The sequence below is a fragment of the Tamandua tetradactyla genome, chromosome 2 (genome assembly GCF_023851605.1).
Source record: "Tamandua tetradactyla isolate mTamTet1 chromosome 2, mTamTet1.pri, whole genome shotgun sequence".
In the NCBI taxonomy this organism is placed as follows: Eukaryota; Metazoa; Chordata; class Mammalia; order Pilosa; family Myrmecophagidae; genus Tamandua; species Tamandua tetradactyla.
The window spans coordinates 8,197,187-8,485,544 of NC_135328.1; the positions used below are offsets into that span (position 1 = coordinate 8,197,187).

Below are 288,358 nucleotides of genomic sequence, written 5' to 3' on the forward strand. Positions count from 1 at the left end.
AATTGCTTAAGTACATAGCTATTAGGTGGTGGAGTTGAGACTACAATTATGTAGTTTGAATCAGAGACCCTTCTCTTAATCACCACTCTGTTACATGCAAAAGTGACCCCAGCTTCCACAATATATTGTTAATTTCATTTTTTTCCTTTATGTTCTAGAAACCATCAAATAATATGTGAACGTGGTTTAAAAATACAAATGGCTAAAATATGTATAAAGGGAAGATTAAAAATTTCCTCCCCTCCTAAGGCTATTTTTGAAGTGACTTGCCAAAAGATCCTAAGTGTTGTGACATCGACCACAGGACATTACCTCTTCTCAGAGGTACAGTTGAGTCATATTTTCCTCTCATTTGGCGTTCTGCTTCTGAAAATGGAAGAGAAGCTCTTATCAGAATGAATCTCCTGTAGATAACAATTGTAACCTCTAGGCAGCGCACATAAAACCACTGTGGAAGGTCCTGGGGAGTGACGGAAAGCAGGAAGAACCTGGAGAAGAGCTGACACTGGAAAGAAGGGATTAGCACTGTGTGACTCTCCCACATTTATAGTTTTGCAACTGAGGGTAGGCCCTATTTTGTGCTATACATAGTGGCTGAACTCAGATAGAAACCTGAAGACTTACTGGTTGATGAATCAGAACTCAAAGTTTGAGATCACGACACAGCTGGAAAATAAGGGGGGAGATTCTAGAAAGTAGAGAACTACAGAGCAGGTGCCCAGAGTCTATGTATAAACTCTGCCCAAATCTCTAGCTGATCCTTGATTTATGTATTTGTATGGCAGACTAAGCAATACAGTTAAGGCTAGAGAACTAGCCAGAGACTTCAGCTGCTTCTCACTGTAATACAGGAAGAGCTTGTGTTCAGATAAATCTAACTGTCTGCTAAAACAAAATGAACAAGACTCTTCAGTGGTACATAGCAGAATCCAGAGTTTTTACATACACAATGTTTAGACTATAACCTCCAATGTGAAGAAAAGAGGAAATGAGACCTAAAGGCAATGAATCGTTCTTAAACTTTTAGGTCTGAGGAACCCTTTTCTTTCTTAAGAATTATTGAGGACTCCCCAAGAGCTTTTTTCCTTTTTTTTTGTTTGGCAGGCACTGGGGCTCGAACTCAGGTCTCCGGCATGGCAGGGAAGAACTCTGCCTGCTGAGCCACCATGGCCCGCCCACTAAAAGCCTTTGATATGTGGATTTTATCTATTGATATTTACCTTATTAGAAAATAAAACTAGCAAAATTTAAAAACCATTTATTCATTTAAAAATAACAGTAAGTGTTAACATAAATATTTAACAAAAAACTATTTTCCAAAACAAAAATATTAATGGGAGTGGCATTGTTTATATTTTTTCTAATCCCTTTATTATTTGGCTTAATAAAAGGACAATACATTTCAATATTTTTCTTTCACTTAAGTTATGAAGATAATTTGTCCTCACATAGTTGGAAAAGATAGGAATATTTTAATGGCCTTTTCAGAATTATGGATATTCTTCTTTAATACCACACCAAAATTTGATAAACCTTAAAGGTTTATTGCAATATGGAATCTGAAACTATATCATAGTCTATTATATTTCATACTGCTGTTGTAGTAAAACTCGTTCTATACTGTACTTTGAATGGATCCTTACCCATGTAGGACTTTGTACCATTAGTTTTGTAATTTGTAAAATATTTCTTGGGTGGGTTATGTAGAACTTTCAAATGTGGTTACATTTCCTTGTACACAAAACTCATATGCTGCCTACAAGAGACAAATTTTAAATATAGTATTTGAAGATACAATTCATTTCTAACATGATAAGAAAAATAATAGCTCCTAGAAACTGCCTATTCTGCAGAGACATCCGGATAAACAACTGGAGTAGCTATGGGTAAAATGAAGAAGCAAGTGTGGTTTGCAGGTGGCATCTGCCCCCCTCCGTGTGCTGCTTCTCCCGTCCCACGCCACAGCCGAGAACCTGCTCCCTGTCTTCTGCGTTCGGTCATAATGCAGTCCATCCTCCACCTTTCTTCCGTCTCATTTTAACCTTGTTCTTGTGCCAAACCCTCAAGGTCCAGGTATATGTGAATGACATAATATAATAAAATAATTCAGGCAAAGGCATTATTCACTGAGAACAATATATTACTATATTACTATTCCATATAATAATAACAATAAAACAATAAATGTTAACATAAATATAGCAATAGAACCCAGTGCTCCAAACAGCATAACTAATATTTATTGAGCATTTAAGAAGTACCGCGTTCATGGGGTGCAAGGCTGGTTCAGTGATAGAATTGTCACCTGCCATGCAGGAGACCCGGGGTTCAATTCCTGACCCACGGACCAACAAAAAACGTTGTGAACAGAATTCCCTATGATGTACATGTGGTAGTTAGATTCAGTTGTCAACTTGGCCAGGTGAAGGCACCTAGTTCTGTTGCTGTGGACGTGAGCCAATGGTAGGTGAACCTCATCTGTTGCTGATTTACATCTGCAGTTGGTTAGGAGGCGTGCCTGCTGCAATGAATGACGTTTGACTTAATTGGCTGGTGCTTAAATGAGAGAGTGCAACGTAGCACAGTCAAGCAGCTCAGCATTCCTGATCTCAGCACTTGCAGCTCAGCCCAGGCCTTTGGAGATGCAGAAAGAAGTCATCCCAGGGAGTTGTTGGAACCCAGAGGCCTGGAGAGAAGGCCAGCAGAGATCACCCTGTGCCTTCCCACATAAGAAAGCACCTCAGTTGAAAGTCAGCTGCCTTTCCTCTGAAGAACTAACAAAAATAAATCCCCTTTTATCAAAAGTCAATCCATCTCTGGTGTGTTGCATTCCGGCAGCTTGCAAACTACAACAGTACATATCACATATCTGTCTCTGGGTGTGTGTGTTTTGTACAGATGGAGAAATACATGCATGTAGGGAGATATGTTAAAAAAAGCACCAAGTTCAGTGCTAAGTACTTCACGTGTACTGTATCACTCAGTACCCTTCAACAACTTTATGAGGTAGATATTATAATTATTTACATTTTCCAATTAAGAAAGTCCAGGCATGTAGAAGTCAAGTAACTTTTGTTAGGATGCATATTTACGGTAAAGTGATTAAAAATGGCATTTAAACCCAGTTTGTCTGATTATAAAACCTGTTCATTTAACTCGAAGGAATAGTCATGGCATAATTACAGGAAAGATAGAGGAAAGCAAGATATCCTTCTGTCCTTCAAAACTGTTTAATCACTCACCTAATTCCCAAGCAGATGGTGTTTGTCTATATATTGATCAGGTAAAAAGCACCTTTTGGTGGGAAGTAAAAGGAAAGTAATGTTGGTTGAATGCCTATGATATCACATTTAATCATCATGACCCCAAACAGTGGGCTCTTCTTATCCCCACGTTACAGATGAGAAATGAATGTTTTAAGAGTTATAAAGTAAGGTATCCTGATCTTTTCTTTATAAAAAAAAATGTATGAAATCTCATGAGAGCTGCAGGTTAAAAAAACAACACATGTATCAGGTATGACTTTACTTCTACAAACCTCTCTCAATTGGAACATTTTTTTTTTTATCATGAGCTGCTATTCAGATACTACTGCTATAACACAAACAAGAACAAACACTGTTCAAGAACATTTTCTGACGGCAGAAAAATCAGTGTCTAACCTGCTGGGTACTTGGCTCCTGAAAAGCTTTATGGCTAGTCCCCCAAATGTTCAAATGACACAACAGGCAGTACAGAATATTCTGAATATTGCTTGTCTTACATCCCCTCAGCAGGCCTCGGTTCCATGGATGTTCCTAGTGATTTTTCTCCCTTACACAAATGGAAAAGTATCTTACCCACAGAGACAGCAGTTAGGGCCCCAATGCAACAGCATAGAAAGAACAGCCTTTGAGAGTCTTGACAAGTAGAGCTTATTTTGCTGCTTTAAACATTTTTTTTTTTTTTTTGATTTTCAAATAGTTATCAACTCAGAAATGCAGACCAACTGGACTGGCATCTGTTGTTTATGTCTGAAGCTGCTGAAGGCACTATTGATCAGTAAATTAGATAATACCTCTTCTTTAAGCAAAAGCTTTCCACTACCAGTGCCTAATGTCTTGCTGTGATAAAGACTCTGTTGATAATAACTAGATGTCTGGGGGATAAAAAGAGAACATGAATAGGGAAGTAGGAGATCATGATGAAATACCTTGAAGAGATGTGCAGAAGGTTCCGTGCAGTTAACCAGTTAGGTCACATTTGGCAAAACAACTCCGTGTGCTACTGTGCTCACCTGTGAGGCAGGGCTGATAAGATGCTTCCTCAGAGGCATGTGGGGGGATCGGAGAGGGGGTTGTAAGGAGATGGGGGCTGTTAGGACTATAATCACACTGGGAGGCTGGTGCAGCCTGGGAGAGAAGTGTCGCTCAGCAGAGCCGGCTAAAGGAAACTGAAGAAGAGGAATCCCTCTTTAGTTTCCTTTACTCCAAAGAAGGGTGGTCAATTTGGAAGGCAGAATAAAATGCCCATCTACTGGAAAAGTACATAGGGTACAAGGCACAATTTACTCCAAGGTATTAAACAGTAGGAGGCTAAGGTCATGGATTTCTGGTTACACCTGGACTGAGCAGGTACTCTTTGCCTGCTTGGAGAGGTAGGAAGGAGACAGTGCCACTTTAAAGGCCCCTGCAACCACGGTTTCAAGAGACCCAAGAGGGCAAAAGCAACAGGGTTGGCTCCCTAAACTTGGAATTTCATGGCCGGTTCCCATCCTAGATCTGTTGAAAGCAGAGGAAAGACATAAGGGCTCGTGGTGGAGGGACCACCAAACCTCTCTTCTGGGTCTATCTGAGGGTACTTGAGACAGGAAGAGAGCTTTGAAGCACCTCGGGGAGGAGAGGAGGGTGGAGTGGTGGCCGGGAGAAGGAGGTTTGGTAAGATACATTTAAGGCGTCTAGAAGCTCGAAGGACAACAGCTCAGCAGAGCAGGCTGAGACGTGCAGGCCAGTGTAACCAAATCGCGTTCAGTGCAACAGAGAACCACTGGCTGAGGCGTAAGGTCTGGGTGGTTGGTGAATGTTCCTAATGCTCTTTCTTTTCTCTTCTTTTTTTGTTTTAAATAGATGTTTAATTTTAGTCAGTTTTAGATTTACAAAAAAATTGCAAAAATAGTACAGAAAGTTCCGACATACCCACACCCAGTTTCCCTATTTTCAATATTTTAACATTAGTATATTCGTAACAAGTGAAACTATATTGATACCTAAATATATTATTAACTGAAGTCCATACTTTATTCAGATTTTCTTAGTTTTCACTTAATGTTCTTTTTCTGTTGCATGATCCCGTCCACCATGCCACATTACATTTAGTTGTCATGTCTCCTTAGGCTCCTCTCGGCTGTTTTTTGATGACCTTGATATTTTTTGAGGAGTACTGTTCAGGTATTTTGGAGAATGTCTCTTAAGTGGGGCTTGTCTAATATTTTTTATCTTCATCAAAATGGGGTTATGGGTTTTTGGTAGGAAAACAGAGGTAAAATGCCATTTTCACCACGTCAAGGGCATATTCTATCAACATGACTTATCACCATTTATGCTGACCTTGGTCATTGGCTGAGATGGCATATGTCAGGTTTCTCCACCGTAAGGTCTTCTTTTCTCTCCCTTTCCATACTGTACTCTTTGGAAGGAAGTCACTATGTACAGCCCACACAAATGGGTCCCTCCTCAGGTGCGGAGTAGCTACTTAAATTACTTGGAATTCTTTTGCTTGGGAAATTGGTCTCTTCTCCCTATTTATTTATTCAGTCATTTATTTATGCCATTATGGACTCAAGGATATATGTTTTAAACTTGGACTTATAATCCAATGTTACTTTATTTAATTTGGTGTTTCAGTTTTGACCAGGCTCATTTTGTATATTTCCTGCCTAGCATCAGCCTATCTCAAATGAGCCTTTTTATTGGAGAATGGTATTACAAACCAAGATCAAGACACTAGTGTGTTCGTTGCTACTGGAGTGTTGTTAATTCAAGGTCATCTCAGCTGTCATGGCAAAAAAACAAAACACCTGAGTGTATTCTAACTTGTGTATATACATGGACTTATAAATATTTCTATATGCAACCATCTGTATCTATGTAAGCTAAACAGAAGTTCATGCTGATATCGCCAACTCCAATCTCTTACTATAGGGACCATGCTCGTTTCATCCCCTTGCTTATTTGTAATGTCCTAATCTGACCATGAGAAATCTGACTCTTACCATATGTATCTATTTACTTAATTGTTCACTGATTTTTAAAAAGAAATTCCTAAATGCTAATTATCTTTACTCTCATCATTCTTTTAGATGCTCTAATTGTCCTAAGTTTGGCCAGTGGGATCCCTTTCAAGCTGTGTCCTTTCACACATCTCCATCAATCTTGGAGAACCTCATTGTAGTCTGGCAGAAGAAGATACTCTGGATTCAACTTGTATTGTTTCTAAGACATTGAAGGAGTCATATCTTCAAGGATTCTTAATTCTTTTTTTTTTTGCAACAGCTTTATTAAGATATAATTCACATCCAGTACTACTCACCCATTTTTTTTTTTTTTGCAAACAACTGCCAACTGTTTTATTTTCCTATGTGCTCAAAGGAAATATCATGCAATTGATCTGGTTAAACAATGAGAATTTATCCATTTACAGTTTTGAGGCTTGGAAAATGTCGAAATCAAGGCAATACTTTCTTCCCAAAGATTGGCTGCTGGTGATCCCTGGCTCCTCTGTCATTTGGCAGGGTACGTGGAGGTGTCTGCTGGTTTCTCCCTCCTTTTCCAGTTTTTGGTGACCTCACCTTCTTGCTTCTGTGACTTCCTTTCTCTCTACCTGAATTTCATTCTCTTGCAAAGGACTCCAGTAACAGGATTAACACCCCTCCTGAATAAGGTGGGTCATACCTTAAATTAAGTAGTTTCATCAAAAGGTCCTAGATATAACAAGTCCACATGCACAGGAATGGATTAAATTTAAGATGTGTGTTTCTGGACTACTCACCCATTTTAAAATGTGTCATTCACATACAGAGTGTACAAAACTATTAATACGATCAATTTTAGAGCATTTCCATCACCCCAAAATGAAACCCTGTACCCTCTTGGTACCCTTTAGATATTGTGTACTCCCGGACCTTCCCCCCCTCCTGCTGGTGTCAGGAAGCCGCCGTCTTAGACCCACAGAAGGAAGCCACACATTGACGATGGCAGAGCCAGCTGATCATCCCTGGATGGTGAACACTCTCTCTTTTTAAGCCATCTCATTTATGGGTATCTGTCATGGTTAGGGACAGGTGTCAACTTGGCCAAGTTGTGGTACCTGTTCATCTGATTGGGCAAGTGCTGGCCTGTCTGTTGCAATGAGGACATTTCATAGGATTAGGTCATGATCATGTTAGCTACATCCACAGCTGATTCCATTTGTAATCAGCCAAAGGGGAGTGTCTTCTGCAATTAGTGATGCTAAATGTAATCATGGGAAGCCTTTTAAGGAGGACTCAGAGGAGACAGGTTCTGTTCCTGCTTTGGCTGGTGAGCCCCTACTGTGGAGTTCATCCAGGCCATCCATCAGAGTCATCGGCTTCGCAGCCTGCCCTGTGGATTTTGGACTCTGTGTTCCTACGGTCACGTGAGACACTTTTATAAATTTTATATTTGCAAGTGTTCCCTGTTGATTCTGTTTCTCTAGAGAACCCTAACTAATACAGTATCTTTGATGTAGTCTTCTAACTATATACTACTTTTTTATTGTTTCAGGCAAAATAAATTTGCAACATGCTCCCCTTTTCAGAAACTCCAGAGTCCTGCTTTATTCCTTCCATTGTGGTTGGTAATATGGTAACTTTCATTTTACTAGTGACATCCATGCTCTTGTACGTGTCCTGTGTAAAAGAGCTGTGTTGGGTAATGGTGGCTCAGAGGCAGAGTTCTCACCTGCCATGCCGGAGACCCGGGTTCGATTCCCAGTGCCTGACCATGTTAAAAAAAAAACAAAAACTGTGTTACAGGAATTATTGCTTACGAGGTTCAGGGACAGCTATATTCCAGGACATCAGTGTCATTGATCCTATATTGTACACATTTAATATTACATGGAAGTAAACAGCAGGAAAAGATCAAGGGTGTTGTGGATCAAAAAGACTGTTAGGGGCCACGGTGGCTCAGCAGGCAAGAATGCTTGCCTGCCATGCCAGAGGACCCAGGTTTGATTCCCGGTACCTGCCCATGTTAAAAAAAAAAAAGACTGTTAGCCAAGAGCTGGGTGGAGGCAAAGATCCCAAATCCTACAAACAGATGGTAGGAATTTGAACTGAGGTCAGGAGATGACTGGATGTAGTACTCTGGGCACCCCAGCTTTTTCATTCTTGTCATTTCACAGAGCCCTTCCCTCTTTCCAAGCTCATCCTCATTACCCTGGTTTCACACGCAATAACCTTTTGCTGAAAATAAGAAAGGGACCAAAAGGAACTAAATTTTATTAAACACTTATTGAGAGGTTGTACAAAACAGTGATTAAGCCATATGGTCTGACCTGGGATTTCTGTTAAATCCTGGATATTTGGCTGCCCTCGATTAGTTGCCATCCCTGACGTGCTGTGGTCCTGGCAGTATTGTCACTTGCATTAACTCTTAAGACAACTTTCTTGATGTAACTGGGATATCCACATGAGTGCCTTAACTAAGGATCCGAGGCACAATTGCTAAGGAAGGGGATTATGTTTATGTTGCGTTTTCCAATCAGGCTATCAAATCCATGGGTAGTCCTTCTTATGCTGTTTTCTTGTATAATTCAATCTATGGCTCTCCTTTTGCAATTGCCCTAATCAATCACAAGTACATGCTGAGGTCGTATTATTTTAAATAGCATTGTGTCAGGTGTTCTGTAACTTATTTGAATTTACAATCTACTGATAAGCCAACATAGAAATATTAAAACAATTGGAACCAGTACAAGGCAATAGTAATTAAATAAATGATAAATCAGGTCATAGAGAATATAGAATACATAGGTTCCAGGAGGGTGTTTCTTAACCCTTTCATCATCAATCATCTTTTAGGATTAATTTATCACTTTATATTTCACTTCATTCATTAATTCAATAAATAATTTTTGATTGACTATAATTAATATTTATTGAGTGGCCTCCACAGATCTGTGCTAGGCGCTTGGTTACCACATTTTCAGAAAGCTTTATGGTGACTTAAAATAACAAAATAGAAACTAAAATAATTATAAAACAGAAGTAATGACCAGGAGCAAAACAGAAAAAGGCAAGTAGAGGGACGACCAAAATGTATATTAAGCAGTCTAGGGGTGCACATACATGCAGCAGGTGCTCTGTAAATCAAATTCTGAGTTTCCTAGCAGTCAAAGTGAACCTCTTTATCAGATAAGAGGAAAGGTAAAAAAGAAAGCAAAGTTTTTCCTTGTATTAAACTCCAGGAGAAATTTGGCAGGTGACATTTTACAAAAGATACAACAGAAGGTGCCTTAAATTTTCTATTGTGTCTTCTACAGCAAACTCGGTCATAGCTTTCAATTGACTTTTTCATTTTTGTACTATATATACAACCTAAAATTTCCCCTTTTAACCACATTCAAATATATAATTGTTACCCGACAAAGGTGGTGGATTTTTTTTTTTTTTTCTTGTCTGATACACTCCAATGACCAATTCCCGAGACAACAGGGATTCAAAAAGAGCAAAAGCTTATGGCTAGGTACAAAGTAGGTGATCAGGCGGCCTATCGTCCCCCAAATATTTTTTGCCTGAACTGCAGTAATTCTAATAGTTTTATAGTGTTAGAAGATAAGCAGTTTTAGGATAATGAGCAGAGTGGCCCCAGATGATGTAATTAGAGGTAATCTAATTATTGAACATGTGCAGATCGATTACATGCCTAGTCTCAGAACATGTGCAAGAAAATGGCAGGCTTAATATAATGAGGGTGTGATTTTTAGGATTATGAGCTATAGGTCACTTACAGGCTAAAATCTAAGCCACTGTACATGTCAGGTGAGCCCATTTTGGTTAGATGCAGCTTTGGATATCAAGATAACTTTTTTTGTTGTCTTTTTTTGGGGGAGATCGTGCATGGGCCAGGAATGGAACCCCGTCTCCCACATGGCAGGCAAACATTCTACCACTGAACAACCAGTATCAAGATAACTTTGAATTTGGGCTGGGTTAGTTCTGGGCTGAACCAAGGCCTGTCATTAATCAACATTAGGAGCTGCCTTTAGTGATCACAAGACTCCAACCTCGAAAAACCGGATTGAATGGGTACAAGTGAGGGTCAGCCATGAGGTTTTTATAATTACAAGGGCAGAAGATAAAGGCTGTACAATCATTATCAGAGATCAAGGCAGCTGCATTACAGTTCAAAGATTTCAGGTATTTCCCTCTGTCTACTCCTATATACCGGAAAGAAAAAAAGACATATTTAAACATTGATTCAGCAACCACAATCATCCCTTAAATCCTAATTTATTAGTTATATATCAGTGCTGTTAGATATGTTCACAATGCTGTGTCCATCACCACCAGCCATCCAATGACTAAAACTTTTCCAAGGTCCCTATTAGAAACTATGTATATTTTAGGCCTTAACTCCCTATTCCTTACCCCTAAATTGACTTTTTCATTCCACTTTCGATAAAAGCTGAGGGTATAACATGAAGTATTAAAGGAAGCTTTGCTTAGGACTCAAAAATACAGCCAATGTTTAATGCAGAAATTTGCATAGCAAAGAGTATATGGACAGCATATTTTTGAAACAATATACCTAAATATATCTTTTCTCAGTTGAGATTTGACAAAAGGTAGAAGCAGAAAATTCTGAACGTGCTTTGATAAGCATCCAAACACCTAAACTAATATTTGAATTTCTGGTTGAGGAGAGAGGCAACGGCTCAAAATTCTACCTAATCATAGGTTTGGGCTCACCTCCTTTTGTTAAAGTGATGGTGCCTCAGCAGGTCTCTTGCTTCAAGCAAGTTAAATAGGAGACGGTGGGTTGGAGGATTCTTTTTATTATTTGCTGTTTTCATCGTCCCCATAAACTCCATGCAGTAAGCATTTATTTTCATAATTTTATCAGCACGTTGCAATGCCAACCAACGCGAGCAATGTGAACAGACCAGTTTCCCACACCCGCAGCCAAACCTGAGGAAACAAAACATTTTAGTTCAGCTCTGCAGCTTAACACAAGGAGTCCAGAAAGAAGCTAAGACCAGGAATGCTCAGTGCACCGCGGGGAGGAGCCTCCCTCTATCCGTACGGCACGTTCCCCTAACTATGCCATAGCCTTGGAAAACCGCTCTCTCTCCCGCTTTGCAGAACGAGCCATTCAATCCCAGGCTGGACGGTGGAAACTCAGGCCCGTGGAGGCTCGAAGGCTCACTTCACACGCCTGGGAGTCTCAGCTAATTCACCAGCGGACCAAAGAGCCTGGCCACCCTCCAAATCTATTTCCATGCCTCTCGGGTTGAAGCAATAGGGCCAGACGTCCCTCTCCGCTCCTGCAGTTTCCCCGGATCCCAGCACCCGCCCAGAAAGACCTGCCCAGACCAGCGGGGCTGGTGGGCGGGGCCTCGGCGTGAGCGAGGCGGGGGGCGGGGCCTGGCGAGGCCGCCAGGGGCGGGGCCTGGCACGCGCACCGGACGAGGGGCGCCGCGCGCGTGCCCGTCCCGACCCCCCGGCGTGCGCGCGGCGGGGACGGTGGCCCAGGCGGGGGCGGAGCCGCAGTCGCAGGCCCACGCCGTAAACAGACAACATGGCGGCAGCGGCGGTGGCGGCGGCCGGACCATTGGGGGCTTTGCAAGCCGGCCGTGCCCGCTTGGTCGCCGCTTGCTGTGCGCGGCTCGGCCTGGGGCTGGGGCTGGGGCTGCCCGGGTCCGGTACGAGCTCGCGGGTCGGACCGGCGATGTGCGCCCGGGGTTGGGCGCGCGCGGCCGGGGGGGCGGCCCCCAGGAGGGGCTACAGCTCTGAGGTGAAGGCGGAGGACGAGCTGCGGCTGCGGTACCTGGAGGAGGAGAATCGAGGTGAGGCGCGCGGGCGGGGGCGTCCTCGCCTGGCCGGGACCCCGGGGTGGGGGGTCGCACGGTCAGCGTCTGGGCTTACATCACTGTCTGCTATCCGGACCTGGGGTCTGGTCCGGCCGGTCTGCGCAGCCCAAGGGCCCCCTTGTCCCGGATCCAACCCCGAGTTCTGCTGTTTTCATTATACATCTTATTTAGTGCTTGTAATAGTCAAGTGTATACTGGAGAGCGACTTACCTGCAACGTGGTCACAGTCAGCGCGGAATTAATAAGAACAACTTACGTCCTCCGATCTCTAGGCGAGCCAAGGTCAACGAAATGGACATTTAATATTTGCTTCCAGGTTTTGTCCAAACAGTGATTGCTTTCTGCCAACGCAGATCTCAGCGGTTTAGAAGGTGCAGTGAGAATGCACCTTTTATTCCGAGGAATCTTAAGGAAACTAACGCTGTCCAGCTGTAATAATTTTCCCTCTTATTCTAGAAAGGATAGATTTGGGGGACTATTCTACTTCAGTTCAACACTTTTGAGCACTTCTTGCCTCTCGGTCACCTTGCTAAGTTCTGGGAACACAAATATGAATGATAATGGTTTTACCCTTGAACTACCTCTAATGGGAGGAGACAGATGCATAAGTAGATGGAGGAAGGGCTTTGAAAGAGCGCTTGTGAGACTCGTAGGAAATACTGATGAAGCATCAGTTCCTTCATTTGCAGGTTGGAGAAAGCTAAAGGATGAAATAGTTTGCCAGGGGAACGCCAGAGGACCAGTCATTAAATTTGACAAGCATTTATTGAGCATTTATAATCTGTTAACAGAAGCATATAACCCTTAAATCATGGACTGTCTTTAAGGAGCTCATAGTAGGAAGGAAGATGTTTGTGATGAATAGGCTATGCTAACTCAAAAGCTTGGTGAAAGCAAAGGGTTGTAATCCTGGTGAGCAGCATACTGTCAGTTACATTTGGGGATGTTGGAAGACTTGCTAGAGGAGGTTTTGAGATTTATGTTTGGGTTTCATGTTTCTCCAGTGAAACAGGTTCAGAGGCAATGAAATTTGCCATTAGTGAGAGTTTGGGCAAATTTCTCTCTGTCTCAACCATCTCATGTGTAAAATAGGAAGAACGATACCTACTTTATAGTTTTGATGTAAAACTATATTGTTATATATAGATGAGATTGTTATATAATAGTCATTAAGTGTCTAGTTCTTGGTGGGTTCCCAGGTGTATGAAGAATTATTTCATTCCTTACTTGTTTATTATTCCAGAGAAGAGCATGTGTAAAAGGTAGATATGGCTATATAATGTGGCATGAAAGGCAAAATATTGAAGAGTTCAGCTGTAAGGGTATCTTTGCACAGGTGCAATTAAAGTGTTGAATTCCACCAGCTTTTGGTTAAGGATAGTCAGATTATTCTTGCTGGGATTTCAGTTACATTAGATGTATCATCAGTACATTAGATATGAAAGGATTGCAACTGCAGCTAGTAAGAAGTACCATATTCTGTTTTTTTAGTTGTTTTTTGTGATTTATTTAAGTGCAAATTGAAGGTAAATAAAATAAATTTGTACAGAATGCCTGGAAAGTCCATAAGTTAGAATTCTAATGAATCAAAAGAGAATAAATTAGAGCATAGAAGACAGCTTAATAAACAAATGTTTTCAGGTCTCTGAAATGCAAAAATCAGCTGTTCGGATATCATGGTGTCTTAAGAAAATTGACTCATCCTCTTTTGAACGTTGGTGAGAATGAGGACTGAAACTTGGCTAACATTGCCTTGCTTTACTATGGAACCAGCCTTAAGCAGTGCAAAGAAAAACGTGAAGTTAAGATACCACAGGTGGCAGAGGCTCCTTGGTGCCTTCTTTGTTTTTCATAGAGATGAGCACAAAATTTGGTGGTCTCAGCAGCCTCCAAGGAATATGAAAACTAACTTTTTCAGGTTAGAGGAGTCCCACATTATGCACTCACTACTCTTCAGGTCTCTTGGGCTGGAGGGGGTTGGTTAAGTACAGCCTTGTCTGGGTTCCATATTTGCAGCGTATTGCAGAGGCACAGTTAAATAACCAAGTTACTTTAGTGTGTATATTCTTTCATTTTTGTCTGACTTACTTAGTTTTAGAGTAGCAGTCCTAGTAGGTTTTCAGAGACCTCTTTTGGTCTTCTGCAGGAGCCTCCTTTATAGGTCTCCTGACTTTCACTCATTCCTCTTTCTAGTTTATTCTTCACACTGGTGCTGGGATTACCTTTTTTAAAGGCCAAGAACCACTTCTCTGTTCAGTTAAAAACCTCTTCTGGCACCTTCTCACCTGCAGGGCCTTCACAGCTATCTGGCCTTCACCATCTTTCCCATTCCCTCTTTAACTGCACCTAAGCTTTTGCCTTTTCCTGCTTTTCTTTGTGTCTGTGCTTTTGCACTCACTTCCTGCGATGACATCCGTGACTCCCCCACAGTCTGGCAAGCTTCTTTTCATAATTAACACCCATTTAAAAGATCATCTCTGTGAACCATGCCTTAGCAAATTCTGGTAAAATTAGAGCAAATAAGTAATTTGAGTCATCCCTGATATTTACTCTGTCCTCTTTCTTTACATCTAGTTTATTATCAAGTCTTCTTCATTGCCTTCAGAGTTTTTCTACTTCTCCCCATATTCTTTACTAACACCATCCTTGTCTAAGCCACCATCATCTGTCAAGTGGACAGATGCAGAAGTTGGCTAACTGTCTCCCTATGTCCACTTGCTTTCCTTTTTTGTGTATGTGTATGGGCAGGCGCCAGGAATCGAGCCCGAGTGTCCGGCATGACAGGCGAGAACTCTGCCAAGAGCCACTCCACTTGGTTTCCTTTTTAATAGGTCAGTTTCTTTCATATATTTATATACATGTTGATACCAGATGAAGCTGTGGATTCTCTGCCTGATGGGCTCAAATGACCAATTCCTGAGACATTGGGGTTTTGGAGAAAGAGTTTATTGCTAGGCACAAAGCAAGAGATTAGATAGCTTTCTACCCTGAAAATTTGTCTCCCCAAAGTGTAGTAATTCCAGTAGTTTTATAGTGTCAAAAGATGGATAGGCTTTAGGCTAATGAGCAAAGTGGCTCTAGATGAGGTTTATATTATGTATTGAACTCATACGATAAGTTGGGAAGTGCTCTTCTTATTCTCTTTTCTGGAAGAGTTTGTGAAAAAATAGTGTTAATTTGTGTTTAAATGTTTGGTAAAATTTTCCAGTGAAGCCCTCTGGACTTGGGCTTCCCTTTTTGGGAAAATTTTAAATTACTAATCAGTGTTTTTACTTGTTATAGGTTTTTTCAGATTTTCTTGAGTTAGTTTTGGTATTCTGTCTGTTTCATTTACTTTATCTTAAATTGTTGGCATATAGTTGTTCATAGAATTTCTTTATAATCCATATTACTGTAAGATCTTAGTGATCTTTCATCTTAGTGATCTCTCATTCTTAGAATGAAATTCTAAGATTTAAGTGTTCTCTCTTTTTCTTCATCTAGCCTAGTTAAATGCTTGTCAATTTTGTTTATCTTTTCAAAGAAACAACTTTGGGTTTTATTGATTTTTCTGTTTTCTGTTTCATAATTTCTGCTCTGATTTGTATTTTTCCTTTTTTTTTTTTAGAAATGTTTAATGTGCATCCAGTATATAGAGTTGCAAATGAGTAGTACATTTTCTACAGTAAACTTTTTGAGAAATTTAGATGTCTAATGACAACCATTTTTAGTCTCAAGGTTATTAAAACAATAGTTACTGAAGCTGTTAAATCTTTCTATATTACATAGAGCTGTGCCCTTATTAAAAAAAGATTTCAATAAAAGGTGAACTTTATGAAGACAAAATACAGTAAAACATTGTAATTGGCATGTAACTATTTGTTAACATTTTTTTTGTGTGTGTGCATGGGCAGGCATTGGAAATTGAACTCGGGTCTCTGGCATGGCAGACTAGCACTCTGCCACTGAGCCACTGTGGCCCCCCATTCGTTAACATTTTAATCTGCCTTTACAGGGTCGTTTACATTTTCTAAGTGTCTATTTCAACAGTCTTTTCACTTTTTAAAAAGTGTTAACACTGATAATTGAGGTTTGCAGCATCTGGCTTCAGTTGTAATTTAAGTGCTGATAAAGAATATGGGGTATGTCATTAAATTAGAAAGCTAAAGTTCCTTTTGACTACCAATCAAAACATACTTTGTAGCCCATCTGTCTTAGTTTACTAGGCTGGTATGAAAAAATACTATGCAGTAGTATTAAAAATGGAAATTTTTTGTTTTATGGCTTCAGAGGCAAGAAGGCTTGCTTCCTCCTGAAAGCTGTAGGATTCTGGTTTGCCACAATCCTTGAGATTCCTTGGCTTTCGTTTCACATGAAGATGTCTTCTCCCTCTTACATGTTTCTGGTGACTTCCTACTTCTCCCTTTCTCCTTTTGAGTCCTCTGGTAGTCAAATTAAGGCCCACCTGTTTCAGGTGGTCACACCTTAACTGAAAGTAACATCTTCAAGAAGTCCTATTTATAAGAGTTCACACCCACAGAAATGCAGATTAAGATTAAAAACATGTCTAAATTGGGGTGCATAATTCAGTATACCATGTCATTCTACTTTTAACTTCACGCATTATTTTAATATAGTGTAGTATTATTGTGTATAGATATATTTATATATATGTGAATATGTATAAAATAATATGTAGTATGGTTCTCTTTTATCATGAATGATATATTACAGACTGATATGTTTATACTTATATACTAATACTTTAGCAAATTTGCAGATTTCTTTTATGAGTCTGCTTGTCTTTCTTTTAGTATGATACATTTATTTTTTTTTAACTTTTTTATTGTATAGTATAATGTATATACAGAGCAATTAAATAAAGAAGCAATAGTTTTCAAAGCACTCTTCAACAAGTAGTTACGGGACAGATATCAGAGTCTGTCATGGGCTACATACGATCCTCTCAGATTTTTCCTTCTAGCTGCTCCAAATATAGGAGGCTAGAAGGCTTAAATATTTTTTATCACCACAGTCGGCTTTTTTCTTTTTTGTGAGAAATAACGTATATACAAAAAAGCAATAACTTTCAAAGCACAGCCCACAATTAGTTGTAGAACATATTTCAGACTTTGACATGGGTTACAATTCCACAATTTTAGGTTTTTTTTACTTCTAGCTGTTCTAAGATACTGGAGACTAAAAGAGATGTCAGTTTAATGATTTGGCATTTATATTCATTTGTTAAACCCTAACTTCTATGTATAACTCCAACATCACCTTTGATCTTTCTGTCCCTCTCTTTAGGGGTGTTTGAGCTATGGCCATTCTAACTTTTTCATGTTGAAAGGGTCTGTCACTAATATGGGGTAGGGAGATGAAACTATATGATTTTCTGGAGAGGTTGGGCCCTCTGGACCGGGGACACATCTGGAGGTTATAGGTTTCTGGAAAGTTACTCTAGTTCATGGAACCCTTGTGGAATCTTATATATTGCCCTAGGTGTTCTTTAGGATTGGCTGGAATGGTCCTGTTTGGGGGTTGGCAGGTTATGATAGGTAGCAATACCTAACTGAAGCTTGTGTAAGAACAACCTCCAGAGTAGCCTCTCAACTCTGTTTGAACTCTCTTTGCCACTGATACTTTATTAGTTACCCTTCTTTTCCCCATTTTGGTCAGGATGGAATTCTTGATCCCATGGTGACAAGGCTGGATTCATCTCTGGAAGTCATCTCCCATGTCGCCATGGAATCTTTCACCCCTGGATGTCATGTCTCACATAGTGGGGAGGGCAGTGATTTTACTTGCAGATTTGGGCTGAGAGAGACTGAGGCCACCTCTAAGCAACAAAATAGATCCTCCAGAAGTAACTCTTATGCATACATATAGATAGGCTAAGCTTCTCCACTACCTATATAAGCTTCACAAGAGAGCCTCAATATCAGGGGTATGGCCTGTTGGTTTGGGTGTCCCTAAAGTTCAACACAATATCGGAATTTCCTGTTGGTAAAGTTTAATAGTTCCATATTTTTTCTCCCATCCCTCAAGGGACTTTGCCAATATTTTTTCATTATCTGCTTAAAATACTCTAGAATGTATCCAGGCATTCCATTATGCCATACAGGATTAAAGAACCTCTTTCTTATTCTGTGCTTCCTGTGTTTCTTTTGTTCAAATGAACTGTACAGATAGGTTGAGTTAGATTATGTGCTACAGAAAATTTCGGTTCCAGACCAAATAAACTTTTCTTCCTTTGGTCTCAAAGAGGATGTGTGGTTCTAAAATACAGACACTGTCTTACTTACCCCTGTGTTCTGAATTACTTTAACCGCAACCTGATCGGCTTCATTCTGATCTCCAGATATCAGGTTTTATATATAAAATTCATATAAATATAATATATGAATATATATGAATATATTGAACTCTCTCTCGAAAGCTCTCTTGAAATAGCCTCTCAAAATCCTGAGATAACAATTACTACTCCAGACTAAATGTGTGTTCTATAAAAGTTTATAATCTAGGCCCCTGTTTTCTTTTAAGCATTTTCTAAAGGATACCATACCATTCTTGTTCTTTTGTTACTGGCTTATTTTTCCTCACCAAATATCCCACATGTTCATTCACATCGTTGCTTGCCTCACAGCTTTGTTCCTTTTTTGTAGCAGTGCAACATTTGTTAATTAAGTATACATCATCATCACCAATCTACTTCTCAGTCAGTGCATCCTTCAGTCACCTGCATTCATAAGGCATCATATATAGTGCCCAAAGTCCACAGTCCATCGGCACTCTCAATTTTAGATAATTTCATTGTCCCCTAGAGAAAGAAAACCAATAAACATACCCTCGCCAAATAGGAAATCTAAACCTCTTAACTCTTGTCCCTCCCTCCATTATTTACCTCTGTAGTTGCTGTGGTACTACTGCTGATGTTTTCCTTTTAAAAACAGCCCATTGCATACAATGTCAGTTTTCCCCTGTACCCTGGACTTAAACACTGTACATGAATCATGCCTTTGAAGTAGTTCTTGCAAGCTAGTTTATATTTTTAATGTGAATCACTGGGACACGTAAGTCTATACAACCCCTTTCAATCTTGTTCACCTTCAATATGGTAATATTATTTATGGACTAGAGGACCACTTTCACGTCTATCTGTTCCCTTATATTGGAGTTCAACTTCATTAGCTAACTGTCCACCCATCTCTAGCTTCTGTGTATCTCTAAGTTCCCTATATTCTGTATTATAAGCTTCTGATTTTACCTTTTCCATGGTCATAAAAGAGAATCGTATAGTATCTGTCCTTTCGTGTCAGGCTTATTTTACCCAGCTTTATGTCTTCAAGGCTTATCCATCTTGTCTTGTGCTTCAAGACGTCATTTTGTCTTACTGCTACATAATATTCTGTCATTTTATTTACCACATTTTGTTAATCCACTTGTCTGTTGATGGGCATTTGGGTTGTTTCCATCTTTTGGCGATTGTGAATAATGCTTCTATGAGCATCGGTGTGTAAATGTCTGTTTGTGTCATTGCTTTCAGCTCTTCTGTGTATATAGCAAGTAGTGGTGTTATTGGTTCATAGGTCAACTAGATATTTAGTTTCCTAAGGAACTGCTAAACAGTCTTCCATACTGACTGTACCATTATACATTCCCACCAGCAGTGCATAAGTGTCCCAATTTCTCCACATCCTCTCCAACATTTGTAGTTTTCTGTTTGTTAATAGCAGCCATTCTTATAGGTGTGTGGTGATATCTCATTATAGTCTTGAGCTGCATTTCCCTTATAGCCAATGGAAAAAAAACATCTCTTCATGTGCTTTTGAGCCATCTGTATTTGCTCTTCAGAAAAATGCCTGTTCATATCTTTAGCCTATTTTATAATTGGGTTGTTTGTTCTTTTGTTGTTGAGTTGTATGATTACTTTGTGTATGCAGGATATCAAATCTTTGTCTGATATGTGATTTCCAAATATTTTCTCCCATTGGGTTGGCTGCCTCTTCATCTTTTTGACAACGTCTTTTGAAGCACAAAAGCATTTGATTTTGAGGAGTTCCCATGTATATATATTTTTCTTTTGTTGCTAGTGCTTTGGGTGTAAAGTTTAGGAAGCTACCTCCTATTACTAGTTCTTGAAGATGTTTCCCTACATTTCTTCTAGAAGCTTTATGATTCTAGTTCTTATATTTAGGTGTTTGAGCCACTTTGAGTTAATTTTTGTATAGGGTGTAAGGTTGGGGTTCTCTCTCATTCTTTTGGCTATTGATATCCAGTTCTTCCATGCCCATTTATTGAAAAGATATTTTGTCCCAGTTCAGAGGATTTGGGGGGGCCTTGTCAAAACAGTTGACCATAGAATTAGTGGTCTATTTCTGCACTCTCGATTTGATTCCATTGGTAAACACTTCTATTTTTGTGCCAGTACCATGCTGTTTTGGCCGCTGTGACTTTATATAGGTTTTATGGTCAGGGAGTGTTAATCTTCCCACTTCATTCTTCTTTTTTAGGATGCTTTTAGCTATTCGGGGTCTCTTTCCCTTCCAGATGAATTTGGTAACTAGCTTTTCCAAGTCCTCAAAGTAGGTTGTTGGAATTTTGATTGGTACTGTGTTGAATCTATAGATCAGTTTGGGTAGAATTGACATCTTAATTCTATTTAGCCTTCCTGTCCATGAGCAGGGAGTACCTTTCCACCTGTTTAGATTTTCTTTGATTTCTTTTAGCAATATTATGTAGTTTTCTCTGTACAAGTCCTTTGCGTCCCTAGTTAAGTTCATTCCTAAGCCCTTGGTTCTTTTAGTTACTATTTTGAATGGAATTTTTTCCTTAACTGACTCCTCAGTTAGGTCATTGCTTGTGTATAGAAATGTTACTGATTTTTACACATTAATTTTATATCCGCCAACTTGCTGAATTTGTTGATTAGCTCAAGTAACTTTGCTGTAGATTTCTCAAGATCTTTCAAGTATAGTATCATGTCATCTGCAAATAATGAAAGTTTTACTTCTTCTTTTCCGAATTGGATGCCTTTTATTTCTTCATCCTGCCTGATTACTCTAGCTAGAACTTCTGGCACAGTGTTGAAAAATACTGGTGAAAGTGGGCATGCTTGTCTTGTTCCTGATCTTCGGGGGAAAATTTTAAGTCTCTTTCCATTGAGTATGATGCTGGTTGTCGGTTTTTCATATATTCCCTTTATTATATTGAGGTAGTTACCTTTGATTCCTATCTTTTGGAGTGTTTTTATCAGAAAAGGATGTTGAATTTTGTCGAATGCTTTTTTTAGCATCAATTGAGATGATCATGTGATTTTTTTTCCTTTCAATTTGTTAATGTACTGTATTACATTAATTGATTTTCTTGTGTTGAACCATCCTTGCTTTCCTGGTATAAACCCCGTTTAGTTGTGGTGTAATTCTTTTAATGTGTTGTTGGATTTGATTTGCTAAGATTTTATTGAGAATTTTTCCATCTGAGTTCGTTAGGGAGATTGACCTGTAGTTTTACTTTCTTATATCATCTTTACCTGGTTTTAGTATTAAAATGATATTAGCTTAAAAATGGTATTAACTTCATAAAATGAGTTAGATAGTGTTCCTTTTTCCTCAATTTTTTGGAAACATTTGAGCAGGATTGGTGTTAGTTCTTTTTGGAATGTTTGATTAAATTCCCCTGTGAAGCCATTTGGCCCTCGACATTTCTTTGTAGGAAGACTTTTGTTGACTGATTGAATCTCTTCACTTGTGATTGGTTGTTAAAATCTTCTGGTTTTTTCTGAGTCAGTGTAGCTTGTTTGTGTATTTCCTGGAATTTGTCCATTTCATCTAAGTTGTCTAGTTTGTTGACATATAGTTGTTCATAGTATCCTCTTATGATTTCTTTTATTTCTTCAGGGTCTGTGGTAATGCACCCCTTCTCATTTCTGAATTTGTTTATTTGCATCATCTTTTTTTCTTTGTCAGTCTTGCTAGTGGTCCATCATTTTTTTTGATTTTCTCAAAAACCAACTTTTGGTTTTATTGATTCTTTCTATTCTTTTATTCTCTCATTCATTTAGCTCTGCTTTAATCTTTATTATTTCTCTTCCTCTATTCGGTTGGGGTTACTTTGCTGTCCTTTCTCAAGTTCCTCCATGTCAGCAGTTAAGCCCTCAATTTTTGTTCTTTTTTGTTTTTTAATATAAGCATTTAGGGCAGTAAATTCCCCTCTCAGCACAGCCTTTGCTGCATCCCAACCTGCAACTATACCTACGCTCCAGTGCATCACCATACTGTTGTGCTCTGCCCTGTACCTTGCATCCAGCTGCACACCTACCCAGCAAACACAAGGCTTCAGACAACTGAAGGAAATCAACTCCCAAAGCAAATCAATCAAGATATTTAAATGTGACGAAAACAACAGAAGGTCGCTAAGCATATCACAATGCAGACAGATATAGCCCAGCCTAACGACTAAAATAAAACACTAGAGAAGACACAGATGCTGGAACAATTAATCGAAGAAGTTCATATGACTCTACTTAATAAAATAAGTGGGCTGGCTAATGATGTAAAGGAGATCAAGAAGACATTAGAAGAACATGAAGAGGAATTTGAAAGAATAAATAGAAAGATAGCAGGTATCACAGAGATTAAAGTCTCTGTAGACCAAATAGAAAATATATTGAGGCATACAACAGCAGATTTGAAGAAAGAGAAGAAATAAATAATGTAGAGGATAGGATAACTGATTTCAAACACTCAAAACAGCAAATGGCAAAAAAAAAAAAAAAAAAAAGGAAAAATTTGAATTGGATCTCAGGGAAATTATAGACAAAACAAAGCGCACAAATGTAAGAATCATTGGTATCCCAGAAGGAGAAGAGAGAAGTAAAGGGCTAGGAAGAGTAGTTGAGGTTATAGTGGGGGAAAACTTTCCAACCCTTATGAAGGATATAAGTATACGAGTCAAAGAAGCCCAATGAACTCCAAACAGAATAAATCCAAATAGGTCTTCCCCAAGACACATACTAATCAGTCTGTCTAATGTTGAAGAGAAACAGAAAATTCTGAAAGTGGCCAGAGAAAAACAATCTACTACATATAGGGGAAACCACATAAGACTGAGTTTAGACTACTCAACTGGCACCATGGAGGCGAGAAGGCAGTGTTACGATATTTTTAATATCCTGAAAGAGAAAGACTTCCAGCCAAGATTTTGTACCCAGCCAAATTGTCCTTCAAAACTGAGGGAGAGATTAAAATTTTCACAGACAAACCAATCCTGGAATAATTTGTTAATAAGAGGTTGGCTCTACAAGAAATATTAAATGGAGTTCTTCCAGTTGAAAAAAAAAAAGACAGGATAGGAAGTTCTGGAGGAGGGCACAGAATTGAAGAGTACCTGTAAGGGTAACTTAAAGGATAGTTACCCTTTCAGGTAACTAAGAGAATATATAGACCTGACAAATAAAATAAAAATATAAGATGGTAGATTCAAGAAACAGCTTTTCAGTAATAACTTTGAATGTTGACAGACTAAACATTCCACTTAAAAAATACAGATTGGCCAAATGGATTAGGAAATATAATCCAATGATATGTTGCTTATGAGACTCATCTTAGACATAAGAATACAAATAGGTTGAAAGTAAAAGGATGGAAAAAGATTTTCCATGCAAGTTGTAACCAGAAGAAAGCGGGAGTAGTTATACTAGTATTGGACAAAATAGGCTTTAAATGTAAAGGCATCATAAGAGACAAAGAAGGACATTATGTATTAACAAAAGGTACAATTCACCAAGTAGATAAAACAGTCGTAAATGTATATACTCCCAGCCAAGGAGCTCCAAAATACATGAGACAGACATTGGCAAAACTGAAGGGAACGATAGATGTTTCAACAATAATAGTAAATAGTAGGAGACTTCAATACACCATTCTCTTCTGTAGATAGAACAATCAAACAGAGGGTCAATAAGGAAACAGAGAAGTTAAACAACTTGATAAATGAATTAGACCTAACTGACATATATAGGTCAATGCACCCTAAAACACAAGGATATACATTCTTCTCTAGTGTTCATGAAAGCCTCATATGCTGGGGCACAAAACAGGTCTTTATAAATTAAAAACATTGAAATTATTCAAAGTGCTTTCTCTCATCACAATGGAATGAAGCTGGATCTTAATAATCACCAAAGAATGAGAACATTCACAAATATATGGAGGTTAAATAACACAACCTTAAATGACCAGTGAATCAAAGAAGAGATTGCTAGAGAAAGCAATCTCATATGTGGAGACAAATGAAAATGAGAATACAACTTATCAGAACTTACGGGATGTGGCAAAGGCTATGCTGAGAGGGAAATTTATTGCCATAAATGCTTATATTAAAAAACAAGAGAGAGCAAAAATCGAGGACTTAACTGCTTAACTGGAGGAACTTGAGAAAGAACAGCAAACTAACCCCAAAGCAATTTACCTGTAGGCAGGAAAGAGTGGGGCCATATTATGAGAAAATTCCCATAAGTTGGATACTAATAAATAGAAGAAAATTGAGTGTAATAATAGTGGCATTACTAGACTTTCTCTCTTAACCACTATACCAACTACTTTGTTTTTTAAAGAACATATATTGACTCATTTAACTAAAGAATGTAATAAAAATAAGAATACAATAAATTTAATACTTGAACATTAAAGAGTATTCTTGTCAACTTCGATATAATTTAAAAACTTTTCATTATGGAAATTCTCAAATATCTATTAGAGGGAATAGTCTAATGAGCCCCTATTATTCATTACCCATTTTTGAGCCATTATCCTGTTTGTTTCTTTGTACCCTGTATTTCTGTGCACTCCCACCTTCCCCATTATTTTATACCAGATCCTAAGCCTGATTTCCTTTCGTCTGCCAACTTTTCAGAATTTGCCTCTAAGAAACACATAACTGTAATGCTGTTATGGACCAAAGACCAAACTAACCATAATTCCTTTACTTACTATCCAGTCAGTGTTCAGATTGTCCCTGTTGGTTCATAAATGTCTTTTATACGTGGCTTACTTAAATCCTGGTCTGAGTGGAAGTCCATACAGTGTAACTGATTTATCTCTAAATGATTTTTAAATCTGTAACAGTTCCAACAGATTTTAGGTATTTAAAATTTTTTCGATTTTTAAAAATCATACAAGAAATTTACATAGTTCCAGAGCCCAAACTATAAAACCAAATATATTCAAACAAGTCTTAGGTTCCAGCCTTCTCATTCTACCTAGTTCCGTCTCTGATACCCAGTACCTCCAGAAGTAATCATTCTTTTATTAGTGTTTTTGTTAATCCGTCCATTGTTTTTAAAAATATAAATATGCATGTGTATGTTTTCGTACTAATCCACTTTTTTTAGATAAAAGATGGCATTTTACAAACATTGCTCTGTGCTTCATTTTCTCCACTTCGTGAGAATCCATGGCCATCCCTCCAAGGTGCTGTGTAGCTTTTCCTCCTTCCTTTGACAGCCACACAGCAGTGCACTCTGTGACCTCACCGTGGAGTCTTTTGCTTTTTTAGATGGGACTGCATAGCCTTCTGCATATATTTTGTATGAAATAAATCCCTGAGAGTAGGATGCAGGGCTCAAGGAGAAGTATATATGTGCTTTTGCTAGAAATTGCCAAATTCTCCTACATAGGGGTTTTATCGTTTTGCCCTCCTAAGAGCAGTGTATGACAGAACCTTCTCTCCCCAGGTCAGGTGAGGAGAATAATTGCAATCAAGATATATTTAAGAAGGGCTTTGAGATTCCAAATATAAGGAAATAGACTTCAGTGTTTTAAAACCAGTGGAATAATTGGCAGTATCAGTATTAGATGAGAATGCTTTTTCTTCCTTTCTCATATCTAAAAATGTCTTAATTTCTTTTGATTTCCAGTTTATTAGGAAATTGTATCAGTACTTGGAAATGAAACTTATTGGCTACCATGAAGTATATTACAGAATAGAATTATGAGCAACCATTTATTTAATAATGTTACTAATACCTCCTCTCGCTATAAAAATTTTCACTTTTTAGTGGTAGAGTACCTGGGTTTGTTTCCTGGACCATGCACCACCACTCCCCCCCCCAAAAAAAAAGAAAAAATATCTTTTTCTGTTCCTTTTTCATTTCATGAGAATGAGTCCCTTTTTTAAAATGAGCACATTAGAAATGTTTTTGAAATATCCTGAGATCCTAGTTAATATTTTATGGTTATTTACGTTTCCATCAGGGGTTTGAGGTGGAGTTTAATTCCTTCAGATCCTCTTATTTTTAAATCATTAAGATGATCATATTTGAATAGGAACTTTTGCCTCTTTAGACCAAGTCTAAAGGTAAATACTTTATTCATTGTTTTATATGAGTACTTACATTGCTATAATATTGGTATATAGTTTTAAAATAATTTATGGTTTTTCTTTTTCTCCTTTTCAGTAGCTTTAAATATGCTGTGATGCTAAACAGGACATTTTAGTAATTTGTGTGACTGTTTCTGTGATTTTTGCTTTGCAAAATCTTCATTATTTGTTAGAAAGTTTACCCCATGGAGTGCTTTAGGGTTTTCATACGATCATCACACGTCTCATGGTTTAGTTAACTCCTCTAGAGTGGTCTTGCAGATTGTTTTCCTAATAAAGCATTCCAGTAGTGCTTATTTGAGGAGCCTCCTGGGCAGATATAGAAGGAGGGAACTATAATGATACAGCTCTTGAGAAAATACTGTTGATGGCTGTGCTGGTTTGAAGGGAAGTATGCCCCCTAAGAAAAGCCATGTTTTAATATGGATCCCATTTCTTAAAGGTAGAATAGTCTCTATTCAATGCTGTGTATTTGGGACTGTGATGGGATCATCTCCCCGGTTGATGATTTAGTTAAGAACGGTTGTTAAACTGGATTAGGGGATGACATGTCTCCACCCATCTGAGTGGGTCTTGATTAGTTTCTGAAGTCCTATAAAAGAGGAAACATTTTGGAGAATGAGAGACTCAGAGAGAGCAGAGAATGCTGCAGCACCGTGAAGCAGAGAGTCCACCAGCCAGCGACCTTTGGAGATGAAGAAGGAAAACGCCTCCCGGGGAGCTTCACGAAATAGGAAGCCAGGAGAGAAAGCTAGCAGATGATGCCGTATTTGCCATGCGCCCTTCCAGCCGAGAGAGAAGCCCTGACTGTGTTCACCATGTGCCATCTCACTTGAGAGAGAGACCCTGAACTTCTTCGGCCTTCTTGAACCAAGGTATCTTTCCCCGGATGCCTTTGATTGGACATTTCTATAGACCTGTTTTAATTGGGACATTTTCTCGGCCTTAGAACTGTAAACTTGCAACTTATTAAATTCCCCTTGTTAAAAGCCATTCCGTTTCTGGTATATTGCATTCCAGCAGCTAGCAAACTAGAACAATGGCTTTGACTTGGGAAAAGTCCTTACTATTTGCTTTTTTCTATCTTTGTAGCCTACTTTATTATCCCAAGTGTATTAAAAATTCGATAGAAAGCTGTTGTAATGTCAAATGGTTGTGGCTTGAGGTGGTTTGGAGTGTTGGATTTTGTATGTAAGAAGCCATTTTTTTTTTCCTTTGGTCTGTGATTGAAAGAAAACTTTATTCATCATAGGGATTGCAAAAACTAAAGTTCTAAGTCTTCTTATCACTTTCTGCAATGATTACTAGACAATTGTAATGTAAATAAATCTGTTCTTTTACATGATTCAAAAGATACCTTATTCATTCGGCAAAATGTGTTTTATAGATCAGCTGCAGTGTAGATCAACTGCTGGGCATATAGAGGTGAGCAAGAGATGATTCCTGCCTCAAGGATTTTACAGTCTAATGCACAGAGTTGTTATTGTAAATGTATTGGCACTATATAGGATTCTAAATACAGAAGGGGTGGAAGAATAAACTAAATATATATAAATTCTGTTACTTTTAGAATCACTTATTCCTAGATTTGATTATCAGTATTATTTCTAATGTTTTTCTTATATAAATTGCTAACATATTTATTACTCATTATTCCTTCCTTTATTCTGACCTTTTGCTTACTTTTCTTTCTCCTATCCTTAAATGTGGACTTTTCCCGGATTTTAAAAGTTAGTCTATTTTTCATCCCACAGCTTATCCTATAGAGATATCATCCACTTCCACGGCTTTAACTGTTGCCTCGGTACAAATGACTCCCATATATATATTTTATGGACCTCTCTTCTCTCTTGAGCTTCAGGCCTCTGAAGACTCTTAGCTCTTGGAAAGCAGGAGTTATTACTGTTGTAAAAATTCCAGATCCAAATTGATGTTCTTACCCAGGTGAACATATCCAGGTCTTCATGGAGGTGAACTCTAAGGCAGGCCTGTTATGCCAAGTGGGGGGTCCCCAGACCAGCAGCATAAGCGTCAGTGGGGAGCTTGTTAGAAATGTAGTGGCAGGCCCTGGTCCCTCACCTGTGCAGTCAGGACCTGCAGTTTTAAGACCCCAGGTAATTTGTATGTATCTTAAAGTTTTGAGAAGCGGTGGGCTAGGAGTTTCTGAAGTTGGGGCCAAAATATGAATCAAGATAGTGCTCTAAGCTCTGACAGAACACTTGGCGAGACCTCCAAAATCTGTGCCATATTACTTGAAGGAGACACTTGGAACATGAAAAATAGTTAAAATATTTACCAGTTGGTAATGTCAGACATAAAAGAATCTTAGCAAAATCCCTATACAATGTTTGGTTATGAGGGAGGGATAAAGGTTTTGAGGAGCGAGAGATATGAAATGCATTCCAAATTAGATAGATAACTGTGGGATGGTTTGGTATCATTCATGTGTTTGTGTTAGAGAATCTCTATCAGACACAAATTCAGCTTTAGAACAGTTACTGCTGAGCTGCTGTCTCTCAGACAGTAATTATCTAATGAGTTAACCTGTGTCGATGTAGACTCAGTTTGAGATCAGCAAGAAGGGTAATGCTTGTTTGCTGTAGGTCAGTGGCAATTGTGCTTTTCTAATTTAATGTCCTATAAAACGTCCCTGCACACTGTGTCAGTAATGTGCTTGTGTACAGGTTTTCAGAGAGGGCTTCTGTGGAGGCAGGGTATGGGTGAGAGATTAATCAATGATTTAAAGTCTGTTGTTAGTTTTTGCTGGGTGAGAATAAATATGATGGCATGGAGAGCTGTGCTTAAAACGCTTTTTTCTATTTTGCCTATTGATGTAAGAGAACTTTTTTTTTGGCTTTTGAAAAGGAGAATTTAGTAAGTTGCTAGTTTGCAGTTCTAAGGCTGTGGAAATAGCCAAATTAAGGCTCCAACAAGAGGTTACTTTTTCTCAAGAAAGGCTGATGGAGTTCAGGGTTTCTCTTTTTACTGGAAAGGCACATGGCAAACATGGCAGGTTTTCCTAGCTTTCTCTCCAGGCTTCTTGTTTAATGTATCAAAACAGGGACGTTTTCCAAAGGTGTCTGGCTGCATGGGCTCTTGTGGTTCTTGTGGCTCTAAAAAAGGGATGCTCTCCAAAATGTTTCCTCTTTTTTTTAATATTCATCATCATGATCATTTCTTAGAACATTTGTATCCATTCAGAAAAAGAAATAAAAAGAAAACAGAAAAAATTCATACATACCATACCCCTTACCCCTCCCTTTCATTGATCACTAGCATTTCAGTCTACTAAATTTATTTTAACATTTGTTCTCCCTACTATTTATTTATTTTTAATCTGTATGTTTTACTTGTTTGTCAATAAGGTAGATAAAAGGAGCATCAGACACAAGGTTTTCATAATTGCACAGTCACATTGCGAAAGCTGTATCATTATACAGTCATTTTCAAGAAACAGGGCTACTGGAACACAGCTCTACATTTTCAGGCAGTTCCCTCCAGCCGCTCCATTACACCTTAACTAAAAAGGTGATATCTATTTAATGTATAAGAATAACCTCCAGGATAACCTCTGGACTCTTTTTGGAATCTCTCAGCCATTGACACTTTATTTTGTCCCATTTCTTTCTTCCTCCTTTTGGTCAAGAAGGTTTTCTCAATCCCTTGATTCTGAGTCCCAGCTCATTCTAGGATTTCTGTCCCACGTTGCCAGGAAGGTCCACACCCCTGGGAGTCATGTCCCATGTAGGGAGGGGAAAGGCAGTAAGTTTGCTTGTTGTGTTGGCTGAGAGAGAGAGAGGCCACATCTGAGCGACAGAAGAGGTTCTCTTAGGGGTGACTCTTAGGCCTAATTTTAAGTAGGTTTAGCTTATCCTATGTGGGGTTAAGTTTTGTATAAACAGACCCCAAGATTGGGGGCTCAGCCTATTGCTTTGGTTGTCCCCACTGCTTGTGAGAATATCAAGAATTCTCCACTTGGGGAAGTTGAATTTTCCCCCTTTTTCACGATTCCCCTAAGGGGACTTTGCAAATACTTTTTTATTCACTGTTCAAATCACTCTGAGATATATTGGGGCATCACTCTAGACAAACCTACAAAATCTCATGCCCTGCTCAAGGTTCCAAGTACTATGGTGTTCAATTAAGCAATCCACATAAGTTATATTAGGAAATACACTAGTCAAAATATAGATTTTTTACCAAATAAACTTTTTTTTTTGCTTTAGTCTTATACATAATTTAAAGTTTTAAAATATTAATTACCATTTATTTTCAGCACCCTGCGGTATTGACATTCCTTTGTTTTTCCTCATGCAAAAACATTTTAAGAGAACATTTCATTACAGATTATTGAAAACAGAAATTCTCAGGTTTTAAGTAATGTATAATATCCCCAATTTTGAAGATAGGGGAGGATTTTCCATTTTAAAAATTGAGTAGTTGATATTTTTTGTCCTTTTTGACGTAATCATAGGAGATCAGGATAAATTTGGTAAAGGTTTAGGTATACTTTTTAAAATTTATGGCGGTGAAAATGAATTTATTTTTAGTAGGTGGGAAAGACTTGGTTTGTTTCTTGAGTTACCATCTCTCATATGATAACTTTAGAGATTAGATTGAAGAAAACCTTGAAGCATTGATTCATTCATTCAACAGATTTGTTGTGCACCTCTTGTGGCCAAGTTTCAGGCACTGTTTCAGGCACAGGAATACGAAAAGAAACAAACAAAAAGCAACAACAAAAAGCTTACCTATGTTCTGATGGAGAAGCTGGGCAGAAGATAAAAAGAAACAATGGCTTTTTTATAGAAACAAATGCTGCTGGGCCGGCCACGGTGGCTCAGCAGGCGCAGTTCTTGCCTGCCATGCCAGAGACTCAGGTTCGATTCCTGGTGCCTGCCCATGCAAACAAACAAACAAGCAAACAAAATTAAAGAAACAGATGATGCTAATTGTATGTCAAATTGCTAACCACACACAAAAAAGAATTTATTCAAGTAGCTTACTTAGTTTGACCATACAACTGCATTGGGACATGGTCTAAATAAAAAAAGAATCTTGACGTTTATTTAGTAGGTTTGTTGTTAGCATTGGCATAGTATTTCTGAATACACTGGTTTTTATTATAAGATGAAACAAATGAAAAAATATATTGATTTTTAAGGAGCCAGCTGTTTTACTGTGGTGGAAGGGGGAAGTACAATTGTAGAATGGGGGAAGGTGAGGAAGAGTTCTGTTTTGTTGGATTTGAATGAGGGCTATCAACATGAGCTTTTTTAAAAAATAAATCTAAAAATTTAAGTGCATATCATATAACATACATTTCTTAGCTCTGTCTGCTGAAAGTCTAAAAGCAATGATACTGCAGTTCCACGGAGCACATTTAATCCCCAGATCTTGGATTCTAAAAGCCATTCCTTCACCAAAGAAACAGCGTTTTTTTGAAAAATGATTGATTTCTGGTCTAGAGCCAAGGATAGTGTAAAGTGAGTTTGGAGTATCTTCTTGGGTCGGAAAGCAAGCAGGTGCTCACATTCTGAAGGGAACATATTATAAGGAGATAGAAACAGACCTAAAAGGGCTCCCACCAGCTAGAGTAATTTGAGCATTAAAAGGAATGATGATGGCAATATAGTAGAAAAACATTGAATAAAGAATCCGTGAAGCCATAGACTCAAAAAAAGGTGGGGGAAGGGGTGGGGTGACTGGTTTTTTTTTTAAGCTTTTAAGAAGGGAAATTTAAGTTACAAGTTTACAGTTCTAAAAAATGTCCCAATTAAACAAGTCTGTAGAAATGTTCGATCTAAGGCATCCAGCAAAAGATACTTGATTCAAGAAGGCCGATGAAGTTTAGGGTTTCTCTCTCAAGTGGAAAGGCACATGGTGAACACAGCATCTGCTGGCTTCCTCCCCAGGCCTTTTGCTTCGTGAAGCTCCCCAGGAGGCATTTTCCTTCTTCATCTCCAAAGGGCGCTGGCTGGTGGGCTCGGATTCTCTTCTGTCATGGTTCTGCAGCTCTCTCCTCATTCTCAACAGGAACTCTCTCCAAAATGTTTCCTGTTTGATAAGATTCCAGGAAACGAATCAAGATCGAAGTAGAATGGGTGGAGACACGTCTCCATCTACTCAGTACCCACTACTCAGCACCCACAATTGATCGAGTTGTATCTCTGTGGAAATAACCTAATCAAGTTTCCAACCTGCAGTGCTGAATGGGGGTTAGAGATAATGTTGCTCCCACAAGGTTGATTAGGATTAAAGCATGGCTTTTCTAGGGCACATAGTCCTTTCAAACTGGCACAGGACAGCTGTGAGCCTTTGTGGTATTTCATTTCCTTATCAATGTTTACATTGAAAAATAAGTCCAACAGATTTGAGGGTATTGTCTCACCCTGCGAGTGGACTATTTACAAGCACAATTCTTTATGTTTGAAGAGTTTTCAAGGTGTTCCTAAGAAACTGATTCTTCTTCCTTTGGGGTGACTTGTTTTTAAAGAGGAGTGGAAAGAACAGTAGAAAATCACCATTTTGGAACCACCAGACTGTGCTAATAAAGGAATTATCTTGGCAGTGTGTAAGGTATGGATTTTTATCCAAATGGATACCCTGTGGTCACAGCACCACTTATTCTTTTTACCCCACTTATTTGAAATGCCAAACATTACTAAATTTCTGGGCTTTCTGTTTTGTTTTATGATCTCTTTACATATGTTCTAACTCTGTATTATTTTAATTATTAGAGCTTTGTAGTGCATTTCAATATTTGATAAGGCTAGTTCCCTCCTCCACCATTGCTCTTTTTCTCCCTGTCTTCTTGCCTCTTCCTGCGTGCTCATTTTTGCATATGAATGCTTTGAATCCTTATGTCTGGTTCTAGAAAAAGACCTATTGGTATTTTTATCTGGATTGTGTTGAATTTATAAATTAGGGAAATAATTATGAACTTGTTTCTTCCTATATAATTTCCATTTGTTCTAATCTTTCTGTTTGTTCTAGTCTGCTTTTTTGTGTTTTTATTTTTTAGGAAAGTTTTAAAAGAACATTTCTTTCAGTAGGTTTTATACATTTCGTGTTAAGTTTATCCTTACATATTCCTTCCTGTCTTCTTTCTGCTCTTTAATGAAAATAGTCTGTTTTCTTCCAATATATATGTATTTTAGCTGGTTGTCTTTTTTTTTTACATGAAAACTGTTGTTTTATATATATTGTACATAATATACATATTAATTTCACATCTCTCATTGTATGCTCTGTTTGTGGTAGTTTTTCCTTTGATTCTTTTGAGTTTTCTAGCTTTACAATAATAATCTCTTAAAGGATTTCTAAGTTGTTTCTAAGATTTGGCTCTTAGGAAGATTGTTGCAGTCCTTGGACATATGTCCTTATGTGCATGTGAAGGAGGGCAGATCATTTCAGTGTAATTTTATTGTACCTTGTCAACACTTTTGTAGCATTTTCAGGATCCAGGATTGTATGGGTGTTTTATCAAAAGTACTTTCTTCTCAGTGGTTCACAATAGTTTGTATATTGCATATAATTTGTTGGTAATAAGCTCTTGAAATTTGCAGTCTTTAGAAGTAAATAATAAGTCATGTTCATGGTAAAAAACAAAATTCATGCAGAAGCATGCCATCCTTTCCCTTTCAGGCCCAAATTAAAGACTATAAACATCTCTTGGGTTTGTTGGTGAAAATTTTATTCACTGTCATTCTGATTTGTGTTACTTACGTTAATATTTTATCTCTTAACTTCTATTTAGGAGGAGAAAATATTTGCTGTCCATGAGTTTCATATTTTACCTTCCCATTTTTGTCATTTATAACATATGTTTTACATCATGGATGATAGTTACATTTTGTTCTCTTCTCATAATTGTTTGATGCTCTATTTATAGCTTGAATATAACAAAGAGTTTATGATATTATCCATAATGGCTATGTTGATACTGCCCTCACAGCATTTCTAGAAGCAGTCTACTTCCCACCTTCACTGCCACAACCCTAGTCCTGTTTTACCAGCATCTCTCATCTGAACCTCTGGAGTAGCCTTTTCATTGTCTCACCTATGTATACTCTTTTTTTTCCCCTTTATTTTAAAAAAATGACACAAAATTCATTTAACATAAAAATTTGCTTCATTTGTTCCCTAATTAGGGACTAGAATGAAAGGCTTGACAAGGATTTTACTGTCTCTTGTTTCTGTTTTAACCATTGATTCGCAGTACATTGCAGGGGTAGTTTAAAAATATCTTTGAATTGATATTCTAGAACATTAATTTTGTATCTTTTTTTTTGAAGATTATTGACAATATAAAAGTTTAAGTATGTGAGAAAAGGAGGTGTCCTTGTGGAAGCTGGACTTGTAAACTAAAAGAAAATGGTTGTGGTATTTGTCAGATTTTTAAAAATCTGAAGTTCTGTTTCCGCTTTTGTAAGTGTATAGTTGTATTCTTCTACTATAAAAGGGCTCCCCAGATTATATAAGCTTCAGCCCTTCAAAACTTGGATTGTTCAACCCTGGTGACAATCTCAAGATGTTCCCTCAAATTCTCCAAATATGTCCTTAAGGATGTATCACCCCATTAAAATGCAGTAGTATGAACAAATAGCGTATTGGTATTTTGTTTGAGTTTTCGATAGTATTTTTGTGGAGTGAATGGCTAAAATTAGAAGTGCACATTCTCTTGGACCTAGCAATTCCACTTCTTGATATCCATCAGAGAAATACTTATGCAAGTATGCACAAGAGATTTTCATTGCAACATTGCAATGTTTAGAAAAATTCAGAAGCAGTCTAAATGCCCTTCAAAAGGAAACTAGTTAAGCAATAGAAATCCATTTCACAGACTATGATGAAGTAATTATTGAGACAGTTTTGATATAGAGAAATCTTTAAGACAAAATTAAGGAAATAAGTCAAGAGTATATGATCCTAATTATGTAGAACAGCAACCAATTAAAATATCGCATTCATGTAAAGTAGCAACAGCAACCACAACTGTGGTACAGAACTCTTTATTTCTATATGTATGTACACTGAACGTTTTCTGGAAGGCTGCATAGCAGCAGATAGCTCTGGACCCCTAGGAGGGAGTGAATGGGTTGGGTCCGGGAAAGGACTTGGACTTTAGATGTATTTATTGTTTCAGTTGTTTTCCAAGGGAATATGTATCCGTGTAATTTTTTTTTTTTTTTTTTTAAACATGGGCAGGCACCGGGAATCGAACCCGGGTCCTCTGGCATCGTAGGCAAGCATTCCTACCTGCTGAGCCACCGTGGCCCGCCCTTAATTTTTTTTTTAAGTCCCAGGAAAGCAACTATGTTCATGTTTTATTTGTGAAGGTTCATTGTAATATGAACTCGTTACAGATTCACCAACGATTTTTATGATGCCATTTATTCAAAAGGCAGGAAAAACCCTGAATAGGTCTTTAGGTTAGCAAATGAATATTTTAAGCTTTTCTGGGTTTAGATGAAGCTGAGGGTTAGATTATGAGGAGAATGCATAATGAATGACTTCTTGAGGTTATTGAATTGTAAGATAAAGGGTGACAATTGCCAATCTAAAAATATTGGGGAGGGGCGGTACAACGGTGGCTCAGTAGTAGAATGCCAGAGACCCGGGTGCACTTCCTAGAGCCTACCCATGCAAAAAATAAGAAATAGTAATAAAAAATAGGGAGGCTTTGCTGAATAAAACTCCCAAGTTTTATTCTATTTGGGGGTCTCAGTAGCTGACTGATAAATTTGATGGTGTAGTTGGTAGGCACTGGGTAATTAATTTTGAATAACAGGTCATTTCGGGCAATGTGAGGTGGGAAGTGCCCGAAACGTCAGGCCTCAAACGTGGGACCGAAATTGCTGAACTAGCTCTAATATATTGACTAGAAGTAACTATGGCAGAAGCATTTCAAAGGTACTTGACACTTGGGTAGTAATCATAGCAGTATTCTATCATCTAGCATGTTTTGTGGGAAAACTTCAGTACTTAGAGCCTCAAAAGAGTTTTGTTAGAAGGGATAAAAATAATTTCATGCTTATATTGTAAGCTTTATATGTATCACATTGTTTGATTCTCACAGTACCCTGGAATTTGAGACTATTACTTTATCTTAACAGAGTAAGAAACTGAGAGTCAGATGGTTTAAGTAATTTGCCTCAGGTCACGTAGTAAGTGGCAGTTTGGGATTACAGCTCCAGCTCTCAGACCTCAGAGCCTGCACTCTTCTTCACCTCTGCTCTTAGATTGAGCCAAGGTGGATGGCTCAGAGGCCCTGCAGATCCCTTATAATTCAAAACCAAATGCATGAACTTTACCTCCACACTCATCTTGGTGTTCTTTTATTGTTCTCTGTCTCATCTCCTGTCCTTTCCTGTCAACCAGTTGCTGAAACCATAAACCTGGTAGACACTCCTAACACCTCCTTCTCCCTAACCCCTCAAGCTCACTAACTCATTTCAAAGTTTGCCTCCTGAATAGCTCTTGAATCCTTTTACTTCCCTCTATTTGTACCACTACCTATCTCTGCTAAACTGTTATTGCTTGACTGGGTCACCACAGAGTCCCACAGCTTCTGTCTTTACATACTTCAGATATAATCTCCATATATACGTCTTTTTCTGGTTGTGTGTGGTATAGGTATAATATAGGTATAACTTAACATCCTACAGTGCTTACTTCTTATTCTTAGGGTAAACACCAATTTGAATATCAAATTAAGGTCTTTGAACTCAGATGTTTTAGAGATAAAAAATGAAGGATTGTAAGCAGGAGTAAGCCATGTATAGAATTGTTTTTGGAAAATTGCAGCAGTGGGGATGAGGGGCTGGGTTTAGATGCTGGTCTCTGGTAGGATTAGGGAAGTCAGGAGGGAGAGCTGGGTTTTGTGTGGGAGGTAATTGAACTTTGTATTAAATAGGTTGAGTTTGAATTGCTTATTGGACTTCTAGCTGAAAGTGCCCTCTGGTTGTTATGTGTGTGGGACAGAAGTCAGGAGAGCAATCTGGGATGAAAATGTTGAAAACTACGTAGCACAACAAAAAGAGTAGAGGAGTTATTAATTGGTATGCTAGCTAACAGGAAGCAGATCCTGCATACTTGCATGTGACAGAGTTTTTTTAGTTATATCTGAATGTACTTAAAGGCAACAAAACCACATTTCTGATATATATTTGAAGATGACAAAACACATTTTAAAATAGTATTCTGTAATTGAGAATTTTCACTAATAAGCCTTCCCTGTAGTTAGTCTGGCAGAAAGACAGTCATGCCTATTATCATGTTGTCTTTCAATTTAATGAAATATAGATTACCTTGGTGGTGCTTAAGAAGAGATAAATCAAAGAGGATATGATGTTATAAAGTTTATTTCTCCTAAAAATGCTGAAGGAAAAGGTCAATATGAAAAGCCTTTTAGTTTGATTTTATAAATGTTATCAAATATTTTCTTTAAAAATATACTTCTCTTGAAAAGAAAGTTAAGCAAAATGGTTAGGACATTCCTACAGTGAGCATCAAGGAGGGGGAAGATTTGGTAAGTCGCAGGCCTAAGTTAAGGAAAGGTATCTTGTGGGTGATTGTAGACCCTGAATGCCTCACTAACTCAGGTGCTTGTGCTTTTTTTTTCTTCCCCCCTTAACTAGGAATTGTGGTGCTTGGAATAAACAGAGCTTATGCCAAAAATGCACTCAGTAAAAACCTTATAAAAATGGTGAGTGTAAAATAAAGCAATTTGCTACTAAAATTAAGGTAAAATGTTGACATGAAATTAAAAATGATTTTCCCCCTGTTTTTCCTTACCTCTATTTCTATGTAGCTGTCAAAAGCTGTGGATGCTTTAAAATCTGATAAGAAAGTGCGGACTATAATAATCAGGAGTGAAGTTCCAGGGATCTTCTGTGCTGGTAGGTAAATAAATTTTATTATGAAAGTAAATTGTTGTCTAGTTTTTTTCCTCAGTAATGGCCCATTTTCCATTAAAGTGTGCTATGGTTTGAAGTTCATTACAGACAATTCTTCTTGGTTTGTTTTGTGCTGTTGCATAAGAAAAAAATTAAGCTTTGTCTTACAGCATTAGAAAGGAATTTTTGCAGCATGTAGATTGTTTGAATGTTGAAAAAAAAATACTCTGAGCCATTAAAATATTTATTTTGTGGAGCATGAACAAACATGGGACATGTGAAACATCACTTGGGAAGGAAAAATTGGGTTTTCTACTCATATCAGCATAAGTACCATTGTGTTCTGTACTTAACTTTTTGGTCAAAAAATGCGCTACTTGACTAACAGTAGTTGTCCCTGTTAAAAAGGGTCAACTATAGTTATTTGCTTTGAATGAAGATGGATGTTTGCATTAGTGCTCACTTAAGTATGTGTCCGTGGATTGTACTTTTAAATAGATATCTGCAACAGAGAAAGACTTAGAATTAATTCACTTTTTTTTCAGTTTGCACTGTTATCAGTAAAAGCTAAAGATTACACTATCTTATATTTCCTTTATTAAGAACTGTTTCTAAGCCGTGAAATTGAATAAATTTCTTTCAACTGTTAAAAAATATAGATGATCAAGATTAAAAATGATAAAATGCAGTATTATTGTAATTTATTAATAAGACATAAAAATAGAAGTCGATTAAAGCATAAACAATTTTTTCAGTAAAAATATAAACGGAGTAACTCCTTGAGTAATCAAACATTTGAGGGAACAACATACAGTAGTTTATTCATCAGGCAGTATTTATTGAGCACTTTAGAGTACGCCAAGCACAATGCTGAGAACATGGGTGATGAATGTTTCTAGATAGAATGTCTTTAGAGGGTCTTCAGTTCCCTTCCTAAGGAGTCTCAGTTTTTCTAGTTTCAAACTCTGTAGCTTCTACTTAAAAATACTTCAGATTTTTATGATGTGTTAGAACATAGGTAAATGACTTATATTTTGACTTCTGATAAGGTTCTATTACTTTCTTAAAACATGTAGCATAACTAAAAGGATTAGTTTTATCTCCAGTTTGGTATTTAAATTGTGTCAAGTTATTACCCTAGAATGCCTCAGTATGACATGGCGTATTGTAGTCTAGGCTCCTGTTCTTACGTTTGTCTAAAAGGAGTAATGCTGTCTACCTTTTGGGTTGTTGGAAGGCTTTGATGAGGCAATGAATGTAAACAGTGCAATATTCAAAATTGATAGCTGTTAATAGATTTTACAAGGATTTTATATATATTTTGAATTGTTTTTTCTTAAACAATATGGACAGCTATACCAAGAGAATTAAGATTCTTGTATTTTTAACTTTAAGGAGCAGGTGAATATGGTCTTTAGGCAAATGAGTCTAGTGCTATGACTAATGGCTAAGAGGTCACACCCACTCAGGCTAGTGGGTGGCTTATTGGGAAGATGAAATATGGTTTCAGGGGCTTTTAAGGAAGGCCCAATTATATCCTTTAAGGCATGGTAGTGATATTATGAAAGCAGAATAACACTTTAAAAGTGTTGATGATAATACTAGCATTACTATCTTTTTATTGACAATAGAAGTTACTTTGCAATCATTCCACCATAATGACAGGTAGAAGAGTCACATGAGAGTGGGAGGTAATGAAGGGTCTAGATAATAGGCCACTGAAAGTGGGAAGCCATTGAAGGGCTTTGAGCAGAGAAGCGACATGATGTGACTTATGTTTTTATGTCATCACTTTGACTGTTATATTGAAAATAGACTGTAGGAGAACAAAGAAGCAGGAAGAACAGAGGACTTAATGGCAGTACAACAGTCCGGGTGAGGTGGCCTGGGCAAGGATGATGGCAGTGAAGAGTGAATGGATTCTGGATATGTTCTTAAGAGAAAGCCATCAAGATTTGGTCATGAATTGGGTATGGAATGTGTTAGAAACAGGAGTCAAGGATCCAATCCTTGGCCCCAAAAAGTTAGCCTGAGAAGTGGGAGGCCACAAAGACTTCTCTGAAAAGCAGGTTTCTGGGGAAAATCAGTGTTTGGGTTTGAAATATGTTTGTTTTGAGATGTCTACTAGACACCTGAGTGGATGTGTGAGATAAGCTATTGTATTTAGGAGTCAGTAGTTCAGAGGAGCGGTCTGGTTTAGTGACAAAATTTTGGAAATCATTGCTGTATAATTAAGGCTTTAAGCCACGAAAGTATAGGAAATAACCAGAGAAATGAGTGTAGACAGAGAGGAGATACATTACTGAGTCTTGGGATCAACATTAAAGGCTGGGAAGAATACAAGGAGCAGCCAGTGAGGGAGAATGAAAAAACCATGAGCCTTTAGAAGCTAAGAGAGGGGACTTTTTCAAGGAGGCATTATCAATGGTATCAGATTGTCAGTGGGTCGAGTAAAATGATTTTTGAATTAGTCTTTGGATTGAGCAAGATGAAGGTCATTAGTGATCTTGATGAAAGTCAGTTGCAGCTAATTGAAGTGAGAGGGCAATAAATAGGAATTGGAGATGGCAAGTATGGACAATTCTTAGAGTTCAGGAGCAAAGGGAGATAAAATAATTGAGATCTTGTGGAAGTTGTCTCCTGAGTGCTTTTTTTTTTTCTCCCTAAGTGAAATGGGAAAACAAGGGCTTGGTTGAGATTACAGTTGAGGACTGGGGAGGAGAGAAGAGATTTGCCAGGAGGGGATAAGGTGTGAAGTAGGAGGATGGGGGAAGTTAATGGACCAGTGTGATACCAAGTACCTATAGGTGCCTGCTGGAGACTAGTGTTTTTGAAATTAAATTAAGACTAGTCACCCCCTGATGTGTACTATTTTATTTTTTTAATCAGCTAAATAATATGTTTAAAATGTTTTTGAAAGCTAGAATTATTTTTTACTCTTTGACCCAGTGATCTTGCTTCTGGGAATGTGTCTTAATGAAATAATACAAAATCGGAAATATTTATCCACTTGAAGATGTTTGTGGTGTTATTATACTTTCAGCCTGAATACATGGTTGTAAGGTATGATTCAGTAAATGATCAGATATTCAATCCCTGGAACATTCTGCAACTCTTTGAAGTAATAAATATGAAGACCATTTTACAGATATATAGTAATACATGAAAAGTACATGTTGTAATAGGAGAGAGCAGTACATAAAATGTTATACCTGTTATGATTACAGCTATGTAAATGTTATACCCATTATGACTACAGATATGTAAACTATCTATAAATAAGATCATGGGTTATGGGTGATGTTTCATTTTTCTCTATCTTCAAACTTATTATAGAAATTACCTGTTAATAAGAAAAATATATAAAAAGCAAATAATATTGAAAATTGCAAAGGGTATTGGTATATTTTTCGGCTTTAGTAACTAATGCAAGATTTGAAAGGAAAAATTTTAGAATAAAAAAAATAGTGTATAGAACAATTCAAACCCTTTTATTTTGTAGAATCCCTGTAAGGTTAAGGGACTGGTCCAAGGTGGTAGTTTAGCTGGAACTCCTACACTTAACTATTAGGGAAGCATTTTCCTCACTGGACTAATGGCTTCTAGTCTTTTGGAGTATGAGGTCCTCTTTTTAAGGTCTTAAATTTCAGGCACTGAGACCTGGGTTCGATTCCTGGTATCTGCCCATGCAAAAAAAAAAAAGAAATTCAGGCATTTACACATTAAAGTGGCCCTATCCTATAGTTTTAGTAATGTATTTAAGTGAATTTTTCTGTCATTAATCACAGCAATGTATAGATACAGATAGAAGGTATCATGTGGTGGTTATCAAGGCTGTAGACAGTGTTTCCTACATATGTGCTATCAGATGCCGTGCCATAACCTTAGCATGTAGGTTGGAATCACTATTAAGTTCTGGTTCCTGAAGCTGAGTGCAAAGCTTCTGCCTTGATGGCTTGCCTGTACTTTTCTTTGAATATTGAGAGGTATCATTTTAATGGCCAAAGTTCCTTGTGAATCACTGGCTTATATAGATTATGTAACAAGTTCACCTAAATGTGTGCTGCCTCCCCTAGCATATTCTTGAAATTATTTTTTAATATTTTGTCTTGTTTCCTTCTCAGAAAAAAAAAGAAGAAAATTGAAATAATTCTGTTATATAAGAATGTTTAGGTAGTTAAAATTTTGATATGTTGCCTGTAATGGAATTTTTTTTTTTTTTTTTTTTTTAAAGGAAAGACAGAGAGAAGGAAGGAAGGATAGAAGGAAGGAAGGAAGGAAGAAAGGGAAACATTTTTAAACATTTTCTTGTTTTATTGTATTCTGTTTCTCCGTTTTTGTTACATGGGCTGGGGCCGGGAATCGAACCGAGGTCCTCCGGCATAGCAGGCAAGCACTTTGCCCGCTGAGCCACCGCGGCCCGCCCTGTAATGGAATTTTGAAAAAGTCCTTTTATTCAGGCTACTTACACAGGTTATAAATGTGTAACCACAGTCATCTGTTATTTTTATTCTTTTGCTGTTCTAACAGTGAGTAGCAAAGTGCATATGCATTTGTTTTTACTATAAAATTTTTGAAATAAAAATTTATGAGAAATCATCGTGACTGAGGATTTTTCTTTGAAATCCCTAAAATAAAATAAACAATTCTTAGTAATTAATTTCTATATGTAGAATTCTAAATTGAGTGTTTCACTGAATTATGTTCATGTGGGTTTTTTTTTTTTTTAAAGTAAAGGTAGTTTTGCTTCTGCTTTTGAATTCTAGTAAATTGTGTTATGACTAAAAAGTTCTCACTAAATTTGTCATTGTTCATTATTGAATGCTGCATATATTGTTCAAATGGATATGGATGGTCATTTCATGGATGAATATGTGAGAACATCTGATTGATGAAGTTGTCTATTCAGTGATAATCTGAGATTAAATTACGTTTATGTGTTTGAATAGTAATCTCTGAAAGAGTTTTAATAAAGTGAATGGATGGATAACCGTGAATTAGTATTAGTTTAACATGGCATTATAGGGTTGTTTTGTTGAGTTTCTTTTTTTTAATTAAAAATTTTTTATATTATAGAAGTTATGGTTTATAGGACAATCAGGCATAAGATACAGGATTCCTATACACCACCCACTATCAACACTTGCATTGGTGTGGAAAATTTATTACAATTGATAACACTTTTTTTTGTACTTCTATTTTTTAACGGTAGTTACATTTGTTACAATTGATGAAAAATTATTAAAGTACTACTATATTGTCCTTAGTTTTCTGTAGGGGTATTTTTTCCTCCATATTCCCGACCTATTAATATTATTTTTCATGCATGTCTTTATTTTATTACTCATTATCCATATAGTGGCTAAAGGATGTGTCAGTCACAAGGTTTTTGCAATCACAAGTAAAAAGCTTTATAGTTATACAATCATTATCAAAGATCCAGGCTACTGGATTACAGTTCAGTGAGACTGTCTTCTAGTATCTCAAATATGGCAAAAGAATTATGTTTTGATATCTGTAAGGACTAGAACACTTTCCCCTTTTGAAGCTGTCATCAAAGCATTCCGCTGAAGTTGAGCATAAATAGTAGGCAAACCCTTTGTGTCTCTAGACCAAGTAAGCCATATTAAAACACAGTGTCCTGCTCAGATGTCTGAAAAGAACCGAGCTTCACCAGAAGGTGGAAGGAATAAGGGTGGATCATTCAGGATAGGTTAAATTTGAGGGCCTTTCAAACAACGAAGGCTTATTATTTCTAGCTCATACTATCTATTTCATTTATCTGTCACTGTCTCTCTATATATCTGATCTATAGCTATCATATCTTTCTAATCTAGTCGTTCCATTCATCTACCTATCATATCTAGCTATCTAGCCACCCATCTTTTATATCTATGTCTTTCTGTCTATCTACCCATTTATCCATCCATTCATCTATTGTCTGTCATCCTTCACATCCATGTTGTGTGAGGAATATAACAAAAGATCTGGTCCGGACATTGGCGTGGTCTCTAATTTGGGGATATTCTACAGTGGTCACATGGCCTAGTGTTGGTGGAGTTGGGACTGAACACAGATCCCCTAAGTCTTTTTTGAGTTTTTATCAGTTTTCAATAAAGGGGCTATTGTTTTAAATCCTATTTAAAATGTTTTTTATTGTGAAATATATAGACAGAAAGAAAAAGCAGTAATTTTCAAAGTACACTTCAACAGTTAGTCACAGAACAGATTTCAGTTTGCTCTGGGTTACCATTGTACTATTTCAGATTTTTCCTTCTAGTTGCTCCAAAACAGTGGAGGCTAGAAGAAATAACAGTAGAGTAGTTCGGCAGTCATACTCAGTTGTTAAATCCTATTTTCTCTGTTATAACACCTCTTTCTCCTGTGATACCAACCTGTAGGGATCTTTAGGCAATGCCCGTTTTGACTTTCTCATGTTGAGAAGGGGTGTTGACAGGAAAGGATGGTAATTAGTTGCTAATCTTGGAGAGGCTGGTACTCTGGGTTTCAGGATTTATCTGGCTTAGGAATCCTCTGGAAATTATAGATTCCAGGAAAGCAAACTTAGTGAGTGAAATTTGTATAGAGTCTCAGTTTAGGCCCTAGGTATTTTCAAGTTAGCAGGTTTGATGTTTGTTGGGGTTTAGCAAGCCATGGCATTTAGCATCATCTAAATGAAACTTCCATAAGAGTAGCTGCCAGAATAGCTTATTTTTTTTTAATTGTGAAATGTATATACAAAAAAGCAATAAATTTCCTAGTACATTTTAACACGTACTTATACAACAGACTTTGAAATTTGGTATGGGTTACAGTTCATGATTTTTCATTTTCTTCTAGCTACTCCAAGACACTGGAAACCAAAAGAAATATATGTATGTTGAATTGATACAGCTGTTATACTCATTTCTTAAATCCTGTCCTCTCTGTTATACTCCCCTCTTATTTTTTCTTTTTTTTTGTGAAAAATAACATATATACAAGCAATAAATTTCAAAGTACATCCCACAATTAGTTGTGGACTTCAGATTTCAGAGTATGGTATGGATTACAATTCCACAATTTTAGGTTTTTATTTCTAGCTGCTCTTAGGTACTGGAGACTAAAAGAAGAATCAGTGTACTAATTCAGCACTCATCCTCATATGCTGAACCTGACCCTGTCTGTATAACTCCACCATCACCTTTGATCTTTCTCTCATTCCTTAGGGGTATGAGGAGACTTTCATCCCTGGATATCATGTCCCATGCAGGGGGCAGGGCAGGCAATGGTTTCACTTGTGAGTTGGGCTTAGAGAGTGAGAGAGACCACATCTGAGCAACAAAAGAGGGCCTCCGGAAGTAACTCCTAGGCATGCCTATAGGTAGGCTAAGCTTCACTGCTACTTACATAAGCTTAATAAGAACAAGCCTAAAGTCTTGGCCTATGGACTTGGGGTTCCCTAATGTTTGACACAGTATCTGGGATTTCACTGGTGGTAAAGTTTAATAATTCCTTATTTTTTCTCCCATCCCTCAAGGGACTTTGCCTATACTTTTTGATTATCTGCTTAATACACTCTGGGATGTTTCCAGGCATTACATTAAACTATACAGGATTAAAGGCCCTCATTCTTATTCTGGGCTCCCTGTGTTTGGGCTGTGTAGGTGATCCAGACAGGTTGAGACAGGTTGAGTTAGATTATGTGCTACTGAAAATTTAGGTTTTGGACAAAATAAACCGTTCTTCCTTTGGTCTCGAAGAGTTGGTGAAGTTCTAGAGTACAGGTGATGTCTTCTTTATCCGTGTACCCTGAAGCACCTTGGTCCTGATCTGACTGGCTTAGTTCTTATCTCTGAATACCGGGTTATATATATATGCATGAAATAGCCCCCCAGAATCCAGAAATAACAGTGACTAGCTATAAGAGCTTATGGTCTAGGCTCCAGTTTTCTTATAAGCATTTTCTAAATGAGATCATGCAATATTTACTCTTTTGTTTCTGGCTTATTTTGCCTCACCAAGTGTCCCCCATGTTCATTGATGTTGTTGCATGCCCCACAACTTCATTCCTTTTTGTAGCAGCACAATGTTTGATCATGTGTATACACCGTTGTCTGCCAGTCTACATTTAAGTCAGTGCATCTTTCAGCTACTTCCATCTGCTGGGCCTCATGTATAATAGTCCATCAATTTTAGATAATTTCATTGTTTGTAAGAGAAAGATAGCCAATAAACACACCCTCACCAAATAGAAAATCCAAACCTCCCTCTAACTCTTGTCCCTCCCCTCATTATGTACCTCTGATATTGCTGCTGTACTGTTGATGTTTTCCTGTTAAACGTAGTCCATAGCATGGATTAGCATTTTTCCCCTGTACCCTGAAATTATACACGCTTTGTACAAGAGTCATACCTTTGCAGTAGTTCATGCAGATTATTTGTAGTCTTAGTGGGACACATGAGGTTATACAACCCCTTTCAATCATGTTCACGTTCAGTATGGTAATACTATTTATAGACCCACTAAGTGAACTACTTTCACTTCTATCAAATTGCTTACATTTGAATTCAACCTCATTAGCTAACTGTTCATCCATCTCAAACTTCTCTGTTTCTCTAGGTCCCATATATTTGGTATTATAAGCCTCTGATTTTATCTTTACCATAAAAAAGTGGAATCATACAGTATCTGTCCTTTTGTGTCTGGCTTATTTCACTCAGTATTATGCCCTCAAGGTTCATCCATCTTGTCAAGGACGTCATTTTGTCTTACTGCTGCATAATATTCCATTATATGTATATGCCACATTTTGTTATTCTACTCATCTGTTGATGGGCACCTGGATTGTTTCCTTTCCATCTTTTGGCAGTTGTGAGTAGTGCTGCTATTAACATCAGTGTGCGAATGTCTGCATCACTATCTAGTAGTGGTATTGCTGGGACATAGGACAACTCGATATTTAGTTTTCTGAGGAGCTGCCAGACTGTCTTCAGCAGTGGCTGTACCATTATGCATTCTCATCAGCGGTGCATAAGTGTTCCAATTTCTCCAAACCACAAATGTTGGAGAGGTTGCAGGCGTGTCTGCTGCAATAAATGATGTTTGATTTAACTGGCTGGATGCTTAAATGAGAGACCTCAATGTAGTATAGCCCAAGCAGCTCAGCATACCTCATTTCAGCACTTGCAGCTCAGCCCAGGCCTTTGGAGATACAGAAAGGAATCACCCCAGGGAAAGTTGTTGGAACCCAGAGGCCTGTAAAGAAGGCCAGCAGAGATTGCCCTGTGCCTTCCTGTGCAAGAAAGAACCTCAGTTGAAAGTTAGCTATATTTGTTTTAATATTTCTTCCTTTGTCCCTAGTCCCCCATGGGGACTTTGCAAGTAGTTCTTTATTCACTGTCCAAATTAATCTGGGATGTATCAGGTCATCACATTAACTTGTAGAAACCAACAAAATCTCACACCCTCTTCAAGATTCCCTGTACTTAGGGTGTTCAACTGAACTGACCATACAAGTTAAATTAGGTGATGTGCTACCCAAAATATAAATTTTGCACTGAATAAACTTCTCTTCCATTGGTCTCACACAGAAGTTGAAGTTTTAAAATATGGATGATATCATCCTTTACCCTGTATTCTGACTACCTTAGTCCTGTGCAGATCAGCTTCATTCATATCTCTAGTCGAAGTCTCATCCCTTTTTCAACTTTTTAAACAGTTCCTGTATGGTATAATGCTGACTTGCATAGCTTCAGAGCTTAACTTTGAGTCTTGTGAACTTCTTAAATTCACTCTATAGTTCTATGAACTATTTTTGTAGCTTGCTTGGAGTTTTCTACTTAGAGAGTCATATGTCCTGTGACGCTGGACAGTTTTACCTCTTCCTTTCCAATATATATGCGTTTACTTATTTTTGTTTTTTCATATCTTATTGCATTATTTAGACCTGCATTACAGTGATGAATGAAAGTGGTGAAAGTTTCCATCTTTGCCTTTTTCTGACCTGAGGGGAAAGGCATCCAGTCCTCCAACATTCAGTATGATGTTAACTGTAGTTTTTTTGTAGATTCTCTTTATCAGATTAATGTTCCTAATTTGCTGAGAGATTTTTTTTATCATGAGTAGGTGTTGAATTTTGTAAAATCTATTTTTTTGCATCCATGAATATGATCATATAGTTTTTCTTCTTTAGACTCTTAATGTGGTGAATTATTGATTGATTTTTCAAATGCAAGTCTTGCATTCCTGGAATGAACCCCATTTGGAATGCTATGCAAGTCAGCATTATACCATACAGGAACTGTTTAAGAAGTTGAAAAAGGGATGAGACTTTGACTAGAGATATGAATGAAGCTGATCTGGACAGGATTAAGGTAGTCAGAATACAGAGTAAAGGATGATATCATCCATATTTTAAAACTTCAACTTCTGTGTGAGACCAAAGGAAGAGATGTTTATTCAGTGCAAAATTTATATTTTGATGCATTATTTTTATATGTTGCTGGATTTAATTTGCTAAAAATTTTTGAGTAATTTTTTATCTGTTCATAAGGGAAAGTAGTCTGTGTTTTCTTTTCTTGGAATGTCTATATCTGTTTTTGATATCAGGCTAATAAAATTAATTGGGAAATATTTCAATCTATTTTTCTGGAAGAGTTTGTACAGAATTGCTACAATTTCTTGCTTAGTTGTTTGGTAAAGCTCACCAACAAAGCCATCTTGTTTAGGAGCTTTCTTTTTGGGGAAGTTTTTAACTATGAATTAATTATCTTTATTCGATATATAGGGCTATTCAAATTATACATTTCTTTTAGGGTGCTCTTTGGTAATTGGTATCTTTCCAGGACTTTGTCCATTTTATCTAAGATTTCAAATCTTTTGGCAAAAGCTGTGCATAATCTTGAATTACCCATGTGGGCCCAGTGTGATTACAAGGGTCCCTATAGGAGTGGAGGGTGATCAGAATCAGAGAAGGATATATGATGACAAGAATAGAAGCGGGAGTAATGTGGGACCACGAGCTAAGGAAGCTGGAAAATGCAAGGAAATGGATTCTTTGCTAGTGCCTCTAGAAAGGAACACAGCCTTGTTGACCCATTTGAAATTCTGACCTCCAGAACTGTAAGATAATAATACAGTTGTGTTGTTTTTAGTCACTGCGTTTGTTGTAATTTATTATAGCAGCTGTTGGCTATTAGTTCAGTGTGTAGAAGGTCCTGCCTCCCTGGGTTACCCCTCCTCCTCCTCCCCTGTCTCCCACTGATGTCCTTTTTGTCCGCATCAGTAGGCCTTGAGGCCATTGTGCACTGGTGCGGCCCCCCCCCCCACCCCCCGCTATCTGAGAATCATTGTGTTCAGTGTCCCCTTTGCTCCTAAAGGCCTCTCTGCTCCTATGTCACCTCCTTGGAGAGTGGTTCCATCATTTTAGCCAAAGCAAGTCTTCCTACTTCCCTACTTATCCTGTCACATTTTCCTATTGTAACTTCATTTTTGCATTCTTCAATTCTTGAATTTTTCTTTTTTTGTTGTTTGTTATCAGTCTACTCCTGCCTTCCAATAAGCTCCTTCACTAGATTTTAGGCCTGGCACCTAGGTTTAAGGAATTAATACATGAAAATTGTTGGTCACCGAGAAAGTAACATCAGCAGAGTATCATGGTTAAGTAAAACAGGCTTATGTTTTGATACAGAACACATGTACGTGTGCTTACGTGGTTAGTGCAGAAGAGTGACTTGTTTAGAGACAGTGTCAGATCCTCATGGATAGAAAGTTGTGCCGATGGCACTAGTGAGTTTGACCATTTTCTTCTTCTCAGGAGTTTGGAACCAGGAGACAAGTGAAAGCTAAAATACTAGTTTTATTACTTTCTGTTAAAACTCTTTGAAAAAAAATGTGACTTTGACATGTGCCCAAATGGCCTGCCTATTTTTTGTCTCTTTTAAGTCCTGCTCCCTCCATTCCCTACACATACACATGTATGCACACACACCCATATATGTACTACTAAACTTATCTTTCTGAATTGCAGCTGTGCTTTGAGGCGCACAGCCTGCCTCCATAGGGATGAGCAGACTTTGGGCCCTCTGTGCGATGGACAGCTCAGTCAGGGCCCAAACAGCTGGCCTGGCTGTTCTCCCTCAGGTCCTTCTCTTCCAGGCCTGCCCCAAAAGGTCACTCTGCCTTCGGAGGGGAGGGAATTAGAGGCAGTGAGGGGCCAGAAGGGTTACTCCATGTGGAAAAGGTTCGTTTTATATGAGGCCAGGGAAATGTAATTTTTTAGCTCCTGACCCTCACCCAGATTCTGTAGAGTTCCAGCAGCTAGAAAAGCAGAGCTGAAAAACAAAAAAAAAAAAGGGAAAATTAGATTTTTAAGAATTTGTTTCTGGCAGTTGATATTCAGCAGCATAGTTTGCTTTCTAAGGGGTTAGCGTTAGTCTAGACTAGGGATTGGCAAAATTTTTCTCCAGAGGACCAGAAATAAATAATTTAGACTTTGTGGGCCTCTTATAGTCTCTATCATATACATCTCCTTTTTTATAACATATCTTTTCATTTTTGAGAACAAGCAATACACTTAGACCACCAAAAATGGACATCTTAGTTTAACCTAGGCATATTTAAATAAAGTATCCATATAATCATTGTAAAGCCTATGTTTGTGCAGTAAGTTTCATAAACCAATTTTAAAATTAAGGCAACAAGGAAAAAAATCTACATATTCAGATAGCAAAGTTCTTAGATTCTAAGTATTAAAAATTAACTTAGATGCTATTTAATCAGCTGTCAAAACTGTGAATGTTCTCAAAATATCAAATAGAAAGTTCTTACAAATATCTCTGCATTGCTATAATAATGACCTGTGTTACTAAATATTTTCCTTATTTCAGGAAAATACGAAGATACGAATATTTTTACAATTAACATATGGAAATCTTGACCACCTGAAATGGATGTCCTAGTTAGCTTATCCATAGGCATATTAAAAAAAAAGTAATCGTAAAGCTTGTTTGTACAATATGTTTCATAAACCAATTTAAAATTAAAGCAAGGAAGGAAAAAATCTATAAATAACAATCTTTTTTAACAACACTTTAAAAATGTAAAGGCCATTCTTAGCTTGAGATCGCTTGGTTCACATTCTCTTCTTTTTTTATACATGTCCATTCTCAGGAACCTGGCCAGCTCACTAGCAGCTAGAGTTAAATCAAGCTCTGCAGGACAAGCCAGAGGCCTGGTCAAGGGACAAATGTCCATTTTTCCTCTGTGGTTGATGAACAATTCTGAAAACAGCTTTACAACTCATAGTTGGATAAGTATATTGTTTAGTGATAGTGTCATTTGTGTGAATGCTATATTTGAAGGCTCGTAACAATTAGGATGACCTTTATCATTATGGTTCCTGAGAAAAAAAACAACCCTGAATAGAATTTCCATTTGAATATCTAAAGTTGTTATTTGGAAAGATGACATGTAGAGAGATGGAGGTAGTCCATATTTTTACATTCTCTAAAATGAAAGTAAAGACATGATTAATAAATTGAATATCAGTATAATTTACTCATTTTTAAATTGTTAACACTGGCTATTATACACTTTCTCTTGCTATCACTTCATAGCTGTAAACTTTTGGGGATTTTTCTCTCTTGAATTTTATGAGTGTCTCTAAATTGTTTTTGTTTTGCAACAAGATAATCCCCTCTGGTTGCCTTTTTTAACTGAATGCTGTTTTGTTCTAGTAGGCAGTCAGTTTACTTGAAGATATGCTTGATAGTTTTAAGGCTTGTTTTCACGTTTTTTAGGGTGGTCTGTGTGTTCTGCCAGTTTTTCTCCCTCTGGCTTGTCATAATTTAAGCACCTCTCAGCCTAGTGTAAACTACAGTAGTGGTTCAGGTCCTGGCTCCCTTGTTGCCTGTGAATGGGTAAGAGCATTCCGCCTCGTGCTCAGCCGTCCTGGTGCAGATTATATGATGACTCCTTTCTCTCGGAGATTTTCTCCTTCTGGGGTTCTAGCCCTCCTTGGACTCTGATCTCAGGTCAGCAAGACTGCTTACTTTATTTTGGTCCCCTGCCTCGCACCAGGTGCCTTCAGTGCCTTCAGTAAGAAAGCTGGGATTTTCATGGGGTTCCTGGATCATAGACTTTCACTGACTGTTGATCAATATCTGAAACAGTAATTTTACATACCTGGAGGGGTGGGAGAGTTACTCTAGTACCGGTTACTCCATCTTGGTCAGAGACAGAAGTCCTGGTTCTTTTTAGTGGGGAATGGTATTGAAGAACCAATATGTGGGCTGCTTGGGTACACGGGTAGTTCAGTGGTAGAATGCTTGCCTTCCATGCGGGAGACCCAGGTTCGATTTCCAGACTGTGCACCCCTCCCCCCCCCAAAGAAAAACAAAGAACCAGTATTTTCATGCTAAATTTACTCGTCGCTTGCGTGCTTTTACTTCTAGGCTCTTTCTTGGCACAAAGCTAAGAAATCAATCAATCAATATATTATACACACATATATACATACTTATATCAGTTTCTGTATAAGTACCATTGGTTTATACTGATACCACCATTTCCAAACTGACAGCATTCATTTCACCCCAAGATTCATTCTGATCTTCACTCTTCCCATGTTTGTATTATCCATGATATACTCACTCTGTTGTCCAGTCCTACAATTCGCAGAAAGTAGTTTCAGACTTGCTGAGCCAAACTACTGTGATAAACGCATCTTCTAACTAGAGTTTTATATTTATTTATAGTACCTTTTCTTTAGCCTGAAGATACGTTGTCACAGTTCTGTGTTGAGAAATTACTTAGGTTATTTCCACTTCAGTGTAGTTGTGTTATTCATTTGATATAAAGTTAATTTCCTCACTTTTGTTTATTTTATTTTTTATTATTTTTTCCCCTTGGTTCTATTTTTTTTTAATTAGTAAAGTTTTTATTTGAGAAATTGTGCGTTTTCAAAATAACTCATGCATAAAGTATGGGATTGCCGTATACCACCCCACCATCAATGTTTATTTTGATTATGTAAAATAGGAACATGATTTCAGAAGTCAAAACTATACAGAAAGGTATAGTTAGAGAAATGTTGGTACCCACTTCTAACCTCTAATCCCTACCATGTGATTCCCACCCTAAAGGATGCCAATGAATTTCATTAGTTTCATGTTTATTTTTGCAAAATTAAGAATACACCTGTTTACTTACCTATTTCCCATTCTTTCTTACACAAGGAGCATGCTATATATGTATACGCTCACACATGTACATGTGCACATACATACATTCAACTTTTTCATTTGATAGTATGTCCTGAAAATCATTCCACTTTAGCATTTTTGCTCATAAGAAGGTCCCTCATATGTTCCCTATACTTTTTAATTTTATTTTTTGAAAATTAGCATATGGTAAAATTGACTTTATTCTGTGGGTGTACAGTTCTGTGAATTTTTCATACAGGTATAAATTGGTATAATCATCACCACTACAGTCAGAACACAGGAGAGTGGCATCACTCCCAACAACTTCTCATGCTGTTTTTTGTGGTCACATCTATCCCGTAACCCCCAACCTATTATCTGTCCTCCATCACTCTAGTTTTTGTCTTTTCAAGATTGTCATGTAAATGGCATCATAAGGTATGTAACCTTTGAGCCTTGCTTCTTCCATTCAACATAATGCCTTTGAAATTCATCCAGGTTGTGTGTATGAATAGTTTGCTTCTCTTTGTTGCTGAATTTTTATTGTATGGATAAACTAGATTTTTTTCTTTGTTTGTTTTGGGTGCATGTCCAGGAATTGAACCCAGGTCTCCCACATAGAAGGTGGGCATTCTACCACTGAACCACCTGTGCACCCATGAGTTTTAAAATTTATTCTTCCCTTGAAGGACATTTGAGTTGTTTTCATGTTTTGGTGGTTATGAATAGAGCTGCTATAAATATTTGTATATAAGTTTTTTGTAAACATTATTTTTGATTTCTCTAGGACAACAATTCTGGAGTGTGGGTGCTGACACATATGTTAAGTGTGTATTTTTAACTTTAGAAGAAACTGGCAAACCATATTCTGGAGTTGGCTATACCATTTTACATTCCCACCAGCACACTCACCAGTTGTAGATCCAATTTTTGTTTAAAGTTTGAGGTCTAGGTTAACGCTCAGTGTTTTGATTATAAGGTCCAGTTGTTCTAGCACCATTTGTTAAAAAGACTTTCTTTTTTTTTCCATTGAATTGCTTTGGTACCTTTCAAAAATCAGTCGGTCCTATTTGTGTGGGTGTATTTTTGGACTCTGTATTCTGTTCTATTGTCCTTATTCTTTTTTATAACAGCATAATACTCTGTTGAGTAGATGTTCCATAATTTATTCAAGTGATCTCCTGTGTGTAGTATTTAGATATCTTCCAGTATTTTTTACAATTATAAAAAATGAGGTCAGGAATAATCATGTAAAAATGCCATCAGTAGCATAAATTCCTACAAGTTGAAATGCTGGGTCAAATGGCAAGTGAATGAGCTGGGACTCAGCATCAAGGGATTGAGAAAACCTTCTCGACCAAAAGGGAGAAGAGGAAAATGAGACAAAATAAAGTGTCAGTGGATGAGAGATTCCAAACAGAGTTGAGAGGTTATCCTGGAGGTTATTCTTACACATTATACAGATACTACCTTTTTAGTTAAGGTGTAATGGAGAGGCTGGAGGAAATTGCCTGAAAATGTAGAGCTGTATTCCAGTAGCCATGTTTCTTGAAGATGGTTGTATAATGACATAGCTTTCGCAGTGTGACTGCGTGATTGTGAAAATCTTGTGTCTGATGCTTCTTTTATCTACCTTATTGACAGACAAGTAAAACATATGGATTAAAAATAAATAAATAACGGGAAATAAATGTTAAAATAAATTTAGTAGATTGAAATGCTGGTGATCAATGAAAGGGAGGGGTAAGGGGTATGGTATATATGAATTTTTCTGTTTTCTTTTTATTTCTTTTTCTGAATGGATGCAAATATTCTAAGAAATGATCATATGATGAATATATAACTATGTGATGATGATGTGAGTTATTGATTATATATCAAGAATGGAATGATCATATGGTAAGAATGTTTGTGTTTGTATGTTGGTATGTTTAATAAATAAAATAAAATAAAATAAAAAAGAAAAGAAAACAGAGGCCTAGAGTGTGAGCTTTTAGAGCACACACGCTAAGTCCGGAGTGGTGGTGATTGTTTTTGGATTCTGAGAGGCTGTTTTACATCTATACCCTGATACTTAGAGATAAGAGCGAAGCAGAACAGGATGGGGTTACAGTGATTCAGAACACAGGGGTAAGGAAGACAGTGTCTGTATTTTAGAATCACACATACTCTTTGAAACCAATGGAAGAAAGGTTTATTTGATCTGAAACTAAAATTTTCTGTAGTGCATAATCTAATTCAATTTACCTGTATAACTTATTTGAACAACTGAAACACAGAGAGCGCAGAATGAGAAGGAGGTCATTTAATCCTGTATAGATTATTATAATGCCTGGAAACATTCTAGAGTATATTAACCAGATAATCAGAAAGTACTGGCACAATCTCCTGAGGGAGGGGAGAAAGACTATGGAACTATTAAACCTTACCGTCATCCTCTGATACTGTGTCAAACTTTAGGTACACCGAAATCAATAAGCCGTGCCCTTGATCATGAGGCTTACTCTTGTGAAGCTTATGTAGGTAGCATAGAAGCCTAGACTACCTATAGGTACACCTAAGAGTTACTTCTGGAAGACCTCTGTTGTTGCTCAGATGTGACCTCAGTCTCTCTAAGCCCAACTCTGCAAGTGAAATCATTGCTCTCCCCACTATGTGGGACATGACATCCAGGGGTAAAAGTCTCCCTGGCAAAGTGGGAGAGAACTCCCAGGGATGAATCCACACCTGGCACCATAGGATCAATAATTTCATCCTGACCAAAAGGGGAAAAAGAAGTGTAATTAATAGCATATCAGTGGTAGAGAGTTCAAATAGAGTAGAGAGACTGACTACTCTGGAGGTTGCTCTTACACAAGCTTCAGTTAGACCTTGCTACCTATCATAACCTGCCAACCCCCAACCAGGACCATTCCAGCCAATCCTAAAGAACACCTAGAGCAATTTATAAGATTCCACAAGGGTTCCAGGTAGTAGAGTAACTTTCCAGAAACCTACAACCTCCAGATGGGTCCCTGCACCAGATAAGTCTTGAAACCTAGCCCAGCCTCTTCAGAAAATCAGACAGTTCCATCTCCCTACCCCATGTTAGTGACAGACCCTTCCAAAATATAAAAAACTTGGAATTGCCATAGCCCAAACAACCCCAATGAGAGGTAAGTTTAACAAAATTACATATTCACTTGCCTTTTTTTAAAATTGCGAAATAGAACAAATATACAAAAAAGCAGTAAGTTTCCAAGTACATTTTTTTTTTTTTTTTAACATGGGCAGGCACTGGGAATCGAACCGGGTACTTGGGCATGGCAGGCAAGCACTCTTACCTGCTGAGCCACCGTGGCCCACCCTCCAAGTACATTTTAACAAGCAGTTATAGAACAGATTTTAAAGTTTGGTATTGGGTTACAGTTCCATGAGTTTTTGTTTTTTTCTTCTAGCTGCTCCAAGACCAACAGAAACATCAATATAATGATTCAGCAGTCATACCCATTTGTTAAATCCTGTCTTCTCTGTTATATTATATCAAGGACTTACTTTTTTATCATCACAATTGACTTTTTTCCTTTCTTTTTTGTGAACAATAACATATATACAAAAAAGTTATAAATTACCAAGCACTACAATTAGTTGTAGAACATATTTCAGACTTTGACTTGGGTTACAACTTCACAATTTTAGGTTTTTAATTCTAGCTGCTCTAAAATACTGTATACTAAAAGAGATACCAATTTAATGATTCAACATTCATATTCATTTGTTAAGTCCTATCTTCTATGTATAATTCCACCATTACCTTTGATCTTTCCTTTGCTTGCCTTCTTCCTCTCCTCTTCCCTCCTTTCCTTCACCCTTGAATTCTAATTAGAATCCTATGACAGAGCAGTCCCTTTCATCAAGTATAGAGTTAGCTATAAATTATCTTGAGGAAAATTTACTATATAATTTTTTAAAGGTAGGAATTTTGTATTTCATTGAAACGAAAGGTGGTTTCAGATCCTGGATGAAGAGATCTAAAGTAAAAATACTTTTAGAATATTGATATTGTTTCTGAGGGCCTCATGCCCTAGAAGCTATGAAGGTAGTCATAAGAGGAAGATTAGTCTTTTAAATTTAATCCTTTCCTACTCCAAACCTTGGTTAGGTCTTTCCTTTAATAATTAGGTCTAATTCTTATGCCCTCAGCAGTCAAGACACACTTGAGAACAGATGTGGACTGATACACAATCAATTTGTTAATGTTTATAATATATTCCAGTAGATAAGAAACATCAGTTTGGATGCTATAGGCTTCATGTAACAGGAAAAACATTGACAAATTGGCTTAATTTGTAAGACTTTTAGAATTGCCCTGATGCCAATGATTCTGAGTTTTCTGAATTTCCTTTGACTGAATTTCCTTTGGCTTTACTCCTCTAAATGCCAGCGTCATCCTCAGCTTGTAGTTTTGGACCCTCACATTCATGCATGACCATGTTGAAAGGAGAGAACACTTATGCCTTCATCTAAACTGGAGACCTCATCTACCTTGAATGGATTGCTTAGGAGTATAGATTTAGTAGTATGCTGATTAGCATAAGGCAAACAGGGCCTATCCCTAGATGTGGTAGGGGGAAGAGGGAGGGAAGCAGGGACAGATACTAGGTAAAAAAAACCACTGTCATTGGGAAGGGGGGAAGTAGGTGCTAAGTAGATGGCCAATATTCATCCTTTTTTTTTTCCTGTTGTGAACTGCCTTCATGAGAACCCAACTATAAAAGATTTCATTCTTTCATCAAATATTTGTTGTGAGCCTACCACGTGCCAGAAACTATTCTAGGATACAGCAGAGAATAAGACAGAAATAACCTTTGCTCTTGTGGTTATTCTGGGGTGAGGGTAAGGGGTTGGCAGTAAAAAACCAAGTAATGCAAACATTTAATGTGTCAGATTTGCATACAAACACAACTCAGCAAAAGGAATAAGGAGTATTTGTGGGCTGATGGGGAAGGTTGTTAGTCTATGTATGTTTTAAAGGGAAGTTCTTCTTAAGAAGGAATTAAATAAATAGAGACCCAAAAGAAGTGAGATAGTGAGCCTTATGGTTTGGATATCTGGGGAAAATATTTCAGGTGGAGGTAATCAAGCCCAGTAGCCTGGAGGCAGCACCATACTTTGCAAGATAAGGGAAGATCAAGAAATTTAGTATATCTTGAGCTGAGTGGACAATAAAAGTCCTTGGAGGTGATGCCACAGGAGTAGTGAGAAGTAGTGAGAGTCCAAGTTCACATAGGATTTTAGCTTCTGCTCTGAGTGAGGTGTGAGTCTGTTAGGGTATCGTAAGTAGAGTTAGTTACCCGATATGATTTAAGTTTTAAAGGGCTTTTTGTCTAGCTTGTGTTGAGAATACACTGATCTTCTAACTTCTGCTGTTGACCTCCTGCGGTCGAGATGGTACTTAGACCAGTGTGGTAGCGATAGAGATGGTGAAAATTATTACACTTTACGTATATTCTAAAGATTAAGACAGAATTATTGATAAAAAGGATAGTATGAGAGAAGAATCAAGGAAGACTCTTGACTTGGTAATTAGATGGATGGAGCTACCGTTAACTGAGTGGAAGACAGCAGGGGAAACATGTTTTAGGGGAGAAAAATTAGTGCACGGGAGCTGTTGTTGAGTTTGAGATTCTGTTAGACATTCAGTTGTAGTTCGAAGATGGAGGTCTTTGAGATAAAAATTTGTCTTTTATTTCTGCAACTATGATTGATTTGATATCCAGATCAACTTTTTCTGACTAAAACTATTAAGAGAGTGGGAAAAACGCTTTTGAAGTCTTTTACAATGTGTGGAGAAAGAATAGGATTCATAGTGACCAAAAGAATGTTGGCCAGGGAACCTTGGGCTAAAACTATGCAGAAGCCAAACTTTTTCTCTGTGAGTTTCTATTGAATTCTATGGCTCTGATCTTCTGTCTTGAAGAGTACAAGGAACATAAGGGACAGGATATAAAATCTATGATCTGTTTGAGGAAATTTGTCTAACATAAGACGAACCCCCCCACCCCCTGCTTCCCATAAAGCAGGGACTCCAAGGAGCTATCCCCTTTGTGTAAGTGTGAATGACTAATGAACATATTGGTCACAGAAGACAAGAGGCAGATTTGTCTGTCTCAACCTTAATACTGCATGGAACAGAAAAAAATTTCCCCTAAAAATTGATATTCTCAAGCTAGTCCTTAAACATGATTTTAGTGGAAAATTTTACAATTTTTATGATGCGTAAAAACTCAAGTAAAGAATCTTATCTAAAGTTACCAGGGTTAATAGTGGTCCCAGGTGACTGGGAGAAACAGACACAAGTCTCTAGAGGAATGTAACTTGAACACAGGCATCAGAGAACTTGCCAAACATAACAAAAGAAAATGAGCAGTTTGGCCTAAAAAATATCAACACAAAATAAAAAAAAAGCAAGACTCATGAGTGAGAAGTAAATAAATAATAAAGAGCACAAGGAGACATGAAATGACTATAGATATTGGAGTTTTTCAAACAGAATATTGGGGCAAAAGCTAGTTAATATGTTTAGAGAAACAAAAGCAAAGCTTGAAAATATGAACAAAGAACAACTAAGCAGACAGAACTGAAAAGAAAACAAAATTAGATTAAAAATTCAATTGAAAACCTTCTTGAAAAGCCATGAAAAGAAAGGCAATCATATTTAAGCAGATTATTTTAAAAAGTGGGCAGGAACGTAAAATTCGGAATGATGGTTGCCTCTCTGGAGGAGGACCATATAATTAATGGTTGTTACCAGATTCCTAGCCTTTGTTTTGGGTTCTGGGTTAGTGGCTATTAATTATTAAAAATAACCTAATCACGAAATAAAAGTGGGCCAAGTATGGACCAAGTAGAGATGATAATGATGAAAGTATCTTGTGAATAAAAGAAATTAATAGATTGGAACACAAATGCAAATACGTTATTCAGGAGGTTGCACAGTCAGACAGAGTGATGTGATATATGAAAGAAAATGTTAGAGACATAAGAGTAGAGTGAAAAAGTCTGATTGACATTTACTCATGGTTCTGGGAGGAGATGAAAGGGAGAATAAAGTAGTCAATGAAATAATGGCTGAGGAGTTTTTAGAATTGTTGAGAAGCAAAACCTCAGCATTAGGAAGTTCCAGAATTTTCTGAGTAGAATAAGTAAAAAGAAATCCCATGCAGATTCATGGCAGTGAAACTGTACAATAGCAGAGATCATGAGAAGGAAAGCACCTGGAGAAGGAGTAGGAGTGGGACCACCCAACCCTCCCACCCCAAACAGGTCACATGACATAAATAACAATAAGTCTGACAGTTGAACTTCTCAGTAGCAACAATGGAATTCAGAAGAGTATGGAAATAAATCTTCAAAGGTATTGAGAGAAAATAGCTTCAACCTTGAATTCTGTACTCACCTAAACTGTCTTTCAAGAAAGAAAATATAGATATTTCAGATAAACAAAACTAATAAAAGTTTATCACTAATAGATCTCACTAAAGAAAATTCTAAAAAAATACACTTAAGCAGAAGGAAAATGAACCCCAGCGGAATCTGTTAAGCAAAGATACAGCTAAATGTGGGATGCTGTAAGAAATAAATCTCATTTGTTGAGGGAGAAAAGAGAGAGAAAACTAAACTAGTAGATGATAAAAGCATGTACTTAGGAAAGGGAATTATCAAAATTAAAGCTTTGTAAGATTTATTATTTAGAAAAAGGATAAAATATTGGTTAACTTGAAAATTTGTTCAGTTAAGTAGACATGTTAAAATAGTGAAGGTAATCACTAGAAGAACAGACACAGAGCAAATAATTTTAAAATAAATGGCATAAGAGAAAGTCAACCCAGAAGACAGTTAACAACAACGACAAAGAGGACAAAGGTGGGGAAATAAGAAAAAGAATCATTGGGATAAATATTCCAAAATGAAATGATAAAAATAAATTCAAATCCATCATTATTCACAGTCAGTTTAAGTATATTGAATTCTTTAGAAGATGAATAATACCTGCATTAAAAAAAGCCATCACTATATGAAACACACCTAAAACATGAGGATATAGATTGAAAGTCAGGGAATAGAAAAAGATACTCCAGTCTAATACTAACTAAAGGAAAGCTGGATATATTGATATCTGATGAAATAGGCTTTCAAGCAAAATTTTGATTAGTGGTAGCAATTATTACAGATAAAAAAGGTTACCCCGTAATGGTAAAAGGTTCAATTCCCCAGACAGTCATAGTAATTCTCAATTTATATGCTATTAGAAACTTAGCTTCAAAATATAGTGCAAAAATTGACAACACTGTAAAGAAAAACTGACCAATCATCATAGGAGCCTTTATCATACCTTTCTAGGTAATTAATAGATTAAAAAGGAATAATGTCAGTAAGTCTGTAGAGGATTTGAATAGGTCTATTAACGCCTTTTTATCATCCTAGTCAGCTGCACTCTTTTAGTTTGAGTTTTTTTTTTAACAGTTGATTTAGATTGGTATTTCATTATGTTTGTTCTTTCTTAGATGTCTTTTGAAGAACAGATAATTTACTATTTTTTAGAAAATGATATAAAACCTCTCTCTTGTAATTCCCATCTGGTTCTATTGGACTCTATGTAAGGTACATACATCCTTCTTACCTTAAAACATATTGGTAATTTCATTACTGGAAGAATAATTTTCCCAAGTATGCTAAGAATAAAAAGACTAAAATATGAAAATGTGAGAATGATGGAATCTCCTAAAAGGATGATAATATAGTTAAGTCATCACTTTTGTTTCATTTTTCAGCTTTCTTTTACTCTATTGCTCAAAGAATTTATTCATCTTTTAAGAAGGTATAAAGTAAGTCTGGATTCACCATCTTTGTAGTTTTTCTTTTAGCTTTCATTGAACACAGTTGAGAATTCAGAATTTTTCATTTTCTTCTCATAATGGTGAGAGAAGAAAAGTGCCGTGAAGGCATTCGTAGTTATTAGATGAATTTGACATGAATGCAAAAAAACAATAGGATTCTAGGCCCTAATGATGATGGTGAAGTCTAAAAAAAGTGAATTTTTAGACTATAATTCCTCAGATGATAATATCATAGGTGAATGTTCTCAAGCCCAATGATTAATGAGTACACTATTAGATTTATAAATCTACTAGTGAAAACATTTTGCAGTGATAGAGCAAAGAAGATAGCTCTCCTCTCTTCAATAAACTACAAACCATCAGAATTTTAAAAGGATTGCATTTTCACAGTTCAAGTGCAGAATAACCAGAAGTGTAATGATCACTTAGAATCTATTAAGAGATGTAGCTGAAATCTGGAATCAGGATTTGTAACACTATACTGTGTTTCAGGTTCAACTCATGACAGTTGAGCAGTTTTATTCAAAGGATGTAGCCCATTTCAAATATGTGTGTGTATGTGAACATATGTGTATATATATGTGTGTATAAATATGTACACACACATATATGTATATATATTTATATATATACACATAGACGCACACATGCATACATGGGGGGAGGTATTATGTATGTACACATACATGCATGTGCCTAGAAAATATAGAATAAATTTATGGGTATGCTAAGTTTAAATTTTTAATAAAATTTCTAATAAAGTTTTTTTTACTCCTAGTTTGCTAGCTGCCAGAATGCAATATACCAGAAACAGAATGGCTTTTAAATGGCTACTTTACAGTTCTAAGGCCAAGAAAATGTCCCAATTAAATTATAGAAATGTCCAATCAAAGACATCCATCCAGGGAAAGTTACCTTGGTTCAGGAAGGCCAGTGAAGTTCAGAGTTTCTCTCTCAAGTGAGAAGGCACATGGTGAACACAGTCAGGGTTCCTCTCTCATCTGGAAGGGCACATGGCGAACATGGTGTCATCTGCTAGCTTTCTCTCCTGGCTTCCGGTTTCATGAAGCTCCCCGGGAGGTGTTTTCCTTCTTCATTTCCAAAGGTTGCTGGCTCGTGGACTCTGCTTCGTGGTGCTGCAACATTCTCTGCTCTCTCTGAATCTCTCTCATTCTCTAAAATGTTTCCTCTTTTATAAGACTTCAGAAACTAATCAAGACCCACCCAAATGGATGGAGATACGCCTCTAACTAATCCAGTTCAACAACCACTCTTTAAGTCACGTCTCCAGGGAGATGATCTAATTACGGTTTCAAACATACAATACTGAATAGGGATTAGAAGAGAGGGCTGCCTTTACAAAATGGGATTAGGATTAAAACGTGGCTTTTTGAGGGTACATACATGATTTCAAACCAGCATACTCCCTTTTACTTTTCTATAAATTATTTGGAAAATGACCTGATATTAAATAAGTTATAAAGATACACTGGACCCACATTCTAAATGGTGTTAATTTTTTTTTTCTGGTATACTGAAGGTTGTTGTACCTATGTGGAGCTTTGCTCTCAACAGTTGGTGACTACATACATCTCTTTTCAAGCACACATGGAATATTTACAAAAATTAGCCATCTGCTAGGACATAAAACTGCCACAGATTTTAAAGGACTGCTATCATCAGAGCATATTTTCTCACCACAGGGCAGTTAAGTTAGAAGTTATTTCCAAAAAGGTAATAAGAAAAAGTCCCCTACATTTGGAAATTTGCAGTAATTTCTAAATAAGCTATAATTAACAAATGACTTTAAATGGAAATTAGAAATATTCAAAACTAAATACCTTACTTTAAAAGTTGTGTAATGCAGCTAAGGTGGTTCTGTAATTTAGGAAAGAAGAAAGACTCAAAATTAATGAACTAAGCATCCATTTTAAGAAGCTATAAAAATAACTACAGAATAAACCCAAATAGAGGTGGAGGAAGAAAATGAAGACGAGCATAAATGAATGACATAGAAAGCACGTTTTTGGTAGGATGGGTAATAAAGCCCGAAGTTTCCTCTTTGAATAGTCAGACTTGTGACACAATCAGTCAATGACCTCTGGCATGATCAGTCACAATATTCAGAATGAAAAAGGGGTCCATGCCTGTAAATTCTGCAGAGATTAAACTGCTTAGATAATATTGAGAACGGCTTTGTGTCAACATTTTTGAAATTTTAGTGGGATGGATAAATGACTTGAAAATAAAACTTAAGAAATAGAAAATTCAAGTAATCTTAGAAAAATTTAGAGATTGAAGTAGTAGTTTAAAATTTTAGTACAAAGAAAGCACCTCACTGCAGTGACTTTGGAGGAATGCAACTGCTCATGGAACACATCATTCCAGTCTTTTACGAACTCTTCCAGAAAGTAGAGAAAGACCCTTTCCCACCTCATTTTATCTGTCTTGGGTAACCTTGATGCCGTCATCACAGAAAAACAATACAGGAGAAGAAAAAAGACTCATCTCATTCAGGTTCGTAGATGGAAATATTCCAAGGACACAGGGAGAATCAGCTCCATCCAGTGCTGCTTGTATTGTTAAGATGTGGATTTAGCAGCCTGGACATCATTGATTATCTTGACCTCCTATTTCCATTGAACAGACGTAATAAACGACGTGAAATTGTGAAAAAGTGGAAGTAAGAGTTCAAGAAGAAATGAAATGATGTAATATAGGAAGAATTTATTTGTTTTTCCTATAGACGATTTTGAGAATTAAATCATTGGTATTTATATTCTACTGGATACATTTAAAGTATGTTTTATTTAAAAATGCCAGTGTGTACAGTACACTGTAGATTAAATCCTTGCAACTGTTTATGAAAATTTGTAGGCAGCCTTATTAAAGGGAACATTTTGATTTTCAAAAATTTTTTAGCAGTAATGGAAACAAGGTTAAGACCACTGACTTAAGGCACTAGATACGAAGTGGGTGGTTCTGTAAAACTGGGTGCATATTGGAATTTTGAGAACATTTTTGGTTGTCAGAGTGATAGGGGGGCTTTTACTGGCATTTTGTTAGTGGGGGTCAAGAATGCCCGATATCCTGCAATGCACAATAAACAGTAGTGTAGTTTCCCATAACTTTTATATGTCCCAGTGTACTAGTCCACTACAAAAATAAATAAGCTGGATGGTGCGACGGTGGCTCAGCAGGCAGAATTCTTGCCTGCCATGCCAGAGACCTGGGTTCGGTTCCCATGTAAATAAATAAAAAATAAATAAATGAGTAGAAATTTATTTCACAATAATTCTAAAACATGCTTAAAATTTATAAAAAAGAATTATAAAAATCCAAGAAGTTTTAGGAGAGGGCCATTAGAGAAGATGATATTTAAATGAAGTAGGTATTTTCTCAGAATTATTAAGTAATATATATTATTAAGTAATATATTAACTCCATGCATTGTCTTCTTGGTATATTATAGAATTTCCAATTATAAAATTTAATTGAAAGAGTGTGCAGACAAGTAAAGTTTAATGCAGTCACCAAAACAATGCAAGTGATTGCAAATATGTAAAAAAGGAGATTTGGAATTCATTTTAAATGACTTTGAAGCAAATGTAAAATTAGGAAGAATGAGAAATACAAGGCTCATAATGAATTTTATATTATTTTGTCAGTAAGGCTTTGTGATCATGCTATTTTATATTGCAGTGTGGCCTACACCCTTACTCCACTCTGCATTCTAGATTCACCTTCTTTTCTTTTCTCTCCAAAAACATTTTACTACTTTCTATTTAGGTTATTATTATATGTACATATATGTTTTTCCTGTCTCTCTGTCCTTCTTGTTTAGAGGAGAACATCCTCTGTCACTACCATCTATTATCAAAATGTTTCCATCACTCTAAATAAAAACTGTGTACAGTTTAAGCATTAACTCTCCATTCTCTACCCCCATTCTGGCCTTTGATAACCTGTATTCTGGTTTCTGTCTCTGAGTTTGCTTATTTTGATTATTTCATATCAGTGAGATCATAAAATTTTTGTCCTTTTGTGTATGGCTTATTAAACTCAGCATGATATCTTCAGGGTTCATCCATGTTGTCTTTTGTATTAGAGCTTCATTCCTTTTTATAGCATGATAGAATCCTATCGTATGCTGTGTTAGTTAATAAGCTGCTGCGATGCAATATACCAGAACTTGAATGGCTTTTAAAGAGGGAATTTAATAAGTTACAAGTTTATAGGTCCAAGCCTATAAAAATGTCCAAATTAAAGCATCCAGGGAAAGATACCTTAATTTCAGAAAGGCTGATGGGTCTGAAATAGCTCTCCCAGCTGGGAAGTCATGTGGCTTCATCTGTTGGCCCCTTGCTCCTGGGCTCCATTGCTTTCAGCCTCTGTTCCTGTGGGGGTTCCTCACTTTGCTTCTCTGGGGCTGGCTTTCATCTCTCAGCTTTGCTTGGCTCTCTCCGGGTACTGGCTTGCTAACATCTCATGGCGTCGTCTGCTGGGCTCCAAGCATCTCCAAACATCCATGTTTCTGTTCCCCAAGTGTCTGTATCTGTGTCAGCTCTGCTCTGTCGGCTCTGTTGTTTCTGTCTCTCTCCAATATGTCTTCTCTTTTAAAGGATTTCAGTAAATCAAGACCCACCTATAATGCGTGAAATCACATCTCCATCTAATCAAAAGGCCATACCCACAATTGGGCACACCACATCTCCATGGAGGAAATCTAATCAAAAGATTACAATCTTTAGTATTGAATTAGGATTAAAAGAAAATGGCTCCCCCCACAAGATTGAATCGGGATTAAAACATGGCTTTTTTGGACTACATAATATTTTCAAACTGGCAGATGTGCATGTTCCACATTCATTTATCCATTCATGTGTTGGTAGACATTTGGGTTGCTTTCATCTTTTAGGAATTGTGAATAATGCCTCTGAGAACATCCATGTGCAAATATCTGTTTGAGTGCCTGCTTTCAGTTCTTTTGGGTATATTCCTAGAAATGGGTTTGCTTGATAATATGTCAATTCTGTACTTTAACTGCCAAACTGTCTTCTGCAGTGGCTGTGCCATTTTATATGCCTGTGAACAATGAATGAATCTTCCTAATTCTCCCCATCCTCTCCAACATTTGTAATTTTCTTTCTTTTTTTTTTTTTTTTAAACACTAGGCATTTTAGTGGATGTGAAACGGTATTTTGCTGAGGTTTTGAATTGCATTTCCCTGTTTCTAATGGTGCTGAGCATCTTTTCATGTACTCTTTGGCCATTTGTGTATCTTTGGCAAAATGTTATATTCAAGTCTTTTGCCCATTTTTAAATTGGAATTTGCTTCTTGTTGAGTTGTGGGATTTCTTTAACTATTCTAGATATTAAACCCTTATTAACTATGTAGTTTCCAAATATTTTCTCCCCTTCCATAGATTGTCTTTTTACTTTCGTGAAAAAGTCCTTTGAGGAACAAAAGATTTTTATTTTGATGAGGTCCTATTTATCTGTATTAACTTTTGTTGCTTGTGCTTTGGGTATAAAGTCTAAGAAACCATTGGCTAACACAAGTTCCTGAAGATGCTGCCCTATGTTTTCTTCTAGGAATTTTATTGTTCTGGTTTTTATATTTAGGTCCTTCATCAACTTTGAGTTGCTTTTTATATATGGTATGAGGTAGGGGTCCACATTCATTATTTTGCATATGGACATCCAATTTTTTCCTGCACCATTTGTTTTAGAGACTATTCCTTCCCCATTAAGTAAACTTGACACCCTGGTCAGAAATCAGTCGGCCTTAAGGTTTGAGGTTGAGGTTTACATCTTAATTCGCAATTTGATTCCGTTAGTCTATATGTCTGTCCTTGTGTGCTACCATGCTTTTTTTTTTTTTTCTCATTTTAGATTACTGTTGGTTTTTTAATCAGTTTTAAGAATGGAAGTACGAGTCCTCTAACTTCATTCTTCTTTTTCAAGATGGCTTTGCCTATTTTAGTTCCACAGCTTTCATGTAAATTTCTGTACTTTGAAGAGTTTTGGCTATAAAAAGAAGAGAGATTGGTGGTAGTTTTACAGTGGTATGGAATCAGTAATTTATTTTTAATGTAAACTTTTTGTTGAAGCAGAACTTGCATACAAAAATTGCACAAATCATGTGTGTAGTTCTATAGATTTTTATGAAAGGAGCTCACCTGTAAACATCACCCATGACAGGAAATAGAGTATTACCAGCATGCTACAATGATTTCGTATGACCCTTTCAATCATTAAATACTCCCCCCAAACAACTGGGGATTACTCTTACTGTTATCACCAAATACTAGTTTTGCCTGTTTTCAGACTTTATTTAACTGAAATTATAGAGCATGCACGTTTTGTAAAGGCTGACTCCTCCTGCTCAGCGTGTGTGGGGTTCAGCCTGTGCTCTTCTGTGCAGTGGCAGCCACGTTTTGGTTGACACGGGTACTGCTGTTATGGGTGTGCTTGTGCATGCCTTTTGGTGTGTGTATTAAGCACTTCTGTTGGATATGTGTCCTAGGACTGGAATTGCTGTCCAAAGTGATTGTACCAATTTTATTCCCAATAACGTCTTTTGGTGAATAAAAATTTTTCATTTTAATTAAGTCAAGTATTGTCCTTTTAAAATATTTGGAGAAATCTTAAAATAAATAAATTTGCCTGTGTCATCATGGACTTGAAGATATTTCTGGTTGTTCACATTTAGTTGATGGTTTTACCTTTTACCTTTAAACCTATGCATTGATTGATATAAATAAATCATTGGTCAAGATTTAATTTTTCCATGTGAATATTCACTTGTTTTAGAACTGTTTTGGAAATCTGTTTGTCACTGTTGCAGTACCATTTTTGTCATAAATCAAGTTGGTCTTTTCTGTACTTATAAATAACCTATATGTGATAGTTAGTGTTTAGTAATCAAATATTGTCATTCCTTCTCCCTTCACCCAGAGGTAATCACAGATTTAACTTTGGCATTTATCTTTTCCATACAGTAAACAGTGTTCTCGTTTTCAAAATTTATTTGAATGGTGTCATTCTTTGTATCTATATTTGTATCTATATATATGCCAGAAAGTAATATACCATAATGGAAAGGCTTTTAAAAAGGGAGTTTAATAAGTTACAAGTTTACAGTTCTAGTGCCGAGAAAATGTAAAAGAGGTTACTTTCACTCCAAAAGGCTGATGCCATCTGGAATACCTCTGTCAGCTGGGAAGACACACATGGCATGCATCTGCTGGTCCCTTGCCTCCTGGACTCCCGTGCTTTCAGTCTGTTTCATATGGGGGTTCCTCGCTTGGCATCTGTGGGCCTTCACTTAGCTCCTCTGCAGCGTAACTCTGGGTCCTGGCTTGCTCAGCATCTCATGGGAAGGCACATGGCGACGTTTGCTGGGCTGTCTGTCTCCAAACATCTGAGTCTCGTGTTGGCTCTGTCATCTCTGAAGCAACTGTTCTCCAAGCGTCTGCATCTGCTGTGAGGTTTCTTCAAAATGTTTCCTCTTTTAATGGACTCCAGTAAACTAATCAGGACCCATCTTGAAGGAGCTGAGTCACGTCTCCATCTAATCAAAAGGTCACACCCACAACTGGGCATGCCACATCTTAGTGGAGCTAATCTAATCAAAAGTTTTCACCCCACAGTATTGATTCAGGATTAAAACATGGCTTTTGCTGTCCAAAGCACGTTATACAATCAGTGGCACACGATATCATTACATAGTTGTATATTCATCAACATGATCATTGTTTTGAACATTACATCACCCCAGCAAAAGAAATAAAAAAGAGAAAAGAGAAAACTCATACATACCATACCTCCTATCCCTCCGTTTCATCGACCACTAGTATCAGTCTACTCAATTTATTTTAACCTTTGTTCCCTCTATTATTTGTTTATTTTTTATCTACTTTTTTACTCATCTGACCATACCCTAAATAGATAAAGGGAGCATCAGACACAAGGTTTCAATAATCACACAAACACGATATAAAAGCTATATCATTATACAATCATCTTCAAGAAACATGGCTACTGGAATACCACTCTACAGTTTCAGGTACTCCCCTCTAACCACTCCAATATACCATAAACTAAGAAGAGGATATCTATATAATTCATAAGAATAACCTCCAGGATAACCTCTCAACCCTGTTTGAAATCTCTCAGCCCATCAACACTTTATCTTGTCTCATTTCTCCCCCCTTTTGGTTGAGAAGGTTTTCTCAATCCCTTGATGCCAGGCCCTGGCTCATCCCAAGATTTCTATCCCACATTGCCTGGGAGATTTATACCCTTGGGAGTCATGTCCCATGTTGGGGGCAGGGGAAGGCAGTGAGTTCACTTGCTGTGTTGGCTTAGGGAGGGAGAGGTAACATCTGAGCAACAAAAGAAGTTCTCTGGGGTTGACTCTTAGGCCTGATTTTAAGTAGGCTTAGCCTATCCTTTGCAGGGGTAAAATTCATAGGGGCGAATCTCAAAATCGAGGCCTTGGCCTATTGATTTGGTTGTCCCCACTGCTTGCAACTATAGCAGAAAATTTCCAAATGGGGAAGTTGAGTATTTCCACCTTCCCCCCAGTTCCCCAAAGGGAACTTTGCAAATACTTCTTTATTCACTATCCAAATCACTCTGGAATTTAACGGGTCATCACACAAACCTGGACAAACCAACAAAATCTGATACCCTATTCAAGATTCCATGTACTTACGGTGTTCAGTTAAACTGACCATACAAGTTAAATTAAGAAATGTAATAGCCAAAATATAGATTTTGCACCAAATAAACATTTCTCCTTATAGTCTTACACAGAATTAGAAGCTTTAAAATGTGGATGATGTCACCCTTTACCCAGTCTTCTGATATACCTTTTTCCTATCCAGATCAGCTTCATTCATATTTGTACGTGATGTCTGATCACTTTTCCAACTTCTTAAACAGTTCTTGTGTGGGGTACTGCTGACTTGCATAGCTTCAGAGCTCTAACTCTTGAGTGTCAGGTATCACATGAATACCCAAGGTTTCTGGGAAAGACCATGTTATATACAAACAGCTCAGTATCTCAGAATTTAGAATTAACATTTACACCTCCTGAATTGCTGTAAGAGTTTACAATCTAGGACCCTTTACAATATGCCCCAACCTGATATCCCATGCTCTCAACTTCAGGTCACCGAATTTTATGTTATAGTTAGTCCATATGATTGAGGCATGATAATATTTGGCTTTTTGTTCCTGACATTTTATTCAGCATGCAGCCTTTAAGGTCCATTCATCTAGTTGCATGCCTTAGAACTTCATTCCTTCTTGTGGCCCCTCAGTAGTCCATTATTTCTATCCACCATAGTTCCCCTTCTGTCCCTCAGTCGTTGTAGCTTTAGGCCACCTCCGTTCATTGTGGATCACAAACAGTGCTGCCAGAGACACCAGTCTGCAAATGTCAATTCATGTCCCCACACTCAGTTCCTCCAGGTATATACTGAGCAATGGGGGTTTCAGGATTATATGGCATCCCCACCCCTGGCCTCCTGTGGAGTCACCATGCTGCCCTCCAGGGGACTGTACCTCTTATTTCCCTACTGATAGTGAATAGGTACATCTCTTTTTCTGCATTTTCTCTAGCACTTCTTTCTCTCTGACCATTTTAAAATAGTTTATTCAAAAAAAAAAGAAAAGAAAAAGGGCGGGCCACGGTGGCTCAGCAGGCAAGTGTGCTTGCCTACCATGCCAGAGGACCCGGGTTCAATTCCCGGTGCCTGCCCATGTAAAAAAAAAAAGTTTATTCACACATCATACAATCCCTCCTAAGTGTATAGACATGCCTTCACCACCATACTCTATCTGAAGACATTTCCTTTTCTTCCACAAAGAATCCATACCCCCTTCCTAGTCTTCCTACTTGTTGACATTTAGTTTTGGCATAATGCCTTTGTTACATTCAGTGTAAGCATATTACAGTGTTACTATTGACTATAGACCCTAACTTGCGTTGATTGTACTTTTCCCCATATACCATCTGTTTTTAACATCCTGCAGTACTGACATTCCTTTGTTCTTCCTCATCCAAAAACATTTTTTTATTTGTACATTTAATCACCATGATTGCACACTCTAGATATTTTAAATTATACCATCTCAGTCTTGATCGTCTATCTTTCCTTCTCCTAGCCAGTACTTTTTATTGCATACAGTTATGATTAACTTAAAATTGGGTAAATAAGACATTAAATAGATGAGTATAGGCTTTCTGTACTATAATTTTACTTTGTCATATTTTATTTAATGAAGGACCTACCTTTTCTCAGATGGTTTAATTTTATCAAAACACATGTCTTTGTTAAGTTACATGAGTAAATGATCCCTTAAGAAATTCCATATGCTTATTTCTTCTTTTCAGAAGTTATGATTGTGTGATAATCTCATAATTCTGAAATTATCAGTTTGCCATTTGTTCAGATGTGATCTGTAGTCATGAAGGGGTGTAGCCATATGATCAAAAAGAAAAAGGTTTTCGTTACACTAAAACATTATTTGTGCTTTTCACTGTGCTGGCATTTGCACTGGTGGCACAGAAGCAGTGATGGGTAAAACTGCCGGTGTCTTTGCCAGAATCAAGGTACTGGCACTAATCTGTAGTGATTTATGTTAACATTATTGGATTTATTTGTATTTTCAAATGAATAAATAAATAGCTAAAAAAAATCTTAGTTTTAGTTTCTATGCAGTAACTACTGAATCATATAACCCACTCAAACTAAATCTCTTCCTCTGATCAAAAAATTTGAGGACCACTTCGCATGGCAGATTTATGAACAAACAAGTATTTTACTCGTGCTGATGGTGGTCATTGAGAAGGGAAACTTAGGTAATATAATTCCTTTAACAGATGAATTCAGTTGATCTTCAAGTTTTGTATGAATTATGAGTACATTTTCAGTTGTTTACCTTAAAATTTTATTTATGATTCAGTTACCTTTCTAAATGAAATACTTTGCAGGTGCTGACCTTAAGGAAAGAGTCAAGATGCACTCCAGTGAAGTTGGTCCTTTTGTCTCCAAAGCAAGAGCAGTGATTAATGAAATAGGTAAGCAGTTTAAATGATCTTTTTCAGCATGCTGAAGATGATCCTAAATGTCAGATTTTAAAAGTTAAACTCTTTATATATAAGCTTTAGACAAGATATTTATATAATTAAGTCATCATAATTTGCAGCTAATTGTTTTTAAATAGCATGTAGTATATTTCATTTAAGAAATTATGCAGAATACTTTATAGTTACAGATGCCTCTGATGTATAGTGGCATGGCATATGAAGGTATTTAACAGAAAACAAAGAATAATTTGGCATAAACCTTTACTTAAAGTATTTATATCTCTTAAATAACTGCATGCAGTAATATGTTTGTAGATTTGGAATTTTTTCCTACATAAATAGTGTCATAGTTATCTACTTATAATTATAGACTCAGAAATTTCTCATGGAAATTTTTGCATGTCAGTAGATAACTGTTATTTTAAAAAAATTTAAAACTACATAGGAATCAGTAGGATAACTTGTTCCAGTATTTTAAATTATTTCTTCAATGGTGATCATTAAGGTTTTTTTGTGTTCTTGTTACTTATAATAAAGCGTTGAATATCCTTGCACATCGATCTTTGAGAACATCTATATATACTGATAAGATAGAATCCTAAACTCGGAATTGCAATTGCAAGGATCATTTGTTCATTTTACATTTTAATAATTCCTATTAGATTATATTTTTAAAAAGATTGCAATAATTTATATTCTTATCAATTAAATGAGAGCACCTATTTCCTCATACTGCTGCAAGCATTTCATGGTTTACTAGGGTAAAAAAATCTCAGTATTGTAATTTGCATTTCCCAAATGCTTGTGTTGTATTTTTTTCTTTTCAAATTAAACTTGACTTTCCTCTTCTCTAAATTACCTTTGCATACTTCCATCCTTCTTTGTATAGACTATTTAATAGCCATTTATTTATTTAAAGGAGATTTTTATATTAATCTTTGTTAAATGTGTTGCAGATATTGCTTCCTAATGTGCCACCTTAATTCAATTTCAGTAGAGTAAGTTTTAAAAGTTAACATATAGAGAGTACTAGGATTCCTTCATTATTCCTTTTCTTTTTTTCCTTGAAGATGTGTTGGGCAATTCTCAGGCATCAAATCTTCCAAATGACTTTAGAAGTATAATTGTAGAACAAAGGGGAAAAATACTCAACTGGGACTCTTGTTGGACTTTTCACGAAATCCATATACTCATGTCCTTCAAGAAGGTTTTATGGTTTTCTTCAAATTGATCTTTTTGCTTTTTCTTTAGATTTTTTCCTACCTGTGTTATAGTATTTTTCCCCCTCTCTTCATTGCAGTCTGATTAGTGTGGGTCCTTAGGAAAGTTATTAAATTTTATGTGCTTATTTTTTATCAGGCTAGCTCATTAATTACTTGTATTAGTAATTAGTTCTTTCTCAAGTAATTCTCTTATGTTTTTTAGATGAGAAGTTCATTATCTATAAATAATGAAATTTTTATCTTTTCCTAACATTTTATTTATTTATTTATCTTCTTTTTTTTGCTTGGGCAGGCACCGGGAATCCAACCCGGGTCTCCCGCATGGCAGGCAAGAACTCTGCCACTGCGCCACTATTGGCCCGCCTTCCTAACATTTTAATCTGATATGTTTTCCACGTTTTGTTTCACATTGACTGAAGCCCTTCATATAATATTCACTTGTTGAAATGTGAGAGTGCCCATTCTTATCTTTCTTATAGCTTTGGTAAAATGTCTTTAATATTTTACTGATAATTATCAAGTTCAGGGAGTTTTCTTCTATTTTAACTGGTTAGTTTGTTACTTATAATTTACCTCATTTAGCCTTCATTATACTAAATCATATTTACTAATGCTGACTTGGTCTTATATTACTAGAATAGACCATACTTAGTTGTTGTGGCTCGTGGTAGTGGTTGTGGTGGCGATTGCTTTTTAATGTACACTTCTGGGTTTACATTTTGAAATATTTTGTTGTAATTATAAAGGTGATTGATCTTTTAATTTTATTTTGTTTGTTATCCTTTTTGATTTGTTATCAGAGTTATTCTGCATTTGTAGTATGAGGTCTATACAGAGACATCATCAGTAAAGTAAAGGATTAGTAGATTTGACCACTTAAATGTTTTGGAGTCTTGAGTGGTTTTGTTATTGTTGTCATATTAATTTGTTTTAGGGTTTCAGTTTTAAAAATCTGTTTCTGATTTCTAGAAAGGTTATTGGCTTAGTCCCCAGTTCTGACTTTAATGTTCTGTGCTGTTGTCCATCTTAAACCTCATATTCATTTGTTTCCTGAGGTAGAACATGAACTTTGTTTAGAAGTTGTTCAGATTGCTTGATCTTGGAAGTAAAAATTTGATGTTGCCAGTAATTTTATATATATGTATAATTATATACTTATATGCAAAAACGGAGTGGCTAAGGCTGATCCAATTGTTAAAATTACCTTGATATTTTTTCCTCTTTATATTTATTGATTTTGTAATTGGAATTTTCTGGGGCTTTTTAAATGAAGAACCCTTCCTATTTTTGCTGTAGCATTTTCTTTTCTTTGATTGTAGCATAAGTTGCTACAATTGTTTTGGGCCCTAATCCAGTCTACTTTTTTTCCCCATGAATTCCTCAATCATTGTTAATGATACTTTTCATTACAGCATTACAAAGGATTTTGAATTTTAAAGATATCTTTTGAGATGATTTCATGAAATTTTGAGAGGCAGGTAGAAACTAAGTTATGCTTAGTCTGTTTTCTTTATATAATTTACTCATATGTTAAACCAGGATCAGCCAAACTTCTTAAAAGGGCAGATAGTAAATACTTTAGGCTTTGCAGCACCATGTGGTACCTGTTGCAATTATGCAGGCTTTTAAATGGTAAAAGCAGCTACGGACAATATGTAAGTGAATGTGCTTGGCTGTGTTCCAGTTAAACACACTCATTTTAATTTCATATACTTTTCATGTCTGATGAAATATTGTGTTTTTGAATTTTCCTCAGCCATTTAAAACTTTAAAGCCATTCTTAGCTCACAAATATATATATATATATATGATTATGAAAATACTGGATGTATTAATTTATGCTATTTTCAGGGAAATTTGTAACCTTAAATGCACATGTTAGCAAGGGAAAAAGACTGAAAATAAATATTAAGCATTTATCTTAAAAGCTTATACAAAGAAAAAGGAATAAATCCAAAGAAAATGGAAGGAAGGCAAATAAGTATCAGAAGTTAATGAAATGAATATGGAAATGCAGTAGAGAGGATCAATACAAAGCTAAACCTCTGAACAAGGGAATAAAGAGAATAAGCTCAATAAATTTTACAAGTGTTTACAAATCCAGCGGGAATGAACAAAGATAATAAGAAAATACTTTGAAAAACTGTATGGTAACAGACATGAAATTTCAGTCTCAAGATGAAATCATAGGCTGGAATAGTCATATAACCATTGAAGAAACCGAATGTCGTTAAATAATTTTTCACAGAGAAAACTCCACTCTCAGTTCTTTTCACATGCTAGTGATATATATTTTAGGTATTTTGCCTGATCTATATGGACAGATCATTATAATCTTATACAAACTGTCCCAGAGAATGGAAGAGCAAGGGACATGCTCCCAAACTGTCATTATTTCAGACTTTTATAACCTTCGATACTCAACTCTGACCAAAAAAAAAGGAAGAAAGGAGTAATAGGGGCCAGTCTCACTTGTGAGTATAGATGAAATCTAGTAGTTTAGGAATGCAAGAATAGAGTGGTTTCTACTAAAACTTGTTAAATATATTAGGACATTAGCCAATTAAAATAAAATAAAGTCATGATTATCTCAGTGGACTGGCAGAACATTGGAAAAATGTCAACATCTATTCATGGAAACAGCTCTCAGCAATCTAGGAACAGAAGAAAACCTTTAGTCTTATGAGAAGGGTATCTGTTTCTGAGTAGTAAAATGTTATAAGTAGTCTCTTAAAATCAGACACAAGACAAGAGGCCTATTAATAATTACCATCTCTTTTCAACATTGTTCTGAAAGTCCTTTGCTTTTGTGGAAAGAGTAAATAGAAATAGAATAAATAAGCACTGAAAAGGTAGAAATTAATACTTTTTCCCTCAAGTGGTAAGGTCGTCTCAATCAAAAAGCCTAAATGGATCTACAAATTAATAAAAATAATAAGGGTGTGACAAGAAGGCTGGACATAAGATCTATATAAAAATAGTCAATTGTGTTTCTTTATACCAGCAAGAGACAAAAAATGTCAGTCAAGAGAAGATACTGTTGACAATAGGTACAAAAAAAAATAATGGATCTAGGAGTATATGTAAGCTATATGGGAAAATTATGAAAGTTTATTATAAGACATTAAAAAGGAGTTAAATGAGACACATGAATAGGAAGATTTAATAGTATCAAAAAGGTGATTCTCACATGATGTACTGACTCAGTGGAATTACATTTAAATTCTTAGCATTAAATGGACCGAGATGACCGAAGGGTACAACAACTGAGGAAAGGAAGGGGGAACTGTGGTGCTTACACACAAGGGACTGCTGAGCAGCTACAAGAAGGAATGAAGTTGTGGGGCATGCAAGTAGGTTAGTGAACCTTAAGGACAGTGTGTTTAATGAAATGGCAGGAACAAAAAGACAAATATTATCATGCCTCACTCATATGAACTAACTGTAATATACCAACTCACAGAATTGAAGTCGAGAGCACAGGGGGGTGGTGCGATGGTGGCTCAGTGGCAGGATTCTCACCTGCCATGCTGGAGACCTGGTTCGATTCCCAGTGCCTACCTATGTGAAAAAAAAAATGAAGTTGAGAGCATGGGTTATTAGGTTAGGTCCTAGTGTAAAGATTCCTAGATCGTCAGCTCTTATAGCAGTTATATATATTCAGGAGTTGTAACTGGTATTTCTCAATTCTGAGATACTGAGCTATTTGTATATAGCCTGGTCATTCCCTGAAACTTCGGGTATATATGTGACAGCCGATACTCAGAGTTAGAGCGCTGAAGCTATGAGACTCAGCCATACCCCATTCAGCAACTGTTAAAAAAGCTGAAAAAGAGTTCATACTTCATCTAAGGATATGAACGAAGCTGATGTGGATAGGACAAAGGTAAATCAGAACACTGGCTAAAGGATGATAATGGCCCATATTTTCAAACTTCAGCCTCAGTGCCAGATCAAAGGGAGAGATGTTTATTTGGTGTAAAATTTGTATTTTGGGTAGCACATTATCTAATTTAACTTGTGTGGTCAGTTTATTGAACCCGTAATTACATGGAATCTTGAATAGGACGTGAGATCTTTTTAGTTTGTACAGGTTAGTGTGATACCCCTATATATATATATATATATATATATATATATATATATATATATATATATATATATATATATATATATATATCCCAAAGTAATTTGGGCAGAGAATAAAAAGTATTTGCAAAGTCCCCTTGGGGGACTGGGAAGAAAGGAGGAAATATTAAATTTTCAAATCTGGGGAATTCCTGATATTCTCTCAGGCAGCGGAGGCAACCAGTTCAATAGGCTGAGCCCTCAATCTTGGGGCTCCCTCCGATGAAGCTTATTCCTGCAAAGGAGAAGCTAAGTCTACGGATAATTATGCCTAAGAGTCACCTGCAGAAGGCTTCCTTTGTTGCTCAGATGTGGCCTCTCTCTCTCTCTAAGCCATTTTGGCTGGTGGACTCAGTCCTCCCCACCCCCCATGTGGCCCATGACTCCCAGGGGTGTAAATTTCCCTGGCAATGTGGGACCTGACTGCCAGGGATAAGCTGGAACCTGACATCATCGAAATGAGAAAGCCTTCTTCACCTAAAGGGGGAAGAGAGAAATGAGGCAAAATAAAGTTCTGTGGCTGAGAGATTTCAAACAGAGTTGGAAGGTTATCCTGGAGATTATTCTTACATGTTATATAGATATCCCTTTTTTAGTTTATGGTGTATTGGAGTGACTAGAGGAAAATACCTGAAATTGTTGAACTCTGTTTCGGTAGCCTTGATTCTTGAAGACAACTGTATAACTATATAACTTTTACAGTGTGACTGTGTGATTATGAAAACCTTGTGTCTGTGCTCCTTTAATCCAGTGTATGGACAGATTAGCGGGAAAAAAAGGATTAAACAGTAATTGGGAGAAATAAAGGGTAAAAATTGGGTAGGTTGAAATACCCTACCTCAGGTCAGTGAGGCGGGGTAAAGTGTATGGGATGTATGAGTGTTTTCTTTTTACTTTATGGTTCTTTTTCTGAAGTGAATCCAAATATTCTAGAAATGATCATGGTGAAGAATATACAACTATGTGATGATATTGTGAGTCATTGATTGTATATGATTGAGCTGTATATTTGTGAATATATCTCAATAAAAGTATTTTTAAACAATTCTTAGCATTAATTCTTTTGAGGAATTTGATGAGCAAAAAAAGCTCCCCCAAATAGTTACACAGTCCTGAAGAAGAAAATTAGGGGCCTTTTCCTGTTCATTATCAAGACTTACCTAGAAGCTGTAGAAATTAAGATGATAAATTACTGGCTTCAGAATAGGCCATTTGACCAATGGTATGGAATACTGAACCTGAAAAGCAGACCCACAAGGAGACTTATAGATCACCAGACATTGCAGATCTTTGGAGAATGGTGAAGACTTAATAAATTAAGATGAAAGTAAAACTTTTATGATCTTGAGGAAGTGATGAATTTTTTTTATTAATTAAAAAATAAAAATTAACTAACAACATTTAGAAATCATTCCATTCTACATATGCAATCAGTACTTCTTAACATCATCACAAAGATGTATGATGATCATTTCTTAGTACATTTGCATCGATTCAGAAAAAGAAATAGCAAGACAACAGAAAAAGAAATAAATTGATAATATAGAGAAAAAAATAAAAATAAAAAATACAAAAATATATATAAAAAACAAAACAAACAAAAAAAACTATAGCTCAGATGCAGCTTCATTCAGTGTTTTAACATATTTACATTAAAATTAGGTAGTATTCTGCTGTCCATTTTTGAGTTTTTGTATCTAGTCCTGTTGCACAGTCTGTATCCTTCAGCTCCAATTACCCATTATCTTACCCTATTTCTAACTCCTGATGGTCTCTGTTACCAATGACATATTCCAAGTTTATTCTCTAATGTCGGTTCACATCAGTGGGACCATACAGTATTTGTCATTTAGTTTTTGGCTAGTCTCACTCAGCATAATGTTCTCTAGGTCCATCCATGCTATTACATGCTTCATAAGTTTATTCTGTCTTAAAGCTGCATAATATTCCATCGTATGTATATACCACAGTTTGTTCAGCCACTCGTCTGTTGATGGACATTTTGGCTGTTTCCATCTCCTTGCAATTGTAAACAATGCTGCTATAAACATTGGTGTGCAAATGTCCGTTTGTGTCTTTGCCCTCAAGTCCTTTGAGTAGATACCTAGCAATGGTATTGCTGGGTCGTATGGCAATTCTATATTCAGTTTTTTGAGGAACCACCAAACTGCCTTCCACAGTGGTTGCACCATTTGACATTCCCACCAACAGTGGATAAGTGTGCCTCTTTCTCCGCATCCTCTCCAGCACTTGTCATTTTTTGTTTTGTTGATAATGGCCATTCTGGTGGATGTGAGATGATATCTCATTGTGGTTTTGATTTGCATTTCTCTAATGGCCAGGGACATTGAGCATCTCTTCATGTGCCTTTTGGCCATTTGCATTTCCTCTTCTGAGAGGTGTCTGTTCAAGTCTTTTTCCCATTTTGTAATTGGGGTGGCTGTCTTTTTGTTGTTGAGTTGAACAATCTCTTTATAAATTCTGGATACTAGACCTTTACCTGATATGTCGTTTCCAAATATTGTCTCCCATTGTGTAGGCTGTCTTTCTGCTTTCTTGATGAAGTTCTTTGATGCACAGAAGTGTTTAATTTTGAGGAGCTCCCGTTTCTTTCTTTCTTTCTTCAGTGCTCTTGCTTTAGGTTTAAGGTCCATAAAACCGCCTCCAATTGTAAGTTTCATAAGATATCTCCCTACATTTTCCTCTGACTGTTTTATGGTCTTAGACCTAATGTTTAGATCTTTGATCCATTTTGAGTTAACTTTTGTATAGGGTGTGAGATACGGGTCCTCTTTCATTCTTTTGCATATGGATATCCAGTTCTCTAGGCACCATTTATTGAAGAGAATGTTCTGTCCCAGGTGAATTGGCTTGACTGCCTTATCAAAGATCAAATGTCCATAGTTGAGAGGGTCTATATCTGAGCACTCTATTCGATTCCATTGGTCGATATATCTATCTTTATGCCAATACCATGCTGTTTTGACCACTGTGGCTTCATATTATGCCTTAAAGTCCGGCAGCGTGAGACCTCCAGCTTTGTTTTTTTTCCTCAAGATACTTTTAGCAATTCGGGGCACCCTGCCCTTCCAGATAAATTTGCTTATTGGTTTTTCTGTTTCTGAAAAATAAGTTGTTGGGATTTTGATTGGTATTGCATTGAATCTGTAAATCAATTTAGGTAGGATTGACATCTTAACTATATTTAGTCTTCCAATCCATGAACACGGTATGCCCTTCCATCTATTTAGGTCTTCCGTGATTTCTTTTAACAGTTTTTTGTAGTTTTCTTTGCATAGGTCTTTCATCTCTTTAGCTAAATTTATTCCTAAGTATTTTATTCTTTTAGTTGCAATTGTAAATGGAATTCGTTTCTTGATTTCCCCCTCAGCTTATTCATTGCTAGTGTAGAGAAACACTACAGATTTTTGAATGTTGATCTTGTAACCTGCTACTTTGCTGTACTCATTTATTAGCTCTAGTAGTTTTGTTGTGGATTTTTCCGGGTTTTCGACGTATAGTATCATATCGTCTGCGAACAGTGATAGTTTTACTTCTTCCTTTCCAATTCTGATGCCTTGTATTTCTTTTTCTTGTCTAATTGCTCTGGCTAGAACCTCCAACACGATGTTGAATAATAGTGGTGATAATGGACATCCTTGTCTTGTTCCTGATCTTAGGGGGAAAGTTTTCAATTTTTCCCCATTGAGGATGATATTAGCTGTGGGTTTTTCATGTATTCCCTCTATCATTTTAAGGAAGTTCCCTTGTATTCCTATCCTTTGAAGTGTTTTCAACAGGAAAGGATGTTGAATCTTGTCAAATGCCTTCTCTGTATCAATTGAGATGATCATGTGGTTTTTCTGCTTTGATTTGTTGATATGGTGTATTACATTCATTGATTTTCTTATGTTGAACCATCCTTGCATACCTGGGATGAATCCTACTTGGTCATGATGTATAATTCTTTTCATGTGTTGCTGGATTCGATTTGCTAGAATTTTGTTGAGGATTTTTGCACCTATATTCATTAGAGAGATTGATCTGTAGTTTTCTTTTTTTTGTAATATCTTTGCCTGGTTTTGGTATGAGGGTGATGTTGGCTTCATAGAATGAATTAGGTAGCTTTCCCTCCACTTCAATTTTTTTGATCAGTTTGAGCAGGGTTGGTACTAATTCTTTCTGGAATGTTTGGTAGAATTCACATGTGAAGCCATCTGGTCCTGGACTTTTCTTTTTGGGAAGCTTTTGAATGACTGATTCAATTTCTTTACTGGTGATTGGTTTGTTGAGGTCATCTATTCCTTCTTGAGTCAAAGTTGGTTGTTCATGCCTTTCTAGGACTTGTCCATTTCATCTACATTGTTGTATTTATTAGCGTAAAGTTGTTCATAGTATCCTGTTATTACCTCCTTTATTTCTGTGAGGTCAGTGGTTATGTCTCCTCTTCCATTTCTGATCTTATTTATTTGCATCCTCTCTCTTCTTCTTTTTGTCAATCTTGCTAAGGGCCCATCAATCTTATTGATTTTCTCATAGAACCAACTTCTGGTCTTATCGATTTTCTCTATTGTTTTCATGTTCTCAATTTCATTTATTTCTACTCTAATCTTTGTTATTTCTTTCCTTTTGCTTGCTTTGGGGTTAGTTTGTTGTTCTTTCTCCAGTTCTTCCAAGTGGACAGTTAATTCCTGAATTTTTGCCTTTTCTTCTTTTCTGATATAGGCATTTAGGGCAATAAATTTCACTCTTAGCACTGCCTTTGCTGCGTCCCATAGGTTTTGATATGTTGTGTTTTCATTTTCATTCGCCTCGAGATATTTACTAATTTCTCTTGTAATTTCTTCCTTGACCCACTGGTTGTTTAAGAGTGTGTTGTTGAGCCTCCATGTATTTGTGAATTTTCTGGCACTCTGCCTATTATTGATTTCCAACTTCATTCCTTTATGATCCTAGAAAGTGTTGTGTATGATTTCAATCTTTTTAAATTTCTTGAGACTTGCTTTGTGACCCAGCATATGGTCTATCTTTGAGAATGATCCATGAGCACTTGAGAAAAAGGTGTATCCTGCTGTTGTGGGGTGTAATGTCCTATAAATGTCTGTTAAGTCTAGCTCATGTATTGTAATATTCAAATTCTCTGTTTCTTTATTGATCTTCTGTCTAGATGTTCTATCCATTGATGAGAGTGGCGAATTGAAGTCTCCAACTATTATGGTAGATGTGTCTATTTCCCTTTTCAGTAATTGCAGTGTATTCCTCACGTATTTTGGGGCATTCTGATTCGGTACGTAAATATTTATGATTGTTATGTCTTCTTGTTGAATTGTTCCTTTTATTAGTAGATAGTATCCTTCTTTGTCTCTTTTAACTGTTTTTCATTTGAAGTCTAATTTGTTGGATATTAGTATAGCTACCCCTGCTCTTTTCTGGTGTTATTTGCATGAAATATCTTTCCCAACCTTTCACTTTCAACCTATATTTATCTTTGGGTCTAAGATGTGTTTCCTGTAGACAGCATATAGAAGGATCCTGTTTTTTAATCCATTCTGCCAGTCTATGTCTTTTGATTGGGGAATTCAGTCCATTAACATTTAGTGTTATTACTGTTTGGGTAATACTTTCCTCTACCATTTTGCCTGTTGTATTATATATATCATATCTGATTTTCCTTCTTTCTACACTCTTCTCCATACCTCTCTCTTCTGTCTTTTCGTATCTGACTCTAGTGCTCCCTTTAGTATTTCTTGCAGAGCTGGTCTCTTGGTCACAAATTCTCTCAGTGACTTTTTGTCTGAGAATGTTTTAATTTCTCCCTCATTTTTGAAGGACAATTTTGCTGGATATAGGAGTCTTGGTTGGCAGTTTTTCTTTTAGTAATTTAAATATATCATCCCACTGTCTTCTAGCTTCCATGGTTTCTGCTGAGAAATCTACACATAGTCTTATTGGGTTTCCCTTGTATGTGATGGATTGTTTTTCTCTTGCTGCTTTCAAGATCCTCTCTTTCTCTTTGACCTCTGACATTGTAACTAGTAAGTGTCTTGGAGAACGCCTATTTGGGTCTAATCTCTTTGGGGTGCGCTGCACTTCTTGAATCTGTAATTTTAGGTCTTTCTTAAGAGTTGGGAAATTTTCAGTGATAATTTCTTCCATTAGTTTTTCTCCTCCTTTTCCCTTCTCTTCTCCTTCTGGGACACCCACAACACGTATATTTGTGCGGTTCATATTGTCCTTGAGTTCCCTGATACCCTGTTCAAATTTTTCCATTCTTTCCCCAATAGTTTCTGTTTCTTTTTGGATTTCAGATGTTCTGTCCTCCAGTTCACTAATTCTAGCCTCTGTCTCTTTAAATCTACCATTGTAGGTTTCCATGGTTTTTTTCATCTCTTCTACTGTATCTTTCATTCCCATAAGTTCTGTGATTTGTTTTTTCAGACTTTCCATTTCTTCTTTTTGTTGATCCCATGCCTTCTTCATGTCCTCCCTCAATTTATTGAGTTGGTTTTTGAAGAGTTTTTCCATTTCTGTTCGTATATTCAGAATTAGTTGTCTCAGCTCCTGTATCTCATTTGAGCTATTGGTTTGTTTCTTTGACTGGGCCATATCTTCAGTTTTCCTGGTGTGATTTGTTATTTTTTGCTGGTGTCTGGGCATTTAATCAGATTTCCCTGAGTGTGGGACCCAGCAGGTCGAAAGACTTTCCTATGAAGTCTCTGGGCTCTGTTTTTCTTATCCTGCCCAGTATGTGGTGCTTTTCTGTCTGCGGGTCCCACCAGCAAAAGATGTTGTGGCTCCTTTAACTTTGGAAGACTCTCGCTGCTGGGTGTGTGGTGGAGACAGAGGAAAGGTTGTAGGTTGGCTTTAATGGCTTCAAACTGTGAAGTCCTGGGATCTGAATTCCTTGAGAAAGGGATTCCACCTGAGTTGTGTTTCACCCCTCCCGCGGGGAAGGTTCAGGTGGTAGAGAGCCCTGAAAGCAGCCTGTTTCTGCCTTCGGGCAGTTGCAACCTGTGTAATCCCAGTGCTGAGCCCAGAGGCAACCAAGCCTCCGTAGAAACAGCCACAGAAAGCTCTGTTTCGCCCCCTTTCCTCTTTTTCAGTTAGCCCAATTGGCGACTTCCGCCTTGATCAGTTTCGCCTGAGCTGAGGGCCTATTTTTAGTAGTCAGAAGTTGTTCATTAATGCCGCTATTGGTGTTAGGTTGGACTCAGTCTCTACTACTGTTGGAGACTCTTTCCTTTCCCTCCGGGAAGTCGTCTGTGGGGGAGGGGCGACGGCCGCCACGACTTAGGGAACCGCTGGTCGTAGGCTCCCAGCTGGCCTGGGAAGCCATGTGTGTGGGAGGGGCTCCGGTCGCAGGCCACCGTGGCTTGGGGAACTGCTGATCCGAGGCTCCCAGTCGGCCCGGGAAGCCGCGTGTATGTGAGGGGCGCCAGTCTCCGGCCACCGGGGCTTGGGGAACCGCCGATCTGAGGCTCCCAGCCGGCCCGGGAAGCCGTGTGTGTGGGAGGGGCTCCGGTTGCCGGCTGCCGTGGCTTGGAGAACCGCTGATCCGAGGCTCCCAGCTGGCCCGGGAAGCCGCGCCTGGGGGAGGGGCGCCGACCACCGCGGCTTGGGGAACTGCTGCTCTGAAGCTCCCAGCTGGCCCGTGAAGCCACCCGTGAGGGACGGGCACCGGCCACCACCCGCCACGGCTTTGGGAACTCTCCTCTCCTAGTCTCTCAGCCGGACCGGGAAGAAGGGAGGGAGGGAAGCGGGCCGCCAGCCACCGCGGCCCCAGGACACGCGCGCTTCTCAGGGACCTCACTGCAGCGGAGTCTCATAGCCGGACCAGCCGTTCCAGACTGGGGTACAATGTGTGTCCGTTCTCTGTCGTGGCTCCGTGAGCTGTTCTGTACTGTTTCTAGTTATTTAGTAGTTATTCTGGAGGAGGAAGTAAGACGCGCTCACCTTACTAAGCCGCCATCTTCTCCGGAAGTCTCGAGATTCATAAATTTTATGAAATCAAAATTAAATATACTTGTTCATTAAAAGACACTAAGTAAGGTAGAAGGAAGAGCCTCAAACTGTGAGAAAATACTTGAAACACATAGCTGACAAAGGATTTATGCATCTATGCCTGTGTACATGCATATATACTTATATACATCCTAGAAATCAATAAGAAAAGGTAACACTTCAGAAAAAGACATGGAGAGTAAACATGTGAAAAGATTATCAATATGATTAGGAATCATAGAAATGGTAATTAAGGGCACAGTGGGGTGCTGTTTTGTATCTACCAGATAATCCAAAAATTCTCAAGCCTGATATTACCAGTAATTAGCAAGGAAGTAGATTACCAGGAAGAGTTATATGTTTGTAATGGGAATGTAAGTTGGTATAACCACTTAGGAAAACAATTTGACATTGGTTTAGAAAGTCAAACATCCATGTTTATAAAATTTAATAATTTACTTTTTGGAGCTGGAGATATATTTAGAGGATTGACTTTATGACTATTTTCATTGGACCTATAGTAAATATATCTTACAACTTTGCCTAGTAAACACATATGGATGGCTGATTATCAAACAAATGTTCATGAAATAATACTCTTTCTGGCACCGTTGTTCTGCTGTTTTCTGTGCTATTTCATTTTTTTCCTGTCTTTCACTTACTATTGAATGGATTGCAATTGGAGTTTGAAAATGTACTATTTTATAGAAATTTTTTGCTCAGATATCTATCGTAGGGAAACATATCAGGAACAAGAAAAAGAATTTATGATAGCAATATTGTAAATAAGCATAAAGCTGAAAACAACTAAATTGCAATGACGGAAGAATGGATAAATGTACATGCATACAATGAGATAGTGGAGATCATTGCAAATAAACAAATAGCATGCATAGAAACAAAATGGATACATATTTGAAATGTGTTTGAATTAAAAGCTGTATGATACCATTTTTATAAAGCTAAAAGCATGCAGAGCTATGTAGTTTGCAGTTTAGGGGTACATAGATGTTTATGTCTCACAGACGAGAAAATATGGGAATGATAAACAGCATTCACGATGGTGGTTACCTTTGGGGGTTGGGGAGACTGGTGGGCGTAGTAGAGGAAGGGCATGTAGGTAGATGTGGTATTAGTGCTGACCTAGTGCTTACTGATTTGAGTGCTGATTTGATGGGAGTTTGTTTTATTATTACACTTTCTCTACATACATATGTATTCTTGTCATGCACCTGATTAGATAGAGGAGGATCCTGTCCTGTACTCGAGGGATGTTTTGCATACAGACTTTGAAATGATTAAGTCCCCTTGGCTGTGGGGTGCCAGAGCCAGCTCAGACTGACTCAGGACTGTAAGTTTTTCAGGAATTTTACATAGCATTTATTCTACAGTTGGCAGCTTGAAATCAGCCATTGTAGGAGTATCAGTAATGCCCCAATCAGGACACATGCCTGCCTGTTCGGTACCACTGCTTTCTCTCATTGTCTGTTTATTTACATTCTCTATTACCTGAGAATCCATCTCTGTGGTATTGAAGAGCATATGGGCTTTTCTTTTTGGCCAAAGTGACTTCCTGGTTTCTGTGTATCTTTAATGAGTCTGTAAGGAGGTTAAAGGTAGTGGACTTTTTTGAAAATTATTCTCCTTTATAAAAATAGAGATCAGATAGAAGTTCTGTATACATTTCATCTGTATATTGATCATATGAATAGTGGGGTTTGATATTGATTTATTGCAGGGGATTTTATGTTAATAATAGTGGTGATGAAGTTGATTGCACCTAGGATTGAAGAGACACCTGCTAGGTGGAGTGAGAAGATAGTTAGATCTACGGATGCCCCTGCATGGGCTAGATTTCCTGCTAATGGGGGATAGACCGTTCAGCCCGTACCTGCCCCTGTACGTAATTTTCTTTACTTTATTTTTCTTTACAGTAAATTTCTTTACTTTCCTAATTTCTTAGAAATTCTTTTTAAGTTATTCTCAAATCCTAGGACAAATTCCATTCCTTTTACTCCTTTTCCAAGAAAAGTCATCTGGTCTTTTTTGAGATGTATTCTAACCAAATGATAAATTCTCAGATTTCTAAAAGGTTAATCATAACTCCCCCGACCCACCCACTTTCAACCATGGGATGTCTTTGTTGAAAACAGTTGTCTGAAAATTTTGAAATACCAGGCATCAGCAAGTCAGCAAGGATGTCAGGAAACAGAATTATCAGGATCAAATAACAGCTGTTTGTTCCCTAACTTTACTGTCATTTCTAGAGCTTTGATGATGCACCCATCTCCAGGTTCATTTATGACAGGATGTAGATCCCTAGTTGAGACCAGCAGTGTTACATCAGAATAGTACAGAATATGATGGAATAGAGACAGTAATTACTTCATTGATAACTATTCTTGTCTTTAGTAGAGATTTAAACTAGGTGATACTTCATGAAAAACTAGCAAATGTTTCTAGAATTCTCGTAAATAGAAACTATGAGAAGGCAGGCCTAGTTCTCTCAAGTTGAGGCATCAGACAGTTAATAATAAAGAAATAATTTAAAATAGGTTTTCACTAGATTTTTAGATAGCAGAATCTAATGTGATGTGGGTAATGTTTTTGTAAATGGTCTTTCACAGTAATCGTTTAAAATGCCAGGCATTTCCAGCTTCCTTTTCCTTTCTTAGATGAAATAAAATTCCAAAGGCTTTAATTTACCTGTGTAAATCCAAAGTTGAATTTGCATTGGAAATATAGGTACTTATATTAAAAGAGACTGGTTACATAATTCATCTATTTAACAAATATTTTTCTTAAAATTTTTTATATGTATTTTATTTTATAAAATTTTATTAAGGAAATAGTTTAATCTTGAAAATTTTCAGATTCTCTAGCTTCTTTTCATGTGATAGAAAATCTACTGTTTATATGTATTTTTCTTTCGGTAAAAACTGCCTGGGTCATATGTGTAGAAAATATTTTTGTACATGCTTTTGAATTTTAAAATTGGGACGTACCTGAAGGGATTAAAAGGCTCAGCAACACAAAATATGTCACTAATAATTAAAAAACAAAACAAAGCATCATTGTATAATAGAAGCACACACATGTCAAACTTTTGTTTTGGTTGTCTTACAATTTTGCTTTTGAAATCATATTCTTTACTGCCGTGGCTGTCTTTAAGAAAGCATCATTTGGGTTTTGATAACAACCACATGATCTTTCTTTCTGTCAACTTTATCTTTTTTTTTTTTAACGTTTTTATTGACAAATCTTCCCACACATACAGTCCATCCTTAGTATGCAATCAGTGGCTCACAATGTCATCACATAGTTGGATAATCATCACCATGATCATTTTTAGAACATTTGCATCACTCCAGAAAAAGAAATTAAAAAAAAAAAAAAGAAAGAAAGAAAAAAAGAACTCACACATCCCATACCCTTTACCCCTCCCGCTCACTGACCACTAGTATTTTAGTCTACCGAATTGTTTTTACTCCTTATCCCCTCTATTATTTACTTATTTTTATGGTTTTTTTTTTTTACCCACCTATCCATATCCTGGATAATAGGAGCATCAGATACAAGATTTCACAATCACACAGATACATTGTAAAAGCTATATCGTTATGTATTTGTCTTCAGGAATAAAGACTACTGGAACACAGCTCAACAGTTTCAGATACTTCCCCTTCAGCTACACCAGTACTCCATAAATTATAAAGGGTTGTCTATATAATGCATAAAAATAACCTCCAGGATAACCTCTTGACTCTGTTTAAAATCTCTCAGCCACTGAAACTTTTTTTTTGTCTCATTTCTCTCTTCTCCCCTTTTGGTCAAGAAGACTTTCTCAGTCCCGTGATTTCAGGTCCTGGCTCATCCCAGGAGTTCTGTCCCTTGTTACCATGGAGATTTACACCCCCAGGAGTCATGTCCTATGTAGTGGGAAGGGCAGTGAGTTCACCTGCCAAGTTGGCTTAGAGAGACTACGTGTGTGCAACAAAAGAGGTCTCTGGGAGTGACTTTTAGACATAATTATCAGTAGGCTTAGCCTATCCTTTGCAAAAATAAGTTTCATAGGGGCAAACCTTCCAAGATCGAGGGTTCAGCCTATTGAATTGATTGTCCCTACTACTTTGCAAGCAGATCAGGAATTCTCCAAATGGGAAAGTTGAATGTTTCCTCCTTTCTCCCCAGTCTCCTGAGGGGACTTTGGAAATAGTTCTTTATTCACTGCCCACATTACTCTGGGATATATTTGGGTATCATACTTAACCTGGACAAACCAACAAGATCTCATGCCCTATTCAGGATTCCACGTACTTATAGTGTTAACTCAACTGAACAAATAATGTCAACTTTAAGCTTGAAGTTATACTGTATCTCATAATTTAAAATTGCTCTTATGATGTAACAAGAGCTACTCAGCTTAACATTTTTTTTTCTCAAAAATAGACGTGTGAGATGATGGTTATTTCATTGTAGAAAAATTACATTTTAAATGTTATCTACATGTAGTGAGCTTTTACACTTGTTTAGGTATTAGTTTATTGAGTCATACAAGTTGAAATCACTTTATGTGAAGTCATAAGATAGGGATTCTTGTATGAACTCTATGATTTGTAGGTATCTACCTTGAGCAAATTCTTGGCTAAGCCCTTCCTTTGTTCAGTTGGTCACAAGCAGGATCACTAAGGAGCCCTTCTTGCAGACTTAATTTCCTGCATTATAAGTTTTGTGAGTAGGGATTTGTATATTTTGTATGTCATGTTTACTGCTGTATTCTAAGACACTGCATGTAGAAATCACTCAGTTGATTAGTGAATGAAAAATGAATAAATCCTAAATGGTGCAGGAAGAAGACATCTTGCACTCTGCCATCCATTAGGTCTTAGAAACTTGTGGTATTGTCAGTTCTACTGGGCTTCCAGATGCCCTTTGAACTTTTGTTGCCAACTAACTAGTGATCTTTTCAGCAGATTCAAACCTAAGGTGCTTTGTAGTAGCTATGCTTTCTGTCACTATCTTTACTTATTTTTCATCTTCCCTCCTTGACCAACTTATTAGTTAGTTTGGGCTTCTGTCTTGAGTATTTCTATTTTGTTTTGCTCCCTTACCCTCCCTCTGTAGTATTCTGTTACCTTCTAGGATTGGGATCCTTCTTGGAATCCTGATGGTTGTTCTAACATCCTACCTATGTCACACAGCTTTCCTTCTTTTGATATTGACTTCTTCTAAGAACCACAAGCCTTTTTTCCTCCACCTGCATATAGTATCTAGCATAGTAATTGGCACATGGTAGGTATCTGTCCTAGTTTGCTGGCTGCAAGAATGCAATATACCAGAAAAGGAATTGCTTTTATAAAGGGGAATTTAATAAGTTGCTAGTTTAGAGTTCTAAGGCCTAGAAAATGTCCCAATTAAAACAAGTCTATAGAAATGTCCAATCAGAGGCATTCAGGGAAAGATACCTTGGTTCAAGAAGGTCAGTGAAGTTCAAGGTTTCTTTCTGAAGTGGAAGGACACATGGTGAACACAGAGTTTCTGTCTCATCTGGAAAGACACATGGTGACCTCGATCAGGGTTTCTCTCTCATCTGGAAGGGCACGTGGTGAACACAGCGTCATCTGCCAGCTTCCTCTCCTGGCTTCCTGTTTCATGAAGCTCCCCAGGAGATATTTTCCTTCTTTATCTCCACAGGTCACTGGCTTGTGCACTTTGCTTCTTGTGGCTATGTTGTTCTGCTCTGCTCTTTCCAAATCTCTTTCTTTCTCCAAAATGTTTCCTCTTTTATAGGACTCTAGAAACTAATCAAGACCCACCCATATGGGTGGAGACACACCTCCAGCTAATCCAGTGTAACAACCACTCTTGATTAAATGACATCTCCAGGGAGATGATCTGATTGCAGTTTCAAATATTCAGTAAATGGCTGCCTTTACAAAATGGGATTAAGATTAAAAAATGGCTTTTCTAGGGTACATACATCATTTCAAACCAGCACAGTATCCAATTGAAAAAAGTGAATTTACTTGGGATTCTGTTTGGTTTAGACATATGAGCCAGATTCTACAGATTTCCTTTCGTCTTCAGATTGGATACTCTCCTTTCTGTCTGTACCTAAAATTGCGAGGATCATGCTTGAGCCTTCCTGAGTCGAATTCTTTCTCTTCTACCCCAGCTCCAGGTTGCTCCTAGAAAGTAACTGAAGAGGATGGAATGAATATGGATGGTTTGTTTATTGTGATAGTAAATTGTAAGTTTTCCCATTTGTAGAGGTTTGATCAGTTTGATTCTGATATATGAAGGTATTGATGCCTAGTAGCCACTCAGGTGGAAATGTCAAGGAGGCAACCAGATATGGGTTTGGAGTTTAGGCAGGTAGACCAGGTTCAAGATACAAATTTTGAAATCATTAGCATATAGATACTATGTGAAACCTGGACTGGATGAGATACCTAGGAAATTACCGTAGAGAGAAAAAAGTCTCAGGACTCTGAAACAGTGTAGCATTTTAGAGATTCGGGTGGAAAAAAAGAACCAGGAAAAGATACCCAAAAAGGTCAGCTGGGGGTACCTGGGAGGAAAAAAGAAACTGTTAAAGCAAAGTGAAGAAGTGTTTCAAGAAGAAGGGTGTTTCAGAATTGGCTTCAGAACTTTACAATATGGTTGTTATTGGTGATTTTGGAAAGCATCTTTTTAGAGATGAATTTTGGAACTCTGGGTAGCTGCTTCCTTGGCTTGCAAATGATTACAAGCTTCATTCCTTGGGCAATTTTGGGAGACTAGTCTGGTGGTTGGTCTTTTTGGTTATCAGTCCATTTAGAAGTAGCTAGTTCCTGTGATTGGTGTTTTGTAGGTAAACTAGAAATGAGATAGTATTTGGACATTTTTTCCTCAAAAATATGTGTATACATTTATGTGAAGCATAAAATTTGACTTGTCATGCTTTTGTTATAGTCTAATGTAAGATTCAAAAATAGTTTAACTGTTGTATTTATCACTTAACACATTTAGTCACTATATTCTTTCTATTACATTAAATGTTAAACTAGGACATGTGCTTACAAAGGTGTAAATCTGTTTAAAGTCTTCTTAGTATCTGAAATTAGGATTTAGAAATTCTTGAGTAATGATTACAACAAAGAATGTGCATGAATTCCAGGTAACTTCTTTTAAACATTCCGTTTGATTTAGAGGCATATGACACTTATTCACAAAAAGCTAGAAATGATTGGTTTTTAGGCTTTGATGATTTCCACTATTTTTTACAGATCTTAGAGCTTTTTCAGATGCATCATTTTCATTTTTACTTTATTTGAAATAAAGCATAGCTTATTCTGAAAATACTTAATTAGTATAGTAATTATTATTATAATGCAACCTGAGAGAATTTTTACTTGTTAACATTTTCTTTGTTATTGTCTAAATGATTGTTTTTCATTTCAGATGTTACTGTGTTAAGAATTGCTTAATAAAGAACATTTTTAAGGTTTACATGATTGTTAGTCTGTCAAGTTGTCCTGAAATGTTTTTGTTCACTATACTGTTTTTCTTTGTTTGAGTCTAGCAGATTTAAAAAAAATAAGCAATTAATATAGTTAAGTTGGATACAATCTAGAATGTATTTTACTTTTTATTTTTTTTAATTTGATACCATGACTAGAAATTGGAAGTGTTGAATTATGGTATCTGAAAGATTGTTTGATTAAGCACTCTAATTAGCTGTCTTTGTTAGTTTTCAAACTAGTAACCTTAACTTTTATTTTCTTTATCCTCTTGCCAAGAATGATGGAAAATGAAAACAAGTATCTAGGAGTCAGTTGTTTTTCCTTATGAATTGTTAACATCCCTCTCTTATTGAATCATAATTCATTATTGAATTTACAGTTTCCAGTTTATGGTCACTCTTCTCCCTTTTTTAAAATAATTTTATTGGCTTTGCTGACTTTCATTGCAAGTTAATCACATTATGACTTTTACCAGTTTTTGTTAAAACTGTACCATTTCATGTTAAATATAGCAGGAGTTTATCAACTGAGCTGTCGCTTCAAAATATTATCCTGGAATATTATAGAAGTTGCAATACTGAACCAGAAATTCACTTATATTCTTGTTTGGTGGCTTTTCTCTGTTTCTGTATTTTTAATTCTATATGGAATACCTTAATTTGTGTGCATTGTAAAAGTTTAAAACTCTTTTTTCAGCAACTTTCTTCCATTCCATTTCTTTTTTACATAAGTTATTACTGCTAATATGTCAATTTAATATGTATATTTTTAGACCTTTTCTGGCCTTTACCTGAGTATATATATTTATATGCTCAGGCATTTAGATTAGATACAAATATTTGTGTGAAAATAATCACATAAATAGGTTTTCTATTTCTTGTTTCATTTTTGGAAATTTATAATTTTCTAGCAATTTTATCCATTTCATCTAATTTTTCAAATGCTATATTAGTATAAAGTTCTTCATAATATTTTCTTACCTGTTTAATGTCTGTAGGGTCAACAATGTTGCCCCCTTTTCATTCTCAATATTTTTTGTGTCTTCTCTCTTTTTTTTTCTTTTGATCAATCTTACCAGAGACTTTTTCATTTTATTAGACATTAAGAAAAATCCATTTTGGGCTCTGTTGATCATCTCTGTTGCTTTCTATTTTATTAATTCCTGTTTTGACTTTTATTAATTCCTTTACTTTCTTTGGGTTTAATTTGTTGCTGTATTTTAAGCTCAGTAAGATGGTTTATTTATTTCAATTGTTTTCTGACTAGGTATATATTAGGCCTTCTTTGTGTCCTCTAAGTTTGTACCTGTTTTCAGTATTTTCCACTGGTTTGTGTCTCCTTACTGCTTGGAATAGTTTCTTTTCACCTATCTTCCGCATCACTAACTTTCTTATAAGCTGTATCTAACTTGCTGCTATTTATAAATCTTGAGTTGTAATTTTATTTTGAAAAATTTTCATTTCTTTTTGGTTCTTTGGAAAATTTATGTCACTTTTGTTTTCAGTTTCTTACTTACTTTATCTTGTTTCTTCCTATAGCTGCCTATCTTTTTTTAAAAAGTATTTTTATTGAGAAATTGTCACACACATATAGTCTATCCACAGTATGCAATCAGTGGCTCACAGTGTCCTCATATACTTGTATATTCATCACCATGACCATTTTAAAGACAATTACATCATTCCAGAAAAAGAAATAAAAAGAAAAGAGGAAAACTTCGTACATCCATTACCCCTTACCTTTCCCTCTCATTGACCACTAGTATTTCAATCTGCCCATTTTTTCCTTCTTCCTTTCATCCCATTTATTTATTTATCCTTACTTTTTTATTCATCTGTCCATACTCTGGATAAAAGGAACATCACAAACACAGGGACATATTGTAAAAGCTATATAGTTATACAGTTGTCTTCAAGAATCAAGGCTGCTGAAGCACACTTCAGTAGTTTCAGTTATTTCCCTCTAACCACTCCAGTACAGCATAGATTACAAAGGGATATCTGTATAATGTATGAGAGTAACCTCCAGGATAACCTCCTGACTCTGCTTGAAATCTCTTAGCCACTGAAAAATTTTTTTTGTCTCATATCTCTCTTCCCCCTTTTGTTCAAGAAGTCCCTCTCACTCCCATGATGCTGAGTCCTGGCTCATCCTGGGAGTTCAGTCCTTTGTTGCCAGGGAGATTTAAACCCCTGGGTGTCATGCCCCACATGGAAGTTGTAGGCAGTGAGTTCACCTGCTTACTAGACTTAGAGAGAGAGAGAGAGAGGCCACATCAAAGCAACAAAAGAGGTTCTCTGGGGGTGACACTCAGGCATAATTTTGAGTAGGCTTAGCTTCTGTTTGCAGAAGTAAGTTTAATAGGGTCAAACCTATGGAGAGCTCAGGGAGAAGAAGCCAAAGTAGTGGCTTTGTGAGGTATGGGATTTAGTTCATTCTACAGAGCAGCTAGTAAATAGCCAGGAACCGTACAGAACAACTGCTGGGGCCACATCAGCGACTGGATTGATGTAAAGAGATTGTTCAACTCAACAACAAAAAGACAAACAACCCAATTACAAAATAGGCAAAAGACATGAACAGACAGTTCTCAGAAGAGGAAATACAAATGGCCAAAAGGCACATGAAAAGATGGTCGTCTTCACTGGCTATTAGGGAAATGCAAATCAAAACCACAATGAGGTATCATCTCAAGCCCACCAGAACGGCCATTATCAATAAAACAGAAAAAGACAAGTGCTGGAGACGATGTGGAGAAAGGCACACTTATCTACTGTTGGTGGGAATGTAAAATGGTACAACTGCTGTGGAAGGCAGTTTGGCGGTTCTTCAGGAAGCTAAGTATAGAATTGCCATATGATCTGGCAATAACATCGCAAGATATCTACTCAGAGGACATGAGGGCAGGTATACAAATGGACATTTTGCACACCAGTGTTTATAGTAGCATTATTTGTGATTGCCAAATGATGGAAATAGCCCAAATGTCCATCAACAGATGAGTGGATAAACAAGCTGTGTTATATGCATCTGATGGAATATTATGCAGCTGTAAGACAGAATAAAGTTATGAAGTATGTAACAACATGGGTGTACCTTGAGGACATTGTCCTGAGTGAGATTAGCCAGAAACAAAAGGACAAATACTGTATGGTCTCACTGATATGAACTAACATTACTGAATAAACTTGGAGAATTTCAGTTAAGAACAGAGACCATCAGGAGATAGAAATGGGTAGATATTGGGTAATAGGAGCTTAAGGGACACAGATTGTGCAACAGAACTTATCGTAAAAGTTAAGAAATGGATAGCACAATCTACCTAACGGTAATACAATAATGTTAGTATACTGAATGAAGCTGAATGTGAGAATGATAAAGGGAGGAGGCCTGGGGACACAAATGAAATCAGAAGAAACGATAGATGATAAAGACTGAGATGATATAATCTAGGAATGCCTAAAGTGTACAATGATAGTGACTAAATGTACAAATTAAAAAATATTTTTGCATGAAGAAGAACAAAGAAATGTCAGTATTTTAGTGTATTGAAAACAGGTGGTAATTCATATCTTAAAACTTTAACTTCTGCATGAGATTAAAGCAAAAAATGTTTATTTGGTACAAAATTTATAGCTTGACTACTACATCTCCTAATAATTGAACACCATAAGTACATGGAACCTTGAGTAGGGCATGAGATTTTGTAGGTTTGGCCAGAGTGATGCCCTGATAAATCCCAGAGTGATTTGAGCAGCGAATAAAAGAATATTTGCAAAGTCCTCTTGGAATGATGAGAAAGAGGAAAATCAACTTTCCCATTTGGAGAAGGCCTGATATTCTCATAAGCAGTGAGGACAACAAAATCAGTAGACCAAGCCCTAAATCTTGGGGTTTGTTCGTATGAAACTTATCCCACAAAAGATAGGCTAAGTCGACTTAAAATTAGGGCTAAGAGTCACCCCCAAAGAACCTCTTTTGTTGCTCAGATGTAGCCTCTCTCTCTCAGCCAACATGGCAAGCAAACTCACTGCCCCTCACCTCTCTACATGGGACATGACTCCCAGGCTTATAAACCTCCCTGGCAACATGGGACAGAAATCCTAGAATGAGCTGGAACTCAGCATCAAGGGATTGAGAAAACCTTCTCTACTGAAAGGGGGAAGAGAGAAATGAGAAAAAAGAAAGTGTCAGTGGCTGAGAGATTTCATACAGTCGAGAGGTTATCCTAGAGGTTATTCTTATGCTTTATATAGATAACCCCTTTTTAGTTTAAGGTGTAGAAAGGCTAGAGAAAAGTGCCTGAAACTATAGAGTTGTGTTCCAGATACCATGTTTAAGATGATTGTGTAATAATATAGCTTTCACAAAGTGTGTGACTGTGAAAACCTTGTTCTGATGCTCCTTTTATCTATGGTGTGGACAGATGAGTGAAAAATATGATTAAAAATAAGTAAATAATAGGGGGAACAAATGTTAAAATAAATTGGGTAGACGTAAATACTAGTGGTCAGTGAGAGGGAGGCCTAAGGGGTATGGTATGTATGAGTTTTTTCTTTTTTCTTTTTATTTCTTTTTCTGGAGTGATGTAAATGTTCTGAGAAATGATCATAGTATTGAATATACAACTATGTGATGATATTGTTAGCCATCGATTGCACACATGGACTGTTCATACATTAAGAATGTTCGTGTTGTGTGTTGATTGGTTTTATTAATAAAAATTAAAAAAAAAAAAGGATTGAGGGCTCAGCCTACTGCATTGGTTGTATCCACTGGTTGTGAGAATGATAGTACCTGGTTACCTTTTGACTGTGTGACAGACATTGCATTTGAAAATTAATTTCTAGGAGTACTTTGGCATCTATTTTCTTTTTTTTATCATTTCATAGTATTGTTTCTATGGACTGTAATAATGTCTTTATTCCTGTACTGATGGTCTTTTAAGTAGTTTTTAGTTTTTTTCTGTTGCAGACAATAGTGCAGGCTATTCCATTATACATATTGGGATATTGAATTAGTAGGATACCCTACTAAATAGAAATCTTCCTTCCTTCCCAGGTTCTGAATGAATTGAAAAATAAAATAAAGAGTACAGGAGGAAAAAAAGGCAAATTATTATCTTTATTATTGAAATAACTAAATTGAGAATGTGGCTTTAAATATGTTGAGCAAGGGGATTTGCTTATGTGGATCTCCAGAATTATGCCAACTTATCCCAGTCATAGGTACATTTGACAGGAACTGACTTTCTCCTGCAATAGTTGACCTAGAGACAGCACCTTTTCCATGGGTGTGGAAGAGATGATGTGTTCTTTAATCTGAAAGAAGGAAGAAGGAGGTATAGCTGAGTTGAGGCTACCCATATTTTTGTTCTTAAATTTGCGAATTGGATAAATAAATAAATAATACAGTAGAGTAGAAAAATTGGGGCTCCAAAGTTTTAGCAGATGGCGCCTACCTCTGTAATGCTGTGCATATTGAATAATTATGTACACTGGATAACACTTTTGTTGTTGTTGTTTTATTAAAACGGTTGTTATAAGAAATTGGTTCAGATGACTGGGGGGTTTGGCAGATTAGAGGCAGGAAATTCCCAGAGAAGTGATGTTGAAGTCTTTACTCTGAGCCTATTGGGGAGGCCAGGGAGGAGGGGAATGTGTAGACTGGAGGCAAAATTCCTTCTGCTTCTTGAAACCTTCAGTTCTCCTTTTTTTTATGGTGATTGATAAATTTTATATGGTATATTTTCTTTTTAACTATTTTATTGTATAGTATAACATATGTACAAAGCAAAGAAATAAAGAAGCAGTAGTTTTCAAACTTTTCTTTTACAGGTAGTTACAGGACATATCCCAGAGGATGTCGGAAGGGTCTGTCACTAATATGGGGTAGGGAGATAGAACTATCTGATATACTGGAGAGGCTGGGCCTTCTAAGTTTCAGGGCTTATCTGGGCCAGGGACCCATCTGGAGGTTGCAGGTTTCTGGAAAATTATAATATTGCATGTAACCCTTGTGGAACCTTATATATTGCCCTAGGTGTTCTTTAGGATTGACTGGAATGGTCCTGGTTAGGGTTTGGCAGGTTATATAGGTAGCACTCTAACTGAAGCTTGCATAAGAGCAACTTCCAGAGTAGCCTCTCAACTCTATTTGAATTATCTGCCACTGATACTTAATTAGTTTCACATCTTTTCCCCTTTTTTGGTCAGGATGAAATTGTTGATTCCACGGTGCCAGATCTGGATTCATCCCTGGGAGTCCTCTACCACATCGCCAGGGAGATTTTCACCTCTGGATGTCATGTCCCACCTAGGACACAGGGCAATGATTTCACTTGCAGAGTTGGGCTTAGAGGGAGTGAGACCACATCTGAGCAACAACAGAGGTCCACCAGAAGTAACTCTTAGGCATACCTATAGGTAGGCTAAGCTTCTCTGCTCCTGCATAAACTGCATGAGAGTAAACCTCAAAAGCCTGTTGATTTAGGTGTCTCTAAACTTTGACACAGTATCAGTGGATTTCCTGTTGGTAAAGTTTAATAGTTCCATATTTTTTCACCCCTTCCTCAAGGAACTTTGCCAATACTTTTTGATAATTTGCTTAGTGTACTCTAGGATGTTTCCAGGCATTATATTAGGTTATACGAGATTAAAGGACCCCTTTGTATTCTGAGCTCCCTGTGTTTCAATTGTTCAAATGAGGAATACAGATAGGTTTTGTTAGATTAAATGTTACAGAGAATTTCTGTTCCAGACCAAATAAACTTTTCTTCTTTCGTTTTCAAGGAGTATGTGTAGTTCTAAAATACAAGCATTGTCTTCTTTACCCCTGATTTCTGAATTACTTTTACCCCAACCTGATTGGCTTCGTTCTTATCTCTGAATATCAGGTTTTATATATATATATATATATATGTATATTCATTCTTATCTCTGAATATCAGGTTTTATATTTATATATATATATATAAAACCAAAAATAATACTTACCACTCCGGACTAAATGTGTCTGCTGTAAATGCTCACAATCTAGTCCTCTGTTTTCTTGTAAGCATTTTCTAAAGGAGACCATCCCATTGTTGTTCTTTTATTTCTGGCTTATTTTTCCTCACCAAATGTCCCACACGTTTATTCACATCGTTGCTTGCTTCACGACTTCGTTCATTTTTTGTAGCATCACAACATTCATTCATAAGTATACACCATCATTTGCCAGTCTTGCCAGTCTCCTTCTCAGTCAGTGCATGGAAAGTGAGTTTATTTAAGAGAGCTCTTCTGGAGGCTGGTAGTTGGGATCAGCCTGTAACTCTGTTGAGTTGTTCCTCACTGCTGAGCCAGCTCTCTGCTAGGCTGAGAGGAAGAAAATGTAGCTTTGTATCATCCATATCTGCTGTGGTTGTGTTTTTGTTATTTTCTTGTTTGTTTTTGCATATTGATCACAAAATAGCCATGACGGACTTCCAGAGAAGATGGCGGCTTAGTAAGGTGCGTGGTCTTAGTTCCTCCTCCAGAACAACTACTAAAGAACTAGAAACAGTACAGAACAGCTCGCGGAGCCACGACAGAGACCAGACACACAGCGTACCCCATTCTGGACCGGCTGGACCGGCTAAGAGACTCCGCTGTGGTGAAGTCCCCGAGAGGTGCGCGCTTCCCCGGGCCATGGTGGCTGGTGGCTGCGGCCCCTGCCTCCCTCCTTCCCGGGCGGGCTGGGAGCTTTGGATCGGCGGTTCCCCAAGCCGCGGTGGCCGGCGCCCCTCCCCCACTTGCGGCTTCCCGGGCCATCTGGGAGCATCGGAACAGCGGTTCCCCAAGCCGCGGTGGCTGGCGACCGGTGCCCCTACCCCACACGCGGCATCCCGGGCCGGCTGGGAAGCTCGGATCGGCGGTTCCCCAAGCCGTGGCAGACCTCCCACACGCGGCTTCCCGGGCCGGCTGGGAGCTTTGGATCGGCGGTTCCCCAAGCCACGGCGGCCAGCGCCCCTACCCCATGCGTGGCTTCCCGGGCCGGCTGGGAGCCTCTGGGAAGAGGAATTCAGATCCCAGGACTTCACAGTTTGAAGCAATTAAAGCCAACCTACAACCTTTCCTCTGTCTCCACCACACACCCAGCAGCGAGAGTCTTCCAAAGTTAAAGGAGCCACAACATCTTTTGCTGGTGGGACCCGCAGACAGACAAGCACCACATACTGGGCAGGATAAGAAAAACAGAGCCTAGAGACTTCAAAGGAAAGTCTTTCGACCTGCTGGGTCCCACACTCAGGGAAATCTGATTAAATGCCCAGACACCAGCAAAAAATAACAAATCACACCAGGAAAACTGAAGATATGGCCCAGTCAAAGAAACAAACCAATAGCTCAAATGAGATACAGGAGCTGAGACAACTAATTCTGAATATACGAACAGAAATGGAAAAACTCTTCAAAAACCAACTCAATAAATTGAGGGAGGACATGAAGAAGGCATGGGATCAACAAAAAGAAGAAATGGAAAGTCTGAAAAAACAAATCACAGAACTTATGGGAATGAAAGATACAGTAGAAGAGATGAAAAAAACCATGGAAACCTACAATGGTAGATTTAAAGAGACAGAGGCTAGAATTAGTGAACTGGAGGACAGAACATCTGAAATCCAAAAAGAAACAGAAACTATTGGGGAAAGAATGGAAAAATTTGAACAGGGTATCAGGGAACTCAAGGACAATATGAACCGCACAAATATACGTGTTGTGGGTGTCCCAGAAGGAGAAGAGAAGGGAAAAGGAGGAGAAAAACTAATGGAAGAAATTATCACTGAAAATTTCCCAACTCTTAAGAAAGACCTAAAATTACAGATTCAAGAAGTGCAGCGCACCCCAAAGAGATTAGACCCAAATAGGCGTTCTCCAAGACACTTACTAGTTACAATGTCAGAGGTCAAAGAGAAAGAGAGGATCTTGAAAGCAGCAAGAGAAAAACAATCCATCACATACAAGGGAAACCCAATAAGACTATGTGTAGATTTCTCAGCAGAAACCATGGAAGCTAGAAGACAGTGGGATGATATATTTAAATTACTAAAAGAAAAACTGCCAACCAAGACTCCTATATCCAGCAAAATTGTCCTTCAAAAATGAGGGAGAAATTAAAACATTCTCAGACAAAAAGTCACTGAGAGAATTTGTGACCAAGAGACCAGCTCTGCAAGAAATACTAAAGGGAGCACTAGAGTCAGATACGAAAAGACAGAAGAGAGAGGTATGGAGAAGAGTGTAGAAAGAAGGAAAATCAGATATGATATATATAATACAACAGGCAAAATGGTAGAGGAAAGTATTACCCAAACAGTAATAACACTAAATGTTAATGGACTGAATTCCCAATCAAAAGACATAGACTGGCAGAATGGATTAAAAAACAGGATCCTTCTATATGCTGTCTACAGGAAACACATCTTAGACCCAAAGATAAATATAGGTTGAAAGTGAAAGGTTGGGAAAGATATTTCATGCAAATAACACCAGAAAAGAGCAGGGGTAGCTATACTAATATCCAACAAATTAGACTTCAAATGAAAAACAGTTAAAAGAGACAAAGAAGGATACTATCTACTAATAAAAGGAACAATTCAACAAGAAGACATAACAATCATAAATATTTACGTACCGAATCAGAATGCCCCAAAATACGTGAGGAATACACTGCAATTACTGAAAAGGGAAATAGACACATCTACCATAATAGTTGGAGACTTCAATTCGCCACTCTCATCAATGGATAGAACATCTAGACAGAAGATCAATAAAGAAACAGAGAATTTGAATATTACAATACATGAGCTAGACTTAACAGACATTTATAGGACATTACACCCCACAACAGCAGGATACACCTTTTTCTCAAGTGCTCATGGATCATTCTCAAAGATAGACCATATGCTGGGTCACAAAGCAAGTCTCAAGAAATTTAAAAAGATTGAAATCATACACAACACTTTCTAGGATCATAAAGGAATGAAGTTGGAAATCAATAATAGGCAGAGTGCCAGAAAATTCACAAATACATGGAGGCTCAACAACACACTCTTAAACAACCAGTGGGTCAAGGAAGAAATTACAAGAGAAATTAGTAAATATCTCGAGGCGAATGAAAATGAAAACACAACATATCAAAACCTATGGGACGCAGCAAAGGCAGTGCTAAGAGTGAAATTTATTGCCCTAAATGCCTATATCAGAAAAGAAGAAAAGGCAAAAATTCAGGAATTAACTGTCCACTTGGAAGAACTGGAGAAAGAACAACAAACTAACCCCAAAGCAAGCAAAAGGAAAGAAATAACAAAGATTAGAGTAGAAATAAATGAAATTGAGAACATGAAAACAATAGAGAAAATCGATAAGACCAGAAGTTGGTTCTATGAGAAAATCAATAAGATTGATGGGCCCTTAGCAAGATTGACAAAAAGAAGAAGAGAGAGGATGCAAATAAATAAGATCAGAAATGGAAGAGGAGACATAACCACTGACCTCACAGAAATAAAGGAGGTAATAACAGGATACTATGAACAACTTTACGCTAATAAATACAACAATGTAGATGAAATGGACAAGTCCTAGAAAGGCATGAACAACCAACTTTGACTCAAGAAGGAATAGATGACCTCAACAAACCAATCACCAGTAAAGAAATTGAATCAGTCATTCAAAAGCTTCCCAAAAAGAAAAGTCCAGGACCAGATGGCTTCACATGTGAATTCTACCAAACATTCCAGAAAGAATTAGTACCAACCCTGCTCAAACTGATCAAAAAAATTGAAGTGGAGGGAAAGCTACCTAATTCATTCTATGAAGCCAACATCACCCTCATACCAAAACCAGGCAAAGATATTACAAAAAAAAGAAAACTACAGATCAATCTCTCTAATGAATATAGGTGCAAAAATCCTCAACAAAATTCTAGCAAATCGAATCCAGCAACACATGAAAAGAATTATACATCATGACCAAGTAGGATTCATCCCAGGTATGCAAGGATGGTTCAACATAAGAAAATCAATGAATGTAATACACCATATCAACAAATCAAAGCAGAAAAACCACATGATCATCTCAATTGATACAGAGAAGGCATTTGACAAGATTCAACATCCTTTCCTGTTGAAAACACTTCAAAGGATAGGAATACAAGGGAACTTCCTTAAAATGATAGAGGGAATACATGAAAAACCCACAGCTAATATCATCCTCAATGGGGAAAAATTGAAAACTTTCCCCCTAAGATCAGGAACAAGACAAGGATGTCCATTATCACCACTATTATTCAACATCGTGTTGGAGGTTCTAGCCAGAGCAATTAGACAAGAAAAAGAAATACAAGGCATCAGAATTGGAAAGGAAGAAGTAAAACTATCACTGTTCGCAGACGATATGATACTATACGTCGAAAACCCGGAAAAATCCACAACAAAACTACTAGAGCTAATAAATGAGTACAGCAAAGTAGCAGGTTACAAGATCAACATTCAAAAATCTGTAGTGTTTCTCTACACTAGCAATGAATAAGCTGAGGGGGAAATCAAGAAACGAATTCCATTTACAATTGCAACTAAAAGAATAAAATACTTAGGAATAAATTTAGCTAAAGAGATGAAAGACCTATGCAAAGAAAACTACAAAAAACTGTTAAAAGAAATCACGGAAGACCTAAATAGATGGAAGGGCATACCGTGTTCATGGATTGGAAGACTAAATATAGTTAAGATGTCAATCCTACCTAAATTGATTTACAGATTCAATGCAATACCAATCAAAATCCCAACAACTTATTTTTCAGAAATAGAAAAACCAATAAGCAAATTTATCTGGAAGGGCAGGGTGCCCCGAATTGCTAAAAGTATCTTGAGGAAAAAAAACAAAGCTGGAGGTCTCACGCTGCCGGACTTTAAGGCATAATATGAAGCCACAGTGGTCAAAACAGCATGGTATTGGCATAAAGATAGATATATCGACCAATGGAATCGAATAGAGTGCTCAGATATAGACCCTCTCAACTATGGACATTTGATCTTTGATAAGGCAGTCAAGCCAATTCACCTGGGACAGAACAGTCTCTTCAATAAATGGTACCTAGAGAACTGGCTATCCATATGCAAAAGAATGAAAGAGGACCCGTATCTCACACCCTATACAAAAGTTAACTCAAAATGGATCAAAGATCTAAACATTAGGTCTAAGACCATAAAACAGTCAGAGGAAAATGTAGGGAGATATCTTATGAAACTTACAATTGGAGGCGGTTTTATGGACCTTAAACCTAAAGCAAGAGCACTGAAGAAAGAAAGAAAGAAACGGGAGCTCCTCAAAATTAAACACTTCTGTGCATCAAAGAACTTCATCAAGAAAGCAGAAAGACAGCCTACACAATGGGAGACAATATTTGGAAACGACATATCAGGTAAAGGTCTAGTATCCAGAATTTATAAAGAGATTGTTCAACTCAACAACAAAAAGACAGCCACCCCAATTACAAAATGGGAAAAAGACTTGAACAGACACCTCTCAGAAGAGGAAATGCAAATGGCCAAAAGGCACATGAAGAGATGCTCAATGTCCCTGGCCATTAGAGAAATGCAAATCAAAACCACAATGAGATATCATCTCACATCCACCAGAATGGCCATTATCAACAAAACAAAAAATGACAAGTGCTGGAGAGGATGCGGAGAAAGAGGCACACTTATCCACTGTTGGTGGGAATGTCAAATGGTGCAACCACTGTGGAAGGCAGTTTGGTGGTTCCTCAAAAAACTGAATATAGAATTGCCATACGACCCAGCAATACCATTGCTAGGTATCTACTCAAAGGACTTAAGGGCAAAGACACAAACGGACATTTGCACACCAATGTTTATAGCAGCATTGTTTACAATTGCAAGGAGATGGAAACAGCCAAAATGTCCATCAACAGACGAGTGGCTGAACAAACTGTGGTATATACATACGATGGAATATTATGCAGCTTTAAGACAGAATAAACTTATGAAGCATGTAATAGCATGGATGGACCTAGAGAACATTATGCTGAGTGAGACTAGCCAAAAACTAAATGACAAATACTGTATGGTCCCACTGATGTGAACCGACATTAGAGAATAAACTTGGAATATGTCATTGGTAACAGAGACCATCAGGAGTTAGAAATAGGGTAAGATAATGGGTAATTGGAGCTGAAGGATACAGACTGTGCAACAGGACTAGATACAAAAACTCAAAAATGGACAGCAGAATACTACCTAATTTTAATGTAAATATGTTAAAACACTGAATGAAGCTGCATCTGAGCTATAGTTTTTTTTGTTTGTTTTGTTTTTTATATATATTTTTGTATTTTTTATTTTTATTTTTTTCTCTATATTATCAATTTATTTCTTTTTCTGTTGTCTTGCTATTTCTTTTTCTGAATCGATGCAAATGTACTAAGAAATGATCATCATACATCTTTGTGATGATATTAAGAAGTACTGATTGCATATGTAGAATGGAATGATTTCTAAATGTTGTGTTAATTAATTTTTTTAATTAATAAAAAAAACATAGCCATGACATTTGTATTGTTTCCATTTAATTTTGATTGTGTTTTTGCTTTATGGATAATACAACTAGCTGTGTTTTTTGGTGCATAGATATTTATCACTGCTAGATCTTTGCTGTGGGTTACTTTTTTTTTTGGTTCATTTTTATGAAGCGATATAAAAAACCTTTCTTTGACCAGTTTCACGCTTTTGCTCTGACATTTCTCTTATTTGATAATATTGTGAATGTCTTTTCTTTGTGTTTGTATTTCTTTATATTTGACTGATCTACTACACCCAACCTTTTAATATTTTTATTTTCTGTTTTGTTCAAAGTATATCTCCAATATTTGCTTTTAGTTAGATTTTACCTTGTGATCTGATCAGTATTTTTTATTATTGGTTGAATATAGCTCATTTAAAAGTTTTTTTAAATTTATCTTTACAATGTTTTTTTATTAGAGAAGTTGAAGTTTCACAGAAAAATACAGAGTTCTCATATTACTCCTCTGCCCCCATTAACACCTTGCATCAGTGTGGTACCTTTGTTAATATTGATGAAAGAGTATTATAATTGTACTATTATGCATAGTCCATAGTTTAAGGTTTACTGTGTTGTACACCCCCTTTTTTGTTTTTGTTTTTTTTGTTTTTTTATTTTGGCACCATATTTACAGCCTAAAATTTCCCATTCTGTTCACAACCAAATATATAATTGAGTGCTGGTAATTACATTCACAGGCTTGTGTTACCATCATCACCATCAGTAACCAAAGCTTTTCTGTCATCCCCAATAGAAACTGTATATCAATTAAACATTAACTGCTTGTTCCCTACCACCATACTGGCCCCTGATAATCTGCAGTCTAGTTACTGACTCTATGAATTTTCTTATTCTAATTATCATATAAATTTGTTTTGCTATGCTGGTGTCAGGTCTATTATGATTTCCTGTGACTTCTGATTTTGGTGTTTTTTTACATTTTTCACATCATCTTAAATATGCTATGTGTTTCCCTGGTTTGTTGTATGTGTGGGTTTGTTCTAATAATGTAAAAGATTTATTTTTGTACAACCTGATTATCTTTATTTTAACTTTATGTAGTATACTTGACCCTTCGTTTCTTTAGAAAGATCTTTTGATTCCATATTACTAACAGTGACAGAATTAGTACATTTACAGTTTTAAATTCTTACCTTCCCCCTTTCTGTTTTCTATCATTTTTCTTTTTTTTTATTTTAATGGAATTTTACTGAGATATATTCACATGATATGTAATCATCCAAGGTGTACAATCAATAGTTTACCGTGTCATCATATAGCTGTGCATTCATCATCACAGTCAGCTTTTTTTGTGTGTATGCCGATGATAACATATATACTAAAAAGCAATAAATTTCAAAGCACACCACAACAATTAGTTGTAGAACAAATTTCAGAGTTTGGTGTTTTTTACATGTTTAAAATCATCTTAAATATGCTATGTGTAACAGTTAATCAGTTTTAGGTTTTTATTAGTAGCTGCTCCAAGATACTGGAGATTAAAAGAAATATCAGTATAGTAATTCAGCAGTCATATTCACTTGTTAAACCCTACCTTCTCTGTTTAACTATATCATCTCCTTTGATTTTTCTCCCACTTTTTAGAGTTTTTTTATTATATATTATATATATTATTATAGAAATCCTTAATTTTTCTCAGCATTTTCTTTTAAACTTCTAAATTTACTTATATATTACTTGATTTAGCAATTTTCACTTATGTCTCTTGTGCAATCCTCTTCATAAAAGATGAGGAAATTAGTGTACTTGTCTTTTGTTGGCTTTATCATTTTCATGATAAATCTTAGAAAGATCATACCATTTTTAAGAAACAGCTTTATTTAGATATAACATACAATAAATTGCACATACTGAAGTATACAATTTGATCATTTTTGACCCATTGAACTGCCACCCACCACAATCAAGAAAATGAACATATCCTTAATCTTCAGAAGTTTCCTCATGTTTCTTGGTAATCCCTTTCTCTTGACCTCTTCCTGCTGTATCCACCTGTCCCCAGCCAACTATTGAACAACTTTTTATCACTGTAGATTAGTTTCTAGTTTTTAGAATTTTGTATAAATGGAATACGGTATTTATTAGTTTTTCATATAACTTCTTTCATGCAGCGTAATTTTTTTTGAGTCATCAATATTCATGTACCAAGAGTTGCTACTTTTTATTGCTGAGTATTTTCCATTGTGTGAATGTACTACAATGTGAATATTAATTCAACTGTTAATGGGCATTTAGGTTATTTCCAGTTTTTGACTTTTGCTACAAACACTCATGTGTAGGCTTTTCTGTTTTTACATTGTGGGTCATAACCAGTGAGTTATAAGACTCTTGCTGTTTCCTGTTGTCAGAATTGTTATCAACGTGTGGATCAGCATGTGATCCTATTGGGATGGTCGGATTGTCAGGTTCTCTGTGGATTATCTCAGGTATCTAATATTTCTCAAATTTTGCTGTGTATAAATTACCTTGGAATCTTGTGAAAATGTCTCAGTAACTCTGCACTTAACATTCTGCATTCTTACGAGCTCCCAGGTGAGGCTACTGCTGCTGGACCACTCTCCACATTTGAGTTACACAAGTCTAGAGCCTGCACGTTAATGTATCCCTGAATCAAGCAAGATAGTAATAGTGTACTAATTTTTTTTTCTGCCAGCTGAAAGTAAACCACTCTAGTGTTATATTTTTATCCAAAATGAAAATGTCTATATTTTCCAAGTTGTGGAGCATTTTAAGTGCCAAGAGTTGTATTAATCCCCTTTACTCAGGAAGACTACATCTGGAAAGTAATCTGCAGTTAAAGTCACTAGTTAATTAAATATTATTATCTTCCATCTAGAACCCGTTAGTCTTTTGCATTGCCCAAACAAGGGAACTAAATGGGAAGGTGTTAGGACCTACTCCCACTGCATCTCATCTCTGATTTTCCTCACAGAGACTTTATTTAATTTGGAATTTGGTGGTAGCCTTTCTGACTTTAATAACTTATAGAGTCAGGAACTGGGGACATTGGCACAGTAGGGCTTTGCTGTTTTCCAGGACAGACAGTAGTCAGAACTCTGGTGCAGTCAACTGACTTGTGCTTTGCTCCTGGCCCCTGAGTTCTCCCAGTTGGGCCAGGCGTATTGTGACCTTGCTCTAGGTCCCCAAGAGTTAGCAGAGCCAGAGTTAGTGTGATCTTCAGACTTCCTGAAGAGTCTCTGCATTTCCTTTTCCCTCAAATAAATGACCCCAGGTTCTTAGGGGAAGGATGGAAGAATGGCTTCCAATGCTGAATGCTTCCTTAGGGATCTCTAGGTCTGAATGAGAATTGGTGATCGACAGTTATGATTACGAGCAACCACCTGGCTCTGGAGCCAGACTGCTGGTGCTCAGTCAACCAGGCAAGAAATAGCAATCTCTCTGGGCCTTCATGCCCTCACTGTGAAATAAGGCAGTAATAGGTCTTATAAAGGTGACATGAAGCTTAAATAATATTTGTAGAGTACTTAGGGCAGTAACTGGCATGTAGTAAACACTGTGTATATGTTTGTTAGATACATAGGTAACTATGTAGGGGTAGGAAGGCAGGTGGTTATTAGGCTTAGAGAAAGTAAGTGTCTTGTTTCATAGTGGTCACAGCCATGAATCTGAGCTGGGATTTGTCCTTTGGACTTTCTACCATTGCATTCTGCTACTTCCCTGAAAGCATTTTGCATGGTACCTGGCATATATTTTATATGATCAAACAGAGACTAAATTTACCACTTTTCCAGTTCAGTAATTTGTAGAGCCCTAAAGTGTCAGCAGAAACATGGTTTACTTCTTTACTACCGATGAACTCAAATGGATTAGACTTTGTCTCTCTTGTTCTGGCTTGGATATTGTAAAAAATACAATAAAATAGTGGATGAGTTTATGTCTTGTTACATTAATGACCTTCAGTTATATTACAGAATAGGTTTTTTCAGTAACTGAGTGTGCGCTTTAATTTTAATTATAGTATAGATTCTTTTGGTTGTGTAAGAAAGCATCATCTGTACTATTGAATATCAAATGGCTGCATAAATAATGTATCAGGTTGTTGTAAAGATACTAAAAGAGAGAGTATCTTGGTGTAGTATTGTAATAATATGTTGCTTCATTTTCCAAATATACTTTTACAAGTTTTCGATACCCCTTACTGATAAGAATTAAGAAAGGTGCTCTTCACTTTAATCATTCAGTCTGAAATGTGTGGCACACAGCAAGCTTGGCCTCATGTTACTGTCACTTGTGTTCTTACTTTGCAGTCCTAGTATCAGGAAGAAACCTGGCCTCTCCACTTTGCCAAGGTCCTTTGGTTTCAGTTAAAGAGGAGTTTACTTATTTCATTGTCCTCTTCCTAAGCATTTTGTTCTCTATATTCTTGGGCAAAGTTCTTTTTTTAGAATTTTTCATTTTTAATTTTTTTATGAATTGATAAAACCTGAAAATATAGTGATGAGACTGTAAAAAGTATATGTGGGAGGGAATGCAATTTGTTCTCGATCTGAAAGAAATAACGATGATATCATCTTGCTCTTCTATCAGTTTTTCATCACTACAGCTTGTAAAATTTCTCCACTGCAGATTTAAGCCTCATGCTAAAATCAGGCTTTCTTGTGTAGGATACTTTTACCTTTGGTCTTTGGAGACAGTTTCTGTTTAGGCCTGTCATGCTTGACTTCTCACCCTGTGAATTGTCTCCCATTTGCAGGCAGCCAGCCCCCTGGGGGGGTGGAACGTGTGGCTCCCCCAGGGGGCTCCTTCCTCAGTGGCTGGAGCTGGGGCTCCTGCAGAGGCCTTCAGGTTTAGGGCAGGTCCATTGTGGTTTTTTGACTCCTTTAAAACTTGATGGGAATGAGAGACTACACTAAGCTGAAATTAGGAAAAATTTGGAATTACTTTATTATTTTCAGTTAATCTTGAGTGTGCTTCTGTTCTTGAATGCTGTCAATAAAATTAAATTTCCAGTGTACTGTATATGGAACTTTTCTGTTGAAATATTTCATTTTTCTGTTTTGTTTAAGAACATTATTAGCAAAACCGGATATAAAAATCATGACTGACCCTGGCATTTTTTCGTGAAAAATCATATTGTTTATATGATAAACAGGTAATTTACATATATTGTATGTTTTATTTGAGAGCAGAAAGTGGATGCTTAGCTTTTTCCCCCATGTTTAAAACCCTCTGACTGCAAGTACTTTAGGCAGTGCTGTGTCCTTTTATGAAGTCTACGTGTGTATTCCTTGGGGCTCCTTTTTTATTTTTCCTCTTAAAATAGCAAACTGTTTAATTGTTTGCTTTAATTATATATTTTTAGGAGCGTATCAAAGGAATATTATCTTATTTGTCATACCTGGCTCATTTCCTGGTACAGACTCAAAATAGCATCTAATCCTGCTGGCTGCATAACAGATTGAGTCATGATTTCTTTGTATTGCTGTTGGGAATGGACATTGCTCATTGGGTATGCAGCTATTTCATTCAGTTGCACTCTTATACAGCTGCTATTTTAATATTCCTTCAGTTTTTTTTAAAGTTACAATTTACTTTTCTGAAGGTGCATTTTATTGAGTTTCCTCTAAAAGTATTAAGTGCTGCCAAGTTGAAAAAACACTGCCCAAGTATATTAGATAACTGGGAAACTAGTATGTGCTTTCACATGAAAAATATTTTTTCTGAAAAATATTTGCTAAGAAAAGCATTTTTTAGGGTATAATTAGTATTATGTGTAGACTTAGAATTTATGGCATTATAAATAGTTAATATTAATTACCCATTGAAAATTTTAAAAAATGGAAAAAACAAACAAAAATCTACCCGTTGAATACTAATAAAGCTGTTCTACTTAAATAGTTCTTTAGAAGGGAAAATGTTACAGACCGCTTTCTAGCATTGTCAGTATTTGAAAGTTGCGAATAGTTAATGATTTGAGAATGTTATTTTATTTTTCTCATTCTTTTTGCATAAATTTTTGTCATCTTGCATTATATTTCATATTGGTTATAATATTAAAAGCTTGTATCCCTTTGAGGAATTTAATCTCTCAGTTTCTAGACTATTTAGAAATAATTTTCATTAATTTCAAAAAATATGGGAGGAAAGTGTTATGTTCTCTAACTTCAGAATTAAGAAACCTAAGCCTGGGATGACTCAGGGCAGAATGAGTGGAAACATGCTGTTCGGTTGCATTTTATCTCTTCCCTGTCTGCCCCCATCACCCAGGTCAGTGCCTTTATACTTGCTTTATTTTTCTTAATTTCCTCCTATCCACCATATAAACCGTACACTCAAGGTCATGTGGAACCTGAATGAATGTCCTCCCTGTCCCATCATTTTATTTTATCAGCAGTTTCATATTCTTTACAATGGGAAAGGGTGGGGTCCTAGTAATATCATTATTTCAGTTTCATTTAAGGTGCTTTTGTTGTACATTGAATGTTTTTCTTATTTTAATGACATTTTATACTTCTGAATAAGTAATGGGTTTTAACTTTCTGTTGCCTTTGAAATTTAAGTAATATTTATTTGGGAATATTAACTAATAAAAATACAAGACAAAACCTGATCACTCTTTAAGGCAGTAGTTTGCTATGTGTTTGGTATTAAGTACTCTGTTAGTGACCAGGAAGTCTGAACAAAATCTTTCTGGATTCTGTCTGTACTTCAGGGCTTATGAAGCTAGGAATATTACTTTTGTAATTCACAGGTAGCTTACTTGTTTGACCCTTGTACTAGTCTACATTTGCTGTGCATAATTTGATGTGAAGGAAAATACCTCTTTCCATATATGTCACATCAGTAGGTTTCTATTTTTAGGGAAAATGTAAAGAATATGAAACAACCCTGATTGTTATGTCTTAGGAATTTTCAGAATCTGAAATTCAGCTTTAGCCTCAGAAGTACAGCTATTTCAGACCTAGTTTTGATCTTGTAGACTGTTTTAATTCACTTCTATTTCTCCATCAAAGAGAAGAGTCAGCCTCTGGCAAATATTTATTGGGGGCCTCTGGCTCTCACTACCTACAGCATTTCTATACCAGGCTTTCTCCAACCCTAGGAACTCTTTGCAATTTTAATTTTTGTTGTTGTTCTGTAGCTCTGTAGATGTAGTATATGTAGGACTGCATATATTCATCTTATTTCATTAAATTATTAGCAGAAAAAAGATTAAAAACAAAAAGTAGAAAAGGAGGCAAAATAACAGGCTTTATGTAATAGAAAGGGAAGAGGAAGTGAAAACCTTGAGGTTATTCCCAGGTTGGTAAAAAGATGTTATTAACTGGCATTAATATGCTGTTAATGTTTGTTTCAGAGTAGGCTGTACTGGAGTGAATACTCTATTTGAAAAGTGTCGTAGAAGCATAAAGGAATGGAGGCAGCATTTGAGCTGGGTGGTAAAGGGAAGTATGGACCAGCTAGGCATTCCAGGCTGAGGAAGCAGCTTGTTTGCACTGTGGGGACGTGAATGGGCATAAGGTCTGAAGGTGGTTTAACTAGTTTGGGGCTGGGACATAGCATATGTATTTCAGGTTGGAAGGAGAGTTGAGCAAGTGGGAAGAACTTAGTTCAACAGATGTCTCACCTGCCACGATAAAAACTTACTCCATTTTTATCCTGAAAGTGGAATAAATAAACATTTTTTTAAATTTGTATTTAAAAAAAATTTTGTGGTAAAAAATATATATAATATGCACTTTGCCATTTTAATTATTTTTAAGTGTACAATTCAGTGGCATTACATATGTTCATAACCATCACTACTGTTGTCTATTTCCAAAACTTTTTCATACTTCAGGCAGAAATTCTGTACCCATTAAGTAATAGCTCTACCTTTTCTCTTCTCCCTGGCACTTAGTAATCTATAATATACTTTTTGTCTCTGAATTGGCCTATTCTAGACATTTCATATAAGTGGAATATAAAATATTTGTCCTTTCCCTCAACATCATGTCTTCAAGGTTCATGCATATAGCATTTATCACACCTCATTCCTTGTTATGGCTGACAATTAGTCCATTGTATGCTGTATTCCTTCGTCTCTTGCTCACACCTTTGGGCTATTGTGAATAGTGCTGCTATGAACATTGATGTGCAACTCTCAGAGTTTCTGTCTCCGTTATTTTGAGTATATACCTAGGAGTGGAATTGCTTTGAAATATGGTAATTTTATGCTTAACTTTTTGAGGAACTGCCAAGCTGTTTTTCACAGAGGCTATACAACTGTACATTCCCACCAGCAATGCATGAGGATTCCAGTTTTTCCACTTCCTTTCCAATACTTATTTTTTGTGTTTTTTTATAATAGCTTTCCTAGTGGGTGGGAAGTGGTATCTTATTATAGTTTTCATTTGCATTTCCCTAATGACAAGTGACCATAAGTGTCTTTTCATGGTGTATTGGCCACTTATACTATCTTCTCTGGATAACTGTCTATTCAAGTTCTTTGCCCATTTTTTAAATTGGGTTATTTGTCTTTTTATTGTTGAGTTATCAAATTCTTTATATGTTCTAGTTATTAAAACTTTATCAGGTATGTGATTTACAACTCTTTTCTCTCATTCTTTAGGTTTTTTTTTTCACTTTCTTGATAATGTTCTTTGCACAGACGTTTTTAGTTTTTGTTGCTCGTGCTTTAGCAATAAAACTAGGAATCTGTTGCCAAATTGAAAGTCAACAGGATATACCCCATGTTTTCTTAAAAGAGTTTTATAGTTTTAACTCTTCAATTTAGGTAAGTGATCCATTTTCAGTTAATTTTTTTTATATGATGTAAGGTAGGGTTCAATTCATTCTTTTGCATGTGGAAATCCAATGCAAACAACAGAAGAGACTGTTTCCCATTGAATGGTCTTAACACCTTCATTTGGCCGTAGGTGTATGGGTTTATTTCTAGACTCTCAGTTCTATTCTGTTGGTCTATATATCTGTCCTTATGCCAGTAATACACTCTTTTGATTATTGTAGCATTGTAAGTGATTTTGGAACTGGGAAGGGAGAGTCCTTCAACTTCTTTGCTAGATTGTTTTGGTTACTTGTGGTCTTTGTAATTCCACTTGAATTTGAGGATTGGTTTTTCCATTTCTGCCACAAAAGTCTGCTATAGGGAGTGTGTTCAATATATAGGTTGCTTTGGATAGTATTTACGTCTTAACAATATTGTTTTCCCTTCCGTGAACACAGGATGTCTTTCCATTTATTCAGGTCATCTTTAATTTCTTTCAGCAATGTTTTATAGTTTTCAGTGTACAACCCTTTCACTTCCTTGGTAAAAAATAAGTTTGTTCCTGGATATTTTATTATTTTAGATGTCATTGTAAATGGAATTGTTTCTTGACACCCTTTTTGCCTTATTCTTACTGGTTTATAGAAATACACTGAATTTTGTGTGTTGATCTTGTACCCCACAACCTTGCTGAATCATTTATTAGCTCTAGAGCTTTTTTGTGGGTTATGTGGTTTATTTGAGATTTTCTATATAGGATATGTCATCTGTAAATAGAGGAGTTTTGTTTCTTTTCAATTTGGATGGCTTTTATTTCTTTTCTTATCTGATTGCTCTGCTTAGAACTTCTAGTGCAGTGTTGAATAGAAGTGGTTAAAACATTCATCCTTGTCTTATGATCTTAGGGAAAAGCTTTCTCCATTTAATATGATGTTAGCTGTGGGTTTCTCATATACCCTTTATCATGTGGAGGAAGTTTTCTTCTCTTCTTGTGTTTCTGAATGTATTTATCATTAACATGTGCTGGATTTTGACAGATTATTTTTGTGTATAAACTGAAATGCCCATGTGTTTTTCCTCCATCCTTCTATTAGTGGAGTATATTACATTAAAATGTTGGTGTGCTTGATTGAGACCATGGGTCTCTCAGGCTGCTCATTTTTCTTCATTCTTTTTTCTTTTCCTAGGTCTGGATAGTTTTAATTCCTATCTTCTAGTTCACTGATATTTTCTGCCTGTTCAAATCTGCTGTCAAACCCTTCTCGTGGGTTTTTCATTTCATCTATTGTACTTTTCATCTCCAGACATTCTACTTGGTTCCTTTTTGTAATCTTTATTGGGAACATCAATAGGGAACATCAGTTTCCTATTTGTTTATAGATCATTCTTCTGATTTCCTTTAATTCTTTGTCCACGTTTTCCTTTAGCACCGTAGGCATATATAAGATGGTAGTTTTAAACTTGTTTGGTAAGTCCAATATCTGGGTGTGCTGGTTTGAAAGGAAGTATGCCCCCTAAGAAAAGCCATGTTTTAATCAAAATATCATTTTGGAAAGGTAGAATAATCTCTATTCAATACTGTATGTTTGAAACTGTAATGAGATCATCTCCCTGGATGATGTGATTTAGTCATGAATGGTTGTTAAGCTGGATTAAGGGACGACATGTCTCCACCCATTTGGGGGGGGTCTTGATTGGTTTATTGGAGTCCTATAAAAGAGGAAATATTTTGGAGAATAAGAGATTCTGAGAGAGCAGAGAATGCTGCAGTACCACGAAGCAGAGAGTCCACCAGCCAGTGACCTTTGGAGATGAAGAAGGAAAACGCCTCCCGGGGAGCTTCATGAAACTGAAAGCCAGGAGAGAAAGCTAGCAGATGACGCCGTATTTGCCATGTGCCCTTCCAGCCAAAAGAGAAGCCCTGACTGTGTTCACCATGTGCCTTTCCAGATAAGAGAGAAACCCTGAAATTCATCAGCCTTCTTGAATCAAGGTATCTTTCCCTGGATGCCTGTGACTGGACATTTCTATAGACTTGTTGTAATTGGGACATTTTCTCGGCTTTAGAACTGTAAACTAGCAACTTATTAAATTCCCCTTGTTAAAAGCCATTCCGTTTCTGGTATATTGCATCTAGCAGTTAGCAAACCAGAACACTGGGCTTCCTCAGAGACAGTTACTTTCACTTAATTTTATTCTGTTAATGAATCATCCTTTTCTGTTTCTTTGTAAGATTGTGATTTTTTTTTCTTTTTTGAAATCTAAACATTGAATATTACTATATATTAACCCTGGAAATCAAATTCTCCCCTTTCCCCAGGATTTGCTGGTGGTTTTTATTGTTGAAGGCTGTAGTAATCCATTTATTTAGTGAGCTTTTTCCAAATTGTTTTTTGCCAAGACTGTATTCCTTGTCATGCTTGATCACTGTAGTTTCTGTTCCTTTAGCTAGTGTTCTGCGAGAATTTTTTTTTAATTGGCAAATCTTCACACACGTACAAACTATACATGGTGTACAATCAGTGGTTTACAGTATCATCACATAGTTGTGTATTCATCTGCATGATCATTTTCAGAATATTTGCATCACTAGCGAAAAAGAAAGAAAAAGAAAAAAGAAAAAATTCATACATCCCATACCTCTTACCCCTCCCTCTTGTTGACCACTAGTATTTCATTCTTCTCAATTTATTTTACCCCCTTGTCCCCCTTATTATTTATTTTTTTATCCATATTTTTTTACTCATCTGTCCATACCCTGCATAAAAGGAGCATCAGGCACAAGATTTTCACAATCACACAGTCAGATTTTAAAAGTTACATCATTATACAGTTGTCTTCAAGAATCAAGGCTACTGGAACACAGCTTAACAGTTTCAGATACTTCCTTCCAGCCACTGCAATATACCATAAACTACAAAGAACTATCAATATAATGTGTAAGAATAACCTCTAGGATAACCTCTCCACTCTGTCTGAAATCTCTCAGCCACTGAAACTTTATTTTGTTTCATTTCTCTCTTCCCTGTTTTGATCAGGAAGGGTTTCTCAATACCATGATGCCAGGTCCTAGCAAATCCCGGGACTTATGTCCCATGTTTCCAGGGAGAGTTACACCCCTGGGAATCATGTCCCATGATGAGGGGAGGGCAGTGAGTTCACCTTTCAAGTTGACCTAGAGATAGAGTCCACATCTGAGCAACAACAGAGGTTCTTTTGGTGTGATTCTTAGGGTCAGCAAGTGTTTTGACAGATACTTTCTTCAATACCAAGAGTTAGAAAAAAGTAAAGAGGGGAGAAAAAACTAAACAAAACACTTCCTGCACTTTGCAGATGGCTCTGTGCTGGGGCATTCCTTCGACTTTGCCTAGCTTGTACTGATCAGAGAGATCAGCATGAGGTGAATGCTGTAGTGTCCTGTCAGATCTTTTTTTGAGTGTGTTTCTTGCCTTGAGTATGTGCCTGACTTTTTATATTCCCTCATATACACAGATGCTTTTGGATGCCCTGATTTTTTTAAAGAAAATCTCCTCAGCTGTTCCTCTTGGGTCTTTAGTGGTCTGTTGCATATCTCAGTCATAATCTTTTGCCCCAGGTGGCTGTTCACCTTACAGACTTTTCAAACAATGCCTGCTGCTTTTCTGCTCTGAGTGATTTCCAAAATAGGCGAAACAGAGATGAATTCCTTGCCTCAGTCCTTCAGGTAGCTGTTAGATTAGTACAGATGTACAGACTAATTTGTGATTAGATCTGCTCTGACTCCTCCAGAAGCAAAAACTCAAGTCCCACCGTGGAAATGCAGGCTGTTGTTTAAGACTGCCACTGAGTAGGGAGGGTATGAAGGTAAGGACAAAAACACCACAAAGTGTCCCTCTATTTTTTCTTTTTCCATAGTAGCTCTAATATTTTCTTTTTATTGGAGAAGTTGTGGGTTTACAGAACAATCATGCATAAAATACAGAATTCCCACAAAGTACCTTTTTTTATTAATACCTTGCATTGGTATGGAACATTTGTTACAATTGAATATAGCACGTTTTTGATTGTACTATTAACTGTAGTTCATGGTTTACCTTGGGATTCACTGTTTGTGTAGTATAGGTCCATGGATTTTTTTTTAAAAATTAATTTCTGTTAGCATATATACAATCCAACATTTCTTTTTAATCATAGATATATATCTCAGTATTTAGTTACATTCATGATGTTGTGCTACCATCACCACTATCATTTCCAAAACATTTCCATCATTCCAAATAGGAACCCTGTACATTTTTTTAAACCTTAGTTTCCCATTTCCAATTTTCTCCCTATTCTCTGGTAACCTTTCTGCCAGATTCTGACTCTGTGAGTTTGGTTATTCTAATTATTTCAAATCAGTGCCATCATAAGATATTTGTCCTTTTGTGTCTGACTTATTTCACTCAACTTCAAGGTTCATCTGAGTTGTTGTATGTATAAGGACTTCATTCCTTTTTATAGCTGAATAATATTCCATTATATGTATATACCACATTTTATTTATCCATTCATCAGTTGATAGATACTTGGGTTGTTTCCTTCTTTTAGCATTTGTTAATAATGCTGCCTTGAACATAAGTGTGCAGATATATGTTCAAGTGCCTGGTTTCAATTCTTCGGCTATATACCTAATAGTGGGATTGCTGAACCATATGCTAGTTCTGTTCTTAGCTTTCTGAGGAACCACCAAATTGTCTTCCACAGAGGCCACACCATTTTACATTCTTACCAGTAGTGAATGAGTATTCCTATTCCTCTACACCCTCTCCAACACTTGGTATTTTCTTTTTTTTTTTTCATAGCAGCCATTCAGAGGGGGTGTGAAATGATATCTCATTATATATATATTTTTTCTCATTATGGTTTTGATGTGTATTTTCCTGATGGCTAATGATGTTGAGCATCTTTTCATGTGCTTCTTGGCCATTTGTATATTTTCTCTGGAGAGATGTGTATTCAAGTCTTTTGCCCATTTTAAAATTGGGCTGTTTGTCTTTTGTTATTAAGTGGAGGGTTTTCTTTATGTATTCTGGAGAGTAAACTGTTATTGACTTTGTGGCTTCCAAATATTTTTCTCATTGTGTAGCTTGTCCCTTTTCTTTTCAGGATAAAGTTCTTTGAGGCACAAAAGTTTTACATTTTGATGAGACTTATTTACTTATTTTTTCTTTTGTTTGTGCATGGGTTTAAAGTTTAGAAACTATTGTCTAGGACAGGATCCCGAAGATGCCTTCCCTACGTTTTCTTCTAAGAGTTTAATAGTTCCGTCTCTTGTATTTAGGTATCTAATCCAGTTGAGTTGATTTTTACCTTTTTTTTTAATTCTGTATTTGCTTGGTTGCTAAAATAGACTTTTGATTGTTTTTCAGAGCCCTGAGAAAATTGATTCTGACACAGTTTGATAGCTTCTGATTGTTTTTCCATATTGTTTTTAGGGGATGGGAGCTTGGTGAGACCTAGTCTTCCATCATGCTGATGCTACATGGAAAATTTTAAAAAGGGAAATAGTATCACTATGTTTGCATTTTGGAATGATTATCTTACAGGATATGTGGAAGATGGCTTGGAGGGAGGCAAGTTGCAGATGGAGATAAATTAGGGACTTCTTGCTGCTGAGACTGAAGGGACCCAGAACTCTGCCAGTGTAATAGGTGGGAAGCTGGCAGATTTGTGAGGTATTATACAGGACTTAAAAATAGTTGGATTTAAGAGAATTAGAAAAGAGGGCATGTGAGTTGACGTGTTTCTTTCTTGGGTGACTTGGTGAATGGAGGTGCTACTAACTGTGTAATAGAATCTGGAAAAAGGATTGAGAGAGTTGATTTAGACATAAAGCATCTAAGTGGAGATGTCCAACAGACAGGTAACTATAGAAATACAGGAAGCAGTTTGTGTTTAAGGTAGTGATTAAGAAATCATTGGTATTAATTAGCGCTGATAAAATTATGGATGGGATGAGACCTCCTGGGTGGCGCTCACACTGAGAGAGGAGCAAATCTGAGAAAATAACCCCAAGTAGAAGGAAAAGCAAGAAAGATGGGAGACCCAGCAGGCAAATGAAGAGAAGAATTCAAGAATGAAGGCGTATATGGGATTCATTAATCTGTGATTTTTCAGAGACAACAAGTTTAATAGGGACTGAACATTGTGCCTTGGAGATGGGACAACATTCCGATGTCACTGGTGGCTTGAACAAGAGCAGTCTTGATGGATGGAGCTCAGATTGCTCTGAGTTGGACGTGAATGGGTGTGGATAACCTTCCATTTACTCTTATTGCAGAAGCCTGTCTGTAAAGGGAGGCTAGCAGAGGACTGAGGCTAGGCCTGGGGGAAGGTTTTGGTGGAAGGTACCTAAGATTGAGGAGTGTAGAAATAAAATAATCTCTAAAGCAAAGTTCTTGAGAAAGAAGGGTTGAGAAGTGAGTAACAGCAGTTGCATTTCACTTGCAGTGGCTTGAAATGACCTTGGGAACCACTTAGATTAATTTAATATTATAATACTTCTTTGATATTTCTTTCTTTTCTCTTTTCCCCCCAGATAAAAGTAATTAGATATAATTTGTACTTTAAACTAATTTCCCGACCTATGAACACTGACCTAACTCTCTGCTTACTTTTTCCACCAAGTGTGCTGTGAAGTAAATATATGAAGCACTTTTGAAATTATTCTCCTTTTGACTCTTTTCTCTCCTCCACAAACGTTCAGATAGATGCCAGTAGTAGAGTGCCTGTAGCGTGAAAGTCCCGTCCACCTCCCGTGCCATCTCTTTTCCTTTGGCAGCTTTTTTTCTGGTGGGGGAGGGGGTGGACTGGGGGAGCTCAGGTAGCTCTGCCTACACCTGCATCACAGCCTTTTCAGACTTCATTCTCAGAATAGATCTGACAAATGCCTTTGTGTTTGATTGTCAGTGTACTTCAAGACGTTTGTATATTTTGAAGGGGGTCTAGGAATCAACTGCTGACTGGGGCCTTTCACAAATCAGACTGCCTATAGAAGAGTGAGATTTTAGGGATAGTATCTTTCTAATATCCACATTCTGTTTAAGTTTTAAGGTTGGCCAGCCTAGCTTCACATTCTCATAGTCAAAAATAAAATTAATAGGAAGGAATCTACTTCACAGAATAACTACTTAATATCGCCAGTCACATCTTGAATTCGTTATAAAAGTGAAGTCTGTATATTGTAATTCACAGAAGTCTTATAAAAATTAATATTCGGTTTCTGGTTTCAAGAAAGTCTAGTTTTGAGTTCTGCCTAACCCCTTCCCAGTCATGGTTCTGCATTCTTGCTCAGAGTCTTCCATTTGGCAACTACTTGACTGAGTGTGGTATTTTGTAGAATCTGATCATATTCTAGGCTTTTAAATAGCCCTTCTTGCTAAATTACTAGAATAACTGGGTCTATGCCAGACCAACCAGTTGGACTGCTTCTTTCATATTTGAGTAGTTGTTACTTTGTAGAATAAAAATCTATCATTGTTAGCACTGGGATAGCCCATATAAAACATCACAATTTTTGCAATTGTATACCTACTCTCATTTCAACTTGAAATTTGTGTGAACCAAACATCTCATAAAAACTTTAGATTCTAAGATTAAGAAGTCGTATGGACTGTGGTTATGTTAATTTAGCAAAACTATTTATGAAAGTGATTCAAAATAAGGGAAGGTTTAAAAATACTGTACATTCATTGAGGGAACGCTGTACAGCCGTTAAATAATGTTTTTGTAGGTAATAATGGAGGAAATGCTTATATTTTGTTAAAGGCAAAGGGATGCAAAATATTTTATTTGATGTCCCATTTAAAAATAAATTCACACACAAAAAATCTAAATGGAATTATGTAATAAGATTGATCTGGTTAAGAAGCGTAAAATTTCTTGTGTTTCAGCTAATCTTCCAGTGCCAACCATTGCAGCGATAGACGGACTTGCACTGGGCGGTGGTCTTGAGCTGGCATTAGCCTGCGACGTAAGAGTGGCAGGTGAGACTTAATCCTTTCAGAACATCATTTTTAAAAAAAACGAGGTTTGTGTTTACTCTTCAGAATTCCAAGTATGTTATTCTAGTTCCTGTTGTTAAGTAGAATATTTATAAAAAGTCGCCTCTGGGGTTAATGACATATTTAAAATTCCTGGTAGTTTTCATTTCAATATTAAGCAGTAGGAAAAGAGATCAGAATTTAGGTCAGACAAAACTGAATTTGATTCTTAGATCCTGCCCTTTTTAGATCAGTTTCCTCTTCTCTAAAATGGGGGAAGTGATCATTGCTGTTGTGAAGATTAAATGAATTACTCTTTGACATTTGCCTAGCACAAGTGTTTAATTATTATTAACTACAGTGAGAATAACTTAGTCTCTTTGATGTTCAGTTTCTTCATGCATGGTTTTTGAAGTTTGTATGAGGTGATTATGAAAATAATAATGAAAACAATTAATGTTAACTATTTATGGAGTGTTTACCAGCCCAGCAACTGAGCTACATTTGAATCGAAGTAGTCTGGCATCACAGTCTGCACACCTGTTGCCTTGCCAGACTGCTGTATACTGATGCCGCTAGTTTTGTTGTGAACATTATATTCTGCATAGTCCCAGCACTATCTCTGTCCTCTATCTCTCATCATGTATGATATAAAGATGAGTTCCTGGGCTGAGAACTGGACAGAACAGGCAGTAAATAGTGTTTCCCTTCATCACTTCTGATGTAGCTGCCTATTAAAAGCTGTCAACATAATTACATGTTTTTAGTAATTTTTTTGGTGACTGTTCTTGACGTGTGTGTTTATAATCCATGTGTCTGTTTCCCCCTTTCCACTTTATTTTAGGTCCTTATTTTCTTTTCTAGAATCATTGGAATATACATATAATCCATTTTGGAAGAATGTAAATTCTGGGAATTAGGATATTGGAAGTAGTCCGAGTGCGTTTGGATATGCACATAAATAAATAATTAAGATGTTTTAAGATATCCGGGAAGACAAACATGAAAAGAGGAACCCTGTCCAGCTGTTGGAACAGTAAAACTACTTGTCAGAAAGTGACCAGAGGCTTGGTCTTGAAAAGGGGCCATATGTGATAGGTTGTTTTAAGCTATTTGAACTGGGGGACTGTTCAGCAGTTAAAGTATTCATGCTCATCAGAAACATTTGTGCTCCCTCCTGGCCCTGAATACAAACGGTCTAAACCTTCAAACATGGCTTGGCACCAGCAGGTTTAATAATATAGTTACTGGCCTGCTCTTTCTGTGTCAAAACTCACTTCACTGCTATAAGCAATTTTTAACATAATATGTCTCTTAATATATGTCATTTAGATTGTTTCCTTTTTTTTTTTTGACACTGAATGTCTTTTGAGGTGATTATTTTGGAAAATGTATGGCATAAGTTTAATTAAAACAGTTTTCAGTTGATCTTATTTTACTTTTTCAAGTCATTATTTTTGAATTTGATGATATATCTGTTCAGTTTTGTTTTTTTCTTTTTCAGCTTCCTCTGCAAAAATGGGCCTGGTTGAAACAAAGCTGGCAATTATTCCTGGTGCAGGTATGCATCAGTAATATCCACCTCTCACTTAATACTCTTAATTTGTTTCTCAGAACAGGGCATAAGGCAAAAAGGTGTCAGTTGAAAAAACTGCTATGGAAATACAGGATTTGCGGTAGACTGATACTGCCTTGTTTGCCCCTAGCCAAGTCCTTATTCCTCTCGCTTCTGAGGGTGGCCAAGACAGCGGGTGCTCTGACAGTGGCTCTTTTTTGTGCTTTCCTCCTGTGCTGTCTGCATTGTTTCTTAATTTTTAAATTCCTGTAGCCGTCATATTTTTATCACTGTTTGGATCTGTCCTGTTAAAGGATTACACAGATATTTTGATATTTTATGTGAGTTTGTAAATGTGCGCGCTCTCACGGTGGGCTTCTCGCGCATGGTCAGATCCCGAGTGAGGAAGGAGTGTGGGGTGCCAAGCTCAGTGCTGCCTTGAGTGTCTGTGCACTGGGACACAGCTTGTGGTTGGTGAGGAGCCGCGGTTGGGAGTCCGAGACTTACTGTTTCTTCTCTTAGTACAGAAAAGATATGTGAGTGTCTTCTAATGGGAGAATCATTACATTTAAGAAAGCACTTTACTCAACATTTTATAATGAAGTATTTTTCTCAGCTAATTAATCTAATCTGAATTTTTAATAATTTTGACTCAGAGTATATTCCCATTTTTTGAAATTTTTTTTCAAAAAGTAAACTTCATTTAAGACTATGCACATTAGAGTAGCCTTTGGTAATGGTTACTGTAACATAAATGGTAATTTACTGACTATAATCTGAATGAAATAATAGCAATAATGTAAAAATTAATGTTGAACGTTTCAGATATGATTGCATGTGAATAGGTTAAAATTGTGGATTTCACATTATTATCAGGATATTTATCCTGATTAGGGTAGACGGGTAGAAATCAAAATATAAGTTATAGTAAAATTGAGGACTACCCAGCTCAGTGTGTAGAACTCAACTAGATTTTCAGTAATCCTGAAAACACTCTTATAAACTAAAAGCATTTAATATTTACCTCTTCTACCATAACTATCTTTTCCACAATGACTAATTGAAATACTAGAGGAAAGATAACATGGATCCAATTGAAGAGAATTATCAAATAACTAATGTGCAAAACAAAATAAAATTTAGAAAGAGGATGATATGACATGTTTCTGAGACTCTGTTAAGAAGTAAGCATTTATTTGTTAAATTAGAATATAGCTTTTTTATAGCTGGTATAAAGTAGTTCTAAAAAAGTTACTGACTTTTAATGATTTTTATAGCAATTTTTTCCTGGGTTTTTTGTTTGTTTGTTTTTGTACAGAAAATTAATTAATAAGTGGCAGAACTTAGGAATAGAAGGAAAATGAACTTGGAAATTTGGGTATTTAGCATTCTTAAACATAAAATGTTGCATTGCAAGGTAGAATGGTTATAGGAGAGTAATGGTTGGTGTGATTAGATGAATAAAGATTAACTGATTATACTATAAAAATGAGGGCCATGGCTTTAGCTCCTTTTGTCTTCTCTCATATGGCTTACTGTACCATCTGAAGACTAGAAATTAGAATTTCCTTCCAAATATACTTAAGTTCTTTATGGTCCTCTCAGTAGTACATCCATTAATTAGAACCCCCTTTTTGTAAATTTGATTGAATTTGGCCTACATGTTTCCATCAATGCAATTCGTCTTTTAAATTTTTATTAACTAGTTTGATTCCTGGAGCCTGCCCATGCTAAAAAAAAAATGCATTTAAATTTTTATTAACTAAGTTTATTTGTTATGGATTTAACATTTCACTGTCCATTTATAAAGAGTGGTTTTCTGTCTTTTACTGTTCCTTTTTTATAAAATGAATCCATTGGAATGTATTTCATTTGCTCCTTTAGTATCATGATGCTTCTGTGTTCATAACTCATAGTGTGTGTAGTTAAATGACATTGGATGTTTTATTGAAAGCGAATTTGATTCTACATAAAGCAACCTATTCACATTTAGATAAAGAAAAGATGCATATGGAATTTTTTGTTCGATTTTTATATTTGTATTATGGTTATTAAAGTGTCCTAGCTAAAGCCTGATTTATTAAAAATAATATATGTTTGTTTAAACATTTGATAGAAAAGAGCTCTTTGAAATTATGTGATTATTTTACCATTTATATTTCTTCCCTTCCTTTTCCTTTTCTCATGAATGATCCTCGTACAGAATGACTGTTCCTTCAAAAATTTCAAGTTGTTTTTAAATTTGTGGATTTTGACATTTCTAGAGAGATCATTGAGTCTCCTCCTTTTGGCTGTAAATATTTTTAATAGGAAGAGTAGAGCTTTCTGTCTTTGAGACAGTAGACTTCATCTCCCTTCATGGTAGATCATTTTTTGGTTAAAGGAAGCAGTTTACTTTGTTTCCTATTGTAGATGCTCATATGAGCAACCAGGGGCAAGGTCTCCATGGAAGGTGTGGCTTGAGATTGTCCCTCCAGCATATCTTCAAGAAAGCCTCAGCTTTTCATCTGTTTTAACCTAAAGCTGCTGTTGACAGTCAAAAAGTGGATAGAAAATAATTGGGGAAAATTCACACGTGGAAAGGGTATTGTAGCGAAAATTAAATTTCCCCCTTTTTGATGTTATGCATGAAGTAAAGATTTCGGAAGTATAATAAATGAATGGCATCAGTTCTAGAATGGGTGTGTGCCACAGGTCAGACAAATAATGACTCTCTGAGTTATTACAGGTATAAAGTTCTGTACTGAGCAGGGTTTGAGACTATACCTCCTCATTTGGATTTACTGCATACTTGATATAGACAAAATTAACATGATGCTATGGTTATATCATTGTCACTTCTACCCTTTTGCAATAGTAATTTAATGGGAAACAAATTATTAAAAACTAGATTTGGTTTTCTTTACTTGGGCTTGAGCCTGAATAATAATATGATTATTTTTCAGGTGTGTTTTAAACATTGTATTAAAATAAGTTAAATTATAAAATAATTGTTTTTAAGGTAAAGTAATATTCCTAATGAACATTAGTGTTAACATACTACTGTTAGAATGCAATTTTTTAATTAGAATTCCCAATTTTAGTTTTCATTAGGAAGGGTATTGTCTGGTATCAAATGAGTATATAGTTTAATGTAAACGAAGGTGTAAAGGAATGCAGAAATATATTAAAAGCAAAATTGTATTTCCTAAAATAGTAATTACACTAGCAATTAAAAGAACAGGATTGACTTGAACCAATAGTTTTATTTGTAATATGTGTATTTTATTACAGGCAGGTATAAGATGCAAAATATGTTTTTGATTTAAAGTTGTAGCTAAAAAAATCCTAATGAAAATTGTTACCCTAGTCATTCCTATAGTAATCTTAATTTTATTAGGAATTTTTCTACAATGTGTAGCCCTATTGTTCTCTAATACTTCTCTTTAAGAAAGCACTTATGTGAGGTATGTAACTGTGTGAATGAATCTTTATGATAGTGTATTAAATGAAAGACAAATATTATGATGCCTTACTTATATGGACTCACAGTAAATACAAACTTGGAGAATTCATAGCATAGGTTATCAGGTTAAGGCTTATTCTAAAGGTTCCTAAATTATAAGCTCTTACAGCAGTCACATCTATTCTGGAGTTATAACTGTTATTTCTAAATTCTGAGATGCTGAGCTATTTGTATATAAACTGGATGTTCCCTGCAACTTTGGGTATCTGTGTAACATCTGACACTCAGAGTTAGAGCTCTGAAGCTAGGAGAGTCAATATTACCATGTAGCAACTGTTTAAAAAGTTGAAAAAGTGATCAGACTTCAACTAGAGATATGAATGAAGTTCAACTGGGTAGGACTAAGTAAACCAGAATGCAAGGTAAAGGATGAAAACTCTGTATTTTAAAACTTCAACTTCTATGTGAGACCAAAAGAAGAGATGTTTATTTGGTGTAAAATTTATATTTTGGGTAGCACATTATTTAATTTAACTTGTATGATCAGTTTATTTGAACACTGTAATTACATGGAATCTTGAATAGGTAATGAGATCTTGTTGATTTGTACATGTTATTATGATGCCCCAATACATCCCAGAGTAACTTGGGCAGAGAATAAGAATATATTTGCAAAACCGCCTGTTGAGGCTGGGAAGAAAGGAGGTAATATTAAACTTCCCCACCTGAGAAATTCATGATAAACCAATTTAATAGGCTGAGCCCTCGATCTTGGGGCTCGCCCCTGTGAAACTTATCCCTGCAAAGGAAAAATAAAGCCTGTTTATAACTTGGCCTGAAAGTCACCCCCCATAGATCCTCTGTTGTTGCTCAGATGTGACCTCTCTCTCTGAGCCAACTTGCCAGGTGAACTCACTGCTCTCTCCACTGTGTAGGACGTGACTCCCAAGAGTGTAAATCTCCCTGTCAACATGGGATATGATTCCTGGGGATGAGCCAGGAGCTGGCATCATAGGATTGAGAAAGCGTTCTTGATCAAAAAGGGGAAGAGAGAAATGAGACAAAATAAGGTTTCGGTGGCTGAGAGATCTCAGACAGAGTGGAGAGGTTATCCTGCAGGTTATTCTTATGCATTATATAGATATCCCTTTGTAGTTTATGATGTATTGGAATGGCAAGCTAACTCTATTTCTCTCTTCCCCTTTTTGGTCAAGAAGACTTTCTAAATCCCTTGATACTAGGTTCTGCCTCATCCCCTGTAAGCCCTGTCCCTGCAAGGGAGAGGGTAGTGAGTTCACCTGCCAAACTAGTGTAGAGAGAGAGAGGTCACATCTGAACAACAAAAGAGCTCTCTGCTGGTGACTCTTAGGCATAATTATAAGTAGGCTTAGCTTCTCCTTTGCAGGAATAAGCTTCATGGGGTTGAGCCCCAAGATCAAGGGCTCATCGTATTGAATTGGTTGTCCCCAGTACTTGCAAGAATATCAGGAGTTCCCCAAATGGGGAAGTCGAATATTTCTTCCTCCTCCCCAGTCTCCCAAGTACTTTTTATTTTCTGCCCAAATTACTCTATGACATATCAGGGGATCACATTGACCTAGTACAAACCAACAAGACCTCATTCTCTTTCAAGATTCCATGTAATTATGATGTTCGCATAAACTGAGTGCTATCCAAAATATAAATTTTGCACCAAATAAGTATCTATCCCTTTGGTCTCACATAGAAACTGAAGTTTTAAAATATGGATGTTGTCATCCTTTACCTTGTTTTCTGGTTTACCTTAGTTCTGTCCAGATTGGCTTCATTCATATCTCTAATCAGTCTGATCACTTTTTCAACTTTTTTAACAGTTTCTGTATGGAGTAATGCTTACTTTCAAAGATTCATGCTCTAACTCTGAAATTCACTAATTCTTTACCTTGTTCTTGCCTCTTTAGTGGAAGATTTGGGGTCTCTGTCAAGGGACGTTATTATAGCCAAGATAATTGCAAAGACTTCTTCCTTGGATGTATGCCACTGTGATCAAGATGCCTGGTATTTCCACAGCTGTGAGGAGTCTGTTTTATTCCCCCAACTTTTTTATTTTAGAACTTTTCAGTTGGCCATCTAAAATTAGGGAAAGTTGGATGACAGTAAAATGAACATTTTTATGTCCATCACCAAGATCCATTCCTTCTCCATTCCTTCTCTCCTTCTACTCCCTCACTATACACATACATTTTTTTCCTGCTGATCCAGTTCCAAGTAAGTTGCATTGTCATAACATTTGATCTTTAAATATTTTAGCATATACTTCTCACGAATAAGGGCAATCACGTATATAATTATAGCACTATTCTCACACATAAGAATATCAACATTAATTTAGTAATATCCTCTAATATACAACCTGTATTTCGATTTCTCCAGTTCTTTCAAAGTTGTTGGTAACTGTTTTTTCTGTTTTGCTTTTCCAATTGGGATCCAGTTGTCACAGGTTGCATTTAGTTAGGCCTACATTTCTTTCTGTGTTTTTCTAATGTAGAAGAGTCCCTTGTCTCTTTTGATTTTTTGGTAACAGTAATTTTTTTAAGAGTTCCTACTGATTATTTTACATAGGTTTAGATTAAAAAACTTTGCCAAGAATACTAAATGGGTTATGTTACATATTTCTTTTTGTATTATGTTAATGGCGCTCAATGTTAGGTTGTCCCATTTTTTGAGATATCTTTGATCAGTTCGTTAAGGCAATGACTTACTGTGGGTACACTCTTAACATTCTCTTTTTAGAACGTTTCATGAAAAGAATCACTAGTGATGGCTTTGGACATTTCCCAAATTAAAAAAACAAAAAAAGAGGAAAGTAATTAGAGGGCTCTGGTTTTAAGGATCCAGAAGAAGTATCTGAAGGTCCTCAACAGGGTGAGGCAGCAGCGTGTGTTTAGTAATTGGGCTGTTTATTGGCACGTTCTCCAGGAACTGTATTCTAAGGTGTGTCTGTGAAGTAATGGCTGATCTTTAATTCCTGTGAGTGTATGTTGTACTGAGCATAGTAGTCATTTTTGGAAGCTTTGCTCATCACTTTCTTGAAATCCTCTTAGAATTTGCCTCAGAATCTGAGCTTATTTTTTTTTTAATATCCTCAGTGGTGACTCATATTTATCCTGTGAGGGTGAATTTAATTTTTGTAAATAGCAAAAGTGCTTTCTGTGCCAAATCTGATTAATCAGGTCATACTATTTCAGGAAGAAGAAAAGTATGACAACAAAAATAAGTAATTTTCTTAAGAGGCTTATGTAATGTCAAACATTTCACTAATGCCCTGGACAGTGGACAGCGTTATTGAATTTAGTGCAGTGCTTCCTAAGGTGACTCCTTAAATGCTAGCCCTCATTCAGTGCTCTGAAGTCCTGTATACTCACCGACATAGACTTATGCACATGCATGCACACTTTGAAAAGTCTCATTCACTTATGCATTGAAATATAATTCAGTGGTCACTTCTTAATGTATAATTAGGGTGTTTTGGGTGTTACCATTCATTAAGGAAATATTTTTCGACTTTGCTGTGTGCAGGGCATTTTGGTAGTTGCTGTGGAGGAAACAGATATATGGGAAACTCATAGAGAATGCTCCTAGGAATTGACCATCTAAAATCTCATAGATTAAACGTGTGTACAGGTATCATAGCTGCACTATTGTTACTTAAAGTTGTAGGGGTAGAATAGGAATAAGTCCATTTAAAGCTAGCAGTTGTAAGTTTAGAGAAAATAGTTTGGATTCTGTCAGCTACCATGAAGGAAGAATCAACAGATCTTAGTCTATAAGGCTACAAGATGGATCCCCAGCTAAGTCTCTGTCTGTGTCTCCTGCTGCTCCCTTGCTCGTGCACTGTGTCCAGCCACATTTATTCACTTAATTCAGCGAAGGTTAAGCCATGCAGTGATATAGACACTGGGAATAAGAAAAGATCGCTGCCCCTATGCAATGTACATTCTAGCATAGGGAAACAATAAACATAGCACATGATAAATTTTGTATTGTGGTAGTTTATAGTATGGGTTAAATAGTACAAGCTTAGTTTCAGTAGTACACAAACATTCTACCCCTAATCATCTCCATCCCTCTCTCTGTATATTGTTACTGTTACCGATTACATGTTTGTATGTAGTATGTCTGTTAGCATAGATTTATAATTATTACTTTATACATTTTAAATAGGGAAGAGAGAGTTTTCCAACCTAAAAGTATCATAATACTGGTTTTTAAAATTTACTTATGTAGTTACCTTTACCAGTTCTCTATATTTTTCATTTGGCTTCAAGTTACTCTGTAGAATCCTTTCTGCCCTTCAGCATTTCTTTTAGGGATGGTCCAGTAATGAACTGCCTCAGCTTTTGTTTTCTGGAAATGTCTTTTTTTCTCTTTCATTCTTGAAGAAGTTTGCTGGTTAAAAAATTCTCTTTTTCTTTGAGTACTTCTGGTATGTAGCCCTCTGACTCTTGCTTTCATGGGTTCTAATGAAACATCTGCTGTTAATTTTATTGAGGATTCCTTGTACGTGACAAGTTGCTTCTCTTTTGCTTCTTTCAAGATTCTCTTTGTTTATTTGTATTTGTTTTGTATTTGTTTTTCAACAATTCGATTATAATGTGTCTTGGTGGGGATCTCTGAATTTATCCTACTTGACGTTCATTGAGCATGGATGTCTATATTCATGCTGTTCATTGAATTTGGAAATTTTTGGACATTATTTCTTTATCATTATTTTCTGTCTCTTTCTCTCCACCTCTTCAGGGAGTCTCATGTTGCATGTATTGTAATGCTAGGTGATATCCCACATGTCTGTCGGGCTCTGTTTACTCTTCTTCATTTTTTTTCTTTCTGCTTCTCGGACTGTATACTTTCAGTTGTCGTATATTAGAGATTACTTATTCTTTCTCTGTCTGCTCGAACGTGCTGTTAAACCCTTCTCATGAATTTTTCATTTCAGCTTTTGTTCTTTTGAAATGCAGAATTTGTACCTGGCTCCTTTTTATAGTTTATGTACTTTATTGACATTCCCTATTTGTTCATATATTGTTCTGTTTATTTCGATTCATTCTTTGTCCATGGTTTCCTTTTGTTAATTGAACATATTTAGGAGACTTGTAGAATAGCTTATCCTACTGGTTGTGTTGTATACTTCTTTTTATACATTGTTAGATTCTATATTTTAATATTGTGTGGTGAGATATTGGTCTGTAATTTTGTTTCTTAGTAATATCTTTGTATGGTGTTTGTATTAGGGTAATGCTAGCATACAGAACTTTAAGATTGTTCAGTAGGAATTGTTTAGTCTGAATAACAGAGAGAAAAATATAACCTGTAAGTAAATGAACAGAGCCTCATGGGCTTATGGAATGATACTGAAAGATTGAACGTTTGTGCCACAGGGTCCCAGAATATGTAAATAAATAAGTGGTAATAAGTAAATAAGTGTGATGGAGGGAAAAAAATTAATAAATAGTGCCTGTAAATTTCCTAAATTTGGTAAATGATATAAACCTACAGAAGCAGAAAGAAGGAAGTAATAAAGGGAAAAGCAGAAATCTGTGAAATTGAAAACAAAAATAGAAAATCAGTAATGCAAAAATCTGGTTCTTTGAAAAGATCAGTAAACTGTATATGCCTCTAATGAAACTGAGAACAAAACAAAGAAAGAATACATATATTACCAATATCAGGAGTGAAAGGATATCACTATGAGTCTATAGATATTAAAAAATTAATAAGGGGATTCTTTGAAAAACTTCATGCACATGATTTCAGCAGCTTGAATGAAATTGACCATTCCTTGAAAACCACCAGCTACCAAAACTTAACAAAGATAAAACAGATATCCTTAATAGTTCTATAACTATTGAAGAACTTGAATGAGTAGTTAAAAACCTTTTAAGAACAAAAACACCATGCCCAAATGATTTCGTTGGTGAATTCTGCCATTTAAAGAAGAGAGAATGCCAGTTCTACACTTTTTCACAAAATAGAAGAGATAGGAACACTTCCAAGCTAATTAACGAGACCAGAATTTCTCTGACACTAAAACCAGACTAATAAAGTACAAGAAAATTATAGATCAGTATCCCTTATGAAGGCAAATGTAGACATTCTCAACAATTCTTGAAACTTCCTCAAATTAAGGGCATTTGTAAGAAATGCCCTTACCTCATACTTAATGGTGAAAGACTAAATGCTTCCTCTTAAGATCAGAAACAAAGCAAGAATGTTATCTATCTTTCCTCCTATTAGCATCATGCTAGAATTCCTAACCAGTTCATTGAGATAAGAAAAGCTAATAATAGGCATAGTGAGGAGAAGGAAGAAACAGATCTCTTTGTTCCTGTTGGTAGAAGACAGGATTATTTTTGTAGAAAATCCCATGGAATGTAGAAAAAAGTCCCCCTTAAACTAGTAAGTGGATTTAGCAAGACTTTACAATACAAGGTAAACACACACAATTATATTTCTATATAGTGCCAGTTAAGAATTGGGAAGAGAAATTTATAAAACTTTGCATTAGCTCCCCCCAAATGAAATACTTGTCAGCTGATGAAGTATGTACCAGATCTGTGTTGAAAACTGTGAAAAACTAATCAAAGACATCAACAAAAATCTAAATAAATGCAGAGGCATACAGTGTTCCTAGATTGGAAGAGTCGTCATAACTATGATGTGTCATTTCTCCCCAAGCTGATTTGTAGGTTTGGTGTAATTCCAGTCAAAGTCCAGTGTATTTTTTGTAGTTATAAAGAAGCCGATTCTAAAATTCATATGAAAGGGCAAAAGAACTAGGATAGTTAACACAGTTTTGAAAAAGTGAAATAAATGGGAAGGAATCACAAAGACTTCCTGTGGAATTAGGAAGACAGTGTGGTTATGATGAAGGAGTAGGCGCACAGACCATTGGAATGGACTAGAGCCCACAAAGAGACCTATACTAATATGGCCATTTGTATTGGACAAAGATGTACCATCAATTAAATGATGAAAATAGTCTTTTCAATAAATGATGTTGGAAAATCGGGCTTTCATATGCAAAAAATAAAAATAACCGAACAACAAAAACAACTTGAATCTCATAATTTGTACACGCACTAACTCAAAATGGGTCATAAATTCAGATGTAAAATATAGTATTATGAAAGTTTTTGAAACTTCATGAAGATAGAGACTATCTCTCATGTTTCCCTGGGTTTAAGACCTTGGGGTTTGGTCCATTGTAGACACTCAGTATTGTTGAATGTGTGAATTACTGCTCCTGGAGAAGTAGAATGGGATTAATTTGAGAGTGATTACACAATGTAGATTAGAGAATTAATATTGTAGCCACATTTTATTTATATTTTATTTACTTCAAATGCATGTTTCCTTTCATTAAAATTAGATTAACAGGGTGGTGCAATAGTGGCTCAGAGGCAGAATTCTCGCCTGCCATGCCGGAGACCCAGGTTTGGTTTCTGGTGCCTGCCCATGTAAAAAAAAGAAAGTTAGATTAAGGCCCATCCTGATTCAGTTTGACCACACCTTAACCAATAGAACATCTTCAAAGGTTCTGTTTACAACTGGGTTCACACCACAGGAACACAGATTAAGAACTTATTTTTTGAGGTACATCGTTCAGTTTTTCACAGGTCATATTTTTCTTATCATAAAAATCTTTTTATCCCTGGTAATATTCTTCACTCTAGTAATTTATATAGCCATGCCAGATTTCTTTTGTAGAGTTAACAGGATCTTTCTCTTTTGTTTTTTAATGAGCCTCCATGTATTTATCAATCAAGTTCTGTAATTACAAGCTCAATGCCAATATTTTTATATATAGCCCCATCAATTTAACCGCCCAGTTTGAAGCAAGCCTTAGACATGATATGATTTCATCTGGAAACATTCCATTAGGTATCTTCTTAATAGAAAGTTTTTAAATCAACATAACTATAATACTGCTATCATACTTGAAATAATTAGCAAAAAAGTTTATATCTCTTTTTCCATCCTTTTATTCTTAACCTGCTTGTATCTTTGAATTTACAGTATGTTTCTAATAGACAGCTTTATACTTGGGTCTTACTTTTTTATTCTGTCTTCTAGTCACTCCCTTTTAATCGGGCTATTGAGATTACTCACATTTAATGTGATTGATTTTATTGTTAGGTTTACATCTCTTATTTTCTTGTTTGTTTCCATTAGTTATATTTTTTCGTTCCCTTTTCTTTTCTTTGCCCCCTTAGTTTGGATTAATTGAATATTTTTTGTGATTCTGTTTTGTCTCCTTCATTGGCTATTAGCTATTTTAGCCTATAAAAAACTAATGAAATGCAGTATACCAGGACTGGTTTTTAACAACAGGAGTTTACTGGTTTCCAAGTTTCCAGTACTGAGGCCATGAAAATAACAAATCTAGGCATCATCAAGATGATACCTTCTTCCTGAAGACAGACTGCCGTCAATCCTGGACTCCACTGTCACATGGCAGGGCACATGATGACATCTGCAGATCTCTCCCTGTCTTCTAGGTTCCATTGCTTCCAGCTTCTGGCTTCAGTGATTTCCTCTCTGTGGCTCTCTCTCTCTCTCTCTCTCTCTCTCTCTCTCTCTCTCTCTCTCTCTCTCTCTCTCTCTCTTGTCTCTCCTCCAGTATCTGTCTCTCTGCCTTCTGTTCTGTTTCTCTGAATTTCATCCTCTTATGAAGGACTCCAGTAAGAGGATTAAGACCCATCTGGAATTCGCCTCAACTGAAATAACCTAATCAAAACGACTCCCACAGGAGTGGATTAGGTTTAAGAACATAATCCTCTGGGGTCCATAAAACCTCCAAACCATCACATTAGCTGTTATTCTTCTTTATTTTATTTATTGCTTTAGAGTTTGAACTGTACATCCTTTTTTTTTTTTTGAGAAGAAAAATCATAATTTTGTATCAGTTAGGTTCAGTTGTCAACTTGGCCAGGTGAGCATACCTAGTTTTGTTGCTGCGGACATAAGCCAATGGTACGTGAACCTCATCTGTTGCTAATTACATCTGCAGTCAGCTAGGAGACATTTCTGCTGCAATGAGTGATGTTTGACTTAATTGGCTGGTGCTTAAATGAGAGAACGCAGTGTAGCACAGCCTAAGCAGCTCGGCATTCCTCATCTCAGCACTAGCAGCTCAGCCCAGGCCTTTGGAGATGCAGAAAGAAGTCACCCCAGGGAAAGTTGTTGGAACCCAGGGGCCTGGAGAGAAGATCAGCAGAGACCATTTTGTGCCTACCACATAAGAAAGAACCTCAGTGGAAAGTTAGCTGCCTTTCCTCTGAAGAACCAACAAAATAAATCCCCTTTTATTAAAAGCCAATCTGTCTCTGGTGTGTTGCATTCCCGCAGCTAGCAAACTAGAACAATTATTTTCATAGATTTAGAAAAATCATCTGACAAAGTTCAACACTTATTCATGACAAAAACTTCAAGAATACTAAGAATATAAGGGAAATATCTGAATCTACAAGATAATTTATAAGAACATATATAGATTATAATGTATCTAAAAGAATAGTAATAATAAAACAGAGTAAACATCTTATTTAATGTGAAATATTGAAAAACTTCCTCTTAAAATTGGAATTGAGGCAAGGATGTCCACCATTAACATTTCATTCACCATTGCACTGGAGAGCTAGCCAGTAAAATAAAGCAGGGGGAAAAAACAGTAATTCAAAAGAAATAAAATCATGATTATGCACAGACACAGTTATCAACCTAGGAAAATGTAAAAGAAACATGAAAACAGCTATAATTAACAAATGAAGTTAGCAAGGCTTCTGGATATATGTTCAGTCTACAAAATTGATTTCATTCCAGCAACAAAATAACAAGAAGAAATGAAACAGAACAAATGATGCCATTACAGTACCATTAAAAAACATCAAATATCTAGGAATGAATATATCAAAAGACGCTCAAGCCTTTATACTGGAAACCACAAATCCTTATTAGAGATGAATACAGGAATAATTTATGTTCATTAGATAATACGGTATGGGAAGGTATAGTATTCCCAAGATGTTGATTTTCCCCCAAAATATATATAGGTTTAATGCAATCACAATAAAAATCCAAGCAGTTCTCCCACTCCCCCAACACACACAGGAAGGGATAAAAAATCTGGCAATTAGACTTTTAGTCATGACATTTTGAAAATTCTGATGGACTTTTTTTTTTAACTTTTTTATTGTATAGTATGACATATATACAAAGCAAAGAAATGAAAAAGCAGTAGTTTTCAAAGCGCTCAAGTGCTTTGGACAGATCCCAGAGTTTGTCATGCGCTACCATATGATCCTCTCAGATTTCTCCTTCTAGCTCCAGAATATATGAGGCTTGAAGGCTTAAATATTTTTTTTATCGTCACAATCAACTTTTTTTCCTTTTTGTGTGTGAAAAATAGCATATATACATATGTATATAATCATATTCATTTGTTAAATCTTGTCTTCTCTGTATAACTTCACCATCACCTTTGATCTTTTTGCCCTTCTCTTTAGGGGTGTTTGGGCTATGGCCATTCTAATTTTTTCATGTTGGAAGGGGCTGTCACTAATATGGGGGTAGGGAGATGGAACTATCTTATGTTCTGGAGAGGCTGAGCCCTTTAGGTTTCAGGACTTATCTGGACCAGGGACCCATCTAGAGGTTTCAGGTTTCTGGAAAGTCACAGTAGTACATACAGCCCTTGTAAAATCTTATATATTGCTCTAGGTGTTCCTTAGGATTGGCTGGAATGGTCCTGGTTAGTGTCTGGCAGGTTATGATAGGTAGCAAGGTCTAACTGATGCTTGCATAAGAGCATCCTCCAGAGTAGCCTCTTGACTCTTATTTGAACTCTCTCTGCCACTGATGCACTTCTTTTCCCCCTTTTGTTCAAGATGGAATTATTGATCCTACAGTACCAGGGCTGAATTCATCCCTAGGAGTCCTCGCCTACATCACCAGGGAGACTTTCACCCCTGAATGTCATGTCCCATGTAGGTGGATTGTACATGTTTAACTTATGACAGTCCACCATTAAATTATATACCAGTTCACATATATTTTTAAGGACATTGTAGTAATTACTTCCCTTTTGTTCTTCTCTGAACTTTGCTCTCTTTGCAATACATTTTACTTTTACATATTATAAATCTATACTGCATTGTTAATTATTTTTAGGAGCCTTATGTATTTATCTATCAAATTACTTCCAGTGCTCTTCACTTCTTTGTATAGATCCATTTTTTCCTTCTCAAGAAAAATGTTTCCATTAACATTTCTGAAGAGCAGGTTTACTGACAGTGCACTCTTTCAGTTTTGCATTGCAGAAAAGTCTTTATTTTACCTCCATATTTGAAAAATATTTCTTCTGGACATTGAGTTTTGGATTAGCATTTGTTTTTCCTTTAGTACTTTAAAGGTATTGCTCCGCTGTCTTCATTTTTTTTTTACATGGGCAGTCACTGGTAGTTGAACCCGGGTCTCCTGCATGGCAGGAGAGAACTCTGCTACTGAGCCACCGTGGCCTGCCCTCCACTCTCTTCTTAATGGCATTTTTTTTACAAAAAATTCGCTGACATTCTTATCTGTCTATAATATATTTTTTTCCTGTGGCTGCATTTAAGACTTTCTCCTTATCACTCGTTTTAAGAAATTTGAATTATGATGTACCTTGGTGTACTTTTCTTCATGATTCAAATTTTTGTTTGGGGTTTGCTGAACTTTAATCTTTACTCTATTCAAGTGGTTCTTTCCCTGGTCACAGGCATTTTCCTTGCATGAGTTTATGTGTGTGCTGAATACTCAAGGGTACATGCTTCAGTGTTTTGGAGTTTTATTTCTGTCTGCAAACTCTAGTAGCCGTGGTCTCTGTGGACTTCGAGCCCCTTCTTTTCTACTGAGAAAGTCCACTAGGCTCAGCCTGTGTTCCCTTACTTGTGCCAAGCCTGGTAACTGTTCCAAGGCTGTAAGGCGGGGCATTCCTGGGGCTCATCTCATTTGTTTTCCATTTGTTGGTGATCACTGTCCTTTGTTGTCTCATGCCCAGTGATTTGAAAACAGTTTCTTGGATGATTCACGCTGGAAGGTAAATCTAGTCTTTGCTTCTCTCTCTTGGTTGGAAATGAAAGTACTGTTTCCTTAAATGAATAAATCTGCATCTATCTTTCAGTTGCATTACTTCTGTCAAATGACTGACAGCTTAATCAGGAAAGTTCTCTTTTAATACATTCAGACTGATTATTGCTGTTTTTCCATTTATTCAAGTTCTTACCAAACTATTTCCATGATTTATTACCCACAAAGGTGAAATCAAACTTAAAAGTGACAATCTTAAAAGGTATTTGGCATTAGTAATTTGAAGGACTACACTTCCTTCGAAATAGACTTAACAGTTTTCACTCTATTACTTGTCACTCAGAGGCAAGTATTATCTGCCAAAATTGATGGATCTCAAAAAGATAAAAAAAATCCTTTGCTAATGTTCAGGTTTTATGCCCTTACTGTGTATGTGAAGTGCCATGACGTGTTTTAAAATAAGTTTTTGCCATATATACAATTACAGTGCGAAATTAGAATGTGTTTTTATACTAATCTGCCTTGGACCTTTCCTTTTGTTTATTTTTTCATTTAAAACTTGGACTTTGTGAATATATTCCAAGACCTCTATGATCACTAGTTATGAAAACCTTTTGTGGCAGCGATACTGTGTGGTCCTGTTGCATTAGTCAGTTACCAGCATTCAGTTTTTCTCTTTCTGTGTTTTAAAATTTAGCTCACAGAACATTAGAGGCCAAAGATAATTTTGATATTTTTAAGAAAAGGAAAATGTGTAAACATTAATAATATATGATTGGAAATACACAATAGTAATGAAAGGTAATTTTTATTTATTTCAAACTTGAATTCATTTGGTAATTGAAGGATTTCTTAAAAGTGGTTGCTTATGTTGTCTCATGTCAATTGATTTTATTTCAAACAGTAGGGAAATATTAGTCCCAATAAGTAATTACTGTTAATGGTTTGTTTAGCTTTTTAAAATTTATCTACCAATGTATAAATATATACATATATAAATTTTCCTCCGAAGTATGATCATATTATACATTCCCTTTTGTAACTTAATTTTTAAAAAAATTTAATGGTGTATCTTAAAATATCTTTCCTTATTGTCCTTATTTATGACTCTAATGTAATGGGAAAATTTCCAATGTTTCACCATAAAGCGTTCTTTTGGCTTTAGTTTGAGATACATGTCCTTAATCATGTTAAGGAAATATCTTAACATACTGATAATTTTGAATTTTTCATACTTGAATTATTTAGATAGATTTTTATTTTGAGAAGTCTAGCTTTCCTGGAATAAACCACATTTGGTCATCATATATTATCCTTTCAAGCTTAGTGGTACTTCTAGATTCTGTACATATATATATCTATATATGTATATATTTATTTTTTGAACTGGCAATCACCAGGAATCGAACCCGGGTCTCTGGCATGGTGGGCGCGAACTCGGCCACTGAGCCACCATGTCCTGCCCCGCTTTTATTTTTTAAAGGTATTTTTGTGTCAGTTTTTATAGATGAGATCAGTTCGAGGTTTATTTTAATTTTGTTTTGTATGTTATCTTGTCAGATGTTGGTAACAGTTAAATATTAGCATCTTAAAAAGAATTTGAAAGGCTAACTATTTGGTCTCTGGAACATTTGAAATAATACTGGAATTACCACTTCCTCTCTGGAGTTTTATATTAAATTTACCTGTGTGTCCTTATCTATTTTGACTTTTTAAACTCCTTTTATTAATTTGTAACTCTTGGAAATAAAGTTTACCCAGATTTTCAAATATATTAACACAAACTTGAATATAGTGTTTTCTTACAATTCTTTTTAATTCCTTTTCTCTTTTGGCTATTTATTAATGCCTTCATTTGTGTTTTTCCTTTCTTCCTTTTTTCCTGATTTGCTTCTTCAAAGAACCAGGTCTTGGATGTACTTGTATAATTTAAATTCCAGTGTTTTTCTCTTTTTTAAAGTGTTACTTTCTGCTTATATGATTGTTAGTTTTAACTTTTCTTTGCCTCAGTTGTCCATTGCTCTTTTCTTAACTTAATGATTCATGTATTTAATCAACTTATCTTCATTCTGAGTAAGAAACAGTTTAATAGTATATTTTAACTAATTTTATCTGCTTACCATTCATTTTCGTCTAGCACTTTTATTGTTTTCTAGACTTTTGTTTTTATTTTTAAAAGCTTTATTCTAAGAATTGTTTTAAATAGTTTTCCTCTGGATTTTTTTTTCCTTTCTAATGTATTTTTGAGTACTATTAACTAATAATTTCTAGTTCTATTATGAAATGTTCAGATAATATTTTTGGTAGCATTACTTTAGAAAATAATGACAATTTCTTTTTTTGTGTAATGTTTGCATTGGCTAATTTTTGTAAATCCAGGCCATAGGTCTTTGAAAAGAAGCTTTCCTTTCCATTTGTAGGGATTAGAAATAACTTATACATTTTACCTTATTAATTATTTTAGTTTTTGTTTTTTATCTATTTGATCTGTCAAATTTTGAAAGAGTATATTAAAATATTTACTATTGTATTTCTGTCAGTTTCATGTATTTCTGTTAGATTTTCTTATGTATTTCAACTCCATGTTTTATGGTACTTAAAATGGTCATATCTTCATTATGGCTTATGTCCTTCCTTATTATGACATGTCCCTTTCTTTCCATTAAATGTTTTTATCTTGAATTCTGTCCTACCTGAGTTTTTAAATCTTATCTGATTTATGAACCCCTAATTTACTTAATCATCATTTGCCTGATTTATCTTTACCAGCCTTTTATTTTATACCGTTTGAGTTATTTTGTTGTAAGTGTGCGTCTTATTAGATGTTATACAGAGTTTTGCGTATGTTACGCAATCTTTTTTCTATTTCTTCTAAGATGTCATTTTATCCTATTTTCACATTCTCTACTTTAGGAAGAACCATACATTAAATATTATATAGGCCCAGTTTTCTTCAGACTTATTTCTTATCCTATGCCTTCTAAAAGATACTGCTCTTGATTCTTATCGGTGTGTATTTTGCCAGGCTTTGTTACTATGGTATGATGTGTGGGTTCAGTAATTCTTTATGTTTTTATGTGTATATAATATAAAGATACTTCTTGTTTTGTTAAACCTTTATGTTTTATTACTTACATTTTTTTAGGTGTGACACTTGCAGAGTCAGTCAGAAATGTTCGTTGAGTTTCTTAAAAATTGTTTTCTTTTTGTTTCCTATTTTTTAGAAAAGAATCCAAAACAATTTTATTAAAGCTGCATTATTCTGTAGAGAAAGATAGGCTACGTTTTAAAGTTTTATATAATAATAATTTATATATACAATATTCATTTTCATTGAGTAGTAAACTTTATTTGAAACTACATTGGCAGTTATTAAGATGTTGAAGATAATTGTGTTTTTAATTCTGCTGATTCCTTAATTTTTTCCAAATTTTGTGAATATAAATAAGCTTATAAGAGCTAGCATTAACTTATGGGGGTATATAAAAGAAATTTATATTTGATATTGGCTTGGGCTAGTATTTTTGCCCTTGCGTGGAAAACTTATTTAAAACTTGTTTAAAGTATGAAGCTGTGCTTTAGGAAGCTATTTTGGTACTAGTCTCAAAGGACTAATAGCTATTCCTTTCACCCTAAGGAAACTAGGTCGCTGGCTTTTGGCATATCTCCTCCTTGATAGGAGGTTTTTTAATTTTTTCTGCTTTACTGTGTTGTCTAGAAATAGTGCTGCAAAGTCAGCACGGCCACTTTTCATTCTGTGAACACAATTTCCTGTGCCCCAAACTTAATTTATTCCTTGACCTATTAATAATTACAATTTGTCGCTAACATTTCAGAGGCAGGGGAGGTGTCTGGGAGTGATCATGGCCATTCTGTAAGTTGATAAGTTATAGGCTTTCTGTTCACTAAATATTATTGAATTAAATCAGTTGATTTTTTTCTAAATTTTTTGTATTTTTGAGGATTTTTAGGAGATACATTCAGAAATTATGTTTACATGATTAGCTTTCTTTGGATGATGTGTGTTTAGTCCATTGGTGTTCTGTTTCTGTTGATTTTTTGTTGTTGTTTGTTTGATATAAGCGTAGTTTCAGTGCATTCTGGAGACAAAATATTCCCATTTTGGGAAGCCTGTGAAAACTGTTCCCTACTCTGTGTGAAGCAGACTTTGGAAGGGCTTCATGTGCTCACTTTTTGATCCTTGGAGTGAATATGAATGACACAGGTTATCTTTCATAAACTCTCCTTTCACACTTCTGAGAAAAGGGGAAAGTAGGTTATGATTGAGAAGCTAGTTGTGTTTTGGGACTGCACAAATTAAAGCTATGAAAAGAACCAGTTATTAATAAAATCAGCCAGATCCTTTTTAAATGCAAAAAAATAAACCCTGAATCAATGATTGCCCGGTAAGTAGAGCAGATACCCCCTCCCAATTCCTATTATTCAGGACACATTATAATTTTATTTTGTTGTGTTATGATTTGCCTTATGTAAAGATATATACATGAAAGTTATTTTTGGTGAGTTTAAAAAACATTTCAGCTGAATTATAAAAACGTTGAGGGTTTAAATACTTGGGTTTGGTACCTTTATTTTGTGCAACCTTACGTTTAATATTTCTTATGCCAGTTATTGCAGAAATCTAAATTGCTGTTCAAATATGTGAAATATGGCACATTAGTTATAAAACTATTCTCACGTAGAAACCTTAACCAAAACTTATATACTCATCAGTCCTTTTGCAATGCAGATATTAGAGGTAAAGGGCAGCATCCAGGAAAATAACTTTGGTTTTCTTGGCACTTGTACTAATTGATAAGAAGTTTCACCCAACTGTTTTTTTTTGTTCTCCCCCATACCTGGACCCTTCTTTCCAGGTTTGGATGTTAACTAAGGTATCTGCTGAGGAGTTTGAGTTTGAAGCAAATGAGAGTCAGAGGCAGGGCAGGTTGAGGTTTCCTTCTGAGGGTGGGTGGTGATGGTGCAGTGCCCACAACCAGGGCCAGCAGTCCTGCAGCAGGGTGGGCCTGTTGACAGCAGGTCATTCTGAGAGGCAGGCTTCTCTGTATGATTTGGGGCTGTGATCCTGGTTCATGGTGTCTCTTGGTTCTTACCTGTTTGTTTTTTTTTTTTATCGTGACATATATATGCAAAAAAAGTGATCAATTTCAAAGTACATTTTAACAAGTAATTATAGGAAAAATTTCAGATTATGGTGTGAGTTATACAGTTCCACAATTTTAGGCATTTCCTTCTAACTTCTCTAAATACACTGGAGACTTACAAAGAAATATCAGTATGATGATTTAATAGTCATACTCATTTATTAAATCCTGTCTTCTCTTTTACAACTTTTCCCTCTCTTTTGATTCTTCTCCCAGTCTTTAGGGATATTTGTGCAATGACCATTGTAACTTCTTCAGGTTAAAAAGGGGTGCCAGCATTATGGGGTAGGGGTATGTAATGGGTTGATATTCTTGGAGAGACTGGGACTTCTGGGTTTCAGGGGATAGGAACAATTTAGAGGTTTCAGGTTTCTGAAAAATAAACTTAGTGAGTGAAACGTTTATAGAACCTCAGATAGAGCCCTAGATATTCTCTAGGGTTTTCAGGAATACTGTTGGTTGGGGCTTGGCACACCATGCAATAAGAGTAACCTCCAGGATAGCCTTTCAGTTCTATTTGAATTTTTTTAGCCACTGAAAACTTATTTTGTTACATTTCTTTCCTTTTGCTCAAGAAGACGTTGTCCACCCCGCGATGGATATCCCTAGGAACGATATCCCACATTGTTATAAGGAGACTTATTCCTCTGGAAGTCGTGTCCCACATAGTGGGAGACGGTAGTGAGTTTATTTGCAGAGTTGGGCTTAGAGAGAGATCAGCCACAATGAGCACAAAAGAGGTCCCTCGGGGTAACTCTTAGGCATAATTATGGGTAGCCTTAGCTTTCCAGTTACAGAAATAAGTTTCATAAGAACAAGCCTCAATATCAAAGACTTGGTCTATTAACTTGGGAGTCCCTAATGCTTAAGAGTACCAGGAATTTCCCAGGTGGGGAAGTTTAATAGATCCATATTTTTTCTCCAGTCCTCATGGGACTTTGCAAATGATTTTTTATTATCTTCCCAGCATATTCTGGAATATATCAGGATGTTACATTAAGCTATACAGTATTGTAAGATCTCATTCCTTATTCTGCGCTCCATGTGTTTAGGGTGTTTAAATGAACTGGCCAGACAGGTTAAGTTAGATTGTGTGCTACAGAAAATTTAAATTTTACCTGCCCATTTTTTTTTTAACTTTTTTTATTGTATAATATAACATTTACACAAAGCAAAGAAAGAAAAATGTAGTAGTTTTCAAAGCACTCCTTAGCAAGTGACAGATCCCTGAATTTGTCAAGGGCTACTGTACCATCATCTCAGATTTTTCCTTCTGGCTGCTCCAGAACATTGGAGGCTAGAAGGAATATGTATTTTTTATCATCACTTTTTTGTCTGAAAAATAACATACACGCCAAAAAAAAAAGCAAGGAATAAATATTGGAGGTTAGAAGGAGTAAATATTTCTTTTATTATCGCAATTGACTTTTTTTTCTTCTTTGTGAAAAATAATTTATATACCAAAAGAAATAAATTTCAAAGCTCATACAACAATTGGTTGTAGAACAGATTATAGAGTTTGTTACAGGTTACAGTTCCACAATTTTAGATTTTTACATCTAGCTGCTCCAAGATACTGGAGACTAAAAGAAATATCAGTGCAATGATTCATCAGTCATACTCGTTTGTTAAACTCTACCTTCTCTGTATAACTCCACTATTACCTTTGATCTTTTGCCCACTCTTTGGGGTTTTTGGGCTGTGGCCATTCTAACTTTTTCATGTTGGAAGGGGCTGTCAGTAATATGGGGTAAGGAGATGGATCTAGCTGATGTGCTGGAAACCTCTAGGTTTCAGGACTTACCTGGTCCAGGGACCCATCTGGAGCTTGTAGGTTTCTGGAAAGTTACCCAAGTGCATGGAACTTGCCAATTTTTTTTCTAATGCAGTTTTATTAAGTTATTTTTATGTACCATATAATCATCAAAGGTATACAATCATTGGTTCCATGCCATCATATAGTTGTGAATTCAATTCATCACATTCAATTTATGAACATTTTCATAATTTCAAAAACAATAAGAATAAAAATAAAATGCAAAGGACAAAAGAACACCCAAAACTTCCTATACTTATTCCCCCTATTATTTATTTATTGTCTTTATTTTCTTACTCATCTGCCCATACACTGGTAAAAGGAGTGCGAGTTGCAGCTTTACACAGTCACACAGTATGCTTGTTTGGGAGGATTTATGTACCCTAGAAAAGCCATGTTTTAATCCTAATCAATCTTTGTGGGATCAGCGGTTTCTTCTAATCCCTATTCAGTGCTATAGGTTGGAAACTTGATTAGGTCATCTCCACAGAGATGTGGGTTTTAAACTTGATTGGATGGGACATGACTGTACCCATTCAGGTGGGTCTTGATTAGTTTACTGAAATTTTGTAAAAGAGAAGACATATTGGAGATTCTGAGAGAGCAGAGAAGGACAACAGAATGATGAGAGCCATGAAGCAGATTCCACCTGCCAGTGCTCTTTGGAGATGAAGGAATTCTCCCGTGGGGGAGCTTCATGAAACAAGCCACCTGGAGAGGAAGGTAGCAGATGATGTAGTATTCTCCACATGCCTTTCCAGATGAGAGAGAAACCCTAACTGTGTTCTCCATGTGCCCTTCCACTTGAGAGAGAAACCCTGAACTTCATCAGCCTTTTTGAATCTTTCCCTGGATGCCTTAGATTGGACATTTCTGTAGACTTGCTTTAGTTGAGATACGTTCATGGCCTAAGAGCTGTAAACTTGTAACTTATTAAATTCCCCTTTTTAAAAAGGTATTCCATTTCTGGTATATTGCATTCTGACAGTTAGCAATCTAGAACCCAGTCACACTGTGTTCTAGTTTGCTAGCTGCCAGTATGCAATATACCAGAAACAGAATGGCTTTTAAAAAGGGGAATTTAATAAATTGCTAGTTTACAGTTCTAAAGCCGAGACAATGTCCCAATTAAAACACGTCTATAGAAATGTCCAATCAAAGGCATCCAGGGAAAGATACCTTGGTTCAAGAAGGCCAGTGAAGTTCAAGGTTTCTCTCTCAAGTGAAAGAGCACATGGTGAACACAGTCAGGGCTTCTCTCTCATCTGGAAAGGCACATGGTGAACATGGCTTCATCTGCTAGCTTCCTCTCTTGGCTTCTTATTTTATGAAGCTCCCCAGGAGGCATTTTCCTTCTTTATCTCCAAAGGTCACTGGCTGATAGACTCTGCTTCTTGTGGCTATGTCATTCTGCTCTACTCTCTCTGAATCTCTCATTCTCCAAAATGTTTCCTCTTTTATGGGACTTCAGAAATTAATCAAGATCCACCCGAATGGGTGGAGACACATGTCCACCTAATTTATTTTAACAACCACTCTTGATCACTCAAAATCACATCAGGATCCCCAAGTCAATCTCCAGGGAGATGATCTAATTACAGTTTCAAACATACAGTACTGAGTAGGGATTAGAAGAAACGGCTGCCTTTAAAAATGGGATTAGGATTAAAACAGGCTTTCCTAGGGTGCATACATCCTTTCAAACCAGCACACACTGTAAACACTATCTAATTATATAGTCATCTTAAAGAATTAAGGCTACTGGATTACAGTTCAATGGTTTCAAGCATTTGCCTCTACTCTAATACACGAAAATCTGAAAAGGGATGTCTGTGTAATGCATAAGAATCACCTCCAGAATGACCTCTCAGCTCTGTTTGAAATTTCTCAACCACTGAAATTTTATTCTGTTTTATTTCACTTCCCCTTTTTTGTTAAGAAGTCTTTCTCAATCCCACAATGCCAGGGCCAGGCTTATCCCCAGGAGTCAGGTCCCACATTGACAGGGAGATTTATACCCTTGGGAGTTATATACAATTTAGGATGGTTGTACCTACCTGTGTTTTGAACATAATTCCTTAGCATTTCTGGTGATTCTAAAAGTCACCCAAATACTTTTCAGTAAATTCCCATTTCTGGGTATGTCAGCCAAAGTTATTTTCTGTTGCCAGCATCCAAGAAATCAACTTGGTATAGCTAACCATTATTCTGTCCCCTTAAATCCAAATAAATGAAGTATATTTAATGTTAAATTTTTGGGTTCTCAGAAGTTTTGCTTGTTTCCCTTCAGTAGTTCTTACTTGATTTTCCAGTAAAGTATTCTTTTTGGTTATGGATCTTCAAGATTTATTCGAGTGTTTTATTGAGTACTTATTATATACCACCAATATAGAAGCTGGGAATACAGCAGAAAACAAAATAGACAAAAATTCCTGCCCTGGTGGAGCTTACATAGGAGAAACAGACAGATAAATACATAAAATATGTAGTATGTAAGATGGTGCTACACATGGTGAGAAAAAAATTGAGCAGGAAAGGTGAACCTAAGGAGCATTAGAATCCAGAGCAAGGAGTGATCTGGGAAGACATAGTGCGATGAATCCTGATGTTCTCAAGACAGTGGTGGGAATAGTTCTGGGGCCACTGCCCCATTTCTGCTGGGCCGATCCGAGACTCACAAAGGGGCAAGGCATAGCCGGACACTCAGAGCTTCCAGGTCTCTTGACTCCGGAGATGTCTCCAGAGCCCACTGCAGTTACAGAACTGCAGCTCTGAAGAAGCAGCACTTCAAAGGAGCACAAACTGGAGTCAGCACAACAGTATCCTACATTTATTTCAGTAAGTATAGGTATAACAAGATTAAATGTGCAGTTGTTGTAGAATGTAGTTTAAAAAGTACATTAAGATACGAGAGTTAACATTTTAAATACTATAAAAATTTAAGCATATGGCTGTTAAATCTGGACCGTATGCTCGTGATCCTAATGTCTATTTTGGTTGTCATACCACACATTAAGAATGTGTAGGAGCACAAGATTTTAGAATAACATCGTCTCCAGGGGAGCTGCTATTACATTTCCTTATTTAACATAAAGTAGCATTTGACACACCCTACTCATAAGCTAAATCGATATATGTAGATAAGTCTAGGAATTGTAGAAAATTAGAGGCGTGTTGAAAATTTAGTATTTCGTATAAAATAACTAGTAAAACACTTTGTTGGGCAGAAATGCCTTATCGTGTGTTCAGGTAATTATAGGAAAAATTCTACCGAACACTGGGTCTTCATTCCTTCCCTATAACTTTTTACTAAATGCTGTATGATTGAATATTTATTTTTGCCAGTGTGAAGATTAAGGAAAAGCTAAGTAGAAGCAGTCTTAATATCGTGTTGATTACATTCCAGAAAGAAAAAGAAATGCCAGAACATTAAGCTTAAACACCATTTGCTATAATTACTCTGTGTGAAATATAACTGGTAGCTGTCAAGCTTTGATTGAAACTTACTGAAGGTTGAAACCAGCTGCATGCATTAATTGTCTCTGAAAGCAAATGCATGCACCCCAGTCACCATTTGGAAGCACATTCTTTTGTATTTGATTTGTTTTAAAGTGTTTTATGATTGCATTTCAATTAATGTGGCTGTAAGTTCAGATTTGTGATTTGTGTCATTTCCATCAACCAGACAAAAAGTTCTTTGGCTAAATCTTAAGTTTTTCTGTGTATTTTCAATTTCAGAAATACTGAGCATTTGTAAGAGGGGTCTTTATAAATTACTATTATTTTAAAGAAGTGTTTTGAAACATGTGTTTGATAATGATTTATGTATATATTTTTACTATTAATATTTAACTTTCTGGGCACATGCATTGCAATTTGTATATATGGTCATTTTTAATAAAGGAGTTTGGTCATATTAGAATGTTCATGTTTATATCTTTAAATTGGATAAAACCTGTTACATTTTCTACAAAGAATAATATTTAATCTTAATAAAATTTAGATCCTTTAGAAAGAACTGACATAGACCTGTTATTGTCTGTATCAAAGCAATGAACAGCAGTTTGTGGAGTTATTGTAATTGTGTGTCAATGTATTTTTCTGTGTAAATAAGGACAGTTTTTGAATTTGCAAGTATCATATATGGCACCAGTCTGTTAGGAATTGATTCTTTTTTTATACTGATCACAATTTGAAATTGAGTAAAGATTCTAGGTGGAACCCAAGCAGAAAGTGTTTTTTCCTTTATTGCCCTATTACCTATAGGGACCACATATTTTAAGTTCTCTTGAGAGTCATGATAATGTGACTATGGCTTAAATTCCTCTAAGTCAGTAAATATTGGGAAATATTTCAGTATTGTTAGACTGTTGAGGAGCTGCCATAGATATTTGTTGCTTTTTGGCTGCCCAGGTTGTCATGAGATACCCCAGTTGTCATGAGAACACTTTTCCACAGTTGGGTCTGTGGTCCTGGGCCCCTTCCCATTAGAATTCCCTCCTCCTCCTCTCCATTTGGGTATGGAGCTTTGAATTCCTTCCATAGGAGACTCTTCCACTTAAAGCTCTGACACTGCCAGTCGGTCTCTTCTGTGATCCTCTGGTCTCAGCTGATTCTACAGCATGACTGTATCAGTGGACATTGCGAATTGGTTTTCCCTCATTGGTGCCTGTCATCTTTTAGAGTCTTCTTCTGATTTTCCTGGAGAGCTTCCCAGCAATCCCCTTTCTCCTTAGGCTAAGCAGAATCATTTTTTATAGGAGTATTTTCATTTATTATTATTATTATTATTATTTAGTTGTGAAAAACAACATATATATTAAAAAAAAAAGTAATACAGTTCAAACCACACTGCAAAAATTGGTTGTAGAACAATTTTAGAGTTAGGTATGTGTTACCGTTCCACATTTTAGTTTTTTTCCTTCTAGTCTCTCCAAGACCTTGGAGACTAAAAGAGATATCAATAGAATGATTCAGCACTCATATTCATTTGTTAAACCCTACCTTCTCTATAACTCCACCATCACCTTTGATCTTTCTCCCTCTCTTTAAAGGTATTTGGGCTATGCCCATTCTAACATTGTCATGTTGTAAAGAGCTGTCAGTAATATGGCACAGAAAGAATGGAACTAGTTGATATTCTGGAGAGGCTGGCCCCTCTGAGTTTCAGGACTTAACTGGTCCAGGGACCCATCTGGAGGTTGTCGGTTTCTGGGAAGTAATCATAGTGCATGGAACCTTTGTAGAATCTCAGATAGAGCCCTAGGTGTTCTTTAGGGTTGGCAGGAATGGTTTTGGTTTTGGTATGGCAAACCATGATAGCAATATCTAGAGTAGCCTCCAGAGTAGCCTCTCTACTCTATTGCAACTCTCTCATCCACTGATACCTTATTTGTTGCAAATCATTCCCCCCTTTTGGTCATGAAGGCATTGTTGATCCCACCATGCCAGGGCCGAGTTCATCCCTGGGAGCCATATCCCACATTGTCAAGGAAACTTTTATCCCTGGATTTCATGTCCCATGTAGCAGAGAGGGTAATAATTTCACTTGTAGAGATGGGCTTAGAGAGAGAGAGAGAGAGGCCACAGCTGAGTGACAAAAGAAGTCCTCTGGAGGTAATTCGTAAGCATAACTATAGGTAGGTCAAGCTTCTCCGCTATGTAAGTAAGCTTTCACAACAACAAGCCCCAAGGTGAAGGCCTTAGCCTATTGACTTAGGAGTCCCTAATGTCCGAAGACAGTATCAGGGGTTTCCCCAGTGGTAAAGTTTAATAGTTCCATATTTTTTCTCCCATCCCTCAAGGAGATCTTGCCAATATTTTAAAATTATCTGCTCAACATACTCTGGGATATATCTGGGCATTACATTAAGCTCTACAGAATTACCAGCCCACACTCCCATTCTGGTCTCTCTCTGTTTGAATTGTTTAATTGATCTATCCAAATGGGTTGAGTTAGATTATGTGCTACAGAAAATTTAGGTTTGGGACGAAATGAATCTTTCTTTAGTCTCATTGAGTAGGTGAAGTTCTAAAATACAATGTTTTCCTTACCACTGTATTCTGATTTACCTTAGTCTTGACCCAATTGGCTTCATTCTGATCTCTTTGAATTTCTTTGATAGTTGTTGCATGTGGCAATGCTAACCTTCAGAACTGCAGAATTCTTCCTCTGAGTCTTAGGTGTCACACAGGTTCCCGCAGTAACAGTTACTGCTCTGGGCTAAATGTGACTGCTATAAGGCCTTACAATATAGACTCCAATTTTCTTAAAAGCATATTCTAAAAGAGACCATCCAATATTTGCTCTTTTGTTCCTGGTTTATTTTCTATCACATAATTTCCCATAGATTCATTCACAGCATTGCATACCTCACGACTTCGTTCCTTTCTGTAACAGCACAATATTCAAACATGTATACATCACAGTTCGCTACTCTACTTCTCAAGTCAGTGTATCCTTCAGCCACCTCCATCCTTTGGGCATTGTGTGTAATGTCCAAAGTCAGCAGTATATCAACACTCTCAATTTTAGACAATTTTTATTGCTCCCAAGAGAAAAATAACCGATAAATAACATACCCTCACCAAATAGAAAATGCAAGCCTCCCTTTAATTATTTTTCCTCTCCCTGCACTCTCACACTCCATCATTTACCCCTGGTATTACTGTGATACTGTTAATGTCTTCTTGTTAAACATAGCCCATAGCATGCAATAGTAGTTTTCCCCTTATACCCTGATATTATAAACTCTTTGTGCAAGATTCGTACCTCTGAAGTAGTTCATGCAAGAAATTATTTATATTTGTAGTGTTAATTGGGACACATGGCTCTATAAAACCCCTTTCAATCATGTTCATCTTTAGTATGGCAGTATTACTTATAGACCTGCTAGTGAACTGCCTACACTTCTGTCCATTCCCTTACATTTAAGTTCAACCTCATTATCTAACTGTTCACCCAACTTTAGCTTCTGTGTCTATCTAGGTCCCCTATATTCTGTATTATAAACTTCTGAGTTTACGTTTACTGTGGTCATGAAAGTAGAATCATGCAATATCTATCCTTTTCTATCTGGCTTATTTCTCTCAGCATTATGTCCTCAAGGTTCATCCATCTTGTCATGTGTTTCAGGATGTTATTTCATCTTACTGCTGCATAATATTCCATTGTATGTATTTTCTACATTTTGTTTATCCATGTGTCTGTTAATGGGCAGTTGGATTATTTCCATCTTTTGGCAATTGTGACTAATGTGGCTATGGAAATCAGTGTGGGAATGTCTCTCTGTCGTTGCTTTCAGTTCTTCTAAGCAGAATCAATTTTAGTTGCTTACAACCTTCACAAGAACTTAAATTCGTTAAAGAAACATATCCTTTTGAAATCCTAAATGAAATTTTAGTTTTAGTAAAAGTGCCCTGCTAACTCATATTCTCGTATTTTTCAGTTTGTTCTCAGATTTAAACTTCATTGATAGGAACGAGTTCTTGCATTCATTCTGTAGACCTAGTCAGGTTATTGTGTTGTTTCTCTTTGTAGTTAGATTTTGAATATATAGTTTGTACAGATCAAGATAGCATGCCATAATGGATTTGGCAGCGTTTTCTGTTTTGCTAAGTTGTATATAAAATTTTAGGAAATGCCTCAGAAACCTAGCATTTAAAGTACATGGTTTATTACTAGGTACTATGGTATGTGTCATAAAGGGGTAGCTGAAATAAAACATTTCTTCAACTGAATATCTATATGATGGAGTTTTATTAAAATAAATGAAAGAAATACTTCTTTTTCCCTCTTATAGTTTTAAAGTTGCAGTTTTAGAGTTATGAATGTGGAATAACTTAACCTTTGAAGCATTGCATTTTAAAATTCCTCATATAGAATAAATATACTTTTATCATTGAAGGCATTTGCTTCCTATTGAAGTTACAGTATTGCTGAAAGAATTATTTATTGAAAAGAAATTAAGAAATTAAATATTTTTCTATCAATCTGAATATAGAATAATGAAAAAGGAAGTTTGAACATTTATTTTTAGATCTGTTACTGCGTAGTTTTTGTATTACATCACTGTTTATCTATCACATATATTTTTTTTTCATGGGCAGGCACTGGGAATCGAACCCTGGTTTCCGGCATAGCAGGGGAGAACTCTGATACTGAGCCACTGGAGCTGGCCCATATCCCATGTTTTTGAGTTAGGCCTTCCAGCCCATAAAACATTTCTGTAAATTAATCCATCTTCATGAGGGAGTTCATGAAAACTAATTTCTCAGATGTTTAGAAAATTTTAATTATCTGAATTATATCACCTCAGTAGGCTAAACTTGGTAGAAGAGGAGTCACACCAATATCTTGTTTTACATTCTTGTCTATTAAATATATATTGAGATGTTGTATTATGCATCGTATTCATCACAACTGAGTATATATAGGTTTACCTCGAAGGAAGATAGTGAAATAGTTGCAACTGATATAGTGGCATAAAAAATAGTAGCGTTTGGGTTTTTTAAAAATATGGTTATGCAGTATCTTATTTTTCTCAGTGTCTACATGTATATATGTGTATTCTTTTCATGTTTGTTAGGTTTCCGAACACTTTAAAATTTGAGCCCTTCCCAAATTTACTCAAATTGCTTACATTTTGAGGCCAAGAAAATGTCCAAATCAGGGCATCATCAAGGCAATGCTTTCTTTCCAGAGACCAGATGCGGGCAATCCTTGACTCCTCTGTCACATGCCAAGGCACACAGCAGTGTCTGGTGATCTCTCCCTTCTCTTCCGTGTTTAGGTGATTTCAGCTTCCTGTTTCTGTGCCTTTCTCCCTCTCTGTATTCACTCAGTTTATAAGGGACTTCAGTAAAAGGATTAAAAACCATCATGAATGAGATGAGTCCTACCTTAAGTGACATAGTTTCATCAAAAGGTCCTATTTACAGTTCACTTGCTTCCTTTTCATGGTTTGTTTTGTGCTTAATGTTTTTGTTTAGTGGCTGAAAATAGCTGAATAGATTACTTCAAGGCTTTAAAATTCATGTTATTTGTTGCCTGCAAATTTCCTGTTTCTTTTGTTTCTCATTCCCTCCCTCCTCAAGTCCTCCATAAATGGAAAGCCAAAGTACAGCTACTGATAGGCACACAAGCCTTTCCACCTTGGCTGTGGCTGCATCTACAACTTGAGACGACCATCTTCGCTATTAGTGGTTTTTTTGAGTAAATTTGAGTTTACTCTAACTCAGAATGCATTTTCATTATAGAAAGTGTTAAGTAGGATGAGGAGGCTCATGGGATTACACTTAAGCCTAATTTAACCCAAAATGTAGATGAAATACTTTGGTTTCAATTTTAAAAGAAGAGAATCTTTATGAATAAATTTTTAATGGTGAATCAACTGGGTTTCTAAGGTGGTGGTTTGTTATAATTGCCTGTCCTGGAGAGGTGGTTGACTGCATGGACTTTTAGGCCAGTTTTTCATTTCACCTTATAGAAGGGCATTCTTATAAATGTGAGGTTAGTGTTGGAAATCACAGCAAAATATGGCTGAAGCCTGAAGTTAATGGGCAAATGTGTTAGTCTGTTTTAGGTTTAAGTTATATATCTTGTAGATGGAGAGGAGGGAGCCAGCAAGTCCATACTATTGTCTTTCTCCTAAGAATGAAGCTGGAAAGGTGGCGGTGGTCTGAGAGGAAGGAGAGCACCACAGGGTAGGGGGAAAGAGAGTTAGAAGGGGGGAAGGAATGCTTCTCCCCACATTTCTACTTTGCCTACCTAGAATACCCAGGGAGCCTAAAAAGAAGCAGCTGATCCCTAAGGCCAGCTGTAGGATCTCTTAAACCACTAATAGTGGGATGGTCATCTCAAGTTGTAGATGCAGCCACAACCAAGGTGGAAAGGCTTGTGTGCCTATCAGTAGCTGTACTTTGGCTTTCCATTTATGGAGGACTTGAGGAGGGAGGGAATGAGAAACAAAAGAAACAGGAAATTTGCAGGCAACAAATAACATGAATTTTAAAGCCTTGAGGTAATCTATTCAGCTATTTTCAGCCACTAAACAAAAACATTAAGCACAAAACAAACCATGAGAAGGAAGCAAGTGAACTGTAAATAGGACCTTTTGATGAGACTATGTCACTTAAGGTAGAACTCATCTCATTCATGATGGTTTTTAATCCTTTTACTGAAGTCCCTTATAAACTGAGTGAATACAGAGAGGGAGAAAGGCACAGAAGCAGGAAGCTGTAATCACCTAAACACGGAAGAGAAGGGAGAGATCACCAGACACTGCTGTGTGCCTTGGCATGTGACAGAGGAGTCAAGGATTACCCGCATCTGGTTTCTGGAAAGAAAGCATTGCCTTGATGATGCCCTGATTTGGACATTTTCTTGGCCTCAAAATGTAAGCAATTCCCATTGCATAAGCTGGCCCATTTCATGGTATCTGCTTTCAGCTAGAAACTAAAACAGGGCCCTTCTACTTTGTGACTATTTGTAAAAGTTCGGTTCTCCCTCATCTTGGCAGAAACAGCTTCTTTCAGTTTAACCCATTCTTCTTCTGATTACTTAGGTCTAAATATGCATCCTATCTTTCAAGTGCAAATCTGTCTACCCTACATCGCCTTTCTAGTTATTTTGGTTTTGTAGTTTCAAGGCCCATTTGTGTGCATGTTCACTTGACCTTGTTTTACATCAGAGATTGGCAGACTTTTTCTTAAAAGACCAGATATTTTAGGCTGTGGGCCATACTTATGCAACTCCTCATTTTTTGCCTTTGTTCAAAAACAACTGTAGAGAATACATAAATGAGTGGGTGAAATTGTGTTCCAGTTCAACTTTATTTATGAAGTCTGTAGTGTTTCTGATACAGTGCTTATCAGAGTGATTATTGGACCTTTTATGCTTGTTAGGAACTATTTTTTCTTGCATGTTGATTGGAAATTTAATGTATCTATCTAATTTTTAAATAATCTAAATGAACCATTCCATAAAAGTTCTAAAGATTTGTTTGTCTTACTCAAAATAGTTCTTTCCAGTCTGATAGGCATTAAATCTCCTGTCTGTAGTAAAAGCTACATTGTTACTTATATGGACTCTTACAGTCATTAACCCTGCTTCTTAGTCAGTATTGAGGTAACATGTAATTCAGTGGTTGGCAGATTTTCTTCTTAAAGGTCCAGGTAATAAATATTTTAGATTCGTGGATCATGCAGCCCTTGTTAAAACTACTCAGCTCTAAAATTATAGCTCAAAAGCACCCATAGACAGTGTATAAATGAATGGGCATAATTGTGTTCCGGTAAAACTTTATTTACAAAAACAGGTGGTCATAGTTTGCTTACCATGGATCATAGTGTGACCATCCCTGATGTAGTGGGTGAGAGTATGAACTCTGAAGCTAGACTGCCTAGATCTGAATCTTAGTTCCTATACCAATTGTGAGACTCGATTTTCTCATATTTAATATGAAAATAATAGAAGTTTTCATGAGGGAATAAATGCAGTCAATAAAGTATGTAAGATGCTCATAGGAACTGTTTTTACAATTTTCACTTTTATCGAACTAGGATACAAGTGACTGTTAGGTTTATTATCATGTGCTTATTCCACCAGATGAGAGTGTTGGGAGCCTTGTTCATGTTCAGTGAAAATAATGCTGTCTAATCAGCAGTGTTAGAGGGGAGAAGGGAAGCCATAGCAGCTGGGCTAGTTCTTTACTACCACTTATAATTGATCCTGTCTCCTAAGGTAACAGCTCCATGATTAGGAATATAAAGCTACTGTAAAATGCTTCTATTAGAAAACAAATTCAAGTCAGATTGCCTCAGGTTACACTGAGTTTAACAGGAATATAACTAATGTAAATTTAAGGTTAGCAAGTAATGAATATACATGCCATCTTTTAAAGATGTTTCAGATAAGTAATATATTTTGATGGCATCTGGCAAAGATATACTTAGGGAATGTAAGCAGTTTGTTAAACAGTATGAACTCAGTAGATTATAAACATGAAATGCTTTTATTTTTCTCCAGTTACTGCCTTCAACTGAGTTTTTAAAAATCTCTTTTTCCCATCCATTAATGATTACTTGACTGACCCAGTAACTTTCTAGTCATTGTTGGTTATTTAAGAGAGGGAAAGAAAAAAGAAAATGCTGTGTTTAGCTCAATTTAAAGCTTCAGTTTCATATCCAACTCAAAAATATATCCTTGTTCTATATCCAACTAAGTTTCAGTAACAGAAGCTAGACTTTCCCTCCTGCTGTAAATAACTGGAAACTGGCCAAATATATGAGACAACTATTTTCAGGCATTGTATTCAGGTAGTACAAATCTGTGATCCTGAGTGAAAAGAATCAAAGAGAAGTCTTAAATTCACTGCAGCTTTTTGCCCAAAGCTATTTCCCAGACTGCAGTGCAAGAAAGGGGAATCCAAGCAGTGGTAGTCTCTTTGGAGAGGTAGTCTTTCTGAATAAGTAGACAAGAATATAGCAGAAGTAGTAGTTTCACAGAATAATAGTTCCAGAAATTTTCACAGAGGTGGTCTTGAATTTGTTGCTGAATATTAAGATGTGCTTATATAGGGTAAAATTGTATGCGGCCAGGCAAAGAAAGACCAAAGAAGTGTAAGCAGAATAGTCCCCAGAGTATCCACAGGACTGCCTCAAGAAGTTTAAGTTCTGAATAGACAGAGTAGAGTGACCTCATAGTTCACACTGTAAATTAAGTAGAACTCCCAGAAGGATTGTGCTGAAGTAGTTGGACCAAAGTAGCCTTAAAATAAAGAGTTCTCTAGACTTGCCTTTAACAAAACTTAAAAACAAGCCTCAAAACCTATCTACTTGCTCTACAAATAACTGCCTGCTGAAACAAAGCTCAAAACATTTTAAAGGTCTATTCCAGAATTCTGCGTGTAGCAGAGTCACAGAATATCTAGCAACCAGTCAAAAATTAATAGACACATGATGAAGCAGGAAAACACAGTCAATAAACATAGGAAACAGAGATGGTGAAACTAGCAGAAAGGGACTTCAAAACAGCTACTTGAGGATTTAAAGGGAAAATGAACATAATAAGGAAAGAAATGGAAGTTATAAAACAGAACTTCTAGGGCTAAAAATTATAGTATCAAATTTAAAAATTCACTGTCTGGAATTAACAAATTAGATACTGCAGAAGAAAAGTTTAGTGAATTTGAAGGCCCAAGGAATAGGAACTCACGAAATAAACACAGAGAAAGGAGAAAGACTTACAATACTGAACAGAGCCTCCATGAACTGCAAAGACAATAGCATGTGGTCTAACCTGTGTAATTTGAGTTCCAACTGGGCATATAAAACATACTTGAAAATATAATGATAAATTTTCCAAATCTCATGAAAAAATTAAGCCCTAATGCCTTGAGGCATCTTTTGATTATAATAAATTATGTCCTGAGCATCTGAAAGCTATGTACTGTCATTGGGAGATGTAAAAATCATTATTTACATCATTTCCTGTGGGGTTTATTCTCTTAGAAAACTCCAGTTAGGAAAGGTTACTTTAAAGCAGCCAATAAAATATTAAAGAATTATAGCTAATAAGCTAATTTTGAAGATAGAATGGATTGCTAAAAAAAAAAAGCATAATCACAAAGAAGACAGGAAAAGAAAAGGGAATAACGGATCAGTGAAAAAATGCAAAGTAAATAGAAGGGTGGTACTTTTAAACCCAACTATATTAATATTAAATATTATCTAAACAATGCAATTATAAGGTAGATTATCAGACAGATATAAAAAGTAAGGCCCAGTTGCATGCTGTCTCTAAGAAACAGTAAATATAAAGTCAAAGTTTAAAACTCAAAGGATGAAAGAAGATGTTCCATCCTAATAATAGATAAGAAAACCAGAGTGGCTGTATTAATATCAGGCAAACTAGGTTTCAGAACATGGGATATTATCAGTGGTAAAGAGGGACATTACATTATGAGAATAGAATGAATTCAGTAAGAATGTATAATAATCTTAAATGTAAGTGAAATAACAGACGTTCGCAATACATGAAGTGAAAATTCTCACAAATAAAAGGAGAAATAAATTCACAATTGTTAGAGTTTTCACAGGTAGAAAGAAAAATCAGTGAGGATGTAGAAACCTTGAACAGGACTGTGAAGCAGCTTGCCCTAATTGACATTTTTAGAGCGCTCCATCCAACAACAGCAGCATTCACATTCTTTTCAAGTTCATGTGGAATATTTATCAAAGTAGGATGGGCCACAAAATAAATTTCGTTAAAATGTAAAAGATTGAAATCATATGGAATGAATTCTGTGACCCTAACAGATTTAAATTAGGAATCAATAACAGAAAAATATATGAAAATTCTCCAGATACTTGGAAATCAAAACAATATACTTCTAAATAACTCCTTGGTCAAGTAAGAGCTCACAAGAGAAATTAGAAAATATTTTAAATGAAAATGAAAGCACAACATATTAAACTATGTGGAATGGGCTAAAGCATTCCTTAAAGCAAATTATAGCTTTCAAAGCTTATATAAGAAAAGACAGGCCTAAACTCAATAATCTAAACCCCACTTTGAGAAGTTCAGAAACTAATGAAATAGACTATGCACTAACAATAGGAAAAAAATCAGTAAAACCAAAAGCTGATTCTTTGCAAATTCCTCCCCACCCCCAAAATGTATAAAACTACTAGCCTGTCTTATACATTAAGGGATGTATAAGCCTGATCAAGGGAAAAAGGGGCAGAGAGAAAGAAAACACATATTACATCAGGATTGAAGACGGGGCATCATTACAAATCCTAAAGGGTAATAGATTGTTATGAACTGCTCTATGCCATCAAATTTACCAATTTGTTTAAAATGGACAAATGCTTTGAAAGATATGTAGTTACTAAAATTGATACAAGAAGAAATAGAAAATCTATATTCCTATTTAAGAAATTGAATTTGTAATTTAAAAATTTCCCACAAAGGAAACAATGGGTCCAAATGGCTTCACTGCTAGATTCTATCAACCATTTAAGGGAGATATTACCTGCCCTATCCAAGTGCGTTCAGAAAGTAGAAGCGCTTCGTTCTCTACTCATTTTATGAGGTCTGGATTACCTTAGTACAGAAACCAAAGAAAGATATTATAGGGAAAGAAATTTACTGATCTGTATCTGTTGTGAAAATAGACTGAAATTCCTGAGCAAGGTTTTAGCAAATCAAATCCAATAAAATATAAAAAGTAATAAATCACAATTAAATGAGAGATTTCTCTCATTTTTAGATAAGTCAATACAATTCACCAAATTATCGATAAAAGAGAAAATTTGTGAAATAATGAAAAAGCACTTGACAGAATTCAAGACCCATTCATGATTAAAACAAAAAGTACCTCTCAGTAAAATAGGAGTACACCTGACATGTATAGGGGTAAAGTTCATCACTTTCCCTAAAGAACAGAAATAAGTCAAGGGAGTCAACTCTCACCACTTCTGTTCAACATTGTACTGGAGGCTAATCAGTTCAAGAAGACCAGGAAAATAAATGAAAGTCTTACAGATTGAAAGGAGTAATTAAAACTTTTTATTCACAGAAGCTATGATCACTACACTGAAAATCTTCAAAAGTCTGCCAGAAACACTATTTGAACTGATAAGTGAATTCAGCAAGACCTCTGGATACAAAATCAGTGTATAAAAATCAGTTTTCTGTATAACAGTGATGAATAATTGCAAAATGAAATTTTAGAATAGCATCAAAAATGTGATTAAATTTAACAAAATATATGCAAGATAGTACACTGAAAACTGCACAATATTGCTGAGAGAAATTAAAGAAGACTTGAATAAATGGAGAGATGTAACATGTTCATGGATCAGAAGACTCAACGTTATCAAGATGTCAGTTCTCCCCAAATTGATCTATAGACTCAGCGCAACCTCAGTTCAAACCCCAGCGGGTTTTTTTTGTGTAAAACAAAAAGTGATTCTAAAATTTATATAGAAATGAGAAGAACAAACACTGCCTGATTGCCAGGCTTTCTGTAAAGGTACAGAAATCAAGACAGGATATTAGAGTAGCAACCCTCATACCGAGCAGTGGGTCGGACTGGAGTCCAGAACTAGACCACATGTGCATTCTCGGAGCACAGGAGTGGAGCTCGGGCTGTGATCTCTGTTTTCACTCTTAACGCCTCTTCACCTTCGAGAGGGTGATAGTGTTCCTTTAACCCAGCTCACCTCCCTTTAGATGCTAGGTTCTCTGTGCTGCGGCCAGGAAGAGGCTGGACCAAGGCGCGCTTCCTGCTGCCTCACTGGTTTCCGCTGTGATCTCTGGTGGCCCGTGTCCAGTGCTGGCTCCCCTGTGCCCTCCCTCAGTGGGAAGGACCTTGTGGCTGCTCCTCTTGCACTTTCACTCAGCCCGGCCCTCTGTGGCAGGGACTGATAGCTGTCCCCAAATCGCCTTTCTTCTCTTGCTCTATTTAGTAATCATGTTACAGTTTTACCTGGATTCATTTGCATCTACCTAAAGACTTCTTTTTCAGCCATCCTTACAGCTTAGGTATGGCCCTGTGACAAAATTCTTGCCAAAAGATACATGCAAAAGTTATGTGTGCAGTTTCTTGGGCACACCCACATTAGCTGGCTGCAGTGTAGACTTACACTGTAATGGTAATACAATATTGCCAACCACACAGAAGAGTGCAGCACACTGGGGGTGGCAGGCCAGGAAAGAAGGAACCTGGATCCCTGGGCATTCTGGGGTTGCCTACCAGTTTGGTCTTTTTCAAAAGAGAAATAAGCTTCAATCTTCTTTAAGCCAATGTTATTTTAATCCACTGAATAAATACTGACTCAGATGTCTTTGCCTAATAGTCTGTCTCCTTGTGTAGAGCTGCTAGCAAGACGGTTGCTGCCCAGGTACCTTTCATGGTATTCAGAAACAACGCTCCTCATATCCTTGCTGCAGCAGGGAGGGGGCACGCAGGTCCCCCACTCCTGTGCACCTCCCTCCCCACTTTTCTTTTCCCCTGTCTGGGGCTGTTCAGGCACCCAGTCTCCTCTGCAGCTTCTCTTGAACCCCATCCTTCCCGGAGGCCATGCTGCCTGGAGAGGAGGAGGAAGAGCACAGGCAGAGGAGGGGAGAAGTCATAGCCCTCCTTATTCCGATGGCAGTGATTTCACTCCCCTCTCCTCTCCTCAGTCCTTAGGCTCTAAACCGGTCTATGCTCAGTTGTTTGTGGCTTTGTTACAATGTAAGGTGTCTGTTATTCTTTGCTCTCAGATCAGATCCCAGTTTCCAGATTGGGGGCAACGGTGAAAGTTCCACGTGTCATTTGTTACCAGAAGAAGTACCCAGATTTCAGAATGATCTTTATCATGTTTTTATTAACAAATGTTACTTTAGGATAGATTTCATAAAGTATTTTTGTCTGCCACTAAATAAACCATAAGCTTAATTACTGCACTCTGAATAGATGTATATTTGTTTTGTAGTTTAAGCCTCACTAACTGATTTAATAGACTAGCCAAAAGCAATTTCAGATACTTACATATGTTATAAATGATCAATCTTGTTGTTTCTAAGATAAGATGAAACTAAAATAAAATGTTTATATGACATTGTTTAAATTTAATCATGTTTAATTCCTATTCCTGTAAAATGGAAGAGAAAATGCCAGAACTTAGAGTTTATCCTTTAATAATCTATTTTTAAAGTAGAGCTGCATTTCTTACTTTAATTCATGAGGAGCTAGCCTGTTTTTGCAAATTAAAAAAAAATGACATTTCCAAGGTAATTCATATTATACTTTTGGTTTCAAATGATAAAGGTCATTTATAAATAACATTACCGTGTGCCAAGGTATCATTTGGTAGTTTAAAATAAAAATTCAATTTTATGATTCTTACTAAGTTTTTTTTTTTTTTTTTTAGAGAGAGGGAGGAAGGGAAGGAAAGACAGAGAGAAGGAAGGAAGGATGGGAGGAAGAAAGGGAAACATCTTTAAACATTTTCTTGTTTTATTATATTTTGTTTGTTTGTTTGTTTCTTACATGGGCTGGGGCCGGGAATCGAACCGGGGTCCTCCGGCATAGCAGGCAAGCACTCTTGCCCGCTGAGCCACCGCGGCCCGCCCCTTACTAAGTTTTAAAGGGCCACTGTTAAATAGTTTTTATATAAAAAACATGTACATACATAGATATGTTTAATCATTAAAAATGACATATTAGGACATTATGAAAACATCCTTTGTAATAATTTTTTCTCAGATCTATTTCAAACCTGTGCATCTGTTGCTGTATTTATCTGTGTCTTGATCAACCGCCCTTGCTTCAAGGTTTGGTTATTTTATTACAAGCAGCTGTGCAAAGCTTTTTCTTTTAGAAACTACGTTCTTTTGTAGTGCTGCCATCACGCATACATTATACAGTTGAGTAGCAAAATAAAAGCAAACAAACTGTAGAACTAGATAAGTTATATGACATCACTATATTTCATGATACCTTCATAAGAAAAATTAGTCTTCTGGGACAATGTAAGAAGAGATTAAAACTTTTTCAGTCATAGTTTAATAAACTTGAAATGAAATCTCATTGCAACTTTTGTGTGACCGTTTGAAGTATTTTCAGTTCCAGGCTGTGAACATCAGATTCACTTAACCCTTGAGTTTGTACTATATGCCTGGCCTTGGGATAGGAAGTATTTCATCATCTCTTATTTCACCAACAAGCCTATGAAGTAGATTACTCCCACATCACAGATGTGGAAATTGTGTCTTTGAACCTTTTCCAAGGTCACAGAGCTAATTAAGGATAGTTGATCCTGGATGTATTGATTACCCCACCATTCAAGATTGTTGTTAGTTAAGAGAAATGCTCTGATTTTAGAAAATAATCTTAATATAAACATATTACATTAACAGCACATAAATGATTGCACATAAATGATTGTTAATACGTTCATATTAACTCACAAGATAGCTAGATACTTCGAAAATTTTCTGGGTTAGATTAACCATCTCTTAATGTTTTGAATTAGTTTTTCCTTCTGCTGTCACTCTGTTAATCAGACTTTCATTACCTGCCACCTGAACTAATCTAATATCCTGTCCTTAGAATATTCTTATCCATGTGTTTGCCAAATTAATTTTACTCCAGAGCCTTCAGTAGCTCACACTGTTTACCAGTAAAAAGCTCATCCGGGTATTTGAAAGCTTTCTTTAATTTTCTTTCTCAGCTTCACCTTTACCATCCCATATCCTTGCCCCATCTCAGCCACACAAGACCTTCCACTCTTGGGAAGAGCCTCCTTCCAGGCCCTGAGTTGAAGTACAGTCTGGAGGGTCTCTACCTGTCCCAAATGCTTCCTCCTCCTCTGGGAACACTTTTCAAATAATTTTAGTCCCAAATTATAAAATCCAGGAAATTAAGGTGAACGGAACACATTTATGTATACCCTCCACAGATTAGTTTCTTCACATTGTTGCAATGTTTCCTGTGTCTGTTCTCTAATACAGGCCTGAGTGCTTAAGACTTAACCCAAATTTACTTTGTTACATTCTTTCTTGTAAAGGTAAAAATATTTATGTACGCATGGTTAAGTGTGCCAAAGAAGACATAGTGTCATTTTATTTTAATTAGTTAGGAATGTAATTCATTTCCCTCTTTAATTAGGTTATTTACTTGACTTTCTAAACTTCTTACATATTTAAAGTTTTGTCTCCTTGAATCATGCTATGTTTAATAGTATTAAAATACTATTTACTTGTTTTAACACTTTACTGTAAAGCATACGAAGATTATCCACTACATAATAGCATATTTTGGTCATGTTGATGAACTAAATAATCTGAAAAGAGATCCTGAAAGTTATTTAATAAAGAGTTGTGTGTTAGTATGGAGCCAGGTATGGGGATAGGAAACTACTTCCAGTGAGCAGTTTGCAGAGCTTTTTTTTTTTTTGCTACAGGCCTCTTCAACTCCCCAGATACCAATATTTGGGATCATAGATGTGCCATAAATCCACAAAAGCCAGCTTTTCACTAAAGTTGACAAGGATTTGGTTCTGTTTAAACAGAGAAATGCTTATTCTGACCGAAGAGGCTGGTGTGATGGGCCACATGATGTAGCCTTGGTCCAGTTAAATAGTATTGCAAGTTTATCTTTTCTGAAGTATTTTAGTGTAGCCCATAATTTATTTTCTGCTTTGACAGGGTTCCTGTGGAATATGTCGATTAGCAAAATACAAAGGGAAATATTATTTACAAGGTTGGATTTTAGGAGATAATTCATGATTTACTGATGAATGAGAATATCTGATAAATTTCGAGAGTTCTAGTCATCAGCTCCCTTCATGGTATACACTGTGCAGTAAGCCCTCACCTGGGCATCCTCCTGCACCTGAGAATGGTAACTTCCCAAATTGATTTTTCCAAATTTCCCTTAACTAAAAGAAGTCACTTTTCATATGTAGTTTGAGGTTGAAATGGTCATTAAGTACAAGCTTAATTTTCATCCTGTTTCCCAAAGAATGTTTTAATCTTACTCATTTCATCAATGAAAGTTATGAATTATTGTGTGATGAATTATTTTTTAAGAATTTTGTGAAGAATTATTCTTTGTAGGAATTGTGTGGTGAATTATTTTTCTTAAATAGTAAAGAACCCTAGCTTGTTTTTTAAAATCATAAATCAGCTTTAAAGCGAAAATAAAAATAAACAGTAGTTATGAAATAGCTGGCATGTAAGCAAAAAGTTTGCTTAGTGTAATTAATTGCACATCTATACCATTTGTGATTGAATTACAGCCCAGTAGTAAAAAATGTGAAACTTTATTGTTTTGGTACCTCCGTAATAATGGCTTTTGTTTTTGAGGGCCGTGTGCTTTTTATTTCCCATATATGGCATCCTGGGTAACCCGAGTGTCCTTTTCATCTCCACCCTGATTGAATTGGATTCAGCCAGGAGTGCCCTCGGGTGTGTAAACCCTAAGGGAGACAGCTGGGTGGTGCATTGATGAAGAACTTAGATTTTGCAGGCGGGTGCACTGCTGTGGATGAATACCCACCTCACTCATTACTGCCTCTCAGACTTAGAAAGTCACTTTCTCTCTCTATGCCTCAATTTCCCCATCTGTAAAATGGGGGTTATAAGACCCACTACAAAAAGTTGTGAGAACTAAATGAGTTTATAAAGGACTTAGAACAGGGCCTGGTATTTAAAAAGCACAAGGTAAGAGCCCCCTCTTTGCCGATCGTGCTTTTGGCCAGAGCACCATTATTGCCACATAGCTGTTCCTTCTGTATATGTAGAAGATTTCTAAAACGACTCCTGCTTGCTCCTCAGGAAAAACAAGAAAGATTGATAGGTTGATAGATTTTCTTGACATAAAGAACCATTTAAGGGGAGAGAGGACTTTGAAGGAACTGGAGTAGAAAAATATTATGTAACCCCTTACTTACTTCATTATAATTATATAATCATAGTTCTTAGAGGGGGCAAAGTGAATTATTATTCTCTTCTTCATCGGTGTAACAGTTTTTCAAGAGTTGCCAAATGAAATGTACAAGGGCTATAAGATTTTCACGGAATGAAACAGGATTTTAGGAGGAGCAGAAGTAATTGAAAATTTTACTCTATCCTGGCATGCAGTCGACATTTGGCCCCCTTTTCCTTTTTCTTTTACAGGCTCATTGGGAGCTTATATCAGTGGAAACCACAACTTCTGCCTTTTATATTGAATATATGATCAACCAATGATTGACTTGTATTTACCATTCTCCAGTGACCCCTCTCAGAAATCCAGCTACTTTGTAAGTAGTCAAGATCCAACATGAGCAAAATCTCATGAATAGTCACATGCCCAGAACACGCAACATAGGCACAAATTTCCCCTTGGCAGCCTCTGCATTGTAGAAGGACCTGTGAGAGGAGGAGAAACTTCTTTACTGGAGATGGATTGGTTTTCAGATGAGAAGATGAGAACCCATTTTCATGTTTTTGCTTGAAAACCCAGAACTCAGTTAAACTGGTGTCAGTGCATCCCAGACATTGGAAAGCCCATAGTCTCCTGCTGTTGTGGGGGTCTCAGTGCACTGTTCTTGTCACATGAGAGGAAACTGGCAAGGGGTAGAGTGTTACAGCTGGAAACCGTTCTGTCTTCACCACATAATAGACGAGGAAAGTAAGACTCAGAGGTGAACTGTCAGCGCTGTGGTAACGTGGCAGCTGAAGTGGCAGGGTGGTCTTGAATCTGGGTGTTCTGATGCCCAAGGCAGTGTACTGTCTGTCATCCCATCCAGACAAGTGGATGAGATGACAGCTCACCTTTGTACTGAGGAATCGCGTCTCTTAATGATGATTTCTCTTTATCAGGCACTTATTTATGCCTTCATGAAACCCACGCAAGCATGTTGATGTATAATATTAGGAATACTCTAGAACAAAAATCTATATCCTTTTCTGAGTTGAAGAAAATGAAGACTCCTTGGATGGTGGGTCAACATATCTCATCATCCACAGTCTGACAGAATACTTAACTATTCAGTTGCTGTCAAGAAAGAAAATCACTGAATCATAAAATAGTGGAAACTTGAAATTTTCTCTTATTTCATGATTTTAAAATTACTGGTGCTGTTTTCCAGAGAGAAGCAGGCATAATGAATGTGTCCCCAGTATTTATTTTAAGTTTTTAATTAGTTTTCTCTGGCAGTAGACTAAGAAGAATGTTCTGATTACCAAGGGGCTACAGATATATACCAGTGACACAAATATTTTATAGTGATTTAGACCAAAACACTAGCAATATCCAACTTAAGCTGATAGCTTCTCTGGGATACAGTGACCCAACTGCATCTGTGTGCAGAAGCTGAGGGAGACGATTCCCCCTAGTACAGGACCAGGCAGAAAATTGGAACTTTAAAAAACCTGTCTGTGGAGTGATATGGTAGCCTCTCTGGCCCTTCCCAGAATGGTTTGATGTAACTGTGAGAGTACAGGAAATTTTCAGAGAAGTGAGCAGACCCACACAAATTGAATATAAAACACTCCTGGCCTGTGCATGACATGCTGGGCTGGGTGAGTCCAAGGCGGCAGAGCCCCACGGGAAGGTCAGATTTCACTGAGCCCTAGGTCCCGGCCTGGCGGGGTGTGTGTGTGTGTGTGTGTGTGCGGGTCTCCACTTCACCGTCTCACGTGGAGGCCAGTCCCTTGACAGCCTGTACACGTTTACATTTCTTTTAGAGAATTTTTTTTAATTCAAAAGAAGACATTAATGGAGACTTAAACCTTTCAGAGAAACCTCTGAATATTTTTTAAATGTAAATAGTCTTTTGTTTAAAATTAAGAAAAAGTTTGTTTATAAACATATTTTAGCACAGTCTTTAAGAACACTTTTATCTCACATTCATAATCATGAGCCAAGGTATAAAGGATATTCTAGCTTTAAGTGCACTTTTAATGTATCTCTTACATTGCTGATCTTATGTTACTGTGAGAAAAAAAATCTACTGAACAAACAGCTTTTGTGTAATCAGCTGTAAGAACAGCTGCACGGGTGAGTTTACAGTAAAAGGGAGCTTGACAAGATGATTTATTAAATATTGTTTCCTGAATAGTGCCACCAAGCCACTGTGGCTCTAGTATTCCTGAGCTCACTGTTACAGAACTCTACACCAGAGTTCGAAAATATTCTATTCTTTAGCTTTTCAATATTTCTCTCACTTTCGGTCATTTATGTGGATTTATCCACTATAGAAGCTATGTTAAACTGTTGATCACGACCAAAAAATACCATTATACTTTTTTGCTAAACACTGTATGTGCATGTGTGTAGGTGTTCCTACAATTTAATGTGACACAGAGGACAAAAAAGAGTATTTTGTGAGGGGTAAGTATATAAGGCTTACCTGTCAGCCATTTAAATTCCTCTTTCTCAACCCATAAACCTGACAATTCCCTAGGTCATATATCTGCTGCTTCTGGAGCCACTCCTGCCCTCCACAGGTATCCTTTGCATTGCATCTTTTAAGTTGTGGGTTCCTTTGTTAAAAATCCAACATTGTTTAGAATTTGTACTTTTATTTTTTTATATATATTACTAATAATTTTAGTCATTTTTAGGAAAAAGGCATTTCACTAGAGAAAGAATAGTCTTTTTAACTGTTGATCATCCATATGCAAAAAATAAACTTTGATCCATATCCTGCATGACATATAAAAATTAACTCAAAATGGGTCATAAACCTAAATGTAAAGCCTAAAAATGTGAAACTGCTACAACAGCTTAGGGAAAATATGTTTGTGAACTTGTGTTAGGCAAAGGTTTCTTAGATAAGAAAACAAAAGCACAACTCGTTTCAAGAAGAAATTAAATGATTGGGCTTTAAAATTAAGTAATGTCTGCTCTTCAAAAGATACTGTTGAAAGAATCAAAAGACAAGCCACATATTGTGAGAAAATATTTGCAAATCATATATCTGATAAAGGGCTTGAATCCAGAATAGGTAAAGAATTTTCAGAACTCATGAAAATAAACAACCCAAATCAAAAAATAGGTAAAAAAGATGTAAGCAGACACTTCACCAGAGACGATGTACAGATGACAAATGACCACATGAAAAGATGCTTAACATCGTTAGTCATTAGGGAAGTGCAAATTGAAACCATAAGGAGATATCAACTAAATACTTATTAGGATGTATATAATTAAGACAGTTGACTATATCAAATGTTGATGAGGATGTGTAGCAATTGGAACTGTCATACACTGCAGGTAGGAATGTAAAATAGTACAACCAGTTTAGAAAACATTGACAGTGTCTTAAAAAGCAAAACATAACACCTACCATGTGACCCACAATGTAAGCACATGGTAAGTCATGACAGCAGTGTATAAGTTTTTATATATTTACATGCACGCATTTATTTTTATATCTGAATAGGTAGCTTCCTCATTTCTTTTTTTTTTTTAATCAGCCTGTCCCCTTTTGATAGATATTTGCCCTTTTTTTCATTCTTCTGTTATGAATAATGTCACAGTGACAAACCTTTTGTGCTAACAATGTACTATACCAATAATATATTTACCAATCCGTTCTTGAGTAGATTCCTAGAAGTGATAGTGCTGTGGAAAGGGTAAATTTTCTTAAGTATTGCCAAACTTTGCTCCATTGAGATTGTAACATTTTGCATTACCAGTGAATGACAGTGCCTGTTTCTCCATAGTCTCACACAGTTGTTGTCAAACTTTGGGTATTTGCCAGTCTGACAGATGAGAATGGATATCTAGAGGTTGTTATTACTTGCATTTCTCTTATAAGCAAAGTTTTCATAAACTTAAGGGCCATTTGCACTTTTGTCTGTTCATATCATTTGCTCCTCTTTTCTTTTTTTAGTGGGTTATTGATCTCAATTTTTAGGACCTATTTATGTATTTGTTAATTATTAATGAGTATATGAACCGCTAAAGAGGTTCCTGTACTATCAAAACCAGTAATACAGCCTCTATCCACATATTTACGTGTTTGTAGAGCCACACCAGAATCCGGGATCTGTTTTGCGAGTATCTGAAGATGAGGTTGATGGGCTGTACCACCACCTTCTGCGCTTTGTGCCCCTGGCCGTGTCCACCATGGTGGACGTCCCCAAAGACCATGTTCTTCAAATCTGTGGCAGAATTCCCCAGTGAATCCCTCTGGTTTGGGAACTGTTTTGTTGGGAGGCTTTTGAATATCGATTCACTCTGTATGCTTGCTATAGATTTGTTGAGGTTTTCTATTTCTGCCTGAGTTAGTGAAGGTCATTTGTGCATTTCTAGGACTTTTTCCATTTTGTCTGGATTACTTAATTTGTTGGCATACAGTTATTCCTAGTATTCTTTTGTAACCCTTTTTCTTTCAGTAATAATTACTAATAGTAGTGATGTTCTGTTTTCATTTTTATATATTTGCATCTTCTTTGTTGAACTAGTGAAGGTTTTTCATTTTATTGATTTTTTTCAAAGAATCAACTTTTTAGTTTTGTTAAGTCTCTCAGTTGTTTTTCTACTCTATTTCATTTATCATCTCCACTCTAATCTTAATTATTTCCTTTTTTCATCTAATTGCTCAAGATGTGACATTTCATGATTGGAGATCTTTTTAATCTAGGCATTCATACCTTTAAATTTCCCCTTGAGCACTGTCTCTACCATATCCCAAAAGTTTTGACATATTGACTTCATTTTTATTTGTCTCTTGCTATTTTCTAATTTCCCTTGTGAATTCTTCCTATCAGTTGTTTAACAGTGTGCTATTCAATTTCTACATGTTTGTAAATTTTCCAGTTCCTGTTATTGATTTCTAGCTTCATGGTTGGGAAAGTTACTTTATATGATTGTAATATTTTTAAAATTTATTGAGACATATTTTGTGCCCTAACTTATGATCTGTCCTGGAGAATGATCCGTGTGTACTTGAAAGAAGTGTGTTTTCTGCTATTTTAGGGGGGAAGGTTCCATATTTATGTTTATTTGCTCTAGTTAGTTAGTTTATGGTGTTATTCCAGTCCTCTATTTCCTCGTTGATCTTCTGCCTGGAAGTTCTGTCCAGCATCCAAAGTGGTGCATTGCTGTTGAATTGTCTGTTTCTCCCTTCAATTCTATTGATGTTTGCTTCATAAATTTTGGAGCCTTATTGTTAGGTTTATATATAATTGTATCTTCTTGTTGAATTTATCCTTTTTTCAATTATAGTATCTTTCTTTTTCTGTTGTTAGAGTTTTTTTTTTTATCTACAGTCTGTTTGTCTGATATTAGTAAAGCTACCCTGACTCTTTTTGTGGTTACTATTCACATTGAATATTTTTCCACCCTTTCACTTTTAGCCTATTTGCACCTGTGGATCTATGATGATTCTCTCATAAACAACATGTTTCTTAGATATTTTCATTGAGTGATTACTCCTAGATAGGCATTTACATTCTTTCAATGCTGTGAAAATATTTCACTCTCTTCTGGCTTTCGCTGTTACTACAGACATGTTGACTCTAGTCTAACTTTTGTTCCTTTGAAAGTGATCTGTCTGTGTCCCCCCGTTCCCCCAACACACACACATAATTACTTTTAAGAGTTTTTCTTTGTCTCTGGATCCCTGAAGTTTTTTCTGCTTGTGTTTGCTTTGTATCCTTTCTTCTCTGCATCCTTCCTTCCTTTCATCTCTCCTTCCTTTGTTTCCTTTCTCCCTTCCTTGAACCTTAGGTACACACAATTAAATGTTTCCAGTTTCTATCATTTTTTTTTCTTACCTCTGCAATTTCTTTTCAGTTCAGTCTCTTGATCATCACCTCTTTGAGCTCTTTAGGTATAGATTTCTCATCCTTTCTAAATTTTTTAGTGCTGAAAGCATTTGTGGAAATGTCTTCAGTTATTAAATTGTGCTTCCTTAAATAATGGACTGTGCTTTTGTGCCTTTGCTTTCTTTAGTGGATTTTTTCCTTTATTCTTTTTTTGTTTGGGTTGGGGTTAGTTTGAGGAGTAAGGAAGCTGGCATATTTTTTAAAAATTTATAAGAGAAGTTGGGAATTTACAGAACAGTCACGTGTGAAATGGTGGGTCCCCATCTTCTACCCTGTTATTAACGCCTTGCGTTGTTACGTTTGTTACAGTTGGTGGAAGGACATTTTTATAGTTGTGTTATCAACTATAGGCTGTGATTTAACTTAGGGTTCACTGTGTTGTACAGTTCCATGGGCTTTTAAATAAATTTTTATTTTAGTACCATATGTACAACCTAACATTTCCCGCATTTAACCACATTTAGATTGTTTTTCAGTGCTGGTGCTTGTATTCACAATGTTGTATTACCATCATCACACTTCATTACCAAAACATTTCCATCATTCCAAATAGAAACTTGACATTTTAGCCTTAACTCCCCATCCCCTACCCCCACCCCATCCCTTGGTAACCTGTATTCTAGATTTTGACTCTACAAGTTTGCTTATTCTAATTATTTCATATCAGTGAGGTCATACATTTGTCCTTTTCTGTCTGACTTATTTCAGTCAACATGATCTCTTCCAGGTTTATCCATGTGGTTGCCTGTATCAGAGCCTCATGCCTTTTTTTATGGCTGAATAATATTCCCACTGAATATACATACCACAAGTTTTTTATCCATTCAGTTGATGAACGCTGGAGTGGGAAGGTGGTATATTTTTGTCGTATCTTTTTTATTCCTCACATGTTTCAGGATATTCTGCTTATTCTGTTACACAGTAAGAGAGCTTCTGGTTGAGGACTGAGTATACCTTGTTTGGTATTTTTTCTGTAGTCTGAGAGAACTGGAGAGGGGAGGCTCCGTCCCCCAGTCAAGGTCATATCCATTTCCCATGAGGCATACTCTGCCTCACACCGTTCTCCAGCTTGGGACAGGGGCCTGGAATCTTTGGGTGATATGTCCTCTGGTGTTCAAGGAACCTGCTCCATCTCCCTCACCAAACCTGAACAGTTATTTATACTCTAATCCTAGCTTTAGATAGAAAGAATGGGGGGACTTCAGGAGTGTGCATCCATGTGTGCTTGGGGAGAGGGCCAAGAGTCAAGGGTTATACCCAGTCTGTAATGCAGGGTAAGAGAGGAGGTCTGGGGCCAGCCTGCCCAGGTTTGAATCTAGTTGCATACCTTACTAGCCCTGACTTTGGGGGAACTGCTTAGTTTCTCTGTGCCTCACTTTCCATATCTGTATATAGGAAAATAATAGTCCCTACTTGTTAAAGTGGTTGGCAGGGTAAATCACTTGACACCTGAGTTTGCCACTCTAGGCAGTATTAGTGCCAGTCATAAGTACTGCATAGAGCTCTCGCCCATTGTCCTGACCCTGCCTATCTTGTTTACTTATTTCCCTTTGCCCTCCTTTTTACTAACTCCTTGGGGAAATTATTGGTTAGATGATTATGTCTCTGCCTTCTTAAGCTTTCCTCTTATAAGATAAAAACAAAAATGACTATGTCCCTAGTTTGTGAGATGATGTAATAAGAAGAAGGCTCTGTTTCTCAAAAAGTATTTTATTTTTAAAAGTTTTTCAGTGGGCCTCTTCACTGTCCTTTCTCTTCAGATGGGAAAGAGGGCTGTGGTAGTTTTTCAGGGTTTTGCCTTCACTGTCTTTGCCCCCCATAAGGCTTCTGAGTTTGGTTTGTGGTTTCAGTCTACTCCTGGCCCCTGCTTTTCAGTGGTTATGCCGTAAGATTTTGCCAGTTCCTCTGTTTGATTGTTCTTCCTGTACCCCTTCTCGTTCCTCCCATTGGCATTTTAACTAATTTTTGTTGTTTTCACTGGATTCAAAGTGAGATCTAGGAATTATCTGTGAACTTAGTATCTACCATAGAAAAATCTGAAATATACATTTAAAATTTGTAATCACTGCATATTATGTTTTCAGTGTTTAAAACATTTCTATTTTAAATACTGACAATATGGCTTAATTTTAGTATCAGTATCTCAAACTTAATTTTTCAGAAGAGCACCTTTATTAAACCCGTTGTTGACATAGCCATATTTTATATAGTGGCAGTGGCAGAACTTTCATTGTTCTTGCTAGGGTAGCAATATAGTTAATATTTAAAACCTGTCATTTCTAAGAGTTCCCTTTAAATACTCTCCTGGATGAATAGAAGAGGAGGACAGAGATTTGCCCCTATCAAGCCTACTGGTTTTGGGCATATAATTATCAGGCACTGGTAAAAGGAATAAAGAAAGCAGTGAACTTGTTTTATCCTTTTCATTTACCCACATACTCAACAACTAATAAATTAGCTGTAAGAAACAAAAGAAAAGGGCATCAGCATTCAGACGGACTAATTCTAAATGTGTTTTACTTCTGTGTTCTTACAGTAGTTTGAAATGTGAACTCTAATATATATGTATATGCATGTATATATGTATGTTTGTATCTATGTAAAAAAAAAAAGTGATATATCCAGAAAATACAGTATCATTCAGCTGTGAAAAGGAATGAAGTTTTGATTCATTCAAATCAAAAATCATGGATGAACCTTGAAGACAGTGAAATAAGCCAAAAACAAAAGAACAAATGCTGTATGATCTCACTGATATGAAATAATTAGAATATGCAAATTCAGAAAGTCAAAAATTAGAGTTGTGTTTACTGGAGGCTGGGTAGGGGTGGAGTGTGAAGAGTTAAAGCTTACTTGGTGCAGAGTTTCTGTTTGGGAAGATGGAAGTGTTGGTAACGGATGATGGTGATGGTAGAACAACATTATGAGCGTAAATACCACGACTGAATTTTATAATTGAAAGTGTATAAAATGGGAAATTCTAAGGAAATTTTATTGTTAACAGAATAAAAATTTTTTAAAAACCATAGAACTATACAACGCATGTGTTCAAGTTTGCTAGCTGCCAGAATGCAACACACCAGAGACAGATTGGCTTTTAATAAAAGGGGGTTTATTTAGTTAATGTATAGTTCTTCAGAGGAAAGGCAGCTAGCTTTCAACTGAGGTTCTTTCTTACGTGGGAAGGCACAGGATGGTCTCTGCTGGCCTTCTCTCCAGGCCTCTGGGTTCCAACAACTTTCCCCGGGGTGATTCCTTTCTGCATTTCCAAAGGCCCGGGCTGAGCTGCAAGTGCTGAGATGAGGTATGCTGAGCTGCTTAGCTGTGCTACATTGCACTCTCTCATTTAAGCACCAGCCAGCTAAATCAAACATCATTCATTACAGCAGGCATGCCTCCGACTGCAGATGTAATTAGCAACAGATGAAGTTCATGTACCGTTGGCTCATTTCCACAGCAACAGAACTAGGTGCCTTCACCTGGCCAAGTTGATACCTGAACCTAACTACCACAGCATGTAATGTAAACTACTGACTGTAGTTAATAGTATAATTAGAATAATATTGTTTCATCAACTGTAAGAAAGTTTCCACAGTAATACAAAATGTTACTAATGGAGAAAGCTGTGTGTGTCAGAAGGTAGATGGGAACTCTGTGCTCTCTGCATGATTTTTCTACAAACCTGCAACTGCTGTAGTAGAAAATAAACCAAAAATTAATCTCTGAAGGAATGAAATGTCCACCCTACTCGTAATCCTTGTGAAATACATGCAAATATGACTTAAAGTCATTTATATATTTATTATATAAAATATGCAATCTAATTCATATACATAATTAAGGATTAAAAGGGAAAATATGTAGCAAATAAAACAGACAGCTGTAAAGACGTAAAATAGCACAAAATTTTTACTGTTGTAGGACACTTCTATTACTGCCACGGCAATAACTAGTTTGATACATGTATGCCACTAGAAATCAGAATACATGTGTGTTAGGTCACTTCTTTTATTAGATCATTTTTCTTTGGGTAATTACCATATTTAACTTTAAGCAAACTTGGAATATGTTTATGTTTGAAGGCTGTTAGAAAGATCTAAATTAAATCAAGTTTGCAGAAACCCACTGTTCTCACAGCTGGGTAGGGGCAGTTACATTCTAAGACCTGATAAATCATTTGTCTTCTGGATGTCTCCCTTCTCCCCAAGTCATTTTGGTTTAACAAAGGTTACCTAGACTGTAGAACTCAGCTCTGTGGCTGAGCATCTGCTGGCTCTTTCCCCTTCTATCTAATAAGCAGCATCCCCTACCCAGACAGATGAACTTTTCACCTCTGCTGTGTCATTGACTGAAACATTTTAAACATCCAAATAAAGTAAAGGTGTCTCAGAGTTTTTTGGGGTTTTACAATAGAAACAAACACTGTGACCAAAAGGGAGATTATGAAAAACTAAAGACTTTTCCAAAGACTCTTTCAGTGGCAGGAAACTAACCTGTGTGCCATCCATGCAGATATTTAAATTTAAATTGATTAAAACTAAATAAAATTAAAACTTCAGTTCCTCAGTCACACTAACACTTTTCACATGCTCAGTAGTCACATATGACTGGTGACTGTCAGATTGTACAGCTCAAATACAGAACATTTCCATCAGCAAGGAAAGTTCTATTTGTCTACACCACTCCATGCAGTCTTGCCTGCGGTTCTTTGCTTGAACTGGTGAGCCTCAACCATTTCTTCCAAATTTTAGAATCCCAGTTCCTTGAGAGAGTTTGTTTGGTCCGGCTTAAGGATTTGCCCACTCTTCGGCTTTTCTTGACTGGTGGGAGGCAGGAGCCTTCAGGAAAAGTCTCCAGTGACCCCTTGGGAATTTCAATAGAAGGACAAGCACCTGAGTCCACAGCTTCCTGCCCCAGGACTGCAGACCATGGCAGAGGAGAGTGCAGTGCTGTCAGTGGATGCTGGGTGTCCCAGAGTGGGCAGAGGTGTGCCAAGATAGTCTTTAAAATAGAAAGCTTTAATAGAATAATTTTGTGTTTAATGAATAAATTTAGCATATTTATTTCTCTTAGAGTAAATGCAATAATAGTTGAGAATGTTTTCTATAATAAATATTAATGAAAGCTATGTCACAGAGGTTTTAATTTGTTGTCAGTTTATTTTGCTCTGAAAATATTTTGATGGCCAGCCCTTCTTCTCCTGCATCAATTCTCTCTTTTTTTTGCATGGACAGGCACTCAGGTCTCAAGCATGGCAGGTGAGAACTCTGCCTGCAGAGGCACCCTGGCCTGCCCTCAATTCTCTCTTAAAGCTTTAAACCAGCATATTTCAGGTGGATTTGTCTGGTATGTTGGTTGCACAGGTGTTTTTCCTCACATATTCCCCCAGAGGTTTTTTTTTTCTTCCTGTGTGTGTCTGTGTGCATGTACTTTTAGTGCTTTAAACCATGATAACAGTTTCAGGGAATAGAAAGTATTGCAACACCTTAAATATTAGTCACAAGTTTAGAGATCAGTGTTTTTATGGCTTTTGTTTGATTGTGGCACAGTCTGTTATGAGGCCAGTAAATATGTTTGTTCACATAATTCACCTCCTTTTTCACCCTGATGCTTTCATTGTAGAAGCAAGAAGAAGTCAGTTTTGTTAACATCTAGCCTCCATCTATCAAGAAAGCTCTTGCTTAAAGCCTTCTGACAAGGTCCACAGTAGTCAGTTCCAAATGGTCTATGAACTGAGCTGACATTTTTACTTCAGTGTTCTCTCCACAATTCAAGGATAAAATAACCTTTAGTGGGGCTTTCTATTTATGAGAGGGGATTTATAATTAATTCAGAAGTGGTATTTACTTCTAAACGTCAAAGGTCACTTCTGAACATATGAATAAATAACTTTACTGTGGTATCTTCATCAGTTTCCACTGGAAGTGTTAGTTGTAGGTGGTCCCCTTTATTGTTATGGTCTCTTTCTCCATGATGTCATAAGAGCAGGGAAAAGATAAAAGTTAAAAAAAACTTGACATTTTCTACCTTAAAACTATTACTAAATCTATAATCCAAAATTGTAATTGATGTTCAATTATCAGCATATTATAATTGATTTTGAAATGTGAAACAAAGCTTTCTTTAAATTATTTTACTGCATGTAAATACATACAAAGGAAAGTAGCATTGGGTGGGCTATTGAGTGGCAGAGTTCTCACCTGCCATGCTGGAGACCCGGGTTCGATTCTGGTGCCTGCCCATGCAGAAAAAAAAGGGAAAGTAGCATCTGTATTTGGGGTTAATTTATACTTTTACTTAAGACTTTGTTCTGGGAGGAGAAGGGAGGCAGTCCCAGCTTGCATTCGGCATCTCTCATGGCACAGAACGTCTCCATGCCCAAGAGGCAGCAGGGAGTAAAGAGGAGTGGGAGGTGGGCATGGAGGACTTAGGGTCACCTGGGTCACCCTCCCCTACTGGGAGGCAATGTTCAGTTTTTGCCTTTCTGGAAAAAGCAGACTTCCAATTTTTAAGCCTCTGCTGATGGATAGGTTGCTACTTGACAGTAATTTTGTATTACTGATTGTATAATCCCACAAGACAATTTGAGGAAACAATTTTCATGACTTGTCATTATATTTCATTGAGAGATGGAAAAATTATGAACAAAAATATGACATTTCATTTATATTTTAATTCTTTTCCAAATAATACATTAAAGTGAAACATTATATGACATGATTAAAATAATTTGCCCACTTATGGTAGTGACTGCTAATTGTCTTACCCATGTACATTTTCCCTTAAAAATAGAAACTTAGGTGGGCAATGGTGGCTCAGTGACAGAGTTCTCGCCTGCCATGCCGGAGACCCAGGTTAGATTCCGGGAGCCTGCTCATGCCAAAAAATATATAGAATCTCAATTTTCTTCTCTGTGCCATGGCAAAACAGTCAGCAAAACTGTATTTCCCTACTTGCCTTCAACTACAAATGACTAAAGTGTAGCTGATGAGATGGAAACAGCAGTTATTGTTTAGGACTTACTCAACACCTCTGAAATCGCGGCACCCTCTTGTTCTTCAAGGCCCTTGTCTTCCTTCCTACTGCCTAGTTTGTAGACATGATGACCAAGGCTTCAGTAGCCTTTTTGGATCATGAAATGACCTGGTGGATAGGAGATACAGTCTGAGGACAGCAGAGTGAAAGATGGAAGGAACCAGTGTTGACTTCAAAAGCAGCCATATCAGCTCAGCTGTGGTCTTGAAATTATACAGTTTTAAGAAAAGTGGTCCCCAAATTGTGTCACTCTCCACTCTCTGTTATTGTCTGAAAGTATTCATTTGCTTTCATATTGTCTGGCTTCCCCACTAGAGTGTAAGCTCAAGGAGAGCATGGACCGAGTTTTGTTCACAACTGAATCCATATACGCAGAACGAGATTGAGTTTTCAGTAAATATTTGTTGAATGGATGAGCAAATGCTTTGTATTCTCTGCAGTTAGTTCCAAAAGAGCAATTCCCAAAATGGTCAGGAATAACTGACCATTCAGGTATATAGCTTTTAAGTTGACTATTCTGAAGGGCAAATACTCATTTGGCTTTGTAAATTCTGTTGCATTGTTAAAAAAGAATCATCTCCCACTGTGTGTTTTACAGCAGTAGGTCAGAAGACCCCACCGCCTCTTCAGCTGAACATTGATGCATGGCACCACAGCCCTGGCAGTGCCTCCCTGTCAGATGCTGTCACTGCCATCACCAGATTTCATTCTGTTTGAGGATAGACATTCAGGACCTCTGGTTGCCTCTTCCCAATAGAATTACCTGCCTAAACTATACTCGTTGTTCTTCTCCCATGCTGTTCTCCCCTTGCCCTTCCCGCCTGACTGCACTGCTCTTCTTGTTGGCAGCTTTCCCCAGCATCTAGCCCCAACAAGTCTGGTTTATTGACACTCTGAATGGTTAGTAATTATGCATTTTCTTTGTTTTCTCCCTCCTTCTTGGTGCAGCTTAAAAACTGAAAATGAACATTCAGTCTGAAGCTCTATTATCTAGGTCTTTGGTAGTCAAAGCAAGGTCCATGAACCAGCAGCATTGGTTGTAGACAGAGAACCTTAGGTCTGGTCTCAGACCCACTGAATCGGAATGTGCTTGCCAAGCACAAGAGCTAAGGCAGAAAGTTTCAGTAATTTTCTAGCATATTCTGAGCATTCTGCATTATAAAAGGAAGGATTAGTGGCTAAGATGTTTCATTTTCTTCCCATGGTAATACATCTTTGGGACCCAATTTCTGCTTATTACTGTGGATGTGTACCCTCATGTGGATTCGGGTGACACAGAATGCCTTTTCTGATAGGTGGTGAAGTGAGTCATATAGTTGCTTTTTGTGGAAGGAAAACATGAAAAGGTTTGAGGTACTTGTTTTTAAGTAGAAGCCATGTGAGTGCAGTGATTATTACATCCTGGAAGTTCTGGTCTCACATTCACGTTTCTCTCTTTTTATTCAGTAGTACTATGAAGTACTTACTGCTGTGCTCCTGTGAATATTATTTGCCAATGGCACGATCACTGAGTACTATGACTGCATCCAAGAAGGCAGAGGCTTCTTGAAGCCTAGGAAGTTTTCTGGGAACATTGGGCAGGAACTTGCTAGAAATATGTTTACCTGCAGTGTGGTCTTCAAAAATGTTATACTACTTTTATTGTTATTACAATAGTATAATATTGTATATATTGCAGAAAATTTGTACATTGTAGAAAATCTATACATAGCAAAAAAAAATTGAAAATATAGCAAAGGAGAAAAATGTAATGAGTATATCACCTATCAGCTTACTCCACAAAGATAACTTTTTGGGTGTATTTGGTGTATGTACTTACGCTATGTACCTGCTTACACACACCACACATGCACGTTTCTTTTTAATTACAAAATAAGCTCAAGCCATACATTCATTTTATAAATTGTTCCTTTTGCTTTCTCTTACTACACAGTAGATAAAAATCAGACAGAAGTAGGTTTGAATTCTGTTTCTGCAATTCTGTGTGATTTTGGGCAATTTATTAAAACTCTCTGAGCTTCAGTTTCCTTATCTGTAATATAGGGTTTCATGCCTCCCAGCAGCACTGATATAAAACCCACAGAACTGGCCCAACCAGGCGTCTGTGCTCAGTGTTGGAAGCTGTTAGTGTGGATAGTAGTGTGAGTATTTGAGTGGAGTCTGTAGCACTCCCAGATTTGGAATGTGTTGGAGCTGCTGTCACGCTGAACCAATTTTAGCTCCCTGGGGACAAACCTATTTTTAATCCCACTATTTAATTTCATGAGTCCTCAAAATTGTCTCTAGAGATGAAAGTTTAGGGATCCCAAACTCCAATGCCTATGGAAACTAGGCAGGTTATGAGATCTAGTAAAGGAAGCCTCCTGTAAGAAAATCAACAAGCAGAATCATGATATACTACATTCTCTTCATTTTAGCCTCTAACTGTAAACTAATGTTGGACTTTAATATTCAGAACTAGCAAAATATAATTTAAAATAAATTTTCTCTGCTGCTACTTCTTTCATTTGGAAATTTAAAAATCGGATACTTTTTCCTTCTATACCAAGACTTCAGTGTCACATCTTTTATTTCAGGTTGTAGTATGCAGAGCTGAATTGAACATGACTCTCTCAATGGGCAGTAATGTTTCCTTTCATTTAATTTCTGAATAGAAGATAACTGTTCATAAATTTATGGACTTCCAAACTGTAGTGGAATGCTGATAGGATAAATTTTTCTATTTAAGGGAACCATTCCTGAGATATTTGTAGAAATTTTGAGATTCCCCATCAGTCATGTTTAGGTTTTTTTTTTTTTGACATATCACACTGTAGTTCAGTAACTTCCTTTTGTAGCTTTTTGCTCCCCCTATCAATATTAAGAACAGCAAATGGAACAAATTATTTTTACAAAGTTAGAAATCACAAATTTTGTGTGTCTGAGGGCAGGAGTGGGCAGTTACTTTCAATTCCACAAATATAAAAATCAAACCTTTTATAAAAATTTTATTTTATAAAAATATAAAAGATCAAACCTTGACTTTCGCATATGAAAGTGAACCAGATAATTTGCTACCAAACAAGATTCCTATGGATATAGTTTCAGGAGGAATGAGTGCATCATATCATATATTTGTGTAACTATTAAAGAATGCAAAAAAATGTTTGAAATGTTAAGATGGCTTAATAATGTCAACTGAAAGGGCCAAGTCTTTGTAAACTGTAAGCCAGACTAAAGATTTTACCTTGGATCCTGTGATGCATTGTTTTCAGTGGGTGAGAAAGGTCTCTCAGCACCATGCCTCTTCCCCTCCAGCAGACTGCAGTGTTCTGTACCCAGTTCACCAAACAAAGCATCGAGCTGAGTGCCCTTCAGCTCATGAGAGGGAACCTGTTCATGGTACTTCTTACCATTTATATGGCCTATTCCGATGTTAACTTCTTACAAAACTTCACTCCTGCAGAATGATACTATAAATGGAATGATGTGGTGAATGGGCTTATGCCTCATGGACTAGTAAAATGTTGAATAGTAAGTTTTGGCTGTAGCAATGACCATTGAAGGTCACATTTATGAATTTTGACCAGTCTGCATTAAACTTTTCACAGCATAAAAAAGTGAATCACTGCCTAATCTTGTACTTAGCATGATTATTATACCCTAAATTCTTCAGTTTCATCACTATTTCCATCAACTCCATGAGTAAGTAAATATAGTTCTTTGGGTTGTATTGTTTATATATGGATTCTAATTGGCTGACATTGGAAACACCATAAATAACATATCATTTTCATGCAGCTTTGTCCCACAGTTCTCAGACATATCTTCACTACACTGAGAGCTTTGGGGTTTACAGTTAGATTTAAATTTATAAATGGTTCTTTCTGTTTAGAGACACATCTTCTGCCATGCCATGTAAAAGTCTGGTAAATTCACTACCTCTAACTGCTTGGGCATTTAAATACACAATAAATAACTGCATTTTACAGAAGCATTATTCATTTTATGTATGTTCAAAAGCAATACCTATTTAAAATGTCAGCTCTTTTTCAATTGATTGGAGTTTACAGTTTTCGGTTTTTTTACCCATGTTTTCTCAATATTGGCCATAGTTCTTAATATGTCTTATTCCAACAGAGGCATACTGAGTTAAACATGTAGAAATAGACTTCACTACTGAAGGGCAATATGCTTTCTTGGAACTCATAGTCTTTGTTTTTCATGTTCTCACTTTTGATAGAGATTGTGAATAAATAATACTTTGCTTTCCTCTTAAAGCTGCTTATTGGAAAGCAAGACTGCTCAACCTAATGTGTTGGGGTTAATAGAGAGTATGGTAACCTAGAGAGCATTGTATTTATACACAACTGCATTTGGCACCCAGGCAGAAATCGATCTTTATGTGACGTCACCTAGCTTTTAAATGTTGACAACTAATATGGAAAAAAAAAATTAAACTCCGTGGGCCCAGTAAAGCCCAGTGAGCTTGTGTGGTTGGTAGGCCAGTGAAACTTGGCAGTCAGCTGCTTCTCTGCCTCCCTGGGCATCCAAGCAGCGATTTTAACTGTAAGATTTAGACTAATCCTAATATCACAGCTGTTTTCATTTTCTTATTGGTGGAAGTGCAGTTCAACCTGAATTACCTGCTTTTGTCCAGCTTTCTATTTAATGAGATCCTGACCTCATCATGAGAAGCTTTCGTAACGAATAGATAGGTGGACCTATTGAATTAGCCGTTCTTCAGCAGAACAGACATGTTTGGCTATAGAACTACTCTGACCTAACTTGTCCCTAAATCATGCAATATACCACTGTATTCTCTTGCAGTTTTAGGTAAGCACAGAGACACTTGAGCCCAGTGCTAGTGGAATGGATCAGGGCAGTTGAGGATGGTCATACTTATGCTGATTATAGCCTTACATCTATTTATGTAGTGCCTTCCAAGTGTACCTGCATATTCGCATTTAATCCTTACAGCATTCCTTTAAGGAGTATTGTCCCACCCAGCAAATGAGAATTCTGATATTTAAGAGCTAACCAACTCCCAACATCCCAAAAATAGTAAATGGCAAAGTCATGGGTCTGACTCCACACTTAGTGGACTTTCCTCTCCAACTGGAAAGGGGTACGTCTGTGTGTGAGAGAGCATCTTCAGAAGAGGAGAAGCTAGTGGAGTAGCTCATCATGGAAGGATTAAGACTTTCACTCAGAAGATTAAACACTACCAAGAAAAAACCCAGTTTCAGGATGAATTTTAATTTCCTGTTTTTATTTTTATTAAATTTAAATTAGTTTACAATTCATTCACCATAAACTATTCTCTAAAAGGCTGTTTGAGTTGACTTTCTCAGAATTTGATAAGCTTTATCTAAACTGAAAGGAAAATGCCAGGTTTGATGGGATCCGCGTTCCCGTAGTGAATAAGCTTAGAAGACAGCGTTGCTTGTCCACTGCTGTTCGTCTCCTGGCTCCTGACCCGGCCACGCTTGTGGCCTCGATTCAGGAATAGACTTGCTGTGTTGTAGGTACTGGTCAGGTCGGAATCATTTAATAGTGATGAAAATTCTGAAATGCTTTTTTTGGAGGGGTGTTATTAATTTTATTAACTTTAGTTAAGAAGTTAGATTCTGTTTTGAAGAGGCTTGCCAGTGATTAATCTTGACTAATACAGACTTCTGGTCCTGCTTTTTTTTAGTTTTAGAAATGAAGGAGTAAACCATGAGAGTATTAAAGCTAAATGGGCAACACTGCATAAACGTCTTCTCTTACCCATTCTGCAGGGGGAACGCAGAGATTGCCACGCGCCATTGGAATGTCCCTGGCAAAGGAGCTCATCTTCTCTGCACGTGTGCTAGATGGCCATGAAGCCAAAGAGATAGGCTTGATCAGCCACGTTCTAGAGCAGAACCAAGAGGGGGACGCTGCCTACAGAAAAGCCTTGGACCTGGCAAAGGAGTTTTTACCTCAGGTATGTCTAAATATATGTTCTTTTTTCTTATTTTTAGATAACTTTATAACAAATTGATAAAAAGAAAAAAAACATAAACAAAACAAGCATCCACCTGCCTGAGATGTCCTTGATTTGCTTTATAAGTAAAGGGATATATGGCAGCTATAAAACTAGAAACATTACAGTAAATTGACATGAATGTCCTTCAGAATTAAAATTAAGATAATCTGAAGGCTTCTGTAGCCATACTTTGACAATACATCACACGAACCACATTTGTCACACTAGGTAAAACCTTTTAGCACATTATTTTAAACAGATCACCAACTAAAAGTTCTAATAAGGAGGCCATAGTTTATTATGCCAAATTGGTCTTTCATTGTGATTGCTTAATGTGAGGTAATCTGTTTGAAATGCAGCAGTTGTTTGGTTTTTTGTATTTGTTTTTATGGTGTCACCAGCATTGTATCAACTCCTTTGTGTATAATATACTTCCTCACAATTATAATTTAAAAATTTGAAATGCATTGCAGATTTGCTTGAGTCCAGCTATACTAACATGTAGTATTGATAACAGTATATCAGTGGTCCTGTCATTCTTTCACATGTATTTTTTCCAATATCCCTTGGTCTGAAATCATGGATTAAAGGATTTTAACTTGAGAGGAGGAGTATTTCACTATGAAAACAGTTAGTGATAACTCTTCACCCCAATGCAGATTGAAATGTTATAACCCCCTAACCATTTCTGGAGTCAAAAATAACTTCCAGTCTAACTCAGGGGCCCCCTAGCTCAAACAGGATTCATAACCCCGTTTTAGAGCATGGATCCTTTTTGAGAATCTAATTAAATCTTTCCTCAAAAAAAATGCATATATCCACTCACATTTCTCCACAGTTTCTCACCCAGTTTCAGAAGGTTTCCTTGAAGGTCAGCTGGAGAACCTTTTCAGTCACATGGAGGTGTTTGGAAAGGACCATAATGCAGACTAAGCTGTGGGGACTTACGGCATCCCACATAGCCATTTTCTTTTTATTATATGTGTTTGAGGGTGCATAAGCCCACCAGAATCGGACCTGGGACCTTGGTGCAGTGCCACAAGCACATCATCAGTGAGATGGAGATGGGGAGGTGCTCGAAAGATCTAGACAGCCACCCTGCGGCACCGCAGTGGTCATCCCAGTGGGCAGTGATGTCTTCCCAGTTGTCCTAAACATGCCTCCCATTCTGGAGGGACAGCTGTCCTGCCTGCCTAGACTATGCCAGTTGCCTCTTAACTCACCTCTGAACTCCCTGGCATGAGTCCTTCCTGTCAAATTTATCTTCTTGCATCAAATCGTACCACTTCCATTCTCTAAAACCTGTAATAGACCAAAATTGTCTTTGGTGATAGAAATTAGGACAGTGGTTATCTTTAGGGGGGTAAGGATTGATTGGTAAGGGTATAAAGGAATATTCTGCTGTGAAAAAATATTTTATTGGAGTAATGGTTAAACAGGTCTATACATTTATCAAAAAAATCATCAAATTCAGCACTTGAATTTCACTTAAACAGGAAATCAATAATCTTTTCCTCCTGATTGCAAGGTCGGTGCTGGGCTCATGGCCTGGCCTTTAAAGAGGTCTGCAGTCTGGCCTCAGCCCATGGGTGTTACTCCATTCTGGCTACCTTCCTACACCACAGCGGGCACAGCCTGGGGTTTCCATTTTTAGTTTTTTTAAGAGGCAGATCTCTTCTTTTTCCTGATAATGGGTATGTGGACCCCAACATATCGAGCTCCTTTGTTAACATTTCAATTGTGAATTTACTACATTTCAGTAAGCTAACCTGACTTAGTGCATTGGTGGACACAGATCTATTCAGTATTTCTCTAGAACATGTTTGAGTATGCACAGTGTCCTTAATTTTAAAAAGTGTTTTGCATAGTTTTATATTTTATTGTGAAGAATTAAATTCATAACAAGTATGTTCAGACCTCTTAAGAGCATTGCTGTGGAATGGTAGGGAGTGCTCCAGGGACCAGAGTTGGAAAGTACCTACGCAGCTGATATCTGAGGGCTTCTGGACTTTTTTCTTACCCTTAATATCCTCCTCCTATACTCATTACCACCTTTTAAAATCAGTCAAGGATGCATCTTCTCTAATGCATCCTGTCGCTGAGAGTTCTCAGATGGGAGTGAGCTCTCACACTCACTCTGAGTTTGTTTTATAAAACCACACTGCCAGGTGTTATTACATTGTTCCTTCTTAATTAACATGTAAACTATAATCTCTTTTAGGACATAGCCCTTTGTAATTTATTCCCCATGTAAGGTAACACAGAACCTTGCACTAAGTCAAGGCTCATTAAGTATTTGTTGAATTAATGTAAAGAGAGCTAATAGAAAAGGTTATTACTGCCTTAAGCAAACAAAAAAAAAAGACTCACTATAACTTTGGTATTACCATTGTACCCCAAAATATTAGGGAAATGTCTAAGAACAGGGCAAAGGTACAAGCATCAGGAGAAGGTATAGTTTAAATATTGGTATAACGCCTTCACTTGACATAAAACGTCATGACCGAAGCACATTTCAGTTTAAATAAAGGGATGTGTTTAGGAAAAGTTATGGTATGTGTGCTTCCAGTTTTGATTACTCATGGTCCGCCCTGCTTTCCCGATAGGAGTTTTCAGTTACCTGCCAGGGTGCCATGTAGATGACTCACTAGCCCCTCAGCAGCTCTGACGTTCAGATTCCTTATCCTCACCCCCGTAAGTCTGCTGTTTCTTTCGTGGTCCTCAGTGTGCAGTTAATGACGTCACTGTCCACATGTCATCCCACCTGAGAACAAGTGGCCTCGTTGTCTTCTCTGCCTCTCTCTCTCCCACATCTAACCTGGCATTCACTGCACCCTGCCAGGTGGTATGCTAGGCTGCCATCATGTCCCAGTTCTGCGTTTGTCATCTTTCATCTGAAGGGCACTCACTCCTCCGAGAACATTAATTGTTACAATGAAATTTTCTGTGGATCAAACAAACGTATAAGGAGATGCTGAATGAATTCAGAAAATATATACCTGTAAAATTATTTGCCAAAGTGACAAAATGGTTTGAGATGGAATCTTCACTTCTCGATCTTTATTTTGTCACTGGTGACTGATGATTACTATTTCAAATAATTAGAAAGCATCTGTAAAAATTAGTATTTCTGGATGATTTCTGTGTTAAATGTTACTTCCATTTCTCTGCTAAGAAAAAAAAGGTTTGTAGAGAAGAAGGGGCATGAGTTTTATGTTTTCACAGGGAAGCTAATTAAATCAAGTGTTAGCGCTAATATAATATTTTTTGTTTTCCTGTCTTTTCAAGGTTTCTTAAACCTTGCTACCCGACTCAGCATCCCATGGAAGTCTGTTAGACCTGCAGAGTCCCAGACCCCACCACAGACCTACCAAATCAGAATTTGCAGTTTAACAAGGGCCCTGGGGACTCAGGTCATTTGAAAGTTTGACAAGCCCTTGTCTAGATCATTTGGAGATAAAAGTGAATGGAAAAGAGCCCTTATCGAGAGGAGCACACTGTATTAAAAAATGGATAAATGATCATGATATAAGTGGTTCCAGTGTAACATACGTGATGTGCAGATCACATTTGGAAGAATTAGAACTAAAACTCTTGTCTAACTAATATAGTCTAGGAAAATTATGACCTCTGAAAAAGATTTTTAAGGATGTACTTACAAATACAATTTAAATAAGTATAAGTTTGGTAATTGAAACCCCTAAATAGGCAAAAATGACATTTTTCATGCAGTGTTTATCCATTCACCTAATATCAGTCCTCTGTTGTACCTGTTATTTAGCAACTACCTTGTATTTTAATTCTGAAGACTCTTTAAAATATGCCATTGAATTCAAATTCGTCACCTATAAACATTTTTTTTTTTAATTTAAAAAGTGATGTAAGAAGAGGTGCATAGGTGGTTCAGTGGTAGAATGCTCGCCTTTGATATGGGAGACCCAGGTTTGATTCCTAGACCATGCACCCAAAACAAAAAAAAAAATGTGATGTAAGAAACGAATGTCCTCTGGAGGAGTATGGCTTTCTGTAGCATACTTTGTTAAGAATGTGACTTTGAGATAGGGGCCAAGATGGCTTAGCGATGTGCGCGTTTTAGTTCGTCCTCCAGAACAACTACTAAATAACCAGAAACAGTACAGAACAGCTCCCGGAGCCACAATAGTGACCAGACACACAGCATACCCCAGTCTGGACCAGCTGGACTAGCTGCGAGTCTCTGGAACAGTGAATTCCCCAAGCTGCGGCGGCCAGCGCCTGGCGCCCCTCCCCCACAGGCGGCTTCCCGGAGGGAAAGGAAAGAGACTAACAGTATCAGGGACTGAGTTCAACCAAACAACAATTGTGGCATGAATAAACAAATTCTGACTACTAAAAATAGGCCCCCAGCTCAGGCAAAACTGGTCAAGGCGGAGGTCGCTTATTGGGCTAACTGAAAAAGAGGAAAGGGGATGAAACAGGTTTTTGTGGCTGTTTCTACAGAGTCTTGGCTGCCTCTGGATTCAGTGGTGGGACTACTCGGGCTGCAAATGCCCCAGGAATAGGCAGAAACAGACAGCTTTCAGGGCTATCTCCCACGTGTGCCTTCCCCAGGGGAGGGGTGAAGCACAACTTAGGTGGAATCCCTCTCTTAAGGAATTCAGACCCCAGGGCTTGGCAATTTGAAGCCATTAAAACCAGCCTACAACCTCTCCTCTGTCTCTACCACACTCCCAGCAGGGAGAGCCTTCCAAAGTTAAAGGAGCCACAACATCTTTTGCTGGTGGGACCCGCAGACAGACAAGCGCCAAATACTGGGCAGGATAAGAAAAACAGAGCCCAGAGACTTCACAGGAAAGTCTTTCAACCTGGTGGGTCTCACCCTCAGGGAAAACTGACGCAGGTGACTCCTTCCCCCTGATAGGAGGCCAGTTTAGTCTGGGAAAACCCGGCTGGAGTCTGTAATACCTAAGTAGACCCTCCTAAGGGTGGGGAGGGAAAAGACACCTTACAAGCAGGACAAGAAACAAGAAAAGAAGAACTGAAAAATTATCCTCTGTTAAACAAAACTTAAGCTAGAGGCCCAGAAAAAGCTGAACTGAAGGTCAAAGAACAGATAGACAACAAACTCATCTAGCAAGAAAACCAGGTAAGATGAGTGAAAGCAATCTCCAGAATAAACTAATTAAGGTAAATTAAATGTCCTGATGCCAGCAAAAAATAACAAATCACACCAGGAGATTTGAAGATATGACCCAGTCAAAGGAATAAACCAGTAGTTCAAATGAGATACAGGAGCTGAAACAACTAATTCAGAATATACGAACAGAAATGGAAAACCTCATCAAAGACCAAATCAATGAATTGAGGGAGGACATGAAGAAGGCAAGGAATGAACAAAAAGAAGAAATGGAAAGTCTGAAAAAACAAATCACAGAACTTATGGGAATGAAAGATACAGTAGAAGAGATGAAAAAACCATGGAAACCTACAATGGTAGATTTCAAGAGACAGAGGTTAGGATTAGTGAACTGGAGGATGGAACATCTGAAATCCAAAAAGAAACAGAAACTATAGGGAAAAGAATGGAAAAATTTGAGCAGGGACTCAGGGAATTGAATGATAATATGAAGCGCACAAATATACATCTTGTGGGTGTCCCGGAAGGAGAAGAGAAGGGAAAAGGAGGAGAAAAACTAATGGAAGAAATTATCACTGAAAATTTCCCAACTCTTATGAAAGACCTAAAATTACAGATCCAAGAAGTGCAGCATACCCCAAAGAGAATAGATCCAAATAGACGTTCTCCAAGACACTTACTAGTCAGAATGTCAGAGTTCGAAGAGAGAGGATCTTGAAAGCAGCAAGAGAAAAGCAATCCATCACATACAAGGGAAACCCAATAAGACTATGTGTAGATTTCTCAGAAACCATGAAGGCGAGAAGACAGTGGGATGATATATTTAAATTACTAAAAGAGAAAAACTGCCAACCAAGAATTCTATACCCAGCAAAATTGTCCTTCAAAAATGAGGGAGAAATTAAAATATTTTCAGACAAAAAGTCACCGAGAGAATTTGTGACCAAGAGACAGCTCTGCAAGAAATACTAAAGGGAGCACTAGAGACAGATACGAAAAGACAGAAGAGAGAGGTGTGGAGAAGAGTGTAGAAAGAAGGAAAATTAGATATGACATATAAAATACAAAAGGCAAAATGGTAGAGGAAAGTACTACCCAAACAGTAATAACACTAAATGTTAATGGACTGAATTCCCCAATCAGAAGACATAGACTGGCAGAATGGATTAAAAAACAGGATCCTTCTATATGCTGTCTACAGGAAACACATCTTAGACCCAAAGATGAACATAGGTTGAAAGTGAAAGAATGGGAAAAGATATTTCATGCAAATTACAACCAGAAAAGAGTAGGAGTAGCTATACTAATATCCAACAAATTAGACTTCAAATGTAAAACAGTTAAAAGAGACAAAGAAGTATACTATCTACTAATAAAAGGAACAATTCAACAAGAAGACATAATAATCATAAATATTTATGCACTGAACCAGAATGCCCCAAAATACGTGAGGCAAACACTGCAAGTACTGAAAAGGTAAATAGACACATCTACCATAATAGTTGGAGACTTCAATTCCCTACTCTCATCAATGGACAGAACATCTAGACAGAGGATCAATAAAGAAACAGAGAATTTGAATATTACAATAAATGAGCTAGACTTAACAGACATTTATAGGACATTACACCCCACAACAGCAGGATACACCTTTTTCTCAAGTGCTCATGGATCATTCTCAAAGATAGACCATATGCTGGGTCACAAAGCAAGTCTCAAGAAATTTAAAAAGATTGAAATCATACACAACACTTTCTAGGATCATAAAGGAATGAAGTTGGAAATCAATAATAAGCAGAGTGCCAGAAAATTCACAAATACATGGAGGCTCAACAACACACTCTTAAACAACCAGTGGGTCAAGGAAGAAATTACAAGAGAAATCAGTAAATATCTCGAAGCAAATGAAATTGAAAACACAACATATCAAAACTTATGGGATGCAGCAAAGGCAGTGCTAAGAGGGAAATTTATTGCCCTAAATGCCTATATCAAAAAAGAAGAAAGGGCAAAAATTCAAGAATTAACTGTCCACTTAGAAGAACTGGAGAAAGAACAGCAAACTAACCCCAAAGCAAGCAAAAGGAAAGAAATAACAAAGATTAGAGCAGAAATAAATGAAATTGAGAACATGAAAACAATAGAGAAAATCAATAAGACCAGAAGTTGGTTCTATGAGAAAATCAATAAGATTGATGGGCCCTTAGCAAGATTGACAAAAAGAAGAAGAGAGAGGATGCAAATAAATAAGATCAGAAATGGAAGAGGAGACATAACCACTGACCCCACAGAAATAAAGGAGGTAATAACAGGATACTATGAACAACTTTATGCTAATAAATACAGCAGTGTAGATGAAATGGACAAATTCCTAGAAAGGCATGAACAAGCAACTTTGACTCAAGAAGAAATAGATGACCTCAACAAACCAACCAAAAGTAAAGAAATTGAATCAGTCATTCAAAAGCTTCCCAAAAAGAAAAGTCCAGGACCAGACGGCTTCACATGTAAATTCTGCCAAACATTCCAGAAAGAATTAGTACCAACCCTGCTCAAACTCTTCAAAAAAATTGAAGTGGAGGAAAAGCTACCTAATTCATTCTATGAAGCCAACATCACCCTCATACCAAAACCAGGCAAAGATATTACAAAAAAAAGAAAACTACAGATCAATCTCTCTAATGAATATAGATGCAAAAATCCTCAACAAAATTCTAGCAAATCGAATCCAGCAACACATGGAAAGAATTATACATCATGACCAAGTAGAATTCATCCCAGGTATGCAAGGATGGTTCGACATAAGAAAATCAATGAATGTAATACACCATATCAACAAATCAAAGCAGAAAAATCACATGATAATCTCAATTGATGCAGAGAAGGCATTTGACAAGATTCAGCATCCTTTCCTGTTGAAAACACTTCAAAGGATAGGAATACAAGGGAACTTCCTTAAAATGATAAAGGGAATATATGAAAAACCCACAGCTAATATCATCCTCAATGGGGAAAAATTGAAAACTTTCCCCCTAAGATCAGGAACAAGACAAGGATGTCCACTATCACCACTGTTATTCAACATTGTGTTGGAAGTTCTAGCCAGAGCAATTAGACAAGAAAAAGAAATACAAGGCATCAAAATTGGAAAGGAAGAAGTAAAACTATCACTGTTTGCAGATGATATGATACTATATGTCGAAAACCCTGAAAAATCCACAACAAAACTACTAGAGCTAATAAACGAGTATAGCAAACTGGCAGGTTACAAGATCAACATTCAAAAATCTGTAGTGTTTCTCTACACTAGCAATGAATAAGCTGAGGGGGAAATCAAGAAACGAATTCCATTTACAATTGCAACTAAAAGACTAAAATACTTAGGAATAAATTTAGCTAAAGAGATGAAAGACCTATACAAAGAAAACCACAAGCAACTGTTAAAAGAAATCACAGAAGACCTAAATAGATGGAAGGGCATACCATGTTCATGGATTGGAAGACTAAATATAGTTAAGATGTCAATTGTACCTAAATTGATTTACAGATTCAACGCAACACCAATCAAAATTCCAACAACTTACTTTTCAGAAATAGAAAAACCAATAAGCAAATTTATCTGGAAGGGCAGAGTGCCCCAAATTGCTAAAAGTATCTTGAGGAAAAAAAACAAAGCTGGAGGTCTCACGCTGCCTGACTTTAAGGCATATTATGAAGCCGCAGTGGTCAAAACAGCATGGTACTGGCATAAAGATAGATATTTGACCAATGGAATCTAATAGAGTGCTCAGATATAGACCCTCTCATCTATGGACATTTGATCTTTGATAAGGCAGTCGAGCCAACTCATTTGGGACAGAACAGTCTCTTCAATAAATGGTGCCTACAGAACTGGATATCTATATGCAAAAGAATGAAAGAGGACCCGTATCTCACACCCTATACAAAAGTTAATTCAAAATGGATCAAAGATCTAAACATTAGGTCTAAGACCATAAAACAGTCAGAGGAAAATGTAGGGAGATATCTTATGAATCTTATAATTGGAGGCAGTTTTATGGACCTTATACCTAAAGCAAGAGCACTGAAGAAAGAAAGAAATAAGTGGGAGCTCCTCAAAATTAAACACTTTTTTGCATCAAAGAACTTCATCAAGAAAGTAGAAAGACAGCCTACACAATGGGAGACAATATTTGGAAACGACATATCCAATAAAGGTCTAGTATCCAGAATTTATAAAGAGATTGTTCAACTCAACAACAAAAAGACAGCCAACCCAATTACAAAATGGGAAAAAGACTTGAACAGACACCTCTCAGAAGAGGAAATACAAATGGCCAAAAGGCACATGAAGAGATGCTCAATGTCCCTGGCCATTAGAGAAATGCAAATCAAAACCACAATGAGATATCATCTCACACCCTCCAGAATGACCATTATCAACAAAACAGAAAATGACAGGTGCTGGAGAGGATGTGGAGAAAGAAGCACACTTATTCACTGTTGGTGGGAATGTCAAATGGTGCAACCACTGTGGGAGGCAGTTTGGCGGTTCCTCAAAAAGATGAATATGGAATTGCCGTATGACCCAGCAATACCATTGCTAGGTATCTACTCAAAGGACTTAAGGGCAAAGACACAAACGGACATTTGCACACCAATGTTTGTAGCAACATTATTTACAATTGCAAGGAGATGGAAACAGCCAAAATGTCCATCAACAGACGAGTGTCTAAACAAACTGTGGTATATACATACGATGGAATATTATGCAGCTCCAAGACAGAATAAACTTATGAAGTATGTAATAACATGGATGGACCTTGAGAACATTATGCTGAGTGAGTCTAGCCGAAAACTAAATGACAAATACTGTATGGTCTCACTGATATGAACTGACATTAGTGAATAAACTTGGAATATGTCATTGGTAACAGAGACCATCAGGAGATAGAAATGGGGTAAGATAGTGGGTAATTGGATCTGAAGGGATACGCACTGTGCAGCAGGACTGGATACAGAAACTCAGAAATGGACGACACAATACTACCTAACTGTAATGTAATTATGTTAAAACACTGAATGAAGCTGCATGTGAGAATGATAGAGAGAGGAGGGCTGGGGACATAAATGAAATCAGGAAGAAAGATAGATGTTAAAGATCGAGATGGTATAATCTAGGAATGCCTAGAGTGTACAATAATAGTGAAATATACAATGTACAAATTTTAAAAATGTTTTTGCATGAGGAAGAACAAAGGAATGTCATTATTGCAGGGTGCTGAAAATAGATGATAATTAATACTTTAAAATGTCACCTTATGTGTGAGACTAAAGCAAAAAATGTTTAGTTGTTACAAAATTTAGATTTTGACTAGAGCATTTCCTAATATAACTCATGTAGATAGTTTGATTGAATGTCATAAGTACTTGGAATCTCAGGTAACACATGAGATTTTGTTGGTTTGTCCAGAGTGATCCCCCAATGAATCCCAGAATGATTTGATCAGTGACTGGAAAAGTATTTGCAAGCCCCCTTTGAGGAATGGTGAGAGTGGGGAGAAATTCAGCTTCCCCAGGTTGAATTATTGATATTCTCACAAGCAGTGTGGACAACCAAAGCTATAGGCTGAGCCCCCAGTCTTGGGGTTTGTTCACATGAAACTTAACCCCACAAAGGATAGGTCAAGTCTACTTAAAATTTAGGCCTAAGAGTCACCCCCAAGAGAGCCTCTTTTGTTGCTCAGATGTGGCCCCTGTCTCCAGCCAACACAACGAGCAGTCTCACCACCCTCCCCCTCTCTGTGTGGGACATGACTCCCAAGGGTGTGGACCTTCCTGGCAACATGGGACAGAGATCCTGGAATGAGCTGAGACTCAGCATCAAGGGACTGAGAAAAACCCTAGAATGAGCTGAGAATTAACATCAAGGGATTGAGAGAAACTTCTCGACCAAAAGGGGGAGGAGTAAAATGAGACTAAGTGTCAATGGCTGAGAGATTCCAAACAGAGTCAAGAGGTTGTCCTGGAGGTTATTCTTACACATTAAGTAGATATCACCTTGTTGTTCAAGATGTAGCGGAGAGGCTGGAGGGAACTGCCTGAAAATGTAGAGCTGTGTTCCAGTAGCCATGTTTCTTGATGATGATTGAACAATGATATAGCTTTCACAATGAGACTGTGAATGTGAAAACCTTGTGTCTGATGCTCCCTTTAGCTACTATATCAACAGAAGAGTAGAAGATATGGAATAAAAATAAATAATAGGGGGAACAAATGTTAAAATAAATTCAGTTTGAAATGCTAGTGGTAAATGAAAGCGAGGGGTAAGGGGTATGGTATATATAGTCTTTTTTTCTCTATTATCATTTTATTTCTTTTTCTGTTGTCTTTTTATTTCTTTTTCTAAATCGATGCAAATGTACTAAGAAATGATGAATATGCAACTATGTGATGATATTAAGAATTACTGATTGTATATGTAGAATGGAATGATATCTAAATGTTTTGTTAGTTTTTTTTAATTAATAAAAAAAGTTTAAAAAAAAAAAAAGAATGTGACTTCCACAAGACAGAGTTAACATTTTCCTTCTCCTAGAGGATATCCTAGGTCTTCCCTCTGTTGACATTCATGCATCCTGAAAAATTGATTTATTTGCACATTAAGCTTTTCTGCGATATGGGAGCACTGCCTATGGGATATGTGTTTATTAATATTCTATCAACTCGGTTAGGCATTGTGGCCAACAAGGAAAAATCCAGAGCCAGGCACTGAAATTGATGCTGTTGAATTCCACATTAATCAGTAGCATCAGCCTTATCTCCAACCTGACTTTCTGTCTTAACCACTAATCAGTGTGGTGTTGAGTCAACAACCGGTTCATCTCCTTTTCTTTTCCCTCCTTAACTTGAGAAATTGCTGAAGAATGATAAGCCTTTTACTGGACACATACTACCTGCTGACCTTCAAGAATGTAGAAGTCACCACCAATGCAATAGAGTTGTTACAACTGTATTTTAATTAAGACCTTCGTAAAGCTCAAAAAAGACATTTTCCATCTACTATCTTACAACCATTTTTGGTTCTATGCAATGGACCTAGTAGTGGCAATTTCTGAGGAAAACTGGGATGTTGCATATATACGTGCATATATACGTGATTTGCGTATATAGTCATTGAAATCTGTGTTTCTTTCCTTTGAAATTTTAGGGACCTGTTGCAATGAGAGTGGCAAAATTAGCAATTAATCAAGGGATGGAGGTAAGTTACTTTAATGCTTATTTATTATTTGATTTAATTTAAATGGACCATGTTTAGACTTCTCCATTATTTTTTCAAGTGTTAAAATATAACTGTTTGATATTTAAGATTCTACAATAGTTCCATGCACTAGGATAACTTTCAGCCTCCATATGGGTCCCTGGACCAGATAAGTCCTGAAATGCAGAGGGGCCAACCTCCTTAGAACATCAACTATTTCCATCCCCTTATCCCATAATATCAGCAGCCCCTTTCCCCATGGAAAAGTTAGAATAGGCATAGCCCAAATACCCTAAAGAGTAGAAGAAAGATTAAAGACAATGATGGAGTTATACAGAAAAGTTAGGGTTTAAAAAATGAGTATGATTGCTGAATCTGTAAATTGATATTTCTTTTAGTCTCCAGTATCTTAGAGCAGCTAGAAGTAAAAACCTAAAATTGTATAATTGTAACCCATACCAAACTCTGAAATCTGTTCTACAACTAATTCTGATGTACTTTGAAATTTATTGCTTTTTGTATATATGTTATTTTTCACAAAAAAGAAGTCAATTATGATGTTAAAATGCATATATATATAGCTCTTTGAATACTACTATTACTGAAAACCACTGAGGTTCTTTTTAGCTACATCAGTGATTTCATTCTGCTTGTGGTTGTTGCTTATTCAGTATTGTAATTACAGAGTTTGATAACCTTGTAGCTTATAACATGTTGATTATTTTTGTCATTGAGTTAATAGACAGATTTATTGGTAAGTAATTCATAGAAAACCAAAAGAAAATGACATTCATTGTATTCTCAGCACCAGTGTCATATTTTTTTAAAAAGCATTCTGAGAAAAACTTCCTAGCCCAAAGCTGAGTCTAGCTGTCTACACTTTTGACTTCCCACTGTGCTTTCTGCAGGGAGACACACATGAAAAGGTAAATCTGTAGGGTTATCCCAGGTAGTGACTCCAAAGGAGTGGAGGCCTCAAGCCAGGTAAAAGAGGTAGGTGAGGAAGGAATCGTTGCAGGCACTCATTCACATTAGGATTTTAATTATAACTTTTGATTAGATTATCAACCAGATTATGGGGTTATTGAAGATGGTACTTCTGCTTTCCAGACACAGGAGCCACTATCTTTACCTGGGCTCCATAGCAATTAAAAGAGATAGAATTTTTAGCAGGAAATACAGTTTAAAGAAATTTGCATAGTTGATTTATTTTTAAAAATTCTTATAATAGTAATAACAGTAATCACAAACACCCCTTTCAGCCCTTACTATGTGCCAGGTTTTATATATAAACTGCTTTATGAGGCTTTCCCTACGTGAACCTTGTAATCATCGCGCTGCCCCTTGTTTGGTAGGTAGTCTGGTTTGCACCAAGGACAGAGAGGCTAAATCACTTACCCAGGTCCAGGCCTCCTAAGTGGGGGAGCCAGGACTTACACCACACAGCCTGACTCCAGAGTCTCTCTTGCTGGTTAGACTTCAGATTTGCTGTCCTGCACTGAAGAATTCCATTCTTTAGGAATAGGGTTATTAAATTTGAATTGCTATTGTATATACCATGGTTTTTTGAAAGTAATTCCTGCTGAAATGAATTGTGTTTTTATCTTTAGGTTGATTTAGTGACAGGATTAGCCATAGAAGAAGCTTGTTATGCTCAGGTATGTAAAGCAACCAGAAATTCAAGGAGGACGCACTCTTACAGGTGATGTTCACCTTCTGTATAATTCAGTTTAATTGTATCACTGAGTCTCATGCCGTTCTGAAATCACACAACTGGATTGAAGTTAGTTGTTTCTACTATCTGACTGTTACCAATTTGTATGACTGATTCGTTTCTACATACTGGATTAATATTCTTGTCTGCATAATTTATAAAACTCTTAAGAAGTTAGTACCATTCATGCTTTCATGCTGTTGCTTTCTCTTTAGACTTACAGCTGTATTTTGTGGGCTTGGACTTGGATCCTAAATCCATGTGTAGAGTGATGGTGGGACGGGGGTGTTAAAGAGTGAGCCTGCTAGGTGCACAGCGGTGTTTGCAGTTTCTTGGCTTTAACTGAAGCTTTGAGCCTTGCCTCCTGCCCACTGGAAATCACTCATTAAATTTTACAGTTTATGTTTTTTACACAAATCAGGAGGGCTTTCTAGAGAGAAACAGTTCTTTGTGTTGGTCCCTGAGAGACATAACATTTTTGAGGCACCTAAAATAGCAGGAAATTTCTGTTCTCCTTTTCCTGAGAATTGGAAATTGTTTCAGTTCCCCTTCAGGCATTGCGGCGTCCTGAGCGATGAACCTTGCGTAGAGGACTACGGTCTGTCCTTTGTGCACATATATGTATATATGTGAGCATGCACCATTGCAAACATCACAGAAATAGGCAACCTCAGAGTGTGAAGAAAAGTCTGAAAGCATATTTGGAGTTAGATGTTAAATTTAGTAACACAATTAGAATTACTTAAGTGACTGGTAGATTTAAAAATTTTCAAATGTACTTCTAATTAGTTCTCTCAGGTTAAGCTGTTAAACTTTATAGTTGCTTTTTAATTTTTTGTTTAGATAACATAATGTTTTGTTTTTCTTAGACCATTCCAACAAAAGACAGACTTGAAGGTCTTCTTGCTTTTAAAGAGAAAAGGCCCCCTCGCTATAAAGGAGAATAAGAGAAAAACATTTACCATGCCAATATAAAAAGGTACTTCTGGCAGTATCTTACAGATGCACTGAATGCCTCAGCATATGGAATTTCAATGACCAAAGTAAAAAAGCAGATTAATCATATAGTGTATTAAGCATCTGGAATGGATGCCTACGTGTACTTCATCCAAATGTATATCATGTCATATTCATTCAGATTGATAAAGCTACTAGTTTATATTGTTAAAAATTCAGGTCTAAAATTAGTTATACATTTAAACAATTTCTCGCATATGAAGCTTTCCATTCTTAATTTTTTTAATGTGAATAATTTATATACTGCACACTAGGAAATAATAGATTGTATGTCTGTTGTACTGCTTTTAAGAAAATAAAATGATCTCTGTATACCAAAAATGTGAAGTTATACCAAATAAAATTTCTAAAGGATTAAATACACACACACACTTAAATGTATACATTTCAACCTGAAAAATGAATCAGTAGATAATCTGAGTGAAAATTACCAAGTATAAATAAAATTCATGAAAAGAAAACTAACTTGAAAAGTTTTATCTTCCCCCTTTCTTTTTGAATTGACTAAATAATTGCATTTTGGGTTTTAGACCCAACAACCTTTCCATGCCTACTTTCCCTGTAAGTGACCTCCGGTCAGTGACTGGGGCCATGAGCCTTGACGAGCAACCAGAGATCTGGAACTATTGTACTTGTAAGACCTCTTCCCAGCAAGGGCCCAACTAAGAACTGGGCTGATTCGAAAAGAGTGAAAGAAAGTGGTGCAGACAAGGTTGAACCATAAGAAATGGCTTGAGTTCATGGATTAAGAGTAAAGTGGTGCCTCTTCTCTCCTTCCTTACCCCCAGCTTTTTGCGTCCAGTTTTTAGTAAGGGAAGGAGGTGAAGACAAACACACTTTCTCCCTTGTAACAGAAAGATCATGCCTTTCTACTACTGAACTCAAAGAACTATAAATGGAAGGTCATGATGGGCACATCTGAGTTTAATAACCCTCCACAGGGGCTGGAGGATAGAGAGGATATGGGAAATAGGGAATTGGATTCAGTGTGACAAAGGAAGGAGAATATTATAGCTCTCTGAAATAATGTTAGATAGCTTTATTTTAATTCATTTTCTCAAACCAGACTTTCTTCCTAGGTTTATGTCCATTTCTGAAGCAAGCAACCTGGGGAAAGCCCAGTTTTTCAAAGACCTATATTTTATGTATTCCTTAGTCATGTGGTCACCCCCCATCCACTGTCCCTTCAGCAGCTGTGCTTCATTACAGTGAAGTCTATAGTACATCCATAAATCATTCACCTCCTTTTAAATTTTAGCTTACCAGATAACTACCTATTTTATTGCATGTTTATGTACTCATCACAGTGATTTCACTGCTGTTAGAAAGCATATGGATATTTCATTTTTAAAATCACTGAAACTTTTTTTTTTAATTTTGAACATTGATCTGTCAGTCGCAATTCTCAAAACCTTAGAAGAGGCGAACGTGGACTTGCCACCGGCTTATGTTTAGTCTAATAAAAGTTTGTTTTCATAAGAGCCTTGCCCTGAGATGCTGCAGATTTATGATGATTGCCCAGCTGATCAGCATAATATAAAAGGGGCTTATTAAAGTTCACATTTGACACTCTATCTGGTGATCATATCTGGTGGCGTGCATACTTTGTTTACTGATAGTCTTGCTGAGTTGTTCATTTCATGCGTGATAATTTGCAAATAAAGCACTGTACTTGCTTTGATAGTCCTTTTAAGGTTCCAGGACCATTTTATCCTGTCTGTGACATGCTAAAATGGCATTTCTGTTTTAACTGAGCAGGAAATAATTATGTAAAAGAGAAGAAAAAGTACTAAGAGTGTGTTGAATGACTTGTCTCTTCTAATGTGGATTCGTGGTCTAGTCTACTGTTGCTGATTATGTCCATTTAATTTCCTAACAAGTTCTGATTAAGTCACTGGAGTGTATGTGAAAACAAAGACATCATCCTGTAGTGACTTTAGATATTACAGCAGGAAAAAAGTATCTGCCCTATTCTCTTGCCCTTGATTTTCCTTTCAGCAAGGCACTGTCTTGCTGGAGAAGAGTCCTAACTAACCCTCTTTCCCTAAGGCAAGCTGCCGGATGCTTCAAGAGGCAGCTCTGCAGATGTCATGGCAGCTCTTCTGGACTTGCTCTCCGGCACGTGAAGTGTCTGCCCATCCTTATGCTGGAACCACAGCAGAATACTAACGCAAGCTGGCAGTACAGAGGGTATAGCCATATGTTCAGATTGTATTAAAGGAAACTCTCAGAGAGGATGATTAATCAAACATAGTAAAACTCAGTAGATGAAAGTGAAGTGAAAGAGGAAAAACATTTCCTTTAACTCCAAGCTTGGTAACATACTTGCCCTGATTAAGTGCTGGTTAATTTATAACTTATCTATGAAAGAAAAAGAGGTGTCCCAGTTAATGAGATTCTCAAACACGAGAAGAGTTCTAATCATGGCCAAAATGAGGCTTGGATTTCCTGTGATTGGTTCCTGTGATTTAAAGGATCAATTTCAAGATTGTGTTTGTTTTCAGTATTAAGTGGATCTGGTTTTCCAGTGAATCATCTCCATTTTTCCCTCGCTTCCAACTATCAAAAAATTTATGACTTGTCAGACAGTGTTATTTTCTAACAGTACTTAGAAGATGCTTTGTACATAGGATTAAAGTATAGAGTGTCAATTCATGGGTGTGATACTTATAGAAATATGCATATATTTCATGTGAATTTGTGGTTGGCTGGCCACTTACCCTTTTCCTCCCTTGATCTTCTTACCCACTTCTGGTGATATACACTGTATTTGTCTTATTTGGGGTCAAAAACCCTGGCAGGCAGCCATTTTTAAATATTTAATTGTGCAGTTACTGTTTGTCTGTCAACCTAGTTAAATATTATCTAATGCATGTGTCAGTATTTTGGGGCTTTATCAAAATAGCAATGAAAATTCTTTTCTGATAGTAAATTTAAAAATAAATGTCTACACATGTCACAGAAGAAAAAACTACCCCTATAGCATTTTTAAAGTTATTTACTTGGCAGTTTATATTTTGCTAAATGAATAAAATATGAGGGACACTTTATTGCATAGATGAAATAGGGTACAGATTGTGATTCGGGTGTTTTTGGAATGGGGGGTGTTGAACCCTCTGCTGAAAGTATGTCTTAGGCCCTAGATACCCACTCTTTGAAATGCCTTCCTTTGGATTTTCATGGTTCTTCTCTTTGGGGACCTCCAAAAATTCAACCGCCCATGATACCCATAATCCTCAGACAACATGGTGTGCTGTATTTGTCTTTTTTAGAATAATTCTTAGGGCAGCACATGAGAGAACCAGGTGCCTCACTGGGAAATAAAGGATGCTCAGAACCCACCAAGAAACACCTCCTGCAGGATTCAGGACTGGCTCCTGAAATTCTTAAAAGAGTCGAGGGTGGAAGGCGGTCCTTCCTCAGCCAACTGACAGAGTTATTTGGAAGAGAGGGTCAGGAGGCTGGCTAGGAAAGTGAGTTCATAGGGAAAAGCGACTTCCTCTTTTACAGTCTTAATGTAGAAAGCATAGTATTATATGAAATGCTTTGATTGAAGGGAACATTTTGACAAGATCACTGAAGATATCCTTCTGATGAGTAAGACGAAATAATAGGGACTGGCTACTGTTATGGTAATGACTAACATTTATGAAGCCCTTAATACTTACCAGGTGCTTTACCTGCATTCTTTTATTTAATCTTCACAACCTCCCTGAGTGCAGAGGTGCTGGGATTCCCATTTTACAGAGAAAGTGTGAAGAGCATAGAGCAATTCCTTGCCCAAAGCTTAACAGCAGGTGTGTGAGGAAGTGGAGATTTAAACCTAAGTTTCTCGACCTTTTGACCACTGCTCACCTTGAAAACAGCTTAATTACATAACCAAAGGCTACTGATTTGTGTATCACTGCCAGCCTAGAAAGAGGAGTATCCTTTGCCCTGAGTTGTTTGACAGCTTTCTCGTGACTTGGAAAGATATTGAGGTCTGTTTATCGAATGACCAGAGTACACAAACCAGGCAGTGTAACAAAAGCAGCTAGCAGCCATTAAGCCCCTGCTCTGTAGCAGGCATTTCTCGTGCATCTTCATATCTAGTGCTCACAAAAAAAACTTGAATGAGAGGAGGTCTGTCAATTTACATTTTGAGAGACTGAGGCAGAGAGTTGACATTCGGTATTTAGAATCCTACTTTTCATGGCTGCACTGTAAACTATCTTGAGCCAATCTTGGCATGTATGAGTGACACATCAAACCTATCAAGACATTAGTAGTGCAGTGTATGGCCTTCACCCTAAAACCAGCCATGTGAGTATAGTTTGAGGACTTCGCTTTGGGTAGCAATACCTGTGAAAGGCAAGTGTCAGCTCCAGATATGTCAAGAGCATGAAGTACATTCAAAATAAACTGTGATGTCAGGTTTCTTTCATGAAAGTGTGACATGTGTTTTGTTCTATTCTGCACCAGTGAGACTCACCTAGAGTATTGCGTTCAGCTCTCAACAAAGGCAATTTCAGGTGGGCATAGATGTGCTTTCTGGAAAGCACAAAGGAATTCTCTGGTTAAGTTTCAGCTCCTCCAAAACTGGCACTGAGACCTTGGGCAAAATGCTTAATCACTATGAGCCTGTTTCTTCATTTGTAAAGGGGTTAAATAGTTCATTGCAAAGATCCCTTCAGTTTGGATCTGATCTATATATAAATGCTTTATAATTTGTTAAGTCTTTTACAGATGTAGTGGTGTGTTTTGTTTCATGTTTTCAGGGAGACAAGTTGAGACTGAAGTAGGTCTCACAGGCAAGTCCATTTCAGGGGTGTGTACAAGAACCTGGAATAAAAAGAAGTCTCAGCAACTCCTTGGCCAAAACGGGGAAAAGAAGAGCAACAAAATAAGATTTCATTGGCTAAGAGACTTCAAATAGAGTTGAGAGGCCATTCTAGAAGCTATTCTTATGTAAGCTTCTGCTAGATGTTGCAAACCAAGGTACCCCAAGCCCCAGCCAACAGTATTCCTAAAAAGCCAGGGCTCTTTCTGAAGCTATATTAGTTTGACTCAGTTTATTTTTCAGAAACCTAAAACCTCTAGCTTGTTCCTCTGATGGATAAGCCCTGAAACTCAGTGGTACCAGTGTTTCCAAGAATATCAACCAGTTGCATCTCCCTACCCCATAATGTCAACAGCCCTTTTTAACATGAAGATGTTAGAATGGTCATTGCACAAATATCCCTAAAGATCAGGAGAAGAATCAAATGAGGGAGGAATTGTAACAGAGAAGATAGGATTTAATAAATGAGTATGACTACTGAATCATTAGTCTCCAGTGTATTAGAGCAGCTAGAAGAAAGTGGCTGAAACTGTGGAATTGTAACCCATACCATACTTAGAAGTTTACTTTATAACTACTTGTTAAAATGTACTTTAAAACCTATCATTTTTCTGCGTGTATACTGTATTTCACAATAAAAAGTGTTTTAAAACTTAGCAAAAAATGTCTTGGGAAACACAGTGACCACATTCAGTAGAACGACATCTGAAATTGGGATCATCCAGGGTGCTTCAGAGGTTTCTGTGGGCAGCTGAAGAAGCCACCCAGCAGGGCCCATCACACCTTTGCAACTCAGCATTGACCATGTCACATATGAAGCTTCTTCACCAGGATGCTCAACCCAATGGACTTGGGCTTTGAGGATGCCCAGGGGAAGAACCAGGCCCAATTCCAATACATGAGAGAGAAGGAATCAAGTCAAGAAGGGGGAATCTAATCAGACTACTTCAGCTCCAGAAGCTGCTTCCTGCTGCTGAAGTGTTAAAGGAAACTGGGCAGTCATGGGCAGGACGATGGCCCTAGGGAGTTAAGTTGCTGGGGATAGAAGACAGCTCTTCTCATCGGGATGTTCTTTGTGAGATGATACTAAAGCCCACATGGCACTGATAGGTTTATTCAAAGTGAAATGAATGTGGGGTCTCCTTACAAATACTCATCTCTGGCAGGGTGGGTCTTAAGAGGCAGAGAAAACAGTCTGCCTTACATGTGTCTGGTCAATGACTTTGGCCCTGAAAATAATCCAATCCATAGTTTAAGCAGTTTTAGTTCTTTTAATCTTTTGAAAAGAATTATCATGCCATGAGAAAATGGACCCACTTTTTCATCACCCTCTTTCATGTGGGAGCCTACTTATACATCCCATGCAGAGGGGAGGTACTGGAGGACTCCTGGCCTTGCACGGTGCACTGGTGGCCAGACCAAGAAGAGGGCAAGCCTCCTGCCCACGCTTTGACTCATTGCCGACATCTTGCTGCCAAGGTTTCTTTATAAGTTCATTTCCCTAATGCACTAAAAAATAAGGATTTGGAAAAATATTCTGTAAATGCAGGCTCTCGTGAACCCATTTCACAGAGTGGCTTACTTGAACACTTCAGAAAGAAATAGTAAAATCACCATGTCATCACGCTGCTTGGGGATTACATTTTTTTTAGCTGTGATGTTCACAGGAAAAGGTTTCAAAGGAATTTGAAAACTGGCAAGTGCACTTTCTTGACCTTTTCAAAAATAGTCCTGAGTCACTTTCACTTTCAGACTCTGAACCATATTGAATGAATCCTTTGTGCAGTTTACAGAAAGTGAAGAACTGTTTGGCAGTGAGGAAAGTTCAAACTCCTAATAGCTGCTCCTACATTGAGTAACACTTCTTTTGAGTTGCCTATTAACACTTTCTGAAATATAGTTTTTGTGAAGCCTCAGACTTGCTTAAGAGTGGCCATAATTTGAGTGCTTGAAAAATATAAATATGTAAAATGTGTGACATACCATATGAGACAGAAAATAACAACTCACATCTGACTTGGAGAGAAATTCTAAGCATTAGAGAGGTGCTACTGGTATATTTATTCTTAATATCTATCACTGACTGTTGAATTCTTGCTTAGCGTCAATATAGGCCTGTGGATTGAAAGTTACTTTCTTTTCCTCTGGTATTTATGGGAATGTGTAACGTGACTTGAGATTCTTAAACCACTCTTCTGAAACGTGACTTGAGATTCTTAAACCGCTCTTCTGAAAAGGCAGACTAACAAAGAAGGTTTTACCCTGGCCCTCTCCACTCCCCTGGGAACACTCAGAATTCATTTATATAGGGAATGGTCTTTCAAAGTAATTACTGCTAGTCCATGCTTAGGATGGACTGATAACCTCAAAACTCTAAGTAGTATTTACTCCCTGTAGTTATCACAACTTGCAATTTATATACACCCCCATACTCTATATGTATATTTAAACATGTCTGGGTCAGAAGAGAGTTCCCGTCAACCAAGATGGCAGCCTAAGATGCTCCAGGGTGCCATGGCCCCACAGAATCTTTGAACAATTAGCAAAAACTGGCATATCCTTCTTCCTCAAAACTTTGGGAAACAGTTAAAAAGGGTTGCAGCAACTGGGCAAGAGCCAAATCAAAGAAACACAGCTTTAAAAATGGTAGGAGAAGCTTGCTTTGCATCGTTGCTGGCCCCTCCCCAGTGCCATGTGAAGCCAGCCAGTGCTCCCATTCCAGGTCCACGACCTGTTCTGGAGGAGGCAGAATAACCCCTGTGTGCATACTTGGGTGCTGTGTATTGTTTCCAGTGTAGCGGTTAGCGGCCTGAAAGACTATTGGGTGACAGACTGTCTACTGGGTAGTAACCTGAAAGCCTGAACAGGAGACAGGACACTGTGCTTTCACCATCCCAGACCTTGCCTTGTAGGCACAAACAGCTTGCAAGGAGTGTATGAAACAATTGGGTCAAAGCAGCCTAGGGCAAAGGATTGCCTGCTTTAATTCATACAATAAGGAGGAAGTCTATTTCATAGGTAATAGAGGGACCATTTAAATTCCTGTAAATGGGGGAATTCCTAAGGCCACAAGCCCAGGACAAGACACAGGCTCCAAAAAGACAGGAGAGGAGCCTGTATGACAAATTGATCTCAGGCTGATCTTGATATAAGAACTAGATTCTGAAGGTGTGCACCCCCAACCCAGAGCCAGTTTGAAAAGATGCTGAAAGGTGGTTTTTGCATAAGTTTTTGTTAGCCCCTGGTACTCAAGGAAATTTCCGTCAATAGCTGAATACAAACTTAAGGAACAGACAGCTTAGAGACTAAATCAGAGTTTAACACTTTATTAAAATGTATGGTCTGCAGCAAAAGATTACAAGACATAGAAACAGGAAATGATGGCCCATCCAAAGGAGCAAAATTAACCAGAAACCTGCAACAAAGTGTACATACTGGACAAAGGCTTTTAAGAAAATAATCTTAAATATGCCCAAGGACATAAAAGAAAACAGAGAAAGAACTAAAAGATAAAAGGATTTTAAAAATGAATAAAGAATATGGGAATCTCAATAAAGAGATAGAAAATTTTGTAAGGAACCAAACAGAAATACTGGTTCATAACTGAAATGAAGAGTTCTCCAGAGGGTTTCAACAGCAGATAAGAGATGGCATAAAAAGGAATCTGTGAACTCAAAGACAAGACAGCTGAAATGATTCAAATTGAGAAGCAAAAATGGAATCATACAACTTGTACCCTTTTGTGTATGCCTTTTTTCACTTAGCATAATCTTCTCAAGGTTCATTCATGTAGCATATATCAGTACTTCATTCCTTTTTATGAATGAACAGTTTTCTGTTGTATGAATAAATCACAGTTTGTTTATACATCATCAGTTGATGACCATTTTGTGGATTCCACTTTGGGGCTGCTATGAACATGTAAATACAAGTTTTCATGTGGGCATATGTTACCAATTCTCTTGGGTTTATACCTAGAAGTGGAATTGCTAAGTCATGTGGTATAATCGTTATGAGTATTTCTTCCTTGTGTTATGAATATGTATATATACGTAAAGCAGGTATCTTTATTTTCTTCCCTCACTTATCCCCTTATAAATAAGTTGTATTAACTTTATGTCATAATATTTAAGTTACAGGTTATCAAGTTTAAAAGTGAATTTTTGGTGCAAAATTTATATTTTCTAATTTAACTTGTATGGTCTGTTTATTCAAACACCATAATTACATGGAACCTTGAATAGGGAGTGAGATCTTGTTGGTTTGTATGGCCTAGTGTGATACCCTAATACATCCCAGAGCAGTCTGAGCAGAAAATAAAAAATATTTGCAAAGTCCCCTTGAGGGACTGGGGGAAAATGTGTAAATATTAAATTTCCCCATCTGGGGAAGTCCTGGTATTCTCACAAGCAGTGGGGACAACCAATTAAATAGGCTGATCCCTCAATCTTGAGGTTGGCCCCTATGAAACTTACTCCTGCAAAGGAGAAACTAAGCCTGCTTATATTTATGCCTAAGAGTCACCCCAGAGAACCTCTTTTGTTGCTTAGATGTGGCCTCTCTCCCTAAGTCAGCTCCGCAGGTGAACTCACTGCCCTCTCCCCTATGTGGGACATGACTCCCAGGGGTGTGAATCTCCCTGGCAATGTGGGACAGAAATTACAGGATGAGCCAGGACCCCGCATCATGGGAATGGGAAAACCTTAACCAAAAGAAGGAAGAGAAAAGTTTCAGTGGCTGAGAGATTTCAAATAGAGTCAAGAGGTCATTCTGGATGTTATTCTTAGGCATTATATAGATATCCCTTTGCAGTTTTTAGTGAAATAGAATAACTAATAGGAAATATCTGAAACTGTTGAACTATAAGCCTTGATTCTTGAAGATGATTGTATAACTATATAGCTTTTACAGTGTGACTGTGTGATTGTGAAAACCTTGTGACTGACAGTCCCTTTATTCAGTGTATGGACAGGTGAGTAAGGAAATAAAGACGAAATAAATAAATAAATAATATGGGGGATAAAGGGCATGGATGGAAAATGTGACTATTACCCACAGACTTGCATCCTCCTCTAGGTACAAGTTTAGTGTGTTTCTGGTTGTAGGTAGGACAATTGAATTAAGTTAAGGGAAAGTCTGTTATTTTAAAAAATGTATTTAGTGATTAAGTATAGTTTAAGGAGATACATATGGGTGCCAAGGTGATAAGTGGTAGACTATGATGGTCAAGTTCATGGGTCAACTTGGTTAGGTTATGGTGTCCAGTTGTTTGGTCAGGTAAGCTCTTGGCCTGATTGTTACTGTGAGGGTATTTTGTGGATTTAAATCATCAGTCACTTGATTGCATCTACAGCTGATTACATCTACAACCAACAAAGAATAATTGGCCTTCAGCAATGAGAGAAGACTCACCCAATCAGTTGAAGGCCATAAAGGGAGAACTGGTGATTTTGGCAGTCAGAAGAATTTCTAAATTGGGAATTCATCAAAGCCTTGATCAGAGTTCTCAATCTGTGACCTGCCCTATGGAATCCAGACTTGCCAATCCCAGAGGTCATGTGAGAAAATTCCTATAATAAGTCTTTTAATATTTATAATATTAATATTTATCTTTCCTATCCTTCTGTTTCTCTGGAGAACCCTAACACATATGGTAACTTTATGTGTAACATTTTGAGGCACTGCCAAACCGGTTTCCAAAGCAACCTGCCCCGTTTCACATTCCCACGAGCAATGGATGAGGTTCCAGTTCTCCACATCCTTGCCAACACTTGTTTTTTATTTTCTTTCTGATGCTAGTCATCTGGGTCGGTGTGAAGATGTTTCTCATTGTGGTTTTGATTTGCAGTTCCCTGATGACGACCATCTTTTCCTATGTTGAGCCCTAATGTTTCATACGCTCATTAGCCATTTATATATCTTCTTTGGAGAAATGTCTCCAATTCCTTGGCCCATTTTTAATTGGATTATCTGTGTTTTCATTGTTAAGTTTGTAAGTATTTATATTTTCTGGATACAAGTTCATTATCATATTTTGAGTTGCAAATATTTTCACCTATTCTAGCGGTCGTCTTTTCAATTTTGGTAGTGTCCTTTGAAGCATTACAAATTTTTCCTTTGATTGCTTCTGCTTTTGGTGTCACATCTAAGGAACCATTGTCTCATCCTTGGTCACAAGGTTTACGCTGTTTTCTTGTAGGAATTTCATAGTTTTAGCTCTTACATATAGACAGTTGACCTATTTTGAATTAATTTCTGTATATAATGTGAGACATCCAACTTCATTCTTTTGCATGTGGATAGACAGTTGTCCAGGCACCATCTGTTGAACAGACAGTTCTTTCCCCTATGGAATTGTTTTGGCATCCTTATCAAAAATCAATTAACAACAACAAAAAATGTAAGGGTTTAACTACTGGATTCTTAATTCTATCCCATATAGAATTATCATGTTATCTATGTGTCTGTTCGTATCTGAGTCCAACACTGTCTTGTTACTGTAACTTTGTAGTAAGTTTTGATATCAGAAAATGTGAACCCTCTTACATTGTTCTTTTTCAAGACTATTTTGGCTATTCTGAGTCCCTTGCATTTCCATATGAATTTTAGGAACACGTCAATTTTTGCCAAAAAAAAAAAGGCATCTGGGGATTTTGAAAGAAATTGTGTTAAAACTGTAGGTCAATTTGGGGAATATTGCCCTCTTGACAACATTATCTTCCAACTCATGAACATAAGATTTTATTTCCTTTAATTTAGGTCTTTGATTGCTTTCAGTGATGTTTCAGTGATGTTTTCAGGGTACAAATCTTGCACTTTGTGGTTAAATTTATTCTTAAGAATTTTACTCTTTTTGAATGCTATTGCAAATGGAATTTTTTGAATTTCATTTTCAGATTATTCACTGCTAGTGTATAGAAATAAAACTGATTTTGTATCTTAGTCTTGTTTCCTGCAACCTTGCTGAACTTCTTTGTTAGTTCTAATAGTTTTTTTCTAGTGGATTCCTTAAGAGTCTCTATGTAAAAGTTCATGTTATCTGTGAAGAGATAGTTTTACTTCTCCCTTTCCGATCTGGATGCCTTTTATTTCTTTCTCACCTAATAGCTCCCCTAGAACCTCCTATTGAATAGAAGCGATCTGAGCAGACGTCCTTGTCTGGTTCCTGCTGTAGGAAGGAAGCCTCCAGTCTTTCACCAGTAAGTGTGATGTCAGCTGTGTGATTTCCTTCTGTTCTCAGCCTTGTACCGAGAAGGCAGGGCCTTGGGCCCAAGCAGGCAGCCACACAGAATGACTCTCAGGGCTTGAAATCAAATGACATTTTCCCTGCTGGGTTTCAAACAGTAATTACTTGGGGGCTGTGACAGTTTTTTTCCTTCCAGTTTCTCCCTTGTGGAATGGGAGTATCTCTTCTATCCAGCATCGTATTCTGGAATGCAATACATTTTGCCCAGGATGGAACATACCAAAGTCTTACGTTGTAATAACCCAAAAGGTTTCGTATTCCTTCTTTCTCAGATGTCAAGTTTAGTTGCTGTTAAAAAAAAAAAAAGAATAGCATTTACTTCTTTTAAATGTGTTCTGATGCTAGCTCCAGCACAAAGAAATTTGCTGCTCCAGATAAGGCTTCCCCTGGCTTGTGGTGAGGTTCGTTTGGTTTGTGAAGGGTTTGTATTCATTCAACCCCAGTGGCTAAACTATAGTCTGAAACCAAAGCAACTCCATCCATAAATCAGCCCTCCATTAATAAAAACTGAAAGTTAATTATTGGAATCCCAGCATTTGTAAGTCCTTTACCTTTTAAGAAAAGCACAAGCTTTTCTTCTACACTGTTAGGTTTGTGTTCCATGGTTGGACACTTAGACTGCGATGGCAAAACTGTTTATTGACTTGAACTTGTCAGACCCTTAGCAGGATTTCAAGTACAGTGAGCATCTGCTAGTGATGGAATCCAGAGTCCTTTTTTCAAAATATAAAATAAGATGAAATCTGATGATTTGTTATTTCCAAGATAAGATGCATATATTCTAGTTGATTGGAATGTATAAGTGGCCATTGGTTAAGTTACAGAAAAATTATATGGTTAAGTTGTGATTGAAGAAAAATGATGGACCTCCCCCCAGACCCCCACCCCCAAATACACACTGAGGCTACTTTGGGGGTAGAAATTCCACATGAGTCTGCAGTTGGCAGCTGTCCCCCCCCCACCGCACCATGACCTCTGCTGCTGTGCTCGGAAGCTTCTCTCACACAGTCTCCACTGTAGTTATTGTGGCTAATTACCAGCCTGCTCCGCTAGGGCTTGTGTTGAGTTACAAAAACATTTTATGCTACACAAGCTTTTTATTCATGTCATAATTGCAGCATATTTGTCTTAAGTTATTTCGCAAGTGTTCTTTGTGGATAACGTTGGCAAGATTAAGTAATGGCTTCTCGTTAATGTTGAGCAAGAACTTCAAGCATGATGAATTGAGACAATGTCTTACACGTATGTCTTTGGCTCCTGGTGGCTTTGACCTTTTGCTTTGCTTTTCTTATGTATAAACTAACCTTATTGTGGGGCTATGTCTATTGTTTCTAACACAAATGCCAGGAACCACTTGAGCAAAATATTTTATTTCAATTTTAATGGCTCATTCTTACTATGATCAAGAGCAATAGATCCAAGCCAGCTCAATGCTGTGCCAGGAACCAGAGACTTCAAAGTGTCTTCGTTTTAGAACTCCAAAGAAACTGAAATTTCTAATTCTCCTATCATCCAATTTAATTATTGGCAGTAAGTGACAGCTGGCAAGAAGCACACATCACACGGTTCCAGCTCTGTTTCAGAAAAGGTCAGCATGAGGCACAAACACTGGCCTGCATTATGCAGCCTTGTACTCTAATCCCACGACACATGCTTCAGGATGTGTTATGCAATGTAGCGCTCACTGATTAATGGCTGCTTGCACAAGGAGTTTTTCATTAGCCTGAACGCAAGCATTCTGGAAATGATTAACTTTGTGACATAACTCTCATCACACAAGTATGGAAGATTCAAACAGCTTCAAAATAATGTGTTGCAGAAACAACTAAACAGTTTGGCTTCTTTGTGTGTACATGATTAACAACTATTTTAAAGCCTCTAAGTGAAACAGGGAAACCAAGTTGGGGTTTTTTTTGTTTGTTTTTTATTTTTTGGCAGTGGGTGTTTCATATGAGAATGATTCATGTGTGAACAGTTTCTTTTACTGTATTTTAAATTTACCTTTATTTCTAATTTGTTGTAAAAATGTCACGTTTAGTTTGCAGTAGTCCATCTTCTGAACTAAATAATATTTAGCCACTTTTTGTACACAGTTTTGGGGCTACAATGATGGAAAAGTTACAGTGAAGATTATTGAGTCCATACTACAGAAGAGGTAAACTAAAATTCTGCATCTTATTAAAGATTTTGGAACCTTGACAGTTGAGGGCATCCTGAAACGTTACACCTGAGAAGCCAGCAATGGTAGGTGCTTCCCTGTGAGTGGCAGAAACTCAACCAGAGTAGCTGAGGGAAAAGAGGAGTCATTGACTCTCAGCCCCAAAGTGTCCTCCTGGACAGCTGGAGCCAGGGGCTGGGGGCTGCAGGGAGCGTCTCCACTTCTTGCCTTGGATTCTCCTGTGCAGGGTCTCATTCTCTGGCCCCGGTCCTGGAGGCTGGCTTTACCCAGCAGGTAAAGAGCACCACCAGGGGAGAGCAGGGAGAATTCTCTTCCCTTAGTTCCACTGCAGAACGTCCCAGCCAAGCCTCTGCCCCCACCCTGCCCCTGGGCCCAGGGAGATGGGGTTCTCTGGCTGGAGGAGGGGGTCCTCCCCAGCAGCGGGGAGGGAAGGTGCTTGGACCTGACAGAGTCACAGCAGCAGCTGCACCCGGCGCATGATCAGTCAGCCGCCCGTTCCCCAAAGTGCCTCCCCCTCGCCTCCAAGCCTTTCCTCCATATACCTCCACAAGTGCAGGTGCCCAACAGCGCAGTCAGGCAGCAGCTGCCCCCGCGGTGAGTCCCGCTCTCTGGGCCGGGTCCTCTGCCCGCGCTGCGTCCGGTGACACAGGGCGAGGTCAGGGCACCGCTCAGAACCCCCCACCTTCTAGTGGGAAAGAGGCCTACTGAGGTCTCTAGAGCAACAGAATATTGCGCGTGGGAGAGAAGGTTGTTAACAGGCTGCGGAACCTGTTCCCCATCAGCAGAGCCCAGGTTAGCCATATTAGGTAAGGGACTCGCTCCACTGTCAGGGAAGTGGGTCAACACATGGACGGTGGGGCCAAGATGAGGGAATTGGGGAGACAACTTGTTTTGGTGGCAAGTGACTAAAACACCCAACTTGCACTAACCTAGACAAGAAAGGGGGACCCATTGGCTTGACCAGCTTAGGGGCAACTAGACCCGCAGTCACAGATGCTTCCTGGGCTCCGTCCTCTCCCATCTCTCCCTCTTCCTTGCCAGGTAGCTTTTCCCTGCAGAAGGAAAGGGATAACCCTGGTAACTTCCAGGCTTCTTCCCAGCCTCCTCACCACAGAGGAGGGGCCTGGCCCCTCTCCGATCTGAAGACGTTTTGGGGAAGGACTTAGGCCCTGCAGATGGGGAGAGGTACTGCAGACGGGCCGCCCTCCGCAGGACTTCAGACCCGCAGTGGGGAGAGCCAAGCGAGCGATGCCCACCAGGCTTGGATTTTTTAATCCCAACAGACAGGCACATGGGATATTATTGGGCAGTCCATGGCCTTATACCTCTGCCTTATGTATTTTTAAAATTTTAAACATTTTTTTAAGTTCTTTCAAACTTACAGAACAGTTGCGAAAATAACACAAACGCCATACAGAAAACTCCAACCTACCCCATCTCCCCCTCTGCCAAGATACCTAGAGCCACCAGTTTAAGCATTTTGCCACATGTGCTGCATCATTAATGTATTTCTTTATTCACTTTTGCAGTCAACGAGGTTAGCACACCATATCGCTTCCTCATGGACTCCCAGGAAACTGCTCAGTTATTACAGGGTTCTTCAAATCCACGTGCCCACCAATTTTCAAATTTCCTAAGAGTGCTTGTGTTGAATAAAATTCTGATTCACTTGAAGTCACAACTTAATTCACGTTTGTGATTTACCTTTTTTCTTTCCTAAGAAGATGGTAAATTTCCAGCTACTCTTGTAGGATTCCTGAAAATATTTTGGTGTTGAAGAGAATTATTCATGGTCAGAAAAAAAAGGTAACCCCTGTTTTTTATGTGTAGCAATTACACAGTTGCCCAATTTTCTGATGCAAAATGACCAGACAGTTCCAGTGAACTTTTCCTAAGTAAAACATCCTGTTTCCTAAATAAAACTTGCTTTTCTTTCTTCGGAACAATTTTCATGATGCTACATTTGTAGGTTTGATGAGGCATTTGGGGGTTTTATGTAAGATTAGCCTGCGATGCTGCTACCTGTGCTTCTGGGGAAAAATGATAAAAGATAAAAGGAGGGGCAAAAAGGGAATTTACTAAGCTCTGCATCCTATAGTCACTCTCTCTTTACCAAAGCCCTTGAGTAAAATCCTTTGTTCTAAGAATAGAACTTGAAATGACCTTGTTTTCTTAGTACTTTTGATTGCTTCATGCTGACAGCAGTTGCAGGGCGGGGTCTGCCAATGGAGAAGTGGTCTGATGCGGTGTGAAATTCGGAGTCGGGCCAGAACTCTGCTGTGAATTGCTTTCCTCTTCACCGAGAGAGCGTTGTATGCTCTAGTCTTGCCGTAGAGGCTGAGGGCAAGTGTTTGCACACTGATCATCATCTTTTGGGAAGGCGCCCGGGAAGGCTCTCCTGGCCCTCCTTGCTCACTGCTTTCAGTCCAGGGCTGTCGGAGCCCCTGCCTGCAGCAGCTGCGAGGCCGGCAGCCCGGGCGGAGGAGCCGGGCGCGGGGCGCAGGCGTGGAGCTGCCCGGCCGACGTGCAGGGCCCCAGGAGCGCAGATGACCAGGCGCCCCGAGGCGCTTCCTGGAATCGGACGCAGATAAGAAGCCACTTGTCAGGCTCCAGTTTCAGACGAACTCCGCTGCGGGTTACCAAACGCCATGTCATCATTTCACTTGGGCTTTTTTTTTTTAAGCCTTGGTTCCCCCAAAGAAGGACGTATGTTATATTTGAGTGGGCGTGTGTTATTTCCTTTTGTTGATGATTTTTGGGAAACGTCCAGAGAAGCCAAAAATAGTGAAAAGGCGAGGAGCCTGCTTGCTGTCGCGCAGGTGGGAGGCGGGCGCGCTACCTCTCCGCGGGGACCGGCTTGTGCCGCGGGCCCCCCACGCCGGGAAGCCCCCCCCCCTCCCGTCCCCGCCGCCCTCGGTGGGGGAGCGAAGCTGGCCTCGTCGCCTGGGGTCCCGAAAAGACCCCCGCGGGGCTGTTAACTGGCCTCGGGTTTACCATCCTGCTTGTAAAACCTCGAAGGCCTGCCAGGGAGCAACCTAATCTCCAGTCTTCCTGGCGAAACTCTTCTGACCTGTAGGAGAAAAAGAGTATTTAAGATCTAGATTATTTAACAGGGTGGAGTGCTCTAAGTTTAGCGGAGGCTAAAAGTACTCTAAGAGGCTGGGTCAGCCTGCTGGGTCCCCTGGACCGCCAGCTCCTCCTCTCCCCCAGCCGGGGCGCGGAGCTGCGGCCACCCCCGACCCCCACCCCCAACCCCCCCGCGCTGCCGCCCTCGCTGGGCGGGAACCAGCAGCAACCAGAACGCGCCTTTGTATTTTTAAACCAATGTTAGGATGCCGTTTCTGAGATGTGCTTGTCAGCCGGATTACTCATATGTCAGATTCCCACTTTCGTGCACTAATTACATTTCCATAGAAAAGCATGAGTCACTCCATTTAGGGGTGGGGGTGGGTGCGGGTATTCTGCAGGGAGGGGGGCGGGTGGGGACAGAGACCTTTTTATAACATTCTGAGCTGGTTTTCTTTTTCCACAGGTTAATTTTTATCTTAGGAACCAAGATAAGGTTGGAGGTTGCCTTTTTATAAGAAAACTATTTAAATGCAAGGAACTATTTGAACTTAAATAGCCGAGGTCATCTGTTTTGTGGCTCTTCAACATATAAATAAAATATATTAATAGTTGCGTAATGGGCATTTAAAACGCGGGCTGCTGCGACCGTTTTTAGTCGGTCTCATCTACACCACTTCCAGAGACACACAAGTGCCCCCTTTGTTCTTGTCCTTGGGGGAATGTTGCTTTAGGATTGGCGGGTGTGACCACCCCAAACCCCGTGAGACTGAGTTCATTCCTAAGAACAGATGGTGATTTTCAAACGGAAAGCTATTCTGGTACACATACTTAAGAAAAACTCTAAAAATAGACTTGAATGAGCATAACCTGCAAAAATAAGTTGTCAGCTTCGTTTTACTCCTGCTGGGTGGAAAACAAAGCTGTCAGCAATTTCTGGGTGTTGAAGAATCTGTCGGCTTTCTTATTTTAGGGCAGGCTTTGTGAGTGGGACTGTAACCCAGTCCCCTTACAGCTTTAAGTGTCCGTGAATGGCCACCTGTGGTTTAGAGACCTGCCCGGGGCTTCCTGCAGGGGAGCAGTCCTTTGACCCTCTTAGTGGATGGAGCTCAGAAAGCTGCATGAGCCCTGGGGGCAGAAGGGGCACCGCGAAGGGGCTTTTCGGGGAATGATTTGAGCCAGAGCTTGAAGGCGTTGTTCCCAGGGGCAGAGCAGCCGGGCGTGGAGACACGTGGCGCTGAGCTTCCATTGGGGACCCTTGGCCCGAGGAGCCAGGAGTGCGGGAGATTGAGGAAGTCAGCCGAGTTCAGCCCCCTCCTTCGCAACCTGATACCGTCGTTTGTGCAGAAAACGACACTTGGCAAGACTAATAGCAAGCCCTCACTGCCACCACCCCCACCCAAGAGGCTAGCCCTTCTAAAGACCCACATGCCAACAGGGTGACCGAAAGCCTAGAGAGGAATCAGAAACAGAGAAGAGCCCCTGCCTGGTCCTGGAGAAGGGCTCCCTGGAATATGAGAACCAAATGAAGAAGTAAAGGGTGCCTTTGTGCGCGGAGAGGTGGTCCCCACACTGGGTTCCCAAGGAACCCTTTGGAGGTCCCACCATGGCGGGTCAGGCCTGAGCAAACCTGGGCTGCTGGTTCGGTTTAGAGAGCTCCGAGGGTGCCCAGAAGCGTTCTTTGTGTTAATGCAGGGGATATTGGCTCCAGCCAGTTTGAACAAAAACCGATTGGCATTAAACTGCCAAATGAAGTCCAACAGACCTGTCCTCCTTAGAAGGCCCCTCAACACTGTTTTTACTCACACAGATCTTCACCCACCCCAAGCAGCTTTATAAAACTTATCTACCTGACTCCTTCCCCCCAAAAGCCTCCAGCTCCTAAATCAATAGGATTTAGGAATCGGACGCTTAGAAACATTCTCCATCAGCTTTTGCTGTGCTTTAACCTTCTCACGGTTTCTCAAAATAATGGCAAGCAGCTCGCAGTTTCCATTTCACCCCCACCACAGACCCATCCACACACGTACACACGCACATGCACACACGCACACACGCACCCCTGCGGAGGAGAACAGTGTTTTCTCCTGGATGGGGGATGGAGCCATACTAGAAGACACAAAAATGTAAGAAAGTGAAATGTCCAGGGCTAAGAGGGCCTCAAGAAAGGGCAGGCTGGGCCGCAGCTGGTTCATCTCAGGGCGCCTCCAGCTGCCACCAGCAAGCCCGAGAGAGCGGCAGCTACCTGTGGGTCCCAGGGCAGATGGCACCGCGGTATCTTGCAGGCCCAGACAGAAGACTTCTTCCCGTGGGAAGCACCTCGGCCATCTCTTGAAGGTCGAGGTTAGCCTAGGAATTAACTTCACTCAACCTGCTTGTGAAAAGCACTGAGAAGCGAAGCTCGTGTTCGCCACCAGAAGAACTTTTCCCTGAGGCTGAGTTGGGATTGGAGCCTGCAGGTCTGTGGGTGGATAGCACTAGATATTGCCAGAAAAGGGCTCTGGATTCTGGAAGGAACTAAGGTGTGCCCTTTCACTCCTCGCGTCTGGAGGGCGGCAGTAAAGAAGATGACTGTGAACTTGTGCAGGTGTTTCTGACCCAGCATGACAAAGTTGACAGCCCCTTTCTTCAGGAGCCTCGAAAGCACATCAGAGACCCAAGTATTTCAAAATAATTTCGAGGAAAAGAAAATAATTTACAGGGATGCCATCAATAAATGCATCGTCTTTAAAGGAGATTGATTTTTCAGGAAGGACAGAGTGCTTCAGAACTAAAGGGGTGGGTGGGAATGGTAGCACAGCAGTGGAGATGTAATTAGCACCACCGAACCGTCCAGTTGAAAGTGGTGCAGATGGGAAATGGTGAGTTGTAGCTATGTCACCACAATAAAAAGTTTAAAAAAAATGAAATAACACAGAAAGTGAAGCTTCGATTGTCTCTGAGCACTATGGAGGGTGGCTACGTGGCTTGGGCAAGCCCAGGTTCCTCTGGTCCCTTTGATTCAGAGAACTCTGCACCCAGCTCACGTACTGTGCCCAGAAGGGGAGAGCTGTTATCTGCCCCCAGCAAAGTGAGTCTCAAGGGAAAACGTCTGCATTGCAGGGAGGCAGGGGGAAAGGACCCACTTCAGAGGAAGCTGTCACACTGACATCCATAAAAAACTGGCCATGATGACTAGCCATGCCCCTGTGGGGGTAAGGTGCAGGGCAGGGAGCCCTCTCTTATGCTGCAGGAAGGGACTCCATGCTATATAAAAAACTCATCCATTAAAAAACAAAACAGTTCCTAGCCTTTGGCAAAGCAATTTTAAGTCCTAGGAATCTGGACTAAGAAACTAATGAAGCATGAGCACACGGGATATAATATCTGAAAATAAATTCTGCAACAATAGGGGCGATGGGATAAATAAGTTAAAGGACATGCAGTGTGTGCAGCAATTGAAAATCAAATTGTGCAAGTATATGTATGATTGGCACAGAAAAACATTTACCATGAGCTGTTACACTGAAAAAGCCAGTTGCTAGACAGTAGGCACAATATAATCCTATTTTCACAGGATTCACATACAAATTCTAAATTGTCTACAATGGGATTCGATTCCTGTGTCTGTTTCTTAGTTTATTTTTTAATTTTCACAAGCACTCGCCCTCCCCCTTTCCTTCTCCTCTCCCTGGTAACCTGTAATCTGCTTTCTATCTCTGCAAATTTGCTCTCATAAGTGACATGCAAAATCTGACGTTAGGTGCCTTGCTTATTTCACCAAGCATCATGTTTCCAAGGTGTCACACTTTGCAGCCTGTCTCATGACTTCATTTTTCCTTACAGCTGTATAATATTCCACTGTGTGTGTGCACCACATTTTATTTATCCCTCCAGTCATAGATGGACATTTGGGTTGTTTCCAGCTTTTGGCAATTGTGGATAATGCTGCTATGGACATGGGTGCCTGAGCATCTATTTGTGACCCTGTTTTCCACCTGTGGCTGAGTCTTCACCCATGTCCCAGGAAATGGGAGTGTTGAACAGGGGTTGTCACAAGCGATGTAGTTGGTTCTGCCTCTTTGCTGCATAAGCAAGACTCTCAGATACCTTCAAAGTTTCCCATCCCCTGGTAAACATGCCTCAGATAACCACTGTTCTAGTTTGCTAGCTGCTGGGATGCAACACACCAGAGATGGATTGGCTTTCAATAAAAGGGGATTTATTTAGTTACCATATAGTTCTTAAGAGGAAAGGCAGCTAACTTTTACCTGAGGTTCTTTCTTACGTGGGAAGGCACAGGGTGGTCTCTGCTGGCCTTCTCTCCAGGCCTTTGGTTCCAACAACTTTCCCCAGGGTGATTCCTTTCTGTATCTCCAAAGGTCTGGGCTGAGCTGGGAGTGCTGAGATGAGGAATGCCGAGCTGCTTGGGCTGTGCTGTGTTGAGCTCTCTCATTTAAGCACCAGCCAATTATATCAAACATCATTCATTGCAGCAGGCATGCCTCCTAGACAACTGCAGGTGTAATCAGGAACAGATGAGCTTCACATGCCATTGGCTCATGTCCACAGCAACAGAACTAGGCACCTTCACCTGGCCAAGTTGACACCTGAACCTAACTACCACAACCACCTCCCCACCTTGAGTGTGGACAGAGCCCGTGACTAGGGTGGATGTCACTACTGTGATTGTGTTACATCATGTGATAAAGGCATTCTGCAGGCCTGATGGGGTACCAGTCAGCTTCGGGTACGTCAAAAGGGAGATTGCCAGGGGGGCCTGACCTAACCACACGAGCCCTTGGAAACTGGGACTTGAGATCAGAGATGGAGAAAGTCAGAGATTCAAAGCAGCAGAGACGTTCTCCGTCTGGGGAGGGGGCTGAGTCTCAGGGAATGGCAGGAAGCCTCTAGCACTAAGAACGGCCGCTGACGGCCAGCAGGCCAGCAGGGACCTCAGTCCTGCATCCGCCCACAACCTGAGCGAAGTTGGAAGAGGGCCCCGAGCCCCACTGGACACCCCGATCCTGGCTGACCCCTTGGTTTCGACGCTGAGCAGAGAACCCAGCCACACCCTGCCTAGAATCTTGACTTATAAAAACTATGAAATAATAAATTCATGTGTTTTTTTTAAATAGAAACATATTTATTTTCTGACGACTCTATTTCCACTCTCATGTAAGAGCCTGTGGAAGAACAACTTCTGACCTCTCAGGGGCTGTTCCTACTCACTCAGTGCCCTGAGCAGTGGGAGCTGCAGCCCGGTCTCCAGTAGGGAACTGCTGACCATAGGGAGCTGCTGCCCAGGTGCAGAGGGACCCTGCTCGACTGCATCTCAGGCTGCCACCGTGGGCTGAGCAGCGGTCAGCTCAGGAGGTGGAGCAGATCATTCGCCCTGAAATTCCTCCTTGGTCCCAGCCTTTTCGGCAGTGGCCTGCTCTTCCTTTTCAATCCCTCCAGGATCTCTGTAGAATTAGAGATCAGGGGTGACTTCCCTTGCCAGCATCCACCCTGGCAGACCCGCTGAGGAAGCTCCCTTGTTGGTGCCTGGAATGGCAGGGTCCACAGGGTGCAGGGGAGAAGCTGTAGAGCTGCGGTGGGCAGGCTGGCATAGGACACCTCTGAGAGGCTGGCGGGCAGCCCTGGGGTTGGTCACCAGCAGGACATGCAGCTCCTGAAAGGCTGCCTGAAGCTGGCTGGTGAAGGTTCCAGAGTGAAGCTCCTGGTGGTAGGAGGAGCTTCCAGTGGCAGCAGAGAACTTGAGCCCAGCCCACTGGCTGGCATTCCTGGTGGATATGACACTGACATCAGTGGGATTTTCAATGGCAGCGTGGCACGAGCTGCGAGCAGAAGCTTCTCCCATGTCCCGGGAAGTAGATGTGATGATGTAGATGCACTGTTTTTTTCCTTTTGGAGAGGTACTGTTCCATTTGGAAGTCGAGGTTGGTGCCACCTGAGTGGGCTCCTGCTGCAGGGATCTGAGGACACCCTTCTCCTTCATTGCAGGACATCAAGGACTCTAGACATTGTTTAAGTTTCCCTTCATGTTATGATGGGAACTGAGGACAATGCTGCATGGACCCCTTTCCGGGTAGCATGGAAAGGCAAATTCATGTTGTTTTAAGCCACTAAGTTTGTTGCTAAATAAAAGTAATACATTCACATTGTTACTGACCCACTCCGGGTTTCCCTCTCTCTAAACCCAATTGCATTCCAACCTGGGTTTAGGTTGCTCAAATTACGGAGCCGTTTCAGGGTGAGACCGAAGGCGGATCCTTCTGAGAGACAGCCATCCCGGGGATGTGTCCGTGCTCCACTCACCACACCTCTCCCTTCCCAGCCCAGCGAGGAGAAGGACCAGGGACCTCCATGGCTTTCTCCCAGGCGGGGTCTTCCGTAGCAGCAGAACCCTTTAGCAACAAGGTGGTTAGCAAGTCATGGTTCCTGAGACATTTGGAGCTCTGGCCTTGCTTTCTTTCTCTTTTATCTTCTCCCCTGGTCAATCCCTGTGTGTGGCTGGACTTGAGGAGCCCTGGGCTCACTGACCACCATCTTCTCACTAAAGAAAACCAAATGTGAGTTATGGCTGGTTGACCTGCCCCTTGTGGGAGAGAGGGCCTTCCCCGCTAACAGGGGTCTCAGCTTTCTCCAAGGTGGTCTTCGCAGTCTTGGCAGTCGGAAGGAGGCCCGCCTCCCCTGGTCCCGCGGGAGAACCCCGACGTCTGTGCGGGATGGAGGGAAGGGGAGATGGAACCGCACACTGAGTCCTGGGACCTTTGGGCTGGCGGGCTCCACATTTACAGTGTGAGATCGATCCTCTTTCTTGCTTTGTGTATCTTTGGTGTTATTTGTCTGTTGTTGCTTTCATGTGAAAGTTTATTTTGTAAAATCTGGAAGAAGACATTTTTATAAACTTCCATCTTTCCTGGAAGGCTAGTTTAATTTGAAAGGAGAATTTATGCTTAAACTTCCAAGGGTGGAGGCTGGGGTTTTGATATCTGGGAAAATCCGTATCTGGGAAGGATAAATGGTGAGCTCAGTGATTGGGCATTTCCCCCAGGATTTTTGATTTCTCCCTTCCTACACTTTCCCAGAAACCGAATCTTTCCAGCTCTCTGTGTAGATTTTTTTGTTTACATTTTATTCGCTCCCATCCCCTCTGCTCATGTCATATATTTCTAATATATTGAAAAGAAGATTAAAAATCATTTTCATATGACTCTACATTTAGAAATGAACTTCACATATTTATTACTCTATTCCCCAGTTGACAGGCTAATGAGAGCCCATTTTCTTTTCAATCAAGTAAATGCTATTACAAAATCGATTTTGGAATCACACAGATGGGAATTCAAGCTGGGCTCTATCATCCAACTGGATGATTCAGTCACTTTCTTGTCTCTCTGGGTCTCCTTTCTTTATTTAAGAAGAAAATTGGAGAGGTGACAATAAAAGGACCTCCTGGCTGCAGGGGTCACATGAGGCCAGCTTAGGAGCCACCCCAGCAGCCGGCGGGTGTGCAGGGCCCTGCAGCCGGGAAGGTGACGGCAGGACAGCGGACGGAGAAGTTGAGCCACCATGCAGCCCGTGATGGCCTCAGCTGATCCCACAGGCGCTCTGAGGCTGGGATGGCCCTTCCGAGGTGTTCTGAGTCTGGGTAAGGGACCCGGGTCTTGTGCTCCACTTTGAAGGGTAGTTGGCCGGGAGCTGCCCCAGAGAGGGGACATGCATTGTGGTTGAGGCGCCTCTCTCAGGGCAGAGCCAATTCCAGAAAGGGCAGGGGCCCTACAGCCCCCAGCTGGGGGAACCAGTCCTTCCACCCTGCAGAGGGAAGCTGGCTGGCACACCACAGCATCCATGACAACCGGGAAGTAGCTACCTCCATCACACTGGGTCTGAAGGGGCTTAGTGGGAGCTGGAGCAGCACCAGAAAAACCCAACCCAACAGGAGTTGAGCTGGAGAGGACACAGCCATTTCATGGATGGTGGCGCCTCCAGTCTCACCGACCTTACCTGGAGGGCAGAGGGCACGGGAGCCCAGGTGATACAGCCACAGGGTCAGCCTCAGAGGGTACAGAGCAGGAGAGAAAATGGATATGGGGCCAGGGAGCAATCAGAGACTAACCAGTGCATCCAGTGTGAACTGTTGATTTCCTTTCCCCTAGCACATGCCGTCAATGCTTGTTATTTGCTATAAAGTCACTACAAATACTACATTAGCAAATACTGACCCACAGCCCTAGAGGAAATGCAGGGTTAGGTTTCTGCCAGCCTCTGGCTGCAATGGTGTCATCAACCCTTCAGGATATCACCTTGTTTTTGGTCTTTCTGTTTAAAGATACCCCCTCCAGTACGAATCGTTGCTCTGTGAACACTGCATTCATGGCCGGCAGTGCTGTAACTCATGCCTGAAGGAAGCTTCTCTGACACATGTACTTTCTCTGCAAGACCCATCCCAGCCTTCTTTCTCTTAAGAACATTCAACAGCACCTCTGCACAATATTTGGGGGCTATTTTATTCAGCTAAAAGTACAAGGGTGTGAAAAATGTGGCCTTAAATATACCATGAAAAGGCCACTTGTTTGCAGTGTGAGAGCTGCAGCAAGAAAGCAGGGTGTTGTCTTGTTCAGCCTCAGCTGGGAAACATGAATGTTGGATGACGCCCAATTTTTGGACACTCAGCATGTCTGTGAAAGACTGTAAAACACCACAAGGATTGATTTTGGAGTTACAAATACATTTTAAGGAGTAGGCAAAACTGTATCTTCCCAAAATGCCTGATGACAGCCGCATAAAGGTTTATAAAGGAGGAAGGCTGCTGTCCTGAAATAATCTCACCTAAGGCCAGAGTGAGAGCTTTTCATCAAAAGCTCACTCACTCTATGCAACCAAGTTCCGGCATTCAGCCTGACTTAGTGCTTCTCTGTGAGACGGGACATTCCCCCGTGGCCCCGGAGCAACTTTGCAGCCTGAAGCTCCCGTCTTTCCTCATTTCTCATTTAGTTGATAGAGCGCTATGTCTTGAAGTTTGATTTCTCTGGGGCTGGGAAAGCCAGACTGTTCCTAAATTGTTTTCCAACTCAACTGAAAGCCCTGTCCCTGAAGGACTCTGCTTTGGAGATACTTGAAACTTTGCAGACATTAAATAACTGAATATCAAAGTGCCAGAGTAGGCAAGGGCTTTAAGCAAAGGTGCTGGAACCCCTTTTCCCTCTGGCTTGCTGAATGCATGGACCTTCCTTTGGTCCATTGAGAAGCTCAACCCATGTGACCTGCGCCCCGGGTCTGAGGTGTGTCTTTTCTCTGGGTCCAGCATCTCATCCTTGGTAGAAGCTTTTAGGGCTTTTATGATGGGGTTGGTTAGATAGAGAGAAATGAGTGGTGTTATCAGCTTTGGTGAGCAGGATTATTTTCTGAGATCATGGGGTTAGCCACGTGCCAGTGGGACAGGTTGATGCATAGAGCCAAGGCTGTTGTATAAAACATTTAAGAAAGAAGATAATTCCAGGTTTAAACCAGCTTTATGTATCGCTGGCTTTGGCTGGCTTTTGTCATGGGAGGTGTTTTTTTTTCTTCTTCTTCTTCTTTTTTTAATGGTGTATCTAAAATATAGTGCTTGAGATTTTTCTTTGGCCAGCCCAGAGTTTACAGTTTAGCAGTATATCTCCAGAGCCTCAGCCAGTCATATTATGATTCAAAGTTTGCCTCCCATGATTTGGTCTTGACAGTGAGGCAGGCGTCCCCCTGTCACTTGGGTGCCACCACGAGGGTCTCGGGGAAAATCACATAAGACGCCTAATTGGTGTCTTGAAGGCAGGGTTGGTGCCGCCAGGGAAGCCGCTTTGCTCACCTTTCTTGAGGGATATGTGCATCTGTTTTCTTGGGCTCTGGGAACAGAGGAACCCGAGCTGTGTTTCAGTTATCACTGCACAACAAAACAGTTCCAGAATCTGTTCTTAAAACAATGCTGTTAAAATTTTTTTTCCCCCGCAGTTCTGACTGGATCTGCAGGTGGGCAGGCGGTGGCCCCTCGAGCAGCTGCATTCAGCTCGGAGCTCCATTGGGTCTGGGGTGGCCAACCCCATCCATTGGGTCTCCTATCCGAGGGCCTTTCTCACGTGGCCTCAAATCATTCAGTATCCATGCTGGACTTCCTTGCTGCATGGCAGCTGGGCTATAAAAGGGACAAAATAAAAACTCAATGTCTTTTAAGGTCCCAGAAGATCACTTCTGTAAGTCAGAGCATGCCACAAGGCTGGTCTAATTTCAAGGGGAGAGGAAGTACACTCTTCCCTTTGATGGGAGAATAGCAAGGAACCTGTGGCATCTTTAATCTGACACAAGTGGCTAAGGACAAGAGTTTTGGAGCCAATTAGATGTGAGTTTGAGTTGGATCTCTGTCACTCATCAGCCATCCAGTCTTACTAAAATCCTGAGCCCCTGTTTCCTTATGTGTAATATCAGCACTTGCCTCATAAGCTGGAGTTGGGATTGGCTTAGTTTCCTGGCTGCTGAAACAAACACCATTTATTGGGTTGGCTTAAACAACAGGAATTTATTGGCTAACGGTGTTTTTTTTTTGTTTTTTGCATGGACAGGCACCGGGAATAGAACCTGGGTTTCCGGCATGGCAGGTGAGACCTCTGCCACGGAGCCACCATGGCCCACCCTGGCTAACATTTTTGAGTCAAAGTCCAAAATCTAGGCTTTAGCAAGGCCATGCTTTCTCCCAGAAGACTGGTGTCCTGGGGCTGACTGCTGGTGATCCTTGTTCCTTGGCTTTCCTGTCACATGGCGATGTCTTCTCCTTTCTCTCCAGGGTACCATTGACTTCTGGCTTCCTTTTGTGGCATTCTCTCCCTCTGCCTGAATTTGTGCTTATAAAGAACTCAAGGAATCCAGGTGAAAGCCCAACGTGATTGAGTGGGGCCCAGCCTGAGTGGAGTGACGCTGTGAAGAGCTCTGATTGACAACAGGCCCACCCCATGAGAATGCAGGCCAGAGCGTGTCCACGCAAGGGGACACATTTCAGTCCACCTCACGCATGAAGTGGCAGAATGTATGGCCTATGTGCACCATGGTGCTGGGGCTTTGCAAATAGTCTGTGCACCGTAGTCTTTTCATTGCCATGACCTGCTTTATTCGTTCAGTGCATCCCCATATTCACCCACATGAGTTTGCACAGTGGGGCTGCAGAGTGGACAGCGAGGCAGGTGTGGCCAGACATCTGCAGCACCTTTTGATCACTGGAGATCCAGAAACAACAACCCGTAGCCCCAAAACCCACACCCTGAAGAGGCCCGATCTTGCCCCAGGGTTCTGGAAAATCCCCCCAATGCTTGAGGATCTCTTGAGCCCATCGGCTTCAGGGTCCCTAACTCTCCTGATGTGGTTCAGTCTGTAATAACCTCGCCATCTCCACCCTGCCTGTCTCCACATCCACCCTAAGCCCAGGTGATGGGGTACTCACTCGGGCTCCAGGGTTCATTCCATCCACCCCAGTACCCTCTACCAAGACAGGTGTGCAGGCTTCATGACTTTGCTAAAGTTTGTGACTTGAGGCTGAAGCAGGGCTGCTCTTCGCTCATCCACAGGGGAGATCATCTTCCTTACAGTCTCTGGTCTGCTCTGGAGTGAGGAGCGCTGCCTTCAGACAACACAACCCAGGTGCCCTAGAAGAAAAATGCTCTTGCTTACCCAATGCGTTAGTTAAATGCCTTAGACTTTGTGCAGTGGTGGCCAGCAGTGGCTGGAGTTGCCGTTATATCATCGCACTGTAAATAAGTCCACACCAACTAAGTTAGACGGCCTGGCCGTCAAAGCTCTCAGGCCATGCAGCCACGGTGTGGAGCCTGCTCCCACTAACACCCAACCCCCGTCCCTCTGCTCTCTTTGCCCTCGTGCCAAATTCCTCTCATTTTCCAGGTGGAGTAGTTTATCATTTTTTATTGTCTTAAGATACAGTCCCACCACCACCATTTCGCAGGGACTCCCCCTCTGTTTCTCGTGGCTTATCCTGGTACCTGCACTTCCCAGGATAAAAGAAAACACCAACCCCACACGAGAAGTCTCTGTGGCTGCTGGTAACAAAAACTGTTCACTATATGTTGTAGTTTGGAACTGTTATGTACCCCAGAGTAAGCTGTATTCTTTTCATCCATTCCTGTGGGTGTAGACCTGTTGTGGGTGGGAACTTCTGATTAGGTTGTTTCCATTGAGATGTGACCCACCCAACTTAATGTGGCTCTTAACCTTTACTGGAGTCCTTTACGAGAGGAGAAAGGACAGAAATCCAGAGAGAGAGCGTAGAGAGAAGCTCAGAGAAAAGCCTCCAGGGGAGCTGACACAACCCCTGGAACCAGGAGCTGAAAGCAATAGAAACCAGGGGTGAAGGACCAGCAGGCACCAGCCGAGTACCTTGCTATCTGACCCAGGAACCCCGGGTATCAGCAGCCCTTCTTCAGAGAAGGTATCAACCTACTGATGCCTCAATTTGGACATTTTCTTGGCTTTGGAACTGTAAATTTGTAAACTAATAAATGCCCATTGAAAAAGACAACCCATTTCTGGTATATTACATTCTGGCAGCTTTAGCAAATCCGAACACTGCAGACCCAAGCGCGAGGGGGTGGGGCATCCATAGGGCAGGGAGTCCAGAGTGGATCCCCAGAGGAAGTAGCTCTGCTCAAGGCTGGGGAAGGACGAGGGCAGGGAAAGGGTCTAGGAGACCAAGAAGCAGCTGGTGCAGACAGAGATGGCCTACCAAGACACAGGGAGTTGATTCAAGGAAGTAAGAAGAGGCGAGTGAGCACGGCTTTGGCCAACTTCGTGGGTAAAAGGTCAGCCCTGACTGCACGTTACAATCCCCTAGGGAGGTTTCTGTTTGTTTTATTTTTTTAGAAATTCCTATGCTCAAGTCCCTGCCTTACCAATTCAAGCAGAATCTCTGGGATGCAGGCAACTGTATTCTTTAAAGATTCCCCTAAGTTATTTTAGTGGTACAGCCAGAAGGAAGAACCACTGATTTAGTGAATGAAAGTGTGTTTGAGTTTCAGTCAACGAACGCAACCAGAAACCAATCTAGAATCCAGAAAGGGACTGACCACCCAGATTGTAGGGTGGACAGGCTGTGCTGCAAGTCTCTGTGAACCTGAGAAGCTGATGCCTTCCCCCCAGAAAGAAGCCAGGCTTCCTAGAAAAATTATTCACATGGATGCAACACGTTAGCACCACACCTCAGACCTCTTTCATGGAATTAAATAAACATACAATTGGAGACTGAAAGACTGGCAGGCAGATGCTATGGATTTAATTTCTGACACTGAGCAACTATCTGAAAACACACGTGTGCCTTTGTGACAAGTATAGCACGTTAGCAGTCATAGTACATCCTATGGGTTATGCAGAATATATTTTGCATTCTCATTTTGGCAGCAGAACTGAAAATCAAAGCAAAAAAGCCTGAAAGTTAAAGCGAGAGATGGAGAAGAGGAGAGAAGAGAAAAGAAGAGAAGAAAAGAGAAGAAGAGAAGGGAGGGGTGGGGGAGAGAAGCCCAGTGGTTTACTAAGAACTTTATATCCAGGTGGAAAGTTGAAGTCATACAGCCAGACAGATCTCTCTTTCTTCCCCCGAATTAATTATAGGTTGTACAGGCAGGGTGTGGGCTGGGTGTATTCCTTTTATTTTCTTGAACTGCATTTGACAGCTCTAGGCACCCGAGATTTCATCAGTGTCTACAGGTGCACTGTAATTCATGTGAAATGCACACCCCCGATTGCATAACTCATCTTATTACACGGTGTTTCTCCATCAAGTCACTTACATCATTTCGTAAGGAGGAGGCGAAACCCCATAGAGCAGTCTTACCCTTAAGGGAAAGCTGCAAGTTCTTTTCTTTTCTTTTTTTTTTTTAACTGATAACTTTAATTCTAAAAACATTGAAAAAGAGGGTTACAATAGAAATATACCCATAACCCCACCTCTTGAAATGCCTAACGACACTCCTTTGTAGTTTTATGTTCTGAGCATGGCAGCAGCGTGGAAGGGTTTGGGATGTGGATGCTGAAGCCAGGTTGTCTGGGTTCAGAATGAAGCTTTGCTGTCTGCTGGCTGGGGGACTTTGGATAGGCTGCTTTGCCTCTCCCCGTCTCAGCTTCCCGATCTGTGAGATGGAAGTGGGGACGGCAACCCACTTCTAGTCGATGAGTTGGCGTATGTCAAGGGCTCATGTAGCACAGAATAGAACTCAACACTTTTAACTGTTAGAATCATGGTTGTTCCCAACTTCCTCCTAGGCTTATAAAAGCAGACACACACACGTGCACATACACACACATGCACACATGCCTGCGGACGCACAGATGCCTTTTTTCCCCACAAGCAATAATAGCATCCTCCCCATATAGGTCTGCAACTTGCTCTTTTTCGCTTCATGATACACACAGTGAATTTTTTTCCTGGTCAGTCAATACATATTCCTCCCGGTTTGCCACCCTTAAGGTGCTCTGAGGTTTTGCTGGGACACACGCATTCCTGCAGGGCCTGCTGTGTGCGGGGATGCCCACTTTTAATGTTCACAGACACTGACACGTTGTTCTGAGTGTGTGCATTCCCACTGACAGCGTGAGGACCTCTTTCTCCACGCCTGGCCACGGGTGGGCGGCAGGGCCACTAGACTCTACCAAGGTGATCCTTGGAAAATGCTCTCTCATTGGCTTCACCTGCATTTCTGTAATTATTATTTATGTAAAGTCTTCTCATTTGCCTTGTGCAATGTGTAAGCACCATTGTTAACAGTGTCAAAATATTATGCCTGCCCCTTTACGGTTTGGTTCATAGCCACAGCACTTTTCTACAAACAAGAAACATGTACAGACAGTTCACAGTTTATCCGCACCCGTCATTTGCTAGATTAGCGCAGGGAGGTAAAAACAAAGCTCTAAATTTGGAGCCTCAGTATTGTCGAATCGTCATTGTTTTGAAGCACTCCTCCTACGAGCCGCATAATTAAGCATGAAATCATTCATTCAGAAACCGGCCACCGGCCCCCGCTCCTGTGTGGCTCCGAATCTGTCTCGGCTTTTGGGTTATGTTGGTAAAGGCCTGTGGGATTTATATTCTATCCCAGCTCGGGTCTGCACGTGGGTCACTGATTTGGGCCCCACGGCCCGTGGTGGCTGCTGCGGGGACCCACCTGTGGGCCTTGGCTGGTGGCCGCTGGGCTGTCCTCCACCACCCTTACTTGCTGTGACTCCCGGCCACCAGAGACCACAGGAAAGGATGGCAGACGACCCCATGGGCCCCTGAGCGCTTCCTTATCCACATGGGAACAGGGCGCTGCAAAGGGGCCTGCCCAGCCCAAGCCCAGGACGCATGGGATGCAGAGGCAGAGCCCTGCCCCCCTCCTGCCCACCTGGCAGGGGGTCCGCTAGCAGTGGGGTTAGCCCGAGACACAGCACCCCTGCTCTGTACTCTGAGACCTTACCCATCGCCGGCGTCCACAGCGGGCTGTCAGGTGTGTCTGCCTGGCTCACTTCAGTCTCCCCCTCCTCACTGCATGCTTGTGTGAATTTGCACATGCAGTCACACACCCACAAGTGGGGACTCAGTGCTGGGGCCGGGACAGGCAGAACAATCATACGGACCTTCCGGAAGGGCAGGAGGTGGCCGGGCCTCGGGGCCCTCAGGGGCCAACACCTCAACCTGGGCCAGGGCACTCTCCACCCCAGGTCCTGGGTGTACTCTGCGTGTGTGTGTGTGTGCGCGCGCGTGTTTCAACCAGCAAGGTGTAACGCCAGAGAGAGCCTCATCCTTCTGTCCTCAATTCCGTCTTAAATCCTGCGAGTAAAGGGCTTGGATTGGCCTCTTTGGTTGAGCTGCTTCCCTGAGGCCATCCCCCGCGGCCAGGGTGGGGCGGCCACTGCCACCGGCTGGGCCAGGCTCACGTCGGGGCTGAGGGCTCTCGCCTGCATGGGGTGTTTGTGGAACCGTGTTACGCATGGCGTCACTTGCTGAACGACGGGCTTGGGGAAAGGGAAGCAGCTCCCCGAATCATCAGGGCTTCTCCTTGAGAATGCGAGAGAATAATAAGCGTCCACAACGAAATAAAAGGTGTCCTCACTGCAACCCTGATAGGTTCCACTTGTACCTGGAGTCCAGTGGGAGCGGCTGGGCCACCAGCACACGTGAGGGTAAGCCCCGGTCCTTCCTGCTTGGGCTGGGCCCAGGCCTGTGCTGCAAGTGGGTTTCAGCCATGCACCCCAAAAACGGTGCAAGGTGGCCCTCGGGAAAGAGGAGGTCGGCCAGTGAATCCAACGCTGCTCCCTCAGCAGGTGACGGACTGTGTATTAATTTCCCGCAGCTGCTGTAACAAATGATCACAAACTCAGTGGCTTTAAACAAAGCAGATGACTCCTCTTATAGTGCTGGAGGTCTGAAGCCTGGAATCTGTTTGGCAGAGCTAAGATCAGGGGGTCGGCTGAACTGGAGGCTCTGAGATCCGATTCCCCACATTTACAGTGTCCAGCGGGCACCCGAGCTCCTTGGCTTGTGGCCTCTTCCTCCAGCTCCAAAGCTCCTCATTCCACCTCTGCGCCTTCTCCTCGGACTGGACTCAAATGACCTTGACCTCCCTCTTTTATGGACCTCTGGGATTATATTAAGGCCTGCCCAGATAATCAGGAATGCTCTCCCCGTCTCGGGATCCATAATTCAATCGCATTCGCCACATAAGGGTTGGCCGGAGAAGCCGCTGCTGCCCCCTGGGCAGGCGATGGACTGTGTATTAGTTTCCGGCAACTGCTGTAACAAATGATCACAAACTTGGTGACTTCAAACAAAGCAAATGACTCCTCTTATAGTGCTGGAGGTCCGCGTACACGGCCCTGGGTCTCAGGAAGAGGGGAGAGCTTTGGGACCACATCCTGGCCAAGGCTGGGGCGTCACTTGCTGGAGGGACATGTGCCTCCCAAGGCAGGGTTGGGGGCGGGCCCTGGGACCACGCCCTCCTCACGCCCCCACCCCCGGGCCAGCTGGGGCTCTTGGTGCGTGGCCGCTGTGGCCCAGGGACCCCTGGTGAGCTCCTGGGAGAGCCGTGGTCCCTGTGGGGACACAAGGCCGCCAGGGTGGCGGGGCAAGAAGAGCCGCGAGTACTGCCAGAAGCAGCCACTGACCCGTGCAGGGGCCATGGGGAGACCCGGAGTGGAGGGCCGGGGGGGTGCACCCCCAAGGGGAGTGACGGTGACCGCGGGCAGGCATGTGAAGGGAGAAAGCTGGGCTGAATGGAGCTGCTGTGGGGGGGATACAAATCCCCTGCCTGACGTGAGTGGGTGGGACACCAGTTCACCTTCCCACTCGCTGCAGAGGGGACGCCCGGCCTGGGCCCTTCTCCCTCCCCCCCAGTTTTATGATCCCCTGCAGCGATCCCTGTCCCTTTCCAACCTGACCTCCTGGTCGACCGCCCCTCCCCGCCCCTCCCTGCAGTCCCCGCCCCGAAGGCTTGAAGCACCCGAGATGCCGGGTGAATGTGCATCCAGAGGGAGGGACAAGTGTCCCCTGGATGCTGGTAAACACACAGGACATTTTCCAGGGACGTTGGGGAGGTCTGAGTCGCCCTGGAGATGGGTCAAGTGACTGCTCACCTTGGTTTCATGGTCCCTTGGGTGCTGTTTCACGCCTGACCCATCTGAGCAATTGTACAAATGATGTTCATTTCAGGACAGCCTCAGTCCAACCTCAGGTTGCTCTCAGACAGCTGTGAGCCCAGGGCTGTGCCCACTCCTCCCCCTCGGTCCCCAAAGGGTCATCCTACAGGCTGACCACAACCCCCCACCAACCACCCGCAGGCCGTGACGTGGCCATATGCTGACCCGAGGGCCCCCATCGGGTCTGAGAGGCTCGTTGGGGGTGCAGGAGGATAAAAGCCAAGCCCTAAGCATGAGGGGGTGCCTTGCAGGGGTGGGGGCCACACGGCAGGCAGCCTGTGCGGACCGTCCTCCTGCTTTTCTGCCCGCTTTGTTCCAGGCAGCCGCCCCTTCTCATCACTGGGGAGGCTTGAGGAAAGCGGGCGTGGCACAGCCTTAGAGCCCTTGCACAAGGAGCCGTGCGCGTGGTGCTCCGAATCTTGCTCTCGAGGCCCAGCGTCTGTGCTCACGTCTGCTGGTTGCCGAGTTGACCCCGATGCTTTGCGCTTCTGAGACCCTGGACCTGTGCAGTGCCCAGGACCCCTCCATGACCCCACTCAGAACCTGAGCCACGTTTCTCCCTGTCCCCAATCCATCCAGCTCACATATTTCCCCTGCCAACCCATGGAAATAACACACGGCTTGTTTCCCGGTGCACATGCCACTCCAGAGCCAGGCCAGACTGTCCGCAAGATGAGTGTGTCATAAAATCAAATATGACACTGCAGTGACTTACGTTGGCGATTGCCGTTGGATGTGAAGAGCGGGGCTGGTTGCTTAGGAGCAAGGTGAGCCGACCCCAGTCTGTTACCTGTGAAATGAAACCTTCTGGGAAATGGAAAATTCAATGGACCACTGGCGGTTGTGTCATCGGCGGGGCACTCTGGCGCGCACAGACTCACTTCTGAGGCTGCAGAAGAAGCAAAGTGCCGCAGCATTTCCAGTTTGAATCTGTAAGTGACTCCATTTAAGGAAAGCTTGGAGCTGACTCAGAGAGAAAAAAGAAATTAAAGCACCATAATAATATTTTAGCTGAAACGAGCTCCTCTGTTTTCAGCATAATTGCCAGGCCGAGTGGCCAATGCACACGAAGAATTGCTCAGTTGGATTTACTGCTGTAAGGAGTTTTTCCAGCTCTGCAGAAAAATAATGGCCATGCCTATACAGGAGGGCCCCCCCTTCCTCCCAGTCATTGACCAGAATCGTTCCCCCCACTTTTTTCATCATTCCATGAATGAGCTCACAATGCAGATTAATCTGTCCAGGCATGCTTCGGATTTTGGCATTTCCTGGCTCATTGCCCAAGACGCCAACTCTTCTTTTTTGCTCAAAAATCACACTGGAAGGCAAGGATGTGTGAATAATATCATAGGGACAGCTTTGGATTCATTAAAAATCTATTTTAAAAATCATCTACAAAGTTTGAAACTATACATATCATCAGTAACTAATTTCCTTCATCAGTTGCTAATTATCTGTAACACCCTTCAGAAATGATGGCCCAAACACCATATTTGAGAACTGCTCTTCTGAAACAGTGCATCACAAACCGTCACTGGAAAAGGATCGGTTCTTTTTATTTTTTCTCCCATCTCGGTCCAGTACTTTTGTTAAAAAACATGCAGTACTAGAATATGGGCACACCCTTCGTTGTGGCAGTAATGGCAAATCGGTATAAAAAGTTGAAACACTTACTCCCAATTACTCTCAATTATCTTGTCATGGAGTGGAAACAAACGGTTTGCAGACATGCCTTGGTTCTCAGGCCACATGGCATAACCCTGGCTGCCACACTTCCCAGATTTCCTATGCTTGTTTCTATTTCAACCATGAACAGTCTTTTTATTGTTCTTGTAAACCATTGGGTGCTGTCAAACTGCTCGTCTGAAAGTCCTTTGTCAGATCACGTAACCTGATTTTCAGGTTGGAAATATGCTCACCGTTGGTTTTGTGCAGCCATTGCACATCCGTCTCTTAAGGACACCAATTCTTCTGGGGTCCTTGATGGTGTTGGCTCTTGAGTGCCCTGGAATCCCCGGCTCAGGATTTTCACGTGGTTGAAGTCATTCTCTGAACTGAGTTTTTTTCTCCAGGTAACAAGTTTTCTGATACTTAATCATTAAAGAAGTTCTCATTTCTCACTAACAGATATTCTGAGCAGGAAGCTCACTTAGCTCCATCGTGGAAACTCTAATAGGAATGTCTGCCAAAATAGAAACTGTAACTTCAAAGAATTCATGGTTACACATTTATAAAACATTGCACTACATTCACTTAAAACTTTCCTTCTTGGATTTTTCCGAAACATTCCTCTTCTATAAATCCCCTGCTAACATACATAATGTTTTGAGGGGCCTAGTTAGTCTGTTAGTATTTCTGTTAATCCAGAATTTGGTTTTCTGTGTTTCTTTGCCCAGAGACAGTTTTTGTTGTTGTTGTTTCCTTTTAAAAAATGATTTATTACCAAATTTAAGCTCTTAAAACACATCCTGGAATGAAGTTTAATATTAGTAAGTTGGGAGTTGAAGTTAGTTCTCTTTGACTTAAATTACTCATTTCTGTTTCGTTGGAATTGACATAGACTTTGAGACACTCATGAGAATGTTTACTTGTTAACTTTAGTGCTTTTAAAAAGCAGTCCCTTTTTGTAACATTTTTGCTGATGTTTTGGCCTTGTGGTTATGTGGGTCTCATAAAACATGTTAGGATGTGATCCCGCCTCCTCTGTTTGCTGGGAGAATTTGTTTACAATTCACATTTGTACTTCTTTGAAAGTTTGATGGAATTCACTCATGAAACCATCTGGGGCTGGAACTTTCTTGGTGGGAAGGTTTATGACAAGAAGTACAATTTCTTTAATGAATACAGGACTATTCAGATTTTCTATTTCATCTTATGTAAATTTCGTTAAGCTGTATTTCTTAAGGAATTTGGCCATTTCATCTAAGTAGCCAAATTGGCATAAAGTTGGTCATATAATTGTCTTCTTATCCTTTTGGTGTCTTTACTGTGTGAAGTGATGACCCATCTTTCTTTCCTGGTACTAATGATTTGTGTTTCTGTTACTATTTTTTTCTTGATTAGTCTAGTAGTGGGTTTATCCCATACAGCTGTAAATTTCCTTCTAAGCACTGGTTCAGTTATCCCTCACTTACTTTGATATGTAGTATCTTCACTGTCATTCAGTTAAAATTTGTGATTTCTTTTTTCAAACATGGATTAGTTAAAAGTGTGTAGTTCAGCCTCCAAATATTGAGGATTTTCCTGAATACTAATTTCTAATTTTGTTCTTCTGCAGTCAGAGAACTCACTTTGCCTGGTTTCAGATCCCTTCAAAGTTTTTGAGATTTGGACTTGTTTTATGGCCCTGCACATAGTTTATATTGGTGAATTACTTGAAAATTACTTATGTGTACTTGAAAATAATGTGTAATAATACATAAATAGGAATTAAGTTAAAGAAATTGCCAGAGTTGTTCCAATACTCCATGTATCTATTGATATCTTTACTAACTGGTCAATAAATTGCTGCAATAGGAGTGTTAAAATATTTTACTGTGCCTGTGGGATGGTTTCTTTCTCCAGCCAACTAAGCAAAGAAAGAGATTTCCTCCATCTGATAAAGGGCACTGTGCAAAACCTAGAGCTAACACACTCTTTAATGTTGAAATATTGACTACTTTCTAAGATGAGGAAGAAGATAAGAAAGTGTGCTCTCTCTCATCACTTCTTTGTCAACATTATACGGAGAAACTTGCTGTGACAGAAATGATGTAAAATGCATGAATATTGCTAAGGAAGAATAAAACAGCCTCTATTTGAAGATGGCCTGATTGTTTATATGTAAAATCCTGAGAAATCTACAAAACCACCACTAGTACAAATCTCAGGATACAAGGTTAATACATGAAAATCAACTATATTTATATATTGGCAGCCAACAATTGAAAAATGGTTTTTAAAAAATTCCAATTATAATGGCACCAGATAAAACACCTAGGAATATGTTTAAGAAAAGACGTATAGTTCTCTTCACAGGAAACTATGGAACTTCACTGAGAGAGACAGTTAAAAGACCTTAAAAAAAAAGAGAAATGTAACATGTACCTGAACTGGCTGTTAATAGATCACATTTCCTCAAATTCATCCATAGATTCAGTGAAATTCCAATCAAAATCCCTGGAGCTTTTATGTAGGAATTGAGAGGTTAATACTAGAATTGACATGAAAATGCAAAAGACCTAGAATAGTCAAAACAATTTTCAAAAAACAGAACCAAATGGGAGGCTGGATGTCACTTGATTTCAAGATGAACTACGACGTTACCATCCTCAAGGCAGTGAGGAACTGGTGAAAAGACTGATACATACGTCAATGGAACAGAATAGAAATCTACACATTTATGGTCAGTTGGTTTTCAACAAAGACACCAACACCATTTCATAGGGAAAGGAGAATAATTTCAAAACTGTGTGTCTGTGTGGGAAATTAATGAACACCAACCCTTACTTTGCTCCCTACACAAAATTTAACTTGAAATGACCACAGAAATGTAAGAGCTAAAACACCTAGAAGAAAATGTAGAACAAAGTCTTTGCGACTTTGAGGTGGGAAACCATTTTTTTTTTTTTTTTTTGCATGTGCAGGCACTGGGAATAGATCCCGGATCTTCGGCATGGCAGGTAAGAGCTCTGTCACTGAGCCACCATTGCCCACCCAACATTCTTTATTTTTAGATAGGATACACAAAGCACAAACCAGGAGAAAAATGTATAAGCTTTTCATTTTCACAAAAATAAAAAAGCAAGTCACAAAATGGGAGAAAATATTAGCCATACCTATATCCGACAAATGACTTGCCTCCACAGTATATAAAAAACACTCAAAACCCATTATGAAAAGTAGCAGCAGTTGGACTAAACAGATCCCCCCAGGGCTAAACAGATCCCCTGCAGGCATTTTATGCACAGGCTTGTAGGGAAGGAGATAATTGTCGCTACTCGTGTGACTTTGCTGACAGCCCACGTGGTGTAGTGTGCAAGTATTTTTAGTGAGGGTCCTGTATGTTCAGATACCGCTAAAGATATGAACATAGCAAGCCACTGAAATAGGAAGATGCAACTGCTGCAGATCTAACTGCAACATCAACTCTTGCTGCTTCCATGTCTCTCACCAGTAGTTGGACCCCAAGTTGAAATGAGTGAGTGAAGCTGAGTCAAGAAATTCAAACTTGGCAACTGTAGGGGCAGGTTCAGAAGACAGGGTGAATGCCATTGAGCTTTTTCTGGGCAGCCCTGCTGTGGTTCTCCTGCCCCTTCCTGTGCTGAAACAGCCCTGCAGGGCTCAGTGACCAAGGAAGAATCAGAGAAAGAGCAAACCATTGTAGAAACCAAGAAGCAGCTGTGCCCCTGTGCTGCAATGGGAGAGTGTCAATATGGAAAGAACTGTTTGTATCTCTGTGGAGATCCACGTGATGTGTGTTGGCCATGGGTCCTCCATCCAATGGGTGCTGCCCAGAGATCACAACGTATCAAATCTAGCCTTGAGGCCCATGAGGAGGCCAGGGAGCTCTCGTTTGCTGTCCAGCGCAATAAGAACATGGCTTTTGAGCTCTGCATGGAGGTGGTCTACGGGAAAGTCAACCCAAGGAGCACCGCTCTGGAATTCTCTCCAACTGCAACCACACCTGCTGTCTCAAGTGTATTTGCAAGTGGATGGGGTGTGAAGCAACATGACATGTAACTGTATCATTCCAAGTGAGCACTGGGTGGAGAAGAAAGATGAGAAGCAGAAGCTCCTTCAAGAATGGAGGAAGCGAAGGCCTGCAGGTATTTTGAAAGATGCTGATTCTGCAATCATGCGTATCCCCAAGGCCGTAGGGAGGGCCCACAGAGGCAAAAAGTGGGAGCATCAGGCAGATAACGGGTCCATCGAAGGAACCACATCTGGGAGCTCATGGAGGAAAGGGAGACCAGCCATCTCCTTCATGAAGATGAAGAAGAGGTTGTCACTTCTGAGCTGGACGAGGTACTGCTCAGGCTTTTGGATTCAGGCGTGGATGATGACCCGGCAGACTCCGAAGATGAGTGGGACTTATTTCATGATGAGTGGGAGATTTCTATGACTTGGATCTACAGCAACGTTTAGTGGAGTATGAGCTGGTTTGCTGAGCCTCAGGCAGGAGCTCGTCCCTGCGGTGGTGGGTGGTATGGCAGTGCCTGGGTTTCTCTTCTGGCCAGCCCTGTAAATCCCACGTGCTGCTGTAATAATCTCCACCCAGGGTCTGTCTTTTCAGTTCTTCAACTTTCCCCAAGGAACGTATCATTTGCTCTGTTTAAAATTTGCAAAAAATAAATCTTAAAGTTAAAAAAAAAAAGAAAACCAAAAAACTCTCAATATTAAAAAGACAAACAACACAAATTATAAGTGAACAAATGATTAAATAGGTACTATTGAGTGATTTAAATAGATATATGAATGGGCAATAAATACATGGAAAGGCACTCAACATCATTAGCTTCTGGGAAATGCATTCAAACCCACAATGAGATACAACTGCACAGTGACTGGGATGGCAAAATTTAAAAAGACTGACAATATCGAGTCACTGTTGGTGGGAGTGCAACGGTGCACTTCTCAGAAATGTGTCAGGCAGTTTCTTTAAGGGTTAGACGTACTCCTAACATAAGACTCAGTCTCTCCACTTCCGGGAATTTACCCCAAATAAATGACACATGTGCCTGCACAAAGACCTGTCTGTGTAGAAGCTGTTTTTCACAGTAGCCCCAAACTGGAGAAGCCTCTTCTGCCCATCACCTAGTGAATGGATGATCACTTTGGGATAAATCCATGCCAGAGAACACTACGCAGCAATAGAAAGGAACATGAAGGAGTCTCAGAATCATTATGCTGAGTGACAGGAGGCAAACATATAGTACAGGCACGGTGATTTCTTTTATATGAAAAATGTAAAAGGCAAACTAGTCCATAGAAGTGAAAAGCAACTCGGGCAGGGCTGAAAGCAGGTCTTAAGACTCTTAGGAGGTGACAGACATTCTGTATCCTGATTGTGATGGTGATGCTGTAAGTGTATATTTATGTCAAAACTCACCAAACTGTAAAGCTTACATGGTTATAGTTTATTGCATATGAATCATACCTCCAGTAAAGTTTTAAAAGGCACCCTAACATCTGGTGCAGGTAGGGCATGGACATGGAGTGGGATGAAGCATGAGGAAGCCTGGAGGTTCTGACATATACATATGAGTAAATTTCCTGAGCTGTACACTCAAGATTAGTGCATTTTATTCACTTTATATATTTCATACCTCAATTTAAAGCAGAAAAGAATATCCTAGTTGACTGTCAGAAATAGGGTACAGCCTGGTGTTTTCAAATGAGGATAATTCCTAAAAATTGTAGGCAAGGACATTTCTTCTTTCCGTAAAATGGTAATTTATTTTCCTTTGAATTAAGGTGTCATATATTGGATTTGCTCAAAATGACACAAACTGATAAATAAGGAAAGGATATGGAATCTTTATCTCTAAATTTGTAATTGCCATCTTAGGGAATGTTGGCATGGAGCCACTTGTAGCTTTGCTCTATCCTCTGGAAAATTTATGCTGAATAAAGGAAATCGTGCTAAAAAATGCACGATAAATCTTCTAAGGAACCTTACCTGTTGATTTACTAGATTTTGCTTTGGAGGTGTAAAATACTTAAATATATATATCTTTTGATGTGGCTGCTAAGATGAAGTGTTTTCAGGAAACAGAAAATAAATGTTTCTAGATTTTTGTCTTCATGACCCAGTAATTTCCAGGGATAGGGCAGATTAATTTTAGGCTTTTAGTTTGATTTGTTAAATTAAGAAACCTTACTTTCTTTTGGCTTTTTTTCTTAAAGCCTGGGCATGAGAACTTGGTGTCAGGTTCTTTTCTGATTATGTGATGAAAGATTGCCCACCTTAGTTGTTTAATTGTTTTGTCCGATTGCACAGGTTTTGACTAAGGCACCAATTTCCAGCTTGTGTTGGCAGAATTCTAGGATGGCCCTATGGCCTTAGCTTCCTGGTGCTACTCCCATATGTTATTTTATAAGGCAAAAGGTATTTTGCAGATGGAATTAAGATTATTAATCAATTGATGGGAGAGATGAAGATAGGGAGCTTATCTGGGTGGGTCTAATCTAATTGGGTGGACCCTTTAAAAGCAGAGCGTTTGCTTTGGCTGGTATCAGAAGATGCATGTACTTTTTTCCATCTAACAATGACATCAGGAAAGTTCTCTGTTGCTGGCCTTGAGAAGGACAGGGCCTCATGGAAAGGACCTGAGAGCAGCCTCTAGGAGTTGAGAGCAACCCCCAGGTGACAGTCTGCAAGAAACCCTTGGTCCTACAGCTACAAGGAACTAAATTTGGCTAACAACCTGAATGAGCTCAGAAGTAGATTTTTCCATAGAGCTTCCAGATAAGAGCCCAGTCCAGCCAACACGCTGACTTTGGCCTGTGGTACCCAGAGCAGAGGGAAATCGGTTGACCCCACCTGGACTTCTGTGCTACAAAACCAGGAAATAATAAATGGGTGTTGTCTTAGGCCACTAAATTTGTGGTCATTTACGATGCAGCAATAGAAACTAAGTACACAGGCAAAACAAGACTGCCCCAGTAAAAAACCATTTTATTTGTTTCCAGTTTTATTGCTTATTGCCTAGAATAATGGGTATGATGGTTAGGTTCTGGTGTCAACTTGTCCAAGCGATAAGGCCCAGGTGTCTAGTCAGGCAAGCACTGGCCCAACCCGTTGCTGCAAGGATGTTTTGTGGTTGGTTGATAAACCAGAAGGCTGGTGCATTAAATCATCAGTCTGTTGGGTGCATCTGTGACTGATTACATCGGCAATCAACTAAGGCTTGTCTCCTGCAATGGGATAATTCAATCAGTTGAAGGCATTTAAGGAAGAAGAGAGACTCTTTCATTGTTTCTCAGCAAGCCTCTCCTGTGGAGTCCGGTCAGACCCCTCGGTCAGAGCCACCAGCTTCACAGCCTGCCCCGTGGATTTTGAACTCTTCCATTCCCACAGTTGCATAAGAGAACTTTATAAATCTCATATTTATAGATCTCTCCTGTTGCTTCTGTTTCTCTAGACAACCCTGACTCATACCATGAGTGTGATTTATTTTTTTATTATTGTGCACAGTCTCAATTTTATAAGCTCGCGAGAATTCAGGGTCTCTCATTCAGACATGGGGAGGTGGCAGCTAGAGCTGTGGTCGTCAAAGACTCAACTGAGCTGTGGTCATCGAAGCCTCAGCTGGGCTGTGGCCATCGAAGGCTCAACTGGGCTGCATATCCAAGATGGTGCCCTCCTCGGGCTGCCAGTCAGTGTTGACTGTTGGCTGGGACCTGAGCAGGGCCTTGATTTTAGCACCCAGCACTGACCTCCTTCGGTGGCTGAAGCTTCCTCACAGGATGATGCCTAGGTTCCAAGAGTTAATGTCCTCAGAGCAAGCTTTCCAAGAACGCAGGCAGAGGCCTCACAGCTCTCTATAACCTCCTTGCAGAACTCCCACAGGCCACTTCTGCTGTGCTTCTGTTGGCCGCATGGATTCCTAAAGGCAGCCCAGATTCAAGGGGAAGGAATGCAGGCCCCGCTCAGTGAGAAGAGCAGCAAAGAATGTGTGGCATTGCAATGTGTCCTCACCCGTCTTGGTCCCTCCACCTGGCTTCTTCCGCAGGCTGGGCCATCCTTCCCGCGGGGGTTTCCAATCCTGAGCCTTCCCCACGCAGACACACAGATATATGTTGAGTGATTGAATGAGTCAGAACACAATCCAGCGAAAGCGGGGGGAAAGGCAAGTTTGGAAATGTATTGACGCTCCTGTGTGTGATGTGCATTTGTTGTGCCCACAGCTAGGCTTGAAGTAAATGCATCAGGCTCAGCTGCCTTTAGGAGCTCTTGATCTTAAGAGTACATGAGCCCTTATTCATGGAAGTGATGGATATGGTGGCCTGTCCAGAAGATAGGTGAGGCTCCAAGTTGGTCAGTAGGGCAGGCCACATTTCACACTGATGTGTGGGCAGATGGTTTTGGCCTCCTGGTTTACTCCAGGGGAATATTCTCCCAGTTCTTTAGGCTACAGCTCAAGCCCATGACAATGCCACTTACCAAAAGGACACCCAAGCTGTCAGCACCAAGGGCATCATCCCTTGAAACAAGAGTTATGCTGAGATTGTTTTGGGACAGTAAGTCTCTCTTGCCACCCGCAAGCAAAATAAGTGTCTGCAATCCTTAGCTTAAACTCCCTAGTTTGCAGAATTTTATTTACAGCAAAATGTTGATTTACCCACAAACATCCTGCTTTGCTATATATATCTCTGTGCTCAAAGATCAGGGCTTGTGGTTTCAGAGTTTGGGTTTTGCCCTCCCTTCATGCTGACATTTTATGTCCCATTCTCTCTTCTGTGGCCATTGGTGTGCTATCAGAGGCAAGCATAGAACTCAGCCTCAGTTTCCCTCACAACACAGGCCCCTCCCCACCCCCAAGAGCTGCGGCTGGTTTCTTGAGTAGCTTCCCCTTACAATTGCGGAGTCAGTCACATTGTTCTCAAACTGACAGGTCTCTGGAAGCAAGGAAGGACTCGGGAGTGCTTAAATGAGAGAGAAGAGGCTTGTCTTTCCACTGCCTCAACTTCCAGAAGCAGAACAGGAGGCTGCAGGGGCCACCCTCGGCTGCCCTCACTTTTTCGTCTTATAAAGAGGAACCTAGGGCGAGGCAGCAGAAGATGGGAAAACAAAGAAGGATCCTTCCCAGAATCACATTTTCTGTAAGATTAATCCTCCCTAGCTGGAGAAGTCAGATGGCCATTTCTAGAGAATGAATGAGAAAGCGAGAATGAGGGAAGAGAAACCCTCCTTTGCCTCCAAGTCACAAGCCAGGCAGCGTAGGTGGTGGTGGTGGAGGGGCGTTACTTTCTTATCTGCCGAGGTGCTCTCATCACGCATATCTGTTCACTGAAATTCACTTTTGAGAAAACTCAGTTTCTAGACTTTCCCCAAGAATTCTTTAATAACCCATCAATTTCCATCCAACGTGAATTTTTCCCGAGTGAGGTGCGGACGTGTCCGTGATGCAGGCGGCACGCAAATTCACAGCGCACAGAGAGGCACCCACGCTCCAGGCATGTGCCAGCCTTGCACCCTGACATCAGCCCCCCCAGAAATAAGCAGCCATGATGGAATTAGAGCTTTTTATTCTTCTTCTCAAAAAGGCATTTGCCAGCACAGTTAAGAACTGTCAGTAAACCCAAAACAAAGAAAATTGGGAAGTGCACTCAGTCTGCTCGATTCCCACTGAGCGTGAAGATGTGTTGAACCTGCCACCTGTTTTAGGGCAGGAATTGGAGCCTGGGGTCTCTGTCCAGGAGTGGACTCTCTGTTCCCAACGGGGCCAGTCGAGGCTGCGGTTGTATATGTGCCTTATGAGTCGGGGGTATCAAGTCACATCTTGAAGGGCATCATACATTTGCCGCCTTCTCCTCCACATTTCTCTTCTATGAGCACGTTCATTCATTCAGCCAGCCCACAGTATTGACTGAGCCTCTTTGGGGCATTCACGCGAAACCCCAGTGCCCAAATGGTGACATCTGTCCCATCATCTCAGTCTTGCCAGCCTGTCATAGAAGATGTCACAAAAGTCTACAAAAGATTGTGGCCCCCCAGAAATGAGTCCCCACAGCACATCTGGGAGCCTCGGAGAGTCCTAAGCTTTGCCACCTGCACATGGGGTGGGGTGTGGGCCCCGGGAGGTGGGAGGTTCCTATTCTCCTCCTCCAGCCCCTCCTCTGAGCCCCTGCCCTGCCTCCCTCCTCTTCCATTCCCCCTGAGCTGGGACACCATCTCCAGCCCACTCCCCCCACCCCAGCTTTTGCTCCCATCGAGACTCTTCAGAGCTTCCCCCGGAGATGAGTCTGTGAGTTTCTGGAGGAGCCGGATGGCCACCCCTTTCCTTGCAGAGGACTGACTGCGGGTGGCACCCACAGGACCTGCTCCCTAGAGAGAGAATCAGGGCCGGAAAAGGAGAACTGGAGTCACTGCAAGGGAAGCAAGAGGGCGGGCCCAGTCTGCCGGCGGGTGTCCGTCTGGCAGAGTGGCATAGAGCCGCATCTTAGGCAAGTGTTCCAGCCTGCCCAGCGTGGGTGGCCGCCTGGCTGGGTTGTGCATAGCTCAACACCATCGTGCCTGGAGTCGGCTGATGGGTGCATTCTGAACGGCCCTTGGTGACGTCTCCTGGCTGCCGGCTGCCCGGGGAGCCCTCGGAGGGGCCCGAAAGGCACCCAATAGGACGAGGCGGCCTCTTAGGGCCAGGCAGCCCCCGCTCCTGTGCTGCCCCTCAGGGGTCCCCCCTGGAGCCTGGGAATGCCGAGGGGCTCCTGGGGTGGCTGCAAGCTTGTGGGGCTGGATGGGTTCAGCTGGGGAGGGGAGCCGGACTGCAGGGGACATGCGGGAACTGTACCGGAATTGCGGCCGATTTTGAGGGTGAGGAAGCTGGGGGGGCGTGGGCTGTCCAAACCCTGGGGGAGAAAGAAGGTCCTTTCTCCTGCACGTCTCTTCTCCACACAGAAGGAAGGTCGTGCCAGGGCAGCTTGCCATCCCCCCTCCCCAGCATTTATCATATCTTCCCATCTGTCCCCCCAACCGTGTGACATCCACAAAATGACGCTGACATTTTCCCAACGAGTGCATTGCCAGGAGGAGAGTTTTTGATTCCCTCCACCGAGATAAAGAGCTCCTTGAAGATCAGACACCCAGTTGGCTCAGAGCGTGACCCGAGGAGGGGCTGGTGAAATGAGGGGACCATCCTGGTTTTGATGTTCGCCCCTCCTGGCGCTTGGGAGGGATTTAATGAAAGACCAGCTCCTTCTCATCCGCCGGGACGGGGCAGAGGGCCGGACGCCGCGCACATCGACGGCAGGCGACAGCTGTATTAAAGCACGTGAGTGTTTCTCCTGAGTCCCCCCAATCGCTTGGTCTCCACGTGATGTGGGTCTTGAGAGAGCCGCGTGGAGACAAGAGCGTAGGCAGCGGCTGGGGCGTACCCCGCGGGCCCCTTGCACTCTCTGCACACACACCCCCCCCCGCCCCCAGGCTTCTGTGGCCAGGCCCTGGGGATCCTCTCGGGAGCACTGCCCGAGAGGGACTGGATTGCGACCCCCCCAAAGACATGTGCATGTCGTCGCCCCCAGACCTGCGAATGTGAACCCCTTGGGAAATAAGGTCTTTAAAGATGCGATTGGCTAAGACGAGGCCCACCGAGGCAGGGTGGGCCCTCGTGCAATAGGGGTCGTGTCCCGAGGAGGAGAGGGAATCCGGGCGGGCAGGCAAGTGGGCAATGCCCATGTAGCTGAGAACTCACGGCGCGTGCCCGCCAGCCTTCTCACATCCTGTAATGCAGCCCGCCACTCATGCCTGCAGCTGTTGGAACTGACTCGCCTGCAACCCAAACGGCTGCATGCGCTGCTTTGTAACTGTCACGAACAGCTTCATAATCTCCTAACCCTGTACTTTTCTAGTGTGATAACTTAAAAGTCTTCTCATCCTGCTAGCATGCCTCTTTTTTTATATTCACATACCATACAATGATTCAAAATGTACAATCAGTGGCTCACAGCAACATCATATAGCCATGCATTCATCATCATAATCTAGTTTTGAACATTTTCATTACCCCCCAAATAAATATGAGAATAAAAGTAAAAATAAAAGTAAAAAAGAACACCCAAAACATCCCAATCCCCTTCTACCCTGTTATTTATTTTTATTATTATTATTATTTTGGGCATGGGCAGGCAGGCTCCGGGAACCGAATATGGGTCTCTGGCATGGCAGGTGAGAACTCTGCCACCATCGCACTGCCTGCATCCATTGTCTTTTTATATCTTTCTTTTTTCTTACACATCTCTCCATACACTGGACAAAGGGAGTGTTAGTCAAGGCTTTCGCAATCACACTGCCATACCTTAAAAGCTCTATAATTATTCAGTCATCTTCGAGAATCAAGGCTATGGATTACAATTCAACAGTTGCAGGTATTTCCCTCTAGCTACTCCAATACACCAAATCCTGAGAAGGGCTACATAAGAATAACCTCCAGAATGACCTCTTGACTCTATTTGAACTCTCTCAGCCACTGAAGCTTTATTTTGTTTCATCTCTCTTCCCCCTTTTAGACAAAAAGGCTCTCTCACACCCACAATGCCGGATTCCCACTCATCCCTGGAGTCAGGTCCGATGTTAGCATCGCTCTTAATGTTTATTAACGAAGGAACCTCAGTCAGCCACCTAAATTCCTAGTCTGTCTTTCTGGGTAGAGCCAATTCTACCAAAACTGGCCCACTCCTACCTGCAGTGACAGACTTCAGTTCTCAGTGACCCATGCCTCATCACAATACCAACAGTCACCCCATTGGCATGCTCAGCCTGCCATTTTTGTACATGCGTGCCGTGACCATGCGTGTAAACTATCTGTGCATGAGCAACCGTTGGACCACCTCCTGCCTCTTCCTCTTGAGCTTTTTCTCCCATTATCATCAGCCTACCTGAGCCCAAATGCTATAAAACTGTCAGAGCCTCTCCAGTTAGAAGAGACAGATCCAAAGCCCGCAAGCCTCCTGTTCTCCTTACATGGTGTTCTGTAATAAAGCTCCTTCTTGCTTGGAAACCCTGGTGTCATAGGTTGGCTGTTGTGGGCACCAGGCAGGGAGCCCATGGTTTTGTGTGGTGACACTGAGAGAGAGTGAGAGAGAGAGAGAGAGTGAGAGAGAGAGAGAGAGAGAGAGAGAGAGAGAGAGAGAGAGAGAGAGAGAGAGAGAGAGAGAGGACCATGGGATGGAGGCAGAGATGGAGTTATGGAGAGCTGGCAAGCCACCCAGTACCCTACAGGCTTCCTAGGAAGCATGGCCCTGCTGACACCTTGATTTGGGAGTTCTAGCCTTCAGAACCGTGAGACAATATGTCTGTGTTGTTTTCACCGCCCGGTCTTTGCTGCTTTGCTGTGGCAGTCCTGGCCAGTGAACGGGAGCACAGAACAGTGGAGGTGCCCTGGGGGCGGGCTTGCCTCTCTCCATGTCTATAGCCAATGAAGACTCCTTCAGGATGGAGAGAACTTTAGTCCAGACCAACGTGGACTTGGAGCTCCTGCGTTCCCCTGGGGCATCTGAAAGCCACCCCCGTGGGAATTTGTCCAACACTGGGCCCTTGCTGGTTTCTTTCTCTTTGTCTTTCTTTGCCCACTCCCTTCACAGTTTCTCCAGGGAGCCCTTTCTTAAGAAATCGCTTTCTCGTAACACCTCATCTCCGGGTGTGCTTCTGAGAAGTCTAGACAGGTGAAACCATTGCCCCAGACAGATGAAGGGAGAGCTGAGCACTTCCTTGAAGGGGGCTTTGAGTAGGCAGAGAGGATGGGGGAGAGCAGAAACGGCACCTAATAGGAATGTGCAGCAGGTGTTCTACAGATGCAGTGTGGGGGCATGGGCTGAGCTTGGTGAGGGATTCAGTGAGAGGAGCAGGGGTGGACCCCATGGGACCTGACGCCTCAGGAAGGGAAGGCGTGGTGGCCCAGGGCTGGGCAGAGTGCCCAGTTAACAGAGAACTCCCTGGTAGCTCGGATGTCCGCCCCAGTGCCTTGTCCCAGGCTCCTTACCCCAACCAGGAACTGCGGCTGGTGTCCCAGACCGTCACATTTTTTTCTTTATATGAGAAGCAGTATGAGTGAAACCTTGCCAAGGATTGTGTTAACTTCTAGCAGCAGGATAGCGCCTTGTCTTTGAGGGATGGAGTGGATGGGGGTTGGAGCCACTCTGTACTATTGCTTACTATTTTGAGTCGTCCATTCATTCATTCGTATGCTGATTTGTCCCATAAACATTTAAGACTTACTAAGACCTGTGCTGGTTTAAAGCTGTTATGTACTCCAGAAAAGCCATGTTCTTTTTTAATCCAATCTTTGGGAGAAGTTTACCATTTAGGGTGGAATTTTTGGATTAGGTTGTTTCCATGGAGATGTGACACGCCAAATGTGGGTATGGCAGGTTGACTAGATTATTTCCATGAAGGTGTGGCCTTGCCCATTCAAGGTGAATTTTGGTTTACTGGAGTCCTATGAAAAGGGAAACATTTTGGAGAAAGCTCAGACATAGATGTTTGGAGATGCTTGGAGAAGCTTGGAGAGCCAATATTGAAAGCCACTGGAATCAGAAGCTGATTGCAATGCCACCTGGAAGCAAAGGACAAGGAGATGCCAGCCACGTGCCTTCCCATGTGACAGACATCAGCCTTTCTTCAGGGTATCTTTCTCTGGATGCACTGGTTGGACATTTTTGTGGCCCTGGAACTGTAAACTTCTATCTTCATAAATCCCCTCAGTAAAAGCTGATCCATTTCTGGTATATTGCATTCCAGCAGCATTAAGAAACTAAAATAAGCCAGTGTCTTAGTCTGCCAGGGCTGCTATGACAAACACCATGCAATAGATTGGCTTAAACTACAGGGATTGATGGTCTCCTGGTTCTGGAGGCAGAAATCTAATGTCACAGTATTTCAGGGTTTGTTTTCGCCTGGAGCCTGCAGGATCCCAGCAGTCCTTTGTTACATGGTCATCTCTCACTCCTCGGGTCCCTTTGATTTCTGCTAACTTCTGGCTTCTACTTCCATGCCTAATTTCCTCAGCCCTATAAGGATTAAGCCCCACCCTGATTCAGTTTGGTCTCACCTAAATAGAATCTGCGAAGATCCTATTCACAAATGAGTCCACCCTGTAAGTAGTAATAACACTTCAAAGATCCTACTTACAAGTGGATTCACACTCACGGGAACCTGTCTTCTGTGGGGGACATGATTCAATTCCTGACACCCAGTGAGTAGACAAGAGTCACAGAGTTTTGCAGACTGAAGCCAAGGACATGACCAGGAACTAAAGTAATCCAGGCAAGTATGGGCCAGAGAAGGGGGAGGGATGCAAGAAATCCACATCTTGTCCTAAATACAGTGGACAAGCTGTTAATCATAGGTTTAACAAGCACTAAATCATGGTTGTAAGACAGTTCCTGGCTCCTGCTGAGGGTAGGAGCAAAAGTGGAAGGAGGAAGCCTGGTGCCATCGCCGAGCCAGTCGCCGGGGCACCTTAGCTCAGCATGGGGCAGGGGCAGGGAGGAGAACTACCTTTGGAGGCAGAAAGAACCAACCTGGGGATGGAGGTGGAGAAAAGGAGGGTGAGATCCAGGGTGACCAGCAGGTTTCTGGTTCAAGACACTAAATGGGTGGTTTCTTGAAACCAGGGGCATGGAAGAAGTAGCAGTGCACTAGTAGAGTAGTAGAGAAAAGGCCAAGTGGACAACTGGCTCTGCAGATTTGGAGCTCACAAAAGAAGACTGGGGCAGGAATATTTTCAGCAAGGATAATGGATGACATTGTCCAGGGGGATTCATCCATTATCTGGGGGTCCTCAGCTTCTTGGAGTGGTTATTTCCCAGTCTTCTCAGTATGCTTCTTTAACATTTTGCCACAGGGTTATATTATTTAATGTTTTCTTTAAAAAATGGCTCTTAGACTCTTAAAATAGACCTCAGCTAATCCCTAGCATTCTTATCCATGAAATATCACAAGTTTGATATGCTGGCTACATAGCTATTAAATTATTGGAATAAAAATGACTGTATTCTTGTGACATAAAAGCCCTCCTTAGCCCCCCTTGGTTCTGATCCTAGCACTTGGAAATGGACAGCCTTGGGTTGCAGGCTCAGCTCTGCCAACATGCCGCTGCAGCTTCCTCCACTTGAGCACCCAATTCCTCCACTGTAATCCCTTCCTCATGGAGCTGGGAATGTCTATTGGGAAAATCCATGGAAAGTGCATGGCTCAGGGTACGTTTTTTTTTCCTTTTTACAACCCAGAGGGAAGCAGGGCCTGTTTACTGGGCTTGGTGTGAACCAATAGGTGAAAGCACTTCAGATATATTCCTGGGTAATAATGCCCAGGGATGGTCACTATGAACTTGGAGCTGGATGGTCCCTGAGAAGTTATTTTAAGCACTTATAGCATCTTAGAACAGGTGCAACATTTGCCAGATATCCTGAAGAAAACTGTGTAAGAGATGCCCTGTGGTCTCACCTGCTCAGGTAGAGGATAGAATTTTTTAGGCCCTTACTACAAAGTGTGGTTCCTGGACCAGCAGGATCCAGCACCTGAGAGCCCCTTGGAAATGTGGGGTGCCAGACTCCCATTGTCCCTGAGCTGTAGTCACAGGCCACACATGCTATCTAGTGAACACTTGAAATATGGCTTGTGCCCCGTGGTGAAGTGATGACATTTGGGGTATATTAGGTGAAATAAGATATCTTATTAACACTAATTTCACTTGTCTCTTTTCCCTTTTTAAAACGTTGCTAACAGAAAAATTTCAATTACATATGAAACTCACATTGCATTTCTATTGGACGGTGCTGCAGCCAAGTCATCTGAATCAGATTCTGTATTTTTAGCAAGATCCCAGGTGAAGGTGTGTGCTTGCTAAAGTTTGAGAAGCACCAATTTAGGCCAGGCATGGGCAAACCATGACCCATGATGCAAGTCCAGTTCCCTGTGTGTTCTTGTGAATAAAGTTTTATTGGGATGTGGCCATGGTCAGGCTCTTTTCATTCTACAGAGTGGTGGCATTGAAGAGTTGTGACAGGGAGCTGATTGTTCAGAAAGCCTAAAACACTTACTATCCATCCCTTTACAGATCAAGTTTGTCAACCCCTGGACGAGTCTTTTATATAAGTTCTGATGCAGGTGCAGCCTGTTTTCATCCTTGTCAGGAAGGTTTCCTGGGCAGGAGGCCCACGGAGCAAAGTATCTTTGGAGAACTGCCTTTTTCCTGCAAGTCACAGAGGAGGCCAAAGATCCTTGGGTCACTTGAGGGAAAAGATTAAAAGATGATTTGAGATCAGAAGCCCTTTTTGAGATCATCTGGTCACTGTCTGGTTCAGGAGATAAGGTCAGCAAGATCTGAAGAGGGTGTGTGTGCTTGTGGGCTCTCCTGGCTGGTTGGTGAAGGACTTCGGGCCAGGACCTTGATCTCTGGTCACCATACTGGTTGTTTTTCCCACAGCACCAGGATGCTTTCCGGATGGTGGGACTTCCCCTGGGCCTACGGGGGTGGGGAGGTGAGGAGGGGGGGCTGTATAAAGATGCAAAAGGCATAAGAAAGAAAACAGAGCTTTGTCCTATTGGACTTTCACTTGTTTTTTCGGTCATAGTATTTAACCTACTGTGCACTTTTCGGATAATATTGCAGGAAGATGTGCTGTTTATGTCTATCAGTGGTTAGCACAGATTTTTTTTGTAAAGAAGAGAGAGAAAATCCTGGAAAATGTGCTTTATTTTTCCTGCAACTCAAAGCATGGTGGTCCATGGACCAGCAATATCTGCATCCCCTGGGGGCTTGCTGGAAGGCAGAATTCTGGGCTGCACCCCAGACCTGCTGACTCAAAATCTGCATTTTAACCAGATGCCCATGTTTCCTAGCCTATCATACATTGGAAGCAATTCTTCTGTTGTTCTTAAGCTCATATGCATCTAGAAATCACCAGGGGAGATTTTCAAAATTCTGATGCCTGGGTCCCAGCTCCAGAGCTTTGGCTAAAACCAGTCTGGGAGATCTTTGAGAGCTTCTAGGGAATTGGGGCCACAATCATTATGGACACGCTTTTGCTCTCTGTGTTACTATCAGGATCCCATGAGTTGTATGCGCAGGTGGACCCCAGGAATTCGCTCTTGAGTCACACAGCTTGGAACTGCCCATTTGTCCCTCTGCTCCAGAGAGACCGAGTTCTCTCTGGATTCTCTGAACTTCCTGTGAGGCCTCTGGAGGGTTTGAGGAGGACCCTGTCTCCCAGGCACTTATAGGCCGCAGAAGAGCGGTCAGCATCAGCCCTTTCCTCTTGGAGTGAGGCAGGGAATGTTCTGAAGATTAAATGGAAGTTGGCTTATTGAACAGATGATTTTTCCATTCCATGGGCAGCATGCTTTATTTAATAAACATGTCCATACAGTTTACTGCTATGAGGCACTGCTCTAAGCACTGTGTAGATGTTCGTTTGCTCGTTAAATCCTCATAGTGATCTTGTGAGGTAGGGTGGTGGCTTATAACTCCACACAGGAGGGTGTCAATGTCCATGCCTTTGATTCTGGGCCTACCTTAGTGACTGGTTGAGCAAAAGAACAAGATGAAGTGATGCTATGGAACTTCCAAGGGTAGGACAATAAAAGGGAAGTAGCTTCCTCTGGGCTCTCTGGAATTTTCCTGAGCTGCCCTGGGGTTGCCAGGCTGAGAGGGAGCCCAACTAGCCCACACCTGGAGAAACTCTGAGGTGACATGAAGAGCGAGAAATGCTTTGCCAGATCCAGCTGTTTCACCCCCCTGCTCTTCCAGCTCCGGCCACCACTTGACTGCAATTTCATGGAGACCCTGAACCAGAACCACAGGCCAAGCCCTTCATGAATTCATGGACTACAGGAACCATGAGAGTTAATAAGTTTGGGTACATGTAGGTACTGTGATTATCTCCACATTACATGTGAGGAAACTGAGGCACAGAGAGAGCGAGTGACCTGCTCAAGGTATTAGAACTGGAATTCAAATGTGGGTAGTCTGGCTGCACACCATTCTCCATTTGTTAGCTTCTTCTTTTAATCCAACTACACTAACCTTTGATTAGCAAAGTCAGAGCCTGATGAATTCTGCTTCTGAGTACCTTGTCTGCTTCAGCATCAGAGGCTCTGAAAAGTAAGGAATTGCCCAGATAGTGATGGGAGGAAAATGTTGGGAATAGATCTGCAAGAGTGTGTAGATCCTTTGTGGGTGAGGGCAAATCCAGGAGTCTGGGGAGCAGCAGGGCCTGGCACTGCTCAGGTGGGATGTGGTTCATACCAGTGGCTGCATTTCCAGTTCTGCTTGTCCCTGTAAGGTGCATGGACAGACTTGGAGGGGGCCCTCGTGGATGTGAGCTGAAGAGGAGAGAAGTGACTGCACATCCACTGAGGACCCAAGGAATTTAGGGAAAGTTACCCTGTGGTCCATACCCCCTTTCCAATCCTGGCCCCCAAAAGGGTCTATAAATACCATTGAGTGGCCCTGACATTGAGAGATTAACTCACCTCCAAGTCTCCACAATGGCTGTCTCAAAGCTTGTCTCCTCCCAAACTTTACCTCCCTCTAAATTCTCAGCAAATGAGTTCCCCTCTGAGAAGGAATTTAGAGACCATCAGAATCTCCTTGTCCTGCCACTAAATGCATCTATCTGCCTACAGCTGTGTTTACTTTGTCCAGCTGGGATCTGTACCATACTCCTCAAGTTTTTCCTTCCATGGGTCTCAGGTTTCTATCACCTTCCCACTTCCCACTTCCCCATGTGGAACCAGCTGGGACCTCTGGGTTCAGCATTTAAACATGCTCAGATCTCCCCATGTTATCCACTTCCTCTCACCAAACAACCCCCCTCAGTGCCACCAGTTGCTCCCCTTCATCTCCCTTCTTCTTCATAGCCAAACCTTTCCAAAGAATCACCAAGTCTTGCTCTGTCCCTTTCTTTGTCTCTTCCTGCTCAGCTCCTCACCCACTCCAATCTGGCTCTCATCCCCTCCCACCATCACTAGGGTCCCAGGAACTCAGGGTTGCTATCATCCTGTGCCATCCAACTTGGTGCCCCAGCCACATAGGGTGACACTGTTGACAGTACTTGCCTGCTCAAAACATTCTCTCTTTGGCTTCTGCAGCACAAACCTCTTCTGGTTCTCCTTCTGATCACTGTCTCTGTCCCCTTTGCAGCCTCATCCCCTCCACCATGTTGTAAGAAAACAGGGGCCAAGTTCCCATCTTTTCTTTGCTCACATTTCTATCTCCATAATTTAGCCCAGAACTCATACTTAGAAGGCACTTGATGAATATTTAAGGAATAACTAAGGGAAGAATATTTACACACTGCAGTTCTTGGGTCAAGGGGAATGAGCAGACTTTTGGAAATGATAAATAAATGAGAGAATGGAAAAGGAAGTAGAGCACCTAGTTTGGGGCAGAACCCAGCTGAGTAAGTTGATATTGCCAGTGGTTTTGACTGGTTAAATGACTCTTAAAAATGCATGTCTGCAGAAATAATAAAAATCAAAATCAAAATGCATATCCAGCCCCTGAGACTCAGAGTAAAAGTTCTGCAGCTCTGAAAACCAGCATTACTCCATACAGCAGCTGTTAAAGAAGCTAAAAAAGAGATCAGACTTCAATTAGAGATATGGATGAAGCTTAACTGGTTAGGAGTAAGGTAAATAAGAACACAAGGTAAAGGATGATATTGTCTGTATTTTAAAACTTCATCTTCTATATGAGAGCAAAGGAAGAGATTAATTTTGTACACAACTTAAATTTTCTGTAACATACTCCCTAATTTAACTGGTCTGGTCAGCTTATTTAAACAACCTAATTACACAGAACCTAGAATAGGAAATGAGATCTTAGTTATTCTGTACAAGTTGTTGTATTATTCTGAACTATTCCAAAGTATCTTGGACAGAAAATTTAAAAAGTACTTGTAAAGTCCCTTGGAAGACTGGAGAAAAAATGTGGAGCCATTAAACTTCTTACCTGGGGAATTAATGATATTCTCTCAAGCATTAGGGACTCCCAATTTAATAAGCCAAGCTCTCAGTCTTGCCATTATGAAACTTATTTTTGTTATGGTGAAACTAAGCCTACTTATAATTATGCCTAAGAGTCACCCCCAGAGGACCTCTTTTCTTGCTCAGATGTCACCTCTCTCTCTAAGCCAAACTCTACAAATAAACTCGCTACCTTTCCCATTACATGGGGCATGACTTCCAAGGGTGTAAGTCTCTTTGCCAATGTGGGACATGACTCCCAGGGATGAGCCTGGCCCTGGCATTGTGAGATTAATAATGCCTTCTTAACCAAAAGGAGGAAAATAAATGAAACAAAATAAGGTTTCAGTGGCTGAGAGATTTCAAATAGAGTTGAGAGCTCATTCTGGAAGTTGCTCTTAAGCAAGCTTCAGCCAGATACTGCAAACTACCACAGTGTGCCAATCCCCAACCAATAGTATTCCTGAAAACCCTAAGGAATACCCTGGGCTCTATCTAAGATGCTATAAAAGTTTTACTTAGTAAGTTTATGTTTTCAGAAACTTAAGGGCTCCAGATTGTTCCTATGCCAGATAAACCCTGAAACTCAGGGGTACCAATCTCTTCAAGAACACCTACCAGGTTCATTCCTCTACCCCATAAGTTTGACACCTCTTTCCAGCCCAGGAAAGTTAAAATGGTCATCGCCCAGATATCCCTGAAGACTGAAAGATAAAATGAGAGGGAGGAGGTGCAACTGAGAAATTAGGATTTAATAAGTATTATGACTACTGAATCATTGTATGAATGTTTCTTTTTCGTTTCTTGTGTAATGGAATAGCCAGAAGGGAATACCTGAAATTGTTGAGCTGTAATCCAGCAGCTTTGATCTTTGATAATGATTGTATTACTATATAACTTTTATCATGTGATGGTATGATTGCAAAAACCTTATGACTGACACTCCCTTTATCCAGTGTATAGGTTGTATATGCATGAAATATGCACTGTATATGCAGTGTATATGCATGAAAAATAGTAATTATAATAGGTTGGGAATACAGGAGAAAATACCTCTACATAAACTATGGGCAACAGTTATACTACTACTTTAATATTCTTTCATCAATTTTAACAAATGTAACTACTGTTTGAAATAGTAAAATTATGAAAAGAAAAGTATTATTATCAATGGTAACTAATTTTCCACACCAGTGCAAGTGCTGGTGGTGAGGTGGTATGTGGGAATCCCGTATTTTATGCATGACTGTTCTGTAAACCCACAACTTCTCTATTAAATTTTTTTAAATGATATTACATTTATGTACTGAACCTGACTTGGTCATGCTGTATTACAGCTTTGACATGACCTGACTTGATGTGCTGAAAAAAAATGCATGTCCTTATACACAGATTCCATCTTGGAGATTGAGGACAGTCTGGGGAAGGGCTGAGAATGTGGTTCCTGGGGTCAGAGAGACATATTTCATGCTTGTTTTTTGAGTTTTCAGGTTAAAGATGGCAGAATGAAGTCATTTTTTTTTTTTTACCCCACTGGCCTCTCTAAAATATATACTAGGAAGGCAAAAATAAATTATTGAGAAAAAACTGCAACATCAATGAACAAAAAGGCAGCCACAAGGGCAAATCAGAAACCTCTTGTCTGCCCTGTCAAAGTTCAAGAGTTCTGAATCAACCCAAGGGACTTCCCCAGCATCTGACCTTGAGCACCATAAAGATAACCTTGAGAGAGAGTCCTTCATCCCTCAAAAGTTCCCAGTGAACCAATGACTAGAGATGAGTGTCTGGGTGTGTGCCGGGGGTGGGGGGGTGGGCATGGGAGAGGCAGAGACTGTGTGTTGTGGCCTGGAATGACCTCAGAGGATGGCGAGAGAGGACACTGAAATGTTCTGGCTGCTCAGATGCCCAAGGTTTCAGCCAGGTAAAGAATGGGCCATGTGGGCAGGGCCATGTGCAGGTCGAATGATTTGTGGGAACGTGACAATCTGCAGAGAACACACCCCATCACACGAGACTCCCCGGGGAAGGGTTTTCTATCCAAATGCATACTCAGAGTTACCAACATCTGATTTTCAAGTGGTACCAGAAATCTGTAGTTTTATGTGAAATCATCTGATTTTTGTTTTTAAGCCAGCGTCATATGGATTTCAAATCTAATGAAGCATAAAAAAGAACAAGAGTGATGAATTTCATTTTTAAAACCAATGCAAAACTCTAAAAAGTTAAAAAAAAAAAAAAGCAACAACCATCCTAGTGGGTATGAAGTCATAGCAGCGTTTTTCACATAGCCATTTTTGTATATATATTTCACAATTTTATAAAAATTTCTTCTACTTTTTCCATCCCTTGAAGTCAGAGCCAATGCCTTGGGGAAGGTCTGAGACCCTCCAGAGTGTCAAACCTTCCCTTCCTCCCCACACCGCTATGAGCATCCCTGTCCCAGCCATTTTCTTAAGCAACCTGTACTATTCCACCCAGGAGGTGTCCTCTCTGAGTTTCTTTGTGGCCAGCCAAGCACTAATACCCACTCCCCACTGAGGGAAAGGCAGCTGGGAGAGTTGGAGAAAGCTCTGACCTGGGCCCTGACTTCAGGGGAATTGAAGAAGGTAGAAGTGCTGCTGCCAGGCCCGCAACTCTGCATGGTGTCAGCCCAAAAGCCCCTGATGCCCCTGGGGGTCAGATCTGTTCTCCAGAACCCAAAGTGAATCAAAGGGAGGACAACCAGGAGTAATCAGCGCCCATTGTGAACACCCTCTGCCCAGGAGAACATCTCGGGGCAAGAGCCTCTGTAGTAGGCAAACGTCTGCTCCGTCCTGCCACCCAAGCTCTCCTTGGCTGAGGGCACCTGGTGGCCCACAGAACCTGGGGAAAATCAGCACATTACCCGTGCACAGTAATGGAGGGTAAGCATCCACACTTTAAGGAAATAGTTTAGGGACAAATAGCATTCAAACAGATCTGAGTCATCCAAGGTAATTTTGACTAAGGACTGGGTGCACTTTGAGGAGCTGAAGATTACAGCTGATTTTTTTCTTGGTACTTTACTGCATGAGTTGTTTTTCATTTTTAATGAGTATATGCTATTAAATAAAATAATAGGCTTTCAGAACAGCAAAACCAGTGTTGACCACATCCATCAGCTGTATGCCCACCCACAAATAACTTACATGGTTCTCCTACCCCTCTCCCACCCTCCTGCCTCTGTGTCCTTCTACAGAGACCCTTGCTGGGCCATTGCAAGGATTAGAAAGAGTGCCCAGAAGGCACGACTCTTGGTGCAAGCAGGGAGAAGCCACGGGTTAATGTTTCTTTGTAGATCTAAGACAGGGCAGCAGAACTGCACAGGGCATGGCTTTGCATGGCTGGGGACAGAAAACCCACCTGCAAAAGAGGTTCCACATGTGATGAGTTAAAAATGACTTAGCTGTGTGCACCCCCGACCCTTGCCTGCCTGGGGGCCTGGCCTGCCTCACTCCATCTCTATCTCTGCTCGGTCCCCCTCAATGAGCTCTCAGGGCTATATGAGGAGAAAAGGGAGGGGAGAAGGCTGTGGAGGATGGGATGAGCTTGCCTGAGGGCTCTAGGGGTCAGCTGGGGTATTGGAGAGGCAATGAATGTAAGAGGCAAAAGGCAATGGGTCGAGAAGTGTGGGAAGGTCATACCTACTCCATGTGGCTGGAGGCCAGCAGATGAGATCTGATCATTCTGAAGTCACTTTTGGTTGCCAGGGCAACAGTACTGTTCAAGAACTGGACTGCGTGAGTTGGTGCTTTCTGCCCACTCCACGCAAAAGGGCCGGTTCCCTCCACTGAGGGTACAGTTCCCACTCAGCTGAGTGCTGAGACTTTTGTATCAACCTAGAATGGAAACTCCTTAGCATAGGCAAACTCTTGGTTAGCAGTGATCTGTGGGCAGAGCACCCTTCAGGGCTTTCTTTAGTTGGTGGGTGTACGGGTTTCTTTCTTCCTAAAAGAACTCACACATCCCTTAGAGACAGATACATGCAAACCAGAAATAGTGGTGCTTCCAGAATCACAGTATGTTGGATTTACTTGGAAAGAGAAGAAAATGTGCATGAACAGCATACCTTCCTTTCAGCCAGTTGATGGGATGGAGACGTTTTGCTTCCCAAGCCAAAGAGCTGAACAAACCAAACACTGCGCGGCCCTTTTCTTTGCTGGCTGTGAACTGGGGAGCCTCTCCCAGCAACTTAAGGCATTTTTCGCCAAGTTGCCTCTACATCTTGAAACAAACAGCAGTGTGCTGCATCCTTCTCAGGCTTTTGAATCTCTCTGACCTCCCCTTCTGCCATGTCTTTTAAGGGCTCCAGAAATTGGATTGGGCCCATGGGGATGATGCAGGATAACCTCTCTGTTTTAAAGTCCAAAATGTTAATTACGTCTGCAAAGTCCCTTTTGCATATGTTTTAGTTTTCCAGAAGCTAAGACAAATATTATACAATGGGTTGGCTTAATAATGAAAATTTTTTGGCTCACAGTCTCAGAGGCCAGAAAGCTTGCCTCCTCCCGGTCGATAACATTTGGTTGTCCTGCGATCTTTGGGTTGCCTTGGCTTTTCCAGGTGATGTCTTCTCCTTTTGCTTCTGGGTTCTGCTGACTTCCAGTTTCTGGCTGTTTCCTGTGGCATCTCTCTCTGTGGCCTTCTCTATAAGGACTCCAGTGATAGGATTAAGACCCACCCTGATTCACTAGTGCCACACTTTAAACGAAGTAACCTCTTGAAGAGATCCTCTTGACAATGGGTTGCCATCACCAGAACGCAGGCCAAGACCATAAACATGTCTAAACTGGGGTTGGCAATTCAACCCGCCGCAGTACGGAGTGTAACACAGTCACAGGGTCCAGGTCTTAGCTGTGGACGTCTTTGGGGGACCATTCTGCCTGCCGCATCTGGTTGGGAAAGGGACCTGCTCTGTCGGTCGGCAGCCCCAAACAACTATGACATTTACAGAAGAGTTTCCTGCACCATCCAGCACTTAACCTGCCACTGGTCTTTCGTAAGTCGCAGTTCCTACTGCGAGAAGGGCCATCCAAGCTTTCTCTCAAGATGTGGTGGTAGAAATGTGGCAGATAGAAAGTGTTCTGGTTTTCAGTGTCCCTAAAGAACAAATGTAATGTGGATTTACTGTGAACCAACCAGTAATAGTGTGGGCTGGAATCACATCCCTCCTTGTCTCTTTGAAGTTCAAGTCAGGCTCGTTTTGTAAAAAGACATCCTGAAAATTCCACTCCAGAAGGCACTTCACCTATGGAACATGCCGGTGGATATTATGTGTTAAGAAGGATGAGAAGTTCCTGTGCTGCAGGAGTGCCGGCTACTCATGGGAGTCATCAAGATAAGATTTCATTTGAAAGGCAAAACCCCACAAACTAAAAGGTGGTTGCACTGTTGCAGAGAGTTTGGGTGACGTAGGACTCAGTGTAGGAAACAGAAGTCTTGTGGTTTGATAGCTGGTTTCGTGATGAGTTATGGTATTTCTCTAGAAAAACTCTGCTTTCAGCTACATTTTGCTACTGGATGGCTTCAGGAACTAATTTAACCATGGTTTCATGTTTAAGTCTGCAGTGGGGTTCTCTTTTGATTTCACCATCACACTCAGAGCCCGAGAGCTTTTCTTGTGTGTGTGTGTGTGTGTGTGTGTGTGTGTGTGTGTGTACAGTATGCAGTTGGCTGTGTAATAAATCACCCAAAACTTAGTGACTTAAAATATCAAAAATTTAAAAACAAACATACGGTTGAACAACATAAGCAGTGAACCCTATTGCAAACAAGGGAATACAGTTGACAATACAATTATAAAAATGTTCTTTCATGAATTACAGCAAATGTACCACGCTGAAGCAAGATGTTAACTGTAGAGTGGTATATGAAAACTGTATTTTATGGATTAAAAAATAATCCATTGTGTTACCCGTTTGGGCGGGCTCCCTGGGATCAGCTAGAATGTTGCGCTATTCTCCCTTGGGGTCTCGTGCGTTGCCAGCTAAATGGCCTACGGCCTGCAGTCCCTGCAGCTGTGAGGGGCCTGGGACAGCAGACCCTCCTTTCTCTTTGCAGTTGGGGCCTCTCCGTGGGTCTCCGGTGGGAGGGTGGACTTCTGAAATGAGGGGTCAGCTAACTGTTCTGTGACGGGCCAGACAGTAACTCTTTTAGGCTTTGTGCCCGTAGGGTCTCTCTCACACCTGCACAAACAGCCTAAGGCAATATATGAAAGAAGGGGTGTGGCCGTGTTGGCATTACACTTCACATCAAAGTGAAATAAGACACAACAGGGAGTGGGCCAAATTTGACCTGTGGGCCTAGTTCGCCAACCTCTGTTTTACAGGGTCACTCAGAGGCTCCCAAGAGCATCAAAGCAGAGATTGCCCCGCCTTCTGCAAGGGTGGGCCCAGAGCCGTGTGCCGTCTTCTACGGGTGCCGCAGGCGGCAGGCTCAGCTCAGACACCAGGAACAGGGGCTGCATAAGGACTGTTTCGGGGAGGTAGGTTCAGGGGGCCATGGCTGGGGACACCCCCACAAAGGGACGGGGACTCAGAAGGCTACCGTTGGTGTTCAATTTTAAGTAAATACTAATAGATGCAATGTCATGTTTAAACTGAGAAACAGGCTTTGCCTTTCAAAATGAAAGGCATGAGGTATATTTAATTTGGAGGGAGGGGAGTCCTTAGGAATAAAATGCAATGGCTTAGTAATTTTCTGTTAGATTCCAGTCTACCAAGATTAATGAGACGACCTTACTTGACAGGACTTCATCGTGAGAATGCTTATCTTTGCCACCTGCTTTCTTCCATCAATTATTTTTGTGTTTGTTTTCAGGAAATAGAAATCTCGTGTGGCTGTTTCAGATGTTGTGGTTGTCGTGGCCATTCTGACATTGCAGTGTGGAGAGGCTGCCTCTCTGCTGAGGTGGGGGGTTCCCACTTGGTCCCCACCTGGTGGGAAACTCCAATCGCAGGGGGTGGGGCGGGAGGTGCTGTTAACTCTTCTGTTTAATGACCCTCACTAGTCCGGCCGCTGCTGCCCACCCCCCCCACCCCCCACCTCCCCCACCCCGCCTTGCTGTCAGCCTGAATTTTTTATGACATCTTGGACCTTACTGCCTTTTAGGAAATCCCCTGGCAGCTTCCCACTGTGAACAGACTCAGGCAATGTCTTAGCTGCTCCAGCACCTCTATATTCTGTTTACACATTTCCCTGCTTCCCACTGCACACAGCCTGGGTGCTAATCTGTAATCCCCCTGAGTTATTCAATATTCCCAGAGGCACCCAGACCCTTTCTACCTTCTCATATTTAGGCAAAGCTTCAAGTGCTTTCCTATTTGTAGATGATTCTTCAAATCCCAATTTAAAGGCCCCCTCCTCCAGGAAGTCTGCCCTCATTCGCCTTAGTTGAATTAATTGCTCCTTCCTGAATGAAACCAAGCACTTAAAAAAAAAAAAGAAGAAGAAGAAGAAAGAAAGAAGAGAAAAGAAGGGAAAAGAGAATAACACTGAGAAAAGGAGATCCTTGATATTTTGTAGGCATGCTCCCTGGCTGCTGTGTGAAGGCAGTCATGTGCAAACTTGTTAGAACACATTTTCCTCTACTGAATGCAGGAAAGCATAACTGAAAATTCTAAGTGATCGTTTCTAACCCTTAATGATTCATCTGTTGCCTGATGAGCAATTTTGTACCTGCCAGAAGAGTTTCCTGAAGTAGGTTCCCAAATTGCTTGTTCTTATTTCCAAGTAGAATATGTATATATCTGTGCGTGTATATAATGTACAACACACATCAAAAACCAAGCCAGTTCTGCTCTTTAATTTCCCTAAAACTTTCTAATGGACTGATGTTGAACTTAAACAAACAAAAAGAGTCAGATAAGGGGGTGTTTGCAGTTCTGTACATTTTTTGCAAAAAGGCCTCTTTGCCTGCAGTTAGAGACATCATTTCTCTCTGCAGAAACAGAAGGGGCTGCAGGATCCAGTTCTCCCAGGCTGAGCTATATTCTGTAACTGGAAGAACAGTTTTCCCTGCCCTTGCCTCCTTTCTTGACACACTGGGTGAGTTCCCTTGAAATTTCCGTTGGGACGTCGCTTCCTGGAGGAAGCATTCTTTTGCACTCCTACACTGGCTTAAGTACCCCTTTCATTTTCTCCCAAAGCGTGCATATTAGGTGTTTACTTCAGTAGGCTGGAAATTGTTGGAAAGTAAATATTATGTCCCCAGTGCCTAACATATGCTCGAATTATATAATAGTTGCTCAATATACTTGCTACATGAGTGAGTCATGGCGTTGTACTTTTCTTGTTCTGGGGAAATATATTACTCAAGAAATTCCTGGATATTCTGAAAAGTGAAGCGGATTGTGACATCAGTTAGGTGCTGCAGGAACTTTGGGAATTGGGAGAGAAGAGCAGCTGATGTTTTCTGGATGCTGTTGAGGCCCTCTTTTAGGCTGCACGGAACAAGCCTGGACTGGGAAGAGTGACGGAGGCCTGTCAGATAGGTCTAACTATTCTGAGTTAGGGGATGGGGACTGTCACCATGCTCAGTGCTACCGTGGGGTCTTATTTGTTCTGCTGAATAGAAGACAATTCCAGGCGGTTTTTATTTGGTATGTCAACAAAGTAGAATACTAAGGCCATATTTTTATTGGCAAGCAAGTAGGACAGCACTAGATCAGAAAGAAATGTTCCCTAGATGGATGGATGGATGGAAGAATGGATGGATGGATGGATGGATCGATGGGTAGATGATTGATGGATGATTATCATATTATATTAATTATAGATTATAGACATAAACAGTTGTGAATAATTGTACTGGATATTTTGAATCTTATAAAACTAGAGAAAATCTTACCTACTGACTTGTGACCCAGCTCTTTAAATGCCTGAAGGCCTGAAAATTAACTCAGAATTCCTTTGACAGAAATAGGCGTCTTCTCATGGCTTCAGGGTTCAGACGTGACTGGCAAACCTTGCCCCAAAGGCAATTCACAAGCTAAGTTTTCCAAAGATGATGGGATTTGGGATTTGTTCAGATATTGTTGCATAATGGCATAGGCTCAGGCACATCCCAAGAGTTGCCCTCTAGGGGTTTATATGACCCAAGAAGCCCTTGTTTTTGGGACTCCGTTTATTGTTGTTTCAGGTTCTTCAGAATCCTTTCTTCTGAACTGTAAGCATTTAGAATTGTGGAAATGATCAAGTGGTAGATCTTGGGATATCTCAGCTGACTGTTGGAGGCTTAGTAAACCGATGCACACTGATGAAGAGTGGATGGTGAACGAAGGATAAGAATAAGATTGTAAGGCAGATTCCAGTCTTCGTTGTATGAAACAGGCAGCTCTGGACTAGACAAGTACATACCTGGGATGACTCAGCTGGTATCTCTGTAGTCCAACTGTCTAAAGATAATGACAAGAGTAGGGACAGAAAGGAAGCCAGGAGCCTATGTCTCTCCATGAATGGAGGGGGGCCGAGGGGCAGGGAGAGGGAGATTTTAGTCATTAGGAGACAGCACCAGGAGAGAAAGAGGGATGGCTCAAACTTCCAGAGAGCTGAGTTTTAGGGAGAAAGCAGGAGAGATCATTTGGGATGGGAAGTGAGGACCAGGAAGGACCCTGGCCTCCTGACTCTGGGGTGGGATGCAGACTATAAGAGCAGCTTTAACTGGAGAGGTTTGCAGGAGAAGCCCCTCACTTCCCTTTCTTGGCACCAACCCTCCCCTAATCTCTCTGATCTCTGGAATTTGCCTGGCAGTCCATTCATTTATTCATTCATTTATTCTCTCAGCCAAGTTTAGTGGTACTTTTGATGTTACGGTTGCTTTGCTAGATAGCGGAAATGCAGAATCTAAAGACAGTTGAAAAGTTTTTCTCCCTCGTCTCTACTTCTTGGCTTGTGTGTTGAGACCCAGTTCAAAAGTTGGTTGCCTGGGAGACTTCCCTCATCCCCTCCAGAGAGTCTCACCCTGTCTTTGGCATCATGGCACTGTTCCTGTCTTCTAGTCTGTGTCCATCATGCTATGTCCACTTGAGTGTTCACCTGCCTGCCTCCTGACGTGGGAACACCATCAAATGGGACCTTCCTCCAAGAAGTTTCCCAACTTATCCCGCCACTCTCTTCCTTTCTCCTCTCTCTGTACTTCTATCCTGACCCCCGTTGTCTACATGTAAAACTTTCCTTGATGCAATTCCAAGTTTTTAAAAAACAGACACCAGGTTTAATTCTGTTGATCAGGTATGCTGATTATGCCGGAGTAACTAGTAACCCAAAGTCGGTGTGGCTGAAAGTAGTAGAGACTGATTTCTTGTTCTTGTTTTTGTGTCCACTGAGAGTTAACGGGGGAACTTCATTCTCCATGTCACTCAATCACCCAGGCTAATGCAACACTCACCGTTTCAGATGTCGTCATTAGCGTTGTCAATATATTAAATATATAAATACGTATAAGTATAAAATCCAGTTTTATATAAAATATACATGGGTCAGAGATTCATATTTTTTAGATATTAAATTTTCTTCTCCAGATGCCATAGGATGTCTATTTATTGTAGAATTGATGCATATCCCCCAAAGAGATTTTGTAGTTCTTCAGGTGTGTTTTAAATCTTTCTTGGAAAATTTATTTTTGTAAGGATTTTGCATTCTGGGGAATGGGAAAACTAGTTACGAGTAAAAAGAAAATGTTATTGCCTTTTGTATATTGATTTTCTTTCCAGTCACCACTTTAAATATTTCAATACTATCAGTTCATTTAATACGAGATGGGTCTTTTGTCGCAAAGATGATCATAACCAATTAAGACAGGCGCCTGTCTTTTGATTGTTTGCATTGTTCATTATAGTTTGTCTTTATGTGCTCATTTAATCACACACACACACCTCTTCCATCTGACTATAATACAAGCCCAATAGGGTTAAGTTGGGATTATATTTACGAATATATGTGTTTGTATGTTATTCCAAAACCTGCTATAATGCCTGGTTTGTAAATTCTCACCAAATGTTTTCCAAATGAGTAATTGGCTCCCTCTGACCCAATGCTGCCCAATAGAAATAAGCAAGCCATGTAGGCAGTTTAAAATTCTCTAGTAGTCATATTTCTAAAGTAAAATAATGGGTGAAGTTAATTTTAAAATATGGTATTTTATTTAACCCAATATATCCCCGATATTATCATTTCTACATGTAGCCCATGTAACAATGATTGGTGAGGTGCTTTACATTCTTTGATTCACACTGTCTTGGGAATCTGGTGTGCACTTTCCAGGCACGGCCGGCAGCAGTTCCCAGCTGCATTTCAAGGACACGGCGCCCACGGAGGGGCCCACCGGCACCTTGGACAGGATGACTCGAAAGGGTCTCAGCGCTCGCGGGCGTCAGGCCTGCTGCCTCCTACAAGCTGCTCCAGCAGCATCCACCCCGGTCTGCGAGGCGTCCTGGGGGACAAGCTCGGGTAACCCAGTGAGCCTGCGTGCCTCCCAGCCCATGGGTGGCAGCTGAGGCTGCAACCTCTTATCCTCTGCACCGTTCTCCTTGGTCACCCCTGCGGGGTGCCCGGCTGGGATGCAACACCTGCCCTCCTGGGGCGCCTGGGCCGGGGTCCCAGAGGCTCTCCCCCAGTGTTCAGAGGCAGCAGCAGGTGTGTGCTGACCAGCGCAGGGGTGCTCAGCTGATGGTAAAGGGTTGTCCAGGCACCGCTCCTGGGGACCAGGACGGGCTGCTGTGCTGTCCCTCTCTCTGCTCCAGCTGGTGGTGTGACTAGCATGGCTGCTGAGCGGGCAGCCGGAGTTGGGGCTTCCAGATCCAGTGACAACTCCTTCGTAGGCTCTGCTCCACAGCTTGGCTGTGTGCAGCACCCCAGTAACTCATCAGGCAGTCAAAGCCCCATCCTGGACCCCTGCTTCCTCAAAGTGGCTCAAGGCAATTCCGTTCTTGGCTGCTGAACTCGGACAAATATTGCAACAGGCTTGGAGCCATCAATTGGCAGTAAGGTCTGTATCTGTATACTGTGTGTAGCATTTCCTTAAGATACTAACTAGAGGAAGAAGGGCTGGGGACAGATGGGAAACCAGAAGGAAAGTTAGAGGATAAAGACTGAGATGGTAGAACTTAGGAATGCCTAGAGTGGACAATGATGGGGATTAAATTACAAATGTAAATATGTTGTTGCATTAGGGAGAATGAATGAATATGAACATTGCAAGGTGTTGAAAATGGATGGTATACAGGAGAAAGTACAATCAATGCAAGCGAGGGTCTATAGTCAACAGTAACATTGTAATATGCTTCCACTGAGTGTAACAAAGGCATTGTGCCAAAACTAAATGTCAACAGGCAGGGGACATGGGGGAGGGGTATGGATTCTTCGTGGAAGGAAAGGAAATGTCTTCATATAAATTATGGTGGTGAAGGCATTGCTATACATTTAAGTTGGATTGTATGATGTGTGAATAAAACTCTTTAAAAATGAACAGAGAGAAACAAGTACTAGGAAAAATGTTTAAGAAAGAGATGAACCTATTCACTGTTGGCAGGAAAATGAGAGGGGTGGCACCTTGCAGGGCAGTGTAGTGACTCCACAGGAGGTGAGGGGTGGGGATGCCATTGGATCTTGCAACCCCACTGCTCAGTATCTACCTGGAGGAACTGAGTGTGGGGACACAAATGGACATTTGCACACCGGTGTTTATGGTGGCAGTGTTCCCATTCGTAATGGATGGAGGTGGCCTAAGGGTACAAAGACTGAGGAATGTGGCATATACATACAATGGACTACTGAGCAACTGCAAGAAGGAATGAAGTTGTGAGGCATGCAACTAGGTGAATGAACCTTAAGGACAGTATGTTGAATAAAATGTCAGAAACAAAAAAGATATTATCATGCCTCACTCATATGGACTAACTACAATGTTAAAACTCAGTGAATTGAAGTTAGGAATGTGGGTTATCAGATTGGGGTTTATTGTAAAGAGTCCTAGATTGTATGTTCTTACAGCAGTCACATATATTCAGGAGTTGTAACTGTTATCTCTAAATTCTGACAGGCTGAGCTATTTGTATATAAGCTGGTCATTCCCAGAAACTTCAGATATTCATGTGACACCTGAGACACAGAGTTAGAGCTCTGAAGCTATGAAAGTCAGCAGTACCCCATACAGGAACTGTTCACAAAGTTGAGAAAGGGATCAGACTTTGACTAGAGATATGAAAGAAGCTGATCTGGATAGGACTAAGGTAGAGCAGAAGACTGGGTAAAGGATGACATCATTCATATTTTAAAACTTCAACTTCTGTGGCTAAAGGGAGAGATGTTTAGTTGGTGCAAAATCTACATTTTGGGTAATGCATTTCCTAATTTTACATGTATAGTCAGTTCAGTTAAACACTGTAAGTATCTGGAATCTTGAACAGGGCATGAAATTTTGTTGGTTTGTCCAGGTTAGTGTGATGCCCTGATAAGTCCCCTTATCAGAGTGGTTTGGACAGTGGATAAAGAAGTATTTGCAAAGTCCCCTTGGGGAATGGAGAGAAAAGAGAAAATATTCAACTTCCCCATTTGGAGAATTCTCGTGTTCTAGCAAGCGGTGGGGACAACCAAATCAGTAGGCTGAGCCCTTGATCTTGAGGTTCACTCCCACAGGTCTTGGTCCTGCAGAGGACAAGCTAAGCCTACTGATGATTATGCCTAAGGGTCACCCCCAGAGAACCTCTGTGGTTGCTCAAAAGTGGCCTCTCTCTCTCAGCCAACTCAGCAGGTGAACTCACTACCCTCCCTGCTACGTGGAACATGACTCCCAGGGATGTAAATCTCCCTGTCGTTGTGTGAGTTAATTCTGATAAAAATCTCTTAACATTTACATATACAGCTGTCCTGTTGGTTCTGCTTCCCTGATGAACCCTAACATACTGCCTATTTTGTATGAAGATATTGGTTGTATTTACAATGAAAACATTCTCGCTTTTCTGATATGCTTGTATCAGAAAACAGGCAATGAATGTAATCCTCAAACTTCTGTCTTTCTGCAGGCACCTTCACCAGTTACAGAAAGTACTGAATATTAGGTCGTAATTTAATTTTACAACAGTTTGGAGGGGGATATAACTGAAGGGAAAGCCTGTAACTCATGCCAACTCGGAAAACTGATGAAGTAAATGGAAAGAAAGATGATTATGGGTTAAAAAGGTTATTAATATTATGGAGGATGTTTAAAGGACAATTTCATCTATAGATTATAAAGCAATTTAGGAAATTGATCCATAAATATTTTAGGAATAAACTTTGTTTTGTGTTTTTTTTTTTTTAAAATACAAATTAAAGGTTATTGTACAAAATTAAGGCCTTTGTATTCCGCAGTTCACAAAGGCTAAAGAAAGACTGGATAATTTTTAAGTTCTTTAAAAAATTTTGCTTTCACTACATCTTGTCCTCAACTATGAAAAACGGCTTGACCAAAATGTTATCAAAACAAACACTATAAATAACACCAAGTCCTTCAAAGAAGACTATCCCAAATGTTATTTTTTGGCATGGGTGATCTTCATGGCATGGAACAGTGTGATCTTAAATCCTTGTAATGCATCTCTGGCGGCACCAGCCTGTCCATCATTTTCAAATTCAACAAAAGCAATGTCATGTCTTCCAGGTACCAAACGGACTTCCTTAAAACCAGGGAACTGACTAAACAGCCTAGATAACATCATCTCATTAGTCTCTTCTGGTAAGTTGTTAAGAAATAAAATATAGTTTGGAGGATAATCAAACTATATGGAGGATTTGGTGCTGCATTTCTTTGGGCATTAGTTGAATTTGGTGTTCCCAGACCAGGCTTTTTGTTCACAGTTGTTGCAGCCTGTTCCAACATTTTGGCTTTTTTCTCTTCTTTGTCAACAAACGTGCCATGCATTTTAGATATTATATCAGAATCCGTTTTTGCATACCGGATTCACATTGGTTTACCATGAAATGGAAATCCTTGTAACTGTCTCAAGGCATTTGTGGATGAGCCCAGTTCCTTAAATATGATGAAGGCCTGCCCCCTCATCTTCATAGTCTTTAAAGCTACAATATCTACCACATGGCCAAACTGAGAAAACAGGGCATACAGCGATCTCTTCAATTCTTCTTTTTTATTTTTGTCATTCATATTGTTGATACAAATTGTATGATTGGGTCTGATATCCATGTTTTTGTTTAAATTGTCTGAATAACCTGAGACCTGCACGGTCTCTCCTGCGGGACGGAAGCCGGGAGTGGAGCCGACCTGTTTTGTGTTTTTTTAAAGAAGAAATTAAAATCGGTGCCCCTCTCAGTTACTTAACTGAATTGTCTTGGTACTTTATTTAAATGCGATGCACAGTTGTCATACATAAATGTTTCAAAAATTGTGTTGCAGAGTCTCTTGGGGGAGAAGCACATTCTGAATAGTCCTACTAATGTAATATTTATGCTAATCCAAACCTTATGAAGAGAGTCGGAACCGCCTTTGGACACGGTGTGAACGAGACTCAGCTGGCTGCATCTGACAAAGGCTGTTGGTGATTTTTGTGAACTTAGTTTGAATTGTAGGATTGGGATACTGGGCTCCATGCCCTGATGCCATTCTCCAAATATATATATAAACACACATGTGATCATACCCACGTGCACACACACTTACACACATGCACAAACATATACGTTTATGGAATACACACATGCACATGCACAAACACATACACACATAAACACCCCCCCCACACACACATCAACATCGTGCATTTGATTAGTAAATGCCTATATTTTGCTTACCTGCAGACAACTGCATTTTGAGATTTATTTTTACCTATATATGCATTTGCTCCTGGAGAATCTTGATGGTGGAAGTCTCCGGACCTCAGTTTGGAAGGTGAGTTTGGTTTTGAGGAAGGGTGATGTGGAGATCTTGGTGATAGTATATGTTGCAATGTGTACAGGGTGTTTTGTGCGTGCCTGCCACAGCTCTGAGCACTTTACATGTGAGGTACTGTCAGGGTGCTGCGAAGTAGCTGCTCTTAATGTGGTCATTTTGCAGCTGGGGAAACTGAGTTATGGAGATGTTAAATAGCTTGCATTGGGTCACACGGGGGAGAGGAGAAATTGGCTCCAGAGTCTGTGCCCTGAACCCACAAACCTAAGCCCTTGGAATCTGGGGCCTTTTTTGTGGAGCCTGTAAAGAGGACTCGGCCCCTGAGAGGTCTGTGGGATGAGGACAGGCTCCACAGGTTCTGTCATTTACTTCTGGAACGTTCTCCATTTTAAACAACAGTGGCCTTGGGTGTACTGGTGAGACTGAAGTTCTACTTGAGGAAAGTATTGCCTGGGCATTGGGGTGAGATTTTCTAGTGGAGCAAGGGTTGCTCCCCAGAACGTCTGCAAACCTAAATTGAAGAGCTATTTGACACCAAGCTGGCTGTCTGGATGGGGTGTATAATTGTGCTTTACTCTTTTGTTTTAGACTGGCGTGTGTTTGGCAGCAGAAGTAGGTCCACATAATAAAGAATGTAAAACATAGTCTAGAGAAGAAAAAAAATGCCGTACTGCAGTCTGTCTATTCCTGAGCCAAGATGGAATCATTTGAAGACCATGTATTTCCCTATAGATTTCAAAAGAGTGAATTAATTATATTTTCTGTTAGAAATCTTGATATTAGATTAAGATGACTGCATGAGCTCACTTATCTACCCACATTTCAGCCCCCGCTCTCATAAAGTGACAAAAAAGATATGTTTAAAAGAACAAATCCTTAATAATGCAGAGAAATGGAAGTGTCATGGGAGTGGAGAGCCTTTTTAGCAATTTCTAAAAAAATAGAATACAGGGAAGATCAGATCCTATGGAAACACAAAACTGGAGCAAAACAAATGCTGCTGTGAAGGCAGCAGTGGCTGGAGAGCATAGGGTCAGTGAGACGTGACACAGTGGCGGGCAAACTCCAGAAATGTTCATGCATTAAGGACTCAGAAAATGTACATTTATAAAGGATTTTTTTTTAAAAAAGAGATGCCAACAAGCAAAATAAAAATAAATCAAGAGGAACATGAATACTACACAAAGAGTGGCAAGCAAATAAACTAGTGAAAGGACTTAAAGTGCCTAATGGTGGCAAGATGGCTGCCACAGCTCCAGAGTTTAATTCTTACACTAGCGTTTCAAGCAGGTTGGAAAGGGCCAGAGCAAAAATGTCAAAAGACTCCTATTGAGAGATGCTGACTTAGATGTAATCAACACTAATCTCTAGTCTGGGCATGTTACTACTCCTAAAATATACATATACATATTTCTAAAGAGCAAGGTATGTGAACAAGGAGAATTAGAGTGGAATGATTGCTGAGTGAGCAATTAACTATGTCTGCCATGCTAGATAGGAATATAAGCAAGGACATAGAATATTGGAATAGCAAAATCAATAAGCTTGGTTATACTTATATAAATCTGTGCCTGTAGATGTATTTCTTTTGTGCCCACCAGAAACCATACCTTCTTTTCAAGCACAAATGAATCTGTGCAAAAATTGTCTCTAAAGTAGAACACAAAGAAATCTCAATGAATTTGAAACTGCAGAAATCATATAGGCTACATTCTCTGAACAGATTCCAAAATATTAAGGCATTAATGCCAAAAGGCTGGTGACAATGGTTCTGTTTGGAGATTTAAAACAGCTCTTTATATTAAAAAGGAAATGAAGATAAAATCTATAAGTCAAGTATTTAGAAATGAAAGCCCACGGGGGTATCACGTATCACACCAGGAAGGATTGCCGCAGGAAAGTTTGTCATGTTTAAAGACAAGAAAGACAGAAAAAGAACAATAAACCATGAATAATTAAACAAACCCAAAGAAAGTAAAAGTAAGAAAATAAAGTAAAAGTAAACATTAATGAAAGTGAAAACAAACACATTAAAGGTAGTGATTTGACTCTCTAAGCCAACTCGGCAGGTGAACTCACTGCCCTCCCCCTACACGGGACATGACTCCCAGGGGTGTAAATCTCCCTGGCAATGTGGGACAGAACTCCCGGGATGAGCCGGGACCCGGCATCATGGGATTGAGAACGCCTTCTTGACCAGAAGGGGGAAGAGGGAAATGAGACAAAGTTTCAGTTGCTGACAGATTTCAAATAGAGTTGAGAAGTCATTCTGGAAGTTATTCTTACGCATTATCTAGATATCCTTTTTCAGTTTTTAGTGGATTAGAATAGCTAGAAAGAAATACCTGAAACTGTTGAACTCTGTTTCAGGGCCTTGATTCTTGAAGATGATTGTATAGCTATGTCGCTTTTATGACATGACTGTGTGATTGTGAAAGCCTTGTGTTTGATGTTCCATTATCCAGGGTACGGACAGATGAGTGAAAAAATAAGGACACAAAATAAATAAATAATAGGGGGTGAGGGAGGGTGTGGGATGTTTTTGGTCTTCTTTTTTATTTTTAGTTTTACTTTTTTTTTTTTTTTAGTACATGGGCAGGCATCGGGAAACGAACCCAGGTCTCTGGCATGGCAGGCGAGAATTCTGCCACTGAGCCACCATTGTACTGCCCACTTTTAGTTTTACTCTTATTCTTATCTTTTTGGAGTAATGAAAATGTTCAAAAATTGATTGTGATGACAAATGCACAGCTATTTGATGATATTGGGAGTCACAGGTTGTACACTTTATATGATTACATGGCATGTGAATATACAATATATCTCAATAAAACTGCATTAAAAAAAGGGGTGCACAGGTGGTTCAGTGGTAGAATGCTTGCCTTTCATGCAGGAGATCCTGGTTCAATTCCCGGCCTCTGCACCCCTCCAAACAAAAAAAGATGATGTTTTGCTTCTCGTAGATTGCGGGGTCCCAAGTAGCAGGAAAGAACAGCACCTTGTAGATACAATTCTGGTCATCTCCTCAGCCCTGCCTCAGGCTTGGACACTCCTCTGTCCCCGCTGTATGTACAGGGACTCTAAGAAAAAGAACACAAAACTGTATTTTACCAAAACATATGACTGAACCCTTTCCAGGCTTTCTTACACTTCATAAATTTCAGGATAAATCTGCAAAAAAATAACAAAAAAAGATAATGTTTGAGACTTAAAACCATTTAATAAATCTCAGATCACTGAACAAGTACAAAGAACCCATAACAAGATGCAAATAAAAACATTAAAAATGAAAAAGTATCCAGAACTTTTGTTATGAAAAATATTGTGATGGAATTCAACTCCATGCCAACATATAAGACGCTAGACAAAACTAATGATATTCTAGGAAAACAAGTTAGAGTTAGAAGCTCTTTCATCCTTACACCCTGGACCTGTCATCAGTCACTTAAGGGAAAATGTGTGTTAAGGTGGGGAGTCAAAAAAAACATGTATCATCACAGTCCTCAAACAGTTACTTTCATTGAAAACATACACACATATATTCACTCACCGGCCTTTTAAGTTAGGGTCAAGGTCTTTTCTTTGCAAATGGGCCTGCTGATTGAATTTCCACATCATCTTTCTTACATAAACCACACCTACAATTCATCATCGAACAACGTCCAGTTCCGATTTTAAGACGACATAGTGAGAATGTAAGACACGTGGGCGTAGTTTGACGGTGGCCCTTCTCTCCACAGAGTTTCTCAAACTGTAATGCACGTGTGAATCACTTGGGAATCTGGTGAAAACGTAAGCTCTAGGCTGGTAGGTCTGGAGCAGAATGTAAGATTCTACATTTCTAACAGGCTTCTCGGTGATTCTGCTGTTACTGGCCCATGGACCCGGCTTTGTGTAGCAAGACTCTAGATACTTGTGATTTCTGCCTAACGCTGCCCCCAGTAATTTTCTGTTGCATTAAGGTACACCTAATTCACAACCATTTGTCTTAATGAGGCAACATTATCTAGTCTTCCTAAAGCATTCAACTGAGCCTCCATAGAAATGAAAAACAGTGTTTTTTTTCACTTAGTCCTTTGGTTTACATAATGTTAACTTGAATAATCATAACAGGTATAATGGCTAGAAATAGGTTTAGGAGCAAACACAACTGATTTCTGGTAAGCATTCACCTTAAACCACAGAAGCGGGCGGTAGAATTAGAAAAGACAGCAGCTTAGCAGCCTATGAGAATATCCACCTTGCATCTAAAGCCCTGCTCCCCTAACTAATAACCCTCCAAGCCCAGACTGTACAGGTGGATTTTACCAAATATACGAGGAATACATAATTCCCATTTTGTGTGTACTTTTTCAGTAAATGGAGAAAGAAATCTTTCCCAGTTCATTTTCTGAAGCTAGTATGATCTTTATGCCAAACTGGATGGCGATAGGACGTGAAAGGAGCACACACTAATTCGACTTATGAGCACAGATGTGAAAGTCCAGAATAAGATATTAGGCCGTGGACTCGAATTGTGTATTAAAGATGTAAAATATCATGAACAATTACGGTTTACCCCTAGAACACAAGAACAACTTAATGTCAGAAAATCAATTATTAGAGTTTATCACCTTGGCAAACAGAATAAAAATCACGTAATTCTCTAGGTGGATATTGTCTTAGTTTGCCAAAGCAGCTGTGACAAGCACCACACACTGGCTGGCCCAAACGACAGGCATTTATTGGCTCACAGTTTTGGAGGTTGGAAATCTAACAGCAATGGGTCAGTAAGGCCAGGTTTTCTCCAAGGTCGGTGGCATTCTAGTGAGATGGCCGGCCCCTGTCACACGGTGGTCAGCTCTCTGGTTCTTTTCTCTGCCTTCTACTTCCGGGTCCAGTTTCCTTTGGGTTTGTAAGGACTCCAGGCATATTGAGTCAAGGACACCCCCATTCATTTTGGTTCCACCTCAACGGATCACAGCAGCCTCCTCAAAGTGTCTATCTACAAATGGGTTCACACCCACAGCATTGGGGAGTAAAGATTTGGATATGTCTTTTATGGGAGACGTGAGTCAATCCCCAAAAGATAAAAAAAATATTGTTTTGCATTCAACACCCTTTCTTAATTAAAAAGCAAACCTCATTAAATTTTTAGAAGAAAATGTTTTCCTAACCTAATAGAGATTATCCTTGAGAAATCTATGGTAGACCTTTAAGCAAGCACATAAAATACTTTTGAATAAATGGTGAGACATAGCTTTTGAAAGCATGGCTCAATATCATAGCGATTTCTATTTTCCCCAAATAAATGAACTTGTTTCAATTCCAAAACCCAATCCAATTTTTTTAGTCGGAATTGGCAAGCTGATTATTGAGTTTACATGCAAGAGGAAGTGTGCAAGAAAGCTGCTCTGAAACATTTAAAGAAGACAAGACAGACAGACCTAGAGAAAATATTTAGCCAACCGAAAAATAGTATCCTGCTCGTATAAAGAATGCCTCCCAAATCACAAGCACTCTGCAAACAATGAATAGAAAAGTGGGCAAAATACATAGACAATTCACAGAAAATGAAATACAGTTGGATGAGAAATCTCTGTTAAAATGTCCTGCCTCAGAGAATTGCTAATGCAAGGGAGGTTTTATGTGATTGTTTTTTGACGCTTGGCTTGGAGATAACGTAAATGCTTTAACAACAGGGGAGTTGTTAAATAAATGGTACTCCATCCACTTAAGGACAAGATGGACAGATACGTATATACATGGCTAAGAGAAGAAAGCACAAAAAAAGAGCATTTACAAATATTAAAAAGCAAGTGCATCTATACATGCCAATGTCCAGCCAGAAAAAGCTCTAGCTGTTACCCAGAGACAGCGGCAGAAAAGGGGAGGGCTGGGGAAAGCAACCTTAACAATTTGCTCGGGACATTATCACCGGAATCTTGGACACAGGATTAATAGATGAATAGATTCTTTTTTAAGTGCCCTAAATAAAATTCTCTGACTTGAAGAAAATGAAAACCATTCTGCTTTTGTTGCTCCTTTCAAGAGGTGTTTAGTGTAGAATGTAGATGTTTCTTTCTGAAACATGCCCATGAACCATTCAACTTTCAAATTTAGCGTTCTGGCCCTTAGAAAAATAACCAGGCTATATTAAGCCACCAGCACCGAGTAGGTGGCCAAACTGTATGTCTGTGGGACATTCTTGGTTTTGCAACAACCTAAACATGCCCGAAGTGTGTTTCCTAAATGCTTCTTCCAACAGCAAAAGTATGAAGTTCTCATCCATGCAATTTTCATTCCCAGAGTGAAAGACGCTCACAGGCTCAGGCCGGGTCCCCTGGGCTGGGAATTCTGGAGAAGCTGCTTCTCTGGGATCTGCTTTTATCACCTCCGTCTGGGGAGAAGGATGTGATGTCACCACCTCACAGGGCTTAAGAAAAACCAATTGGAGAAAAGTCCTAATCCAACATGAGGGCTCATTGTAAGAACTTGATTTGATTCTTTGGACTTGCCCCACTCTCTGTTTTAGAGTGGAATGAAATTATCTTTCAGTGCCTGTGGATGAACCTCTGGCCTTTGTAGGCCTTTAAACATTTCACACTTTCTGTCTAAAGGAAAAAAAGAAAACCTTGTAATGTGGAAATTCATAAATCTGAATAGGCAGTAGTCGGTGATTTTTACGTGGAAAGGGTACCAGACTCAAATTTGAAAATTTCCAGCAGCTTTGTCTTCAGGCAAATTGAATCCAATCGCCCTGGGACTCATTGTCTCCTCAATGTGCAAAGTTTGGGAAAAGAAACCTTTTTTTCCCCTTACTTGCCTGAGGGAGTCCTGGCAGGCATTTTGGATGTAGAAATTCTTCCCACATCTCAATCCCGTCAAATGCTGGGGAGCCAAACAGCAGGACTGAACAGACATGGGTGCAAAAACTGATAACACATGTCACCTCGCTGCAGCAGGAAATCTGAAATAACTCTGACTCCTCTTTTTTGGTTTTGGTTTCTGACCAAGTAAATCTGGAGCGTTGTCAACATATCAAGTCAGGCTTTAGTTTTGTTTCTTTGTTTTTTTTTTTTTTTTGTCCTTAATCCAAGAAAAAGCAAACTAGTGTTTTCAGTATTGCTCAATTCAGTTTTAATTTGCTGATTTGCGTTACCTGCCCCCCTCCCCCGCCCAAAAAAGTCAAACTCAGAAAAGCCTGGCAGGGTCACACAGGATCTAGAGTTTGAAAAGCCCCTTCTGGAAGTCAAGATGAGAAATGGAATGTGGAAACATCCTACAGAGCCTCATAGGGGTGGGGTGCGGGTGGGGGGCATTTTAGAAAAACATGCAAAACATCTTCAGAGGTGTGAAAAATCCTGAGACGTAATATGCACTCAACGCAGACAGTTTTCCCCTTTAAACGGGCAGTGTTCAGCTATAAGGGATTCTGCTGGGGACAAATCCTGGGAAGATAAACCAAATGCGAAAGTTAGGATGCTGCTAAACATGAAGCTGAAATTTTGCTTCTCACAATCGACCTTAATCAATGTCCCCTAGATCCCTCCCTCTTTTTCCCTAGTTGAAGGGGCCCTTTTAAATCTCTCTGGAGCCTGCATTCTAATTTGCTCTCTCTCCCAAATGGAATCCACTTCTCCAAGCTAAGCTGCATTTTGCAGCTTTATGGCAATACCGAACACACTTTATATCCACTTAAAGAGCTGCCTGTTCTATTTACCATCACTCTTGGGGTACTTAACCTCATTTAAAAGGCTGACTTTACTGCGCATTATAGAGTTACTTGGAGCCTCAAAGCCTGTATCTTTCGATAGTCTGCATCCAGCCATTTTAAGTCAACAAGCATGTATTTTCCCCTGACCCTTCTGAGCTTTTGTTCAAAAGCCCGAGGCTGCTCACTGACAAGTGATTTGTTTCCATTAGAGCGTGCCTCCCTCCAGCCAGCCATGACCATTTTGTACTTAAGGCTTCACAACTGGCACGTCCCAACATTCCTAAAATCCCAGAGAGGATCTCAAAATAGAATAAGAAATGAGAATTTAAATTAGAAGCAACAGTCCTGAGAGCGGCTGCCAGGTTTTGGGATAGATAGTGTCTCGAGCTTTTGCCCCTCCACCCCATGTCCTTTGTTTTCTGCATGGGTTTGCAATACTGGAGCCGTGCAGCCTCCCTGGGTTTGCAGTACTAGAGTCATAATCCAGGCTCGTTTGCAATACTGGAGCCATGTAGCTTGCTGAGTTTGCGACACTGGACTCATCCACTCTTGCCAGGCTATTTGGACTGGACTGTTCCAAAGAGGAGCAGGTGTTAAGCTCTCCGAGGTTGGGGAGGACCTTCCTATGCCTTTTTCGGCACAGGTGGAGCACCGTGGCCCTCAGAGACCCACAGTGCAGTGGCTAAACACCTAACAGGAAAGATGGATTAAGAAGAGGAGACTGCGTTATTGAAAAGGGCTGCGTTTGTGTCTCAGGTGTGGGATGTTTACCTGTGATCCGAGCCTCTTACAGGAATGCTGACTGGGCTGCATCCTGGAAGAGAAAGAAGAATGCAAAGCTCCTCTTCCCCCTGTGGATGGGGTCGGAGAGCTGGTGGGAGGTAGAGAACCCCCAACAGGACTGTCAGCGGGGGAAAGTGGTGCCTCAGCCATCCCCCAGAAGACGGCCAGCCCAGCCCTGCACCCCGAGTGTGGGGTGCTCCTTCTCTGGACTCTTCTCCATTCTGCTTCGCCCTGTGCCTGTCTCCCGGGCTGGGACACTGCCCCCCCATCCCCCACCAGGAAGCAGGAACCTCTCACTGTGGGTTCCAAGGATGAGCTCTGACCCTGCTACTCTATCAGGCTATCAGGCTCTCCCTGAAATGCAATTACTCACCACAAATAATAGTTTTAGCTCCTTTTCTTTATGCACTTTAGAAAGGGCTGGCCAACTCATAGTCAAAGTAGTCTAATTAGGGTTTCACTTTGCTTCTTCAATCCATCCTATTTCCTCAGAGTAAATCCTTAATTGGTGGGAAGCAGATAATGAGACATCAAGAAGCATGGAAGGACTTTTTCCAGAAGAATCTGACTTTAATTCTCTTCTGTGCTTTTACCTTCAGTCCTTCATGTTTCTCCCAGGGTGAAGGAGACAGTTCTGGGTCATAGGAACTCCTTCCACATCCTCACCATGTTGTTTACTGAAAGATGCCATCCCATCTCCACAAGGGAGACTTTTGCAAATTTGTTAAAGGATTCCCAGGTGATAAGAAGAGCGTTAATTCTGGAGTGCCCCCAAGGTGAGATGGAAGACATCTCAATGCTCTTCCACTCTTCAGAGGAATCCAGGCTCAAGGTAAAAGCCTAAATAAAGTTTCCTTTGTTCCCGTGGCCACTATGAGTACGATGTCCAGGAATTAAGGTGTGTGCCCCCAACAGATCCATCTAAACCCTGCCCAACCTACTGACAAGACCTACTATTCCAGGGTCTTGTCAGCACACAAGGAAAATGTGCATTCCACAAATGAAAGATGGGCTGTGTGAAATAAGCGCAGCCAATGTTTATTGAGCACTTACTTTATGCCAGCCTCTGTCTCTAAGATTTACGGGCACTGTCTCATTTCAGGAGTGTGTTTGTGCAAAATCATGAACAGAAGCATTTTTAAAAAATCCCTTTTTACAGATACATTTTAAACAAGTGAAAAGACAGAGACACAATCCCCTATTCCCCAACTGGGGACATCCTCTGTAGTTGATGTCTTGAAATTCAGGTTCTCCTCGTGCCAGGGACCTCAGGATTTAACCCCAATCTGCATCCCCTGCCGTCCCACCTCTACCAGTGTCTGTAAAGCCTGGAGACAGAGGCTGGCAGACTTCTGCCACTAGAACAACTCTCCTTTTAAAACATGGACCCCTCTTTTGGTTTGCCAAACCTGCTGGAATGCAATATACCAGAAATTGATTGGCTTTTATAAAGGGGATTTATTTGTAACTTTTATCCAAGTTACAATTCTAGGGTTGTGAAAATGTCCAAACTAAGGCACCAAAATAGGATGCTTTCTTGGAGGTAAGGCAGCTGCCATCTGGGACACCTCTGTCAGCTGGGAAGTCACACGGCTGGCATCTGAGGTCCTTGTTCCCAGTTCATTTCTTCCAGCTTCTGATTCTAGTGGTTTTCTCTCCAAGTATCTGTGGGCCCTCACTTAGCATCTCTGGGGCAAACTCTGGATTTCATCTCTTAACTTCCATTGGCCCTCTCCAGGTTGTATTTCTGTGGGTCCTTGCTTAGCACTGAGGGTATTTCTGCCTGGCTTCTCTCAGCCATGAGTGAGCTCTCTTAAAGGACTCCAGTCCTTTATGACTCAATCCAGTAAATGGATTAAGACCCACCTTGAATGGACAGAGTCACATCTCCATGAGAACAATCTAATCAAAATCTTCTGCCATAAATAATAGGTATGCCCCTACCAGATTGGACTGAAAGCACATGGCTTTTCTGGGGTACATAACAGTTTCAAACCAGCACAACCTCCCAGAAAATAAGCCCTTGGAGGGGAGGGGGCTTGGTCAT

General features: G+C 39.2%; 1 protein-coding gene, 1 long non-coding RNA gene and 3 pseudogenes across 3 annotated transcripts; 2 read left to right on the forward strand and 3 right to left on the reverse strand.

The window, feature by feature from the left end:
* Positions 1 to 9,749: 9,749 nt before the first annotated feature.
* On the reverse strand, positions 9,750 to 12,669 carry LOC143665719 (uncharacterized). The gene is made up of 3 exons (XR_013167194.1): positions 12,304 to 12,669; positions 10,973 to 11,191; positions 9,750 to 10,440 (listed from the first exon to the last, which is right to left on the reverse strand). It is a non-coding gene; the product is annotated as an uncharacterized LOC143665719 (long non-coding RNA).
* Positions 11,762 to 220,976, forward strand: AUH (AU RNA binding methylglutaconyl-CoA hydratase). 2 transcript variants are annotated; one of them, XM_077139473.1, is made up of 10 exons: positions 11,767 to 12,069; positions 38,097 to 38,164; positions 38,270 to 38,357; positions 73,428 to 73,514; positions 124,641 to 124,733; positions 126,235 to 126,291; positions 188,936 to 189,123; positions 201,492 to 201,542; positions 203,153 to 203,200; positions 204,126 to 220,976. In XM_077139473.1, the coding sequence occupies exons 1-10, from the start codon at positions 11,802 to 11,804 to the stop codon at positions 204,201 to 204,203; spliced, it is 1,026 nt and encodes a 341-aa protein (XP_076995588.1). In that variant the 5' UTR covers positions 11,767 to 11,801; the 3' UTR covers positions 204,204 to 220,976. The 2 variants fall into 2 exon arrangements, with proteins under 2 accessions (XP_076995594.1, XP_076995588.1); XM_077139479.1 differs by lacking the exons at positions 188,936 to 189,123; positions 201,492 to 201,542; positions 203,153 to 203,200; positions 204,126 to 220,976 and adding an exon at positions 131,671 to 134,055 and having other exon boundaries at positions 11,762 to 12,069.
* Positions 220,977 to 226,897: 5,921 nt separating this feature from the next.
* LOC143655520 (small ribosomal subunit protein uS2 pseudogene) lies at positions 226,898 to 227,573 on the reverse strand (annotated as a pseudogene).
* Positions 227,574 to 243,919: 16,346 nt separating this feature from the next.
* LOC143655531 (E3 ubiquitin-protein ligase makorin-1 pseudogene) lies at positions 243,920 to 245,414 on the forward strand (annotated as a pseudogene).
* A 30,983-nt stretch (positions 245,415 to 276,397) lies between these two features.
* Positions 276,398 to 277,175, reverse strand: LOC143658939 (U2 small nuclear ribonucleoprotein B'' pseudogene; annotated as a pseudogene).
* Positions 277,176 to 288,358: the final 11,183 nt, after the last annotated feature.

Coding starts and splice junctions, on each gene's coding strand:
- AUH (XM_077139473.1), top strand. CDS start 11,802: ATGGCGGCAGCGGCGGTGGCGGCGGCCGGACCATTGGGGGCTTTGCAA. Junction 38,165..38,269: donor GTAAAAACCTTATAAAAATG/GTGAGTGTAAAA, acceptor ATTTCTATGTAG/CTGTCAAAAGCTGTGGATGC. Junction 124,734..126,234: donor CTGCGACGTAAGAGTGGCAG/GTGAGACTTAAT, acceptor TTTCTTTTTCAG/CTTCCTCTGCAAAAATGGGC.